Consider the following 249,568-nt stretch of genomic DNA (forward strand, 5'->3'; position numbering starts at 1 on the left):
ACTTAGCACTTTTTTGTTGATTCAAGAGGTCTAATCTCATTGGAACGAGCCATTGGATTTAGGCCACTGATTTAACCATAAGGAACATAGTGAGAAATGCCAAGAGAAACCTCTGGATACTATAGACTGCCTATAATCCACGAGGAATCAGGTTTTTATTAGGGTTGGCTGTGTGAAAGCCAATATGTATCATTTGATGCATGAAACATCTCAGTTGAGGTTTCCTAGAAAGACCAATTATGGTATGGGATTCAATGCTTTTCAAACTTTTCAAACCAATGCTTTAAATGTGATTTTCCTGCTTCTTGGCAGGGGGTTGGACTGGGTGACCCACAAAGTCTCTTCCAACTCTATGATTCTATGAAACCAGCATTTGTAGTTCAGAGGAGTTATCTCCAGCCACTGGCATTTCCATGTCCTGTTATCATTGCAAATGTTTCAGATTATGGAAAAATTCAAAGCTATTTTATTTTATTGATATGGATAAGATCCAGAGATCAATATTTTACCCAGCTTGTGTGTTTTAATATTGCTTTTATAACTATTTGTTTTAAACTATTTAAATAGCATTTTATTTAGATTGCATTACTTATTTATTACAGTACAAGGCATGGGGTGGGATATACATAAAGTTTTGTTGTTGTTGTTGTTAACCCCCCACCCCAAAAAAAATCTCCACAAAGAAAAGGAGGATACTGGAAATACTGGTCATATTAACTTAGAGATTTTAAGTTAACTTCTCCTAACTCAGCGTTAAAACGTGTAGATCTAGGTATGGTAGAAACTTAGAGATTCACTTACCAAAGAGGGAGACTGGGTGTGGAAGCAGCACTGTATTAGCCAACTGTATAAAGTATTGTCAAAGACTTTCATGGCTGGAATTGCCTACATGTTGTGTGTTTTCCAGGCTGTATGGCCATGTTCCAGAAGTATTATCTCCTGACATTTCACCTGCATCTATGGCAGGCATCCTCAGACCTCAAAATCTCTAAGGTGAAACATCAGGAGAAAATGCTTCTGGAACACAGCTGTACAGCCCAGAAAACACACAACAACCTAACTAACTAAACATGCAAATTAAATTAAATGACTGAACTTTAAAGCGTTTAAATACTTGACCACATCCTCCACTTCAGCTTTTCAAACATCATGCGTACAAAGGTTTGCTGCACAATATTAAGTAGTCAAGGATATGTCGTAAGAGTCAACAAGCTGGGAAAACTACCCAATTGAGGAAATAAATTAATAGTGGTTTGAGTGTTGGAGTAAGAGACCAAAATTTAAATAACCATTTAGCCATGAAAAACACTGAGTGACCTTGGGCAAGTCATACTCTCACAGCCTCAGAGGAAGGCAAAGATACCCTCCTCTGAACAAATCCTTTCAAGGAACCCATATGATAGGATCACTTTGTCTCCTCTTCACTTGGAAAATATGTGAAGACATATAACAGCAACAGGTGTGTTGGAACCAAATATCCCTCTAAATCTTATTATTATTATTTGATACGCAACAAGATTAGTACACGGTAAACAAGATCACTACACTGGCTTTTGTATTGATTCACACATCAGACACTTCCCAAATTTATTTATTTATTTATTTATTTATTTATTTAGTACACTTGTATACTGCTAATATCTCAGCCTAAAACGGCGACTCATTGCGGTTTACAACATTTAAAAACAACAATAATACAGATTAAAAATATAAAACACACATATATACAATACACAGTATTGGGCCACCAATACAGACCAATGCATCTCTTAGTTAAAATCATAATCCAATTTCGTTGTCTGTGATTGCCAGTCCTTGATCCAAAAACTTCATCGCATCGGATTAGCCGAATGCTTGCTCAAACATCCATGTTTTCAGTTTTTTCCGAAATGCCATCAGCGAGGTGGCTGATCTTATCTCTATAGGGATGTATAGGGATGTATGTGTGATGTATCGGCAAATAATGTGACTACATCCAAGTATGGTGGTCTTTTGCAACTGACAGATGGTAATTTTGTCAGTGCCAATTGTTTTTAAGTGCAGGCCAAAGTCTTTAGGCACACAGTGTGCCGATCACTACTGGGACCACCTTTACTGGCTTGTGCCAGAATCTTTGCAGTTCAATGTTTAAATCCTCATGTTGTTGTTGTTGTTGTTGTTGTTGTTGTTGTTGTTGTTATCTTTCATTCTGTCAGACTCTAGATTATATTATCTGACTGCTACATCTCTCCTTACTATTAATATCACCCAATTTCTTCTTAGATGTTAATCTCCTTTCATTTCATATTGTGTAAATAAATATCTCAAAGTCCCATTCCTTTAGCATGTTCAGCACCAGGACTGCAATATTTATATGTTCTATGTATTGTCGAAGGCTTTCATGGCTGGAATCACTAGGTTCTTGTGGGTTTTTTTCGGGCTATAGAGCCATGTTCTAGAGGCATTTCTCCTGACGTTTAGCCTGCATCTATGGCAAGCATCCTCAGAGGTAGTGAGGTTGCTTGCCATAGATGCACTACCTCTGAGGATGCTTGCCATAGATGCAGGCGAAACGTCAGGAGAAATGCCTCTAGAACATGGCTTTATATGTTCTGTTTTTTGTTTTCGTATGCCTAGCTTTTCCTGATTCATGCTTCTCACATTCTATGTTCCCATAATATTTGTCGTGCATCTTGGGACTTTCAACAGCTGGATTTCCTTTCAGCTTCAAAACAGCTGTGTCATTATGCAAAGCACTGCTCGTACTTTGTTCTACCCACATAGCTTGTTGAGTGCCATCAGCCTGGGCATCTAATCTTCTGGCACTATCATTGGTTTTGGATTGTGACATCATAGGATTTCCTTGGTAGAAGACCTTCAAAAGAGGTTCTGCTAACAAGGGTTAGCTATGGTGACACTACCACCACTACTAGCATCACCCCCTAATACTGCTTCTGCCCAATGGTTGTTTGGCACTTTTAATCTGGTTGATTAGCAAAACCACACCTAACATGAGAAACCCTACTGCCATTAGCATAGCCAGTGGTTCTCAACCTGTGGATCCCCAGATGTTTTGGCCTTCAACTCCCAGAAACCCTAACAGCTGGTAAACTGGCTGGGATTTCTGGGAGTTGTAGGCCAAAACACCTGGGGACCCACAGGTTGAGAACCACTGACATAGCCTTTTGCCTCACAAGAGCATGCAGTTCCACCATGGAAAGTTAGTGCATCAGTATCCTATAAATCTTACTCAGAGTAAATCCCATTAAGACTTACTACTTTGTATATGTTTTTGTTACTGGAATATAATTGTAACAGTTTGTACAAATCTGTCCCCAGAAATTAAAGTGTTATGCTCTCAGTCTCATTGTAGCAAATCAGATTTGGAATTCACAGGCATACGTGGGATCCTTCTGCATGTATATGTAAACAATGAAACAGATCTGGAAATTCTGGTTTGCAACGTAATAGCATTAAGACAGTAAGTTTCAGTCAACTCCTTGCTCAGCAAGGTACACCTATTTCTGGGAGGGGATCACCAGAAATGCCTTGCATTGAATGCCGACTTCACATGCTCCGGTCACAAATTCTCGCCCCCTCCCAATGTCTTTAATAATGAAACTGAATTGATACTACATTTTATATTGAGAGATCCAGCAATTCTTAACATAAGGATGAGAAACTTCATTTCTTAAAAAACCTGGGTGCCTAAACTCAGCATCTTATTCAAAATTCCTTCTTGCTTATTGCATATGATTTCAGCTCTGCTTGTAGAGCTAGGCATAATCTGGATCAATATGCAAGTTTCATTTTTTGACATTTCTGAAGCAGGAAACATGTATTCTTTAGGTTTCGATGTTTGATGTTTGAGAAATGTGTAGAAAGTTCATTTTACTATATATACTCAAGTATAAGCCTAGTTTTTCAGCCCTTTTATAGGCTGAAAATGTCCCCCTCGGCTTATACTCGAGTTAAGGTTATTTTTTTATTTTACTGAGTTATTATTAGTTTTTATTAGATTTATTATTTTACTCTATTATTATTATTACATTTATCATATTACTCTATTATTATTACATTATTTTGCATTATTACTCTTGTTATTACATTTATTATTTTACTTTATTATTATTATATTTATTATTTTACTCTATTATTACTATTATTACATTTCTATTATTTTACACTATTATTGTTGTTATTATTATTACATTTATTATTTTACTCTCTTTATTTTTATTTGAAGGATACACTGAAGAAGGGTAGAATAATACTTTAATCAGAGTTGGACAGCCTTATCTTAAATTACAGTTGTATGTAAATATTCAAAAACATTTAACCTACTGATACCTAAACTAATGTAATTGTATTTATATCTATTTTTATTTTGAAATGTACCAGTATCTGCTGCATTTCCCACCCTCAGCTTATACTTGAGTCATTCCATTTTCCCAGTTTTTTGTGGTAAATTTAGGTGCCTTGGCTTATATTCAGGCCGGCTTATACTTGAGTATATATGGGGAATGTGATTTCCCAAAGTGTTGTTTTAAAAAAATAAAATAAATTTGTCTATTTTTAAGTAACTGCCCCCATCCCACTCCTATTTAAAGATTATTGGCAAAGCAGAATATAAATCCATGGACTGGATGTCTAAATTATGGTTGCTACTAACCAGAACATCTTCAGAGAGCAAATTGTGGTAACAGAAACATCCCTACCTCACTAGTTTTTTCATTTGCATCAACGTCATGCCTGAAATAATTCCTAAATTATACACAGAGCCCAAGCCGCTGATTAACACAGCTCATGTTGACTATCCAGGGAGACAAAGAAAAACCAAGAGAAAACAAAATTCTCCACGCTAAAGGTGACCAGTCAACTGATAGTTTAACTGAAGATTTAGAAAGACAAAGAAAGAAAGCCCAAGCATAGGCTCCATGTGTTAGAGGAAGACTGATCAGTTGTAAATGGAGGGTGAAAGAGAGAAATGTGCCAAGAGAAAAGCGTGTCAAGCCAACCCCGACCTGGACCTCCTTCCACCTGGAAACCGATGCCATCACTGCAGGAGAACATGCAGGTCAAGAATAGGGCTCCACAGTCACCTATGGACCCACCACCAGGACACCACACTTGGAGGACAATCTTACTCGGATTTGAAATAGTCTCACATCTTCCTTAGTCAATCACACTCCACAGTTATAGTGCTATTGCTTCACTTTAACTACTATAGCTACATCCTATGGCATCTTGGGATATGCAGTTTAGGTAAAAAAGTCATGCATACTTTGATTTATCAAGGTAGAAATCTGAGCAGACAGACAACCCATTTAACACAAAAAGCAAGGAGTGAAAGTGGATAATAATCTTTTTGACAAGGCCAGCAACTGCCTTAGACAGCTTCAATAAATGGAGGGGCGCAGTGGTACAGTATTTATTTACTATACTTCTTGAGCAACTGTTGTATAGAGTTGTGTGTGTCCACAAAGTCTAGTTAAATTACCGACTGCTCTTAGTTGTGGTGGAGAATTGTACCAATATTAGTTTGAAATAAAAGTCAACTGAAAGAATTATCCATACAGCTCAAAATACTCAAAGCAACCCAACTGAAAGAATTGTCAGTATCCAGATATGCAATGGGAAAAGGGGAAGGGCCATCTTGTGTCAACCCTATTGTTTGCTTAAGTGTGGCACAAAACAGGAGATCATGCTTACCTGAAGCATCTCTTTCACTTTTGACATCGCTAGGCAAGCATTTGTGATTTTTAAAAACACACACAAGGTAAAATTCTGTAAAGACTTGTTGTCCAACCCCCTAATCAATGCAGACAGTCCGCCTAGAGCATCCCTTCGAGTCCCAGCCTTTTAAAAAAAGACACAAGAAGAAGAAAAAACTCATAACTTTCTAGGTAATTGGTTCAATCACTGAACCACTCTTACTATCAAAGAGGTATGTCAATGTCAAATGGCTAATTACTGCATTTTATCCAGAATGATGACTATACTGTTTTGACCCGCATGTGACTTATTAGACATTGTGTTCAAGTGACAATACATAATGGTATCAGAAGAAGAAAAGACACACCAGGTGAATGGAAAGAGAGGCATACTTTCACCATGACATATATAGAAGTAACTCAGAAAAGTACTGTTTGATCCAGATCAATGCATGATTCCATTTCATACTTGCCACAATCAGCCTTAGCTACCAGTTTCATATGAAAATTTTCATGAGTTTCCCAGCTGTGTCTGACAAGAAACCAGGATATTCAGCAAGCACACAGGAATCTTGGAGAACAGCTTATAATGCCAAACATTTGGTTGACAGACACAAGGTCAACTGATAAGCAGAGGACATGAAATGCTGCTTTGGAATTGGACTGGATCAATCGGTAGCCATCTGTAAAGGATGAGGAGCATTTGGATCTCTGGATGTTTGGACTTTAATTCCCAGAAGTCTGCAAATTAATAACAACAACAACAACAACAATATCCAAAACAGCCAATATGGGTGTGGGAGTTGTAGTCCAAAACCTCTGGATGACTCTGGATCAAAGTTTCTCCCGACGTGCAGACAGGTATATAGCCAAAGCTCTGTTTCCTCAGAGGAAAACTTCAGGAACAATTCTGTCTTTCAAAGTGTGCTTATTCCTGTCACCCTTAGGACCAGCAAACATATTCCTGATTTGCAAGGGGCAATCAGTCAGAAGAAACTGGTAGTATTTCATCTTCATGAGTGATGAAACTAGAAACACCTTTCTTGCACAAACATGTAGTGAAACGGTTTCTTCACCATCTTCTCTTAGGGCGGTTCATGAAACTTTTGGTGCAGTTCATGATAAAAAAAAACACAAAAATAACCAAATGTTAGTGTAACATATTAAAAGATCTGTTTTAGATTTCAGTTGGATTGGAGCTGAGGATACTTCTACCTTCCTTGCAAAAAACAACAACACATAATGCATCATTCAAATGCCTTCAGTCTCTCTGTCAATTATTTACTGTGGAAGGTGCTTAATTCATTTATGCAAAATCACGTTTGTAGAAATTGGTTGAGAAAACTTCAGTAACAAATAATAATGAATTAATAATCATTCCTCAACTCTTATCAATAATGGAGTAAACATACATTTTGGAAAACCACATCATTTCCAATTTCAGATATTCATAGTATCTTATTTTTGTATTACAATTCTCCTAATCTGTGAAAACTGGAAATAAGTGAAGTTCATTAATCTTTGAAAACAAATCTTCTTGGGTTTTGGAATTGCAAGTCCTTAAACCAGAGACTTTGCTCTCAGTAAGGTGGTAAACCTGTGTTTGGATCATACCACTTCAGATGGTAGGTAAGGGATTAACTAAATAAATATTTAACCACATTTTTTTAAAAAAATCCCTTCAAATAGAAAGCAACACTTTGGGGGAAAGCTTCTCACCAGTCTTTCTACCTACCATAACTAGCTTGGTGTAATAATTTCAGCATTTGGACTTTAACACTCCAACCTGCTGTCTCACTGAAACTGCATTTTTAAAGCAAAACAGAAACATTCCATAATTGGAATGACTTTTGCACTTTGTTGATGCACATTCTGTGATAAGGTTGCCATAAGTCTGAAACAAGGTATACAAGAACAATAATGGCTTAAGTATAGTTTTTTTTTTCTTTCATAAGATAATATGATGTATCCATGCAGTCATGCCGGACACATAAGAGCTGGACAATGCCAGCTCTTTGGCTTAGAAATGGAGATTTCACCCCCCAGAATTGGACATGACTGGACTTAATGTCAGGATAAAATCTTTACTTTTACCTTAAATATTCATTTAGAAATGACTCATAAGACAATTAGGACAATACTAAAGAATGAAAAGTCAGACAAAAAGTACAGTCGTTGCTACACATTGAAATCTCTAACAGAATTGAGCCAGCTTGCTTTCTCATAAAAGTGCATTATGCAATCAAGGCTCCTTGAAAGAAGGGCGGGCTATTGGTGCTTATCCAGGTGTTTCTGGACTGCAGTTTCCAGTACTCCTCACTATTGGCTACACTAAGACTGATGGGAACTACAAGAAATAACTTGATGACCACAAATTGAGTATTATAAGCAAATATCTCCCCTGTGTTGTTTAGTTTGCTGCCTGTGCCCCGGTTCATAAGATTTCACCTTGTTTTCTGTCCCTGTGATAGTTGGATTTTGAAAAAATTGCTTGTTGTGGAAACAAGGATTTGTAATAAAGCTTCAATTGAGACACCTTTTCCGCATGATAACTCTTATAAATGGATTATCATAATAGCCTTCTATTCATGTTAATTCTCTAAAAAAACATATAATTAAGTATAATTCTTTTTATGTGATATACAAACATAACATTGCATAGAAAAGTCAAAATAGGATTTATGTGAGCTAAGCATAATATATTATCTTTCTGATTACTTTATCATGAGTAGGACACATGGATCTAAACATGAATATATGCATGTGTTTTAATACTTTAGAGCAGTGGTTTTTCATCTGTGGGCCACGAACCACCACTGGGCCGCAAGTATGAAAATCTGATCCACAAGCCCCCTTCCTCTTTATTTATTTTATTTTATGTTATTTCTACTCCTTCCCTGTCACTGACCATGGCATATGTTCTGGATTAGAAACTAGTGGTGATGGGGTCTGTCCAATACAATTTTCTGAATCAGCACCCCAAACTGAATCTAAAGTTGACCAAAAATTGATTCATAAACCTTAGTACTAATGTTGGAGAGTTGTCCCTGGTCAAAGTAGTTCCTGGTCAGGTGGTCCCTGGTCAAGTTGTCCCTGGTCAAAAAATTAGAGAATGGAGCCTATTAAATGCCTTTTAACTGCTGCGTTGTCATTCTTTTTTCTTCTGCTAAGTCCGTCTGATGTAAAACAATTACTTATTGAGGGTTGCCAACATTTACAGTCTGTGGCTGTGGAATTCTTCCTTTTTCATGGCATAACACTCATAGGTGTAGCTATTTCCAAACAGTTTGGTCTCTTCATTTCCTTGTTTTGGCATATATAGCAGAATAAAAGGTTGATAGCAAAACAACCAGCCACCTACATTAAGCTTACATGCATAAACTAGAGAAGCCTCATGTCAAGGCGGATGACAGACTGACAAAACCAGAACTGCAAGACATAAAGTGTTGTACTTTTCTGATAACAGGAGCAAGTTCAGTGCTGGTATGCATTGTGGCATATGTGAAAATGTATGTATGAGCTCACCAACCATCATGTACAACAGCTGAAGATTTGGTGATTTTTAGTATAAAAAAGTAACCTTTCACCATTCTGTGGTGTGTTTTAATGAAGAGTTAAATAACTTAACAGTGGGATAGACCTGAAGGATAACACATGGGATTGCTATGTATAAATCCTAGGATTCTGTAATATGACTCCATGGAAGTTCAGGTGCTATCAGTGTTATAACTATGTTGTATACATCCATTCTCAGAACTAGCCTTACCAGGATAGTGAGGCAACCAGCTCAACAGGCAGATGGTAGGTGAGCACCATGGTTAAATCCTTGTGCCAGTAGGCCTGACAGGTTACAGGTTCAAATCCAGGGAGAGTGCAGATGAGCTCCCTCTGTCAGCTCCAGCTCCCCTTGTAGGGACAAGGATGATAAATCAACAAAACATCCGGGCATCCCCTGAGCAACGTCCTTGCATTCGGCCAATTCTCTCACACCAGAAGCAATTTACAGTTTCTCAAGTCACTCCTGACATTGAAAAAAACCCAGTTAAAGTTATCCAACTATTCTTGCTGTTGGATGACAAAGAGAGGTGTGCAGGCCTGTAGCCAGGATTTCGTTTGGGGGGGGGGGGCTAAAATATTTGGGGGGGGGCTGAGTTTCGGGGGGGGGGGCTGAGTCTGAGTGAAAGAGGGTCTAGCCTAGCAAACCTTTTGTATCATTACCCCAATACGGGATATATTGATTATGGTGATCAGATCATGATATGAATAAACATAACAGTTTAAATAATGCACCAGTAAGGCCTTTTCGTGAACCACCATGAGAATTGGGGGGGGGGGGGCTGAAGCCCCTCAAGCCCCCCCCCCCCCCCCCGGCTACATGCCTGAAGGTGTGTGAAATGTATGTTTCCCTGACTATATCAGCCTGCCATTTTTAAATACATGGTGTGGTAGAGGTTGTTGTCCCATAAACAGTGTTGAAAGCTCAATCAATCAGCTTCTGAATGCAGAATTGGTACTAAGGGGTTGGCAGCACTTCATACTTTGCTGTCATGGGTCACAGATGTGGGAGAGAAACATGGGGCAGAAATCAAAGTATTATAGTATGATTCCCGTATCTGTGGAGGATACGTTTGAGGCCTCCTGTGTTTACCTGAAACTTCATATAATAGTAAGCACTGTAGTTTGACTATACTTTGAATGGAAGCATACAATAGATTTCACTTGGAGGACCTAGAGAGGTTCATAAACACTTTTGGGGAGATATTTCTTGGCCATGGGCAAATGAAACTGGGTATTGCATTTACAGATAAGGGGGTCTTGCTGTACATAAATGTCAACACGGGCAGCAAATGTGTTGAAGTGACTCAGGGAAGGCTGCAAAACGATGGCTTGTGTAAGACTATCTAGGTTGTAGTTGATTATAGCATCAAGATAAATGCGTTTGGGCATAAGATGGCATATTTGCAACTTCATGAGAGCACACTCTCATGTTTAGCCCTTGAATCTTAGATACACCATTTAATAAAATAATCATACCCCTGATTAGGTGTATAAATGGGTAGCTGAGTGGACATTTTAAAGGAGTCAGCAACTGTGGTGTGGGTACAAGTGTCGTCATAATCTGCTGGCAAGCAAACAATTTTCTCCATTACTTAGCCAAGTTTTTTTAGCCTGACAGTGATCTAATGCTGACTTGCAGCTTAACCTTTGTTAACGTGTGATTAGATTTACCAGAAGGCGTGAGTATCCTTGTCATGCCAGCTTGTATCAGTACTTCATTCATTCACCTTCCAGTGAAGTGATGATCCGATTTTGTGAGGGAAATTCCACAATTTGTAATTCCAACTAGAATGGGTAGAACATAATCCTACATGGTGGGCACATAGGACTTTATTGCAAGAAACAAACAAATTGGGATTTGAAGCAGGGCCATTACCAAAGATGACGGTTCTTCTCACACAGTACCAGGCACATTGCCAGTCTGGCTCCACCCCTTGAGATATCCACCCCCTGCTACTGAAGGGAAAACTCATCAATAGCCACAGATCACACCATGTTCCCATGTTCCTAATCTGGTGCAATTAGGCCATTATGAGTCCCCTTCGGGGTGAGAAGGGCGGGATATAAATACAGTAAATGCATAAATAAAATAAATTCTATTTCAGTGAATGATTGCCGGCACTAAAGTGACATCCTGAAGTGGGATTTTCCTCCTCTCCCATTTCTCCCACAGGTAATGTAATGGGTTAAATCCTTGTGCCAGCAGGACTGAAGACCGACAGATCGTAGGTTCGAATCCGGGGAGAGTGAGGATGAGCTCCATCTGTCAGCTCCAGCTCCCCATGTGGGGACATGAGAGAAGCCTCCCACAAGGATGGTAAAACATCAACACATCAACACAATCACCATAAATAGCTTGCATTCTCTGATGAATCTCGTTTGGGGTTACACCTTTTGCTGTCAAGAATTCAATGACTGCACGTTGCTTAAGTTACATTGACTGACCGTCTGCGCAAGGTTCCATACTTCTCACTTTAACAACACAACCATTCAATGCTAAGGCTTCCCGCCAAAATTGAACTGTAGAGGAGAGTCTACTGAACAAGCCAGTACCTGCTGCATACCAGTAATGCCATCGCTTAAGGAGTTACAAAGGTGGAGGCATTACTTTTCATTCAACCCACATATGGCAGTTGCAGTGTCCCCTTACAGCACCCACCCAAGCTGTAGGAAATCCACACGCTCACAACCTTTTAGAAACAGCTGAAGAACAGGGATATTAAAGAAGTACATCTCTACATCCCTCTAGGCCAAGGCTTTAATTTTTCTTTCTTTCACAACACCTTTGAGTCCAGGAAATGTTTACGTGACTCCAGGTAAAGAGGTTTATAAGATAGACATAAAAATCAAACATTTATTGATAATAAATCAGCATTTGCAAGCCTCACTAAACAGGCCGATTTTCCTTTTCGTTGAGTACAGCCAAAGCATTTTGTGCAGACTCGACTATAAACACTGCATGTTGTTGCTAACAAATTTGTGTCAATGGGTGGCCTTCAGAAACCTTTTTACTGTGGTCAATTTTTTAACCCTAATATTAAGCTAAGGTGACCCTATTTAGAGTCAGGAACCACAGTTTAAGAAACACTGCTCTAGGCAGACAAGCAGCCTGAATTATGAAATGAATGTTAAACTCTTGTGCTGGCAGGACTGCTGACCAAAAGGTCAGCGGTTTGAATCCAGGGTGCAGGGTTTGCTCCCATTTGTCAGTTCCAGCTTCTCATGTGAAGACATGGGAGAAGCCTCCCACAGAATGGTAAAACATCTGGGTGTCCCCTGGGCAACGTCCTTGCAGACGGCCAATTCTCTCACACCAGAAGCAACTTGCAGTTTCTCAAGTTGCTCCTGACATAAAAAACAAACGAACAACAAATTGTGAATTATGAGCCAGGATAGTGTAGTAGTTTGTGTGTTGACTGTGGGAGATCAGGCTTCAAATCCCTGTTCTGTCATGGAAACTCAGCTGGGTCACTAACAAGCTAAAAGGATAGCAGTGACCTCTGAACAAATCTTGCCAGTAAAACCATAAGTCAGAACTGACTTCAATATGCATAATAACAACTATAATTACTTAGATGGCATCTCTTGTATGAAAAAAATCCACCTTTATAAGCTTCCTGAAAAATTAAATCTCACTGCTGTGTACAATCCCATGCCTGTATACTTCAAAATAAGCCTCACTGGTATCAGGGAGACTCACTCCAAAGAAACTGTGAACAGGACTCTAGCCATAAATCATCTGCTAGAACTCAAGCAAGGATTTACGTCTTTTGTTTGCCAGACAGTTTTCTGAAATGTTTCCTCCTGCTTGTGGTCTGAAATACCCGTAGATCCTGATTTTCAGCCTATAATATGTAAATGTATTTTTTTTCTTCCTTCTCTCTCTTATTATTGGTGAACTGTATCTGTAGAATTAATACAGTTTGACATCACTGTAACTACCACACTAAATGTTATGGACTCCTGGGATTTGTAGTTTGGTAAGGAACCAACACTATTTGCAGACCTTGTAAAACTACAGCTCCCATATTTCCATAGTACTGTGTTATGGCAGTTACACTGATATGAAATTGGGAACAGACTATCAAAGATTTCTCTGTTAATTTACAAATAGGTAAACACATTGATTCACTATCCTTGGGACTCAGATTTTGTCCTAGAAACTGCAAGGCTTGGGACAATCCTGAACCGGCAAACTTACTGGTCTCTCAAAATAGTGATGGGAAAGACAAAACTTACACCAAGCTTTCCGGTAAACTCTCCTTCAGATAATGTTTCTTTCCAATCAGACAATGTTTCCCAAATGAAGAAATAGCTTTCAATACAAAACAGCTTCTTGCTCAATAGAGGCAATTTCTCAAGTTACTTACCTTCAACATATTGGTTAAGTGTGGAGGAGATCCAGTAATTTCCCAGCCATTATATCATAATTCCCTCTAGACCTGGACACAGAATTAGTGTCAGGAAATAGAAAGATTAAGAACTAAGGCTTTTACTTCTATTTTCTTTCCTTCCCAACTTGTTCTTCCAGAGAAGAAGAGAATGAAATTATTATTAGATATTCAGTGAATTGATTCTATTGTCTAGCACAGGGAAATGGAGGAGAGTGGAAAAGCATATCTTTAAGATCAAAAAATCGGGCTGCAGCATTGCTGCCTAGAGACGCTGTGTGTATTTGAACTTGCTAGTGATCTAGCTTATTTTGGGACATGCTTCACTACGAAAGTCCCTTGGCTATTTTTGTGATTTCCATTTGCAAACTCTTTAGAAGGAGAATGGTTTCCAATAACTGAATAGTGGCGACACCAAAGGAGCTGAGCCAACATTGTAAAACCAATGCTTCACAATAGGTCTTCAGAATTGATCTGTGTTAACTATTAGGTACACTGTAGAGTATGAGCAGTGAACCGTTGAATCTGCTGACCTAAAGGTAGGCAGTTTGAAGCCGTGGGTCAGGGTGAGCTCCCACTATTAGTCCTAGCTCATGCCAACCTAGAAGTTGGAAAACATGCAAATGTGAGTAGATCAATAGGTATGGCTTCAGTGGGAAGGTAATAAAAGGTGCCCATGTAGTCATGCCAGCAACACAACCAGGAGGTGTTTACAGAGAACAGGCTCCTCGGCTTGGAAATGGAACAAGAGCACCTCCCCATGGCCAGAGTTGAGCACCGCCTCCTGAAAGCCGAAGATTAAAGGGGAAGCCTTTACCTTTGTTCTGTGTATTTGTATGTCATTGTTATTCCACTGTATTAAAGGCATTGAATGTTTGCCTATCGGTGTATGTTGTAATCTGCTTTGAGTCCCCTCAGAAAGACAGAGTGGAATATAAATAAAGTGTTGTTGTTGTTGTTATTTCACCATAGGTTGAAAGTACCTTCTGTTTTGCTGCCTGCCTTTTGCTTACCAAAACAGATGACAAAAATCTGGTACGCTATACATAGTACACAGTTATTTATAATTAATTTATTTCAAACATTTATAACCCGTCCTTCTCAACCCCCGGGTGAGGAACTCAGGGCGTCTTACAACCAGCAAGAATTAGATGACAACATATACAAACAAAAGCAATATAACACAAATTAAACATTAGTTAAAACATTATAGAATATCCATTTAAACATTATTAATAACAATATAGCCTGTGTAGGCTGTGTTTGGGTAGCTCTGGTTTCATACGCCTTTGACATTAAATGTTTATGATGCACTGTCTGAAGAGATCAAATTTGCATAAAATTGGATGCATGCACATTAAAAAAAAATCTTGTCACTGAAACAGAAATACAACACACCTTATTATAGTAAACAAGGTTGTGACTTTAAAAACACAGAACTATATAGAGGTAGATCAGGAACCTTGAAGTTGACCAACCCTTGTTGTCCATGTGACTGGACAACAAACATCACAGGCATATATGTCACTTGCTCACAGTTTTTCTCACATGGTTTGAGATTTGCTTCAATTCAGCTTTGTGTGTGAGAGAGTGAATATACCGTATGTGTGCGTGTACATATATATACTCCTTTCTTGATGTATAAATGGCCACCCTATCTATTGCTCAGATGGCAGTAGAAGGCATTAGATAAATGCAAACTTAGCCCTAAACTTCTTGAGGCTTTTGGATTTGACAGGCTTGGACTGGACAATATTAGGATAGAAGAATGCTGTCATATTTCCTACTTCCTCCATGAAGTAGGAAATATGACCACCTAGTGTCACTACATCAGAGAAAAGGGCAGCACAAAGTTTTGCTCAGACAAAAGTTCAGTACAAGAACATATCTCTGATCAGTACTATCCATGATAGGAATTGAAAAATATTTCAAAATATTCAAGGAAATGGCTGAAAACAGGGTTGGAAAATCCTGATGGGGAGAATCCTGAACTGATGATAATCTTTAAAAACCATTTAAAACCATTTAGGTATTTAAAACCAACCATGAGGGAAAAGCACACTATCACTCATTAAAAGACACTTCTGCAACAACCAGTTAATATCCAAAGGCCTACCTGAATAAAAAGAATGGGACCATCCTACCCCTATACTTTGCAAATGCTCACTTTTGAATATGCCGGTGGCGGTGATTTTATCAAAAGAATGTTTTCCTCTAAGGAACTTAAAACTCATCTAGGCTCAAATACAGAGATAAGAGTTGGAATCCTATTAAGATTATATACATAGGTTTACTTTATGTAGGTGCATGTCCCTTTGGGGATATTGTGGAGACTGATACTGCTTTTCTCCTTCCACAGCATCCAACTCCCTTCCAATGTCACTGAACAGCCTCGAATACCCCTAGCTGTTTGCTTTATGGGTTGCTGTGAGTTTTCTGGACTATATGGCCATATTCCAGAAGCATTCTCTCCTGACGTTTTGCCCACATCTATGGCAGGCATCCTCAGAGGTTGTGAAGTCTGTTGGAAACTAGGCAAGCGAGTTTTATATATCTGTGGAATGTCCAGAGTAGGAGAAAGAACTCTTGTCTTTTTGAGGCAAGTATGAATGTTGCAATTGGCCTCTTTGATTAGCATTTAATGCCCTTGCAGCTTCAAAGCTTGGTTGGTTGCTGCCTGGAGGGATACTTTGTTGGGAGGTGTTAACTGCCCTGATTGATTCTTGTCTGGAATTCCCCTGTTGTTTTTTTTAGTGTTGCTCTTTATTTACTGTCCTGTTTTAGAATTTTTTAATACTGGTAGCCAGATCTTGTTCATTTCCATGGTTTTCTCCTTTCTCTTGAAATTGTCCACGTGCAGCCTAGAAAACTCACAGCAACCCAGTGATTCTGGTCATGAAAGCCTTTGACAACACATAGTTTGCTTTGTGGTAAGCAGGCAGGATAGCAGAAGCATTTCTCTATAGCCAGATGCAATCTGATGACATCAAAGCTATGTTTTTCTGAAGGCAGTCATAATTCCAGTGGTTGTGCCAAAATAGTGTACCACCAAGCTCCTGACTATTCATAGAGTTTGATCGTCATCGTTATCATCACCATCATCATCATCAAGCTAACATGAAAGATAAACACAAAGAATTCTGCATAGCTGAGATTTCTGTATATTTACCAAAGTAAGAAAGGTTTTATGAGCTTTATAAAAGTGTGAAGTAAAACACACCACTGTGATTAAAGGTAATCATTGGTAACACTCACCATGACCTAAATCCTCCAACCCTGATGAAGTAACTCTCTGTTCCTCACTGAAGAAACACATAATGGAAACAATATTTAAGTGTGGTTTAAATACACTAGCTTATATATATATTACATCACTGAAAGTGAGATGCTGTGAAAATAGCAGCTTGGCAGTCAACTGTGTAGAAAAACACACATTTTGAGATAACAAGATTGAAAAAGTGTGTACAATTACGGAAGAGACGATGAGGATAAAAGGTTCAGCAGGCAGGTGGTGGTCAAAACCTATAATTTTCTTGCCCTTTGCTAGCTTACTCTGTGATTCTGTAACATTTTATTTGCGGTTCTCTTTGTTTCAAGTTATCTCATTTCTTCATCAATGTCAATGGAAGCTGAGCACTTTCCACTCAGAGGAAGGAAACTCTTTCGTAGTGGAATGGAATTATTTTTGAGATGTCTAAGCAGGATTTAGTACACAATTACAGGCAAATCGGTGTAAACATGTTTCTTATGCTAGGGTGGGCAGCTTTCAGATGTTTGGGGGCTGAATTGGCCCCCAGATGATTTTGGAAGGCCAACCTATCACCACCATCACCTACCCACCAAAATTGTAATTTTCCATAAATGGACCCTAAATGGTACAGGAAAATGTTGTCAATTTTTGTCCCCCATTTTAGGCCAAGGAGAGACTTAATTATTTGATGAAAAATAGTTTTGTATGGTCCTGAGGACTATGTAAACAGACCTGAAGGCTGCTTCTGTGGAGCACTTTCTCCACCTGATGTATGACTTTCTAGCTTTCTGTGTCCCTTGCAGAAAAAAATCATGGGGTTATCTATTTGATCCACAGAAGATAAGGGCAATGAAAACAGTAATCTAATATACATAGAAATGGAAAAAATATCAGCAGGATGAAAAGCTAAGATTTCTTACGCACCACACAGATCATTTTAATAAAAAGATGACACAAACTTAGCAAAAGACATTTCTTGCATGAGCTTTCATGGACTCTAGTTTACTTAGCTCACGGAATAAAGCCTCTGTGAACAACAGAAGTGACAACAGATACAAGGAGAGTGTAAATTGTCATAAATTTACAACAGTTCACAGATGGCCAAAAACATAAGACTGTGATCAAAATGAAAACCTTATTAATGAGAAAAATCAGACAAGCCTAGAGAGTCTGCAGCAGTTTGCTTTTGTCTGATCCCATTGGGAAAGACAAGATTCTGCCCCTTCTCTCTTCTACAATCATCTCTGAATGCCAAGTAATTTTTCACTTTGAACTCACTTGCAGCCATTGAAATCAGCTGGGGTCTGGGGACAAAGGGGTAAAGTGGGAGGAGAAGAGAGAATGTGTGACATTTTAAAAGTAGATGAAGAGCTGAGATGGAGAAAATTTATTGGGAGATTTGGAGGATATGCAAATTAAAAATGTGTAATGCATCCATATGTAAACTTGAGGTATCTGGTTCAAACTTGCAAAATAAGTTACATGCATACATTGGATAATATGGATCCACTTTGAACAAAATCCTGTATTGCCATGAAAGTCAATCAAATTCACCTTCCCATGGAGTCTGCCGTGTGTGTGTGTGCATGTGCATGCGTGCATGTGCGTGTATCCATGATTGCATCAGCCTTGTTCAGACTGATATTGCTTGCAGGGTGCATATCCATCATAAGGATCAGCATTATGCAGAAATCTTAAAAATAATTATTAGTTTGGCAGATATACACTATATGATCTCAGTGTCAGCAAAGGGCCATAGCTTGGGAATAAGAGACAAGATGCACATGCCAAAAAGACTGGTTTTGCTCCCCAGCATCTCCCAGTAGGACTAAGAAAGGTTCCTGCCTGAATCATGGAGCTGTCAGTCAGTGTTAATAATGCTGGTCTCAATGGATCAAAAATCTAATTCAGAGCAAGGTATCTTCCCATCTTGCTTTGATTAGCTTTATTATGTGGAAAAGTGGGGTCCTAGTGACATCCATGATGGCATGGATGTCACTAGGACCCTACTTTTCCATACAGTAATACAATAATACTTCAAAGTAAGTTACTACCTACCTTGTAGGATTATTATATGGAAAAGTGGAGAAACCATGCACATAGGAGGCACTTTATAGAGTACAAGAGGACTTAAGCACCTTCAAAGCTTTAGATTCAGGGTTGTAGACTTCACCATATTGCATTGCACCTCCTCATATCTTGTTTTCTTCATCCTGTACTTCCTGCAGGCACTACAACCTTTGATGTTCCATAACTTGCCATCCTTCAACATCAACATGAGATGATGAAAGCGCATACTAAAACTGTATGTGCCAATCTCAGCTTGCAACGTGTCATTTGACAGCCTGCTCACACTCCTGAACATTGCCAAAAACAACTAGATTTCTAATGAAGCACAAAAACTGTTTTTAGAAGAGCCAACCATGATCCAAAATGCCAGAGGCCTTTCTTTTATATAGAACACAGTCAACATCTTCTAGCAAGGCATTTGTGCAGTTCAGCGGTAGGTGGCAGTCGTCCCTCAGTTATGAGATCCAGCAATATATTCTCATTGCATGTATTCATCAGTTAATATGACCTAGATAGAAATCTTTCGACAGGAGACATGAAAAGAGGAGGTGATAGCTTGTTCATTGGCATACCAAAAATGCTGACAGAGCAACAGGATGAGAAATAAATGCATGGGCTATGTTTGATCTTGAAATAATTTCCAAGGTTCAACATCTTGGGCTGGTTCTTATGCGAGAAAGGGATTACAGAAAAGATGAGCAAGGAAATGCCAGAAATAATGTCTGGCAGGTCTCAGAGACTGGTAATTATCGAGGATCATTTCAATCACGAGAAAATTATAGAGCTTAACTGACAGCAGTGAAATACTACAGCTATATTCCAGTGAATTGTTCATTTTCAGCCCTAAATGTTTTGAATTATAAGGAGGTTCTTACTCTAGCATGAACCAGTTTGGTATAGTGGTTTGAGTGCTAACTCTGGAGGTCAGGGTTCAAATCCAGGTCAGCCATGAAACTCACTGGGTGACCTTAGGTAAGTCACACCCTCTCAGCCTCAGAAGAAAGCAATGAAAACCTCTTCTGAAGAAATCTTACCAAGAAGGCTAAAATAACATACAAAATGGCCCTTTTTCTGTTTAAAGCAACACAGTGGAGAACTGCATATTTGGAGTTGATTGGGGTAAACTGTAGAGGTGATGCAGATATTTGATCTGAATCTGGACCTTGTTAACAGCATGGTTATTTTAACTTTTGTTGAACTTTGAGTTGTATGCTGTATGTGTATGTGTAAATGTGTTTGTCAAAGGTTTTGATACAGTTGATGGGCTAATGTACTGATTGCCAAGAAAACCCAGTGATAGCCTTAGAGTTGCTATAGGTCAGAAACTACTCAATAGCACACAACAAATAGCAACAGCAACAACAATATGTTATAACAGTTAGCTCTTCCAAATCAGTCTTTTATACATCGTTGTACATACTTATTGAATATATACATATTGTTAATATAAATACTGTAATATTATTGAATATAAAAATATTAAACAATGGGCCCTTGGTATTCTCTAGGATTTGGTTCCAGAACCTCTTGTTGATATGAGCATCTGTGGATGCTCAAATCCCATTATATATAATGGCATTATAAAATAATGTTCCTTATATAAAATGGCAAAATCAAGGCTTGTTTTTTTTTTGGGGGGGGGGGGGGGGTTCCCAAATATTTTCAACTTGTGGGTGGTGGAATCTGTTGATGCAGAATCTGTGAATATGGAGGAGCAACATCATTTAATAATATAAATATTGTGCCCAACTTTTCATAAAGGCTTCGATGGGAAGACAGATATCCCCCGAAGAAAGTAAGGGCAAATATTCTCATTTATAACTCTCCCTTAATTGTGCCATAAGAATCTTGAAATCTTGTCATTTTGGTGGGATAGGAATGGATACACATCCTTAATAGAACATTACTTATATTATAGGAATATTCACCTTTTGAAATCCTGTTCAATGGTACTTCCACATCACCTTCCTTTATAGATTATTTATGTAGGTGATCCCAGAAAATTGGGCATCAAAGTTCATATCTGAGAGTTCAGAAATGTTTGGAAATCCAGCCCCACTCCCACAATCATTATAAAAGAGGCCCAATGCTTCTTTGAAATTAATTCATAGCACTCATCACCATAACTGTACCTTTCTTTCCCATCATCCAGACTTCTGTGTTAGTGGCTGCAACAGCACCCACAACAACATCAACAGCAGGGAAATCTTGCTTGCAGGGCTCCCATTCTATGCTTTCTGCTGATGCTGCAATGGCATCCCAGCCACAATAGTTCATGGAAGAGGTCATTCCACTGTATTCATTGTGAGTCACCCCCGGGCTGAGAACAGCGGTATATAAGCAAAGTAAATAAATAAATAAATAAATAAATATTCTGAGATACTCAAATAGTTAGCCTGGTGACAGGGACAGGCTCAGGGATATGTGTGAGTTGTAGTTCCCATTGATATTGACGTCCCTACTAGGACATTTCCTATGAACTTCATTTCCCATAAATCTTCAGGAACATATATAACATTTATAGCAGGTTACCCAAGAGTGATTTTTAGTCATACAATTTGCTGTGGTTGAGTTTCTTAATGTTATATGAATGTCACATGTACCATGTCCAGTTTGGAAGAGCTCTTTTAGGAAGAACTAGACCAACCTTATCACATTGAGAAATTTCCCAGTTATAGGACACTTCAGCCTCTTTTCAAGCATGGAGGGGCACTGAGCTCATCACATGAGTTAAACTACTTCTGGCCATCATGAAAAGAGGAAGAAGTGTCTTAAAAGGAAGGAACTCTGGCAATTGAGAGCACAATGCAGCTCTCAGGTCGCATATCAATATTGACAAGCTGGACTACGTCCAGAAGAGGGAATATAAAATAATCAAAACATTGGAGAAAAGGGAGCAAGCTTGTTTTCTGCTGCCCTGAAGACTAGTGACCTCATCACAAAGAGTTGATTTCAGCGGCATGTGCCAGCTCCACCCTACTTCATCCACAGAGCCCACTGTCTCTCACCAAACAACACCAGCAGGACTCTGTGGGTGAAGTAGGGCAGAGCCGATGCATGCCACCATAGCAACATAGGAGGCTTCCCGTGTTGCCATTAGACTCCATGTGGGCAAGCCATATGCTCCACACTTACTCCACACTTTCCCCCATGGGATCGCCCTCATCAGGAGCTGGGCAATGCAGGGTGTGTGCCACTGGGTTCCCCACACCCCACAATGAGGCGCAATGTTATTTCCAGCTGTGTGACAAGGTCTTAGGACTCGGCGCAATGGATTCAAATTACTGGAAAGGAAATTCTACCTGAACATTAGGAAGAACTTCCTGACTGTATGAGCTGTTCAAATGTGGAACTCTCTGCCTTGGTGTGTGGTGTAAACTCCTTCCTGCGAGGCTTTTAAACAGGCTGGATGGCCGTCTCTCAGGGGTGCTTTGACTGTACTTTTCCTGCATGACAGAGTTCATAACAGATAATCTGGGATCAATTTGGAATCCATCATGAGTCTACACTGCCATATAACCCAGTTCAAAGCAGATAATCTGGTTGTTACATAGCAGTGTAGATAGAGCCTTGGTGCTCCTCCTTAAATGGAAAATCCAAGATTATGTAGTGTGAAGAAGTCTCAGAATGGTGGGGATATATAAACCAAACCCTGAACACAGAAAAAGGGATAGTTTGCTTACCTTGAAGATTAGTTTAAAAAGAGAAATGATGTCTGAAGCAGTTCTCTGTTCTCCCAAAAGATGGCGCTAAAACTTAACAAATCAATATGGAAAGAAAGCGCATTTGGCTAAATGTTAGGGTCATAGTCTCAATGATAAAAGCTGTTTGATGGTAGGTAGAACAGATTGCCTTGAATAATGGTAGATTTTCCTTCATTGGAGGCATTTCAACCAAGGTTGGCCAGCCCTCAGCTAAAAGTCCTCCAAGCCATGTGTCACGATCACTACTTCAAGTGGCAGTTCGTTTAAATGACTTTATAGTGTTGTTTTTCCCCTGTGAAATGAATTGTGACAAGACCAGAGATGAACACTGTAATGAAGAAACCCCTTGTAAGCTTCAGTTCAAAGCATCTGTTCATTAATTTGTTTGTTCATGTGTTCATAAATGTGTATCATGCATCATTCCGTTTGTACGAGACAATCATGAAAAATATCAGCTAACTAGTAAAACACAGCAGTAGGGAGCAAAGATAAAATTGAGACATTTAAAAAAACTTCAAAACATCTGCAGCAGCCATAAATTTAAAATAGCAACTAGTTAAAGCATCAGAATGCTTGTCAGAACAAGCAAGCCCTATGCTGCTTTTTTTTTTTTTTTTTTTTTTTTTTTTGCTTGGAACCATACAGTTACACAAGTACACACATTGGCAGGGAACAGATTCAAAAGCCTTTGAACAATCACAGAAATGGCCCTACTTTCTGTTTATAAATGTCCCTGCTTCCCTAAGCCTCACTTCTTGGCATATTTAATGTCGTTATTAGTACAGCATATCGTTCAACAGTGCCAGTTTGGCAGGAATAGTGTTAATCAATTCTTTGCTGTCCCATCTTTCATCTCCTTTTAAAATGTTCCAGATTCTCTCTCCTCCTCTCAGTTTTCCCCTTTCTCCTTGCTTATTTTCACTGGTGCAAACTGACTTCAGCTGTGCAAAAGCTTTTGACAATACATTGTGCAAAAGTAGTTTACACTCATTTAACAGAAGGAGGGAGGGAAGAAGAAGGGATGAGTTTTGCCATCAACAGTAGATTCAAGCAAAAATAAATGGCTGCAGCCTTTCATAGCTTGTTTTGTTCTCCTTAATGTTTGCCATTTTAATAATATAATATAATATCTATATAAATAAAAATGTAATGTTCGTTTGTGGGATTAAGAGAACTCAAAAACCACTGGACAAATTAACACCAAATTTGGACACAATACATCTAACAACCCAATGTATGTTCTTCACTCAAAAATTGATTTTGTCATTTGGGAGTTATAGTTACTGGGATTTATAGTTAACCTACAATCAAAGAGCATTCTGAGCCCCATCAACGATGGAATTGAACCAAACGTGGCACACAGTTCTCCCATGACCAACAGAAAATACTGGAAGGGTTTAGTGGGCAGTGTCCTTTGATTTTGGAGTTGTAGTTCACCTACATCCAGAGATCACTGTGGACTCAAACAATGATGGATCTGGACCAAACTCTACACGAATACTCAATATGCCCAAATGTGAATACTGGTGGAGTTTGGGGGAAATAGAATCTTGGTATTTGGGAGTTGTAGTTGCTGGGATTTATAGTTCACCTACAATCAAAGAGCATTCTGAAACCCACGAATGATAGAATTGGGCCAAACCTCCCACATAGAACCCATGTGGGCCACAGCAACGTGTGGCAGGGGATGGCTAGTAATATAATATAATATAATATAATATAATATAATATAATATAATATAATATAGCTTGATCTCATGGGTCCTGGTTTTCATCTGTGAAAAGCTGGAAGGTATGGTACAAGGATGCAGCCATCAAGTCTGTTTCTACAGACTTTCCAGATTCCCATTTTTCTGGACAAAAAAAGGGGTAAAATTGACTTATCTGAAAGCTTGCAAGAATAGTAGTTTATCCTCAAGCATCTACTGAGAACTGATCCTGGGCTGGAGCAAGGTCAGGGCTCTTTGCCCGATATTTAGCACAGACATTATAGCCACTCTGTTGAGACATGAAAAGTTGTGTCATGTATTATCTGTTTGGGTTTTCCTTCCTATCCAGGCTCACAAGGTCAGGAGTTTTGTTCTGCCTTTGCCCCTTTTTGTCAGCCCAGTATAATCCTTTTAAGAGATTTATTAGTTAGTTAGTTAGTTAGTTATTCCCATTTATACAACATCTTTCTCCTAGAGTGGAACCCAAATTTAAAATAACATTTAAATATAAATAAAATCATCACATTGAAATTGCTTATCATTTAAAAGCATAAAAAATTACAATATTCTTGCAATGCTTAACCTTTTAAAAAAATCTAAACTTTATCTTTTTTGACACTTTTGCAGGTGCCAAGGGTAGAAAATTAGCACTTGAACCCAATACAGTTTTCCACAACTGTTTAGTAAATAAGGAAGTTCGTCCACATTCCCTAGTTTCTATTCAGAACATACATTGGCTAAACCTTACTATTTATATCTCGGGGAGCATAGTTCTTTCCATGGCCTCAATGTGGTTCTCTGACACCTTTTTCATGGCCCATGAAGCCCAATCACCACCAGATCACCAAAGCTTCCCAATGACCTAAAATTGTCTTTAAAAGTTTGGTGTAGTTCTGGGGCAGTTCCCCAGTGAAATCATGCAGAAAGCACTTAAAATTTGAAAACACACACAAAAGCCCCCACATACCTCCCACAAGTTCTCCAGAATTCTGTACTACCCTCACAGTTTTTCCTCACAGTTGCAAAATGGCAACAGAAAGTGATGAAACATCATTTTGAGAAGGACTAAACAAGCAAACAGGGGTTTGTGACCCACCGGGGTGGGGAACAAGACAGGAATTTGTCCCTGCCCCTACACAAGTCCCCACCCAGATTTAGATCAAATATTCTCAACCATTCTGCCTTCCAGATGTTTTAGACCTTAATTCCCATAATTCACGAACATTGGTCATGAGAAAGATGGCAGCAATGTTTGTTGGAAGAGACAGCTGTGTCTCACATGACACTCTCAGTTCCATGTATAATAGCGTTCTATTTTCAGGTGTGATGGATGCACTCTTCCACCATTACTGCAGAAAGGTGCAATCTGGCAGTTGTGCATGGAATGACAGGGAAAACACTTTCATTCTTTTCCTCATGCAAAAAATGTCTTGCAAAGTCTTGCCAATGGACTAACGATAGGGCTGCACAAAAGGCCATCCAAGCTAAGGTATCACCCCAGATATGTAACAATGGGTAGAACATAGGAGAAATGCGTCTGAAGGAAGATAATACAGTCTACTCATAGGTCTGTATTTAGTTTGTAAAATCAGCCCTCCATATCCTCTGCATCCAAAGGTTCAACCAACTATTTCTCATAGACCAAATTCTAGTGGGTGCCCACTGTATATTTATGTATTTAAACATTTATATACCTTCCTGAATTATGTAGTCTCAAAACAACACACAATTACATTAATGTAACATAATGAATTTAAAACGGATTATAAATTGAAGAGACAGAAAATAAACTGAGTAATTAAGACCATTTAAGATTATTTAAACCATCCGCATGATTGATTGAGATGAATTGATATGGATTTTTTTTTGTCGTGCCAGGAGCGACCTGAGAAACTGCAAGTCGCTTCTGGTGTGAGAGAATTGGCTGTCTGCAAGGACGTTGCCCAGGGGACGCCCGGATGATTTGATGTTTTTATCATCCTTGTGGAAGGCTTCTCTCATGTCCCTGCATGAGGAGCTGGAGCTGATAGAAGGAGCTCATCCGCCTCTCCCTGGATTCGAACCTTCGACCTGTTGGTCTTCAGTCCTGCCAGCACAGGAGTTTAACCCACTGTGCCACCAGGGCCTCCTATTGATATGGATGAAGTTAGTTGAATGCCAAAAACTTGAAAGGGGTTACCAGGGGTTCCCATTTCCTCTGGCAGCTCCCATATTTGGGTTCAGAGAGTCTTGCTCTGTATTAGGATGACATGGATCATCCCAAATTCCATGCTTGGAAGTAATGACTGGCCAATCCCCCACAGCATGCCTTCGTATGTATACAAAAATCAGGCATTCTATACCAAATGCCTGGGTGCATTTGGGATTTTGACTGACATTTACGATTCTTCCTGTTCTCTGGCTGGCTCAACTGATGCTAAGCAAACAAGTTAAGTATTCATCTCCTGATGATTGACCTGACATTTTGATATTTATGTACATTTGGGGGATATCTCACAAAACTGAAAAATTGTTGTGGGAGCCTTATTATGGTTGAGGTAGCGTTGCATTGGCTTGATTCAAGCATCCCATATTGATTTCTAGAAAATCCCACACCGATGAACCCAGTGTTGACATCAACTGGGGGTTCTAGCAGAAGAGTATTTACAACTAGGGTGCCACCACAGAGAAAGCCTTGAAAATGGCTGTGTCTCCACCAGGTGAAATAATCCACAGTAGTTTGCTCTGGAGCTGCCCTGGATGCATCATGGGAGGTCCACAGATACTGGCGAGGAAGCTCCTGAAGCTGTTCTGCAGTCCAGATGGCTGGCTAGGCAGATGGTACACTGGCTTTGGTGCCCTGTTCTCCTGGGGGGCACCACCATTGCTGTTTCACTGGCCAGAAATAGATTTCTGGCAAAATCTTGCTAGTGAGGTCACAACAGGACACCCAGTAATGTGATCACCAGAAGTGGCTGGTGAAGCAGCAGTGGATCTTGTTGATGTATGGATGCTAGATTGCCACAGGTCTAGCCCCATCCAGCTGTCCACACATCACAAACACTGGGGCTTATTCCAGAGTTTTCTGGACACTCTGAATTACAGGTGAATTAAAAACTGGAAGCGCATCTTCTGAGGAGCTGACCATACATTGCCTGGAGTATTTGCAGCAGGTTCAAGGTGAGAATGTTTTATTTGGCCTGTGTAGACAGAGAGAATGCTAATTCAATGACAGGTAGAGCAGATGCAAATAGTTTATGAAGGTTATCTTGCAGGGAAATTCATGAATGATGACAGCAAAGTAATCGATTGCCCTGTGGCTCTATATCAGTTTCTGCTGGGGAGGAGGGTGGTTTGAAGAAATTCGGGTTATTCAGGTCCACAGATGTTTGAGTCACCCAAGAAAAGAGGACCTGAAAACAAACCCATTACTGAAATTAATCAGAGCACGTTTACATAAATAAAGAGCAGAATGTCATAAGTGATAAAACTTATCAAGTAGGCAACTTTTATTTTTGTCAAAAGAAACAGTCCCTCTGTGGAAATTGATCAGTTTGCTGGTGATTTATTTATTTTGTTTTATATCCTGCCCTCTTTCCCTCACTGTGAGACTAACCATCTTGTTGTACCCCAATCAAAGCAGAACAAATCTTGGAGCACATCCAGACAGTAGCTTTATTGTGGTAACTCCTGCAATAAAGAAGGGGCTGTCCTGACAACATTCAGGACAGTTCCAAATTAATTTGATACAAATTAGGAAAACCCTGTTTTGTAGCGAATTAATTTGATAGTGGATTTATTCCGCACCTTCTTGGAAGGCGGGGAATATATCCACTATCCACTGTTTCCGGTTCTGGACCGCAGAATACTGCAAGTCCGGACAGTATTCCCACGGTTTACTATGCTAAATAAGCCCAATAAACTGTGGGAATACCCACCCCCAAGCCCCCAGACCCCTTAGAAAAGTAATGAAAACTTATTCGAACTCCATTACATGCTTTGCCCAGCTCTCCCGGCGCGTAAAAATGATGCACCATTGTGCATCATTTGCACAATGTGCATCATTTCTATGTGCCAGGAGAGCTGGGCGAAGCATGTAATGGAGTCCGAATAAGTTTTCATTACTTTTCTAAGGGGTCAGGGGGCTTGAGGGGAGGGGGTAGGGCCTCTAGACGTTCTCTCAGGCTAGGCCCGAGAAAACGTTTGGACACCCACCCCAGAAAGTACGCGCTTTCTGGGATTGGTGTGGACCGGCCCCCAAGATTTTCCTGGGATAAAGGCTTGTCTGGATCTGGCTTTGGACACTTGCTGAAGCTACTAGCTAATATAAGTTTGATGAGGCATTTGCAGTCATGGCAACAGTGAGCAAAATACAATTTTTTAGAAATGAAGAATGCCACTTATGAATGCCAACTGGTTGAAATCCATTTGTCTTTCCTCTCATTGGCTGTGGTTTGAGTCATAACCCTGTGCTCACTGTCCACTCTACCAGGAGCTAAGATCCAGCCTGCTAACACAAGCTATAGATTCACTGAAGAACCGCAGCGATTCTGATAAAGTGATTTTGCTTTTAAATTGCCAGGACTTCAGCTGCTGCCTTTCAGTGGCAAGATTCCTGAATGAAGTCTGCAAACTGAATGTGTAGCAAACGAGAAGCCCTTTTTTATTACGTGTACTATGTTTTATACTCTCTGCCATGTTATGCCAATAAAGGCTTATTGTATTGTATTGTTGTAACCCTGTGCTCAGTCACAGCTGGTTTGGGGAACTTGCTCTAGAGATAGAGTTGACAGCCTTTTTTGGCTGGATCTCTATTTTTGTTTTAGCCTAAAGTTCAGACTAAAATCCAAAGTAGCTGTACTACCCCACACTAACATAGAAGCCATCCGTAACCAATCCACTTCTTGTGCTCATTAAACGCACTGTACTGCTTTACATTGAAACAAATGGCATTTGAGGACATGTGAGCAATGTTGTGAATACAGCCTGGAAGATGATGCCCCAAATACATAATTCAATAATTTGGTATTTATGGCAGTATTCAGGTGGAGAAAAGCATGAGATAACATCAGAGAGCTTTCTGTTTTTGTTTTGGGGAAGGGGCAGGTTGGCAATGCAGTTATAAGATTGAATACACTTCTGTCTTGATACTGAACAAAGCAACAACAGATTGCTTCTGAACTATTGAGAGCCTGACAGTGTGAGATCAAGGCAGCATGGGGTGGGGTGTTGGCAGCGATACTCCAAGCAACGTTCCAGCGATGAAAGGCCTCTGCGCTTCTGTGCCTCCCTCCTCACAACCTTTCACCGCTGCTTCCAGGGATCTTCTCTCCTGCTTGGCATCTCTGTTTCAACATGTGTGATTTAAAAGCCGCCCATTTCCTTTAAAGAAGGGCACGGCCAAGTCCTCCTCTGTGCTCTTGCGGTGAAGTAGTTTTCTTTTTGATCCTGTGAGGCCCTACTCCTTCTATCAGAGAAAGGTCTGAACAAATACAAGGATGAGTCATGAGTCAATGAATTATGTGATTCACCTGGCTGAACCTCTTGGCCAAAAATAGCCCGATTCTATTGAAAGGAGTGCCTTTCTCTAGTGACACAGTGATTAAAGTTTGAAGTGCTAGAGCACATCATGACACTCTCTTCAGCCCTGTTCCCAAGAAGAATCCCAAAAGGCAGGCTGCTGTCCTCATCCATTTCAGTAAATCAGTTCTAGCAGTTTTCAACTCCATTATGAGCTGACCTTGTTCAAGCCTCCACCAAATACTATGCTTTGCAACCAGGACAACCTATAACAATCCATATATGCTGGAGAACCACTTGAGTGTTGGATAGGAAACTAGAAGACTAGGGTCAGTCATGGCAACCCATTTGTGATCTTGGGCAAGTCACACTCTCTCAGCTTCAGAGCCTTTTAAGTAAATCTTGCCCCCCCCCAAAAAAAAACCACTTGAACAAGCCCTAATGCCCTCTATAGACCACATCTCAATAAACATATTTAAGAGTGCATAATTCATTATTTAATATATTGATTTTTTTACTTTGTCTTACAACTGGTTTGCTTTTGCCCTTTTCAGAGCTTTAATGCATCATTGAAAGAGACTATGTTTGCTGTTTCTGTTCTGAACTAAGGTCCCTTCCACACAGCTGTATAAAATCCATATTGAACTGGATTATATGGCAGTCTGGACTCAGATAATCCACAATATCTGCTTTGAACTGGGTTATCTGCCTTGATATTCTAGGTTAGGGGTCCTCAAACTTTTAAAACAGAGGGCCAGGTCACAGTCCCTCAAAGTGTCGGAGGGCCGAATTATAATTTGAAAGAAAAAAAAACGTGAATGAATTCCTATGCACACTGCACATATCTTATTTGTAGTGCAAAAAACCATTTAAAAACAATTAAAATGAAGAACAATTTTAAGAAATATAAACTTATTAGCATTTCAGTGGGAAGTGTGGGCCTGCTTTTGGCTGATGAGATAGGATTGTTGTTGTTGTGTGCTTTCAAATAGTTTCAGACTTAGGTTGACCCTGAGCGAGAGTTGGGTAAATGACCTTGGAGGGCATATCTGGTCCCCGGGCCATAGTTTGAGGACCCTGTTCTAGGTTATAGGGCTGCACAGAAGGGCCCTAAGTTCCTCTGTATTCATTCAGAATAAACTAAATTGGACTATGTGCAGTTAAATCCAGTTTTATTCCTTGCCATTTGAGTTGCAGACTGTAGGTCACATAAAAACTACAATGTAGAAAAAATAAGTGACAAAGCTCATAAATTGATACAATGCTGCAGTGTCAAGACAACCAAATAAGCCATCACCCCTGGCAAATTCACAGTCAACAAAAGCAGCATGAGATTTAGATAATGCTAAAATATAAACTCCTTTCTGAAATAATATTTCTTTGTGACATTTGTGTGCAAGTTAGGAAAACAAAAGAAAAATCAATCTCTTGAAAATCTGATTGATTTTCCCTACACAGCAGCAGGGGAGGAGTGAGGAAATATGTTTCTGACAGCAACATGGCTGGAACATTAGCGGCGGGAAACACAATATATTTGTCTTCTAGTTTTTCCATTGTCAGAAGGAACCTATGATATGCTTACACACAAAGAACTAACACGTTTGTGTAGGCTTTGGATACGTGATGGCTGACAATCCTCCCTTTTGCAACATCCCTGATTATATAGAGCAGGGAGAGACCATAGACCTGCAATGGGTATCCACAGAAGCCCAGTTCAGTGTTCCCTCGCTACTTCATGGTTTGCTTTTCGCAGATTCACTGTTTCGTGGTTTTCTTTCCTTGCTTCTCACCGGGCCGAGTCCTGGTTCTGCCACTAGTACGCAGCCCAGTGAGTAGCGAGCGAGCAAGGGAGGGAGGGTGAGCAAGCAAGCGAGGGCCACAAAGGTAGAAGCAGTGGCAGAAGCAGGAGCCTGGCTGCCTCTTCCAGGCTCCTGCTTGCAGCCCTCCCTTGCTTGCTCACTCACCAGGCCAGGTCCCGGCGACAGAACCAGGACTTGGCCCAGTGAGTAGCAAGCGAGGGAGGTGGATGAGAAAGCGAGCGAGAAGGGTGGCAAAGGTGACAGCGGCTGCAGAAGCAGGAGCCTGGCTGCCTCTTCCAGGCTCCTGCTTCTGCCGCCGCTGCTGTCTTCCCTCGCTTGCTCACTCACCAGCAGAACCAAGACTCAGTGAGTGGGCAAGTGATGGAGGAAAGGGCAAGGGAGCAAGTGAAGGAGGGCAGAGAAGGTGCAAAGGCAGCGGCGGCAGATAATACAGAGTGTCGGAAAAGCGGATGTCAGATAACTAGGGCTCTACTGTATATAGCATCCCTACTTTGTGGATTTTCACTTTTTGTGGGTGGTCCTGGAAAGTAACACCTGCAATAAGTGAGGGAACACTGTAATCACAGCCAGTCCTGGAAATTGTGAAACATACACAAATACTTTGTTTCCCCAAGTCTTTCAGACACCATGACAATTAGCCAAGTTTTTTGGGATGGCACGAATAAATTGTTATCCAAAAAAGCTCTACTCAAGGGTAAGGATATTATCTACCCAAAGATGTGCCTATCTTTGGCTGTGATGGCCAATTGCTGTGACTAAGTCCAACCTCAGAATAGACACATTTCTTCATTTTCCACATTGTCTCCATAGGCCCTCAGTCCATTATTCATGTTATTTGGTTACAGGTCTAGGGTCTAATTATGGGAGGAAATGGGGCAAAATGAAACCATTGCCTAGAGAATAAGAATCCTTCCCTTTCAAGGGAAGTTTTTTCCAGTTTCCAAATTTATAGCATTGCAGTATGGCAAAATCTCATTTGAGCAGTTTAGGTATTCAAAGAAAGAGATTAAGTAGATACTAAAGGAAAGCAAACATAAGAGTTCTAGGTGTGACTGATTTTCAATTTTAAGAGAGTCAGTATTCTTATTTGAGGGGCAATGCCCTAATTTTGCTCCCAGCCCTGCAATGACATCCATCAGACAGATACAAGTACAGGTTTCCCCTTGAGATGAGTTATATGATCCCATGGCCCACTTGACAGGTTTGGCACCAATACTGGGCAGAGCATTAATATCTCTATAAATAAATATGAGAATTATAAGACATACAAGATTAATAAATACTGTTAGATAAATGGTTGCTCTCACCAAGGGAGAAAACGGATGTGACCATAAGACTCTCATCTATGCCAAGTACAACCCCTGTTTGGCCAAACACGAGTCGTTTATCTAAAGCAGTGTTTCTAAAACTCTGCTCCTCCAGGTGTTTCCCTCCCCCCCCCCCTCCCGGGCTCTTCTGACTCATCATTTCTACATGCCAGGAGAACCCACCAAGGCTTCTAATGGAGACTATGTAAGATTTTGTTAGTTTTCTAAGGGATCTAGGGGCTTGTGGGGAGAGGCTGGGTATTCCCACACTTTACCAGGCTTATTTAGCCTGGTAAACTTTGGGACTGATGTCTGGACTGTAGTCCAGACACCGGGAATAGTGCATTTATCCTGCCCTTTCCAAGAAATTAATTCGCAACAAACCAGGGTTTTCCTTGTTTGTAGCGAATTAATGCGGGACTGTCCCGTATGTTGATTGGACAGCCCCTCCTTTATTGTGGGAGTTTCCACAATAAAGGCCCTGTCTGGATGGACCCTATATCTTTAATTATTTTTTAGAAGAGGGAATTTCAGCACTGTTTCATAGAATCATAGAATCAAAGAGTTGGAAGAGACCTCATGGGCCATCCAGTCCAACCCCCTGCCAAGAAGCAGGAATATTGCATTCAAATCACCCCTGACAGATGGCCATCCAGCCTCTGTTTAAAAGCTTCCAAAGAAGGAGCCTCAACCACACTCCGGGGCAGAGAGTTCCACTGCTGAACGGCTCTCACAGTCAGGAAGTTCTTCCTCATGTTCAGATGGAATCTCCTCTCTTGTAGTTTGAAGCCATTGTTCAGCGTCCTAGTCTACAGGGAAGCAGAAAACAAGCTTGCTCCCTCCTCTCTGTGGCTTCCTCTCACATATTTATACATGGCTATCATATCCTCTCTCAGCCTTCTCTTCTTCAGGCTAAATATGCCCAGCTCCTTTAGCCGCTCCTCATAGGGCTTGTTCTCCAGACCTTTTATCATTTTAGTCGCTCTCCTCTGGACACATTCCAGCTTGTCAATATCTCTCTTGAATTGTGGTGCCCAGAATTGGACACAATATTCCAGGTGTGGTCTAACCAAAGCAGAATAGAGGGGTAGCATGACTTCCCTAGATCTAGACACTATGCTCCTATTGATGCAGGCCAAAATCCCATTGGCTTTTTTTGCCGCCACATCACATTGTTGGCTCATGTTTAACTTGTTGTGCACGAGGACTCCAAGATCTTTTTCACACGTACTGCTCTCGAGCCAGGCATCCCCCATTCTGTATCTTTGCATTTTGTTTTTCCTGCCAAAGTGGAGTATCTTGCATTTGTCACTGTTGAACTTCATTTTGTTAATTTTGGCCCATCTCTCTAATCTGTCAAGATCGTTTTGAATCCTGCTCCTGTCTTCTGGAGTATTGGCTCCCAATTTGGTGTCATCTGCAAACTTGATGATCCTGCCTTCTAACCCTTCATCTAAGTCATTAATAAGGATGTTGAACAGGACCGGGCCCAGGACGGAACCCTGCGGCACTCCGCTCGTCACTTCTTTCCAGCATGAAGAGGAAGCATTGGTGAGCACCCTCTGGGTTCGTCCATTTAACCAATTACAGATCCACCTCACCGTAGTTTTGCCTAGCCCACATTGGACTAGTTTCCTTGCCAGAAGGTCATGGGGGACCTTGTCGAAGGCCTTACTGAAATCCAGGTACGCTACACTTGTAGCAATGCTGAAATTCTACAAACATGGAACAAGCAATACCTGTTGAAATTTCCTCTTTAACACAGCCATTAAAGAACCGGAACCCACAATATTTTTTTTCATTTTGGCAACTTTACTGTATCAATAATGGCTTTTCTAAGCATAATTTCCATGCATGGTGAAATCAATTTTCACAGCTTGATCCCTAACTCCTCGCTGCATCTTTCACACAAACAGCTCTCTTGCTCCCTTTCTCTCTTAGACACATGCACAAATGTATACTACATGGCTGGAGGGAACACCTTCAGATGCCAATGGAGGGTGGCAATCCACAGGTTTAATTTTCAAAGGGGTTGATCTTCAAAGGGGCACAGCTGGGTAGCCAAGTAGTTGTGGAAATGGAAACCATACATTTCTATTGGTACCAATAAACTTTTTTCCCCCAAACCTTTATTACTAAATGACATTGGGTTATCATCCATGAAATGACAGTGCTGTGCTTTCCCCTTCTGTGATCTGTTTGGCTTTTGTGGCTTGGTCTGTGACAGATCTGCATCCTTTAGTTGCCTGGCAACTGCAAAACCATTTTGTTTTCTTTCCCTATTCCAAAGGCAGGCAAGTTGTATTTACAAGCAGCAGTAGGTACAGACAGGAGGCCTTATTTCATCTTTGCCTGCTATCAAAAAAGAAGGTGTTTCTCTGAGCGGAGGCACAATAGAAACAGTGCAGGGATACTAGGTCATAATTTTGCTACTTTGGGAAGAAAAAAGGGAGGACAGTGTGAAATCAAGATCTCTTAGGATGCAAGATACTGCACGAAAGGATGCTGCTATTTACCTGGATTAAAGCCTTTTAGACTCCCAAGGAAATGACTAAAACAGGCATCAAATATATGACAGGGTGCATCTACACTGTAAGATTAATGCAGTTTGATACCAGTTTAACCACCATGACTCAAGGCTATAGAACCAAAGTTTTGCAAAATCTTTAGCCTTCTCTGCCAAAGAGTGCTGGTGCCTCATAATAACAATTTCCAGGATTCCACGGAATTTGATCATGGCTGTTGAAGTAGTATGAAACTGCATTAATTCTGCAGTATAGGTGCATTCTTCAGAGTTCTAAATGCCTGCCTCTAAACTGCAAATCCCAGAATTCCATGGATTGTTGCCATGGCAATTATAGTAGAGAAAGATAGTGGTATTTATGTAGTGAGAAGGGACTCCAGGTGAGGTTATTGTTGTTACTGCTATTGTTAATAGTAGTAGTAATAGTCGCAGTCATAGTAGTATGCCTGTTCTAGCATCCCCTTTAGTGCTTCTAGAACAGGCATGGGCAAACTTTTTTTGCTTTGGAGCCACATTGCAGGCCAGGCCAGGAGAGAGGAGGGCCAGGCACACGCTGGATGGGGTGGGCCCGAGAGAGGGCAAGGCCAGGAGGGGGCAGAGCAGGGCTAGGTCATCCTCAGGTTGTCCTCCCAGCATCCTTATACTGGGAGAAAAGCAAGACATGCAGCAATTGCTCCAATCCTCCCTCCCAATCCTCCTCTCACTCTTCTGCCCCGACCCTCAGGTTGTCCTCTTGGCATTATGCAGAGAGGAGGGCAAGACAGATGGTGGCCGAAAGTCCTCCAGAAGGCTCTCAGTCACAGTGTACCTTCCTCGAGCCATCCTCCTGGCATAAGTATTGGGACGCTAACACCATTTTTATGCTAGGAGGAGACGTGTGGTGGCTGAGTGTGCTCCAGAGAGCTCTCAGTTGCTGCATGCCTCCCTCCCTCGTCTTTTTTGGCATAAGGATATGGTGGGCCACCGTGTCCTTATGCCAAGAGGACAAGGAAAATAAGGAGAGCTTGAGATAATTGCCCAGAGGGCCACATCCAGCCCCCAGGCCTTAGTTTGTCCATGCCTGTGCTAAAAATACCCCCCTCCCTCCCCGCTTTCAAGAAACAGCTGAAGACATACCTTTGCTCACTGGCTTACAAGGAATAGTATTTGGTAATACTACCTTTAAACCTCTGATTAATAGTTGTTATCCATATCCATGCCCTACTCATCCTACCAGCTCAATAGATAACCTGAGCAATAATTAATCAATTTGCCTCAAGTAAATGGGATATTATTGTTTCCGTCTGATGTTTGATGCTTTGTCTTATGTCTATTATAACAGGGTGTGTGTTTTATTATTATTATTTGTCAATGTGTGGCACTGATGTTTTTAATTTTGCTGTATATGCTAAAATGTTTGATTTTCTGCTGTAAGTTTTATCATAGTTGCATCTTCTCTTTTTCAGGCATTACTTCATTATATTTTTATTATGCCATTTGTTTCATTTTGTATTTTTAAGACTGTGCACTATTCAGAGAACTCTGGTTAGTGAGCTATTTGAAAATACAGGATAGGTAACAAACAAACATAGGCTCCTTCCACACAGCTTAATAAATGGCAGAGTGGGCTCAAATATATTCTGGGTTATATGGTTGTGTGGAAGGGCCCATATTCGCTGTGCTTCAGGTCCATTTTATCCCAGTTTATTTTTCTTCCTGGCTATTTTAGGAAACGTTTTCTCTCCTTCCTAATCATAAATGTCTTCTAGATAAGTTTATGTTGTATTGTAGTGAACAGAGATAAACAGAAAAAGAACGAAATCATGACAATACACATTATGTAAAGGGTTGCTAGTTCAGGATCATCCCAGGCCCTGAGCTTTTCAGACCAAAATCTGAAATCTAGGGACAGTCCCTGATTACATCATTAATTGTTATGCATTAAGTGCCAGCCACAATTACTCACATCTTATCATGCAAACACATTCATACACACCTAACCACCCACACCGTAGTTTCCTGTTTTGGAAATTAAGATAGAAACTTTAGCTAAAGGGGTTATTCCCAGATCAAGATAAAGTGAGCAATTGTTCCTCCTCACTTATTTATGGAGATGGGATAAGGAACATTTAATGTTGCTGTGATGCCACATGGTACATCTACACTTTAGAATTAATTCAGTTCAACATCACTTTAACTGCCATGACTCAATGCTATGGAATCATGGGAGTTGTAGCTTGTTGAGTCACCCACAACACCATTTCACAGAGAATGCTAAAGACCTTGTAAAACTGCAACTATCATGATCTTCATAGTTGGGGGCAGTGTGATGAATTAAAAGCTGAAATCCCCATATTTAGTGGGATAGGTGGGATTGCCCAAGTGTAAGCCCTACAGTTGTTGGGATAAGGGTTGGGGAAACTCCACATTTGGTGACCAGAGTAGTGGGATAAAGAAGGGTATAGTCCTCACATAAATGTGGAGGGCCATCAAAATAGCCACTGTTGAAGATGGATGGAGATCAGAGTAGGATGTGAACCTTGAGGCCACACCAGTTGGGAAGAAAGGAGGAAAGTTAGTCAAGTAAACACAGAGACCCCATGGGAAGCCTGTAAAACCTCATCTACATTGACATATAATGCATTTTAACTGCATTTAACTACATTATATTTCAGTGTAGACCCATATAATCCAATTCAATGCAGTTAAACTGCATTCAGAAACTGCATTATATGCCAGTGTGGATCCAGCCTAAGATACAGCAAGAATTTGTAGGGAGCTGCTATCCTGCTAGCTGAACTAGAATTTTTTACACATATATTTTCTCTAATCAGGACCTGAGCCCACTAGAACAAGAGAATTTGCATCCTTGTCCTTCATATAATCATAGAGCTGGAGGAGACCACAAAGACCATCCAGTCCAACCCCCTGCAAAGGATGAACACACAATCAAAACACTCTTAACAGATGGTCATCCAGCCTCTGCTTAAGACTTCACCATGTTCCAAGTCAAACAACTCTAACCATCAGGGCATTCTTCCTAATGTTTAGGTGGAATCTTTTTTCCTGCAGCTGGAATGATTGCTCAGTGTCCTAGTCTCCAGAGCAGCAGAAAGAAAGCTTGCTCCAATTTTCATGGAGATAACCCATGAAAATTGGATCCCCGGGGCAGCCCTGAAATTTGACAACCCTAATTATGAAACATGGAAGAGCTGAATAGTAGTAAATTTAAGGGATGTTGTAGGAATATTGTTTAAGAAGGAAACTTGACCAGGATTTGGAATAAAGATCTTCAAGAATGGGAACCTAGGAGAGATGAGAGAAGAAAAGAGAAGTGTTGGAAATGTAGGGTGTGACAAGCAAATGGAGAGATTGTGCTTGTAGAGTGATTCTCCTCTACAGTGCATTTGTGTGAGGTGTGGTGGTGGTTTGCTTGACCATACCATTTTCCCAATTGTTTTTTTTTTCTGTTATATTTCCACCAGAAGATGGAGCCATAAGCACTTGGGAAAAATGCACACAGGTTGAATTATATTACAGTGGAGCTGTTCTTGTTCCTGTCACTGTCCTTATGGTTGTCATTGTCATCCATAGGGATCACATTCCATGCTTAAGCTCACCTATGTGATTTGCACAAACCTTGGAAATAACTTGCGACAGCAACAATTAGTTTGTAACCAGTTCCTTTACCCAACAGTTAAGGCTTGAGTTACATTGTTGTTGTGGTGCAATGAGGGATTTCTAGTGGGAAGTCATATTAGTGGGAAATCAGCCAGGAGTATTTTCATGTTCTAGATGGTTGTCTTTACATTGAACATTATGCTTTTATTCCAGTCATCTAAGCAACACACTCCTTCTTCTGATTTGTTCAACCTCATTTCCCAGTATCATCTACTTTTTTTCTTCCATGACTCAATAAATCAGACTATTGAAAATGCTGTGATGCTCTTTGTCACTATGGGTTTTTTCCAGGTGCAAATTATTTTTTGCAAGGTGTGTGTATCTGAAGTTGTACATGTTGACATGACTGTGGGTGTCTCTTTACCAGCCTTATTTCCTCTTTTACACAATTATCATATTAGAATTCCACTTCTGCTGCCATAAGGACATCTTATGAAAACTTGGAATTTGTTATTTTGGCATGGGCATTTAAAAATCTCAGACAGTTACTTCTAGTGCCTTACCAAAATGCGTATCCCAGGATAATGAAAAAGGTAGTTTATGGTATTTGAAAACCCAGAGTTGACTGTGGACATCATTATCACACATGACTTGTAGCATGAGTTTGAGGTTCCCAAGCTATAAATGGAAGGGCTTACCACTGCACAATGTCATTGTGGAGTCACTCCAAACCACTCATATCAAGAGTACTTTCCAAAAAAAGAGGAAACTCCAATTTTTAGGCAGCTGAAATTGCTTGGAATTTGTGTTCAAACTATTTCCAGGTGGTTAAGTAATCCAAAAGCACTTCAGTGAGTTTGGGAACTGTGGCATGACATTGTGTGCATGTTGGGGGCATCACTTTGAACTGCTTACTCCCCCATAGATATCGTGTTAGTCATTTAGCTTCTAGTAAGCAGCCATAACCTTCCTCTTTCTCCCCATTCACTTCCTTTTAAAAAAAGTAATGGATGGAATTGCACAATTTCGCTGCTAATTCCAGGCACTTGTAGGGATTTTGCTTCTTGATTAAGCATTTCCATACTGTTTGCTAGTCTTCTTTCTTTTGCAAACATTCAAGCAGTTTGAAAGCTATCTGGTGAAAACTCCAGTTTGAGCTGGTTTTGTTGTCAAGCCAGAGTACACCCCCCCCCCCCCCCCAATTATTTATGGACATGAATAAGGCTTCAAGCAAAAGATATGATTTTTCCTTTATTTTTAAAAACATTTTCTGCTTTTTTGAAGTTTTGCAATCTTGAAGCTGCTGGAGGCTCCGGAAGGGACCCAGCAGCAACTGTACCCTAAACTATGTTAAACAAAAATCTTTTAGTGAATATATAGGATATTTCTGGTGTAACTTGTATTGACTGTTTACTGTACCAGTTCTTAAATGTATCAAATATATTATGAAGGCATCTATTTCCATTGGAAGCCAAGCCTTATGAAGAGCATCTTGTGGAGCAGGTTATATTTAGCTTGGAGTAAAGAAGTCTGAAAGGGGATATGATTTTTGTTGTTTATTCCTTCAGTTGCTTTGTGATCTCATTGACCAGCCCATGCCAGAGCTTCCTGTTGGTTGTGGCCATCTCCAACTCCTTCAAGGTCAGGCCAGTCACTTCAAGGATAACATCCTTCCAACTTGCCCTTGGTCTGTCCCTTTTCCTTTTTCCTTCCATTTTTCCCTTTCATCATTATCTTCTCCAAGCTTTCTTATCTTCTCATTATGTGGCCAAACTACTTCATCTTTGCCTCTAATATCCTTCCCTCCAGTGAGCAGTTGGGCTTTCTTTCCTGGAGGATGGACTGGTTGGATCTTCTCGCAGTCCAAGGCACTCTCAGAATTTTCCTCCAACACCACAGTTCAAAAGCATCTATCTTCTTTTGCTCAGCCTTCCTTATAGTTCGGCTCTCACATCCATAGGTTACTACAGAGAATACCATTGCTTTTACTATGCAGACCCTCGTTGCCTGTGTGATGTCTCTACTCTTCACTATTTTATCAAGATTGGTCATTGCTCTCCTCCCAAGAAGTAAACATCTTCTGATTTCCTGGCTGCAGTCTGCATCTGCAGTAATCTTCGTGCCTAAAAATACAAAGACTGTCACTACCTCCACGTTTTCTCCCTCTATTTGCTAGTTATCAATCAGTCAGGTTGCCATAATCTTGGCTTTTTGATGTTCAACTGCAACCCAGCTTTTGAACTTTCTTTTTTCACCTTGGTTAGAAGGCTTCTCAGCTCCTCCTTGCTTTCAGCCACCAAAGTGGTATCATCTGCATCTCTAAGGTTGTTTATGTTTCTTCCAGCAATTTAAACTCCAGCCTTGGATTCCTCAAGGCCTGCGCATCACATGATGTGTTCTGCATACAAGTTAAATAGCTCAGGTGAGAATATACAGCCCTGCCGTACTCCTTTCCTGATATTGAACCAGTCTGTTGTTCTGTTGTCTGTTCTTAATGTTGCTACTTGGTTGTTATACAAATTCCTCAGGAGACAGACAAGATGACTTGGCATCCCCATACCACCAAGAACTTGCCACATATTTAGATATTTGAAGGGATGTTACATTGAAGAAGGGGCATGCTTGTTTTCTGCTGCTCTGGGGAATAGGAAATGGAGCAGTGGATTCAAATTGCAGGAAACAAGATTCCACCTAAACATTAGGAAGAACTTCTTGACAGTAAGAGCTGTCTGCCAAGGGAACATGATGCCTTGAAGCATGGTAGAGTCTCCTTCTCTTGAGGTTTTTAAGCAGATGCTTGATGGCCATTTGTCAGGACTGCTTTGATTGGGCGTTTCTGCATGGCAGTTAGTGGGTCAGGATGACTTTTGTGATCTCTCCCAACTCTCTTATTCTATGATTCTAGATATGTTGGATACCATTCCCTTATCACTATTGAACCAGCATAAACTCATCTCTGTAGAAATTTTTCATATTTCCATCATTTTTTTTACATAAATTATTCTTTGCTGTTCACTATTTTGCATAATTTATTCTTTTACGTGTGATGAAGGACGAGGAACTATACAAGACACTAAAGGTTACCACTAATATTTGGACATCTTTACAGTATCTTAATCAGACTTACCCACAATAAGTCCCATAGATTTCTGACTAAGTATGTTTTGCTCATCACTACCTATGGGATTTTCCAGCAGCCATTGCCTACATGTTTTCAAGTCTATCTTTGCAGATAGTATCACAATTTCTATTTCCACAGAACTTGTGGTAAAGTCCCCAGCAATATCACTGGTTGCAATACTGGGAAACTTTGTAGTTCTTGGATGCATCATTCTACAATGAATGCAGCTTGACACAATTTTTACAGCCATGGCTCAATGCTATGGGTTCCTGGAAGTTGTAGTTTTATAAGCTATTTAGCATTCTTTGCCAAAAAGTGCTGGTGTCACACCAAACTACAAGCCTCAAGGTTCCATAAAGCATAGATCCATAGCAGATTAAAGTGGTGCCAAACTGCATTAATTTTACAATGTAGATGCAGCCTGTAAAGAAACTCCTTTGCATGGCAGGAAACCCCAATGGATATCTGGAAGAGCTTGTCATCACCATTACCAAAATCTGGGGCCAGCCATGATAATTGTGCCGATAATAGCAATGCCAGTAAGGATAATCTTAATTTTATTGCCAAGATCATTAATAAAACTAGAGGTTTCTCAAGTAGCTGTCTTTGCATGGGAAGATATTCTGCCCTCTCTATTTCCTCTTGGTGCTGTGTGGGTGTACAAATTGAACATGCTTCCTTGTGCAGAAAGTTTGCTCAAAGTAAGACTGAATTCACTTATGCATTTGGAAACACTTGAACTGTTGTTGATATTGATTTCCTACACAGAGAACAGTTTAATCTCGGGCAAATCTGACAAAATTTGAGAGAAAGTCTTCTCGATTTGAACCAGCAGCTCCTCAGTCTATTCTTTAACTGAATAGTCAAGAGAAAAATGGATACATCGGTATATCTGGTTCTCTCCATCTCTGGGAATATATTATTCTTGCTGCTGTAATCATGTATAATAGTAATCTTCCATGTTTCTTTTCTAATTGGTTATCTAACAACCCCAATAAATAGAGTTTAAGTTTCATTGTAATTTTAACCATTACAATATTTTCTAATATCATGCGTCTAATATTTCTGGGCCTTTTTACAAGACTACTACATATGGTAAAATGTTCCATCATTTGTTTCACATTTCCAACTGGATCTACTTTTATACATTTAGAAAGCTTCTCTGGTATCAGATACCACCTATACATCATCTTATAGAAATTCTTTCAAATCATTACATACAGTGAATTTCATATTATTTTTTCCAGACCTTCTCCTATTGGTTGTTTTTTTTCTGCCTATGTTTTGTGCCCATTTGACCATACAATCCTTCATCTGTTCTTCCATTTCATATTTTAACAACACCTTAAAGATTCTGACAAATGGTCATTCTCTGAATGTAGTAAATTTCCAAACTCTGATTTATTTGTTGCAAATCCAAATAAGTTTTATCCAACTTACATCATTCTGTAATCTGTCTATGAGAAAACCATTGCATACTAAAACTCTCCACCATTGACCCGTCTCTCGTCTTTATCTTGATCACTTTTTGTAATATTAATACGTCTCTATAGGTCAACTATTTCCCTTGAAAGGGGATTTCCCTTCTAAAGAGAGCCTTGTGTGAAAAGCACGATAAAGACATATTTGGATAAAATCTATTCTTATATTTATTCCACATTCGTAGTAGCAGTTTCCTTATGAAGTGGTTGTCAAAATTTGAATCTGCTTTTATTTTATCGTACCCAAAATAGCATGCACTCAAAATTTCAGACCCTCTTCTTCTAATTGTACTAATCTCTTATTTCTCAGTTATCCATTCCTTCAACCATATCAAACAACAAGTGTGGTAATATTTTCTAAAGTTTGAGAGACCAATTTCTCCTCTTTTCTTATTGTCTTGCAATACTGGCAGCCCCCAAGTTATGAACAAGATAGGTTCTGTAGGTTTGTTCTTAAGTTGAATTTGTATGTAAGTTGGAACAGGTATTTATTTATTATAGTGTAGTTCTATCCCTCTCTATGTATATATATGCTTTGCATAGCATAGGGAAGGGTTAACGTCCCTGTGGTGTTTGTTTTGCTGTTTGTGCCCCTGCTCAGAAGACTTCACCTCACTTTCTGTCCCTGTGGATAATTGGATTTTGAAAAATGTGACTTCTTGTGGAAACAAGGATTGGTGATAAAGATTCAGTGGAGACCCCTTTTCCCCACAACAACTGTTTCAGAAGTGAATTTCCTTTCCGAGGGGTAGATTTCTCTCACTTCCTGTTGTTCCATCTCCCTTCTTAACTATGAGTTGTTTGTAAGTCAGAAGTTTGTAACTCGGGAACTGCCTGTACTTTGAAAGTAAAAATGTATGGTTTTTAATAAAAAAAAAACTTGTGTTGTTATAACTATAGTAGAGTCTCGCTTATCCAACCTTCACTTATCCAACGTTCTGTATTATCCAACACAGTCCAAGGTGGGCGATAGAAAAAACCCTTGTCCGTTTTGGTGCTAAATTCATCAATACAGTAATTACTACATAACATTACCAGGTATTGAACTGCTTTTTTCTGTCAATTTGTTGTAAAACATGATGTTTTGGTGCTTAATTTGTAAAATCATAATGTAATAATAACATAACTGTCTTTTTTGTCTAAATGCACTTAATTGTTTTTGCTTTTGTATTGTATTGATGGCATCAAATTGTGCCGATATGTAGACCACCCTGAGTCGCCTGTGGGCTGATATGGGCGGGATATAAGTGATGTAAATAAATAAATAAATAAATAAATTGATGTTTAATAGGCTTTTCCTTAATCCCTCATTATTATCCAACATTTTCGATTATCCAACGTTCTGCCAGCCCTTTTGTGTTGGATAAGCATGACTCTACCGTACATTATTTTCTGAAAGCTCAGGTTACACATATTATACAAATATACCCATCTAATATACCTTCTAATGCACATGTGCTCTGGTCAGGATATGCTAATGGTTTCAATCACTCGGTTCCATCTGCATGCACTACAAGTATGTGCTGTTGTTTTAGGTTTTTAATTATTAGTGATTTTGATTTTGTTTCTGGCATTTTAACTCCAATATTGTACTGTAGTTTGGGACAGCTTAGAATTGGAGATGAGCACCAACTCCCAGAGTCGGACACGACTGGACTTAATGTCAGGGGAAAACCTTTACCTTTACCTTTATTAAATTAGTCTTCCCGCATAAAGCAGTACCTAAATTTCCTACTTATTTATTTTTATTTATTTATTTATTTATTTATTTACTGTCCTTGTATACCGCCGTTTCTCAGACCTAATTGGCGACTCAACGCGGTTTACAATAAAATATACAGTGCACAGTATACAATTAAAACCATAAAAAACATAATACACAATATTACACGAAATCACAATCCAATACATCTCATGACTAAAATCGTGGTCCAATTGCATCATCCATATTACCAATCCGTAATCAACACATTCATTGTACCGAATTAGCCAAATGCCTGCTTGAACATCCAAGTTTTTAGTCTTCTTCGGAATACCATCAGCGAGGAGACTGATCTTACCTCCATGGGAAGGGCGTTCCAGAGCCGAGGGGCCACCACAGAAAAGGCCCTGTCTCCCGTCCCCGCCAGCCGCACCTGTGAAGCAGGCGGGATAGAGAGCAAGGCCTCCCCAGAAGATCTTAGGGTCCTGGTGGGCTGATAGGCCGAGATACGTTCGGATAGGTAGGTTGGGCCAGAACCGTTTAGGGCTTTAAAGGCCAACGCCAGCACTTTGAATTGAGCCCGGTAGCAAATCGGCAGCCAGTGGAGCTGGTGCAGCAGAGGAGTTGTGTGCTCCCTGTGCTCCGCTCCTGTTAGTATCATGGCTGCCGACCGTTGGACTAATTGGAGCTTCCGAGCCGTCTTCAAAGGCAACCCCACGTAGAGAGCGTTGCAGTAGTCTAAACGGGATGTAACCAGAGCGTGGACTACCGTGGCCAAGTCAGACTTCCCAAGGTACAGGCGCAGTTGGCGCACGAGTTTTAACTGTGCGAATGCTCCCCTGGTCACCGCCGAAACCTGGGGTTCCAGGCTCAGCGATGAGTCCAGGATCACACCCAAACTGCGAACCTGCGTCTTCAGGGGGAGTGCGACCCCATCCAACACAGGCTGTAACCCTATACCCTGTTCGGCCTTGCGACTGACCAGGAGTACCTCTGTCTTGTCTGGATTCAATTTCAATTTGTTCGCCCCCATCCAGACCGTCACAGCGGCCAAGCACCGGTTCAGGACCTCGACAGCCTCCTTAGTGACAGGTGGAAAGGAGTGACAGAGTTGGACATCATCTGCGTACAAATGACATCGCACCCCGAAACTCCGGATGATCTCACCCAGCGGCTTCATGTAGATGTTGAACAACATGGGAGACAATATTGAACCCTGAGGAACCCCACAAGACAAAGGTTGTGGGGTTGAGCAGGAGTCCCCCAGTAACACCTTCTGAGACCGACCCTCGAGGAATGAGCGGAGCCACTGTAGAACAGTACCTCCAAGACCCATTCCCGCGAGGCGTCCCAGAAGGATACCGTGGTCGACGGTATCGAAGGCCGCTGAGAGGTCCAGCAGCACCAACAGGGACACACTCCCCCTGTCGAGCTCCCGGCGCAGATCATCGACTAAGGCGACCAAAGCTGTCTCGGTACCATGCCCCGGCCTGAAGCCAGACTGTGCCGGATCCAGATAATCCGTGTCTACCAAGAATGCCTGGAGTTGTGAGGCCACCACACGTTCCATTACTTTGCCCAAAAAGGGGAGATTGGAAACAGGCCGATAGTTGACGAATTGAGTGGGGTCCAGTGATGGTTTCTTCAACAGCGGTTTTATCACAGCTTGCTTTAAGCTGGCTGGAAATATGCCTTCCCGAAGGGAGGCATTAACCACCACCTTCACCCACTCGGCCAATCCCCCTCTGGCCTCCTTCAGAAGCCAGGATGGGCAGGGGTCTAGGATGCATGTGGTAGCTCTCATTCCTCCAAGCACCATGTCCACATCCTCGGACATACTTGACAGATGCAACTGTCTTTTGGGCTGCATAGGTCAACAGCAAGCTAGACTATTAATGGTAAGGAGTTCACTTTGACCCGGGCTGGATTTGAACTCATGACATTTGGTCAGTAGTGATTTAATGCAGCTGGCTATTAATTAGTTGCGCCACAGCCGGATCCCTGGAGGCTAGGACACGGAACAGTGGCTTCAAACTACAGGAAAAAGAAATTCCACCTGAACATTAGGAAGAACTTCCTAATTGTGAGAGCTGTTCAGCAGTGGAACACTCTGCCCTGGGGAGTAGTGAAGGCACCTTCTTTGGAGGCTTTTAAACAAAAGCTAGATGGGTTGTTGTAGGTTTTTTCAGGCTATATGGCCATGTTCTAGAGCAGTGTTTCTCAACCTTCCTAATGCTGCGACCCCTTAATATAGTTCTTCATGTTGTGGTGACCTCCAACCATAATTTTTTTTGTTGCTATGTCATAACTGTAATTTTGCTAGTTATGAATCATAATGTAAATATCTGATATGCAGGATGTATTTTCATTCACTGGACCTAATTTGGCACAAATATCAGATACGCCCACATTTGAATAATGATGGGGTTGGAAGGGCGCGGGGGTTGATTTTGTCATTTGGAAGTTGTAGATGCTGGGATTTATAGTTCACCTACAATCAAAGAGCATTCTGACCTCCACCAATGATGGAATTGAACCCAACTTGGCTCACAGAACTCCCATGACCAATAGAAAATACTGGAGGGGTTTGGTGGGCACTGACGTTGAGTTTTGGAGTTGTAGTTTACCTATATCCAGAGTGCACTGTGGACTCAAACAATGATGGGTCTGGACCAAATTTGGCACAATATGCCCAAATGTGAACACTGGTGGAGTTTGGGGGGAAAGACCTTGACATTTGGCGTGTTGTCATTGCTGGGATTTATAGTTCACGTACAATCAAAGAGCATTCTGAACTCCACCAATGATGGAATTGAACCCAACTTGGCACACAGAACTCCCATGACCAACAGAAAATACTGGAGGGGTTTGGTGGGCACTGACGTTGAGTTTTTGAGTTGTAGTTCATCTACATCCAGAGAGCACTGTGGACTCAAACAATGATAGATCAGGACCAAACTTGGCACGAATACTCATTATGCCCAAATGTGAACACTGGTGGAGTTTGGGGGGAAAGACCTTGACATTTGGTGTGTTGTCGTTGCTGGGATTTATAGTTCACGTACAATCAAAGAGCATTCTGAACCCCACTGACAATAGAATTGGGCCATACTTCCCACACAGAACCCTTGGCTCACAGAACTCCCATGACCAATAGAAAATACTGGAAGGGTTTGGTAGGCACTGACATTGAGTTTTGGAGTTGTAGTTTACCTATATCCAGAGTGCCCTGTGGACTTGGCACACAGAACTCCCATGATCAACAGAAAATACTGTGTTTCCTGATGGTCTTTGGCGACCCGCTTGACACGCCCTCGCGACCCCCCCAGGGGTCCCGACCCCCAGGTTGAGAAACACTGTTCTAGACGCATTCTCTCCTGACGTTTCACCTGCATCTACAGCAAGCATCCTTAGAGGTAGTGAGAAGCTAGATGGCCATCTGTCGGGGGTGCTTTGATTGTGCTTTTCCTTCATGGCAGAGTGTTGGACTTCATGGCAGAGTGTGGTCACTTCCAACTTTATTATTCTGTGTCATCATGGGAGTTGTAGCTTCACAAGCCTTCTCTGCCAAAGGGTGCTGGTGGTACCTCACCAAACTACAAATCCCAGTCCAAGTGGATCCAAAGCGAGAACGTAGAAAGCTCTTAGACTTAGATGAAGGGCAGACGACACCAAATTGGGACGGATAGCCAATAGTCCAGAGGACAGGAGCAGGATTCAAAACGATCTTGACAGATTAGAGAGATGGGCCAAAACTAACAAAATGAAGTTCAACAGTGACAAATGTAAGATACTCCACTTTGGCAGGAAAAACGAAATGCAAAGATACAGAATGGGGGACAATGCCTGGCTTGAGAGCAGTACATGTGAAAAAGATCTTGGAGTCCTCGTGGACAACAAGTTAAACATGAGCCAACAATGTGATGTGGCGGCAAAAATAGCCAATGGGATTTTGGCCTGCATCAATAGGAGCATAGTGTCTAGATCTAGGGAAGTAATGCTCCCCATGCTCTATTCTGCCTTGGTTAGACCACACCTGGAATATTGTGTCCAATTCTGGGCACCACAATTCAAGAGAGATATTGACAAGCTGGAATGTGTCCAGAGGAGGGTGACTAAAATGATCAAGGGTCTGGAGAACAAGCCCTATGAGGAGCGGCTTAAGGAGCTGGGCATGTTTAGCCTGAAGAAGAGAAGGCTGAGAGGAGACATGATAGCCATGTATAAATATGTGAGAGGAAGCCACAGGGAGGGAGCAAGCTTTTTTTCTGCTTCCTTGGAGACTAGGACGCGGAAGAATGGCTTCAAACTACAAGAGAGGAGATTCCATCTGAACACGAGTGTGAGAACCGTTCAGGAGTGGAACTCTCTGCCCTGGAGTGTGGTGGAGGCATCTTCTTTGGAAGCTTTTAAACAGTGGCTGGATGGCCATCTGTCAGGGGTGATTTGAATGCAATATTCCTGCTTCTTGGCAGAATGGGGTTGGACTGGATGGCCCATGAGGTCTCTTCCAACTCTTTGATTCTATGATTCTATGAGAGGAGATTCCATCTGAACACGAGTGTGAAAGCCGTTCAGGAGTGGAACTCTCTGCCCCGGAGTGTGGTGGAGGCTCCTTCTTTGGAAGCTTTTAAACAGAGGCTGGATGGCCATCTGTCAGGAGTGCTTTGAATGCAATATTCCTGCTTCTTGGCAGGGAGTTGGACTGGATGGCCCATGAGATCTCTTCCAACTCTTTGATTCTATAATTCTAAGGCCTGAATGAAGGAAGGCCTGAGGGAGGAGAGCAAGCACTTTTGAGGCCTTCTTTCTTTCTTTCTTTCTTTCTTTCCTTTCTGTCTTCCTTCCTTCCTTTTCTCAGCAACGTCAGTGGGAATTTCCAGCGAGGAAGTGAGAGGGCGTGGAGGGAGGAGGGGAGGCTGCGTGTTTCTTCCGCGGAGGGAGGAGGAGGAGGAGGCCGCGCTTGGCGGGAGTCGCCTGCCTGCCTCCTTCCTCTCCTCCTCTCTCCTTTCATTTCGCTTTCACACCAACGACCAAGCCCGAAGCAGCGGGGCCGGCCTGCTCCAATCTCTCCCTCACACACTCTCTCTCTCTCTCTCACTCCTCGAGGCGCCTCCTCCTCCTTCAGGCTCTTCTGGATTTGTTCTTTTTGAGCCCACCAGGACTTCTCTCCCTCTTTCCCTTCAAACCAGGACTATCCTGAGGTTCAAGAAGACCATTTCCAAGTCCTGAGGTGAGTGATGCCCAGGGAACACAACAGGCCACCTGACTGGATAGTGTTTGAATGTGATGACTTGGTGTTTCAGTATTATTTACATATTGTTATTATTATTTCCAAGTCCTGAGGTGAGTGAAGTGGAGGGAATACAACAGGCCACCTGACTGAGTTGTGTTTGAATATTATGATTTGGTGTGTCAATATTATATTGTTATTGTTATTTCCAAGTCCTGAGATTAGAGATTTTTAGCATTCTTATCTGGTGTTTTAATATTATTATTTTCTTCATCCTATTATTATTGTTGTTGTTGTTGTTGTTCCCAAGTCCTGAGATTAGTGATGTCCAGGGAATATAACAGGACACCTGACTGAGTTGTCCTTTAATATTATTTGGTGTTTTAGTATTCTTATATAGTGATTTAATTTTCATATTCTTCTTATTATTATTATTATTTCCAAGTCCTGGGGTGAGTGATGTGGAGGGAATATAACAGGACACCTGACTGAGTTGTCTTTTAATATTAGTTTTTGGTATAACAATATTATATTGTTATTGTTATTTCCAAGTCCTGAGATTAGTGATGATTTAGCATTCTTATCTGGGGTTTTAATATTATTTTCATATTATTATTATTATTATTATTATTATTATTATTACTATTGTTGCCAGGTCCTGAGATTAGTGATGATTTAGCATTCTTATCTGGTGTTTTAATATTATTTTCATATTATTATTATTATTATTATTATTATTATTATTACTATTGTTGCCAGGTCCTGAGATTAGTGATGTTTTAGCATTCTTATCTGGTGTTTTAATATTATTATTTTCTTCTTCTTATTATTATTATTACTATTGTTGCCAAGTCCTGAGATTAGTGATGTCCAGGGAATATAACAAGACACCTGATTGTGTTTTGATATTATTTGGTGTTTTAGTATTCTTTCCTGGTGTTTTAATAGTATTTTCATATTATTGTTATTATTATTGTTATTATTTCGAAGCCCTGTAGTGAGTGATGTCCAGGGAATATAACAGACCACCTGATTGTGTTTTGATATTACTTGGTGTTTTAATCATATTTTCATATTATTATTATTATTATTATTATTTCTTCCAAGTCCCGAGGTGAGTGATGCGGAGGGAATATAACAAGCCACCAGATTAAGTTGTGTTATATATTATGATTTGGTGTATTATTATTATTATTATTATTATTATTATTATTATTATTATTTCAAAGCCCCGTAGCAAGTGATGTCCAGGGAATATAGCAGGCCACCTGATTATGCTTAAATATTATTTGGTGTTTTAGTATTCTTAAATGGTGTTTTAATTTAATTTCATATTGTTATTGTTATTGCCAAGTCCTGTGGTGAGTGGTATCCAGGAAATACAACAAGCTACCTGACTGAAAAGTTTTTCAATATGATGATTTGGTGTTTCAGTATTATTTACATATTGTTATTATTATTTCCAAGTCCTGAGATCAGTGATGTCCAGGGAATATAACAGGCCACCCAATTGAGTTGTGTTTAAATATTATTTGGTGTTTTAGTATTCTTATCTGGTATTTTAATTGTATTTTCATATTATTATTATTATTATTATTATTATTATTATTATTATTTCCTAGTCCTGAGGTGGGAGGGAATATAACAAGCCACCAGATTAAGTTGTGTTTTAATATTATGATTTGGTGTATTGTTATTGGTGGCGCAGTGGGTTAAAGCACTGAGCTGCTGAGCTTGTTGATCGAAAGGTCACAGGTTCGATTCCAGGGAGCGGCGTGAGCTTCCGCTGTTAGCCCTAGCTTCTGCCAACCTAGCAGTTCGAAAACATGCAAATGTGAGTAGATCAATAGGTACCGCTCCGGCGGGAAGGTAACGGCGCTCCATGCAGTCATGCCGGCCACACGACCTTGGAGGTGTCTACGGACAACGCTGGCTCTTCGACTTAGAAATGGAGATGAGCACCACACCCCAGAGTCAGACATGACTGGACTTAATGTCAGGGGACTACCTCTACCTACCTATTATTATTATTATTATTATTATTATTATTGTTGTTGTTGTTTTGTTGTTGTTATTGTTATTATTATTATTTCCAAGTCCTGAGGTGAGTGATGTAGAGGGAATATAACAGGCCACCTGATTGAGTTGTCTTTTAATATGATTTGGTGTTTTAGTATTCTTATCTGATATTTTAATATTATTTTCGTATTGTTGTTGTTGTTGTTGTTGTTTCCAACTCCTGTAGTGAGTGATGTCCAGGGAATAGAACAGGCCACCTGATTTAGTTGTGTTTTAATATTGTGATTTGGTGTTTTAATATTATTTTCATATCATTATTATTATTTCCAAGTCCTGTGGTGAGAGATGTGGAGGGAATGTAACAGGCCACTTGATTGAGTCGTGTTTTAATATGATTTGGTGTTTTAATAGTCTTATCTGGTGCTTTAATATTATTTTCATGTTGTTGTTGTTGTTGTTGTTGCCACGACCTGTAGTGAGTGATATCCAGGGAATATAACAGGCCACCTGATTGAGTCGTGTTTTAATATGATTTGGTGTTTTAATAGTCTTATCTGGTGTATTATTATTATTATTATTATTATTATTATTATTATTTTCAAGTCCTGTGGTGAGTGATGTCCAGGGAATATAACAGGCCACCTGACTAATATAACTCATTTTATAGAGTGTGGTGTGTTGTTATGTACAAATAAATCTATAAAACACAGCACACTCTATAAAATCAGTTATATTGTTGTTGTTGTTGTTGTTGTTGTTAAAGATCCTATGCTTGGAAGGCCATCCTACTCGGACATGAGTGTTTGCTGATGATTATTTTTATTTAGTGTTTTAATAGTATGAATATTATTATTTGGTGTTTTAGTATTCTTATCTGGTGTTTCAGTATTATTTTCATTTTATTATATTAATAATATTAATATTTGGTGTTTTAATATTATTATGTTATTATGAGTATTTTTATTTAGTGTTATTGTATTGCATTGTCAAAGGTATTATTTGGTGTTTTAATATTATTGTTTTTGTTTTTTAATTATAATCTTTATATTTTATTGTATTATTAATACAGCTCTGTGAATAGGGCCAAATACTAGTTGGGACAGCCCAACGGATGCCATGGTAGCCATGAAGTCCTGAGCCGCTCCTTACAGGGTAGTCTCAGCATGGACATTGAAATTCCCCAGCACTATGAGTCGTTGAGACTTCAACGCCAGGTCCGAGATCAGCCCGGCTAGCTCAGTCAAGGAGACTGTAGTGCAGCAGGTTACACTAGCAGAATCCCTATTCTGCTCCGATCACCTCCTCTCACATGGACACATTCAAAGGTAGTTGACTGCAGAATTGGTACCTGGTCAGGGAGATAGAATCCTATAGACCACTGTGACCCCGCCTCCCTGCCCAGCTTACCTGTCCGAACAGATCTCCTCCTATGAACCATCTCAGAGATTAAGATAGTATTTATTTTAATAACTATTAATGATATTATTTGTTATTTTGATGTTATTGTTTTATTAATAATAATATTTGCTGTTATATTATTCTTATTACTATTATTAGTATTATTTGGTGTTTTAGTATTATTTGCATTTTCAGATAAGACCTTGGGTGCATCATCCACATTTAGAATTATAGTAGTTTAATACTGGTTTAACTGCTATAGAATCCTAGGATTGGCACCAGAACTTTGTAACAGAGAAGGGCAAATAGCTTGCCAAACTAGAAATCCCAGGGTGCATTTACATCATAGAATTAATGCCATTTGACACCACTTTAACAGCAATAGCTCAGTGCGATGGGAACCTAGGAGATCCATTTTTACATGCTCATTTGCTGGTGCCTCTCCAAATTACAAATCCCAGGATTCCATTGAGCCATGACAGTTAAAGTGTTGTTAATTAATGAAGTTTGATTCCACTTTAACAGCCTGGTTCAATGATATGGACTTATGGAGCTTGTAGTTTTACAAGGCTTCTTTTCCTAAGAGTGCTGGTGCCCCACCAAGCTACAACTCCCACAATTCCATAGCATTGAACTAAGGCAGTTAAAGTGGAGAGAAGGGTTAAAAAAGGAGGTGTTTCTTCTTTCATACAAGTTCCTTGGTTTGTTTTCTTCCGGCAAATTTACAGAAATGGCCCATTGCGCCCTTTCGAGACTTGCAGATTTATGGCGTGTCTTTGAATGACTAAAAGGAATGAGCTTCACAAAAAATTAGGGAAAGCCTCTGAAAATGTGGAGCTGTCCACACATGCTTTCTCCACCCTCCACAGACTCTTTCTCAAACCTTTTTTTTCCAATGTGGATTTGACACAATATTGCATTTAAGGAGTTTGTTATTATCTGCCTTCAAGTCATTTCCTAAAGCAAACCTATCATGGGTTTTTCTTGACAAGATTTGTTCAGAAGGGGTTTTTGTTTATCAGGCTGAGGGAGTGTGGCTTTCCCGAGGTCACCCAGTCAGTTTTCACAGCCCAGCAGGAATTTGAACCCAGATCTCTAGCATCCTAGAGTGCAAGGAATTAATCAGTTTGACACCATAGCTCAGTGCTATGAAAACATGGGAGTTACAGCTTTACAAGGTCTTCTCCGCCATCTTGGAGTCCTCATGGATCTTGGAGTCCTCGTAGACAAGTTAAGCATGAGCCAGCAATCTGATGTGGCGGCTTAACAAACTAATGACTGTGAGAGCTGTTCAGCAGTGGAACTCTCTGCCACAGAGTGTGATGGAGGCTCATTCTTTGGAGGTTTTTAAGCAGAGGCTGGATGACCATCTGTCAGGGGTGCTTTGAATGTGATTTTTCTGCTTCTTCGCAGGTGGTTGGACTTGATGGCCCACAAGGTCTCTTCTAACTCTATGATTCTGTGATTCTATGAAAGAGTGCCAGTGTCTCACCAACTACATCTTCTAGAATTCTATAGCATTAAGCTAGGACAATTAAAGTGGTGTCAAACATCTTTAATTGTGTGGTGTAGATGTACGCTAAATTCAGCATGCAAACCATTACACTACACTGGCTCTCATTTAAAGGGAGGGGGAGGAGTAAGTATATAAATCCCAGCACAGAAGTATCCAGAGTTGGAGGACATTGTCTTTTTATTTTATTTCAACTCAGCTGGACCTTTGCAAAGTTATATATGATAAGTTCTGCATTTTCTTTTTCTGTCTTCTCTTCGCATACTTTGGTGTTCAGCAGCCCTTTTGACTTCCTCATTCTTGTTCTGTCTAACAAGACGCAACTTCTTGTGTGTGAATTGAGAAAGTGGTGCTAAGAGTTGAGGAGAGGCACGCACCTGAAAAGACCTTTTGGCAATAGTGCAACCATGGAATACTGCTGGCCCTTTTGATGCTGGCAAGGCGCCTCAGTTTTTTCTATACCTATATCAAAAGGCTGATGTTCAACTGGTGAGACCTCTCCCCCACCACTTCCTCTCTGTTCCAGGAAAAGCCTCACCCATTAGAAGATGGCTTGTCAACATTGGCATGGGAACTCTGCCAGGTAGGAAATTGGCAGTATCCCCTACTCACACACACTTTACACTTGCTTTGGAAACAAAAGCAAGCCCCCATTTTTAGAATGAAAAGGGAAATAAAAGACAGTTTCTAACTTTACAGTGAAAAAAGAATTGTTCTGTCTGTTGTTATGGACAGTTGTAAAATAGCCCGGAAAAACCTACAACAACCCAGTTGTAAAATATATATAGTGCCATGAAGACATGTAACATTTTAACATGTTCTTTTCCTGTTAAAGTTGATGTTGTCTCTGTACAGAAATCCTTGAATGAACTGGATCTAAAGACATTGGATCTAAAAGTCCCTTCCCCTCCTCCCTTTATCTGGCATAAATTTTAATCTTAGTTGCATGGCATCTCTTAGTTAGATGTAAAGTTTGTTAATATGCATGAGACGTTTTCCAAGTGTGAGGCCTGGGATAGTGGTATCGTTCATTCCTCTGTACCTGCACTCAAACAGATCTGAATCTCTGGAGCGTACCTCCCTCTCTCCTCTTCCCCAACTCTTCGAAGTAGCCACTGGTTAGAGATTTGGTAGCATTGCAGACCAGATCTAGATCTCGTTTAGCACCCAAGTTCAGATCTGTAATATATTTATTAAGCAAAGGGTTTTAGGGGCCTGTACAGAGGATGCCTTGTTATTCAGGATGAAGAAAAATGAATTTAACTCAATTGACTTCTGGTTGGACTTGGATTCCAGTAACATTTTAAGAATTACTCCCTCTGAAGTGGGATGCTTGCGGTATCTGCAACTGTAAGACCAATGACTGGTCAAGCACTACAAACTTGTTTTATTTGGGTTGTTGTAGGTTTTTTCGGGCTATATGGCCATGTTTTAGAGGCATTCTCTCCTGATGTTTTACCTGCATCTATGACAAGCATCCTCAGAGATAGATGCAGGCAAAATGTCAGGAGAGAATGCCTCTAGAACACGGCCATATAGCCCAAAAAAACCTACAACAACCCAGTGATTGCGGCCATGAAAGCCTTTGACAATACTTGTTTTATTTATTTCAAAAACATATTATTAGAAAACAAATTGTAATAATATTTTTAGGAGTCAGAGTTAACACAACATACATCAAGTTTTCTCAGGCTGTTAAGTACATCTCTTGACCTCTTGATTGTGATATTGTTTCAAGCTGTGCTGATCTGACAGTTTAGTTTCCAAATTGTACCATCCATCCGTATGTTGTATAATCTGAGAAAAAAATTGTGAAGTGAAAACCAAGATAGAATAGATATAGACACACAAGTCCTGAAATGTTGGCTATTATAACTGTTAAATTTCCAAGAGTTTTTGGGAATTTGTTACTGGAATGTAGGAGTGTTGTAGATTTGTCCCTTTGGAGACACAGAAGTTATACTTGTCCTGTAAATACCATAAAAGTGTATTGAAATAGGTTGATAAAAATAGCACCATGCTCATTTGTATGTTCTCTTAAAAACGTGGCATGTGCATATTTTGATGGTGGAATGAAATAATTAATATGGGGTTACAAATGATTACTGAGTTATATTGCTATTTTATTCGATTGTATCCTGAATTGTCAATGTAGTTTATCACTTTTGTTTCTCCATGACTGCTGTGTGCTGCATTGCAAGATTAGTATGTGATTATTTCTTTAGTTCCTTTTAATAAAATAAGAGTACTATTGATATTCACTAGAGTGTTTTTAAAAAAAAATATGACAGATGTTGTCAGTTAACATACATCCCGTAAGATTATGCAATTTTAGAATTTCCCAGTTTTCAGTGTTGTACAGTATCAAATTTGTTATGAAGAGCCATTCTGGTAAATAAACAGTTAAATGGATCTGTCAAGACTTAGCATAAGATTTCAGCCTCTCCCTCGGTAATAAGCTACATTTGTTTTTAGTGTGATAAAAGAATAATTCAACTTAACGTGAACACAATAGTATATTTCTTTACAAACATCTTTATTATCTTCCTTAAAAGAACTCCACACTCTGCAGAGAAAACTATTGTTTCAGAAATAGTTTTTTTAAAAGAGCAAAACACTCAATTGATGCTAGTGCTACAAGTTAATGTTTGGAAAATCAGGGCAAAGCGAAGATGGATTCTTGATTTTTTTTTTCATTTTTATCAGACTAGTTTGGTTTACAAGACTAATTTTCCAAACCATTTAGAAGAATCTAAATGAACAGCCTGCTCAACTCTCTACAGTTTTTCACTCAGCCAGTTGTGCAGAGCAGTCGGGGGTATGTGTTATCACAATGAAATGCACCACAAAAAATCTCATCATCATCTGGAGGTTTCTGCCTTGTGTAGTAGTTACGTATGCACAGTGAAAAAACAAGGGCATCTATGTTTATATTGTCAGTATGAACTCATAAGGACAGTATTTACAGAAAAAGGCCAGAGCCCAACAAAACTTTCTTTTAATAGTATCTGTCAAATGCCTTTGAGTTCTCAAGAGCAGGTTATGAAAATTTGGCCTTCTTTTGAGATGGTTAGACTTCTACAGATGCTTTTTAAATATGTTCTGTTACTTATGGCTTGTGGCCATAAACTTGCCTGGCTGCTATCAGTCTGTCTAGTATTTTTTTTCAATGTATAAATATATCATGACTCTATGTAGTAGATGCTTAGAGATGACACTGGAAAAAAATATGCTTTTATGTCATGTTGCAAGCTTTTTGGAGGCGAATGTTGGCACTGCTAGAACTACTTCTTGATGTAGGCAATTTGTCATAATTGAATTAGTCTTGGATGCTTGCGAACACTGAGGTTTTTGAGTCATCATATGCAGATCCAATTCTTTGGCCAATATATCCTTTTCCGTCTCTATTCTTTACTTACCAATCTGTCTGGCCATCATTGAATTCCCCTGCATTTTGGTATGTATATTGGTTTCTTGTTTAATACGGAAGTAGCTGATCAAGTCCCCATGGCTGATAATGGCACTGAAGCTCGTCAACCAGAGGAAGGTGGAAGCATCAATCTTTGGTGCACCATGCACCACTGCCACAAACCCCTTGGTTGGTGTAGCTCTCCAGCTTTTAATGTAGTTTGGGGTTATCATGTCAACAATAATAGCTATGCCATTATTGGTAACTCTCCCATGCATGATCTCAGCCAGTGTCTTTAATACAAAATTTTCAAATGTAATGAGATGTCCTTTTTAGCAATGATCAGAAAGCATTTGTGAATGTTCTTTATATACCTGTGTTCTTTGCCACTTTGAGACCCTTAGTTCTAGATCAATGGTTCTCAACCTGTGGGTTCCCAAGTGTCCAAAATACACTTTTCCCCTGTTTTCATCATTCTGGTTTTTTCTCTCTTTCTATGTAACATTATGTATATTTTACCTGAAAATCAAGAAGCTTCTTAAATATTAGTACCAGTTAATCTTCTTTGGGTTTTCAGATACTCTAAATTCACTGATTTTAGAGAAGCTAACAAATATGATAAATCAAATATCTTCAGACTTAATATTCTATGTGAAATCATAATTATCTGAAAGTATAATAATGTCCCTGAGATATAGCTCCCTGTGGTATAGCTCAAATTTATGCAAACATGTTTATTTTGCCTGTTTGTAAGCAATTCTGATTACGCACTCCCTACCCTTTTTTTGCAACAAGTGCAGCAACAGTTAAGCAAGCTGATTATCACATGACATGTATTGCATGTAACTGAAGAATCATTCTTTTTCTAGCTCAGCGATATACAATGATGTAAGATCAAAAACTACTTAATTAAGCAGTCTCTGTTGATTTAGGGCCCCTTCCAATTCCATCTTGAACTTCTGACTTCAGTGCCAATGTATATATTCAGAAACCCTATCCAAAAATACTTTGTTCTGGCTCATTTTTGTTAGTGAAATACGGTATAAAACATTCCTATACAATGTTTTCCCTAAATAATAAAGTGACTGACTGTATTCCATGATGATGTCATTGTAACATGAACCATTTAATTTGTTACTGGGTGAAAACATTAGCATCTTGGTAATGCATATTTCCCATTTAGGCACATAACATTTAAAATTTCAAAGATAATGTGAGCAATGAACAATTTCTTGAATGACCTCTAAGATCGATGGTGTATGAATAAGACGATACATTTCCATTCATATGATATCTGTGGAATAGGGATTTAGTGCCCTGTGTTAACTCTTTGTTTTGTCCAATGAATGATACAAAAGAAATGATGTGAATAAATACATATATCTGGGTTGTTGTAAGTTTTTCAGGCTGTATGGCGAGGTTCCAGAAGCATTATCTCCTGACATTTCACCTGAGTGTATGGCAGGCATCCTCAGAGGTTGTGAGGTCAGTTGGAAACTAGGAAAATGGGGTTTATATGTTTGTGGAATGTGCAGGGTAGGAGAAAGAACTCTTGTCTGTTGGAGTTAGGTGTGAATGTTATTTGCCACCTTGATTAGCATTTAATGTTCTAGCAGTTTTTCAAGGTGTGACTTCTTACTGCCTGGGGGAATCCTTTGTTGAGAGGTGATTAGCTGTTCCTGATTGGGTTTTTTTTTTGGTCTGGAGTTCCCCTGTTTTTGAATGTTGCTCTTTATTTACTGTAATAATTTTAGAGTGTTTTATTACTAGTAGCCAGATTTTGTTCATTTTCATGGTTTCTCCCTTTCTGTTGAAATTGTCCACATGCTTGTGGATTTCAATAGCTACTCTGTGTAGTCCGACATGGTAGTTGTTAGAGTGGTCCAGCATTTCTGTGTTCTCAAATAATATGCTGTGTCCCTGGATAATGTCATAAACTATATAAACATCCTTTTTCTATGACCTCTTCCTCCCCGCCCACTTGCTATCAGTATAATAGCAGATTTGATCTCAAGAAAAGACCAGAGACCATATGAACAGGGACCACTCTCCAACATTAGTACCAAAAGGGTTACGAATCAGTTTTTGGTCAACTTTAGATTTGGTTTGGTTATTTGGGGTACTGATTCAGAAAATTGCATTGGATAGACCACATCGGCTTCTGATACAGTTTCTGATACAGAACATATGCCATCCAGTATTTGCCATCTGCTTGCCCATAGAAAACCATAATTAATAATCTGGTGTTGATGTGGTAGTAGTAATTCTTTGTGGGCAGCCCCTCCCCTCCCCCCCCCCCCGACATGCCCGTTGCCTCGGCATTGTAAAAGGGTTTCATGAGACCTGTCACCCTTGTTGCTGCGTGGTTTCGATGCAACGATGTAGTAATGGTGAGGCCACAGACCATATTTTTGTTATTGTGGACCACTAGTGGTCCACGGACCACAGGTTGGGAACCACTGTACTAAAGGATAGGCTGATAGTAGGGAACCGTTTAGAATTTTTCAGTTTAGTGATTATGTTTTGAGATAACCATGTATTAAGGAAAACAAAAACAAAATAAAGTATTCACTAATCTTCCACACAAAATACAAATTCAGGCTCCATGCAGAGGGAATAATTATTATTGGCATTACTATTATGTCAACAATGTGTATATGGCATTTCACAGAATAAGACACTTAAACACAGACATTTATATCAAAAGTATGCAATCTAAATGAAAATAAAAGAAATATAGGAAAGAAGGTAAATATAGATAAGGTCACACATAACTCTTTTTGGTAGCTAAGATGAGAGTTTATTTCTCATTTTATCTTCTTTTGCATTTTCATAATTCAACTTTCATCTGGAAGCCTAGAAGAATTCTTCATATAAAACTGACAAGATGTGTTAATTTGCATTTTGAAATATTCCTATTTAACATTTAGGATGTTTGTCATTAGCTGGCCTGAATTATCACTAAATGAAGAAGCAGTGTGGACACATGCATATTCCCCTCTCTCTTTTTTAGTTTGGGCAGTTCTGTAGGTGACTTTAATGCAGTTAAAATCTTGTGCGTGCCTTGAGATGTATTCCACAAGAAGTATCCAACTACCATTCACCTTCAGCTTTAACCAATTCTGAAACTATAGTATAACTTGTCCTATAGCTTTAAAAGCATTTTATACGAAGGGTTGAGGAGTGTGCATGCATGTGCATTAATTAAATCCTTATTGACACTTAAATACCTAACTTTATCCTATATACAGCAATTGGGTAGGCCTTCAACAGAATTTAGTTGTCTCAGGTGCTTCCAGGCACGGCTTTTATCCTTCAATCGCCCAAGGTAAAACATGTACTTTTACAGGGAGTAAAGCTAATGACTACTATTTGTTATCCCCTGTTCTGCTGGCTCAGCGTTTGCTGTTTTTGCCAAGAAAATCTGTTATGGCGTATAAGTCAGAATCAATATACAAATCATATACCCTCCAACATTTCACAGATGAAAATCAGGGCACATGTGGCCAAACTAGGTCTGAGTTGTAATGGTAGCAAAGGTTATTGATGAGGAAGAACACACAAGTTAGGAGAAGTAGTTTGCTTTAACTTGAGCCTCCTGGAAAGGGAAAGATGCCATTCCCTCCACTATTCTTTCTCTACTGTGTTAATTGAGTCCAAACAAAGATGAAATGAGAAGAAGAGAAAGAAATGGACCGCATTGTTGAAGGCTTTCATGGGCGGAATCACTGGGTTGTTGTAGGTTTTTCAGGCTGTATGGCCGTGTTCTAGAAGCATTCTCTCCTGGCGTTTCACCTGCATCTATGACAGGCATCCTCAGAGGTTGTTAGGTCTCACAACCTCTGAGCATGCCTGCCATAGATGCGAGTGAAATGTCAGGAGAGAATGCTTCTAGAACATATAGCCACACAGCCTGAAAAACCTACAACAACCTAAGAAATGGACCTCTTATAAAGCATCTGGCAAAGTGGTACAGCACCAAAAGAGGACAGTTGGAAGGTCTGCGTTTTCACTGGAAGCATCCATAATCAAATTGAAGGGGAGATGAATAAAGAGGTCTCTTTGCTGGTCTAGTATTAAGACTCGGGAATATCAGTATGCAAGGGGATCTTGTATCACATTAGAGACTGTCATAGAGAATGAAGTTGGTAATCATAAGCTTTCATAGACCAAATCAACCTCTTCAGCTGTATGAAGTGCCTGTGTAGCATCTTTGGTGCCTGTTGCTCCGAGGGTACTATTGTGTACATGTGGTGCTTTTTGTCATGTCCTTGGGCCCGTACAATAAACTATTTTGCTTGCTTGACTGATTGAAGTGCCTGTGAATAAACTTTATTGGCACACTGTGTGTGAATAGCTATATAAAGGCAAAACTTCCGTGAGTATATAACTACACTATGTCTGAAAGCAACATAGGATGAAATAATAGGCATAAGGGGTAAGTGAAATTGGTCACATTTTTCTCTGGATAATGGCCTTGGAATTTTTGAATCAGATGAGCAAGAAAACAAGCAGTCATGTTTTGATTGGTATTGTAAGATTTAATCTGTGTAATTAGCTTTAGTTGACTGATGGATTGAAGAAAGTAAGAATCTTGTGAGACAGAAAGTTTAAGGGCATGTTTGTTGATTTTTAATCCTTATACGTAATATACATAACTATGAAATTCCTGCAGAATTTTGGAGTTTGTAGTTTAGGGAGGGGCCTTTAAACTGCCTTACCAGAAAAGCCCTGGGCCTCCCTAAACGACAAACTACAGAAATCTGCAGGAGGAAGTCACAGCATTTATAATGGATTAAAGTGGGTAAATGCTCAAGTGTGATGAGACCCTTAAAGTGTGTAATTCAACTCTGGTCTTCCAGAACCCTAGTCCAACACCAAAACTGTTATACCATGTCCCATTTAAATTCAAATATGGGTATTGTCATTTCTTCTGAATATAAACTAGCTAACTGTGCTATGAAGTCCGTAACAACAGTTTCTCCAGAAAATATTTCATCAATATCTGTTGCACAGAAGCAGAGAACCTGGCTTAACAGGTTTATCTGGAAAATTGGCAGTTAACTGTGAAAAGAGGGAAATCTTCCAAAACAGAGGTTTTCAGCAAGAGTACATTCAAATCACTTAGAAAATTGCCTTGTGGATTTCTTTAGAAAATATACTTTTGAAAAGGGGAAGAATGCAATTAAGTAAAGGTTTTTGCAAGAAATGTGAGGAATCTCCCCCCTACCCCTACCCCCGAACTTCTAAGTGGTGAAAAATCTGCAGTACTGGAATAAAACTTGGTGGTTGGGCAAGATCATACAAATGGCAGATGTTTGCTTATTTTGTTTCACATTCTATTAATAATCTAATGCAAATATTTTTATGCTAACGGTTTACCTGCTTTTAATCTAGTATTTAGGTTAGGTTTTGTTTTGATAATTTGTTTATTAAGCAGTCTTACACGATACACATGTTAACTTGTTGGGAGGCAGTGTCTAGTCTTGCAGATTAATTTTCATTATGCTTTTGGGCACAGCACAACATGTTGATAACAAACTAAATCTTGCACTTGACTGTCTGCTACTACATGTAACATAATCAGAAGCTGTTCCAGTAATAACACATTATAGTTTAATCCTGAAAGACTGTGTTTTAATGTTCAGAAAAGATATGAACTTCAAGTCACTGAATCCCAAAGCTGCCAGGGTCACTCACTAGGGGTTCTGGGAGCTGTTGTCTAAAAAGTAAGTTTTCCAAGTTCTGTTTCATATGCACTAACATATAATCTACACTAAAACATCGTAGTAGTTCATATCCACTTTAACTGTACTGTTTCTGCCCTGCAAAATGTAGTCTGGCAATGAAGTGCTCCAGAACTATATAATTCAGAACCATGGGACTATAATTTCCATGGTTCCATGTGACAGAACAATAACATTTAAATAGGTATCAAGTTCTGCAACTTTGTATTGTATAAACTGTACAGTCCAAAACTATTTACTACAGGCAATCCCTAATTTTTTTTTTTTGTCTTTGAGGGATATGATTTTTAAAGATTTTTATCAGTAAAATTTCATATATAACAAAACAATATGCGTAAAGAAAAGAGAAGATTACAAGAGAAATTGGGTGCAAGAGAAATTAACACAGAGAAAAGAAATATAGTAAAGAATAATGAAAAAGTAATAAAAATTCAATTTGACTTTCAGCTTTTCTAAGATAGTTATACAAAACTGAGTAATATAGCTTCTTCAAATATAATTATCAATTATACACTTCTATTTCTTAAACCAGTCTACTGATTATCAGTAAAAGTCAACATGTTATTCTCATAACTTTGCAAATAACAGTTAAAATTTCCCAATCTTTAAAAATATCACTAGTGATTTTTCTCCAATCAAAATTGTTAATTTATCCTATAGTTTCAACAACAACCATTCTTTGCTTGTTTGAATAGTTGTGTTCTGTGCATATTGTAATCTTACTGCTGTGGCCATGCAATATGCCCTTGAGAGCCATGTTGGAGGTTTCTTTTTTAAAATGTAATGTCTGAATAGAGCAGCCCTTCATAACATGCAGCCCTCCAGGTGTTTGGACTTTAGCTCTCAAAATTCCTGACTATTGGAGTTGGGGGCCCAAACATCTGGAAGCCTGGAGTTGTGCAGGTCTGGAACAGAGCATGGATGACTTGAATTCCTCCAGAGAAATACAAATACTGAAATGCCCTTATTTTGACATGTGAGTAGGCATATGGCATGATATTTGTATATAGCAGCTCCTGAACAAATTCTGTAGTGTTTTATCCCACCCACCCCCCTTCTTTCTTTCTATCTCTACCTATCTATCTATATATGAAAATTTGATCTTTCAGATGTCCTGGACATTAGCTCCAATGCCCCAACCATCATGGTGAGTGATCAAAGATTCTGGTAGTGAAAGTCAAAACCATTTGGAGTGCCAAAGGTTTCTCCACCTTTGACAAAGATCATGCTTCAGATCTTAATAGTGTCTTTAAATAATTCTAAATTCCTTTAGGGACTTCTAGAAGATAGATATGTTTGTGGGTGTTTAGGAATATAATTAACCATTTACCAAGGATGAATAGTAGTTGCTCTTGGGGGTTCACAGTGTGACTCATTCCTCTTTGTTTTGTAGCAATTATTATTTGTCCTCATAAAGTGTGTTCTACTTATTTTTCTTGCTGATCCCCAGACTAGGTCAAGGACTGTTTAACTAGTACATTATCTTCTCTGCATCCATGTTCCAGGGCACCCTGTAAATACCTGAAATCATGAGTAATACCGAACACTTTATTTTGGCTTCACTTGGTCTAATAAAGTCATACTGGAAAACCTAGATAGGTCTACAGATGCTTTTGAGGGGTATTGGAATATGGGTACCAGTAAGTTAAGCTGTGGATATCAAATTTGTGGATAAGGGAGTTGTCTGCGATCACCAATATGACGTTACATTCTGATGTCAAGCCCAGGTAAGGCCAGGTGTAAGGTGTCAACAGGTATGCATGGACAAAAATAAAATATAATGGCACTATCCTGCTGCCACATCTGATTTTACCAAGGAGCTGGCAAAATTGATGCTTTCTAAGTGAAGATTCATAGCAGAAAAAAGGGCAGACAAAAGTGATGGGGAAACAAAGGAGAGTTACAAATAGAAAGCATCATTGCCTGAATCACACCATAAAATTCCTTGAATGAGAAATGGTGTTTTCTCAATAAAAGTCTTGCCTGAAATCATCCACATTTCCTGCTGCTGTCAACATTGTGTTATAATGACTGTGAATATGAGTAGGTGAGCAATGGAGGTGGGTGGATGAAAGGGTGAAGTAAAGATGCCGGGGATGGAAATAAATGATACAATTCAAGAAGTGTCTATAGCTGAATCTGTTCACTGTTCAAGTTTTCATTTTTAATAATGAGGCAACATGGTCTTGTATACTCCTGATAGCCATGAACAGATAGTCAAATAGTTCCAGTTTGGTAGCCCCTATAATTAGTAGCCTTCTTATTTTTACTGTTGTTAATTTTTGTAGCACCATCAATGTATCTGGCCTCAAATCATCTTGAATCAATCGCTGAATGATAAAATACCAGATATGTGAGGTTATCTAAGTGAAATTATTGATCCAAATGTGACTTCTGTATATGAAATGAGGATTTTAATAAAGCTTGGTAGGTTTAGTAACACAAATACAAAATGCATGTGGAACCTGCAATTGGAGCATACAAAGGAAGGTAGTTAAGCTTATGGAAGTACACCTCAGCTAATGAAAGATTACATTTTTAACAGAAACTTTGATACATTGAAAGAGTTGAGATAGTTTCCTGCACCACTAAAAAAAAGAGCAGCTCAACATGTTTCAGCACTTTTAAAATCCAAAACTAATATATGTGAAACAACCAGGTAAGGTAAACCTTGCATAAGTAGACTAAACATTTTGAATCTTCTAAAGGTCATATGAAAATACATCCAGGCATGATTTTCTTTTCTTTCACCAACCAGCCTCCACTCTCCTTAGACCCGTCGCAAACTAGGCTCCTGCGGGAGCAAACCTTGCCAGCATGTCCCTGACATCATGAGACTCCGCCTCTCACCCCGCCCCTTTCTCAGCCTCTTTCTCCGTGCCAGAGTGGTTTTTCCTTTGCTAGGGCAGCATTGCCAGCGTATTCTCTCAGTTGAATTCTGCCAACTGAGAGAGTATGCTGGCAATGCTGCCCTAGCAAAGGAAAAACCACTCTGGCACGGAGAAAGAGGCTGAGAAAGGGGTGGGGCGAGAGGCGCAGCCTCATGACGTCAGGGATGTGCTGGCAAGGTTTGCTCCCGCAGGAGCCTAGTTTGCTGCGGCTCTTATGGTTTGCATTTTGGTCTCCAAAAAGTCTCCAAACATCATAGTTGTTGAGGCAGGCTTTTCTATTTTCCCCCTTTCCCTTTGTTTTACTGGAGGTAAAGCTAGAACAGAATACCATTCGTTTCCAGCTCAAGATTCTGTTTTTTTATTTACTGTGGACACACTGTTGCAACTTGACACTTACAACCTATTTTTCACTAATCCCCCTGCATTATACTGATGCTAAAATAGTAGTTACAGTGGAGAGAGAACAAAGAGAAATCTGGGAACTCAGGCTTCATCAGATTTTAGAACTCTTTATCTATAACAGGCATTTCCAACCTTATTTGGCCTACCATCCCCTAGGAGGAGCTGGGGGTAGCAATGGCCAATGGAGAGCTCTGGTGTGGGCTGGTCCATGAGGTCACGAAGAGTCGGAAATGACTGAACGAATAAACAACAACAACCCCTTTTCAGGAAAAAAATTACTCAGCTTCTCCCTGGAAATCTATGTTCGTTAAGTAAACAAATAAAAAGATGCAGTGACAAATTTGAATTCTTTTATGTATACGTATATATTTCTGCTTACATTCTATAGCATGGTAAAGAAAGATGTTGCTGTAAATAAGACACATTGAGGCATGAAATTATAGAATTCTTTATTAACAGTTGTAGTAACATTCACATTACACACAAAAATTACTACTACCGCTCACCTGGATCAGGGAGCAATATTGCATACTTTGGGAAGCCCTGATATATCATTTGGATGGCCTCTATTTTGGAGTGAGGTTTTTCCCGTTCTGTCAATACAGGCAACATTTTGCATTCATCTATTGCTCACACTTGAATCATCCAAAATTACATCTGATTCATCCAGTTATATCAGTGAGTTACAGATTTTGGATACAAGTCATGAAGATATACTCCTATGCAAATTCTATGATTGAAATGTTAGTTGTGGCATGTTAGCTCTGCTAGGAACACCTGGAAGTTGTGCAAGAGCATTGCAGTCAGTTTTCCATATCCATGGATTCAACATGGCTTGGAAATATTCTCCCCGCTAGAAAAAAAACATTCCAAAAGACAATCCTTGATTTTTCCATTTCACATAAAGGACACAGTTTAACTATGCCGTAAAGGGACTTGAGCATCCATAGATTTTGGTATCCATCAGGGGCCAATGGAACCAAACTCCAGTGGCTATTAAGGGTCCACTGTACTGTGCTGTTGGGTGCTCCCTATCCCTTATGCAAAAAATCTTTCCTTGGGGATAATGCTTTGGTTTGTTAGAATCAGTTATTGCAAAGTTTCCAGTGAAAGAAAATGTATCTTTGAACTGTTTCTTTATCAGTATGGTTTTTCTTTTTCGTTGGGGGGGGGGGGGGTTGCATCCGTAATTAGATCACAAGCAAGGGTACAGTGCCTTCTTCTGAAAGTGGTATTTCATTTCGACTATGCTGTAGCTCTGATCCTATCTGAATGGCAAATCCCAGAATGTGTAGTGTGGGGTCCCATCATTAACCCTTGATTAGCCTATAGTATTCCTTGCAATTGTATCTTTAATCCTTTTTAAAGCAGTTGGTCTTCTAATTTCATAGATTTCACACTTGTGTTTTTGAGTATTTATGGGTTTGAAGTGCCACTGCCTCCTGAAGTTCGGACTGCCATGTGAATATTGACATGGCAGTTCTATCCTTAGGGGGCAAGGAAGGGGTTCTGTGACAGACATGCATGCTGCAAGACTCTTCCACCAGTATCTCCCTTCCTTGACCAGGCAAAACAGATCCTTGCAGCTGGCAGGAAGAGGAGGAGCCAGCCCCACTAACCACATCACTTACCCCAGGGATCCTGCTCCTCTTCCTGTGTTTTGCAAATTCTCTGTTCACCAAGGCAAGTGATGTGCTAAAGGAAACAGGAACATGTGGCACACAGGAAGAGAAGAGTGAACCAGTTTCACTAGGTTAATGACTCTGGTCCGGACAGAGTTAGTTCCTCCTCTTTACTCTGTTTGCTGTTCGTCTCTGTTCTGCCTAGCATTTCCCTTTCTTTCCCAGGTACAACAGAGACTCATAGCACACAAGTAAGAGGAGAAGCCAGTACTGTGCCCCCTTTTTCATTTTCTTGTGTTCTGTAAATCTCTCTTCCACCAGGACAAAGAAGGAGAAGTGCTGGGGGAATAGGAACACACAGCACACAGGTAGAGGAGGAAAAACGGATCTCTTAGGGCCAGTTCCTCCTCCTTTTCTGGTTTGCTGAGTATTTCTGGTCTCCTCAGTATCTTCCTCAAGCCATACAGGAAAATGAAAAGGAGCTGTGATCAGCATGATATTTATTTATCGTGTCAGAAGTGAGTTGAGGGTACAGTTAACATGCATTTAAATACACAAACAAAGTTTAAAAACTTGGCATTATTCTAAATGTCCTTTGACTGGAAGCTGCCCACTTGGAGTGCCTCTAGTGTCTCTGCGAGAAGGTCCTCCATTGTGCATGTGGCATTGTAGTAGGTGGTCTGTGGTTTCCTCTTCTCCACATTCGCATGTTGTGGACTCCACTTTGTATCTCCATTTCTTAAAGTTAGCTCTGTATCATGTGGTGCCAAAGTCCAGTCTATTCAGTGCCTTCCAGGTCACTCAATCTTCTGTGAGCCCCGGAGGGAGTTTCTCATCCGGTCTCAAGGTAAATTAAGTGGTACACAGGGCTGGCTTCTCTTTCCTGTTGTGGACCACAGCACTGGCACCTTGTTCCCAGTCCCCATCAGAAATACTCACCTTTTCCCACTTTTGTGGCATATCTGCAGTCCTAACCCTCATGAAAGTGGAGAAATAATTATTTTTTCATAACTTCAGACAGTGAGACAGTTTTATCAGCTTGAATTTGGTAGTGTGGCTGATCATAGTTTCTTCTTGGTTAATGAAATGAGCTGCAATCTTTGGGGGGGGGGGTTAAAAACAAAAAACATTTAAATGAAAAAAAATGTTGTTGGTGCCTTTGTTCCAAAATAATGTTTTTATGTCAATGGAACACAAAATCAAAAAAATCCATAATGTATAATATGTCTGGTCCCAAACATTTTGGATACAATAGCTTCAATCTAGAGATGCTGTCCCAATTTGTTTCTTTTTCTTGCTTTCTCTTTTTTACTTTACTAGTATTGCAGTTAGAAACATTTAAGAAAATTGTTTGTCAAATATAGTAGTATTATTCACCCCAGATATTGTTATCTCCCCCTCCCCAATTTTATTGATGCAGTCACTTTATTATTTTGCTTTGATTTACAGTATCTGGTTAACTGTTTCAGATCTCAGGATGGCAGATGAAAGTGCTTATCTCTTGGGATTAGGAGATCAAGTGAGTATCTGTCCCATATGAGAGCAATGTTTTAACAAAATATATAAATGTCATGTACTGTTTGTTATTGGCTACTTATGAAACTAAGACTGTTTGAACATTATAGGAATTTTCATAGGCAGCTTGTAGTGCAGGTTTGAAGCCCGCAGCTACAACCTGAATCACTTAGCACTGCACAATGTTGTTGTGAAGTCATTTCAAACTAAATCAATTCATATCAAAGGGATACTTTAAAAAATGGCAGTTAAAAGCAATTTGAGTAGGTTTTCACAGTGTTTCAACTGGTGTGGTAATCCAAAAACACTTCTGCAGTGAGATTGGGGATTGTGACAAGCCATTGTGACTACTTAGTTATTAACATCCCACAAGCAGACTGACAGGATCTCTGGCTGTAAAAATATATAATTTTCCACTTCCCATTAGCTTTTTTTAAAAAAAATGCACAGAAGTGCATAGTTTTGCAGCTAATTTCAGGCACTGATAGAGATTAATTAAGCATTTCCATAAAGTTTGTTAGCCTCCTTTGTTCCTTTACAAACATTTCAGCAGTTTGTAAGCTAGCTTGTCAAACTTTTTTTCATCCTTACAAGTTTGTAGATCTCCCCTTTGCAGAATACACAAAACAGGGAAAGGTTTGTAATTGCAAAATGCATATTTACTTTTGTATTGACAATTGAACTAAATTAAGGCACAGTGCCTATGAACTTGGAGAAGTAATTAATTACAAAGCAATTAATTACAAAGGAGTCTATTCAAATTTTGGGCTCATGGAGTTACATGATTTTGGGGTGGCGGGGGGAGGGGGGATGAACAAAGAGGGCAGTGCATAGACTTCTTGAGGAAGGGATTGGTGCAGTCAAAAGAGTGGCTATCTTTGAATGCTCCAGCACAAAGCAAGACATGATGAGCCAAAACTAACAAAATGAAGTTCAGCAGGGACAAATCCAAGATCCAAGATACTCCACTCAGGCAGAAAAAAATGAAATGTAAAGATACAGAATGGGGGACACCTGGTTCGATAACAGTACGTGTGAAAAAGATCTTTGACTCCTTGTGGACAACAAGTTAAACATAGCCAACATTGTCATGTGGCAGCTAAAAAGGCCAATGGGATTTTGACCTGCGTAAATAGGAGTATAGTGTCTAGATCCAGGGAAGTCATTCTACCCCTTTTTTCTTCCTTGGTCAGACCACACCTGGAATCACACTGTATTTGATTCTGAGCAATTCAATTGAAGAGAGATGTTGACAAGCTGAAATGTGCCTAGAGGAGAGTGACTCAAATGATCAAGGGTCTGGAGAACAAGCCCTATGAGGAGTGGCTTGAAGAGCTGGGCATGATTAGCCTGCAGAAGAGAAGGCTGAGAGGAGACATGATGAGGGCCATGTATAAGTATGTGAGGGGAAGTCATAGGGAGGAGGGAGCAAACTTGTTTTCTTCTGCCCTGGAAACTAGGGTGCTGAACAATTGTTTCAAACTACAGGAAAGGATATTCCACCTGAACATAAGGAAGAACTTCTTAACAGTGAAAGCTGTTTAGCAGTGAAACTCTCTGCCATGTGGTGGAGGCTCCTTCTTTGGGGGCTTTTAAACAGAGGCTGGATGGCCATCTGTCAGTGGTGCTATGCATGTGATTTTCCTGCTTCTTGGCAGGGGATTGGACTGGATGGCCAACAAGGTCTCTTCCAACATTAAGGTTCTCTGATTCTATTCTATGTTGTTGTTCTTCAGTTCCCAGCTTTCCTTATGATTGTCTATTCTGGTTCAGGTTGCTAGGAGTTTCAATCCATCATTTACAAGCCATCATGCATCCTACTCCTTAGTTGCTCTATAACAATTAGCACTTATTTAAAGTCAGAACAAATCTTGTGTTGTTTTGAAGTGTTGCTCTATTTATAAGCCACTCTTTAAAAGCTTCTGTATTTAAAATTCTTATAGACAAACTCATTTAATTATTTTGTATACTTCTTTCAAGAAAGAATATTTCAGTAGAATAGTGATTGCAACTCTTCCTGAGAAACTTAAAGAAACATATTCAAATTTTGTCCACTAAGCTAATAACATATTTCTATTCATATGTCCTTAAAATGCAAAGTAAGCTTTTTGAAATAATTTATAAATATGTTTACTTAGTACTACATACATTTTTAGGTTAATGCATCCTGTATGAGTCATAAGGTTTAGATACTGTTTCACTTGTTCATTAATGAGTGGGAGTTTCAACTTTTTGGGTACTCTCTGAGCTCCTTATATTACACTGTGGTCAAATTAGTGAAAGCCAATTTTTCCAAATGCGTAGCATCTGCCCACGGTAAACTGTGAAGCATAACCAACATTTTGACAATTCTTTTCTTGTTCTTTTCTCATATCCTAGTCAGACTAGAAGGTATTTTTCAGTATCGGATTGCACAGCTGTGTGTGATGAGAAGACTTGTTCTCAGCCTTGTACTTTGTAGACGTTTCGAACTTCATCTTTCATGATCCCTTACCATTGATCATATTAGCTAGGACTTAAGTCAGTTATAGTCCAAAATCTGAAGAGCAACAGTTAGGAGAAGCTGGTATCCTCCAATATGGAACAATGTAATTCAAGAGCATGGGATTGTGAGAGATCTGCACATTTTACAGTTGTTTGTAGCCTTCACTATTGAAATGTGAGATTCTTTATGTACATAACAACATTCAGGCCTTCAGTTGCTGAAGGTAATCGTGTGCTGTGGTCCCCATGGTTGCCATATGGAAGGGGTAAAGTGTGAGCTGTGGGCTATATGTCCCATCTCTATTTCTGGAAAATCTTGTTGCTGATTATGCATTCCCTTGTAGGGTTACAGCTGTTGAATGTAATAAGGAAGTGCTAGGCACACATTTACAGGTAGTTTATAAAAATAATATATTAATCACCTTGATCATTCAGTTTGTGTGCTATGAATCATTTGAATGATGATGAAAATCCTAGAAGGTGAACTGGTATAGGGATTTTGCTATACAGGACAGGTTTTGGCTGACAGACACCTCCTTCAAAATTTGCCCATCGCATCCTACATTATAAAAGTGCTTACATTCTTCTTCTATCCTCCCTCTGTATAACTCTAAAATTTGTTCCCTCTGTCTCAGAATTCGGCAAGCATGACAGTGCACAGAGGTCTGAAAGTTGGGATTCCAGGTGTTCTATCCTGATTCCAGTGACGACATTATTTATGTCCTGAAAATAATATCAATAGATTCTGGCCATTGTTTTTTTTTTTAATCATTGTCAGCAGTCCTAAATCTTGTTAGTGCCTAAACACACTAGCTTTATTTAAAAGTGTAAATATTTTCAATGCAGGTATTTCCAATGGACCACTACTCCATGGGGATGAATCCACTGTTCAATAATTCAAGCATGATTACATCTGATATATCACTTCGCACGGGTAAGACCTATTACTGCTTGACTGAGATTGAGAGGAAAACACAAAGAAAGATATCTTTGTTTAAAATTATTCATAATTACTATTATAAATGTTAAGGTAAAGGCACCACCAATTCTGGGGGGTGGTGCTCAACTCCATTTCTAATCTGAAGAGCCGGCATTGTCCGTAGATGCCTACAAGGTCATGTAGCCAGCATGACTGCATGGAGCAGTGTTATCTTCCTGCCAGAGCGGTAACTATTAATCTATTCACATTTGCAGAAGCTGGAGCTAACAGCGGGAGCTCACCCTGCTCCCCGGATTTGAACCGCCGACCTTTTGGTCAGCAGGTTCAGCAGCTCAGTGGTTTATCCCACTGCGGCACCATGGGCTCCATTTATTATAAATGTTAATATTGCATAAAAAGAGAGAATCTGTCATAGTCTTACATTACAGTTTTCTTTCACTTCAAATTTTGCATGATAAAATTCTGAATTTTAAATATTTGTTCTTTAGACTATTCGCAGAATATTGATTGTTCTGAAAATAATTATAAATGTAAGAAAACGTACCTGAGTTTGCGTTTCCACTAGTTCTTTTTGCATGCTATTCCCTTCCTGTATGGCTGCAGGCAAGGATTCTCTTGTTTTCTTTTACTGTTTGTTTTCATACTATTGATCTTATCTATATTATTCTACCTCTATTCTATTGTAAGATACCTGAGTATGACTATGACAAAATGCTTAAGATTGATAAATCAATAAAGTTGTTTGGGGAAGTGGTCTAATGTAGACATGTATAGTTAAATAAATGTACAGTTAAATAAATACCACTTAATGGTGTTTGATTTGATTTCTTCCTTATTTCTAAAAGTTCTTTCAGTTTAGGATTGCAAGAGCAGATACTATTCTGCAGTTGTATTCTTAAAAAAGAGTATTGTGTTCCACATTTTACACTAGGGAACAATCCACATAAAGCACAATTTGTATTTCATTTTGAAATTCTCTGCTTTGACAGTGCTTTCAACGTGTTTTGTCCATTTCCTATTCATTTTACTCTCTATTTTTTTAAGGGATGGTCTCTGTCCTTTACTCCAGAGTGGACTGTGATGCTTCTCTTATTACATATTGACTGGCAAAGTTGAGAGATATTCCTTGCCATGATTAGATATCATTGGATCTTAAGACTTTGTTTTCACTGTGTTCACTTGACATGAGCCAATATGCATTATATGGTACATCAAAATCATGTCCAAAGTGGCAGAAAAATGGTACTTGGGAGGTTCTTACTCCTATGAAATTTGCTAATGTAGGAAAAGTTATTTTTGTTTATCACTTCAATCTTTTTTTCCATGCAGCTAAGTGTTGTATTTCCTGTTCGCGTGTGGAATCATGAAAACTCCTACCAGTTTCATTTAGTATCTTCTTAAATAGCGGAAATGAAAGTTTTTTTATTCTGGATCTATATATATCAGGATAAAATGCACATTAAATTTAATATGTCACACACACCTATGCAGTGTTTTTTTATACTCTGGGAGCATACTGTATAGTGTAACCTGCAAGTTGGGAAGGATACCATTTTTCTCTGCTACATGTGAAATTGGCATGTGCCATATTTGGCACTTTGCACATTATGTATTGCTCTTTACTTTTTGCAATGTGTGAAGCCACTCTGATACTTAAAACCATTATTGGATACATATTTTTTGAATTGCTCTCTTGGTATATTTATTACCTCCAGTACATTTTAAATCCCTGACTAACATTTCCTTGCACAATACACACAGAACACAATATAAACAAAGTGTAGACATTTTCATTTGTACAATTGTAAGCAATGGCTCAGATCTTTTTGGTAGTTCCAACTACAGTAGATTCACTGAATCAGTGATATTTATGGAAGTGTTGACCCACACCTTAGCTGTTGGTTCAATGAGTCTACTTTAATTGGAACTACTTATGGAATAAGAATTTTCACAGATTGGAGACTTATTCATTTTGAAAAATTCATGTACTTTTTTAGCACAGTAGATTACATTTTCTGAACAGAAAACACTTTGAAGTGGTTTCCCACAGAGAGGAAAAAGATATTTCTGTGCTGTCACCTGAATAAAATACCCTATGCATTTTGTTTTGTTTTGCAGTGAATACGTTCTGATTTATGAGTAATGGGATAGTGCAGTATATGGAATATTTGTTGCAGCAAGAGGGAAAGTAGTCAAATTATTCATTCTTGCTTGTAAGAGTGAAATTTACAAAGATTTATGTCCCTGCTTGCTCCCCCTGTCCTGTCAACTGTTTGAAATGGAACTTATGCAGACTTATCTTTGCAATTTTAATACGTTAAAACATAACTTGGTTGTACACTTGTTTGTACATGTGCTGCATGGGATAAAAAATATTTGAAAACTGACATAATGCAGATTTTTTTTAAAAGTTTGTATGCATAAGAACTCATCTTAAAGGAAACATTGGAAAAGCAGATTTGGGTTTTTTTTTAAAGCTATGAATAATTAACAAAATATTGGAAATATTACAACTGATCAGTATCAAACAGTATTAATATATTTTTCATCAGCACCTGAACAAAACTGATTATTTGGTAGGAACCTTAGGGGCTGTAGAATGTCCTCCCTAGAGAAGCCTGTCTGTTGCCTTTTTCAATGTCTTTTTGAATGCCTAGCCTTTTAAAGCCTTTTAGAAATGTTGCATTTAACTTACTGAAATGAAAAGGCAGGACTTCTCAATGCCTATTTTGCTTCAGGTTTTTTTTTTTTTACCTACAAAAGAAGTATGTGCTTCCATGCACCAGCAGAGACCTTGGCAAATAATCCAGGTTACAAATAAAATAGGATAAAGAGCTAGTCAGGAATCACCAAGTTAACTTTAATAAACTCAGATCTAAAAGGTGAAATGAACTGCATCCCAGACCTTTGAAGGAACTCACTGACATACTTGCAGAACAACTTGCGATAATTTTTGAGAAAACCTGAGTGAGGTGATCGGAACCAAGCAAACAATGTCCCTCTGTCCTAAAAAGAAGGTTTAGGAAACTCCAGGACATTTAACTTGACCTTCTGTATAACCCTTAAACAAATCCTGCCAAACTACCCTCATTTTGTGTGAATTTTCCAGGCTGTATGGCATGTTCCAGAAGCATTATCTCCTGACGTTTCACCTGCATCTATGGCAGTAAGATGCCAGACCTTGAAACTGCTAGGTCATTAAATGCTAATCAAGATGGCCAATTGAAACATTCACACCTATCTCAAACAGCCAAGAGTTATTTCTCCCATCCTGGACATTCCACAGATATATAAACCCCATTTCCCTAGTTTCCAACTGACCTCACAACCTTTGAGGATGCCTGCCATAGATGTGGCCAAAACTGCAGGAGAGAATGCTTCTGGAACATGGCCATACAGCCCAGAAAACCCACACAAAATGAGGGTAGGTTGTTGTAGGTTTTTTCAGGCTGTATGGCCATGGTCTAGAGGCATTTCTGTCGCTTGCCTCTAGACCATGGCCATACAGCCCGAAAAAATCTACAACAACCCAGTGATTCCGGCCATGAAAGCCTTCGACAATAAAATGAGGGTTTTTTGGCAGGATTTGTTTTATTTGTTGAGCAGAACCAAAATCATGTTGATATATGGGTCTTGTATCTGACTGTGCTTTCTTTAGGCATCATATTTACCATTTTAGCTGTCTGAACATTCTTAGAAATTGTAACTCCTATTTTCTTCCTTATCTTTTCCCTAGCTGATGGGCCATACCTTCAAATTGTTGAGCAGCCTAAGCAGGTAAGAGAAGACCCTTGCACTTTTAAAATACATACTTTGAAGTGTCTCAATTGTTGAAGTACAAAATATAGTGTTGAATAACAAATTGCCATCTAATTTTATACAAAGTCTATCTACCTCCTTACAGGTAATTTGATTTAATATTTCTTTTTTTTTTTTTTGTAAGTTTCCTGGCATAAGTCTAAATATATTTGTAAATGTTCTCAATATTTAAAAATTGGATATATATGTATGTGTGTGTGTGTGTGTGTGTGTGTGTGTATATATATATATATATATATATATTGATAACACAGCAGTATTTTGGCAAAGCATAGGTAAGGAACTGAGGACACACTTGTTTGGTATAGTTTGTTATTGTTTCTACCCAATGAGCATATATTTTCCCAAAGATGAAATAGCAATGGTATATGAGGAGAATACTATTTTTGCTTACTGTTGCAGCATCCATTCAAAATCAGTTGCTAAAAATGCCATTTTTTAGAGATGATGAAATAATGATTCTCCTATTAGGTCAAGCCATAAACAAACAGATCAGAGCCTCTCTGTTACCACTTTGTTCCGTAAGTTATTTCAGGCAGAAATTGTAGTCCTAACATGAATCAGTGGCATGGATAAAGGAGGAGGAAATGTACAAGCCCAGGGTTCCTGACTACTATTTTACAGATTATGCCAGAACACAATCACTTTAGGGAGAAATGCATTATATCATATTTATCCCAACTAACCTTAGAATGATAGTGGCTCCCTAGAATCCAAGGCAGAAGTTTTCATCATTTGTTGGTAACCCGTCTTAATTGGAGATGTATGAAATTCATTCTACAAATTTCTACATGCAAAGATACACTCTGCCACTAACCTAGGCACCAATTAATGATATCTCAGTCATGTGATAAGAAGTGGTTGGATATGGAGTAGAATTTTGATCCAAGGGTAAACAAATTCAAAATTCTTCCATTCATTGTCAAGTAAGGCAGGGATAATTGAACATATCTAGCAGTTAAGGGAAGCAAAAATTAGAACATATTAAGTTATCTCTACAGTAGGTTTGCAGTGTATACTCAATATGAAATTGGATTTCAGATACTGTCCAGTGGTTTCCAACCTGTGGTGTGTGGACCACCAGTGAAGAACTAAAATATGGTCCACGGCCTCACCGTTACTACAGCATTGCAACGAGAACAACCGGTCTCATAAAACCCTCTTATAGTGCTGAGGCTTATTAAATATGATTTTCTGTGAGCGAGCAGATGGCATCTATTGAATGGCACATGTTCTGTATCAGAAACTAGAGCTGATGTGGTCTATCCAATGCAATTTTCTGAATCAGCATTCCAAAAACCAAACTGTATCAATAGTAGACCAAAAACTGATTCGTAACCTTTTTGGTACTAATGTTAGATAGTGGTCGCTGGTCAAGTGGTCCCGGATCAAAAAAAAAAAAAAAAGGTTGGGAACCACTGCTCTAGTCTTTCAACTTGTCCTTATAATATGATATATCGCTTTCATTCCTTAGAATGCTGTAAAATTTGCCCCCTATTTCAGTTGAATGTAATATTTCCGATGTAAAGCAGGGGGTGAAAACCATAATTGGACAAAAGTATTGGTGCCTGAGATTTGAATTGGATTGCTAATTGTGAAAGCTGCTGCATGAGTAGGATGGCTAGCAATGAGTTGTAAATAATATGAACTGTGAGAACTCATATGGTGAAAGCTTGTAGTTGCATCATGTATTGTTTCGATACCTTTTCTTTATTCTGTCAAGAAGTTAGAGTGTATTACAATGTACTTATATCATTGCCACAATTTAAAAGGTATATCAAGGCTTAGAGAATGTAATTTATCCAAGTTTGTGTAGAACATGAGCTTGTTCACGTGCTGCAGAAAGGATCGTAAACACCAAAAAGGTTGCGCTGATGTGATCTTTCAAGAATTAAAGAGTCCTTCAAATACATATCTTATTTTTGATAGTGTATATACATACAGAAGTCATGGCAGTCCTGACAGAAAATGAAGGAGCTTTCTGGGATGCTAAAACCTAACCTCTAAAAAGGTTCGGTACCTAGTTCATTTAAAGTTTGGACTAAACTCCAGAGAAGTTTCACCACCCTTCCTTTTTTTGGAAGGCATCAGCCAATACTGCTTCTTATAAAACAATTATACATAACCATAATTACCATGCATTTTGTACTTTTTCTTTCCTTTCTCCCTCCCCACTCCCGGGAAAAAAAAGGATTACATTGTCAACAGGGAAGAGGGAGGGGTGGGGAGTAATGTTTATAATGTTGATTCTATATGTGGTGTCTAATTAGAACAGAAAAGAGACAACAGAAGAAGAAAGATGATATCATTAATTTCTTCTTACACGTCCAAAAATAAACTAGGGTATTATTAACTATTTTAAAATTACTCATCTTAGAGGGGGTTTCGCTTCCGCTACGTTTGTGAAGGACCATCGCATGGTGGACTTCCTGGAGCTTCTAGTGAAAAGAATAAGAAATCATATCCACAGGTTAAAGTAAGTCAATGATTTATTTACTGTTTTGTTTCCCGTGATTATAATTTATTACATTGATCATTTTATGGGACTTTAGAGAATGAGAGAGGATGTTTACTTTCCAGAAAGTTAACATGTCTATAGTGATTCCACTACATTATATTCAGTTTATTAAATATTTCAGTGTAAGCTTCTGTGCAGAAAAAAAGGGATCTGCTAAGCCCAGATTTTTAAAACACATGTGCAGACAATGCCACTGTGTATAGTTTGCCAGTCACAGCGTACTTCAGTTAGTAAACAAGCATAGCTAAGAAAAGAATAAATATTTTTACATAAGTCTTATCTCTTTGGTTTCCTTATGTCTTAAAGGTGGCATTTAGGGCCAAACTAGATGTGACAGAGACAACTATGTTTGCTCACTTGTCTGCCCTATTCAAACATAAAGCAAAGAGTGGGAAGAAAGGTCTGTTTTTTACCAAAGAAGGTAAGTGCAGGTGATAGGAGTTGAGGCTTCACCTTCCTCCTGTCTTATCTCATTGCACTCTGTTTCTACAAACGCTTTTCCTCCCAGCTCTGGCTTCAGTATCAGAAGTGAGCCAGGCTACCCAGAAAAGTGCCTCACGTTATGTATGGAGAGGTAAGGATCCTCTCAATCTATCACTTTGTCTTCTCCCGCAAAAAGTATCCCTCACATATATGAACAGAATAGATTTGCGAATACACAAACGTGGCTACCTCAGTCAGATTGAGCTTGACCTTTAAAGTACAGGTATGACAGAGAAGCTCCTTTTTGCAAAGCCTTTTCATGCTCTCCAGACCATGTTTCCTTCATCATAATCTGTCTGGCTGCAAGATTTTTTAGCAGCATCAGTCTTGGGAAGATGATGAAGAAGAATTGGACACAGTGGGCCTATCTATAGTAAACAATCTCATAAAGCTTGAGCTGGGAAAGAATGGACTTGTACTGCAACTAATCATACTGTAGTTTTTGTGCCTTACTACAACAAATAAATAGTGAGCAGGATCTTCCATCTTTAGTGAACATACATGAAAACAAATACAGAGAGAAAAAGGGAAAGCGGGTAAACAACTCAGCAGTTACCTCCAACATATGTAAAGAAATCACTGATTTGTAAGTTTGACCAGCAAAACGGAAATAATAATAAAATGTTTAGTGGTGAAAGAAAAATTATATCTGGATACATTTTGGATGATGGTTCAGAATGATCTGTTTAGTTATGCAAGGTTTTACCTATGCATATGTTTTAGTTTTGATTGGACAGTTTGTTGCAACATGTCGAACTTCTCCACTTTTTTAGGTAATATGGGAATCTATTTCTGTATTTTCTATATAATTTCTATCACTGGTATCATTTTTTCTGTTAAACAAGTAAATCCAGGAATACATCTGCTTCATTGACTTACAGTAGCTCATTGATGAATACATTTTACATATTTGAATAGTTTACGTTTAGAGTCTTTGGAATATGTATAAATCTTTCCATGGCAACACCTGTTGGAAGAGGTTGGCAGGAATATGTGGGGAAGTTCCTCAAGGCTACTTTACTGACTTGTTGGTGCCTGTCTTTGATTTCAAGTTTAGCCAGTAGCAAAGAAAAATATTTTATATACCATTTCCCTACCATCTGCTTTCCTCCTGCCCCTGAAGCTGCTTCTTTTTCATGAATGAGAGTACCTCTCATAGGCTTAAGGCAGTGCTTCAATGATAGTCGGTCAACATAACCTTTGTGGTAAAGTGTATTATACATGCAGGTAGCTGGAAAAGCTACGCTGTGGAGCAGAATTGGTTGTTATTATTATTACCCAAAGGCATTTGAATTTTGGTTGTATGCTGAGAGCAATCACGAGGCATTCAGAAGAAAAGTCACATTCTATGGCTATAATTCCAAATTGTTTTCTTAAATGGAATTCTGCCATTAGTTTCAATTGACATTTGTTAAGTCTAGATTTGCTTCTGTGCATTTTGGTAAACAGCTTTTACATTCTATGATAATGCATTCCAACTTGAATATTTGCCCCTAGTGCTTTATCAAAGCCTCTGGCATGGATTGGCTGAACTAATAAAAGGCTTGGCATATTTAGTAGTGCAAGAAACAAAGCTGTGTTCTATCCATCTTCTCAGAATCAAGGAAAACTTGGCTGAGATTAACATCTTTCAAATGAAAATGGTGAAGACTGCTCAGAGGCCCAAACTATAAGGAAGCTTAAAGGACGGGAAGCCCAAAGACAGCAAGAGACTTTAGACAGGGTGAAAAGCAATCCATACAACTAAAAAGAAAATGGTGAAGAAAAGATAGAATCATAGAATAATAGAGTTGGAAGAGACCATATGGTCCAACCTTTGCATTTAGGGGGAAAATAAACTAGTTCAAAACTATCAACAGTATCCAAAATTAGAAAGAGCTCTTCTGCATTGGCTAGATATTCTGAAGGAAGTGGATATGCAAGGAATATAATGAATATAGTGTAAGATTGTTAGGTCAAAACCATGACAGAAGGATTTTCTTACTTTAAAGCTGACACAAAAAGTAGGGTTAGGAACCTGTGGCCCTAACGGCTTTCTGTCATGAATACTGTAGTCCCATCTTGCATTACAGATCCTGCATCAGTGAGTTACTCTGCTGATTCCATTTTTAGTAAAAATTATTTTGCATAAGGAAATAAAGAAGATTCACAAATGTTGTTGAACTTTGACATCAGTCAGTCTCAAGAGGGTTGAGAGAATCTAGAAGTACAGTGGTCCTTCAGTAGCTGATAGGGTTTAGTTCCAAACCGCCCCCATCATGGATATTAAAAACAATGGATGCCCAAATCCCGTTATGGCATAGATATTATATCACTTATGAAATGGGTAAATCAAGGATTGTCTTTTGGAATTTTTTTACTGATGGGAATATTTTCAAGCGGTGGATGATTGAACCTGTGGATATGGAAAACCAACTGTAATACAATGCAAAATGGTCCTCCTTATATAAAATGGCGAACAAACAAAATGAGTGCTGTAGAGAGCCTGATGATCTGTTAAATAGCAAGATATTTCTACACATCAGCAAAGTGCTCAGTGTGCAGCTGAATCAGTGGTTTATCAACATCTGAACATTTATAGTTTCATGCTCCTTCATTAGAATAGGGAAAGTATCTTATATATTTATTATTATTATTATTATTATTATTATTATTATTTCCCACATGTGTACCCCGCCCTTCTCACCCCTTAGAGGACTCAGGGCAGCCTTACAACAGGGAACGATTTGATGCCAACACATATCATACTCATGTATAAGTATAGAAATTTTAGTCAAGCCGTCAGCCTCCAAGACTTGGGTCAGCTTATTCATGAGTCAGTGTGACTAAGTTTATACAAGAAAAGAATTAGTAAAGAGAGGTTTAGAGGGTGAAGCATATGATATTAGCTTTCTTTGTGACTAGATCTTTGTGACTATCTTCCTCCTTCTTTCCCTCCCCCCTTTTGTTTCTTTTTCTTTCTTTTTTCCCTTTTTTGTTTAAAGAGAAATAAGTATAAAAAGAGAGGGCACAGATAAAAGCAAAGTTACATGGAAATTAAGTGTGTATAAATATGAACACCAATGGAAACTAAGTGTAAGCAAGATATTGTAACGTTGAAACAATAAAAACAATAAAAATATTGTTAAAAATATTTTCTGCTTATTATTTTTTTAAATACATTTATTTATTTATTTATTTATTTATTTATTTATAAATAACACTTATATTCCCTGCAGAGGACTCAGGGCGGAGCACAACATATATACGGCAAACATTCAATGCTGGGACATAAAACCATAAATATATACAAACATTAAAATCACTTATATCCAGTTTAAAATCAGTTGCTTAAAAACTATCTTAGGACACTATTCTATTATTGCCTCATTGCACTGCCCCAAAGGCTTGGTCCCACAGCCAGGTCTTCACCATCCTTCCGAAGTACAGGAGGGAGGGGGCTGGTCTAATATTGCCAGGAAGGGAGTTCCATAACCAGGAGGCAATCACTGAGAAGGCCCTGTCTCTCGTCCCAGCCAAACACACCTGTGCTGGTGACGGGACTGAGAGCAGGGCCTCCCCAGAAGATCTTCGTTTTCACAGTGGTTCGTAAAGGGAGATGCATTCGGACAGGTAAACTGGACTGGGGCCATTTAGGGCTTTATAGGCTAAAGGCAGCACCTTTATTTCAATTATTTTACATTATTTTCAATTTTAAGATATAATGCCACCAACGGTTATATTTTTCTGTGATGTTTGAAATGTGGATAAATATTGCACATTATAAAGCCCTTTTTGGGAGCCAGCATTGCCGAGTGGTCCCAGCATTGGATTATGACTCTGGAGACCAAGATCTGAATCCCCATCCCATCATGGCTACCTTAAGCATATCATTCTCTTTCAACCTCACAGGAAGGCAAAGGCAATCCTCCTGGACAAATCTAGCCAAGAAATCACAACTTGAAGGCACCCAACAACACGCCTTTGTACCTCAGCTAATTCTTAACTGCACCAATATAGAATGTGCTGCAAATATCAATGCAGACTCACAAATGAAAAATCAATCCATACTAAGAGTATTTGTTCTGCTTCCTACAGATCTGCAATTACACTGGGCCGGCAAAAGTAATTGTGCAGTTAGTCACAAATGGGAAACACGTCCACCTTCATGCTCACAGCTTGGTGGGGAAACACTGTGAACAAGGCGTATGCACTGTAAATGCAGGACCAAAAGACATGGTTGTGGGGTAAGTGCATTCATATATATGCAAAATATTTGTTCTTTGTGCTCTTGTGAATTACACAAATGGGTCTCACCTCTGCAAGTCCTCTTGGGGAACATTTTAGATCTATTCTGCTTTTTTTAAAGTATGAATCCCGTTCCTTCAATGAATGTGCCTCACCTATTTCTCCCCAGTTATTCCCCATCCGTTGCGTGAGCAGCATTGACTAGAACACTCGCTTCCCTCAAATTTCACATCCTCCTTTCCTTACATCTTCTGATTTTTCTTCTCATTTCCAGTTTAGATGGACACCACCCTATTATTATTTCACACAGCAGGGATATAATAATTGAGAGCAAAAATTAGACTGCCAGGAGAATAGGAAGTATTCAAGTACATAATGCCCAAAGCATGTTTTTTGTCAAGTTTGAACAGAGCCATCAGGTATTAGAAGTGTAAATAGAAAGACCAGACTGCTTCTCAGATGTGCTCTGCATGGACCAAATGGAAGCAACCCGCTAAATGCACAATAGTATCTAAAGAAGCTGGCATTTCACAGTAGAATCCATTGTTTCTTTGATGTATCAAAGGAGTCTTTTGTGGTTTTTGTTTTTTGCTTGCATACCCAATTGGAGTTGGCAATTTTATCATGGCAGAGAAACAAAACATTTAGCTGCGTGCATCTGAAGCAAATGTTTGACATGGTATTAAAGATCTCAATAGAAATTTCCATAGTCTTACATGTATCCCAAGAAGAGTAGAGTTAAATGGGGAAATCTGTGTACCATTTTGCTGAAATTGTAGTAAATGTAAACAATACCTTTAATTAAATGTGTTTTGTTTGCTTTTTGACGAAAGCATGGTTTTTATTTATAGTTCTAATTCTTCTGTGAAAGTCATCTGTATTTTATTGTATTTCAGATAGAAATTTCAGGCTGAGAGTTATCCAAATGCCCAAGGCTATTCAGTCAATAATAGCATGATGCACACCTGGGAGTTAATAGTTCTTGTGTGGATGCCAAAGTATTTTGATTACACATGGGTTTTCTGATTCCTACTTCATTTCTTCTCATTTATTGGAAGCTGTTCTCAGCAGCTTTCAGGACAAACTGAAAATGTTTACTTGTGGCTTTTTGGATCCTCTTGTTCCTCCACCCTTCCTACTATTTTCCCATTTCCAAAATTTAAACTGATAGTGTGACCAGGTGCATAAAGAAGGCAGACTCTTGCACCTTCTAATATTTGAATAAGAAGCAGGAATGTCATGGAAGTTACACCTAGGGAAATTCCATTTTGTATACACCTATATAAAAAGTCCTAACCTGTTTTGCATCTGCCCCTACAGTATGATGGCCTCCAGATATTTGGGCTACAGTTCCCCATTAGGCCCAGCTTGCATGGTCAGAGATTAGGAAATTATAGGAGTTGTAGTCCAAAAAATGTGGAAGGCATTGTTTTCCCTATGTTGGAGCTAATGTGTCTGCTGAATTAGTCTTCTCAATCCTGGATCAAGTTAACTGGCAGTGCTTGCTCTAGCAATGTTCACAACAGTATGAAGTTGACATAAAGATTAGGAATACTGGGCTAATTAAAGTCTATGTCCCAACTGTAAAGCAACAGAGACAATACTAAATCTTAGTTAAGCTACTTCCCTTTTGAAATATATTGTTCAAATAACATGCACATGGCACTGATTCCAGGACTGGGTCAGGTTTCAATTAAGCACCAGTTTGATGTCTTTTGCTCCAATTTTTGGAGCATATATGTCAGTCTTGAAAAGAATGGTGAGACAGAAGCTGCTTTTAAGATGTGAAAGGCTCTTGCTTTTGATGTTAAGACCCAACTTGCCAGGAGCTTGAGTGCTAATTTCAGATTTCTTCTGTGAAGATTTGGCTTCTAATCTTGAAAGATTTGTCATATTTCCTGCTATGTATCTGCGTGTTACCACCACTCAAAGATTCTGAAATAATAGATTTGTCCTATAGGAGCCAATAATGGTTTTGTACTCTTTCTTATTTTCATTGGTAATGAAGGGTTTGAAACAAAATAGATATTCTTTGCCATTTATTTATTCACATTTATAAGGCCATTATTCCTGTAGAGAAGTGTATACATGCTTCCCTCCCACATTTTATTATCTTATCATAACAGTCATGTGAAGTATATTGGCTGGAAGATAGTGGCTAGGCCCAAGATCGGCCAGTAGTCTTTACCACTAAAATGGACATTTGAATCTAGATCTTTTGGGTTTTTTGGAAGGTTGAATCTCTACAGAACTCGAGACAGCTAAAGTGCAGCCAGCAGATCAGGCTGCCATTTCTCTGCAGCGGAATTAAATGGCCAACTGGGCTTTCTGTTGTTCCAAAAAGGGGGCTCCTTGGCTTTGGAGGGCATTCATGCCATCCGTCCAGTTCAGGAGCATGGCCCGTGTCTGTGTTCATGTCTGACCACTACAGAACTCTGATGTATGACAGTAATCTCAAGACTGAATGTATCCTGGCAGTTGCATTTTAACAATCCCATTGCCCTTGTAATTTGAGGCTAGGAGATCAGTTGTTCTCAACCTGTTGGTCCCTGGGTGTTTTGGCCTAAACCAGCTGTTAGGATTTCTGGGAGTTGAAGGCCAAAACATCTGAGGACCCACAAGTTGAGAACCACTGCTCTAGAACATGAAACATAGAATAGAACCTCTAAAAATAATTAACCTATGCTTTTGTGTAGGTTTCCAAATCTTGGAATACTACATGTTACAAAGAAGAGAGTCTTAGATACGCTGGAAACACGCATGATAGATGCCTGTAAAAGGGGATATAATCCAGGACTTCTAGTACACCCTGATCTAAACTATATACAAGCAGAAAGCGGAGGGGAGAGACAGCTAACAGGTGAGTAAAGGTGTTCACATATATATAAAATAGCTTTATAAACTAAAAATCTTCTTGTTTCTATCACCTCTGTTTTCTGTGCTATGTAAGATGTCCCCTCTCCACTTTATATATTTACTCCTGTTCATAGTATTTCTTGAACAAGACATTTTATTTTCTTGAAGGAGAGGAAGTTTCTGAAGCAGTTGCTAACATAAAGTAGAGTAAAACAGAAAATAAAGCTTATTTCTATGTTAGAGCTGCAGACATTATTGTCCAGTTTACAAATGTCTCACAGTCTTGATCACCAGGTATATATTTATTAATTTGTTCAACCTGCTTTTTATTTATTTGTTTGGTTGGTTTAGGGAAGTTGGGGAGGAATGCTTATTTGTTTTGCCAAAGGCTCTTTTTAGCAAGTAAAATCATTTCAAATTGAGTGGAACATCCATAGATGTCCCTGTATTTCTTGGAGAGAAAACAGCTAATGTTTGTGATTTTGAGCACAGAAATGGGTTGCCAGGTAAATGCAGCTCCTTTACCTAGTGAAAGAAAATGGTATGAGGAAGTTCACAGTCATTTCATGTAACATGTACTTTACAAAAAGCTTTTCATTTGTCCGCTGAAATGGCTGGAACCCATCTTAATTCAACTTCTTTCTCTACCTCTGTCAGACACATGTGTTACTACTACCTTATGCCTCCATTACAGACACGCAGCCATAATCATTCAACTTCCTTTTTCATTGGTTACAGACCGAGAACGGGAAATCATTCATCAGGCAGCACTTCATCAGACAAAAGAAATGGACCTTAGTGTTGTGCGGCTCATGTTCACAGCATTCCTTCCTGACAGCACTGGCAGTTTTACAAGAAGACTTCAACCTGTCTTATCTGATCCTATATATGATAGCAGTGAGTGTTATCGCCTCTTCATTCTGTGGCTAAATCCCAGTTCACTTGTCGTTTTGTTTTGTGTTTCATCGTTAAAGTTGGATATAAAGGCAGATCTTCTTGTAACTTTTTTTAAGTAGAGTATCATTTAATGTCAAATGAACATAATGCAGAGCACATGAGTACACTTTGCAGTGAGCAGATGAGAGCTTAGTGCCGCACTATGTGATTTACTTTCTTTACTCTCCCTACGACTGTAAGCATACAGAACCCACTTGTAATTAGAGTCACTGTACACGAGTATTTCTTCGGCATTCCTACCTTAAAGGATTTACAAAAGCAAACAAACTCCAGGACTACCAATGGAGATATTTTTGGTACTTATCAAAAAGGAGGAGTAAAGGTTTCCCTGACATTAAGTCTAGTCATGTCCAACTCTGGAGGATGGTACTCATCTCCGTTTCTAAGCCGAAGAGCTAGCGTTGCCTGTAGACACCTCCAAGGTCATGTGGCTGGTATGACTGCATGGAGCGCTGTTACCTTCCCACAGAATTGGTACCTATTGATCTACTCACATTTGCATGTTTCCGAACTGCTAGGTTGGCAGAAGCTGGGCCTAACAGCGGGAGCTCACCCCGAATTCGAATGCTGACCTTTCAGTCAAAAAGTTCAGCAGCTCAGCGCTTTAACCTGCTGCGCTACCAGGAGGATTAGGAAGGTGATCTCCAGAAAGGGAGAGATTTTAAGCTTCTTCTATCAGTGCACAGTGATTCAGGGGCATATATTGTTACAGTGAAGAAGAAATGCAACTCTGCTCTAGACTGTGTATTTAACATAGCATGTAACTTTGGCTTTGGTGGGCTTTAAAAAAGGAGAAACTACAGAGTATAACATTACACATCCGTATGATGAATTGCTTTACAAGTGAAGTCATAATTCACTTGTAATTCCACAATCAGTAATCTGCAAGCTGCCTTACTTCCTCAGAATCCTTAGCTATTTATGTACATGTAAATTGTGCTAAATGTACAGAGTGACTTTTTTTAGACTATGAGGAGCAGATGTATATGCACCTCATGGTGGGGAGAGCAGATTTCTGCCTCCAGACCCATTTTAGACGTGAAGTAGTGTGTCAATGCAGAGAAGTATTATGTATTGTAGACTATATATTATGCAAACAAGGAAAAACTGTGCATATTGAGCACTTCACATATATTGCATTGCCATGGCTTCAGTATCTATCGGTGTAGTGTAACGACCCTAGTGGATATTTGCACTATGCTGATATCATGTAATAATCTTTGTATTATGGCTCTCACTTTGGCTGTAAAAATAATATGGAAAAGATGAGGCAGATCTCTCAGCATTTGTTGTCTGTTTATAACCATTATGTGTATTTTGATATTGAGTTTTTGTTAACTTTAAAAAACAACATTGCCAAAGGGGGAGAGGAAAAAAACTCCACTTACTAGAATAGGAATGATTTTTCCTGTTTGTTTATATCCATTAGAAGCCCCTAATGCATCCAACTTAAAAATTGTCCGGATGGATCGCACAGCAGGCTGTGTGACAGGCGGAGAAGAGATTTACCTTCTTTGTGACAAAGTTCAGAAAGGTGAGACCTTGGGAGGCTACACTTCTCATGTTTGAGCATGATTGTATAATCACTGGGTGTAAGTGTGACCTTGTGATAAGAATGTCAGATTAAGTCTGTGAAGGCTATTAAACCTAGAAACAATTAGCTAATTAATCTTGTCAAGTTATTAACCTGTTAACCTTTTCTACAGATGTGGCTTAACTCCCTGTAAATCCCATGCTGTAATTAGTTGATTTTGGAGGTAACTGCATTTTCCTGGTCACCCTTACATTCAAGATTTTAGTAAAATTATGGTAATAAAAATATGTAAAAATTATTAGGTATCAGTGTTTTTCAGCACATTCCTATTATTAATTTGAGACATTGTTCAATACCCGATATGTGTTGGTAGGTGTAATTGAAACAAAATGTCACCAATTTTGTTGTGTTTTTATTTGATATTCTAGTAAATTAGGAGTATTGTGAAACAGTGTGTTTAATCTTTGCGTCAGTTGTTTGTGACAGTATTATGTTCAGTTTTTTCTTCAGTTTTTGGAATGAATACAGTATATATCCTGGTGTTTTGCTTTGTTAGTATTGCAGTGTTAAATTAGACTGTGTGTGTGTATGTGTAGGTAGGTAAAGGTTTCCCCCTGACATTGAATTAAGCTTGGGGCAAAGATGCAAGCGGGGGGGGGGGGGGGGGGGGGAAACGGACATTTTACAAGCTACTGAAAAAGATGGATGGCAAAGCATCGTTTTGGGCAAGGGTGTGTCCTTGCCCAAATGGGACAGTTAGGTATGTTGTTCATGTACTATTGGGTCTGATTCTGGAGGGTGGTGCTCATCTCCATTTCTAAGTCAAAGAGCTGGCATTGTCTGTAGACCCCTCCAAGGTCATGTGACCAGCATGACTGCATGAAGCGCTGTTACCTTCCTGCCGAAGCAGAACCTATTGATCTGCTTACATTTGCTTGTTTTCAAACTGCTAGGTTATCAGAAGCTGAGGCTAACAGCAGGTGCTCAACCCGTTCCCCGGATTCAAACCGCCGACCTTTTGATCAGCAAGTTTAGTAGCTCAGCGGTTTAACCTGCTGTTCCATCAGTGGCTCCATACACACACACACATACACATATGCATATGCACTAATGATGTTTCCTCACATGTGGCGAAAAAGCAGCCTGCGCATGCTGCAAAAAATAATAATAATCAAAGCTTATTTTCTATTATTGGACTAAAGTTGATAAAAGAGAGACAGGTTTTGTTTTGACATTTTGTGATCAACTTTCTTGAAGTCTGAAAATGTCATTCCTGATCCAGGAAAGGGAAGTGAAAATTATGTATTAATTGCTTGAAAAAAACATCAGAGTACACGGAAACCCCAAAGTAGGGGTTTCCCTTAGCTTAAGTATGGTTTCCCCTTATGATCTCATTTATTAAAATTTCTCAGTCACTGATCATTTAAATATATCTTGAAACACTTAGAAACCTTTTTGGTAAAGACTTCCCAGTTAAAGGATGGGAGATGGACCATCCATCTGTTATTATTTTACAATAACATATTTTCCTTAGATTTATCTTTGTCATGATATTGTTCAGAATTTTTTCCTTATTGTACAAATGACTGTGCTGCTTGTTCAAACTAAGCACCAGTTTTCATTTTTATGGTTATTGATTTTTCTAAACCATCTTGCATCAATGTTTCCCACCGTTGCTCTGCTCTGTTAAAATTGTGGAGTAAGTGGAGGCCAACCCATTTATGTGTATATCACATGTCTTACATGTACACTAAATAGAGAAGCAATGTTATTCTAAAAAAGATAGCATTTCACTGGGAAGCTGATAAGGCATAGAATTAACTAATAATCCATTATCCCCAAAGCGCTTTATAACAGCAAAGCCTTTGCCCACATAAACGCAGGAGTAAAGTGAGTCTGTATGAGAAAAGAAACCACAATTTAATTACAATTAAATATAACGTAACAGTTGGTTGAGTGAGTACAGAAAAGCAGATCAAGTCATCAAGATCTGACGTGAATGGACAAACCTGTTTCTACCATAGAATGTGGACATAAATGTGTCTTGGCACCAGATCTTTAGGACTCTCAATATGGATCAGAATACAAAATCATTTTTTCTAGCTAATTTTAAGGTAAAAGTCCAAGGAAGCATAATTGAAACCTCCAGAGAATAAAATCATACAGTTAGAAGAGACCACAAGGGCCATCAGTTCAATCCAGAAGTAGAAAAAATGATATACAATGGCAGTTGAGTGAGACACACATTTAACTTTTCAATCGAGACTGGAAATGCCTATCTGACACAGTCATGCAAAGGATTAACTTAAATCATAACTGGTTGTAAACTTGTATTATCAATACAGATGATATTCAGATCCGCTTTTATGAAGAAGATGAAAACGGTGGTGTCTGGGAAGGGTTTGGAGACTTTTCACCTACTGATGTACATAGACAGGTAGGCTCAGTTTTCAAGCTGTATTAATAATGCCGCGTGCAAATAATATCAACTTTGGTTATTGTGTAACCATGTTTGTAATCTGAGAGTAGAGTCTCACTTATCCAACAAAAATGGGCCAGCAGAATGTTGGATAAGCAAAAATGTTGGATAATATGGAGGGATTAAGGAAAAGCCTATTAAACATCAAATTACAATATAATTTTACATATTAAGCACCAAAACATCATATTTTACAATAAATCGACAGAAAAAGCAGTTCAATACATGGTAATGTTATGTAGTAATTACTGTATTTATGAATTTAGCACCAAAACTTTGCAATGTATTGAAACAGCTGTGGATCCGGGTGGGAGCCAAACTGCGTTGGATAATACAAAATGTTGGATGAGCTAAGGTTGGATAAGCAAGACTCTATTGTAATGTATTTTTCCACTGTGTTGCCTTCAGTTTGTCTTGGGGAGATGGTTGTCTTTAGGAAAAAGGGGACAAGTGGTTTTTTTTCTTCTTTTCTGAAACAAGACTCCTTATCTTCATGTTGTGAACAGTTCTCAGGCTTTCAATGCTTGATGAGGACTATTGCAACATAAGCAATAAGTAGGAAGTTACCCTAAATGCTCAGCAAATATAATAGGCGGTGTATATTCAAAGGTACTGTTGTACTACCTTTGGGCGATGTGTTGAAGAAAAAATGTGACAAATATATAAACAAATGTCTGTTGTTATGTCTGATTGTCTGTTTCATGTTAACCTACAGTTTGCCATTGTATTCAAAACACCAAAATACAGAGATGTCAATATTACAAAACCAGCATCTGTTTTTGTCCAGTTACGGCGCAAATCGGATCTGGAGACAAGCGAACCAAAGCCTTTCCTATACTACCCTGAAATCAAAGGTAATGTATTAGCATTATTTGGTTTGTCCATGAAAAAAAATAGTTTTTTAGAATGCCACCAATATGGTGGCATTCCAAAATGTTCATGTAGTATATAATGTTCAAGTAGTATATAAGTTATACTTTACAATTTTACCCAGAAATAATAAATAGTATTCACTCTGTTCCCCCAACCAAATTGATTTATTTATAAACATCGAGTCAAGGGAGGCCTGAAATCAGCATTTTGTATGCATATAACATGTGTATATTTGTATGTAGCACTGTTCTTCATAACATGTGACCATAACTATGAAGCTTTTTCTGCTCCAGTGATGACAAATGTATTATGGAGCCATATACTTGTGCAAGAAAATTAAATCAGAATATCTTCTGCACAAAAATAAACCTCCATCATTCTTCCTGAGCCTGATGCCACCCAGATAATCATCATCATCATCTTTATTTGTATCCTACCTCCATCTCCCGAAGAGGGACTCAGGGCAGCTAACAAGGCACTGCAAGTGCAGTATAAACATCAACAGTACATGAGTGTAAAATAATATCACATAAAAGTTATAAACAACCAGTATCAACACATAAAATAAAATACACAATTTAAAAACACTTTGCATCAATGGTTTAAACTAGCTGTCATCAATACACAACTAAAGTGCCAATGTGTCAACCTAATATAGGGCCATTTCATCCTACTCGAGTCCAAAAGTTGGCTTAAAAATCCATGTTTTTAGGCTAGAATGGAAGGATTCAAGGATAGGGGCTAGTCTAATCTCTTTTGGGCGGGTATTCCAGAGCCAGGGAGCCACTACAGAGAAGGCCCTCCCTCTCATTCCCACCAACCACACTTGAGATGTGGTGGGACTGACAGAAGGGCCTCGCCTGCCAATCTCAAAGCCCGCACCGGTTCATAGAAAGAGATGCGGTCTCAAAAAAAGCTTTGTATGTAATAACTTGCACCTTGAATAGAGCCCGTAAAATTGTTGGAAGCTTTAATGGGTGCTGATCATGGTGGTGAGTATGAAGGGATTTGCAGTCCAACCAAACAAAGAGGGAAGCAACAATATGTAATGTAAAATGGTATTTGTTGATCAAAAAAGAATATTGTGATTTCTGAAAGTATAAGGAGACACCTTTGCCACTGCTTTTGTCTTTAGAAGAAAATAGAAACTGTACAGACCTGTTGTTCGATCATTTCTTCCTGATGAGAGTGGGAATACTTGGCATCGTAATGGATCTTTATTTTGCCACTTGTGAAGGAGTGTTTTATTCTTTATCTGTCAGCCATTCATGAAGACAATGTGTGTTGGAGCATGTTTCCCTTGTATAAAGCACCTATAAAACGTTCATGCCAAGCTGCTTTCAATTATGACATGGTTGTCTATCTCCTCTGTTAGTACTGGCTTTCACAAAGTGGTGTGAAGCAATCCTTCTCAAGCTGTTTGATTTGGCGGCAAGGCCTGGTATCATATTTCTGTCATATTAATATTGTATTAGAATAGTTTTTGAAAATGTGCCATGGATTTTCACTGGTTCATGAACCATCACTTTGCATAGCATTGAAACACAGGTGCTAATTGGCCTACTCCAGTCGATAGAAATTAATGTTAGGACTTGTGTTGATTTATGTACAGCTATTTTTGGTGATAAACAAGTATTATAGTCTAATATGTACCAAAGCTTTCCTGACTGCTTTGTTTTGTTGGTAGTTGACAGTGTGGTGTAGTGCTTTGAGTGTTGGACTATGACTTTGGAGACCAGTGTTTGAATCCTCACTCAGTTATGGAAACCAGCTGGCTAACCTTGGACAAGTCAAACCTTTTAGCCCCAGATGAACAAATCTTGCCAAGAAAACTGGGTGATAGATTCACCTTATGGGTGTCATAACTAAGAAAGAACTTGAAGGCATATAACAAGTTGTAAACCATTACATCTTAAGGGTATCAGCTTAGGGAATGCTAATTCAGTAGACAATAGACCACAAATGATTTTTTTCTGGAGAGTTTGAAAACTTTATCTGGTTCAGTAGGGTGCACTTAGATTGCTGATCAGATCTAGTTTTAGAGAGCAACTATCTCCTATTTCCTGGCTACCAGTCTGTTTCTGGTTGCACATCATAATGCTCGTTATGACCAAAAGAACCCCAGATGGCTTAGAATACATGAAGGATCACTTCCTCCTGTATGAAATGTCCAAATATTGAGATCTGTTGTAGAGTCGCTTATGGTTCAACATGAAATGGTGGAAAGGGACGTTTGAAACATGTATTTCCATCACTGATGATCACCAAAACAGTCTTGTAAAGTTTGCACATTCATTCTTCTCATATAGTTTGAACTATCCATGATAGACTTTTTTTAAAATGCACATGTTGCTTTTTATTAGCTTCTTGTGTGATCTATGATAAATGATGGCGGTTATGCCAATGTAATCAGCTTTAAGTACTATGGTAGAAAAGTGCAGTGATTACAATAAATAGTAATGTTTAATTAGTCAGTTTAATGTATTCCCAAGACATAGGATTGTTTCTATTAAACTGCATAGGAGTATTCCTGCATGCTGTTTGGAAATGTGCTAGACAGAAGTGCCCTTAGATTGGCAGTAGCCTGGCATTTCAGCCTATGTGACATCCATTAGCAACATCACTACCAATCTTGAGACATGTATGTTTGAAATGCATCTAACCTGCTGTAAACATTTTACAAGATTGCAAGTTTTGGCATCGGACAAGCACTAGCACGCAGATTAGACAGACAAATAAGGGAACAATCAAGTTCAGTGTTAGATAACTTATCTTAATTGACAGGAAGTGATGTGTTACTAGGGAATTTCCAGATTTAGCATGAAATTGATGAACTCTGCACAGTTCTTCTCTTAGGACTCAGAAAACTTGGTGGTGTATGTTTGAACTTTATAGAAACTTTCAAAAACTCCCTTGACACCTCCAGATTTATCCTGGTGCTGGCTGTGCGTATTATCAGGGGAAATGCCCAGATGATAGAAAATGCTCTAGCTTTTATTTGTTTGCTATAAATATACATGAAGTATTCTGTGAAATTTTAAAATAGTTTTTAATAATTGGGTATTGTCTAAGACTGGAGACATATTTCTTCTTAATATGTGGGCATATTTGGAATACACCCAAATATAGATATACGTTTGTAAATTCAGTAGTTGTGAATTGAATGTGCGTGCAGTTTATCTAGCATGGAGAAATTTTAAGAAAACAGACTGCGGTCTAGTCTTAAAATACTTTCCACATTTTGCATCTAGCTATTGAACAGTTAAGACTGTTATGACAGATCAGTTTGCTCTGACTGGCACTGGTCTCAGGCAGAGGTCAATCACATCTGCTGCAAAGGTGACCCTGTAGACCAGGGTCCTCAAACTAAGGCCCGGGGGCCGGATACGGCACACCAATGTCATTTACCCGGCCCTTGCTCAGGGTCAACCTAAGTCGGAAATGACTTGAAAGCACACAACAATCCTATCTCATCAGCCAAAAGCAGGTCCACACTTCCCATTGAAATAGTAATAAGTTTATATTTGGTAAAATTGTTCTTCATTTTAATTATTGTATTGTTTTTAAGTGTTTTTTGCACTACAAATAAGATATATGCAGTGTGCATAGGAATTCATTCATGTTTTTTTTTTCAAATTATAATCCGGCCTCCAACAGTTTGAGGGACTGTGACCTGGCCCTCTGTTTAAAGTGTGAGGACCCCTGCTGTAGACAGACAGCAGGACTAGATACTGCAAGGCACAGATCATGAATAAGTTTATAGATTATCTGAATTTATTTTTAAAAGCCCAGCATGTCTTGCCCTATACATAAACTGACTGGTCTTCTTTAGGGACATTAATTAGATCAAGACATTTTTGGAATTACAGATTTTTCTGTCTTTAATAGGTGAACTAATTCACAGTAAATGTAATTCAGGCTTTTTAAGAATAAATTCAGACCATCAACAAATGCACCTCCTTTTTCGCTAACTCCCACCAAACCCAGGCCACATGGCCAATTGTGAGGGATGATAGGAAGGTCTCTAGTTGACTGTACTAGAGGTCCAAAGCGAAGCATCTGATGACTTCTTCATTCAAAATACATGCTGTACCACTCAGCTACATGGTTTTTCTTTCAAATTACATTCTGTCAACAATATGATAGTAATAACATTGTAGCCCCCCTCCCTCCCTCAATGGCGCAGCAGTTTAAACCACTGTGCTACTGAACTTGCTGGTCGAAGGGTTGGCAATTCGAATCTGGGGAGCGGGGTGAGCTCTCGCTGTTAAGCCCAGTGTCTGTCAACCTAGCAGTTCGAAAACATGCAAATGTGAGTAGATGAATAGGTACTGCCTTTTTGGGAAGGTAACGCTGCTCCATGCAGTCATGCTAGCCACATAACCTTGGAGGTGTCTATGGGCAACGCCGACTATTTGGCTTAGAAATAGAGATGAGCATCACCCCCCGACAAACACAACTAGACTTAATGTCAGGAGAAACCTTTACTTTTTTAATAACATTGTAAGATGCATAGGAAGGTTAGTACATGTCATACCATCACATCAGTTTCAGCCTTTTTGCACCCTTGTAGTTCAAAGTCATGCCTGTCTCTTTGTCTGTTGCTGCTTCCTGTTTTTCTCACCTTTTCAGAACTGATTCCTCTAGGCTCTTTTTCCCCCCTTAGGTTCCCTAGACCTATGCCCTTGCCAGTCCTTTTCCAAACTTTGTTTATGGCTAGGCTACTGCTTTCTTGTCCTCTGTCTTCTTATTTTGCAGCCTGCCTGGCTTGTTAGCTTCTCAGGCCCAACAATATTATTTACTTTTAGGAAGATGTAAGGTGTCTTGAAAGGGCAGCAAATCTGATTTGTTAGTTCTTTGGTTTATTTGTTTACAGAGAGAAATTGGGAGATGTTTTTCTGAGACCTTTTAGCTCATATGCTGACATTGGCTGCCTTTAGGTACTGAATTGGAATGAAAGAGGTCATTTGCTGCTCTGCCTCATCGAAGAAAATACATTAAGCTGGTCTTGCAGGCTTCTGTTGTACAATCAAAGCAAAAATCCCTCAGTTTAAAGTCTCCATCCACCGTTATGACATTAGCACAGAACAACTTCGCCAATCCTCTTGTCTTGCAATTTAGATTGAAATAGACTTTAGACATATTAAAAAGAAGCAAGTATGTATGAAGCCCACCTTAAGTCACGAAGTCTGCCTCATCTTCCATTCACCTTAGTTACCTGGGCTTAGAAAGATGAGAATAGGAAAATCAGGCATCAGCTGTGCACATAACAGATAGAGGCAACATTTGATATGTAACTTGAGACCAATGTACTGCCCTGAAAACCAAATACGTAGGGGTCACTCTGTTATAAGCATGGCTGGCGCTCGTTATTCTCATCCACACTGGAACAAAAAATAGGACATTTGGGGCATCCTTTATTGTCCCTATGTGCAAGAGGATTTTCAGTGCCCAGATATAAGATGCTTTATCCGAAACAGGACAGCTAAGAACACAAGTCATATTTCATCTTCTTTTCTGAATATTTTAAACACCTTGTATATTTTATAACTTGTAAAGGAGCAGTGTGAACTGAGAAGTGCTCCCCCCCCCCCCCAAATCAGCCTGTTTTATTTTGTGGATGCATTAACTTTTGAATTTGGTTGTTGTTGTTATGTGCATTTATACCCTACTTTAAGAGTCCCTGGTGGCGCAGTGGGTTAAACTGCTGAGCTGCTAAACTTGTTGACCAAAAGGTCGCAGGTTTGAATCTGGGGAGCAGCGTGAGCTCCCGTTGTCAGCCCCAGCTTCTGCCAACCACTTCTGCCAGTTCGAAAACATGCAAATGTGAGTAGATAGATAGGTATCACTCAGGCAGGAAGGTAACACCGCTCGATGCAGTCATGCTGGCCACATGACCTTGGAGATGTCTACGGACAATGTTGGCTCTTCAGCTTAGAATTGGAGATGAGCACCAACCCCCAGAGTCAGACACGTCTGGACTTAATGTCAGGGGAAAACCTTTACCTTTACTATACCCTACTTTCTCTCTCTACAAGGGAGACTACCAGTGTATAAGATACTGCCAAATATACCTTGTGAATTCCTCATATCTTAGAGTAATTCCAAGTAAGTTACGGTTCTTGTTTGTCTGTTACTAATTGGAAACTCCCAAGTAAGTGAAAGGGAGTGGCGAGGGCGTGTACCGGGGGCTTCAATAAATAGCACTGTGTTCAGCCCAATCATTCCTCCTATGTTCCTGTGCAGCCTTAATATCTTGTTTGATTTTTGAATAACCTTTTATGTAATGGTTATAAATGGTCTGGACAAGGGCTAGTAAGTTGAAGGTAAATACAGACAAAGCAGACGTACTCATGGTCAGTTGGAAGGCAGATCAGGGTGTGAGATTACAGCCTGGGGTGCTTCTGGAGTCATCACCGACCGTGGAACACCAGGTGTCAGCCAAGGCCAGGAGAGCTTTAGCACAACTAAATCTTGTGCGCCAGCTACGCCCATACCTTGAGATGCCAAGTAACGCCTTGGTTACTTCCCGTCTGGACTACTGCAATGCTCTCTACATGAGGTTGTCTCTGAAGGTAGTTCGAAAGCTGCTATTAGTTCAGAGATTGGCAGCCAGGTTACTAACTGGACGACGGTACAGGGAGAGATCCACTACAATTTTATGGCAGCTCCACTGGCTACCAGTCCGCTTCCAGGCTAAATACAAAGTGCTGGTTATTACCTATAAAGCTCTAAACGGTTTGGGCCCAAACTATTTGAAAAACTGCATCTTTGCTTACAAACCAGTATGAGCACTGCAGTCAGTGGAGCAGGCCTTGTTCTTGGGTCCACCCCCATCTCAAGCGAGAGAGAGGATCTTCTCCGTGGCCACTCCCTGCCTTTGGAACTCCCTCCCTAAAGAATTAAAAATGCCCCCCTTCTCTCCTTTAAAAGCTTTTAAAGATCTACCTGTGCAGTCTATCTTATGGAGAGAAGGAGGTTTACACACATCCTCGCCTAGACATCAGATACTTACCTCAGTCCACTATTGTGATATATTTTATTAGGCTTTCAATGTATTAATGGCTTGTGTTTTAACGTGTTTGAACCTTGGTGTTATATTATGTGTATTTAGTTTATCCTTGGTTAGGTTCTGTTGTTTATAAGTTATATTTAGTTTATTTTATTTCATGTTTCGTCTTGATTGTTGTTTATTTGTTCCTAGCATTGAATGCTTGCCATTTTCCTTATACTTTGGAAACTGCCCTGAGTCCCTCCGGGGAGAGTGGGTGGGGTATAAATAAAGTATTATTATTAAAGAAGCTATTTTTTTAAAAAAAAATTATAAGGTGTGCAATATTTATTTTGTCTTTCTTTGGCCCTGATCTTATCCATGTTTTATTGGAGACTTTTTTAAAAAAGGCACGTTGGACAACAAGACAGGAAATCTCCAGTTGTACAAGAAACAAGTTAATCTCAATGTGTTTTGAGAGAGCTGGCATGGTATAGTTTTTGAGTTTTGGACTCAGTAGACCAGGGTTTGAATCCCCTGGTGTTTGGGACTCCAACTCCCAGAAGCCCCAGGCATCTTGTCCATTGGTCAGAAATGCTGTGACCTGCTGTCAAAAACACCTGGAGGGTCACAGGTTGTGTATCACTGCACTAGGTAATCCTGGCAAGTCACAACCTCATAGGAAGGCAAATACAAGCCCCTCTGAACAAATCTTGTGTGAAAACCCCGTCAAGGGTTCACCTTAGGGTCACCATAGGTCAGAAACTACTTGAAGGCACACAACTACAGCAAATGTGTTTTGAACTATACCTTTTCTTACAGCCATTTTTACATGACCAACCTGGCATTTAATCACCATTTTTGCAGTTAAACAAGACTTGGTTTCAGCTTTCTTTGAATTGTCCCTGCACAGTTTGCAAGATACTGCAAGAGGGTTTATTTTTGGAAAATGTGAATTCCAAAGTTCCTCCTTGTGGTGTGAAATATTTTCCTATTGGTAAATGTAAGGAACCACGGATGTCTTCATTCACTTCAGCTAAGGATGTCTTACTGTAACAAAATCTGAGAACCTAACTTTGCAGGACATGTGATTTTCAACAACAGTTTTTGGTTCCCCATTTACCTTGAGAAAATAATGGAAACACCTTTGTTAGTTCACTTCATCCTTCTCATACTTCTCTTTGGCTCAAACATGCAGATAAAGAAGAAGTGCAAAGAAAACGACAGAAACTCATGCCTAACTTCTCTGATAGTTATGGTGGAAGTGGGGCTGGAGCTGGAGGAGGCGGAATGTATGGAGGAGGAGGAGGTGGAGGAGGAGTTGGAGGAGGTGCTGGATCAGGTAAATTGTTATAGGTCAATGAAGTAATATACTTTAGATTTGGGAAATGCTCATTATTAGGTGGAATTTGTGTAGCAGGAACCCTTATACTTAGTCAGCATGATGTGGAGGCTTCAATGTTGGATGAGGATATTGGAGCTTGAGGGTTCCACTTTGTCAATTCACATACCTTACTCAGGGAAAGCAATGGCAAACCCCTCTAAATAAATCTTGTCAAGAAAACCCAGTGATGGGTTTGCTGCATGATTGCTGTAAGTCAGAAATACATTGAAGACAAACAACAGCAGGTCCTATATTATGATCACAGAACCTGTGGCCCACCAGATTTAGTACTGTGCTTCCAGACATCCCCATCTAGTTTATATCATGGTGAGAAGTGATCTGAATAGCCAGGATCTTTTACATAAATAATCAAATATACATTATTCAACTGGAGTTAAAATAGCTGGAAGAAACATTAAAAACCTTAGATATGCAGATGATACCACTTGGATGGCTGAAAGCGAGGAGGAGCTGAGAAGCCTTCTAACCAAGGTGAAAGAAGAAAGTGCAAAAGCTGGGTTGCAGTTAACCATAAAAAAGCCAAGATTATGGCAACCAGACTGATTGATAACTGGCAAATAGAGGGAGAAAACGTGGAGGCAATGATACACTTTGTATTTCTAGGCATGAAGATTACTGCAGACGCAGACTGCAGCCAGGAAATCAGAAGAGGTTTCCTTCTTGAGAGGAGAGCAATGACCAATCTCGATAAAATAGTGAAGAGTAGAGACATCACACTGGCAATGAAGATCCACATAGTTAAAGCAATGGTATTTCCCGTAGTAACCTATGGATGCAAGAACTGGACCATAAGGATGGCTGAGTGAAGGAAGATAGATGCTTTTGAATTGTGGTGTTGGAGGAAAATTCTGAGAGTGCCTTGGATTGCAAGAAGATCAAACCAGTCCATACTCCAGGAAAGAATGCCTGACTGCTCACTGGAGGGAAGGATATTACAGGCAAAGATGAAGTACTTTGGCCACATAATGAGAAGACAGGAAAGCTTGGAGAAGATACTGGGGAAAATGGACGGAAAAAGGAAGCGGGGTCGACTAAGGGCAAGATGGATGGATGTTATCCTTGAAGTAATTGGCTTGACCTGAACAAGCTGAGGGTGGCGACAGCCAACATGAAGCTCTGGCATTGGCTGGTCCACAAGGTCACGAAGCGTTGGAAATGACTGAATGAATCAACAACATTATTAAAATAATCAGCTATCTGGGGTCAGACTATTGTGTCATGTGCAATGCAAAGACCTCCTGGCATTACCAAGTAGTTTTGAAGAGATAAATACATTGCATTCTACCCTTTATGTAATCCTTGACATTGAGGGCTAGATCACCCAATATTAAGATCCGAGGAAAGTCACTGCCTTCATCAGAAGATTAATCGAGTGTAGTCAGTGTTTGTTCTGTCTGAGGAGGGAGAAGACAAGGATGCACCACAGGTTTAGCAGCTGCAGATATATGTTTAACTTGGATCAGCTGCAGGAGAAATTGTGATAAAATCAGGAATGGATTTGCTCTCCCCATTGCAGTGGCTAAATCCGATACCACTGATATTCCCATGTGTCATGAAATATAATAATGTAGCCAAGTCACTGCCCTTAAGACTATATCAAAGTCTGCCAATTAATCTTGAACTTTTAATTGAATACTTTATTTTTCATCTAAGGAGATATGATTGATAACCCACCAACTGTTTTTTTTTTGTTTGTTTTTTAAGGATACGGGTACTCACCATATGGCTTTTCTGGCTATGGAGCAATGCACTTTCATTCCAGCACAAACAAGACTGGCGCAGGGATGAAGCATGGTACAGTATTATTTATTTTTATCCCCCACCAATCCTAATCAACTGCTGCATTTGTTGTATTTACTTTTCAAAACCGAAACATCTTCATAACAAGTGTATGACTTCATTGTCTGAGCAATTACTTACTTAATTAACTACTTATTACAGCTCTTTGCAAGGAAAAGAAGCGACAGGCTTCTACTGCAATGGTCCACAGTCTTAAAAATAGATGCAAGGGAAAGAACAGGAAAGGGATAGTAAATAGAAAGATGTGTAAAGGTATTTGGATAGGACTACAGTTGCAGTTGAGCAGAACCATCACTTTTCCTCTCTGTTACCCTCCTTCCCAGTGAACTTCCCCTTTTATGACTCAGTGAGGCTAAGAAACTGAATAATACACATTGAAGTGTACATTGAGGAAAAGGGTGAGTGACATCACACAGTGAAAGAAGGATTAATCCTTTGCTTCCCTGCTGCCATCCAACCCATTCCCAAGGGTTGCCACTGAGAACATTTTTCTTAAGCCTAACTCTTGGGAAGTAGATGCCAGATCCAGAAGCATAGTGATCCGTGGGCCAGGTGCGTGAAAGGGTTCTAGGACAGGGAGGGGCATTGTCTGTTGCGTGAATTTCCAAGGTGTGAGAAGCTTTGCTCACTCCTTTCTGCAACTATTTCAATTCTTCCGCAATGGAGTGTAGGTTGGAGCTTTTGCAAAGATATATACTATAATGTTATAATGCTGGGATTATATCATCAATTCAGTGCGTCAACTACATTGGTAAATTTATAACAGCTCTATTCTAGTCAGGACTAACAATCGAATTCTGGCTTATTGAGAATCATAGAATCATTGAGTTGGAAGAGACCTCATAGGCCATCCAGTCCAATCCCCTGCCAAGAAGCAGGAAAATTGCACTCAAAGCACCCCCAGCAGATGACAGATTTATTTACAGTTAGCCCTCCATATTCACTGGCATTAATAGTAAACTTAATAATAAACTTTATTTATACCCCGCCACCATCTCCCCAATGGGGACTTGGGGCAGCTAACATGAGGCCAAGCCCTTTAAAATACAATACAACACAATAAAATACAGAATACAAGAAACAAAATGCACCAGAAGATAAAAGGCACAACAGAAAAGCCAGGTTTTCAGGTTTTTCTTGAAGTCTGCTAAGGAGGGGGCTTGCCTTATTTCACCAGGTAGTGAGTTCCAAAGATGAGGAGCCACAGTGGAGAAGGCTTTCTCTCTCGTTCCCACAAGTCTGGCCTGTGATAAAGGAAGAGGCGAGAGGAGAGCACAGCACCCCAGTGAAAGTGAAAACCCGCAAATAAAAAATTAGCAATTTCTTTACCTGATAGAACACCACTCTAGGAATCTCTAGGTCTTCCGGCACAACTCTATGGTCAGCCTTAGCTGGAAATTGATCATAGAATTACACTGGAGGAACTAGACATTCATCAAGAGAACTTTTTGATCAAAGCTGTGAATAATCAAATCTGCAAAAGTCAAAACTGCAAATGTAGAGGGATAATCATAGTAGTAAAACTTGAGCAGTATGGAAAAAAAAGTTAATGCTACTTATTTATGTCTTGTTAAGGTTTCTCAAATGATATGCCTAAAAAAGATGCTGGAGGTTGCTGCAACAGAAAACATAGTGTAAAATTCAAAGAGAAAGCTGAAGTTGAAGAGGAGAGCAAACCTAATGTTGGCACAGTTCCTGACACAGAGGGAACCACTTCAACATGTGCTGCTACAGCAGACACTTATCTTCAAGGTAATTGGTGGAGTCCTTCTTATCCCTAGGAAGAACAAACTTGAATTAGGAGGGTTGGGCAGTGCATGCAGCATTCCGTTTCAGATCTGATTAGTCTTGGACATGCATGAAATTCAGGCACCTTCTAATGCATTATTTATAGACTGTAGAGCCATCTATGCCACATACTGTGTTTTTGTAATATTACTTTTGAAGGTTTTATACATAAAATCAAGAATAAGTAGAGAATCAAGAATCTTCTGTAGAAATGCCACTACCTATTTGAAATGAGAATTAACAGCCCTTGTATTCTTTGGCTTATATTAAAATATGAGGTCTTTACACAGCCCAGTTGAGAACTAAGGGTTCTCAGCAGCTGCAAAATTAACAGCCAGCATTGACTGTTGCACGAAGGCAAAGAAACTGCTCCAAAGAGGCAGCCCTATTTCTGCAAAGTCTTCCATCAGATTGCAGCCTCCAGTCCCAGCTGCTCAGGAAGATTTCGGTCTTAATGTATAGTATATCTTAATGTAGAGTAGTCGCAATGACTATCTCACAGCCTGATTGCATCTGCTTATCTGTACATTGTTCATGAGGTGGCCATCCTTTCTTCCCGCAGATGCTTTGTTTTTGGAGAAGGCCATGGAGCTTGCTAAGCACCATGCCAATGCCCTTTTTGATTACGCCATCACAGGGGATGTGAAGAGGCTCCTGGCTGTGCAGCGCCACCTGACTACTGCCCAGGATGAAAATGGTGACAAGTAAGTCTGCAATGTCTGAAACCTGGGATCTCGTGGTTGTTGTTGTTCTTGTGCATCTTCAAGTCATTTTTCACTTCTGGCAAACCCTGGCTTTCTTTGGCAACATTTCTTCAGAAGGATTTTTCTATTGAGAGAACGTAACTTGTCCAAGGTTGTCCAGTGGGGCAAGCAGGGGCCTCCAGAGTCCAGCAGTTGAAGCACAGCACCATGTTAACTTAATGGAAGTATTTCTGTATTCATTTATTCAAAATAATTTATATCCTGCTCTTTTCCTGCCATGGGTACCAAGGCGGCTTACAAAATATATTAAAACACAGTAGATCTAAAACACAGTAGATCACACCAGTGGACCCCTTGGTGGCATAGCAGGTTTAACCACTGAGCTGCTGAATTTGCTGACTGAAAGGTTGGCGTTTTGAATCCGGGGATCGGGATGAGCTCCCACTCTTAGGCTCAGCTTCTGTCTATCTAGCAGTTTGAAAATATGCAAATGTGAGTAGATCAGTCGGTACCGCTTCTGTGGGAAGGTAATGGCGCTCCATGCAGTCATGCCAGCCACATGACCTTGGTAGTGTCTATGGACAACGCCGGCTCTACAGCTTAGAAATGGAAATGAGCACCACCCCCAGAGTCAAACACAACTAGATTTAATGTCAAAGGGAAACTTTTACCTTTTTAACCTATAACTATAAATTAAAATCATTTAAACCATTAAACATAAGACATAAACAACATTTAAGCATTAAGACAAAGTATTAAAAACATCCTGGTACAAGTATTAAAATCATATGATCCAAAAATCCTTAGTGCTTCAGTCTTTTTCCAGATTTCAACAGTGTTCTTGAAGCTATTATATATCAAAGAAGACAAATGCCTTTTAATATAAAAAAAATAAAGAGGGGCCAGCTGAGCCAGGGCTTGTGGATCAAACTAGTCTTCTTTGTAAAAATGTCCAAGATCCTACATCAAGGAAAAATAGCCTAACTTTACACTTACGTAGGTGCACAGACCCCTGCATTCATGAGTTGTGACACTGGCAACCGCATCTACATGTGTGACTGCATCTGTAGTGCACATCTATGCTCAGTTATACATACTGAATGACTGTACATAATGTGGAATTTATCTCACACACAAGTCCAATTCTGCAGACCTGAACTGAATCCATCCATTCTGCATTGGATAGAAATATCCAATTGCTTTTATAGGGAGAACGTAGACATGGAGGAGACACCAACAAATTTTTGGTAAATATCTTTCTTTTTTAGATATCATTCATAAATTCTTAATTCAATGCAATTTCCTTCTAAATCAACTTGCTTAGTATTGACATGTTGTTCTTGTTAACTATTTCCCCATAATAGAATAGGTCATATTCTATTCCTGAAATGATGCGAGAAGTGAAAATAACAGTTCCAAAAAAAGATGACACCCCAGTGATTCATTATAGGTGCCTCTCATTTGGAAAGAGAAAGGGGCAAAATGATTTGAGTCATCTTTGTATGTAATGGTTCAAAAAATGAAAAAAGAAAAAAAAACAAGAACAATATTCTTTTGTACCCTTTGGGATTTCTAAATTAGATCAAATTAATCCTAGACCAGCCACCCCTCCTTCATAATGACTCCTCCAGCATGCCTGAGGATTGGCCATGCTGGCTGGGGCTTCACGAGGTTTAAAGCCCCAAGTTGGTGACAACTGTCCAAATTATGTTGAAGGAAACTTTGAAACTCCTCTCCTTTGTGGTTCAAACCCTTACAATTGGTCTCAACCAGCTACTCTTTCAGATGAAACTCACTTTAACTGGAGAAGTCCCATGTTGGGAAAGGGAAGCGAACCTAAGAAAATAGTTAAAATGGTCCATATAGGTGCTGATTATGAGCTGGCACAAGCCTGAGATTTGGACTATCCTCCTCCTCAGAAGTTGAGGAAAAATCAGTCTTCAAGAAGCCTGCTAGATGTTCTGTCCAAAGACCTCCAGCTTCCTAGGTTACTCATTTACAGAAGGAAACTGATGTAGCAAAAGATTTGTTGTTTGGACCTCTCATTTGTTCCTTGCCTTGTAAGTGTCTGACACAGTGAGACTGACCACTGCTCTCTAGTGGACATAGTGAGCAATATCCCTTCCTATCACCTTGGCTTTATCCTTCCAGTCACCATTTTCTCCTTCCGTGCAGACTTGGGAAAAGGATAGGAAAGAATGTCTCCTGAAGGCACACACCTTTTCCCACTTTAGAGCGTAGCAATGGGAATTGGAGCTCTTTGGGTGATGATGCCAAGAACCATTGCATTGGTTGAAGCCCACAAGGTATTATCTTGTTTAATGCAGCAGAGAGTGGCAGGTTATGCATCATGGGCCAGAGCATGTATGATTCTTACCTTTGCAGAATCTTTTGGAAAGGTGTGACTTTTTAGAGATCATAACCTTTTGGAAAACCAGAATCCTTTGGAGAAAAATGGCATTCACAACCATTTGAAAATCATGACCTTTTGTAAAAGTATGATCTTCCAGAGAACACCAAAAACACATTCAAGTAAAATCTTCTCTACATTGGTATATAACCACATGTACTTATGCCAGGCAATTTGGTTTCCAGTTGTTAGACTGATAACTTAGTTGTCTCTGTTCTGTTAGGAACAGATATTATGCCAGTGCACAAAAACAGCAGTTTCAGAAGAGTTCTTTTTCGGTGTCTAAAATTGTATATACTCTTCTATAAAACAACTAGTTTTAAATCATGCACCCAAGAGACAAAAATGAAATAGACTTCATTAAAAAATAACATATTTGGTTTACTCGCATCCTTCATGTATTCAGCATATAGGTGCATAACTTGTCAATCCAGTTACAGATAGATTTGAAGTAGTTTGTGCAGATCACACAAGCCATCTTTCTTACAATCAACATGAGTTTGCTTTTAACAGTCTATAGTCTTATAGCGTCTCTGTCTCCTAAAATGGAGTCTGAGCTCAGACCAATCCCAGATCTAATCATGTGGTCTGTAGCCCCTCCCACAATCTCAAGAAACATAGAGTAAAGATAATGTTGCATACCAAAATATACATATACAATATAGTCAGCAAACAGAATCATATATAAAACAAATTACTAGTCGAGGCTTGAGGTTGCTATTTCCAACAGAATCTTAGCTGTGCATGTTGTGGGCACTTGTCTCATTCGCATCAGCAATGGAGAGAATCCAGCAAGCAGAACACATATTTTGGCTTGGCTAGCAAAGTCCAGCCAGGAATTGTAGATTTCCACACACTGATGGGGGAAAAAACCTAACATTTTGTGTGATTCAGACCAAAGGGAACAAAGCATTCATCTAGCCGTAAGGCATCATAATGTCTTGCAGTGTTTTACAAGTCTTCTGTTTGGGGAGAACTTTCATGTGGTTTGACCTGCTGAGGGGCCCCTATATGTAGCAGAAGGTGTGTAAGTGATCTTGGATGCACACTTGTACATGTGAGTTGTTGGGAGGTCTGTTGAGCCTCTCTGTGTTAATCCATGAGGATTCTGGGTGTGCAGACGTAGAAGACATCCACCAGTCTTCTATGGCACAACATTGCAGTAGAAAATTGACAGTGGCAAGCAGGCTGCTTTCCATGGAAATGTGTCTGCTGGTACCATGTTCATATTGAAGAACGTGATAAACTTTCAAGGGTTGGTGGAAATGAAAGTAAAGAAACATTCTGACCTGTTGGATTGAATGAAGAGGCCATGCCTGAACTTCTGACTTACGAGTTAGGTCCTATTGTCCATGAACTGCAGTTTTACTCATTCTTCGATTACAAGTATTAGGGTTAGTGAAGCTTATTTGGCTTCTACTTATCAAAGCTATCTATGCTCTCATTCCCTTGGACCCTCCACTTCTTGGCGATCTGCCCTCTTATAATTCTGCTAAAGTTGTATCCTGCTGGGCTGTCATAACCTATTTTAGGTAATCATTGAATTGAGCTTCTGTAAATTGATTTCTTACTTGTAGCTACTTGTAGCTGTCCTTGTTTGAGGAGCATCAGTTGGTACGGGGTGGCATGTTCCCTTTTTGGAAAATACACTCTGTTGGGAAATTCCCAACATGGAGATAAAACTATTAATCAACACATTATGCCTGGAGGCATGTGCTGCAGCTCCACTATGGATCTTTTTAGCAAGGTGAGCTTTAACAGAGGCCCAGGCTCCCATGTGATGTTGGCTGCATAGTTTGCCCTTCATACCAAGATTTGTTTTTCACAGAAAGCCAGAATACAACCTTTGATCCAGATTCAGTGGTGGACTTCAGGTCTCTGTTTCCCTGCATACTCAATGAATTGTCTCAGTATTAGGCAGGGAGATCTTGGATTTTGTAATCTCTTTCAGTTTACATGTCAAGCATATGTGTTTTTCCTTTTCTCATGACTCATTCTCGCTCCCTCTCAGAATCCCATGATCTTTAGTCACAGTCTGTATTCACATGAAAGAAACTGATGGTCATTCCCAGAGAAAAGAGTATTTCTTTGGACTGTTTTTAGCCAAGGTTTTGGATTTATGAAACTTGTGGGTCATATCAAGAAACAAAAGTGCATTGGAGCACCATGAGGACTGACCAATAATGATGTAAAGTTACCTAGATTACATGGAAGGCATGCAGCTGATGAAGTGGGCTTAAATCCATTGAAACCTTACACCTCAATCAATGTGTTTTTTTCTCTCCTAACATTGCTAGCTCTATAGAAATTGAGAGTCATCTTTAAAAACCACCACTCCTCTTAACATTTCCCCAACAGCAAGAGTACCCCTTTGGGCAGCTAAACTAGGAAATCCCAGTTGGATGGCTCCCCATGAGGGTCTGCCTCCAGGGGCAAGCCAAGAATGGGCAACTTGGAAGTCCCTGAACAGGCTCAGAAGTAGAGTGGGCAGATCAAAAGACAACCTGGCAAAATAGCACTACCTAGAAGAATCTTCCACCTTGTACGATTGTGGAGTAGATCAAACAACTCCGCATCTGTATGCTTGTCCACAATATCCTGCCTCATGCACAGAGGAAGAATTGTTTAAAGCTACAGACAATGTGGCCTCTGTTGCCCGTTTTTGGTCAAAAAATATTTAGCCGCTTGTGCTCCTTCTATTTTTAACAGTTTTATACTTATTTATTCAGTGCTTTTGATGCGAAATAAATAAACCATTGTGTCTTGAGCTATCTGCTGTCAGGAGCTCATTTTTTTCCTAAATGTGCCAAGGACTAGTAGGTTGGGGGTTTTTTTTACTCATTGGCTATAGTTGTTTTTTGTTTCCCTGGAAATTTGCAAGGCATAAGCAGCTAGTTGCTTGGAGGGTGACATCAGTTCACAGTCCACCCCTTTTGAGCAGTACAGTTTTAGATGACCCAGAAAGGGGAATTCTTTGGTGCATGCATATTGATATATGTTTTTTCCACAATTTTGATATAATCTGTTCAGCAGATGCTAACTATATTTCCAGTGAAACCTATTTGAAATATATTCTGAATAACTCTTGCTGTATCTGTTTATTTTAGACAACATTAAATGTATTTTTTCTTGTCTCCCCACTCTCTTTTGATTAATGACAGTGTCCTTCACCTAGCAATTATTCATCTTCAAGCAGAACTGATGAAGAATCTCCTAGAAGTAATAGCAGATCTGAATTCTGCTGATGTTCTCGATGTGAGAAATGACCTTTATCAGGTATGCAAGCCATAAGGAGAGGGTGGTGGCACCTTTGTGAGGAGAACTCCAATGACCGTGGGAAGGGGTGGTGGGTCTGTGAAATTTTGGAGAAATTCCCTTCCAATTTTGGAGGATTTTCCCATCATCCCAGTCCAGTTTGTTCAGCAACATCTCACAACTCCCTGCAAGGTTTGAGAGAAAGTATAAAATGATCTTGTGAATGTAAAGTAGATTATAAACGGTGGCATTGGGCTTACTGCACAGTGGACAATATATTGTAGTTCATTGGCTGCTTTGTCGACTGCCATTTACAGTGAGTCAAAAACTGCTCCAAGCCCTGATGGTTTGGGTAAAGAGATGTTCCAATTTGTTAGCCATAACCGACATCCATATTAATGATTTTAGTGACTCTAGAGCTGTGTTTTTCAACCTGGGAAGAGTCGCGCGGGGCTGTCAGAGGGGTCGCCAAAGACCATCAGAAAATACAGTATTTTCTGTTGGTCATGGGGTTTCTGTGTGGGAAGTTTGGCCCAATTCTATCATTGGTGAGGTTCAGAATGCTCTTTGATTGTAGGTGAACTATAAATCCCAGAAACTGCAACTTCCAAATGTAAAAGTCTATTTTCCCCAAACTCCACCAGTGTTCACATTTGGGTATATTGAGTATTTGTGCCAAGTTTGGTCCAGATCCAAACATTGTTTGGTTCCACAGTGCTCTCTGGATGTAGGTGAACTACAACTCAAAAACTCAAGGTCAATGCCCACCAAATCCTTCCATGGTTTTCTGTTTGTCATGGGAGTTCTGTGTGCCAAGTTTGGTTCAATTCCATCGCTGGTGGAGTTCAGAATCCTTTTTGATTGTAGGTTAAATATAAAACCCAGCAACTAAAACTCGCAAATGACAAAATGAATCTCTCCCCCCCCCCCCCCCAACCCCACTTGTATTCAAATTTGGGCGTGTAGGGTATTTATGCCAAATTTGGTCCAGTGAATGAAAATACATCCTGCATATCAGATATTTTACATTACGATTCATAACAGTAGCAAAATCACAGTTATGAAGTAGCAATGAAAATAATGTTATGGTTGGGGGTCACCACAACAGGAGGAGCTGTATTAAGGGGTTGCGGCATTAGGAAGGTTGAGAAGCACTGCTCTAGAAGCTAATGACACCTCAGGAGATATTTCTGAGATGGGAGGAGCCCAAGAATAGTGGGCTTGGTCAGGAAATGCATGGGGCAAATCTAGATAAGCAGCAAGTCCTACACTTCTGTTGCTTTCAGGTGCAATAAAGAATCCTGTGCTGGTGGCAGCATTGGGAGTTCAACTGCCAATGAATTTGGCTTCTGAACATAGACTTAATTGGGCGGCATCAGTCATTCTGTACTTTACTTCAGGCAAAAAAATATCTTGGACTCTTCTTAACAGAGAGGCCCAATTAGAAAACTGAAAGAGGCTTCAAAGTCTCCATTTTTCTGAAGCTGATACTCACAGTGATCTTCACAATATTGCTCTGTACTTATTTCAAGATTTGGGTGCCTCTTTAGCATCAGTTGAAAACTATTTTGCCCAATTAGTATCTTATTAGTACATCGCTTAGTAGAATATATTTTAAACAAAAGGTTTTGTGTGAATTGTGTTTCTGGCTATCGCTGCCTTTTTGGTCATGTCCCCTTTTCTTTTCCACAGACCCCTTTACACTTGGCTGTGATCACAAAGCAGGCCGGAGTGGTGAGAGACCTGCTGGGCACCGGGGCGGATGTGAGCCTCTTGGATCGCCATGGCAACTCTGTCTTGCACCTGGCTGTCAATCAAGGGGATGAGAAGGTGCTAAACATCCTGCTGAGCCACAAAGAGGCCTCTCAGATGAAAGACCTTCCCAATGGGGAAGGTAAGCAAACAGGCCTTTCAGAATACCTCTCAAATTATTTATTATCCAGAAAAAAGGCAGTGTTCAGTATTTTGAAATAGCAGTATTTCAAAATAGTATTTTGCCAAAGCTATTTCGAATTTCTTTAATATATATATTCCTGAGTAAGACCCATTACTGTTAATTAGAGATATTTACACCACAGATATTTTAGACATAAAGGTAAAGGTAACGGTTTTCCCCTGACCTTAAGTCCAGTCATGTCCAACTCTGGGGATGATGCTCATCTCCATTTCTAAGCCAAAAAGCTTAGACACCTCCAAGGTCATGTGTCTGGCATGACTGCATGGAGCACTGTTACCTTCCAGCCGGAGTGGTAACTATTGATTTACTCACACTTGCATGTTTTTGAACTGCTAGGTTAGCAGAAGCTGGGACTGACAGTGGGAGCTAACACCACTCCCCGGATTTGAACCCGCAACCTTTCAGTTAGCAAGTTCAACATCTCAGCAGTTTAACTCACTACACCACCGAGGGCTCCTATTTAGATATACTTTATACATATTTTGGAGGAGGCAAAACATGGTGGCTACTAGAGCCCTGTTTATTGGAGCATATATTTGAGAGAGGAGTTGAATTCTAAAATGGTTGCCACCATAATTGTGTTTTAAAACCCTATACAGGCAGTCCCCAAATTATAAACAAGATAGGTTCTGTAGGTTTAGTCTTAAGTTGAATTTGTTTGTAAGTTGAAATAGGTACATTTTTAAATATAACTGCAACTGTGGTGTGTGTGTGTGTGTGTGTGTAAAAGCTTTGGCTAGCATAGGGAAGGGTTAACACCCTTGTGGTGTTTGCTTTGTTGGCTGTGCCCTGCACTTTCTGTTCCTGTGATAATTCAATTTTGAAATATTTGGCTTGTTGTGCAAACAAGGATTGGTGAAAAGGCTTCAGTGGAGACACTTTTTCTCATTGTATCTCATCTAGAAGTGAATTTCCCTTCCTAGGGGTAAATTCCTTTCACTTCCTGATGTCTCACACCCCCTGGTGGCGCAAGGGGTTAAACCCTTGTGCCAGCAAGACTGCTGACCAAAAGGTTGGCGGTTCAAATCCGGGGTATGGGGTGAGCTCCCATCTGTCAGCTCCAGTTTCTCATGTTTGGGACATGAGAGAAGCCTCCCATAGGATGGTAAAACATCCAGGCGTCCTCTGGGCAATGTCCTTGCAGATTGCCAACTCTCTCATACCAAAAGCGACTTGCAGTTATTCAAGTTGCTCCTGACACAAAAAAAGACCCCATTCTTAACTATGTCTCATTTGTAAGTCAGATGTTTGTAACTCGGAGACTGCCTGTACTTTTACCTTCTTCTTTCCAAGATATATGTGTGTGTGTGTGTGTGTGTGTGTGTGTTTTTATAATGCTGTTGTGCTTCTTGTACTGCAGGCCTGGCAGCCATCCACTTAGCTGTGATGGCAAACAGTGTGTCTTGCCTTAGACGACTCTTTGCCGCCAGCGTGGATGTCAATGCCCAGGAACAGAAGTCTGGGAAAACTGCCTTGCATCTGGCTGTCGAGCAAGGAAGCATCTCTTTAGCAGGTTGCCTTCTGCTTGAGGTGAGCTCCATCTTTTCTCTTTATGTTTGTTTTCTCCATGACAGATAGAAATCTTCACTTGGTTCTTATTATTTTGTAACAGATGACAAGTTTTTCATTGACTAGTTTTCTCAGGGTGTCAAGCCACCCTTTGGAGACACGGACAGGGAAATGTGGAAGTATTCATTACCTTCCCTACTCTTTTCATTGCCATCCTCCCACTTAGGTCAAGGTTGAAGGCTCCTTCTTCACACCCTGCAATAATGTCCCTGTTGCTTTTCTTGTGATCCTGCCACTTTTGAGTAATGCGGGAACAAATTACATCTGCCTCTTTTTGCAAGAGGTTGAGACAGTGTCTATGTAATGTATTATTATGTAACTTTCTTTAGACATTTTTTACATTCTTTAAACATAGGTTTGGCAAACTGTCAGCGGCAGATAGAATAAGTTCAAGACAGGCAATTAAAATTGCAATGTTGCATAGAAGAAATTCGGAGTTCAGTTGTTTTTAGAGAGGACTCTATAGAGGTCTGATTTAAATGGAATTTTCTATACCTATTTTTTTTTGTTTTTTTAAAAATAAATAAATAGGGGGAGGCATTTGTTGACAGCACGACATACGATGGGACCACTCCGCTCCACATAGCAGCTGGAAGGGGGTCTACAAAATTAACAGCTCTTCTCAAAGCAGCAGGTAAGGAATGACTGAATTAATTGTTTATTGTACCCGCCATAGTCCATGACATCACATAATATACAACCTTTAAAATTACAAAACAATAAGTACAGTAAGCACTTTCCAATATAAATATGAATAACTTATTCCATATACTGGCTCTTGAAAATTATAGCAGTGACATGATAACAATAACAAATGTCTGATCCCAAACTATCTCAATTTCCATTTTTAGCCTCCGCTGTGGACTAGAGTAATTTAGCTCGGATTTTTTGGGCTGCAGCTGGAAATGTGGCAACCTTTAATGTTATATTTTTGGAATGATCTGCTAACAGGTCACAGATAACTCCTCAGACCCACAAATACAAAGTCGTTGGGCATGATGGATCCCTCTATATCTTTCTTCTAGCCAGCCTGATGGCATTGTTTGAAAGCTCAGGGCTGTAAATGCTTTTCTAAGGGCTGCAGACGTTAAGTCTTGAATATATTGTTGACAATATTGGTCATTCTTAAATAGAGGATACCAAGTGGTGAATTGTATCCATCTCAAATATTTGTCTCTTATCGCCTTCTTGTTCAACTGTATTAAGGTTGTTGTTGACCCATCAAAATACTGGTGGAGGATGTGTGGTTGCCACAGAGTGTCACTGTGGCTCAATGTTGTTTTTTAAAAAATGCAATTCTATTTGTATCTATTTCTGAGTTTTAAAAGAGTTCTTTCTTAACAAAAAAAAGTTCTTTACAACGTAGCAGGTTCTGTATGTGATTATTGAGAAGCAGTCACTGGTCTTTATTCTGGCAGATCACTGGGCCTGTGGCACATGAATTATCATGGTTGCTGCTCTGGAGAATCCTTTTACCTTCTGCAGTGTAAGGAGCCGCATTGGTGCAATAGGTTAAATCCTTGTGCTGGCTGAACTGCTGACCTGAAGGTTGATGGCTCAAATCCATCAGACAGAAGCTGGACTGGGAAGCTGGACTGACAGCTCCAGTCTGTCAGTCCAGCTTCCCATGCGGGGGACATGAAAGAAGCCTCCCACAGGATGGTAACAAATCTGGGCATCCCTGGACAGTGTTTCTACAGACAGCCAATTCTCTCACACCAGAAGTGGCTTGCAGTTTCTCAAGTCGCTTCTGACACGATAAAAAAGAAATCTGCAATGTATCTTAAAATAGGTTCTTGTGGGTTTTTCGGGCTATAGAGCCATGTTCTAGAGGCATTTCTCCTGACGTTTAGCCTGCATCTATGGCAAGCATCCTCAGAGGTGTGAGGTCCTCACACCTCTGAGGATGCTTGCCATAGATGCAGGCGAAACGTCAGGAGAAATGCCTCTAGAACATGGCTCTATAGCCCGAAAAACCCACAAGAACCTAGTGATTCCAGCCATGAAAGCCTTCGACAATATATCTTAAAATAGGATAGTGTCCTATAATTTAAGATTACTATTACCATGTATGAATTTTAACCTACATTTTATTGATGTGGTCTTATTGATGTGGTGTTATATGTATTTTAATAAGTTTGTATTTTATTGTTCTGTTGTACCCTGCTTCGAAGTGCAGGGAGGTGCAGGGAATAAATTATTATTATTATTGTTGTTGTTGTTGTTGTTGTTATTATTATTATTATTATTATTATTATTATTATTATTATTATATCTTAAAGACTGGACTTTTTATAAAGATACAAGCTGTTCTTCCCCAAATGTAAAATAGCAAAAGCACTTGTGAAATCCATTAGGAAATATGCAGTTTTCTAGAAAGTGTTGTCCAATATATTTTTGTGTGTCAGAAGTGACTTGAGAAACTGCAAGTTTCTTCTCACGTGAGAGATTTGGTCGTCTGCAAGAACATTGCTTCTCTCATGTCCCCACATGCAAATCTGGAACTGACAGATGGAAGCTCATCCTGTCTCGCAGATTCAGCTGACTTTCAGCCAGCACAAGGATTTAACCCAGTGGTTCCCAATCTGGGGACTACCAGTGATCTGCAAGAACTAAAATATGGTCTGCGGCCTCACTGTTGCTACATTTCAACAAGAGTGACTGGTCTCATGAAACCTTCTTATGGTGCTGAGGCTTATTAAATATGGTTTTCTGTGGACAAGCAGATGGCAACTACTGGATGACATATGTTCTGTATCAGAAACTAGAGCTGATGTGGTCTATCCAATGCACTTTTCTGAATCAGCACCCCAAATAACCAAACCAAATTGAAAGTTGACCACAACTGATTTGTAACCCTTTTGGTACTAATGTTGTAGAGTGGTCCCTGGTCAAAGTGGTCCCTGGTCAAAAAAAGGTTGGGAACCACTAGTTTAACCCATTGCACCACCACAGCTCCTTGTTGCCCAATGAGAGAGAGTGAGGTTTTTTTTTAATGGTAAGAGATCAAACTAAACCTAAGCCTAACTAGTGGAATCTTGCTTTGAGGCTTCCACTGGAACTGTCCCTGTGTTAAGATTAGAAGAGTGAACTTGTAGAATCAATATGTGATCTTTCTTTTTCAATATCTTTTGTATATTTTTGTAAAGGCGCAGATCCCCACATTGAGAACTTTGAACCACTGTTTGAACAAGATGATGTGAAAGACAACGAAAGGGAAGATGAAGGGATTGTACCTGGAACAACACCTTTGGACATGGCAACTAGCTGGGAGGCAAGTGATGGTTGCTGATATTGCATTCAAAAGTAATAAACATATCATTTTAGGACTGATTTGAGCATAGTAGTAGTGTTGAACAATGGCTTAGACTTACAACAAAATCAGGCAGTTAAGCTATTTAAATAGTAGAACTGAATTTGAATCCATGAAGAATTGGATAAAGTTGACTATTCTGATTTGTTGTTAGTTAATGTTTCTCCTTCCCAACAGGTATATGACATCTTAAATGGCAAAACTTCTAAGACAAAGGTGGCTTCTGATGACCTATTGACAGGTAGGAGAACATTTTTAAGAGGCAAATTATTTCCCTTGGTTCCTTATACAGCAACTAGTTGGTTTGTTGTTACTTTGCATTTAGTGGGTTGCTGTGAGTTTTGCAGGCTGTATGGCCGTGTTCCTGAAGCATTCTCTCCTGACGTTTCACCCACTTCTATGGCAGGCATTCTCAGTGGTTGTGACGTCTGTTGGAAACTAGGCAAGTGAGGTTTATATATCTATGGAATGTCCAGGGTGGGAGAATCATCCAGGCTTTGAAGCTGCAAGGCCATTAAATGCTAACCTTGGTGGCCTTTGGAACATTCACACTTGCCTCAAGCAGACAAGAGTTCTTTCTCCCACCCTGGACATTCCACAGATACATAAACTCTACTTACCTAGTTTCCAACAGACTTCACAACCTCTGGGAATGCCTACCATATATGTGGGTGAAACTTCAGGAGAGAATGCTTCTGGAACAAGGCCATATAGCCCAGAAAACTCACAGCAACCCAGTGATTCTGGCCATGAAAGCCTTCAACAATAAATTGAACATTTTTACACTTTCTTTTACTGTAAAAGGGCTTTGGGATGACTGATATACAGACTTTGATCGAATCTATATAGGAGTAATAAGAATGCTGTGCTCTTCTACTTAAATAAGTGTATTCCTCCATTTGGAGTGAAAGGGGGGGAAAGGTGAAATAATTTATAGGAGAAATGCCAAGTGTATAACTATGAATATAAGTATCAAATAAAAAATAGCAGTGGCAACCAAGGAGTTTTATTTTTCTTCCCTTTTTTTCTCCCACAGGAAACATGAAAGAGCTGAGTGATGATGTTAAATCGCAGCTTTACAACTTACTTGAAGTACCTGATCTGAACAAGAATTGGTCCATGTTAGCACAAAAGCTGGGCCTAGGGATACTGAACAATGCCTTCCGGCTGAGTCCTTCTCCTTCAAAAACTCTCCTGGATAATTATGAGGTAATACATCTTGACCAGGTGAAGTCTTACTATTTTATTGTATTGCTTTTATCTTGTGAGTTGAACCTTGAGATGGATACAAAATAAACTATTGAAACAGTTTAAACCAGGCATGGCCAAACTTTGCCCCTACAGGTGTTTTGGACTTCAACTCCCACAATTCCTAACAGCTACCACCTTGGAGGGCCAAAGTTTGCTCATGGTTTAAATAAACGTGTGTGGTTTAAATAAATGTGTGTGTGTGGGGGGGGGGGGGGTTGCTGTAATTTGCTAAGTATTGCCAGACGTCTCTCCTATGACCAGTTAAAGATGTAGTACTTTCCACTCAGCCTCAGTGTGGCTGTCTCTTTCCTTTCATATAGATGCATATTTATAAGAATAAATGTGGGTGAATCAGTCGCATTTTTGGGTATATATATATATATATATATATATATATATATTACTTATGCAGTTTTTATATAGCAGTTCCCAGGTTACAAACACAATATGGTAGATTCTGAGTGTTTCTTCTTAAGTTGCATGTGTATATAAATCAGAATAGGTGCATTTTTCAATGTTAATTCCAGGCTATCTATCTATCTATTCTAAGTTCTGAAGGTTTGTTCTTAAGTTGAATTTGTATGTAAGTCAGAATAGGTACATTTTTCAGTGTAACTTCTCTGTATGTATGTATGTATGTATGTTTTGGATAACAGAAGAGTCCACCTCACTTTGTCTCTGTAACAATTAGATGGCCAAAATTTGGCTTATCATGGAAACAAAAAATGGTGTCAAGGCTTCAGTGGAGACACCTTTTCCCCATGATAACTCTCACATAATTTAATTTCCCTTCCTCTCACTTCCTGTTGTCTTGCCTCAATTTATAACTAGGAGTCATATGTGAATTGGATGTTTATAACTCAGGGACTGCCTATATGCAAACTTACATATATACCACATATACTCGAGTATAAGCTGGGTTTTTCAGGCATTTTTAAGGCCGAAAAAGCCCCCCTCGGCTTATAATTGAGTTAATGCTATTTATTATTTTATTCTGTTGTTGTTGTTTTTTTTCTATTTTATTATTATTATTATTACTTTTACTTTATTCTACTTTATTATTTTATTACATTTATTATTTGACTCTATTATTACATGTATTATTTTACTCTATTATTATTACATGTATTATTTTACTCTATTTATTGTTATTATTACACTTATTATTTTATTCCATTATTCCTGTTATTATTACATTTTCATTATTTTACTGTATTATTATTTTTATTACATTTATTACTTTACTCTCTATTATTATTGGAAGGATATGTAAGCACATTTTCATTGAAGGTTAGAATAATGGTTTAATCAGAGTTGGACAGTATTATCTTAAATTACAGTGTTATGTAAATATTCAAAAACATTTGATGTACTGATGCCTCAATTAATCTAATTTTATTTGTATCTGTTTTAATTTTCAAATGTACCAGTAGCTTGCTGCATTTCCCACCCTCAGCTTATACTCAAGTCAATATGATTTCCCAGTTTGTTTGTTTGTTTGTTTTGGGGGGGGGGGGGATTAGATGCCTTGGCTTATATTCAGGTCGGCTTATACTCGAGTATATATAGTATATACACACATACACACTTGCTGATAGTTAAGAGGTGTTTATTTGCTACTCTTTGGTATGACAATTACAAAGAAATGTGCTGTTTTCTGTCACCACATGTGCTAAGGAATGGTCAACCTCTATAAAAATAGATGCTCCCCTTTATTATGAAGACTGCTTCAAGGGCCTTACCTTCATCTCTACTTCTCCGTGTAGGTTTCTGGTGGAACAGTAAAAGAGCTTGTTGATGCTTTGAGAGAAATGGATTATCCAGAGGCCATTGAAGTAATTCAGAAATCCTTGCCTGTTTCATTGAGCCATTCCAACCAAGAGGATGCAAAAGATGCCAGACCTTCCCTGAGTGAATCACCTTCCTCTCCCTTGACATCTCAATCAGGTTGTTTCCTTTTGGCAGAATGATAAGGGGGTTTAGGGTGTTTGATGTAGATGTGAAAGACCCAGATGCAAATCCCTTGCTTTGCAGCAGATCCCACTGGGAACACCTGGCTTACCCTAACATACTGTTCTGAACTTCTTGAGGAAAGGGCAGGATTAAAGTATCCATAAAATTATGATACTAGAAAAATACCTAAATTGGGACATTCTGTTCTCTCAGCCCTTACGATTACAAAGTATATTATTCCTCAGTACTTAAAAGATATTAAAAGTATGAAAGAAGCTGATACCTGCAATGTTATTGTGGGGCAAGTTGGAAGAAGCATTTATGACAGGACCCAAGGGGTCTCTCCTGCCAGCTGTTCTTGACCCAATTCACATCGTTTCCCAGTGCCCCCATCTGCAGTACCTTGAAAATCTTTCAAATGGGGCAGTGAGAGACTAAAAAGTTGGAGGGGGGCGGGTGATGGTGTCTCCAAATTTAACAAAAATGTAGTTATGTCTGATAATGTAGGATCTTGGCCAACTTTTTTTTATTTGTAGTTAAACTGTATTTCTAAGAGCACTAATTAGGATGTAAATTTTATTGGAACACAGTGAGATTCGCTTCTGAACAAAGATGCTAAGGATTTATGTTACTATACAGGATGGAGCATAAAAATTTCCCACATTTTGAAGAAAGATAAATAATGAATGAAGCTATCTAGAAATTTTGTATATATATTTCTGAAAAGTACCTAACAGTTTTGTTTTAATGGGGTTTTAAAATCATATCAGACAAAATCATTTTGTAAGGATGCAGTATTAAATCAGCATGCAGAATCATCCTCAACTCTGACTGGAATTCTTATGAGCCTTATGAGCCTTGGCTGTTGCTGAATGGATGCTCTTATGCTTCCACATTTTCTGGAGTTCTAGGTTCTAGGTCTGCCAGAGAATTTCTTTTCATTGTGGATCCAGTTGCCCAAAGAGTAGAAATTCATAAAAAATAATTTCCCGATCGGGTACCGATATATTTTGACCAAGTGTAAAGTGTGTACCAAACACTCTTCGTGTCATTATCACAGAACAGTTGTTCTCATAATATGCTTAAACAACAAAGCTCCGATGTTCCAACTCATTATGGGTACCGAACATGGCAAAGCTTAAGCTACCTAACATGGCCCACACAGTGCTCTCTATTACTATTATTATTATTATTATTATTATTTTCTTATATCCTGCCTCCATCTCCCCAAAGGGACTCGAGATGGCTTCCATGGGGACCAAGCCCCATATAAACCAAGGTTGCAGAGTAATTAAAAGCAAATAGCAATAAAATGTATTAATTAAACAATAAAACCAATAAAATGTAAGACATCATAAAACACGAACCAAACATCTAAACAACCAGTAGCTGAGAGAAGTGGGCATGTGCAGATTTGAGACTAATTAGGGCACAGCAAGGGCTTGTGCAACCCGAACTGTAAAGCCAGGGCTGAGAATAAAGTGCTGGAGATCCAACCAGAAAATTAGGGCTAGGCAGACGTAATCAGTTATTCAAAGGTGCATTGCAGCATCAAAGTCTTCAAGTCTTTTTTGGAAGGTGGTCAGAGTGGGGGCTAATCTTAATCTCCCTGGGGAGAGATTGCCAGAGCTGAGGGGCCACAACCGAGAAGCCCCCCTCTCTCATCCCCCTATATTATTATGATTTACTGCATTTCTATGCCACCTTTTTTAGCCCAAAGGCAACCTTAGAGCCCATGCCAGTTCACAGAGGGAGATATGGCCACGAAGATAAGCAGGACCCTAGAAATATGGGAGATCTTTATGCCCCACCCTATAACACATAACCTAAGTCCACCCTCCCCATAACCTAAGTCCATAGTCTCAGGAACCAAGGAGAATTCTTGAGATTATATGGATATGACTTGTATTCCCCATGAGGCCACCCTGAGTCCCTTCAGGGAGAAAAGGTGGGTTATAAATGAAGCATTATTATCATATTTCCTAAATTTCCACTGTTCTCAGGCAGAGGTATATCGTCTGTGGTCAAGAGTTTGTGAAGTTTACTTAAAGAGCAGGATGCTTTTTTTTTTTACAAATATTGAAATAATGTCTAATTCCTCCCCATCCTCCCAGGTGACCTCTCTCATCTCAGGCTTCAGGACACAGAAAGCATCTGTGACAGTGGTGTAGAGATCTCCCTCCGCAAACTGAGCTTTACATGTTCGGATTCTTTCACCAGCAAGTCACCAGTAACACTTAAGAAACTGGCCACAGGATATGGACCGGATAATGTGCTGCAAAGCAAAATTGAAGCCACCTAAGACTATGACAAGTTCTTGGTAAAGAACAGGAGTTAATGATCCAAACAAAGTGTGCACTAGAAGAAAGAGCTCTTTGAAGAGCACATCCACAGGACCATTATTCAGTCATCATGAGTTGGATCCCAATAAAGAGGGAAGATTCAAGAATGGATCAAATGAACTTTGCCCTTAAGATAAAGATCTTGCGAAAAAGCAATCAACTACTTTCATGATATTCAGTGAGAGTTTAGAAGGGACACTGACTGTGGGGCAAAGCTGTGAAGCATCATAACCAAATCAACAACAGTGATCAGGAAAAATACTTCAGCCAAAAATAATAATAATGTATATTTCAGTAACTGTATTTAAAACCGGTGTCTGTAAAGTAATTCAGGCTTCAGAGTGTGTCCTCATACAGTTTCACCACATTTGCACTGTAAATATTTCAGTTTTGATATATTGCTCTGGAGGAAAAAAAAGTGCCTTTTCAATGCTTGCTTTTTTATTTTACTTTTATAATAAAATACAAAATGGAGATGATTTCCAGTGTTTCTTTTTTCTTTTCTGAAACATACATGACATCAAAACTTTCCAATAATTGCTCCCATTAAAATGTAACAAATACCGTTCTAAAGACAAAAGTAAACCAACGACACTATGAGGTATTTCCCCTTTGCCAGGACACCTGAGAAAAACAAAAGGACAAGCTACATTCTTGCATAATTTTTTTCAGATCACAACCAAAAATGATAGATGTTAGTTGCAGTATTGCTTTTCTAAAAGGATATTATTTGAAATAATGAGAAACAAACCTATTTCTATTTGTGAGTCAGTGTCCAACTAGGCTAAGCATTTAGCACATTTTGGCTGAGGTGCTCCAAATAGTGGAAGACACCTGTTTGTCACAACACATGATTATCCTCATCAAGAGGCCCTCCATTTAGCATGCATGTTGTGTTTGGTCATTTAATAGACATTCATCATTGGCTGGCATCCTGTTCATTAACAGCAATGTTGTATGCCTGACATATTACATTTTTACTAATTCACTTTTAGAGTTGTTGCGCCATCCCAAAAATAAAGTGTCCCCCAAAACCTGCCTTTTCAGCCATGCAGCCCTGCCCCTCCCCAAAAAAGAAAATTTTAAGGTGCTAGAGAGCAGAGTGCTGATGGATTACGTAATCATTGGAGGATGTAGCTACTGAAACATGGCTACATCATCATAGCTCTGTCTCCTGATGCAAGGTCTCAGATACAGGGCTTACATTCGCAAGTGTTGCAGCTATGGCAGATGTCTTGGGGGGGGGGGGAACATTTTAGAAAAAAGGAAAGGGGTTAATCTTTCTAAGGATACAGATTCCATTGGACAGCTACCTTGGCCTTCAGCTAGGCACAGTTTTAAATTGGCAAAGAAACCACAGGCAGGATTGTACACATTTTTGGGACCTTAAGGCATTGTTTATAAGGGGAAAGAGATGGAAGTGGGCCAGTAAGAGGAGATACTCCCAATGTCATATTTCCCTCTCTTTCCCCAGTCTTTCAACATCTATCTTCTAAACCAATTGTTCCCAACCTGTGGTCCATGGACCACAAGAGGTCCACAAGAACTAAAATATGGTCCCGGGCCTCACCGTTAATACACTGTTGCAACAAGAGCGATTGGTCTCGTGAGACCCTCTTATGGTGCCGAGGCAATGGAGATGCTTACAGGCGAGAGGGTGACTACCCACGAAAGGCACAACAACAAGCCTCCTGACTCCTGTTTCTCCTCCTCCTCCATCCCCCTGAGCGGAGCCGTTCCATGTGGTGCCTAGAAGCGGAAGCACCTTGGTGTTACTGTTTTTAGGCCTGTTCCTGGGGTTATTTGGGGTGCTGATTCAGAAAATTGCATTGGATAGACCACATCAGCTCTAGATTATTAAATATGGTTTTCTGTGGCCAAGCAGGTGGCAACTACTGAATGGCACATGTTATTTATCAACAACTACAGCTGATGTGGTCTATCCAATGCAATTTTCTGAATCAGTACCCCAAATAAACAAATCGAATCAAAAGTTGACCAAAAACTAATTCATAATCCTTTTGGTACTAATGTTGGAGAGTGCTCCCTGGTCAAAGTGGCCCCTGGTCAAAAAAATGTTGGGAACCACTGTTCTAAACAATGTTTTAAGGTGCCAGATGTAGAAGCTAACTTGACTCTGATTTGAAAGCTTTTCTTTTAATAGTTTTATTGACTTATTTAAAAGCAACACACTCTTTTTTATAACTATCACCACTTGAATGCTGAGCACTTTCTTGTCCTCTTTTGATACATAGACACCAGGCTCAATCTATAAAGTATTACTTGTACCTGGAGTTCTGTAACCCTTATAGAACTTTTCTGTATTACAAATTTCACTACTCCACACAGGCAGAAGGGGCGGTGTTCCAAATATAAGGCAGGTCTCTTAATTAAATCTACATCCACGGTTGAAATTCCCAGATGCAGCCAAACTGTGCCTCCCTCTATGGACTTTTGAAAATGCAGTAAGGTTGGGGAGCTCAAAAAGTAAGCGGGGAGAGCTGCTCCCCTTTTGCTGCCCTGTAATTTGGACACTGCCTGTGTGTGCATTAATTCAAACTCCTGGTTTGTTTCAGCAGCAGTATAGCCATCAAAAATATGCATTTGGTTCTGGCGTGTTGAAAAATGGAAACAATAGATCCCCAAAGCACACAATATGCTTCATTTCACTGTTCTCATAAAGCTCTCTTAGCATACGTGTTCATCTGATGCGAAAACAGACTCACTTTAAAGATGTATAGATCTATTCCTGGCTTCGGCTCACTGAAGAGAGGGATCCCACGTGGGCAAGGTGCTGTCTTAAGAACAATGTTTAATGGTCCTGTTTCATGCATCTATTGATGCTGAATTAGATTCCTGCAAAAGCTTCCTGTTTCTAATGGTCTTCCTTTCTGCTGCTGCAAAGGTTCCTCAGGAAATCTCTGTCAGTGATGTTAAGCTGAGTGACTTTTCCAGCTCCTTGGCACTAATGGTCTCCCAGGGATAAAACAATATGACTTTTTGCTTCTCTGTGAGAAGGAAACCGTTGTCGCTGAATCGCCCTCGGATGTTCCCGGCATCCAACCAAACAAAGGGAGCAATAGCTGTTGCCTCGAGGAGAAGATGGAAGTGATCGCCTTCTTGGGAAATGGAAACCTGAAAGGGGACAAAATCGTCATTGAATGTATTGCCATTTCTGCTACTTATGCATAATTGTTATGGAATTTATTATGTATAATATGTATTTTATTATGTATTCATTCTTATAAAAGGGATCGATCAGTATACTACAGTCATTAGTATCTGCTAGGGCAAGAATGGGCAAAGTTCAACCCTCTAGGTGTTTTGGACTCCAACTCCCACAATTCCTAACAGCCTCAGGCCCTTTCCTTAATTAAAATTAATACATATTAAAATGTAAAAATTACATTCAATATTAAAATCACACCACCTAAAAATCATAGTCTGAGGCCATTCCATAGTCATTGCACATATTCCAATTATAATATATTGTTGAACTGCTTCTCCGATGGCCTGGTTCCAGAGGCAGATTTTTACTCTATAGCAGTGGTTCTTAACCTGTGGGTCCCCAGGTGTTTTGGCCTTCAACTCCCAGAAATCCTAACAGTTGGTAAACTAGCTGGGATTTCTGGGAGCTGTAGGCCAAAACACTGGGGACCCACAGGTTGAGAACCACTGTTCTAAAGGCTAGGAGGGAGGGGGCTGATCTAATGTCCAAGAAAACTTCAGGTCTCTTGTAAAATGGGCCTCTGTTCCAACTTCTGCACCAGTTACGCCTGTACCTTGGGAAGTCAGACTAGGCTACAGTGGTCCACACTCTCATTACATCCCATATAGATTACTGCAACATGCTCTACATGGGGTTGCCTTTGAAGACTGTTTGCAAGCTCCAATTGGTCCAGTGGGCGGCAGGCAGATTGCTCACTGGAGCAGTGTACAGGGAGCATACAACCCCCCTGTTATGTCAGCTCCACTGGCTGCCACTTTGCTACCGAGAAAAATTCAAAGTGCTGGCTTTAGCCTACAAAGTCCTAAACAATCTGGCCCAGTTTACCTGTTCAAGCATATTTCCCCCTATGAACCACCTCCAAAATTAAGATCTTCTGGGGAGACTATGCTCTCGGTCCCACCTTGTTCGCAAGTGCGACTGGTGGGGACAAGAAACAGGGCCTTCTCAATGGTGGCCCCACAGCTGCGTAACTCCCTGCCTAGTGACTTTAGATCAGCCCACTCCCTCCTAGCCTTTAAAAGGAGAGTAAAAACCTGCCTCTGGGAACAGGCCTTCAGAGAAGCATTGCAACAATATGTTATAATTGGAATATGTGAGACAACTTTTCAAATAATATACAATGTATACAATTACTTCTACTAATAAGGACAAGAGGCAAGAACCTTTAGCTAGAGAGCTGACAAAAGGGAATTTCCCTAAGGAACAAAAAAAATGGATTTACAAAGGAAAAGCAAAATCACAGCTAATTTTTATGACCAGTACCAATCCTGAGTATTTCACACTAATTAGAGAAGAAGAAAAACACACTGCTGCTTACATGAAGCTGTGGACTCTTTAATCCCACTGCATCCTTCGGGGAGGACAAAAAGTAGTGATTTCTTGGACTGCAGAGCTGGTCTCGGCCCTCAAGGGAAAAGGTGACAACGCAGCTTTTCCTGGTACAATTTCCACATCTTTTCAGAAGCTCATTGACTGGCTCTTTATAGATGGGCCCAGCACTCCTGGCCTTAACAACCACGCCTTCTTTAGCCAAGGTACATATGGGCTCCATCCCACTCCAATCATACAAAATGACCTGTTGGGCACATTAAGGGATCAAGGCAGCAAAACAGATTATGAACGCCTGCTTTCTAGTAATGAAACTCATACACTCAACGATATTAACACATGTTTACTTTTTTTCCTATTAAAATCAGTGGCTTTTCAAACACACTAAACCTCAGCAGGATCACGGCCACTGTTCTTAAAATTCACCAGACGCATTATAAAACCTCCCATATGAGACTATAGGTATCTAAGACAAGGGGGACCATTTGTTTAATATTACTGTTGGCTTAGGATGAATGGTGGAGGAAAGATCTCAGCCAAGATTCTGCTGCAAAAAATGGAAGCTGGCTTCTGATCTCTTTTGTTCCTGGATTTTGATTTTCAATCAAACATTTTTTGGTCTTCTTTCACTTTTTCAACGAGGGAGGCTTTAGTGGTATTAGCTTGGTAGTGGCAAGAAAGATTGGGCCACTGCCATTCTTCCTTGCCAGGGAAGAAAGGGAGGAAAATGGCAGCCAGGGATTCTGTTGCCATGATACAAGTTTTTCAAAGGATTAAAAAAAAAAAGCAGCAGGGATGACTGTACAGGAGGCAAGAAGCTTCCATACACTCACCTCCCAGCTAAATCAATAGTGGCCGGTAGCCATGTGTGCAGTATTTGTTTCTTGTTTCATTTGTTGTTACGTTCCTTTTGTTTCATTCATTTTGTACAAAATGGTAACATCCCCTACTGTATGGAAATAGGCCCGAAACCTTACAGTCTATTCGGCCTTATTTTTTTTTCTCTTCTGCAGATTGAGAAGAAAACATCTCAGAATCAGTGGTATCTCAAGTCCTGCCTTTAACCTCAGTCAGATCTCTTCTACAGATCGAGAAGAAAACGTCTCAGAATCAGTGGTGTCTCAAGCCCTGCCTTTAGCCCAAGGGCTCCTCTTTGGATCGAGAGAAAAGAAAAGAGGGAATGTTTTAAAGATTTTATTTATAGGAAGTAAATAAAACCCTAAAAATTGGGGAATAGCCTAAATGTTATAAAACCCAATGGGTTAAGGGTCGCCTGAGGGCTGAGAAAAGCGGTATATAAATAAAGTAAGTAAATAAATAAACGTGCCCCCCATGTGATGTGATTTTCACCCCTCTAGTCCTAAAATTGAGAGGAAGGGGAGCCTGGGAAGGCCACCCATGTTGGCCAATGGTCCAAACATTTTTGTTCTTTTGGACCCTAATGAAAAAGCTCATTCAGAAAGGCTCTGGTTTTCAGGAGAGGCGCTTGAAAACGAAAACAAGGCCTTACGAACAAAACAAACCAAAACGGATAGCGATTCCCAGGACTAGTGGCCAGTGGATGAAGGAATGGAATTCCAAAAAAATAGGTGAAGAGCCATATCCTCTCAGTTCATTCCACAAGTCAGCCCAACTGGACAACTAACTTACTTTGCTGCCCTTTCCAAATTCATTCCAACCACGAGGCACTTACTCTGAGGGTCATCTTGTGATCCGAGTGAAGATCCGAGACACCATATATGTAGAGGACTTCTTCATCTTCCTGTGCCACAGGCAATAAAGGGGCGAAGAAATGCTGGGCAAAATAATGGAGCATTTTCCACTTGCCGCCATATTCTGAGGTTTACAAAAGGGAAAAATGTTAACCTAGCTTGCCTTATTTCTTTTCCAGAGTCAAAGGAATATCAAGACATGATTTAACACAGACATGAGAAAATTTCGGCCCTCCAGGTGTTTTGGACTCTAACTCCCACAATTCCTTAAAGTTTAAACAAGGCAACATTTGTACCAGTGTGTTTTTTCTATTACCACTGACATTCCATGCCAATATTACGAATTCTTTCCCCAGAACTCCAGATGGGGAAAAGGAACATCAGAAGCAAGTTCAGAAAGAAAATTCAGCCTGGAGGGCTGAATTTTGCCCATGCCTGCTTTAACATTATTGTAGCAAAAAGAGCCGATTGCAGGAATTGGTCCCAATCCGGACTTCTCAACCTTTCCAAACAGCCATACCAGTTCTGTACAGCACTCTTGTTAGGTGGTGTCCTAGTTTTTGTACACCCCCCCTCCCCTCACACTTTCCCCTAAGAAATGACTCTCCTAAGGCTTTGTTACTACTGGGAGTAAGAACTTTAACCTTGAATACGCTAGAGGTTTTGTTCCCCAGCATTTTCCTTCACTCCTGCTCATCATTTAAAAACACTCCACAGAAACGTCTTTTAAATCGTATTTGGCTCTTGGGATAAAAGAGAGGTCACACTTTTGCCTTATCGAGGTGGTATCACATACTCTCTATATATAAGGTGTTGTAGGTGTATGTTAAGAGGTCTCGCAATGGATAGGATGAAATGAACTACACGGAAACATCTGTATATACAGTAGAGTCTCACTTATCCAGCCTTCACTTATCCAACGTTCTGTATTATCCAACGCAGTCTGCCTCCTGCCTGGGTCCACAGCTGTTTCAATACATTGTGATGTTTTGGTGCTAAATTTGTAAATATAGTAATTACTTCATAACATTACCGTATATAGAACTGCTTTTTCTGTCGATTTGTTGTAAAACATGATGTTTCAGTGCTTAATTTGTAAAATAATAATGTAATTTGATGTTTAATAGGCTTTTCTTTAATCCCTCCTTATTATCCAATATTTTCGCTTATCCAACGTTCTGCTGGCCCGTTTATGTTGGATATACACGACTCTACTGTACACTCAACTGATGTTATAATTTCTCTCGAAGGCAGATGGCAGGATTGCTGAAACTGAAGCTGTGAAAGTACTATAATTCAAGCCATGGTGTTTCAGAAGAAGAGATAGTGCATTGGAACAGCGATAAAGAAATCAGGTTCCTGGTTTTTAAGAAAACCATGAAGCTCTTCTCACTAAAGAACAGCGTTACAGCATCCATCTTACTCCACTGTGGGACCAGCATTAAATTATTCCAACCACACATGAAGGCATTACTTCCTTCTGTCCATAACATAATCATCTGCCCAAGAGTAATTATTATCTCTAATAGCTGCTGGTTTCAGTTCAGTAAATGATGTGAGAGATAGGTGTGATGTGAGCAAAAGAATAATCTCTTACAGTATAATGAGCAATCTAAATAAGTTATAAGGAGCCCCCAGTGGCGCAGTGGGTTAAACTGCTGAGCTGCTGACCGAAAGATTGGTGGTTTGAATTCCGGGGAGCAGGATGAGCTCCTGCTGTTAGGCCTAGCTTCTGCCAACCTAGCAGTTCAAAAACACGCAAATGTGAGTAGATCAATAGATACCGCTACAGCGGGAAGATAACGGCACTGCATGGAGTCATGCTGGCCACATGACCTCGGAGGTGTCTACTGACAATGCGACTCTTTGACTTAGAAATCAAGATGAGCATCAATCCCGAATCAGACACAACTAGACTTAATGTCTGGGGAAAATCTTTACTTTTACTAAATCAGTTATTATGTGACATTATGTGTAGAGGGGGCGGTTTTTATAAAAACCTGACTGCCATGTGCAGTTCTTCCCTCAAAATAAATGATGAACAGTGACTACAAGTCACTGATTCAAAAGCTGCTGCCTAAAACATCAGTGTGAATTAGAAAGCAAACAGTGAGAGGGAACAGGCAGCAAGTCCACCAGATTAGATAAAACTCCCAGCCATTTGGCTTCTTTCCCCCTAAATCTGTTCTCTGTGCTAGCAATCCTGTTGGGCCATAATGCATCTTGCAACAACTGGTGCCTGCATTTGCTTATTTTACAGTTTCCTTGTTCTTCTCCCTTCCTTTTTACTTTTTATATTATTTTTCTGTTAGATTCAAAACCAAAACTGTGACCGTGGAAGCAAGACTTGAGTATGTTGGCACAAAGGGGGCACATGTGAGGCAGCGCCTCTTTATCAAGCAGGGAATACCAAGCCATGAAGCCAGGTTGGCCTCTTCTGTGTTATTCCCTTCCTGGCAGAGGAAGACATTTTGGTGGATTTTTGTTGTGAAGATAAAATAACAGAAGGTTACATTAAGATAGTTGAAAGGAAGACAGGATACGCATAAAATAAAAATAAATGCACATGCACAGACATTGAGAAAGCATGTGTTTCAAGGAAGACCAATTACTGATGATGTATTTACATGAGATGACATACCCAGAGAAGACCAGGAAGGGCCTTGCCAGATATCATTGAGTTGCCAATACAGCGCACCCATGGTCCGTCCCTCACCATTGACAATTTCACTTTGACTACGACGATAGAACTCTGTTTGGGATTTTATGCACTGTGCCTGCATAATCTTAATTCCAAAACCAACCAATTGTTGTGGGCAGGAGAAAAGAGAGAAAGAGAAATTCATTAGTATAGATTTACTTCCAGAATTGTAAAAATCATGAAGAATAAGTATCCAACCGCTCTGTATGAACAACCGATCTCATAACAAAACTCTTTTTGAAGTGTACCACTTCAGTTTTGTAAACAAAAAGTTGTCTTATTTGAAAGCTTCCCAGAATAGTATGACAGGAAAGAAGATAATTTACCGTATATACTCGAGTATAAGACAAGTTTTTCAGACCTTTTTTTAGGCTGAAAAAGCTCCCTTTGGTTTATACTCGAGTCAAGGTTATTTATTATTTTACTCTGTTACTATTATTATTTTTATTATGTTTATTATTTTACTCTAATTATTATTATTATTATTATTATTATTATTATTATTATATTTGCATTATTTTACTGTTATTACTTTATTACATTATTATTTTACTCTATTATTATTATATTTACATTATTTTACTCTATTATTACATTTATTATTTTGCCGTATTTATTATGACATTATTTTACTCTATTTATTGCTATTATTACATTTACATTATTTTACTCTATTATTATTTATTACATTTATTTTTTTACTCTATTTATTATTACTACATTGATTATTTTATTCTATTATTGTTGTTATTACATTTACATTATTTTACTGTATTATTCTTTTACTCTGTTATTACTGTTATTATTACATTTACATTAATTTCCTTATTATTTTTATTACATTTATTATTTTACTCTATTATTATTGGAAGGATACATAAGCACATTTGCATTGAAGAAGGTTGGAAAATTGGTTTAATTAGAGTTGGACAGTCTTATCCTAAATTACAGTTTTATGTAAATATTCAAAAACATTTAACCTACAGATGCCTCAATTAATGTAATGTTATTGCTATCTATTTTTATTTTGAAATTTACCAGTGGCTGCTGCATTTCCCACCATCGGCCTATACTCAAGTCAATACGTTTTCCCAGTTTTTGTGGTAAAATTAGATGCCTCAGCTTAAATTCAGATCAGTTTATACTCGAGTATACATGGTACTTGCTTTTTCTCACTAATCTTACACCATGAGAATTCAAGATAAAAAACCCAAACTATCCTAAAAACCCATAGTACCAGCAAGCCAAAGATTAGTATAAAAACAGAGTACAACCAATCATAATATGTACAACAAGAGCAATTGGTAAAGCCTTGAGGAAAAGAGATGTAATCTCACTTGGTCTCTAAGAGATAGAAGCCTGCCTTCCAAGTGAGTATTTCTAGGGAAAGCATTTTATAATCCAACTGCCACCCGAGGGAAGGCTGCTTCAAACTCAGGCTAGAAACTTCCTTGCAAACCTCAAGTCTGCTATGCTCTGATGGATTGATTTGCTTCCAGTTTATAAATGTATACATGGCTACAAGACATGATTTCATCTAAAACATCTTAGCGTATTTATAGCAAATGGAAATGGTTATAGTTATCAACACTACATCTCTGAATCTCTTTTTCCCTCTCACAGACACATACATGAGAGAGCCTTGCAGTGTGAATTGGGACAATGCCATTCAATGCTACTCAAGGTGGTCAATTGCAACGTTCACACTTGCCTCAAGCAGACAAGAGTTCTTTCTCCCACCCTGGACATTCCACACATATATATACAGTATGTGTGTGTGTGTGTGTACACACACACAGAGAGTATATAGTATATAGTGTGTATGTGTGTGTGTGTGTGTGTGTGTGTATATATATATATATATATATATATATATATATATATATATACATACACACACATACATACATGCATGCATACATACACACACACATTTGTACTCCGCCCTGCTCAACCACTGGGGGGTGAGGGGCTCAGGGCAACTTACATCCGGCACAATTCAACGCCATTACATATAAATAATACATACAGTAATACATATAAAACACAGTAAATTGATTACAAAATTAGTTTAAATAAAATGTACAATGATAAGCAATACAATAATACTGGCTATCTAGCCTTGTCTAAAAATGGGTCCAGTGAACGCAACACAATCGGAAACCTATCCATAGTCCATTTTCCATTACATTATTGTCATTGTCAGTTATCAGCAATCTACCCGAAGGACTGGTCCCATAACCACATTTTTAATTTTCTGCTGAAGGCGAGGAAAGATGTCGCTGCCCTGATTTCACTGAGGAGGGAGTTCCACAAGCGGGGGGCCACCATGGAGAAGGCCCTGCCCCTTGTCCCTGCCAAGTGTATTTGCGCCAAAGGCGGGGCTGAGAGCAGGGCCTCCACAGAAGATCTTAAATTTTGAGGTGGAACGTCGAAACAGGTAAGCTGGGCCGGAGCCGTATAAATCTCACTTGCCTAGTTTCCAACTGACCTCACCACCTCTGAGGATGCCTGCCATAGATGTGGGTGAAATATAAAGAGAGAATGCTTCTGGAACATGGCTATACTGCCCAGAAAACTCACAGCAGCCCAGTGATTCCGGCCATGAAACCCTTCAACAACACAATGAAATAACAGTTTATGCCTGCATTTTGGAAACTACACTCTGTAGCAGACTGAGGAACTTCCCACCCTCCTTCAGGCCCCAATCTAGTCCTCTGGGCTTCTCCAGGCACCTACCTTATGATGCTGTGAAAGTGGAGAATGTTTTTCCACTTCTTTTTCCCTTTTCTAGTCTAGAAGGTTAAAATACCTCTCTAAAGACTTCGTGATTGGTTGTTATAGCTTCAAGTTAAAATATACTGGGATTTTTGGCCTGATCCACCACTGGACTGCAGCTCCACAAGAATTTCTTTGCAATTTTATTTGACCCTCAAGCTTAAGGAGATTCCCTGCATTTGCACTACAGCAGCTTCCCTTATATTAGAATACAATGTCCCACTGTTCATCTTGTTGGTTGGAGATGATGAGGGCTCTAGGTCTAATGTATCTGTCTATAGAATGTCCAGAGACCCATTTGAGATGGATTTTGTAACAGGCTCTCTGCAACATACAAGGACAAATCCATATTCTTCTCTTTTTTGTCTGAAGGTGACCTCTAAAATCTTTCCAAATGCTCACCTGAGTGAGGTAAATTGTATGTTTGAAGTTCTTGATGGGGTCTGTTTCCTGAGGAAGCTTAAAATGAAGGCCCGCTTGCAGAAGCATTTGCTCATTGCCCTCTCCATGATGCTGTCGATGCTGAGAGAAATTGCTCTCATAGGACCAGTCCTCCTCCAACGATACCTATTGTTCAAGCACAACCAAATGCACCAATGCAAAAATGTCAGATTTGATGGAAGCAGCACAGCAAATAATAGAGTTTACAGTAATAAATGTTTGCATCAAACCTGTACTTGGTGCACCGATTTCCAGTGCTATTCCTTCTATGCTGCAATTACTTTTCTTCCGTTGTTTATTGTTTAACTCTGCCTGGAGTACAATCTATAGGACATTATGAAGGTGAGAGGAAGACTTGAGCAGACTTGAAGGGTTTACACATGATGGAACTTTCTCTGTGATGGCTCCCTCCACCACAAATTAGTTCCAAGCCCCAGAGAACGGTAGAGTCTCCTTCTCTGGGGGCTTTTAAACAGAGGCTGGATGGCTATCTGTCAGGAATGCTTTGATTCTGTGTTCCTGGATGGCAGGCAGTTAGATTGGAGTTTCTTCCCACTCTGAATCTATGATTCTATGAACAACAGCAATGTAGGAAAACAGGGTGATGCACTGGGTGAAGCTACCAAGCAGACTGGCAAATTGAACAAGAAAAACTGTAATATACAAGTAGGTGGAACCAAGGGAAATTTCCCACCAGACCCACCCCAACACCCTGGCTGCCGTCTCACACTTTTCACAAGCTTATGAATACCATACAGGATTTTGGGAAGGAGAAGAAATTTGTGTCTCACCCAGCTACCATGATGTCCTTGGTGAAAAGTTGAGGAAATTCCTTTCAGCCTCATACTATTAAACAAAGCTCCAAACAGACTATATAGCAGACTTCTCTAACTTGGTGACCTCTGGATTTGTTAGAATACTTTTATCACCTCAAGTTAAGTAAAGATAAATGTTTCCCCTTGACATTAAGTCTAACCATGTCCGACTCTGGGGGGTGGTGCTCACCTCCATTTCTAACCCGAAGAGCCGGCATTGTCCGTAGACACCTCCAAGGTCATGTGGCTGGCATGACTGCATGGAGTGCCATTACCTTCCTGCAGAAGCGGTACCTATTGATCTACTCACATTTGCATGCTTTCGAATTAACAGGTTGGCAGAAGCTAGGGCTAACAATGGGAGCTCACCCTGCTCCCTGGAATTGAACTGCCAACCTTTTGGTCAGCAAGTTTTGCAGCTTAGCAGTTTAACCCGCTATGCCTCCACGGCACTCTCAAGATAACCCAGACATAAATCTAGCTTGAAGATACTAAGTCAGGGAAGTTTGCTCTTAGCTTCTTGAGAAGAAGAAGAAAAATTCAAGGTGGTGTCCTAGTTAGTTGTCAGAAGAAGAATAAGGTTCAAATGAACTGTCAGCCAAAACAAGGCACTTTTCCAAGTTTAGAGGATAAGGCATACATGTGGCCTTGACATACCTGTGTCAAGGTGCTGAAGGAGGGCCAAGACTGGAAACCATACTCGGAGGCAAACCGTGCCCTGGGGAATGTGGTCCAATTCCAGCAGTCACTCTGGTAGTTGTAGTAATGAACATCTCCATAATGGGTGTCATAAGGATTATGGGCCAGCCAGCCTTCCTTAACTGACTCTACGCCATTAGTAGGACTTGAGGGAAGAAAAGGGCGACTCTTATCCTCCTGGGTTTCACAGAACACAAGACAAGACAATGCGTGGGGCTCAGAGATAATAGAAGGTTTCTGCAAAAACCAGCTGAACAAGCTATAATTTGGAAAGTAAACGCAAATGCTTAAAGACTGAACAGATGAGTCACTGCCTCTTTCTCTCCCCATGTTAGATCCTTTCTGCTTAGCTAACTCACAAATAAATATTTGTTTCCTGGAATCGGCAGCATGAAACATGCTATTCACCCCAGCACTGAAAGGAAAGCAATTTCTTCAGGGGGGGGGGGGGGGGGAAATCCACCTCCAGATTATGAAGCTCTTAAAAGAAACATTTGGAACAACTCATTTGTTTTCCTATAAGGGAAATCCAGAATAGCCTTGCTTGGTATCACAGTAAGCAAAACTGACTATAGGAAAACTATCAATATCTTTCCGGAGAATGAATACACAGTGCTTTTCTTCTGTTCAGTAAACTGCCTGACTTAGTTGCCTGCCTGGGATTATAAAAAAGAGAAGGACAGAGAATGGGCAAGCCAGAGGAAGATGGGGCAAATGGACTGCGTTCTTCTTTCTTGGTCATCTTTTACAGACGTGATTTTGGAATGAAAATAGCCGATGTACTGTATAATTTATGTTTTGTCATAAACAGAACAGTTGCAGTCCCTGTAAGTATTGTGACAAGGTTATCAGGCAGGTATGTTCTCTCCAATTAGCATCTTATTTATGTTTATTTGACAGACAAGTGTGGATTCAAAAGAGTGCATTGCTTGGAAGACTAAACTAAGCCAGGTAAAAATAAGGCCATTACCAGCGCATCACATTTTCCAAGATAGATTGTGAATTAATTCTACAGTGAATGCCTTCATCTCCCACATGTCTAACTGATGTGTTGCAAAGGCTTTCATGGCTGGAATCACTGGATTGCTGTGATTCTGGCCTGTATGGCCATGTTCCAGAAGCATTCTCTCCTGACATTTCACCCACATCTATGACAGGCATCCTCTGAGGTTGAGGGGTCTGTTGGAAACTAGGCAAGTGAAGTTTAAATATCTGTGGAATGTCTAGGGTAGAAGAAAGAACTCTTGTCTGCTTGAAGCAAGTGTTAATGTTGCAATTGGCCGCCTTGATTAGCATTGAATGGACTTGCAGCTTCAAAGCTTGGCTGATTGCTGCCTGGGGGAATTCTTTGTTGGGAGGTGTTAGTTGGCCCTGACTGATTCTTTTCTTGAATTCTTCTCAACCTCTGAAGACGCCTGCCATAGATGTGGGTGAAATGTCAGGAGAGAATGCTTCTGGAACATGGCCATACAGCCTGGAAAACTCACAGCAACCCACTGTATAATTGATCATCTCAAATAATTATTAGTAATTGTTGGCAGTAGTTATATTTCAAGCTGATGTTCTTCATGAACAGAAGACTCTCTATCCCTGCTGCCCTTCAAATGCACTAATAATACTACCTTGCGTGGCTGTTGGTCAGCCTAGTTAGGGCTTTTGGGGACTGAAATTCAAATAATCTGGACGGTGCCAGGTTGAGGAAGATTGTAGGGAAGTGAGAAAAAGAGATATCCAAAAGAGTCACAGTGGATTGAAATCAAATAGGTAGAGATTTATTCGGAACTTGGACATCTTACTTCAGTAGATTACAACTCTCCGAATTCTGCATCAACATGTTCTTAATGCTGGACGGGAGACTTTGGGAATGTAAAAAGATTACATTTTGTTGGGGAATTTGAGCTAACCCTCAGTTGGGGTGATTCCATCATAAATATAGCAGAGTACCAGAAGCAAACTTCATAACCAGCTGAAACGTACATGTGATGAGTTGGGCTAAGCTTCTATTTCTTAGGATGGCACAAGACTGCAGAGTCAGATCTTTAGGTTCAAAAATATTTATTGAAGTAAAAGAAATATATTCTAGATAGAAAAGGTTTTGGAATTAACTAGCTTACTAAATCTCATCTTCTAAGAAGTAAAAGGTAAAAAGTCAAAAAAATCCATGCAGCTACATTTTGCCTAGAGAGAGAGGCAAAATGTGTATCCTCACAGGGAGGAAGGAAAAGCAGAAGAGACAATAGTGGTGAATGGCTACATGGCCAGCCCAGGACAATAGAAATACCTTTGAAAAGGAAGTTCCCTCACAGAGATTCCACCACTACATCTTCAAAGAGGGGAGGAGACAGTGGTAAGGAGGAGGAGGAAAGACAAAGCCCTTTTGGTAAACATGCATAGGAATGTGAGGGAGGAATCCCTCAGCCTAATCTTATCTCTAGTCTAGCTAATAATTGAGGTCTGGAAACTTGATGACACAAGAGACTTATGCAGTCCAGGGATGAAACCCAACACATTTCCAAGCACCTGGTCAAGCATGAGAGTTCTTGCAACATTTTTGTCGTCCTTCTTAAATGCTTGGAAAAGTAAGCCATTCACATAGTACAACCAGGCAATTAATTTATCAGCCTCCCTTTCCCCAAGGAAGACCTTCTTATTTTAATGTAAAAGGTAATCAAAAAAGGGAAAACATTTGAATAGACATACAACAGAGACTCGCTTATCCAAACTTCGCTCATCCAATGTTCTATATTATCCAACACAATCTGTCTGCCTCCCACCCGGATCCACAGCTCTTTCAATACATTGCAATGTGTTGGTGCTAAATTTGTAAATACAGTAATTGCTACATAACGTTATTGTAAATTGAACCATTTTTTCTGTCAATTTGTTTTAAAGCATGATGTGTTGGTGCTTAATTTGTAAAATCATAACATAATTTGATGTTTAATAGGATTTTCCTTAATCCCTCCTTATTATCCAACATTTTCTCTCATCCAACGTTTTGCCGGCCCATTTATGTTGGATAAACGAGACTCTTCTGTACTACAAAGGAATCACAGATGTAAAGGGAAAGTGGAAGATTTAATTATAGCCTGGGCTGATTTGAGCCCATCAGTGAAGGCTCCAAGAGAGCAGATGTTTCCAGATTTTTACATAGTGCATTTGTAATGTTCAAGCTCTGCCAGCACCATATGCAAACTATCTACCCTCTTCCAAACACAAATGGGAAATCAGCAATTCAGCAAAACTTAAAGCCCTCTAACAAGCCCACACTTTTCCTCATTTTGAGGAAATCAGTACTTACGGCGAGAACAATTTCTCGGATATTCTTCACATAAAGTGTGACATAATCCTTCACATAAATGCTCATTTTTGCACGTGGAATGGAGAACCAGTTGGCTGCAATAGCCGCTTCGTTTTCATTGTTCCCGCTCCACACAATAATAGATGGGTGAGATTTTAGCCGCTTCATCTGAAGAAGAAATGTGTTTCACTTCAAAGAAAAGTTATATGCATGTAAAAAGAAAAAAAATATGAGCAGTCAGAAATCTCTAAAGGATAACCTTTCTGCTTACTCTTTGCTATCCTACTGTCTGGAAACAGGCACCTTTAATTCCAACATGTTTTTGTGAGCTTTCGGGAGAGCAGCTTCTTATAAAGTGCTATGCTGCTTTCTAACTGTTTTTTCTCCCTTTTTTATTTTTCTTTAATGTACATTTGAAGTTGTTTTAATGTTACAGCTTGTGTAATTCTACCACACTCACTAACCTTTTAAGGCTTTTATCTATAATGTATTTGTTTTAATGTTGTCATGCATTTTGAGCTCTGATTCTGAAGAAAAAAGTAGTCTTCTAGCCCCCATGTTTTTTTAATTTCTACATGAAACTGCTGGAAAAGGTCATCCAGAGTTTTGGAGTTGGGTGCCATCTCTACGCAGGTTACGCACAACTCTACTAATTCCTAATTCCAAGGATGTCCCCCGGATCCTGGACCAGTGCCTGGCTGCTGCGATGGACTGGATGAGGGTTAACAAGCTGAAGTTTAATCCAGACAAGACAGAGGTCCTCCTGGTCAATCATGAGGCTTCAATCATCAAGCACAGGGTGGCTACCTGTGCTTGATGGGGTTACACTCTCCCTGAGGACACAGCTCCGCAGTCTGGGGGTTCTCCTGGATTCCGCGCTGATGCTTGAAGCTCATGTGTTGGCAGTAGCCAGGAGAGCCTTCACACAATTAAAGCTTGTGCACCAGCTGAAACCATACCTCAAAAAGTCAGACCTGGCTACAATGGTCCATGCCTTATTTACATCAAGACTGAATTACTGTAATGCACTCTACGTGAGGCTGCCTTTGAAGACAGTTTGGAAACTGCAATTGGTGCAAAGATTGGCAGAAGACTAAGAACTGGAGCTGGCTACAGGGAGCACACAATGCCTCTATTAAAGTAGCTCCATTGGCTGCCAATAAGTTTCCAGTCTCAATTCAAAGTGTAAGTCATCACCTATAAAACCCTGAATGTTTTGGACCCTGCCTATCTTCGTGATCGCATCCCCACCCTCATGAACTTACTTGAGCATTAAGATCTGCCAAAGAGGCCCTCCTCTTGGTCCCACTACTGTCACAACCGCCGTTGGTAAGGATGAGACAGACGGCCTTCTTGGTGGCTCCCCCGCCCCCCGCCTTTGGAGCACCCTCCGGAGGGACAGGCCTCCACACTTCCATTGGGATCTGAAGACTTGGATGTTTAAACAAGCCTTTGAGAACGTCTAGCCCCAATGGCCCGCAATCAATGACACAGCACTGCACTTTCATCCCATGCCGTGTTCCTTAGCTACAATTTGCACTATCCTATTCTCTTGTCTTGTTTGCAGTTTTACCATGTCTTACGGTATTTGTCACCATAGGTCATTGGATGTTGTTCTGAGTTTTAAATTGCTGTTTTTATATGCTATAGTTCTTACTTTGTATTGTACTGTGTGTTTGTGTTATGCTTTGTCTCGGCACTTTGTGCCGTATGTAAGCTGCCCCAAGTCCCTTCACGGAGATGGAAAAGACGTACAGAAATAAAGTGAATATTACTATCATTATTATAACAATAATAAAGTGTATTGCTATCCTAATTGGTATCATGAGACTTTTTAAAGTGTTATTTTACCAATTATTATGTAAGCATTACACTTTTTAGGTTTCTGATGTAAATGTCAAACGTTCCCACCTAAAGTCACAAAGTGACCTTAGGACTGGAAATAACTGGAAAGACTGGCATTTTCCAGATCTGTACTTGGAAGAGGAAATAGAAAAAGGAGTTCTCCCTGCACCCACTGATAAAAAAGCCCTGCTGACTCAAGACAAGAGAGGCAAAGGCAAGGGGCAAAGGCTTCAAACTTGCTTCTGATAAGGATAACTTCAAAGTTCTTAAAAATTTTCAAGTTAGGCTTATCAGTCATAAGAATAAGCTCCCTCCTCTCCTGCCTGAGCCATGCTAACTTGTTCTGATGGAATAACTTCAAAACTCAAACCTCAAGCATGAGCTCGTATTACGGCCTGACTCTATGAGGTGCCACACGGAAGGAGAAAGCTAACAGGATCAGTCAAGAAAAACAAGGCTGCAACTGGCAGTGATGAGGGAACTCTCTTCCACACCAACCCCTGCAGATTTATTCCTTTCTGGAGAAATGTGTCAGCAGTAAAGTAAATTTGGATCACACAATGTCTCACTCAGTCTTTCTCACCTCTTGTACTCCTCTTTCTCCTTCTCTATCCCAACTCCTTATCTCTTTCCTTTTCTCTTCTTGCCCCAATGGAATGTCAGAAATATTAAATATTAACTAGGCATTTTAATTACAAAAATATGAGTCAAGCACTAAAAGGGTTAAGTGGATTCAATGACTCAGCAAAAGCTGCAGTTCAATATAAGCAGATGTGCCTGTAGATTAGTAGCTTCAGTCTGTGAGAGGTTTCTGCAGAAGAGTCTCAGTGTGTTAGTAGGCCTCAGTATAAGAAGACCTCAGTGTTAGTTCACCTCAGTGTATGAGAGGCATCAGTCTGAGAGAGCCCTGAGTGTTTGAGAAGACCTCAGTGGGAGAAAGTCCTCAGTGTAAGGTAGGCCTTGGTGTGAGTAGGCCTGGTGTGAGAAGCTTGTCTGAGAGGAAGTTCCAGTGTGAAGGCTGCTGTGTGTAAAAAGCTACTATGTGAAGCTCCTGTGTAACTTCGGTGTGAGAGGAGGCTCTGTGAGAGCGAAGCTGGTGATCAGCATGAGAAAGAAGCCCAGGGTCTTCTTTGTTCGTGTTATGGAATCCTTGTTTTTGTAACCATATTATTTTGCTATAAAGAAAAGCCTCCTATGGAAGAGATAACATTGGTCTGTGTGTTTTTGTTCTTTTTATCACTTTTGGCTACTCATGCTGGGTCACTCTGCTGTACATTATGAGAAAGGTCTTTTGCTATGAAAACTACTCGCTCAACATGGACTCCCTTCTTTGGTCCTCCCTCCACCAAGTAGACTCTCATTGTACATCACTGGAAACCTTTAAAAAAACTTCTTCAGAGTTACAACATAAAGGGAAAGCTTAAGAGCTTCCCCTCCCCAATTTCAGCAGACAAATTAGGCTTTTTTCACATACACCAATAGAAAGCATTTTTGAAAGTCATCATTTTTGGGGTAGGGTGAGGGTTGAGGAGGGGGCTCTACATGTTGGCTAATGGTATTCTACATGAAATACACTCTGGGAAGGCTTTTTTGGTACAAATAGGGCAGTGGTTCTCAACCTGTAAATCCTCAGATGTTTTGGTCTTCAACTTCCAGAAAGCCTAACAAGCTAGTAAACTGGCTGGAATTTCTGGAATTGTAGGCCAAACACCTGGGGGCCCACAGGTTGAGAACCACTGTAATAGAGCTATCTGGTTCAATATTAATAATTCTTCTCAGCCCAACCCTCTTATGACTTACTCTGACTTGAAGAGTTTACTTAACACCATGTTTTGAGCAAGAACATGGACCGCAATATGATCAATGGGGCAGAGAGAATAATCATGTAAAAGCAGCTTATCTCAGAGAATAAAATGAATGTGAAGATTGACTATAAATTGCTAACATGAGCATCATTCAACTTATTTTTCTTATTTGGTTAAGGCTGCTTAGCAAACATGCCACTACTTGTGCAGTTTGGGCTCATGGGAAGAGAAAGATGGGAAGCACTGTGTAACTGTAGTCAATAATAGTCTCTGTGTACATTTAGGACTGTGATTCTAAAGAACTGAATATACCATACCTGGTGAGTAATTTCAGATCTTACTGAGTCTAAATAACTCTGGTCAGTTGGGTAAAGGGCACAAGCAAACATGAAGTCCTGCCAAATCTAGGGAATGAAGACAAAATGAAAAAAAAGTCTTTAGCCACTTCCTCTGTGTAAACAGTCTGCACATTCTTCAGGTTCTATCACTCAAGACTCCCGTCCCCAGCCCGACATCCCCCAGACATGTTCTACCAGAACTCACATCACCCCAACCATTGCAGACAACAGTCATGCAGTTTACAGATAATGGCACTTGGGGGGGTGGGGAGCCTTGCCCCAGTTGTTTTAAAGACCCTGACTGTTTCAAAAATGAAAGAAAAGGTGACTAGGTATGATGAATCATAGATTTCAGGAGCTCGAATGCTGCCTAGTCCAACCCCCTGCCATGAAACAACATCCAACAAAAGCACTCCTGAAATATGCACTTCCAACTTCTGTTTAAAGGCATCTAGCATTTGAAAGTCCACCATTCTCTTATGCAATTTCTTTCATTATAACACAACTTTAGGTTGAGAGCCAGTATGGTGTAGTGGTTTGAGCACAGAAAAAGGACTGGAGACCAGAGTTCACTTACCCCTTTTGGTCATAGAAACTCACTGGTTGATCTTGAGTGAGTCACACTCTCAGCCCCAGAAAACCCCATTATAGTGTCACCTTGGCACAAGCCCCGTAGCCAGGATTTTGATTTGGGGAGGGTGGGAGAGGGGGGGGGACTGAGTTTGATTTGAGGCACTCAAAATGGCCAGCTCCTCGTCAAAGGAAATTTAGTATAATGCCAAGATTTTAACTTTGTGGTTTTTCTATACATTGTAACTGTATTCTCAATTTGCTTCTGACACGATAAATAAATTCCTTCAGATATTTAAAATGGTTACTAAGCCACCGTTTAGGCTTCTCTGGTCCAATGGTTGAGCCAAAATGACACATGGAACTTAACTCACTCACCCAAGTCAAGATACACAATATCCAAAACTAACCAAGTTATTTTAGTACATACTTCAAACAGTTGTACAAGCACTTCATCCCATCCATAGCATTAATGACACCATAATAAGAAAGGAACAACCAGCTATTTGCTCACCCTTTCATGGCACTTAAATTAGCTGTCTGAATTAGTTGTCTCCTCGGTAGGGCTGGCCTTGATAATTTCCACTCAGACTACAGAGATAATAGACGGGGGAGGAAAGAACATTATTGTGACCTTCATAGCAATCATTTTAGAAGGCTATGGGAGATGGTGTTGAGGGTCTGATTAAAATGGCGGGGGAGTTATGGGCTTACTTAAGAGTCTTTTGTCTTTCTTCCCAAAATGTTTGCACTGAAATACACTAGGAACAAAAATAAGGTTCCTGAAAAGTGGGAGTTCCATAGGATTGGGGCAGTTTTTAAAATACTGAAAAACATACTGAAAGGGTACAAACTGCATAGGCATCCTAAGTGATCTGGGTGAGGGAAATGGCTTTCCATCTTGAAACATCAAAGAGGTTCCCAAAGCCCACTACACAGTGTGGCACAGACAAACGCTCAATTTTATTAGGATTAGTAGCTTAGTGATTTTCTTCTCAGGGGCAGATGATGGTTTCCTTGTGTAAGAGGCTGGAAATCTGTTTAGTCTGAACCTTTCCCCAAAATAAGTGCCATCCTCTGGACAGCGTCATTGCAGTTCAGTACAAAAGCTACACAGATTCACAGTCACATTGACAACGTACCGATAGTCTTTTTCACACTGAGTCACTGCACACCTGCGTCAGTGAAAAGTATGGTAAATGGCAAACAGAAATTCAGCCTGTGTGGCCCTTTCTCAACACAGATGCTGTAGGAAAAAAGCCTCAGCTGCTGAATTTCCACTGGTCTTGCAATAGCTAAAGGAGTCTCTCCTTCTCTTTAGTGATATATCCACTTGTGTCCTGTTTCCATGGCATGGTGGAAATGGGGGTGGAACACAGAAGTGTTGCATTTGGGTGCGGTCCAAAAAGGGGGGGGGGGCTACGCTTTGCCTGGTGACATGTTTGATCAGAACTCTGGAATGTGTGCTTAATACAAGATAACTTCTAAGTTATGTAGGCATTATTTTTAAACAGTTCAAAGAAGGCATTGCCCTTCCAGCCATACTTATGCATGTCTGTAACTTTCTTGAAAACATTCCTCTGTGCCTGGCCTGAAGCTTTCTGTTCTTGGTCTCAAGCCAAAGCCATGTCATTTCTAAATGTATATCTACCTTCCAAACCAGAACATCTTAAAACGATTTGTTGTTTCTGTGTGCCTTCAAACCATTCCTGACTTATGATGACCCTAAGGCAGCGTTTCTCAATCTGGGGGTTGGGACCCCTGAGGGGTCCATGAGGGGAGTATCGCGAGGGGTTGCCAAAGACCATCGGAAAGCACAGTCTTTTCTGTTGGTCATGGGGATTCGGTGTGGGAAGTTTAGCCCAATTCTATTGTTGGTGGGGTTCAGAATGCTCTTTGATTGTAGGTAAACTACAAATCCAAGCAACTACAACTCCCAAATGTCAAGGACTATTTTCCCCAAACTCCGCCGGTGTTCACATTTGGGCATACTGAGTATCCGCGCAAGGTTTAGTCCAGATCCATCATTGTTTGAGTCCACAGTGCTCTCTGGATGTAGGTGAACCACAACTCCAAAACTCAAAGTCAATGCCCACCTAACCATTCCAGTATTTTCTGTTGGTCATTGGAGTCCTGTGTGCCAAGTTTGGTTCAATTCCATCCTTGGTGGAGTTCAAAATGCTATTTGATTGTAAGGAAACTATACATCCCAGCAACTACCAAATGACAAAATCAATCACCGCACCCCACCAGTATTCAAATTTGGGTGTATCGGGTAATTGTGCCAAATTTGGTCCAGTAAATGAAAATACATCCTGCATATCGGATACTTACATTACGATTCATACCAGTAGAAAAATTACAGTTATGAAGTAGCAGCAAAAATATTGTTATGGTTGGGGGTCACCACAACATGAGGCACTGTTTTAACAGGGTCGTGGCATTAGGAAGGTTGGGAACCACTGCCCTAAGGCAAACATATCACAAGGTTTTCTTAGCCAGATTTCTTCAGAGGGGTTTTTACTTGGAATCTTCTGAGGCTAAAAGAGTGGGGCTTCCCCAAGGTTAATAGCCCAAAGGGGATTCGAACCCTGCTTTCCCAAGTCCTAGTGCAACCAGTACATCATAGTGGCTCTCAATAAAACAATTAAAACAAGAGAAGAGCATAATTTCCTGAAACCGGAACAGCTAAAGGCCACCTTTTTGAAGGACAGTAAGAAACAGCAATGGATAATTTTCCTCTTATCTCCATAATTACAGCAATTCTAATAAGATATCATAAAATTATTTGACATAAATTAAATGGGAAGTATATGCTGCACGTGTCTATTTCCTCTGCTTTATCTTACAGAAGATTGTTTTTTTTGCATTTGTCAGAGAGAAGAGATAAACATAAATCTGTGTGCGAGGGGTGTGCACAGTCCTTGCCTCATGATTGTACTTCAGTAAAGCCAACAAAAAACAAGCACCAGCACTTCTTGTTTTCTTGGCATCTGGAACTGCTCTGGGTTACCAAGGTGAACCAAGGTCTCGCTGGATGTGCGTGGGAGAAAATGTCATGTCGAGGTTTACTTAGAGGAAGAAACTGAGTTTTGCAATAATTTCTAATTGTAACCTACAAACCCCTAAATCTCAGCTGATTGCTCTGTCATGCTACTGACAACAGCACTGCTAGCATGGCTCATCCCTTGTACTATCTGAATTAAGCACTCTGGCAAATCTTTAATTTTTTTGCAAATGGGCAATGCAGAAATATGAAGAAATCTTAACTAAGAGAGAATGGTTCTTTACAGTCATGTCCATCAAAAGGGAGCAAAAAGCAGAGCAAGACTAGAAAGGCAGACAGAATTGCAGGCCCGATTCTGTCCTAACAAGTCCCACAAACTATCTACAGACCCACTAAGAAAATCCAACAAATGCCACGTTTAGCAAAAGACAAGAGGGATCCTCTCACCTCTGCAGGAGTCTACTGTATACCATGCAACTGTGGACAAAACTACATAGGGACCACCAAACACATCATCGTTCAAACACGAATCAAGGCACATGAAAGGCACTGCAAACTAATTCAACCAAAGAAGTCAGCCATAGCAGAGCACTTGATGAACCAATCTGAACACAGCATATTATTTGAGAACACAGAAATGCTGGACCATTCTAACAACCATATCAGACTACACAGAGAAGTCATGGAAATCCATTTTTAAAATTACTTTTAAAAATACCATTACAACATTTAAAACATTATTTATGGTTTTGTTTTTAAAAATCTACTGTGGGTTTGTTTACCATAATTCCCAGTTCATCGCAGATATCATAGAACTCATCTTGCTCATATATACCTCCTCCCCAAACACGAAGCATATTCATGTTGGCATCAGTTGTAGACTGCAAGAGGAGCCTTAACCTGTAAAAATGCAAATGGAATTCAGTTTTGAATGAAATGGCATTACTTGTTAAAAACCTACAATGACTTCACATGAAAGCAATCTATTAAGTTCAGTGCATAAAGGAAGGTTAGGCAGTGCATGCCTAGCCTTTTTCCATTTCAGCTGGACTTGCATGGGATAACAATGTGAATCCTGGTGAACGTAAGAAGATTTTTTTTGAAGTGGACATCTTCAAATAATGATTGCTTTTTTCCCCATCCATATCTAAGGCAGAATCAGTGCCAACTTCAGACAGAAAGGAACTAGCCTTTTTATCTTGCCCTGTTCCTTCAAGGGATTTTCTGTATAATCATTGGACTCATGATCTTATTTAGACAATGCAAGCAAGTCTTTCTCGACCTTTTTATCTTGGAAGGACCCTTAATCTAATTTTCAGATCTCAGGAAATCCTTGTATCAAAAATATAAAAAATATTGCATCTACAGCTCATTTTTTCAATTCTTTTGCAACCTTTTTTATTTTTTAGTGTACTGAAAAATATTTCTACTGCATTCTTTTTTAGTCATAATCTCTCATGGAGGATTTCCAGGAACCCTGTTCAAGTACTCTGCTGTAAGGTATACTACTGTTTCCAGCAAAATATTATCTGGTATCTTAAAAACTAATGAATGGCTGTGTGGACTGCAGCACAGCGCTTAACTTTAGATTTTGTGTTGTATTGTATTTATTGAAACATATCCTGTCCTGTATCCAAAAACCTCAGATTGATGTGCAATAAAATCAATTTAAAGCAATACATAGCATAGTAAAAGTAAAGGTTTTCTCGACATTAAGTCCAGTTGTATCCGACTCTGGGGGTTGGTGCTCATCTCCATTTCTAAGCCAAAGTGCCGGCGTTGTCTGTAGACACCTCCAAGGTCATGTGGCCAGCATGACTGCATGGAGCGCCAATACCTTTCCGCTGGTGTGGTACCTATTGATATACTCACTTTTGCATGTTTTCAAACTGCTAAATTGGCAGAAACTGGGCCTAACAGCAAGAGCTCACCCTGCTTCCCGGATTCGAATTGCCAACCTTTCGGTCAGCAAGTTTAGCAGCTCAGCAGTTTAACCCTCTGCGCCACTGGGAGTTCCTATCATTGTGCTATCCTTATACATAGCATAATAATTTTAAAAGACTAAAATATATATTGGAATCAGAATATTTAAACCCAGTTGAACAATATTAAATAACAATTATCACAGAAGATGTGCAAGGAAGATATCAACTAGGCCTCAAATAACAACAGCAATAATAATAATCATCATCATCATCATCATCATCATCATCATCATTATTTATAGACTGCCCTATCTCCCCGAAGCGAATCAGAGCGGTTTCCAACAAATATGACATTCAATGCTAAAAGAAAAACAATACAAACGGTTTACATCAGGACAAGACACATTAGACAATATATAACAACATAACTATATCTTAGTAATCAAAATAGTGAAAAATAAACTAAAAACATAAACTAAAAACATAAAATACAAAAAACCCTGATAAAACACACTAAAAATACAATATAAAACCAAGTACATTGGAGCTCCATCAGGCGAAGTTCAACAATAGCAATGGCAAAGGCTTTAATAAAAAGCTAAGTTTTGACTTGATACCAGAATGACACCAGCATTGGCACCAGTCAGATCTCTGTGGAGAGGGTGTTCCATAACTGGATTATGAGAGGAGAGTAATCCATGACTTGATATGGTAACATGTTAAGGGGCTGAGACTTGAAAACACTAAAACAAATCCAAAAGGCATATTTTTATTTTACTATAAGGAACAGCATTTTACTATGCAATTGTAATAACAGGACTTGAGCATTTGTAGATTTTGGTATCCATAGGGACCCTGGAACTGTATTTAATTTCCATCTACAACAGGAATGGGAACCATACAGCCCCCTAGATTTTGTTTACAAGTTTCAGCATTCCTTATCTCAGACTATGTAGACTTTAAATCCTGGGAGTTGTAAGCTAGCTGGATCTGGAAGGCCCACAGATTCCCACTTCTACTGTTTAACAGTTTTGTTTTGTTTTGTTTTTTCATGTCAGGAGTGACTTGAGAAACTGCAAGTTGCTTCTGGTGTGAGAGAATTGGCTATCTGCAAAGACGCTGTCCAAGGGACACCCGGATATGTTACCATCCTGTGAGGGGCTTCTCTCATGTCCCTGCATGAGAAGCTGGAGCTGACAGATGGGAGCTCACCCTGCTCCCCAGATTCAACTGCTGACCTTTCAGTCAGCAGTCCTGCCAGCACAAGGGTTTAACTTATTGCGCCACCAGGGATTCCTGTTTTCAAGCTGTGAATTGTTTCATCTGAGGGCGCAGAACCAGGAGGGCTGACTGCATCAGCAGGTATTGTAATGTGCACAAATTATTACAATGTCTGAACATTTTGTTTCATAGAATGGTTCCAGTCAGACTGTTTGATTTGGTGGGATATATGGCATGACTGACTGAAAACTTATACGGCATGTTTACAGATCTCTCATTGGCCTCTTTCAGAAACCACACTGGGTAGGAAGGAAAAATCACTCTTTTGTAAGTATGCTTATGTCAAAACCCTATCTAAAGAAAGCTGAAATGTGAGGCAGATGTTACGAATCCTTCCTGTCATGCTACCCTTTCGTGTGCAAGGAGTATTTTGACATACAGGCCTTTTCAGAGAGAAGCACTCTTCACATAAACTTTCAAGCAGTTCAATCCTAGAAAACAACTGTGCTCAGGTAAATGAAACCAAATATGGTAATTCCTACTCATCTATAGCCAAAGGCAAAATCTTTGCATTCACTTGATATATTTAAAGCTTTTCAAAGCAAACTTACATGCCAGGTGTCACTCTGTCTTGAAAGGAATCTGCTGGAATCCAGTTGGATCCCTTCACAAAAACTGGAAGTCCATTGATTCTGAAATAAAAACTCAAACCTGGCGACCCAGGAATGGACTCCTCTATCAGTTCTACTGTTCGAAAATAAACCTGGAGATAATTAAACATATATACAGGTTTACAGAAGTTGAAAATGGCAAAAGAAATCAGACTTCCACTTCAGGAACAACCAGTAGAACCAAAATCTCATTCATGGTTCCTTCTTTTCATCCCCCACTATGTGCAGAATAACAAATAATGGGATCTTATTGCGAGGTTTGTTGAAGTGACTCTTGAATTGCGATTCAATTAATATAATTTGGAAATTGCTGGGAGATTCTAGTGCCCTTATGTATACATCTCCAGCAGACAACATGTACAAGTGCTATAGAACACCCACACAGCCCGACTGAGGTGACTGAAAGAGAAATATGATGAAACTACTGGACAGAATGTTGACTGTAATTAAACTACATTTACAGAGACTGACAGCAATTTGAGACCAGATTTTAAAAAGTATGTCAGTCTTTTTTTTTTTTTTTTTTTTTTTACAGATGGCCCCCTTTATCAGAATTAGACTAAAGGACAGAAAAACAGGTGTGAGACTCTGCTATAAAAACAAGCTGGCAAGAAAGAGCATGAATCACTTTCTTTGGAAATTCTAAAAAGGGGAAGCAGAAGCAGCAGGAAATGTTCTCCTCCAAGTGTGGGGACCTTCCACAGCCTAGCACTTCCTAGATGTATTGCACTACAGTCCCAACATCAACAATCAGCACAATCACTGGACATGCCAAATAGAGTGATAGAAGGTGTAGTCCCACCCATACTGGAAAATCTTATTGGAGAACGAGGCTGCATTCTCTGCAAGGTTTAACATTTCAAGTATAAAAAGCCAAAGGAATTTTGCAATAACAATTTTGCAATTGTTAAACTAAAATTGTAAAATTAAAGCACTCCGTAATGAGCAGGTTCTATCAACCATCCCAAAGCAAGCAAGTTATTCCAGTTTTTCCTAGAGAAAGAGTGTGTAATGTGTGGCCCTCCAGGTTTGGTGAACTACTATTTCCATCCGCATAATTAACTATCAAATTTTGGTAATATTTATTATTTTATTTATAGCATTTATATTCCACCCTTCTCACCCCGAAGGCAAACATTCAATACTGTTAGGCAGGCAGGACAGACAACAGATAGAGGTGTATGACAGCATTTTCCCAACTTCGGCATCTTGGAGGGTGCTGTCACTCCATCCCCTATGATGAAGAGCCCTTGATCATAGACTTCCTCCTTCCTTTGATCGCAGGCATTTTCTGGTATTTCCTCTTTGTGGTGCCGTAAAATACCTCCCCATTTAAGCGTTGCCTAATTTCTCTACTCACACCTCACAGCTGTTTTCAAACTGCTTAGGTGGAGAGTGAGCTAGGCTGAAGGCAGTGTGATAACCCCGACCCAGGCTTTGAACTGCTAACCTTTTGATTGGTGTGATCTATTGTTGCTGGTAATTAACCAGCTGTGGGGATAAACTGGGATCTGGTAAAGAAGTATTGGAATCTCACCATGTTTTAACCCCACATAATAAATGTAACCTGCTGTTTTAGAAGCATTCGTTCCAATTCCCCAGTTTCACAGTATAGTAAAAAAAAATCAGATTGTTGACTATGCTGATGGTCTAGTAACTAGAGATTAACGAGGCAATAATAAAACTTCCCAGATGCCCCAATTTCCTGCCCAAAGGAAACAATGAAAATATTAGCATTATCCCCTACCTGAGATGAACTATGTCCATGGGTTATGATCCACATGCTGACTCACACCACCCTCAAGTGTCAAATGTATTCATACATTGTGCCAAGCTACTAACAAGGAAGTTTTAAGTGTTTTACTTTTTTTAAAATGCTAAAGTTGATGTCTCACATTCTCACACTATTGCAAATATACACGGCATTTCTTATCCAAATGTTAAAGAAAAATTCCAGCACATAATTTTCATCTCTGTATTGTGATACTTTCATTTGCACATCCATGATACAGTTAACAAGAGTTTCTCAAGCTCAGAAATGGCGTGAGCTTGAGAGTCTGGAAAATAGAGCTGTAAACCTTTTAATGAAACACCTCTCCCTTTTTTGAATTTCAAAATAGCTGTAATTTCTCTGTGTCTGCCTGGTGCTTGGGAGAGGTGAAAGCTGGCTGCCAGTCATCTTCTAATTTTGAGAGCCAACAGAAACATTGTACAGTTTAAGAGGAAGTTGAAAACCATTTCCATGTGGTGGCTGCTCCACATGTTTATCACTTGAACTGACCTGATCATCTGGAGCATTTTCACCACAGTGACTGCTAGGAATGTGTACTGGTAGCCACAAATTAGTCTCTTTGGGGGAATCATGAATGTGAAACTAAGAGAATAGGTCACATCATAGCTGTTCAAAGAGAAGACAAGGTCCCAGTTCTTTCCTACTTTCTTCCAAGGATGCAACAACACATGCATTCATCAACCCTTCCAAATGATGGATGCAGGATGTTAATGCAGCAGCTGTAGGCTCTGGCTGCCATCCCATCTCTCCGTCGGATAGAAGCAACCTGAGCACAGAGCTGCAGATCCTGGGTGGGAAATCCCTGACTCATGAGCCTTATATGGCCTACTTAAGATTCACTGGTTGTCTGCTGGGAGGAGACAGAGCAAGAGGAAGGTGAAGTGAGGACAGAGGGAACCCCAAAGACAGAAGTCAACTTGATTCCCTCCTTGCCTTCCTCACATGGGGGAACAAAATGTAATAAACCTAGATTTATGCCCCACTTGCCTCCCTCCCATGAAAGCTCCAGCAGGTGTTTTGGACAGGCAACTAAGGACAGTACAATGGGTCCTTGGTATTTTATGGGATTTAGTTCCAGGGCCACTGAGGATATCAAAATACACAGATACCCAGAACCCATGATATACAATGGAGTAGTAAAATGGTGTCAAGACGTGCTTTTTGGATTTTTTTTTAATCCCAAGATGTGGATGGTAGAATCCATACATACAGAACCTGTGGATATGAGGAGCCAACCATACTGTGATATCAAAATCAGGGATGTAGCAACACTTCCAACAGCAGGCATCTGGCAGCAACTTCTAACATCATGTGATAGGATGGATTATGACTCCTGGTTTACTGATTCATCCCGCTTTCCAGGAAGCATCAAACACAGAAACATAAATTACAGACAGCATAAGAGTTGGCATACCTTTGAAAACTTCTTAATCTCATAATCACCCTCCATGTTAAACACTGCTGTCATGTTGTATCCCGTCTGGTTTCCATGTCCTCTGGGCCACCAAGTTTCCACAGTCACATTCTTTTCTCCACCAAGGAAAGAAATATGATATAAAGACAAAAGTCAAGCTAAAACTATATTGTTTTAATTGTTCCCTCAAAACAGAATAATGACCTAATTTGGGACTGCAGCAACATGCCTGCTTAAGTAAAATAGATGTTGACGTTTAATTTTATCTATTACTGGCCATTATTAAAAGTCATAAGTCTGTACAAATATCCCAAACAGACAGATCTATGTTGAGTATTGAGTGCTTTAATATTTCACAGACAGCAAGTGTGGAGGAAACCAGTTAAGAATATGTAATGCTAGTTACCAAAGGCATGATTACAAAGCTCAATCATTAGTGTTTCCTCTTTCATTACTTGGAATTACATTGAACAGTCAATATACAAATAGTCACGAATTCTGAACACACAAGAGAATGAAGCATTTTTAATATGTACCTTCTACTGTGCTAAGTAAAACAGAGAATTGCTTTTGAAGCAAAGGCACTGCTGGAGCATATTGATTGGCTGTTAGTGATGTCATATCCCAGCTCAACCATTTGCTATTTCTTAGCTGGAAAACACTAAATGCACTCAATTTTGGCAGCGGGGGGGATGGGGATTACACGTTTTAGAGAGCTCCAGTCAGTTCAAGCAGTTTCAGCTTTGGAACGCTGCCCAGGGATTAGTTCTGCTGCTTCAAATAATACATTTCCTTATAGTTTAATACACAAAACATGACCTATCAACATAAATTATAGATGCAGATGGTCTTTGATGTATAAAAGTGCACCCCTGAGTCCTTTGTCATACAAATATGGCATCAGGAGGCATGAAAGCTGGAAATGACAAAAGGTGAGCATTCAGCCCATCTGGTTATACTGATGAAGAGTTCTGGGTTTGTTTTCTTGATGGGAGAAGGGCATTCCAGCTCTAGGGATTACCAAATTAACTGATCTGCTCTCCCGCCTATGTATTTCCATCTCAAAATTGATATTTAGTAAATGACATTAAAACTAACATTGCTGTTGCTTCCCACCTCCCCCCGCCTGTCCCCCCTCACACACCACAGTGTGAAATTCCCCACTGTCCATTTGCAAAATGACCGCAGCAAACAAGAAATACGGTGCCTATTTTGCTCTAATATTTATGATAACTCTTTATCAACCAAGCCACCTATTATTTCTGGATCCAAATCTTTCCATTACAGATCACATATTGCCATTCTGAAGATAATCCTCCTATTGGAGCGTGTAGATTTTTTAAAACATAATTCCCAGAATCCCCCAGATAATGTAGCCAATAGTCATGGTGGGGAATTCTGGCAGTGAAATATTTTCCAGTTTGTTCACCCAAAGTATACTAAGGGAATCCAAAGAGGAAATGTTTAGTATCATTAGTGTCAAAATGATTAAGGAACTTCTTTTTACCAGGAACAGATCATTTATTAAAATCTGTTTTATTGTATCAGTTCCCAAGGATGTTTTCATTATTTTTCCAAATGGTTCTCACTAATGCAGATGTTTTCACACCTGTGAATATTGTTGTCAAGGGAAAAGATAGTGGAACTTATTTTTATTCAGTCCCAGTTCCATAGATTAAGCCTTTAAGAGTGACCTGAAATACATAACTCATGGCCTAATTTATTTATGTTAGTTATGTGACAGTTTCTTTGGGGACTTCACACCACTCCACCATGGCCTCATTTCTATTTTCCTGTAAGTAACTCAACATTAAGAACAGTGTGGTATAGTGATTTGAGAATTGCCATGACGGCATCCAAATACAGCCTTGGAGACCACATGTAGTACTAAAGCTCTATGGCTTACTGTACTTGTGATACTCTTTCTTAGGTTGAGCTGCATCACAAGACTGATGCAAATGTAAAATGACTGGGGAAGAAGGCAAGAACACATAGCACTTTGAAGTCCTAAAGAGAAGAATAGAATTTATGCACTACCATATTTCCCCAAAAATAAGACCTTGCCTTATATTTATTTTTCCTCAAGAAGACACACTATGGCTTATTTTCAGGGGGTGTCTTCTTCTTATTAAGTATGGTACAACAAATCTGTGTTTATTCAAATATAGTGATAAGTAAAATGGCAGCCACAGCTTTACTTCTTTCCCCTGAGGACACACAATACCTAAAGCAGAGCGTCCTGCTCCTCACTTCACTGAGGAGACTTCCTGGGATACAGGATGAAGGGAAGCAGCGCCGCCAACCACAGCCCCGTTGGAGCCAGTGACTCACTCCCTCTCTCACTCACTCAGGGAGGAAGCCTAGCCTATTCTGAAGGGAAGAAAGTAAAGAAGGAGGAGGAAAAAGAGGAGGAAAAAGGGGAGGAGGAGGCAGGAAGTGAGAGGGAGAGAGGCCCGGACTTGCCTCCACTGCCGCTATGGAAAATTCTTGCATTTCACTTTCTAGGTCTCTCTCTTGATGCCCCAACTTGTATCACTATGTCTTATTTTCTGGGTATGGCTTATATTGCACAAGTGCTTAGAAATCCTGCTATGCCTTATTTTATGGGTACGTCTTATTTTCGGAGAAACACAGTATTTATTTATTTATGTCATAGGGCAGTCAAACCAGGGTAAGCAAACATAAGCTTCAGGTTTGTGACACCATCAAGGAAGTCATGTAGAATTGAAGATAAGGTTATTGCTTCCCTCGCCAAAATATTCTTAAGAAGATATGGCAATTACCAGGCACAGAGAAATACATATTAAAATCAGTGCAAGCGAAAAACATTAAAAGATTAATAATATGCTGAATCTAACTTGGTCATCTATTGTTTGCCAAAGGAAACAAATGAGAAGAAACTCTGAATTTTTTTCTTCCTTGTGCCACCACCTTTCAAGCCGAGCTGGCTGAATATGGCACTCTTAATCTGAAGGATCATGGATTCAAACCTCACACGGGGCACACTTGTTTGTAACACTATACTACACTGAACATAAGCAATCTTGTCTAATTTCAGAAGTTAAGCAGCTCTGACTTGGTTATACCTTGAATGGAAGATCATTCTACTAGTAGAAGCTTGGTAACTAAGTATCTCCAAGTAATACAGCGTTAGTCAAAATGCATAGGCCAATAAGCCATTCAATTGAATGGCTTATTGGCCTATGCATTTTGACTAACCCTGTACTATGGAAGAATCCAGTCTGGCCATAGAGAACCAACTGACAGTACTGGGCTAGAATCTAATGTTCTGACTTCATACACAACAGTCCCCTGTGTTCCCAAGTTCAAATCACTGAGATTTATTTTATTTATTTTATAAATAAAAGTCATTGAGGCACCATCAATAAATGAAAGAGAGTATAATCAAGCTCAAACCAGGTATCCTAATGAAAGGAACAGAAATATAAATGTAATTCTTACACACACACACACACACACACACACACACACACACACATATATATATATATATATATATATATATATATATATATCAGTGCAAGTGAAAAACATTAAAAGATTAATAATATGCTGAATCTAACTTGGTCATCTATTGTTTGCCAAAGGAAACAAATGAGAAGAAACTCTGAATTTTTTTCTTCCTTGTGCCACCACCTTTCAAGCCGAGCTGGCTGAATATGGCACTCTTAATCTGAAGGATCATGGATTCAAACCTCACACGGGACACACTTGTTTGTAACACTATACTACACTGAACATAAGCAATCTTGTCTAATTTCAGAAGTTAAGCAGCTCTGGCTTGGTTATACCTTGAATGGAAGATCATTCTACTAGTAGAAGTCATATATATATATGGCTTGATCCTTCTTAGATTGTGCCTACAGTGCCTTTGGTTATGCTGGTTGGGTAATTCTGGAACTTGAAGCCAAACCTTTAGTAAATCAAACTGTGGCTTAACAGCCTTAGTGGTTTTTTAAACATGGATAGATACTTTGCACTGACTCTCAGGCAAAAGGAAAAAGTGCTACATTCAGCAGGACTAAGCCTCACCTTACTTATGTTTACAGGCAGCACAATGTGGCCTTCCCCAGGACGAAGCTCCACGGTGAATGTTTGCTGTGTCTGCAGCTCAGGAATACTCACTGTCACGAGACCAGAAACAGGCTTTGAGCTGACGACATCAAAATCTGACTCTATTTCAAGACTCCACTGCTGAGTATTTTGCTCTGGACAAAAACACAAACAAGAAAAGCTTGCTGAAACTGGTGGGGCACAGCTTATTTTCCATATGTACTTTTATTGACCTGCAAACTAGAATGGAAAATATGACCATGCTACAGAATGGCAAGGCCCTGAGTTTGAAAGTCCTGAGTTATTATAAGTTGTAGCCAACTTGGTGGTATATTACAACTTGAAAAGCTAGAAAGATCCCATGGAACAATCTGAGCATCAACCTCTGATTGGATCCAATGTCGATGGGCTCACTACAGGGAAGCAGCTGTTTCTTGAAGGTTAATTGTTTTTCCCTGCTTGACATGCTTTGTGAAAAAACTTAATTTATTTTTTGTTATTTTTATAATAGATGATTTATGATCCTTCACCTCTTCTTTGAAAGAAGGGTGAGATGTATATGGAGTAAATACATTTTAAAGCTACTACTATGGTTGCACGTCATTTTCTATATCATCACTGCAGTCTCTAGAGATCTTGCTGCTGTATCTGCAACAAATTTCCTATGCCAGCCATAGTTTGATGGCTGTTCCAAACTGCTGAAATTGTGTGTTTATGGACATAGTTGGCCCTCTGTATCCATGAATGCAGCATCCACAAATTCAACAATCTGTAGCTTGAAAAAAAGTAATTTTAATCCAAAGAGCACACCTTGATTTTGCCATTTTATATAAGGAATATCTATTTACTACCCCATTGTATATAATGTAAGTGCCCCCTGTTGGCGCAGTGGGTTAAACCACTGAGCTGCTGAATTTGCTGACCAAAAGGTTGGTGGTTCAAATCCGGGGAGTGGGGTGAGCTCCTGCTGTTAGGTCCAGCTTCTGGCAGCCTAGCAGTTCAAAAACATGCAAATGTGAGGTCAATAGGTACCGCTTCTGCAGGAAGATAATGGAACTCCGTGCAGTCATGCTGGCCACATGACCTTGGAGGTGTCTATGAACAACACCAGCTCTTTGGCTTAGAAATGGAGATGAGCACCAGTCCCCAGAGTTGGACACGACCAAATTTAATGTCAGGGGAAACCTTTACCTTTACATTTACCTGTATATAATGTAACTTAAATATCCACAAGTTTTGGTATCCACGTGGGGACCTGGAACCAAACCCCTGCTGATACAGTGGGTGCACTGAATGCACATATAGAAGAAATGTGTCATTTTGACTTTTGTTTTCAAGGTTTGAAATTTTTTACCAGTGAGAACAAGGACTCTTTTACTATAATAACCAAGCAGCCAGTCTTCTGTCAATGAAGAGTGACTTGTAATGCTTTCTTTCCCTCTCTCTCTCTTTCAATATTCAATGTTTCATGTAAGAGGAACAGCTGGGTGTGGAAACTTAAGATAGGCCTCTTAAGGAGGCCGATTTCAGTTTTATGAAAACTGTGGAGTACAGCAGCTGCTGAGCAGAACCATCCAGTGTTTCTATCAAACCAAGGAAAAATACATATTCCAAGATATTCAAATAAGATGATTTAGTATATGCATTACAGATAAAAAATGTTGGCTAATGTTTCATATTTGGGGTCAGGGCTCTGGGGCAAAACTAGCCCTGCTAAGACAGAGTTTGGATAGCCATTTTCTCACTATACATATTACAGAAAATAATTTAGGACAGTAGCGCTTCAGAAAAACTAGAGAGGTGGAATTATTTTTTAAAGAATTTTCCCCAGCTGTTACATTTACTTTTATTCAATCCCTTAGAACCACAGCTGGTTTTGGGGAAAGTGGAGGAGAAAGCTCATGATTGCTGGTCTGCACAGCCAGTTCTGCATATTGAACAATGCTGCATTCAAGAAAATGCGTGAAATTCTTATCCACTGTAGGCCTATGAAGTGAGTGGAATTAGACGAAGGAATGAATTGAACCCATTGTGTCTGGATTTGGTGAGGCCTAAGACTGTTTCTCTTTGGGCACTCGAGTGTGCTGGACTCATCAGCATGCTAATAACTGGCAAGGGAAGTCCCGTGTGATATCGCATACAATTCTCCAGCTCAGAAAATGACTCATTCCCAGAAAAGTGTTAGTTCAGCCTTCCTGCTATGCCTGAATAAACTACATATCTCTTGCCAAAACTTCATTAATCATCTCTGCAACAAACAATAGGGAAATCCTATGCATCAGTATATGCAGGGAGCTATACTACCTTTTTCCTCGCCAAATGGAAGAGTGCTGTTTTAAGACAGTGGACAGATGTTTGTGCACTTCTGTTTGTTCTACTCCCCCAGAGTAAATGTAACAGAGTAATAAAACCACCAACAATATGTTTTGCTACACTTTGGCTTTGCCTTAAGTGGTAAACGCACAAATTACACATTGTTGTTTGGTACAGTATCTCCAAGTCATTTCTGATTTATAGTGACCCTAAGGCAACCCTACCAAGAATTGTTCAACAGTGGTTTGCCATTCCCTTCCTTTGAGGCTGGGAGAGTGTGATTTTCAGAATATTTTTGAAATCCAAAATACTCTAAAACCACTTCATATTGGAGGCTGAGAAACTTCACATTTTGCTTTCTGGTGGTTCTACTTACTTACACAAATTGTTCAAAAAGTTATTTAAAAATGTATAAAATTACCTTCAGGCTATATTAAACACTTAAAAAATCAGCATTCTTGGGTCCCTTCTCTAAAATATTTCATTAGATATGCATCTGCAAATGCAGTTATTCTATAATCTACAAACATCCAAGGAATTTCTTGTCCCAAACATTTTAGGTAAGAGACAATTCTGATCTAGGTATCAATTCAAATAGTAAATGAGCTGCCCAAGATATTACATCGATATTTTTTTTTGTTCTTTAAACAGGTTTGTTAAAATTGAGGTCACAATCTCGACTCAATGTCCCACTGACATGTAAGCATTCTTATCCCCAAGCCTGGATTCTGGTACCATCTCACTTTAGAAGGCTGTCTCTTAAAAAGTGAAATCATTATTTCACTTATCTCAGCAGTATCTACACTAAAAGAGCAGACAATTTCCAAACAGCTGCATTAAGCCTTTTCCCAACCCTGTCCACTATCCTGTCAGGGTTCTCATTACTTCCGTCAGGTTTCCTGTAGCTGCTACAATAGTCACAGAAATTCAAGAGCATCTGCCGCCTTTCTATGTGACACAAGAGGGTGCTAGGACGCCCTCTTGCATCACTGAGGTCCACAGACTTAGAGTGACTGGAAGAAAAATTTCTTTGAGGCACTACAGTGTTCCCTCACTTATTGTGGGTGTTATGTTCCAGGACCATGCGCGATAAATGAAAATTCGCGAAGTAGGGATGCTATATACAGTACAGCTGCTTCCGCCTTTGCGGCCCTCCCTACCTCACTCACTTACCCACCCATCCTCCTTGCCTTGCTGCTCCCCGGGCCGAATCCTGGTTCTGCCACCAGGACCCGGCCTGGTGAGAAGTGAGGGAGGAAGGAAGGGTAGGTGAGCGAGCGAGGGAGGGAGGGCCACAAAGGTGGAAGCGGAAGCAGGAGCCTGGAAGAGGTGGCCATGCTGCATTTGCTGAAATACATTTAATCTATGAGAGCAACACAGCCAACTTCCTCTCAGTCTCAAAGTTGCTACAGGATCCCTTTGCATAAGGCAGTGGTTCTCAACCTGGGATCCCCAGATGTTTTTGGCCTTCAACTCCCAGAAATCCTAACAGCTGGTAAACTGGCTGGGATTTCTGGGAGTTGTAGGCCAAAAACATCTGGGGACCCTAGGTTGAGAACCACTGGCATAAGGGATCACAAATACGTAATCTCTGCTTTAGAATTTATAAGTCATTCTCTTCACAAAAAGGAGCCAGCAGACAGCTGAAAGGAGAATTTTGCACTCCTAGCAGGCAGAGTGAACAATATATTTTGCATGGGTTTCTGCCTCGCTGCAGTGAAAAGATAATGTTCTTCTGACATTTGCTTTGGGGAAAATACTGCAGCTTTCCCCATGATACTCCCGGCAAAATGCCAAAGGAGATTGTGAAACATGTAATCCTAATAAATCTCAAGAGTGTCAGAAGGCTAATATATAGTTGTGCCATTGCTTTTTAAAAAAGCACTAGTTTTTTTCCACATAACCATTTTTTTTAGATATACTCTAGATGAATTTACTTACCATAGTGAGGAATCACAGAAAAATAGGTCAGATGGCAAAGATTATATGCTTCAATTCTAACATCTTTCCAAATTCCCTGAGTGGGGAAAGAAGGACCCCAGTCCCAGCTAAAAGAACACTGCTCCTGCAATTAATCAGAAACACACATAAGAAGTTTAAGTCACTTTGGTAATGGGTTAACTTGTTCTGGAAGTGTAGATCAAGAGTGTTTTAGCATGCAAATTAATAGGATTTATCTAGACATCTATCCCACCACATCTCCAAAAATTAGCACAATAATAATAATAAAAAGTCTTAGATCTATAACAGAAAGAAATGTGTATGCCAACCTACAAAACCTGTAACACTCCCACACATGAGTTTTTATACTCAGGAAACCTACTCAATATTAACTTGTCATCTGCTGAGGAAAAGCACACCATCTGGTATGGAAACCCTGTGAGCTAAAAGGAGATTCTCAGACCTAAATCCACTTGCTACTCCTAATTTTTACTCAAAAAATAAACTGTTGAATACCAACTCAACATTTATGCAAAGCCATCCAATTCAATGGGACTGCTCTAACGTAGGATCAGTAACTGTACTGCAGTCTGCCCAAACAAAACATTGAGTGGTGTTGTAGCAATATGATAAATGAATAAATGGGCCACTAGCTAAGACTACGGGGCCCCAATATTATTTATAATACAGAATAACAACAACAGAAAGACATATCAAGCTATTATTTTCCCCTTTGGAATGATTTGCAGACATTTCAGTTTACATGCAGATGTTATTGTTCCCCCTGACCCAATGAAAAATATCCTACAGGGTGAATTATACACACTGTTTGCAAACTGTCTCTTTGCACAAATGTTACCAAACTGCAGAAATGTAGGGAATTCCCTTCACCAAGACATGCTACAGTTCTTTCTCCTGTTGGAATCTGATAGCAGATGCAAATAGTCTACTTTTGGCCCTTTTTAAAGAAAAAAAAGATTTTCTGCTTGAAATACAAGCATAACTTGTTTTAAATGGGGATTACATTTCCTTGTGTCTTGCAAGTACATTACTTCCCTAGACGACAAGTTTAACATGTCGCTTTAAAACATTTTCACTATCAAATTTCAGCTTTGTAGACCTCATTTGGTCTACATTGACCTACATGCTCCTTAAGAGACACATGTTTTTTACGCTGTACTTCCTATATAAAGTGTACTCAAGAGTAGGTTATTGATATTAGACTAAATTCTACCACAACTGGACCAGCACACCCGCAAAGCATATCATAAGTATGTGACATCAGAAATGCAGTCATAGCTTTCCAAATGTAGCATCTACATCAATCAAATGGATTTCAGATCTCTCTCTGACCAAGAGTTCTCATTTCAGATTTGGTCTTATTCATACATTAACATTTCTATTGAACTAAACACACTTACAGCTATGAAATGCCACATAGCCAAGGTATACTGCACGTGGTAATATAGTCCAATGAGTTTCATATACAGATGGTTGCATGATTATCAAACATAAAGATTTACATACAATATTGACACCACTCGCTACACAGGAAGGATGTGAAATGTTCATCAGAATCAGAGACCATCATCCTAAAAATCTGTAGTGATTCTGCATACCATCATGTAACATGCTTTTTTGTGGCTTCGTCCCATATTACTACAGTAACAACTGGAGATTAAAAGCACATCATACATCAAATAATATGAAGTAATGACCCATTCAGAAGAATAAAAAAATATTCTCATTAACTTTTATATATTCTTATATCCGTTTTCTTTCTGTATTTCATTTGTAGTCATTTCAAGAGATCTTCTTATAGCAGAATAAAGACTTGAAAACATTTTATTAAAAGATATTCAGCAATCATGTTAATGAATATTATCTTCTGAAACAGCTGTACTAAAAACATTTATTTCTGTTTTATTGACTATTCTAAAGCCTTTGACTGTGTGGATCATAATAAATTGTGGTAAGTTCTTGGTGGTATGGGGATACCAAGTCACCTTGTCTGTCTCCTGAGGAAACTGTATAATGACCAAGTAGCAACAGTAAGAACAAGGAGCTCCCGGTGGCACAGTGGGTTAAACCCCTGTGCCGGCAGGGCTGAAGACCGACAGGTCACAGGTTCAAATCCGGGGAGAGGTGGATGAGCTCCCTATATCACTCCAGCTCCTCATGAGAGAGAAGCCTCCCACAAGGATGATAAAAACATCCTTGCAGACGGCCAATTCTCTCACACCAGAAGCGACTTGCAGTTTCTCAAGTCACTCCTGACACAACAAAAAAAAAAGGAAGAAAAGACTATTTATTTTATTTATTTATTTCGGGTACTTTTACCCTGCCCTTCTCAACCCCCGAGGGGGGACTCAGGGCGGCTTACAAAAAGGCACAATTCAATGCCTACATAGAATACATATACATATAAAAACCGCAATCAAACAATTATCACAATTAAAACAGTCATTATATAACACAATCAATAAACTACTGAATAACAGACTGGTTCAAGATTGGGAAAGGAGTACGGCAGGGCTGTGTCATCTCACCTGAGCTATTCAACTTGTATGCAGAACACATCATGCAACATGCAGGGCTTAACAAATCCAAAGCTGGAGTTAAGAGTTGCTGGAAGAAACATTAACAACCTTAGATATGTAGATGATACCACTTTGGCTGAAAGCAAGGAGGAGCTGAGGGACCTTCTAACCAAGGTCAAAGAAGAAAGTGCAAAAGCTGGGTTGCAGTTAAACATTAAAAAAAACAAGATTATGGTAATCAGACTGATTGATAACTGGCAAATAGAGGGAGAAAACGTGGAGGCAGTGACAGACTTTGTATTTCTAGCTGCAAAGATTACTGCAGACGCAGAGTGCAGACAGGAAATCAGAAGACTGTTTGCTTCTTGGGAGGAAAACAATGACCAATCTCAATAAAATAGTGAAGGGTAGAGACATCACACAGGCAACGAAGGTCCGCATAATTAAAGCAATGGTATTCCCCGTAGTAACCTATGGATGTAAGAGCTGGACCAAAAGGAAGGCTGAGCGAAGGAAGATAGATGTTTTTGAACTGCGGTGTTGGAGGAAAATTCTGAGAGTGCCTTGGACCGCAAGAAGATCAAACCAGTCCATCCTCCAAGAAATAATACCCGACTGCTCACTGGAGAGAAGGATATTAGAGGCAAATATGAAGTACTTTGGCCACATAATGAGGAGATAGGAAAGCTTGGAGAAGATAATGATGCTGGGTGAAGTGGAAGGAAAAAGGAAGAGGGGCCGACCAAGGGCAAGATGGGTGGATGGTAACCTTGAAGTGACAGGCTTGACCTTGAAGGAGCTGGGGGTGGTGACGGCCGTCAGGTAGCTCTGGCATGGGCTGGTCCATGAGGTCAAGAAGAATTGGAAGCAACTGAACAAATAAACAACAAAAAAACTAAAACAATGTCTTCCACTAAAAGGTGTGTTCTGAGAAGCACAAAGTACATTTCATGTCCTCATGTGTTTTAATAGATCCTATACTTCTTGCAGCTGTATTTGATTCTATATTAATAATTAGAACATGGCTTTTTTAAACTCCAGCTCCTAGTATCTCATGGCCTTAAGTGGATCATATGAGATCCCTATGAAATTCATGGGATCGCAGTGAGGTAAACAGGTGATTTGAAGGCACATTCACAGACATGGGGAACTAATCGGATATTGCAAACAGGTGTTCTTAACGTCTCAGTGCCCATTGTGAAATAGCTTGTGTAGCTATGGGATCCAAGTGCCCATTATGAAATAGCTTGTGCAGCTATGGGATCCAAGGTAGCTACGCTAGCATAAATTTACAGTATGCTAAAAATGTATAGGATATTGGCCAATACATTTAACTGCCGTAGCAGTAGCTTGACTTTCACTGACCTTATGGAAATGATACGCAAACTATGTGAACAGCACATGACCAAACAATGTAAGTTAGCTTCAGTTCATACTAAGTTTTCCAGGAAAAAAACCAAGTTGTTGACCACTGCCTGGAAACATGTCTTGATTTGACCTCAGGACTCCACAGCCTGGAGCACGCATACAATAGAACTTGCTAAAGTTTTGCATAGTGACCTACCCGTCTAAATTTATAATCCTAATAAACGGCAGCTGAGCCAAACTAATTTCGGCAACACATGCTGCATTTGCCTAGCTTGTCCCCTGTAACCCAGAGAATCAGCTTGCTTGACAGTGTATCATGTTCAAGGAGGTTATAAAGCAGGCCATGTGCTTATTTCAAGTGTGTTAACAGTAGAGGCAACCGTTTCTTAGAAAACAGCCTACAAAAACAAAAAGATCTTTTTACATTACTGATTCTGGCAACGAGACTGCCAAGTTTCAAATCTGTACAGGTAATTGTTAAGACCACACAAGAGTAATTATCTCAGACTTGATTCAGATTTCAAGGCATTAAAACAGAACAGCAATGCTGGTACGTTCACCATGAGAAAATTAGGGATTAGAAGACACTAACTGCAGATTTTACAGTTTCAAAGCTAAAAATGTAGATTGGGTTTCCAAGTTTATAGAGGAAAATATTTCTATCACAAAAGTCTAGAAATTTGATTCTGAAATTCATGTGAAAAGGCAAGTGAATTCATTTCATTTTTCGTACTTGCAATCCTAGAAGTAGCCCTCATTGCCTTTTATATATACTCCCTACAAACCTAGGATTCTGATTTGTTTTTTCTTAGTAAATGATTTGTACACTTTCATGTGTGCACACACACAAATGGTGGATGCAAAGAGGAGAGTAGTGACAGAATAGGCACATTTCTGAAATTGCTATTGTGCAGATTAGTGGTTCCCAACCTTTTTTTGACCAGGGACCACTTGACCAGGGATCACTTTGGGCTAGGTTATCTGAGTCCACACGGCCATATATTCCAGTTCAAAGCAGAAAGTGTGGGATTTTATTCCGCTGTGTGGAAGGGGGCTAAGTTCTTAAGAAAGAGATCTTTCCAATCATCATCTACCTGATCATTTTGACTAGAAACTATACTTGGAACTCGCTACACACTAAACATATGCTCTGCAGTTTTCTTCCATGTGTATTGACCATAACTCCCTGAAAAAAGGCAGTGACAGACACAAGATAAGAGGGGAGTAAATTGAGAAAACTGCCACTTTAGGAAACATCCAAGTCAGTTTTCAAGCATGACCACACAATTCCTTTGAGGCTCAGAATTTCTTTTTGAAATCTATTTTCTGTGTGGAAAAAACTTTAAGACTCAAAGACTCTCTTCAAAATGATATTTCCAAAAACATGTAAAAATCATTCTCCTGGCATCTTCTGCTCTAAAAATAGTACTACAGCTGTTCAAGTTTTTTTTTTACCCCTGCACTGTTTCTGATCAACAGAAGAGAATAACATACGAATTCAAGAGCCAAAGGATGACCTTACCATATTTTAATTAATTGGTGTAACAAATATAGCTCCTTTTTTCACAACTTATTTAAGTTTGTATCTAATTCAGTGGCACTAGTTACATTGTAAAGGAAGATTAACATAACAAAAGGTATTGTCTATTATATTTAAATTATTTTTTTATTTATTTCCTGCATTTGTAACCCACCCTTCTCACCCCCGAGGGGAGGACTCAGGACATCCTCACAGCAAGCACCATCCGGTGCTGTTACAATTATAAACATTCAACAATACAATTAAAAGCATTAAACAGTTAATTAAAACAGTTAATTAATTAACAATAAATTAAAAACAGTCAATTAAACAATCAATTAAAACATGCCAATTAAATACCATTTTCTTTTCTACTGTCCTATAGTGGTCATTATAGACAAGAGTTATGGGATCATTAAGAGAAAATATACTGAGCCAATGAGAACATTTCAGTGTTAACAGTTTAAACAACATAACATTTACAAAAGCATTCATGCCTTCTTATTATGAGCATTAAATCCTGAAAGGATTTTTTAGGGAGTGAGTACCATTTAACAACATGGATTTACATGCAGGTAAGCAGAGATCCAGAACACTGTATGAGTTAAATGTTAGATTGAGAATTCAGAGGTACCATGTCTTTGGTCAGCCATTAAACCCACTGAGCCCATCACTCACTCCATCACAACATTGTTAAGAAGGTGGTATGAGGGCCAAGCAAGGTGTGTATGCTTCCTTGAGATAATTGAGATGTGATATATATATATATATATATATATATATATATATATATATATATATCACATCTCTGTGTTTTGATTTTGTTGTTGTATGCAAATAAAGGCTATGACCTGTATTGCATTGTAACATCTAATTCAGCAATTAGAATCTGGACCCAATTTAGTTCAAACACAATTACATTCTTATCCAGTCCTGAAAACAAATCCAAATTTGGAAACCTGGATCAGCAGTCTTCCTTCACTTAATTGCTTTGGGAGACAAAACATTGGCTATAACTTTAGTTTTAAAGATTACACAAGTGTGCATGTGCCTTTGTGTCACAAACTAATACCAGGTGTTGAGACAATCTTTCACAAGACAAACCACCATGCCTAAGAAAATCCTATGAAATTCATGGAATCACCAATGCAACAAAGAAACAGGAATGCTCTGTTTCTCATGTTCTTAGAAATGAAATACTAGTGCAATTTCCACCGCCAAGACACTATATTTGGAAGGCCATCATACTCGGACAATGAGGGATCGCCTAAGTAAGTAAGTAAGTAAGTAAGTAAGCAATTTCTATCACGTTCCCAGCCATAATGGCTGTAGTGAGTGAATGCTTTGAATTATCTTGTTTCCCCCAGTGGTGCAAATATATTCACCTGCTGAGCTATACAGCAGAAAAGTGAGACATAACTTTTGATTAACTAATGCTTCCCAGAAACAGTCAGAGCTGCATAGATCAGCACAGAAGAAACAGCAAACACAGACAAAGCAGCTTGGCCAGGATGCTTACAACTCTGCCAACATATCCTGGCACTTCTGAAAGCTAATTCTCATCTCTCTTCTTTATTAAACATCCAAGATGGATAATGCACAATCTACTTCTCCTGTGAAACCAGCATGAGCTGCCCATAATTCTTGCTATGTGGTTCTATTCATTTCTATGGGGTTTGCTGGGACAGTATTTCAGTGGGTTGTACTCACTGCTTATAGCAACTTTCTTGTTCTCCTGCTGTCAGTCTCGTCAAGTACCAGTTCTGCTTGAACAATTTCCTTTCTCACATTGCTAATGCTGAGTTTTTCAATATTTCTCAATACAGTGCAACCTTATATTTGTGGGGATAAATTCCTGAATGGAAACAGGAAGCTATGGATAATCGCAAACCCTATTGAAATAAACAAGATTCACCAGAATTTATCATATAGTTACCCTGGAAGACCAAGAAAATTCCTAAAAAGATACATCACCTATAGAATTCTCTATGTCCTCACAGGTGAGCCTATTTATTTATTTATTTATTTATTTATTTATTTAGAGCTTTTATAACCAGGTCTTCTTGACCTCCGAAGAGGGACTCAGGCCGGCTAACAGCAGGAAATTCATACACAAGTAGGATAAACATAATAGCATCATTAATACATAAAATACATTAAAATACAGATCATACAGTTACATAAAGCCAGTGACCTATGGTAATTTCCAGTGAAAGAATGCCATAGAATTGCCTGAAAGGCCAAGAAAATCCCAAGAGAAGACATATTTTGTCAAATTTAGGTAAGTTAAACCATGGGTATTGATCCTGCATGTACAGACATCATACTGTAAAGTCTATCATATATTGTAATAACCCTGAGTAGAGAACAAGCATTGTTGCTGTTGTTGTCTCATCTATTCCCCAATTCAGGACTAAAGGCAGGCTACAATAATTAAAACAAGTGTTTGAAATGTATATAATTCAAAAAATAAGTAATTGCTGGTAAATTATCATAACAAATGAAAATCAGATAAAATGAAAAGCATTAAAAACAACAAATAAAAATCTATCTCATTTTACATTTCCTATTAAAATATTTTAATCTATTTTAGATACAGTCATTTATATATAAAAGCTCATAACACACACACATACAAACACATATACTTTTCAAAAAAGAAATATAATCCAAAGGGCAAATGCTAAGAATTGAAGGATTAATTTGATTTAATCAGAACTGTTTTTCAATTTAAGAGATTTTCTGCACACACGCACAATGCTATTACCTTTCTGATGAAATTAACGTGACACTGCCCTTTCTGTACAGGTGGAGGGCATTCAGGAGGTACCTGGTATGCTTTGTGAGTTTTACTCTGCTGTGCAGCATACCAAACAGCGGACAAAAACTGAACTTGAACTGCATTAATCTCCTTGATGACATCAGTAATATCAAACCTCTGTTAGAGATAAAGAAAAATGCATTACAGATATATTAACCACTTCCACGCAGCATGCATTGATTCAGTTGTCTATGTTCAATTATTACTTTATTCACTTATAGAAATAGCTCGCTTGTATGAATGATGTTAAAAATATATTAACTGATATGTGCTCCTATGGTTATAGCTTCAACTCTCTGAACATCCTAAATCAGGGGAATCAAACTTCCAAGCACCCAATCTAATCCACTCTGCTCTGGATCTCCATCTGGACACTGGAAAGTGTAAGGAAGCCCTTTAATCCTTCCTTCTGCTCTTTCATCCCTTATGAGCCATGTGAGGAGATTCTCCTTATGCCACCTGCTTTTCCAATTAGGAGGGTGAGTAATATGTTGGGAAATCTCATTGTTTTCTTTTACCATTGATATTAAAACAAACCCAAGTCATCAGGCCTGGAAAGAGCTCAGAATCCCCTCCTCTTACCCTTGTGAGATTGCCCACTGTCATAGATGTTACTTCAGAGATTAAGTATGCTAAACTTGCAGCATAAACTATAGATTTTAATATGTATTGGTGTTATATGCTATTTTAACTGATGTTCTGTGTTGTGTTATTTGTTTTTGTTTTTTGCCTCAATCCAGAGGAAAAGGCATGTTAGCAAAAATGATAGTTATGACACTTGTATCACAGATATTAACTTTATTCAGTTGCAGAAGTCTCTCGGAAAAGGATACTTTCCCTTTGTGAGCAAGCATTGTTGATTCTCGATCAACTATTCAATATACACACCAAACAGGCTACTGCCTTCTTAACTCATTTCTACACTAATAATTAAACTTTCATCCATAGGGGAGATATTCTGGATCCTGGACCCATACTTGACCCACATGAAGTCCTAATATAGTCCTCCTGTAGTTCCCTACATGGACATGCCCATCCAAAAAGAAATCCAAACCTAGAGTTGAAAAAAACTCTGTGTTAAAACCACACTAAGACACAGAAACTTCTTTAATTAGAAAACTCACATATTGGTTGAACATGTTGTCCGTCTTCCCAACAGTGACATTATTGACCAAAACCTCTGCTATGGTATCCAGTCCCTCAAAGACCAAACTCACTTTTTGCCACATGCTACAGAAAAAGAACAGAAGGGGGTATTATCATGAGTTTCATAATGCATCAATATCCTAGTGCAGATGGAAAGCTGCTAAAACAAAATGCCAGCACTAGGAACATCAATTTCATTTTCTGGCATGTACCCCTCTGATATGGATTTCCTTTTCCTTTCCTGGCCTGCTTTAATCCTGTTTTAGTATTCCTTCTACACACTGACACAACTGCGGTTAAGATAATAAAGATCTAAAATGGGTTTTCAAATTCTGGTTAGGATTTGAGTTCTGCTTACATCAAGCATTGTAAACTTGCAGAATAAATGCTAATATCACAGTAAATTCAAGAGATGAGGAAATTGATATCAATTTTATTTCTTACCTCTCTTTTTCCATGAATCAAAGAAAAAGAGAACGGAGCTTTTATATTGAAAATCATAGACCCAACTACTCATGAATCATTAATCCATATCCAAAATAATCTGAAAATGAACCATTTATAGTCTTCTCCAAAAGTACGGAACTAGGCTAAGGGCAGGGGGTTTATCTGCTTTTCAGAAAAGGGCAGCCAAATGGTTTAGAGACTAAAGCATTCCCCTCTGGAAATGGGGATGCTTAGCCCTGAAAAGAACTCATGTTCATTCATTGAAGCTAATGTTAACAGATCTGGGACAGATAAAAGTAGTTTCACACAGAGCACTGTTAATACTGTGGAATCCATTGCCATAAAATACAGTGATGGCATCCAAGTTGGACAAAGTTAAAGGAAATTGGACGAATTCACACAGACACCAATGACTGCCAATTAAGACCACTCTATGCTATCTTCGGTATCAGTGATATCACATCTCTATTATCAGTTTCTTGAATATGAGACACAGAAGAGTCCCTAATAATGATCTTTCCATAGTCATCTGAATAAGATGTGTCTTTACTCTCATATAGAATGGCCTTTCTTAGATTCTTACAACCCATGCAATTCACCAGTCAGCATGGTCTTCTAGGGGACATACTACCTAGGGTGTTTTGGGATGATTTTTCAAATCCCAATACATCATATAACACAAAGTAATGACTCATCCAGAAGAATAAAAAAAAACTGACTAGCTTTTCAGATAGGTTTTATATATTCTTATATGTTTTATTTATGTATTTCATTTATGATTACTTCAAGAGAGCTTTTTATAACAGAATCAAGGCTTGAAAACATTTTATTAAAAGCTATTCAGCAATCATAAGTTACTGAATATTTATTTTCTTAAACAGCCGTACTAGAAGAATGACTTCCACAAAATGTTGTGTTCTGAGAACCACAAGGTACATTTCATTTACTTGTGTGTTTCCATGTATCCAACATTTCTTGCAGCTGGATTTGATACTATATTAACAATCAGAGCATGGGTTTTTTTTAACTCCAGTTCCTAGTATCCCACAATAAAAGTTCCAGTCACAACAGAAATTCATGATACATACTACACCTACATATTTTGTTAGGGATCCATTCCAGGAACCTTTGTGTAATATGATATACATGTGATAATCAGGAACTTTATTTTTCATCCCAAAAATGACTGATGTCTTGGGCTTCCAAATAATTGAACAGAAGTACTCAGTGATGCCTACAGAAGTGTTTGCTTTAGGACTCGTACGGTCAATTTCCAGAGGAACAACTAGCAGATGATGACCACAGAATCATCCTGGAAGCTTACAGAGAACTATTTTAGGAGCTCTATCCTTTCCAAAAATTGATTCTGCACTTTGGACAGCCCTTTGGATTAAAACCCAAAGTGGATTTACTGCCCCACTGGCAAAAGAACAACTGTCTACCATTGTCAGAAAAAAAATTACTGGAAGAGAAATGGAGCATGTTCACCTGAAAGGTGCTCCTGATAGCTACTGTTCCAACAGACATCAACTCCAAGGTGAGCCTTATTCAGCCCAGTAGTATTTATTTCTATAAGTACCTCTGGGATTTCAGCCTAAATCTTAGTATGCATATGTTAAGCTCATACCTGATGTCAAAAGGACTTTTGAATGTTATGCTGTATGTCCAGTTATCCAGAGCAATCCATGCGTAGGTCAAGTCATTAAATCTGTAATAAGGATCCTATTAATTAACAACAGAAAATATAAAAAACACTGCTTATTAAAAAGCAACAATGCAAATTAACTACAAATACTGATATATGAATTCAGAAAACTGAAATAATAACCCAGAGGTGAATACAGGATGGAGCAAATCCTGCAACCTGTAAGAAGGATGACTGCATTAACTTTCTACTGATACTTCAATTAGTAAATGGAAGAAAGGCCTTTACAGCTAATAAAGCCTTCATTAAATGGCAATCGTGTTGTTGTTGGCATTCATGTTTATCCTATGTTTCATTCCATGTTTATCCTATGTTTCAAGTCTTCAATCCCATAGCAGTCCTATTCTCAATGGAAAAGGGGTAAATGCATCAGAAATTGATCAAAATGCTTAGGGTGAACTCTGTAGAAACTACTAGAGGGAAACCAAGCCTAATGGGGTAAAGGAAAATGTGGGCAACTTTCCATTTTGTGGCCTACTCTAAGCTTAAATTACCTTATGTCAGATAAAATTATCTCATACCAACATACTCCCACATGGTATCTTCCAGTTCTAACGGACTAAAATCCCCCCTGATCATTCTCAGTCTCCATGAGGAAAGGCCAGTATACCATGAGGTAACCTGGCTTTAAAGAGTCAAGAACTCAATAGGCCATGTTTTAATTGTATTTTAATCTTTACATTTGATGACACAAAGATTTAATTGTTTTTAATTATATTAATATTTAGATATTTTGTTTTTAATTTGGATTGTATTGTGTCATGTTTCTCAACTGTTTTGAGTCTCTATGTTTGGAGAAAGGTGGTGATGCCGGAAATTTGCAGTTTTTCTAAGTCCCATGGATTCCAAGGGATGCCTGGCAAGCTTCGCTAACCACTGATGTCACGAATCAGGAATCAGGAACCAGGAGTCACACCAGGTTGAAAGCAAACAACAGAGACCTTTATTAAATTTGTGCAAAAAGGACACTCCTACAGCATGGATGCTCAAAGGATACAAGTGTAAAAGCATAATCATAAGCAGACATTTTTACACACAAGAATTCTTATGCTTTAACATTCCTACATTTTGAAACTCTCTCCTTTTCCCTTGATTGGCCAGTGCTGAGAGGCCGGCCAACGTCCCCCAGGCTTCTGATTGGGCAGGAGGTGGGTCTTAGTTGGTGCGCGCCATGATTGGAGGAGACAGCAATGACGTAGCCAGGGATCTCCTCCGAGCTAGACAGGGAGGCCTCAGGGCTTCCAATGGGCTGGCAGAGGTAGTGTTGGGGGCAGTGAGATCCCTAGGGGTCAAGCCAACCCCTAGGTGTGTAGCAATAGAATGCTGGAGACAAAGAAAAGTCCAAAAGATGATTTGACTGGATTATGCAGATACCGGGTCCTGCTGGAGAAGACAATAGGGGTTGCTGTCCCATGCTGGGAAGACAAAGAAAGAGTCCCAAAGATGTATATCGTGATGGGATTGTAATCAAAGTTTCATCCTGGACTCTTGTTCTGCGGATAGCTGAGATGCCCGAAGAGGAACTGCTGGGCAGTGGGTAGATGGGCTCCCGCTGAGATCCACGAAGGTCCTGGTCCCTTAGATTATGTCCCATCTTTGGTTCTCACACAGGGCATGGAATAGGTATCTGGAATTGCTCAAGAGAGGTTACTGGAGTTCATAGGTTCATGTACATTTACCTTCATTTCATAGAGTTAAATCATAATAAAAACAATATTAAAATTATAAAAGACGGTTCATGTGATGTTTGGTATAGGCTTACAGAGAGAGAAGATGGGATGAAGTGAGAGTGAGTTTCCCCACTGCTGAACACAAGATGGAAAAGGTCATTTGTCTTATTTGTTTATATTTTATTCCCTCCACTCATGAGCACATCTGCATGTCCACATAAGAAAAAAGAGAAAAAAAGAATAAATGAAAGAGATATATATATAGTAGCAAGGATTTGGAAATGAAAGTGCTTTGGATACATTTAGTCATTTGGCTTGCATCTTGGCTGTGGAAAAGGGAGAGGGTAAGTAAGATGGGCAATTTCCATTGAAGCCTTGGAGATTCGCTGATGCAGACTGACTCAAGCTGAACAGCTGAGCCAGGGGTGTGTGTCTATGTGTGGGCGCTTGGGGACTATAGAGTGTGGGCAGCCATTTCCAGTTCATCTGGCCTTCTGTCCTTGACAAACACCAATTCCCATGAAGGTCAAACTATGTCTTCTTTCTATTAGAGGTGGGGTTGGGGGTCCTCGATAACAGCAGGATAAAAATAAATAAATAAAGCCCCTCAGTCTCCAAAGCCTCACACTTGAGTGTTATTAACTTCAACATGAGTGTGCCTAGAAGGTGGATGTATTCTTTCCTTACATCTATGCAAGGGCCCCAACTCTTTCATGACATGCCTGAACATGTTGCTCTTCTTCCCCTTCTTATGACACATTTACCTTCTTTCAAGTGGCCTGAGAAAGGCAAAGTCCAAAACTGAGAAATGTTTTTGGTTCCACAATATCAGCCACCATGTAGGCTGGCCGATTCTGAGATCTGTTCTCTTTTGTTTTCCAAGCTGTAATCTATCATCGTGATGCCTCTGTCCAATATGAACAGCTACAGAAGGTTTGGCAGAGTGTTCCCATTATGCATTTCTGCTGCCAGCTCCTTTGACATAAAAGAAAATGGAAGCCAGCACAACAGCTCAGGCCCAAAGGCTCACACTGGGACAAAAAGGAATTTGCAGATCCCTCTTCTTGTGCTTCAGGTTGGCTGCCAATTCTACAGATAGCATCCTTCCAGATATGGGTTATTTCTTCACATTAGAAACATGGCCCCAAAGCAGCTGCTCTATTTTTAGAAATGGGCTTTATCAGGCTTGTCAAGTCATGCCTGTGAAGTGGTAAAGCATGTTTGTGGAATGCCTGCTATAGTTATGTCTCTCCTCCCGCCCTCAACACTATCAACACTATTCTCTGAGATGCTCCTTAAAGAGGATTCAAGAAAGGAAGTATATTAAATAAGACTTAATTCTCTTATCAACGCTTAAAACACAAGACTGTAATAAGGCAATCCCTGGGGAACCCACACTTGGTTGACCCCGCATTTTTATCCTCATTAAATCAGCACTTGCAATAGGGGAGGCCTTTTCTATGGCAAGCCTGGTACAATATTTCCATGAGAGATTTTTGTGAAGATAACCAACCACTCATTTGAATGAGTTGGTTAAGGGCAGGAGAGAGAAAGGAAAAAGCACTAGTCAACCTATATCTTTGTGAGAGTGTGCTGTATATTTTAGTGAGCCAGTGCTAAATATAAACTCTGACAGGAATATTTAGCACTACTGTAGGAAATAAGGATACATGGACTATTCTCTGCAGCCAAGATATTTTCAGAACTGAAGTGCAGGTCGCACAGCAGGTTAATATTTAATTGTATTTTAGAGTCATTTCATTCCACCCTCTTTGTCTAGACTGTAAATGTAAAGATTTGTGCATATCAGTCTTGATTCCTGAAGGTTAAAGACATAAAGCTTTTAGACTGTTAATTCCCTAACCATCAGAGACTCACTAGCATGCCATGAGAAATGCATTCATTCAATATCTACTTTTAGAAAAATTGTTGTACTGCAGGCTATAATACTGCTGAAGGGGAAGACAGCTATGAGGACTCCAGGGATTTTCTGGTTATGCCTCACTTGAAACAGCTTCCATAAAAGCATAAAAATTCCCATTTCCTTTCTGCCACCAGATTCCTCCATCTAATCCCTAGCATATATCTGATAAAATTCTGCTTTGGGAGAGGAACAGGTTAATTTCAATACGCATTCCTCTTAACACCTCTTTTGACCCTGAATCGAGCTGATAAAAAATGAATGGCTATTACCCATGAATGCTGTAGAATATTTTTGCCTTGCGGCCGCATTGTAAACCCAACCAAGAGGGCTGGGCCAGGAGGGAGAGAGCCTGTGAGAGGGTGGGGCCAGGAGGGTGTAGGGCAAGACCTGGATAATCCTCAGGTTGTCCTCCTGGCCTAAGGATGGGGCTGCTCGCTTCATCCTTATGCTGGGAGGTAAATGAGACATGCAACTGCCCCAATCCTCCTCCCCCGATCTTTGGACTGTCCTCTCAACATTATGTTGGGAGGAGGGCAAGACAGAAGATAGCTGAGAGTGCTTCCTCGGGCTGTCCTCTCAGTATAAGAAAGGGGCCACTCGCACAGTCCTTTTGCCGGGAGAAGGGCGAGACACGCTGTGGCTGAGAGTGCTCCAGAGTGCCTTCCTCTCCTGTCCTTTCTGCATAACAATGTGGCAGGCCACAATGTCCTTATGCTGAGAGGACAGGGAAAATGAGGAGGGCCTGAGGTAAGCGCCCGGGCACAGCATCCGGGCCCCAGGCTTTAGTTTGCCCACGCCTGCTCTAGCACCTGAGACAACACTTCCCTGAAAGCAAACTACTGGACAAAATAGCAAGAAAGAATTATACCTCTACTCACGCATCCTTTTGTGACCTTTCCTTTGACATCTAGTTACCAGTTAACATAATGGACCCAGGGCTCATGGAATAAAATATCAGGAAATTCTTATTATAAAGGACAATGCCATCACTTGCCTCTGCGCCTAACATCCCTGTTTCTAATGAACTAGGCTGAAATTCCCACTGAGGTTTAAGTGTGGGAATTGTCCCAGTAACAATCTCCTGCTGCATGCTATTATTGCGGTACAGTAACAATCTGGAAATGGTTTGGTTTGAAATGAACAATTAAGATCCTTTAGCTTTTCCAAAAACCTACTGTTAATCCTGCTGAAAGCAGCTAGAATTAAAAACTCGATTTAGTGATAGGTTGCTATTTTTGGGAGATGGGATACTGATCTAGACATGGTCTGATCCAGAATGACTCGTTTTACATTCTTTCTGTGAGATGATACCTGTAGACCAGCTCACACCAGAGTCAATTTGTTCATTTGTATGGGTATAACCTTTATTCCAGACTAAAAGCCAAGACATAAAGATACATTATTTTTCTGATTAGCAAGGGCATCGATCAAAAAATACATTTTGTGCATTCTATCACCCTATGTGTTTAATTTATACAAAAAACATGTCAACTCAAAAATAGGAAAGGATTGGAAGAAATATCAATAAGATATGCAAATTACACCATACTACTAGCAAAAAACAGTAGATTTGGAACAATTATTAAGAAAAAATAAGGAAGAACATGTAAAAATATGCAAATAATGACCACAGAAGATTTGTAAGATTTTAAAGTAGATGAAGAAAACATCAAAAATATTTTTAAATGTTCTAGAATGCTTCTAGAACATGGCCATACAACCCGAAAAACCTACAACAACCCAGTGATTCTGGCCATGAAAGCCTTCAACAATATTTTTAAATGTCTATACCTCATTAATAAACAGGGAAACTGTAATCAAGAAATCAAAAGATGACTTAAGACTTGGAAGGACAGCTGTAAATGAACTAGATTTAAAAAGTTAGGAATATCTACACTGCTGCAACTCAAAGTGATGGTTCATGAACTGCTGCCAATCTATAAGTCATCCGCTCTTGGTCCTTGAAGTCTTTCCAGAAAAGAAAGAAATTATTTTAGCCAATGCCCACAAATATTATACCAGTCCCTGGCACAGTGAAGGGGAGTGGTATTCCTTGTTCCACATATAATTTAAGTAGAATTTATCTATTCCACAATATATTTTTATTTCTCGCTTCATCCTTACGTATGGATATGAAAACTGGACAGTAAAGAAACTGATGGAAGAAAATTCTTGTCTTCTGAAACATTGTGCTTTAGGAGAGTTTCATAGATCCCACTGATTGCCAAAAAAAAAAAAAAAAAAAAGACAAATAAATGGCCTAAGAGCAAAACTTTGAATTTCAAAATCCTTGAAATTCAAATGGTCACCATAAGTAAACAGGTGACCTGAAGGCACATACACACAAACACACACATCAGACTTTAGATGTATCACAAGACAATACAACCTACAGCAAAAGATGATATTACTCAGTAATGTGGAAGAATGGTTGCATTACTGGTAGATTGACTCAATCAAGAAAGTCAAAGTCTTGAGCTTGCAAGACCTGAGCAGAGATGAGTAGTTTATTGGTGGCTACTGGGACATTTCTGGAAGACTGCTCATTCATAGGGCTATTATATGTTGGAGCTGATTTAATGGTACACAGCTGTCTATGTGCTTTAAAGTTGCCTGTTCACATATGGCAACCCCATGAATTTTTAATAGTAATTTCTTAAGCAAGAAAAACAGGCAGTCCCCAAGTTAGGTTTTTTCATAAGCTGAATTTGTTTGTAAATTGAAACAAGTACATTTATTAAAGTGTAACCCCAGCCAAACACACACACACACACTTTGGATCCCATAGGGAAGAGTTAACACCCCTGTGGTGTTTGTTTAGCTGTCAGTGCCCATGTTCAGAAGATTACACCTCACGCTCTGTCCCTGTGATCACTCCATTTTGAAAAATTTGGCTTGTTATTGAAATAAGGATTGCTCAGAAAGCTTCAGTTGAGACACATTTTCGCCATAATATTAACTCTTTCAGGAGTGTATTTCTCTTCCAAGCAGTGGATTTCTCTCACTTACTGTTGTCTCACCCTGTTCTTAACTGTGAGTCATTTGTAAATCAGATGTTTGTAACTCAGGGACTGTCTGTACACAGAGGTTGTTTGATCAGTTTCTTCTTCTGAAAAACTGCCTACAGCTCCTGGTTTAGTTGGTGACCTACATCCAAGTACTAACCAGGACCAACTGGGCTTAGTCTCCAAGATCAGATATGATTTGGTGGCTTTAGGGTATTTAGGTTCCCATAATGGTACAAACAAGTAATAAATGAGTTCATAATTGCACTGACATGCCATTTTAAATGTGCAAGAGTATAACAGGAAAGACTGCTAATTAAAATGGGAAAGCAGAAGACAAATTATTTTATTACATACATAATGGTGCAAATGTTTGCTTCTAAGAGCCTCTAGGGCAATATTAAATATCAGCCATTCAAAACATACAAATCAAAACTAGTATTAATTGTGGCCCAATTAAAGAAAATGTTAGGCAATTGATTGAAAGAACTATGCAAACAAGTAAAAATAGTTCTGAAGAGAAAAGTATAGGTGCTTGCATGTTGCACACATTTTTGTTGAAGGAAACATTTAAGAAAAGGTACAAAGAGGTGTTCTCTTCTGAAATGACCACAATCCCGTTATTCTAAGAATCTGCTACCATATATATATATACACACACACATACACACACACACACACATACATACACATATATAATCTAAAAATGCTGATTAATCAAAACTGTTCTTTAGCCATCTTTTTCTTGATATTAATTATTAATTCAATTATATTGTGCTAAGGAGCCAAGGCTTGCAAGATCAAAGGGTAGGTGCTTTACTAGGGGGGAGCTGGTCATTTTATCAACCACTCCTTTGGGTTTCTCTGTTCTTGCTAAAATTGGCTACAACCAATATTCAGTTTGGGAATAAGGGAACTGATTTCCCGACCAACAATACAGAATTGTGAGGTATCCATCATATGTGGTGTTGATGGGGGCAATCAAGATCTATTTAATTGTTGAAAGGAGTTGAAAACAGGCAGAACTGATCTAAGATTAATGAATACAGCTGTTGGCAATTTGAGATGCTCCTCAAAGGTATGGTTATAGAAAGATGCAATTAACTAAATTCTGCTCAAAAGCCCATTATCCACTGGGTGAGTTCCTGTTAGAATTGTTACTTTCACTTCATAGTCTTAAAGAAATTGGGACAGTATGTATTTTCCTTTTCCTGCTGTCACTTCTATAACTCTCAGCCAGTTTGTTTTCCTTTTATTCTGGCAGAGCAAGTGACATCTGAGATGCGAATCCCTGTAGCCTAGAAGTAACAGAACATGGGATATTGACTGCTGCCAACTATCTGTTTCTCGGGATGCTGTACCCTGAGTATGAAACCTGCATAAATTATGTAAACCGAGCACACTTGCATGAGTTCCTGTACATAATTTATTCTGCAATTTGTTGTGCATAATTTATTCTTTCTCTGCTAGATGTAGGGAATGTTAAGGAGCTATACAAGAGCAAGAAATCCCACCTCCCTAAGCTGCAGACATTTATTTCACGATTTCTTTGAATCGTGAAAGTTCAACTGTGTCTTTAGAAATACAGACATACCTCAATTAACATAACCTCAGAGAACGAAGCTTCTTTTTACAAAGTCTTTTTATATGCTTACAGTTCCACTTTCCCCCTTGTTCTATCTCTCCAGCTAAATTTTTTTTAAAAGGTAACATAATCTGGCTTTTTTTTTTTTTTTTTTGAGCTCACAACCTTGATGTGTTTACCAGCTATTTTACTCTATGGCTGTGCCTCAGGAATTTACAAACGCAGCATAAGATTTCCAGCACTGATCAGAACAATAGTGTTCCTTAGAGATTTACATACGATACACCAGCAGTTCACTGTGCATTCTCATAGGACCAGATGTCATCCCGCCCCCCGCCCCCCTCTTTTTATCCACACTTACAATAGGATATCACTCACACCTGGGAATTAATTTTCAGCAAACAAAACAGAAACATACTGGGACATTTTTATATAAACAACTATATCATGATGCCCCAATAAAATCAGCCAGCCACCACCTCCGCAAAAACAGCCTTGAAATCTTCAATTACAAAGTAACCACTGAATTCTGAGAATTTCTTCCATTGTTTTGAATAACTTAATTTAATATTAGTGATCATACAGTTCTTTTGGCACAACAGCTCTGCTGGCTATCAGTGTTTCCAGACACAATTAAAAGTGCTGGTTAGAATCAATAAAATCATATATGGATTAAGCTCAGGCAATCTGACAATGTGTATTTCCATACATAGCCCTGTGCAGGTCCAGAGATCCACTAGAGAAGCCCTTCTCTGCTGCAGTGCAGCTTCTAGCCTTTTTGAATGCCTGAATAGGAATATGCCAGTGGTGGTCAAGGGTATCTGACCCTCTCAGGTAGTATTGGGCTTTCCCTTCTCTGCAGGATGGCTTTCCACATCATATCATTTATCAAAATTCATACTTTTGGCCTCAAAACCTGTTCTCAAACTATACATGAGGTTGCCTTATATATGAGTACTAGCTGTCCCCTACCACAAGTTGCTGTGGGCCTCATGGGGGTTCTGTGTGGGAGGGTTGGCCCATTTCTATCATTGGTGGGGTTCACAATGCTCTGTGATTGTAGGTGAACTATAAATCCCAGAAACTACAACTCCCAAATGTCAAGGTTCTGTTTTCCCCAAGGTCCACCAGTGTTCACATTTGAGCATATTGAGTATTCGTGTTTGGTCCAGATCCATCATTATTTGAGTCCACAGTGATCTCTGGATGTAGGTGAACTACAACTCCAAAACCAAAGGACACTGCCCACCAAACCCAGTATTTTCTGTTGGTCATGGGAGTTCTGTGTGCCAAGTTTGGTTCAATTCCATCGTTGGTGGGGTTCAGAATGCTCTTTGATTGTAGGTGAACTATAAATCCCAGCAACTACAGCTCCCAAATGACAAAATCAATTTTTTTTAGTGAAGGACATACATTGGGTTGTTAGGTGTGTTGTGTCCCAATTTGGTGTCAATTCATCCAGTGGTTTTGAGTTCTGTTAATCCCACAAACAAACATTACATTTTTATTTATCTAGATTTACAGTAAGTCTATAGGTTAAACGATAATGAATATAATCAATGGAAAGAACTATATAATAATCATATGCCCTATCAACTTGAATAGGCTAGATCTCAAACAACTTGCCTTTTTCTTCAAGCCAGGAGCCCCGGTGGTGCAATGGGTTAAACCCTTTGCAATGGGTTAAACCCAGATCTGAAGACAGGTCAGAGGTTCGAATCCGGGTAGAGTGCAGATGAGCTCCCTATCAGCTCCAGCTCCTGCTCCCCATGCAAGGACATGTGAGAAGCCTCTCACAAAGACAGTAAAACATAAAAAAAATCCGGGTGTCCCCTGGGTAACATCCTTGCAGGCGGCCAATTCTCTCACACCAGAAGCAACTTGCAGTTTCTCAAGTCGCTCCTTGCACACACACACACAAATCAAGCCATACATTGGCTTCCATTCAAAAGTAGTTATTTATTTACTTGTTTAATTTATAGCCCATAAGTCCTCTAAGAATAAAACAAAACAACAAAGTAATATATTGTATGAGTGTCAAAAATAATCATATTAAAAGACTTAAAACACATTAAAAATATAAAGCATAGGATCAAGGTACAGGACTCCCATTAAAATACCTTTCTAACACACCCAGTTTAAATGGAAAAAGTCTTTGCTGGCAAAAATCAATCTGAGAAGGAGTCAAAGTATTCTCCCATTGGAAAGAGTTCTACAGTTTGGCAACAGCCACTGAAAAGGTTCTCTACCATATCCTCACCAAATGTATCTGTGAGGATGACTGAATGTTGGGGTCTATCTTATTTTGAGCAGCACACACACACAAAGTTCTAAGAGGAGTAAATATTCTAAACATATCAGATTCTGCCTAATTTTGGAAGTTGATTTGTACTTGAATGAGAAACCACAAAGGAATACTAGTGCCGCAACCTATGGTAGATTTCAGAGAAAAGAACTGTCCAAACCACCGCTAAGTGTTCCTTGTCTAAGAAAAACCTTTTGAGAAATCCATGGGGTCACATAAGTCCACAAGCGACTTGAAGGCAAATTCTGTTATACATAGAGACAATGTATCACATGGCTCCATCTGTAGTATTAGTCATATGTACTAGCATCATCTTGTGGACTTCCCTCTCTTTGGACCTCTTTTAAACACCAAATGAACACCTTGCTCTTCATAGAAGTTTTCAGCACTAAGAATAATGGTGTAGCTTAGTGTATACCATTGTAAATTATGCAGTAATTACGCAACATCACTTGGGAGCCCCTTAATGTATACAATATAATAATTATATAAAAATACTACAACTTTAGATTCAGTATGGTTATTTGGAGTGCTGATTCAGAAAACTGCATTGGATAGACCACATCAGTTCTAGTTTCTATCCAGTAGTCACCATCTGGTCGCCCACAGAAAACCATATTTAATAAGCCTCGGCACTATAAGAGGGCTTCGTGAGACCAGTCACTCTTATCGTAATGGTGTAGTAACAGTGAGGCCCTGGACCATATTTTAGTTCTTACGGACCACTGGTGGTCCATGGACCATAGGTTGGGAACCACTGCTATATGCACTGTTTAGTGTGGTATTAGGTTGTATTGTTTATTATGATTTTTATTATAGAATGTGGTTGGGTTTAAAATACTATTTATTAAGTTGTGTCTGTATGTATGTACTTGTTTGCATTGAGTATTCGCCTTTTATGTTGTCAGTCACTTCAAATCCCATACTGGAAAATGGGGCAGGATATAAAGATTTTTTATTATTTTTATTATTTTAAATGCTTATTTATGTTTTATTTTATAGCTGGTTTTATTTGTCATATATACTGTTTGATGTGTACAGTTTTAATATGTTGTGAGCCGCTTTGGGTCCCGTTTAGGGAGAAAAGAGGGATATAAATAAAGATTTATTATTTTTGTTGTTATCATTATTCATATTATATGTATATATAATATATTCTTAGCACATCACAATAATAATAATATAATGTAATATAATACAATAATAATAATAATAATACAACATAATTACGGTATATATAATATAGTATTGTCATATAATAATACTAACATATTAAATATAAGTGTGATTGATTTAGTTCTACCATGACTATTTAATTACTTGCCTTTTTGGCTAGTTACTATACGTTTGTATTGATGTGTTTGTTTACTGCCAGATACTTCTTGTTCACATTCCCAAATCATGTGCATAAACTGCCTTTTCTGTTGACATCCATGCCAGAACTGACTACTCCCCTTTTTATAATAGACTTCTGGCAGAACATACAAAATGTGTCAACCCAAATATTAGGAATTGATTTGGCTATAATAAAAGAAATGGTAGTCTTATAAAAAGAGAGGGAATGGGAAACTGAAGGGAAATAAAAGAAGAAATAATTCAGTGCACACAAGCGCTGATTGTTTTGGATGGAAAGACAAATCAAGGTACATTGTTTCAGTATATGGTGGACCAAATGGAATTCGAGAGTATGAATGTAAAATTAAATGATTCAAAACGTAATGAAATTGAAGAAAGGTGGAATCCGAGTCAAGAATCTTATTTTGAAAAATTCTAGAGATCAGGCCATAAAAATAAGATACAAATGTAATATAATATGTAAATATATAAAGATCATCTCAAAAAGGATTAATATGTAAAAGAGAACAATCCTCGTGGTGTTGGTGAGAATTGTAAATTGTGTATGAGTCTTAAAATTGAATAATAATTTTAAAAAGATGTTTGTTTACTGTTATTTCATTTTTATTTCATTTAATCTTTTGTGTCGCCCCCCCCCCCAGGAGGAGATAGGGTGGATTATAAATAAGTTTTGTTATATTATTATTATTACTATTATTATTCTGATAATATATCAGAAATTGTGGGAGTTAAAGTCCAAAATACCTGGAATGCCCAAGTTGCCCCATGCCTGCTGTATATGCTATATATTTCATCACCATTGGCTATCTGAAGTTGTAATGTTTTAAATAATAATGGTTTGCTGTGAGTTTTCTGGGCTGTGTGGCCATGTTTCAGAGGCAGTCTTTCACCCACATATATGGCAGGCATCCTCAGAGGTTGTGAGGACTGCTGAAAACTAGGCAAGTGGGGTTTATACATCTGTGGAATGTCCAGTGTGGGAGAAAGAACTCTTGTCTGTTTGAGGCAGGAGTGAATGTTGTAATTAGCCACCTAGATTAACATTGAATAGCCTTGTAGCTTCAAAGCCTGCCTGCTTCCTGCCTGGGGGAATCCTTTGTTGGGATGTGTTAGCTGGCCCTGATAGTTTCATGTCTGGAATTCTCCTGTTTTCAGACTGTTATTTATTTTCTGTCCTGATTTTAAAGTTTTAAAATACTGGTAGCCAGATTTTGTTCATTTTAATAGTTCCCTCCTTTCTGTTGAAATTGTCCCCATGCTGGTGGATTTCAATGGCTTCTCTGTGTAGTTTGACATGGTGTCTGTTAGAATGGTCCAGCATTTCTGTATTCTCAAATGATATCCTGTGTCTGGAGAGAAATGCCAGGAGAGATTGCTTCTGGAACATGGCCGTACAGCCCAGAAAACTCAGAGCATCCCAGTGATTCCGGCCATGAAAGACTTCAACAGCACAATAATAACAATAAACTTTATTTGTATTTCGCCACATCTCAGGTTTTTGGATTGTGAGCCTATTTGAGTCAGAGATATAGTGGGATGTAAATAAAATACATAAAAGCTGGCACACTTTCTGATATATACAACACATAGAGAATAATTCATAAATATTTCATAATGAAATATTTCCCCTGACATCAAGTCCAGTCGTGTCCAACTCTGGGGGTGGGTACTCATCTACATTTCTTTGGAGAATAGCCATATTATCATACACAGTCGCTCCCCCTCAACGGTTTTTGTCCCCAGAGTATATTCCCCACCTGTATGAAGGTCTATATTTATGACCCCATTCCTTTAAGAGTTTCTCCCCCAAAATAATCTGCTCCATCCTTATCTCATCCTGATTTTAGTATTTTTAGTATCTTAGTTTTTATCTTGCACATGCGGCCCACTCATTGTTATGTTATTTTATTTTACTGTGTATGATTTTGCTTTATCATCTTTGTACTCATATGTTGCATGTATTTTACTGTGTTGTTATTGGTTTTGGTTTTACTTTATTGTAATATGCTGTTGGGCTTGGCTTCATGTAAGCCGCCCCGAGTCCCAATTGGGGAGATGGTGGTGGGGTATTAAATAAAGTTGTTTATTATTATTATTATTATTATTATTATCCATAGATACCTCCAATATCACGAGGCCAGCATGACTGTTACCTTCCTGCCAGAGCGGTACCTATTGATCTACTCACATTTGCATGTTTTTTAATGTTAGCAGAAGCTGGGGCTAACAGCGGGAGCTCACACTGCTCCCTGGATTTGAACCTGCGACCTTTCGGTCAGCAATTTTGTAAATAAAGGGACATTTAGGAACAATTTTCCACTTTGACTATGTATGGAGACTTTAGGGGCATTCTGTATATCAGGCATGGGCCAACTTGGGCCCTCCAGGTGTTTTGTAGTCCAACTCCCACAATTCCTAACAGCCGAAACACCTGGAGGGCCCAAGTTGGCCCATGCCTGCTGTATATGCTACTAGCGTTCCCCTGCCACGCATTGCTGTGGGCTAGTCTGGTGATCTGGAAAATACAGTAATGAGAAAATGTTGGTTTCTAATATATGTAATGTCTTTATGCTTGTGGGTTAAAAGTATTTCTTGTTTCTTTGTCAGTGTTGATGTGGAGATTGTCTGGTTTGCCTACTCTGGAACATGCAACATATAATTGTCCTTCTTTAGGGGTCCCTTTCAAATATTTGATACTGCATCTGTCATATACATATATGTGTTGTATGTGAATGGCTGGATGGCCCTTTGTCAGGAGGGCTTTGATTATGTTTTCTTGCCCTGGTGAAGGGAGTTGGACTGGATGGCTTTAAGGCAGCATTTCTCAACCTGGGAAGTCAAGACCCTGGGGGGGGGGGGGGGGGTCACCAGGGTGGTGTCAGAAGGATCACCAAAGACCACCAGTAAACATAGTATTTTCTATACTGTAATATACTGTAAATATACTGTAATCCGCTTCGAGGCCCCTTGGGAAGATAGAGCGAAATATCTGGGAAGTTTGCCCCAATTCTGTCATTGGAGGGGTTCAGAATGCTCTTTGATTGTATGTGAACTATAAATCCCAGTAACTACAACTCCCAAATGTCAAGGTCTATTTCCCCCAAACTCCATCTGTGTTCATATTTGGGCATATGGAATATTTGTGCCAACTTTGGTCCAGATCCCTCATTGTTTGAGTTCACAATGCTCCCTGGATGGAGGCGAACTACAACTCCCAAACTCAAAGTCAGTGCCCACCAAACCCTTCCAGTGTTTTCTGTCTTAGGAGTCTTGTGTTCCAGGTTTGGTTCAATTCCATCGTTGGTGGAGTTCGGAATGCTGTTTGATTTTAAGTAAACTGTAAATCCCAGCAACTACAACTCCCAAATGACAAAATCATAAGGTTTTGAGTGATGGTCACTCCTTGTGTTGTGAGACGTTTTGTTGCCAAATTTGGTGTGATTTCGTTCATGGGTTTATTTTGTTTTTCAGGTACTCATTACACACAGAGCATTTTATATAGATACATACATGTCATCACCATAGGCTACCACACAGCTATAGCCACAGAGAAGCCCTCTTCTCTACCTGGATGAGCCCCTGCTGGAGCAGAGCCGTGTGGACGCAACCAGGGACGTCCCCTCTCAGCACCAGCGAGCCATTCGCATTGCTCAGTCGCCAAGTTCCCCTCAGGCTGGTCGCCCAAAGCGGGCTCCTGGAGGCCTTGCCATCCCTCCTCCACAGCAAGGCCAGGTAGAGGAGCAGCAGCCAAAGCCGCCTCTCAGCGGGGAGAACCCTTCCCAGCATCCCGGCCCTCGAGGAGGTGAGATCAAAGTCCCATTCGAAGCGTGAGGAGATGGAGAAACTCCCACAGAACTGCTTCCTGGTTTTCCCTGTCAGGCAGCCAGCTGAGCCTTCATTGGATAGATCCACGCATGCGTACAGGACGGCTGCCTTCTTTTCGCTCCGGGCTCCCTCCATCACACTCAATTGTTTACGCCGCCATTTTGCCACCGCTCACTGCCAAGGGTCACGTGACTCCCAGGTGCTGAGGTTTGCAGTTTAGGGCGGGGCATTTAGAATCCCAGAATTCCACAGAATGCTGCCCTGACTTATATCATAGAATCATAGAATCAAAGAGTTGGAAGAGACCTCATGGGCCATCCAGTCCACCCACCTGCCAAGAAGCAGGAATATTGCATTCAAATCACCCCTGACAGATGGCCATCCAGCCTCTGTTTAAAATAGAATGTTATAGAATTCCAATATGCTGATGATAACGTAGTTTATGCGCATTCAGAAGAAGACCTACAAGCCACTTTAAACACCTTTGCAGAAGCATACAAGAAGTTCGGACTGTCATTGAACATAGATAAAACCAAAGTGCTCTTCCTGCAGTCACCAGCCAATCCCTCTGCAATGCCAGAAATAAAGCTTAATGGTGTAACATTAGAAAATGTTACCATTTTTGCTACCTTGGCAGCCACCTCTCCACAAAAGTCAACATTGATACAGAAATACAGCACCACCTGAGCTCTGCGAGTGCAGCATTTCCCCGAATTAAGCAGAGAGTGTTTGAGGATTGGGGCATCTGTAGGAAGACCAAGTTGCTGGTTTACAAAACTATTTTCCTCTCAACCCTGCTACACACCTGCGAAATGTGGACTGTGTACAGATGTCACACTCAACTCCTAGAATTATTCCATCAGCATTACCTCTGAAAAATCTTGCAAATCTCTTGGGAAGACAGGCGGGCAAATATCAGCATGCTGGAAGAAGCAAAGACCACCAGCATCGAAGCGATGCTCGTATGGCATCAATTCCACTGGACTGGTGACGTTATCCAAATGCCCAATCATTGTCTCCCAAAGCAGTTACTATACTCCAAATTCATGAATGGAAAACGGAAAACGGACAGGAAAAGAGATTTAAAGATGGGCTTAAAGCAAACCTTAAAAACTCTGGCAAACTCTTCCAAAGAAGGAGTGTCCACCACACTCCGGGACAGAGAGTTCCACTGCTGAACGGCTCTCACAGTCAGGAAGTTCTTCCTAATGTTCAGATGGAATCTCCTCTCTTGTAGTTTGAAGCCAATTGTTCCGCGTCCTAGTCTCCAAGGAAGCAGAAAACAAGCTTGCTCCCTCCTCCCTGTGGCTTCCTCTCAAATATTTATACATGGCTATCATATCTCCTCTCAGCCTTCTCTTCTTCAGGCTAAACATGCCCAGCTCCTTAAGCCGCTCCTCATAGGGCTTGTTCTCCAGACCCTTGATCATTTTAGTCGCCCTCCTCTGGACACATTCCAGCTTGTCAATATCTCTCTTGAATTGTGGTGCCCAGAATTGGACACAATATTCCAGGTGTGGTCTAACCAAAGCAGAATAGAGGGGTAGCATTACTTCCCTAGATCCAGACACTATGCTCCTATTGATGCAGGCCAAAATCCCATTGGCTTTTTTTGCCGCCACATCACATTGTTGGCTCATGTTTAACTTGTTGTCCACGAGGACTCCAAGATCTTTTTCACACGTACTGCTCTGGAGCCAGGCGTCCCCCATTCTGTATCTTTGCATTTCGTTTTTCCTGCCAAAGTGGAGTATCTTGCATTTGTCACTGTTGAACTTCATTTTGTTAGTTTTGGTCCATCTCTCTAATCTGTCAAGATCATTTTGAATCCTGCTCCTGTCCTCTGGAGTATTGGCTATCCCTCCCAATTTGGTGTCATCTGCAAACTTGATGATCATGCCTTCTAGCCCTTCATCTAAGTCATTAATAAAGATGTTGAACAGGACCGGGCTCAGGACGGAACCCTGCGGCACTCCACTTGTCACTTCTTTCCAAGATGAAGAGGAAGCATTAGTGAGCACCCTCTGGGTTCGTCCATTTAACCAATTACAGATCCACCTCACCGTAGTTTTGCCTAGCCCACATTGGACTAGTTTCCTTGCCAGAAGGTCATGGGGGACCTTGTCGAAGGCCTTACTGAAATCCACACACACACTCCTAAAGTGACCCATTTAAGGTGGAATCAGGTGTCAAACAGGGATGTGTTATTGCCCCAACTTTATTCTCCATCTTCATCGCTATAATACTTCACCTTGTTGACGGGAAGCTTCCCACCGGAGTGGAAATCATCTATCGGACAGATGGCAGCCTGTTTAACCTCAGCAGAATGAAAGCCAAAACCATAGTTACAACAACATCTGTTATAGAACTCCTGTATGCTGATGACAACGTCATCTGTGCGCATTCAGAAGAAGATCTACAAGCCACTCTAAACATCTTTGCAGAAGCACACGAGAAGCTCGGCCTGTCATTGAACATTGAAAAAACCAAGGTGCTGTTCCAGCAGACACCAGCCAACCCCTCTCCAATGCCAGAGATACAGCTTAATGGTGTAACATTAGAAAATGTTGATCATTTACACTACCTTGGCAGCCACCTCTCTACAAAAGTCAACATCGACACCAAGATACAACAGCGCCTGAGCTCTGCAAGTGCAGCATTTTTCCAAATGAAGCAGAGAGTGTTTGAGGACTGGGACACCAAGGTGCTTGTTTATAGAGCTATTGTCCTCCCAACCATGCTCTATGCCTGCGAGACGTGGACTGTCTACAGACGTCACATGCAACTCCTGGAACGATTCCATCAGCGCTGCCTCCGGAAAATCCTGCAAATCTTTTGGGAAGACAAGCGGACAAATGTCAGCATGCTGGAAGAAGCAAAGACCACCAGCATTGAAGCGATGGTCCTCTGCCATCAATTCCGCTGGGCCAGCCACGTTGTCTGGATGCCCGACCACCATCTCCCAAAGCAGTTGCTCTACTCCGAACTTAAGAATGGAAAATGGAATGTTGGTGGACAGGAAAAGAGATTTAAAGATGGGCTCAAAGCCAACATTAAAAACTCTGGCATAGACACTGAGAACTGGGAAGCCCTGGCCCTTGAGCGCTCCAGCTGGAGGTCAGCTGTGACCAGCAGTGCTGCAGAATTTGAAGAGGCACAAATGGAGGGCAAAAGGGAGAAACAAGGGACCACCTTCCATCTGGAAATCGATGTCCTCACTGCGGAAGAACATGCAGGCCAAGAATAGGGCTCCACAGTCACCTACGGACCCACCACCAAGAAACTACACTTGGAGGACCATCGTGCTCATGCTACGAGGGATTGCCTAACAACAACAATTTGTACTTTTATAGGTCCATCCACAAAAATTGCAGCCATTTAGGGGAAACTACAGTACTGTTGAGAAAGTACATTGCTTTTGTAAGTGATCAGAAGTTAATTATTTTATTTTATAGGAAGCTTGTGCTGCTGAAGGGGCTAAAGGAGCAGACACAGTACTCAGGCAAAGGTATAAAAGCCCATTATAGAAATGTCGGTAACGCACTCTTGCATATAATTTCGCTTCTCTCCGACAGGAATAGGGTCACCTCCACATTTGAATATCTTTTATCACACTTCCTCTTCTATTACAGGAACTGAAAAAAAACACAAGAGTTCCTGATCTTTCACATTTAGTGTGCTGTAAAGAGGAAAGGACATGTCCTCATATTAAAAGACGTGCTACCTTATCAGGATTTTTTCCCCCTTCGGTGAATTCCAGCAGATTATACCAAGTACAATCTTAGACATGATAAGAAATATTAAAATGAACCCAACCCCTTCTCAAGGTGAACCAGTGAAATAAAAGAGATTCAAAGCAGAGATCTGCCATTTCTAGCTCTGCCATTCCACCTTTGTCCTGGTCTACACAGCTTCTCTAGACTAAAAGGAAGAGTTATTTCAAAATAAGGGACCACTTAGAGATTCAAGCACATTAAAATCTTCCTTAACTGGAAGATGCCTTTTTACATCATGTGTCAGAATGAAACAAAGATCATTCACCAGTTTAGTCCTGGTGTAAAATATATGCCCATCAAATCACTGTTTTGTCTTGCAGGACATTTTGTCCTGCAAATAGTGATAAATGAAACACGTTAATAACTGCACATACAAACATGTGTTTTCCTCCAGACAACATGCACATACTTTTAAGGGGCGATGTTTGAAAATGCTGAGTTACCACTGCTGCCCTACTAGCATGTCCATGACACTGCACAATTTGCAGCTGACCTGCAGCACTTTCCTTCCAAATTACCTATCTATTGATCGATTGATCGATCAATATAAATAGAGCAGCACTCTGCTGCTGTTTCCTCTAAGAAGTTTGAAAGAAATTGACAGCAACTACTGTAATTCTGGAAGAAGCAAATAGGTATCATCCTCGCCTCCTCCTTTATAACTTTGTGGAGACAAGCATTTTTTTCCCCTTGGCATCCAAGCAAGACAGAGAAGAATGGTGTAATTTAATGCCCAGCAACATACATCTGTGAACAGATGGGATTAGCCAAGAAGATTAACAGTTTACACATGTTGGGAGAAATGTAATGGTTAATGTAACACTATACCATGGCAGAATACACCAATTCTATTAATCCTCCACTGTACTGGATTTAGGGTGTGGAGTTCAGGTCCCTGAAAACTTTGGTTTGAACAAAAGAAAGTAAAGCTAAATATAATATCTAGTGTACCTTGGCATGGATACATGAATTAACTAGTTTTAAAGTGGACTACTGAATTACCCACATATACTCATGTATAAGCTGAGTTTTTCAGCTCTTTTTAAAGGCTGAAAAAGCCCCCCTTGGATTATACTCAGGTGAGGGTTCTGGCAGGAAGGTGTGGGGCTGAAGCCCTTCTTTCAGTCCCATGCCTTCTCAGCAGGACCCTCACCTCTCTACATAGCAACCCAGCTCTCTCCTCTCTCACATGCCTTTTTTCCTCTTCACCCCTCTCATGCACTTGCCTTTCTCTTCCCCTCTCTCTCGCGCTCGTTCTTTCCTCTTCACCCCAGTCTTCCCTACTTTCCCAGCCCCCTTTTCCACCTCAATCTTTCGCACTTCTGCAGTTGCCCCTTTCCCACTCCAATTTTCCACCTTTCCAGGCCCACTTTTGCACCCCAGCCCTGCTCATTTTGCAATCTTCCTTTCCCCATCCCAATCTTTTCTGGCTGCCCCTCTTTCCCACCCCAATTTCCCCAGCTTTTCCCAATCCCCCCTCACACTCTAGACTGGGGTATAAACCATATCCTTAGTGGGGATGTTTATACAAAGCAACTAATGCAGAAGGTACTTCCAGACAGACCGATGTTGTAGAGCACACATGTCAAGTTCAAGGCCCTCCAGGTGCTGGGCCTCCACTCATTTTCCTCATCATTAGACATCATGACTAGAGTTAATGCACAGGCTCTCTATCCATGGATTTAACAGACCTTTGAAGGCAACCATAAGGCTGATGTGGCCCTCAATGAAAATGAGCTGTAAAGAATGAAAAGGTCGAGATGTATAACACTGATTTCACAATGGAGGTCTGTACATCCACATGCCCAACTTAAAAATTGTGACGTTCAAAACTGCCAGTGATTTTAACAGTTTCAGATCAGGTTATGCCTTAATTCAAATGACTATAACCATTGAATGAGATCAAGTTTAAGGAAGTGGCTTCTATGCTGCTTTGTGAAGGCAATCAAGCCATATAATATTTAATTGGGTGTTATGCATGTCCCCTAAACATTTTGATTTCTGGGACAGGATATACATTTATTAATATAAATGAGTAAATAAGAGTGTCAAAAAAAGCTTGCATCTTGGTATAGCTTGAAAGGGATTATGATGAGCAGCCACTGAAATCATGGAGGGTAAGGCTTGTTTCCATTTTTAAGTCATTTAATTTTGATGGATATTACTAACTGCCAGGGGCTTCTTCAACTTGAGCTTTTGCCAGTTAGAAAAATACTTTGAATGCACTATTCCAATTTGCAATGAGGGGTAACTGGTGCCAATGTAGGTTGAATTCAAGGCATTATACTAAAACCTATTCTTTGTTGTAGTTAATAAAATGTAAGTATGTCATTTTGCACTGGATCTGCTCCTTGTTTGTTTATTGTATTTTTAATCTAGATGTATCATATATATATATATATATATATATATATATATATATATATATAATATGGAAGCTGTGTTGCAATGGATCTTTCTAAGCAGAGTGAGTGTGAGAGTTGTAAAATAATGTTTAATTGTTTTGCAATAAAGAGGTAAAGTAAAATGCCTACACAAAATAAAAATATATTATAGCCCACATGAGTAACACACTAGGCTTATGCCCCAGATCTATCATCAAATTCTCAACAGTCCTTGGTTTAAACATTTTCTTTCAAAGATGGAGAAGTATGGGAGTGACAAGAAATAAGATAATAAAGATTGATTGGAACTATCATTCTGCATGAGGCAGAAGAGGAAATGCTCTTCTCCATCCAATTCATAGTATCTACAGCCAACTGTTTTTTAGGTGCATCAAGCAGAAAATCCCACAAGCACCCTCGTCCAAACAATAAAACACTACTAACAACTTAAATAATAAGAGCTCAGCTTTCCATGGGTGATGGCTTGTTCTGCTGAAGGGCCCTAGACATAACCCTATGCATGCTACTCTGAGCTCCTTGAAGAATTGTGCAGAGTTTCTTGCCGTTTACATTTTTGAAGATCATGCGCTTTAAAAATTCTAACATCACTGTCCTCCCATAATGTCTGGACACTAGGCTTCTCTGTTATCTTCTTATGAATATTTAGCCTCGGGCAATTTGCTTAGAAGAGGAAAAACTCAGTTATCACCTGTTCACAGCTTGTGCTGTAGGCAGCAGCGACAATCGAATATCCTTACATACTTGCTGTTATTTACTGAATAGATAAGATTCAATAACTAATTACATTCACTGATTAAATGTTATAGGTATGCACACATAAGTTGACACAAGCTCTGTTGCGATTATAAACTTCATTATAGGCCAACCTCCATTAACAGCACCTTTGAGAATGAAGCTCCATTTTCCAAAAGCTTTTTGAATGCTTGCCCAGCCCCCCTTTTCCCTTTTAGCATCAATTATTGGTAGGAGGATGAAGCAAGCCTGGGAAAATACAGATCACCCACATTGCAGCAGCACATCTGCAGTGAATGATGAGAGCATGAATTGCAAAGGACTGGCATTATACTTAGGACAATACTATTATAGTCAAATATAGGCCAAGTAAAGAAACAGCAGGTGCCTCTAGAACCTTATTCAATATGAGTGAATGATAAAACAGACAAAAATAAGCCTGTTAAACCAGCTATCCCTGCATGTTAAAATGCATAAATCTCCAGTTCACTAAAATATTTTGGAAGAAGCCATCAAGGTTAAAATGTTTACTTATGCAAGGCTTTCCTGACTTGGTTGTTTCATTGCACAAGTAGATACTGTGCAACAATATTCATTGGGTGTATGACACATTTATTCCAAGTTGGAAAATTGTGTTTCTGAATGTATGTGTGTACATCTACACATGGGTGTGGCAGGGAAAATGTGCACAATGAGATTAAAGAGAATAAAATACAGCTCATGTTCTACAAACAATACTTGCCAGCCATCCAATAGCTCCGGAGTGGCATCCCCAGAATCATCCCCAGGGCGCTTAAACAGAATGAAATTATTTGTTTCTAAGTTGTCACAAAAGAAGGAAATAGTTATTTACTTTGTTATTGTATTTGAATAGGCAGGAAGGGGTAGAGGTGCTCCTGGGATGTTGTACTCAATGTGACAAAATAATTACTTTCCTGGATTTAGAAACTATGCACCTTAATTTTGGTAAGCTCTCAAATTAAGGTGCATAGTTCCTAAATCCAGGAACTTCAAAATAACCATCTTCCAGTGGAGGAAATGAGTAACCAACATCACTGGAAATCCAGCCTAGAAAACTTCCTATTCCTGAATTGAATACTGCCTTGGACATGGATAAGAAACAACTGAGACTGGTGATTTTGGATTGATTCAAGGAGGATTCTTCAATCAACCAGGAACTCATTTTTTCCCTTGGTTCGCCTTTTTGAAAACTTAACATTTCAGAGCCAAATATCTGAGTAAGCTTAAGCCACCTTCCTGAATAATTGCCTTCACTGAGCTGCAATTCCAACTAATACCCACTGCAGTGTTAGATGGTCACTACCATAATATGCCATGGGAAAACAGACTATGTATTTGTAGTCAATGTCAGGTAGAATACATTGTGCATTATTTGTTAGTCTGCCCATTGTATAGTGACCCAAAAGAAAGACATCTGAAATCCTTGCTGACACAAGGTAAAGGGAACTCTATTGCAGAAACATTGCAGTTTCTGCTGAGTGATACAAATGACTATGTAACTTACAAATTAGCCCTTTTTGCTCTATTTGCAAAAGAAAAAAATCAGAGTTAGATAAAATTTCCATCAACTGCTGAGGAGTCTGTAAGGGTTAACGGGACCCTCTCCCAAAATGTATTTTAATTATTGTTAACTTGCATTGTTTTTGCTCTTTGTGAGAGCGTGATTATGGTTTCTGTGTAGCATCTTTGGTGCCTGTTGCTTCAAGGGTACATGTGGTGCTTTTTGTCATGGCCTTGGGCCCATACAATAAACTATTTTGATTGAATTTGGGAAAGCATATTGGTGGGGAGGGGGTGCTGTTTGCCTCAGGCAGCATAACTTCTTGAACAACTACCCTATTTCTTACCACTGTTATATTCCCGCCTGTTAAAGACATTGTCTGGTCCAAGATCTATTGCAGTTTTCAAGAGTCATCTGAGGTTTCAGCTCAGTCACACTATACGCTATACCACATCTTCATTCAAATATTCATCTTGTCTATTGTCAAAGCAGTGTTGATAGGTACAAACTTTCTAACATTTATAACTGAATTGCAATCGGTAATATGATGCTGTTTTCTTGATTCAGGTCACAGTTGATTTGAGTTTCTTGTTAAGTTGTAATTCAGTCCAGAGGCCAGGGTTTCCCTTTGCAGTTCCTCCTTGTTCAAGATAGGTCACAGTGTGTCTCGGGAGAAAGAAAAGAAAACATTTTCCCAGTAGTTTCTGACTCACATCCTCAGTGATATCTAATTTGTGTCCATTCAGTATCTTGCATGGAGATTATCTTGCTATGTTTGGAATGCAAAAGGACATAGCTGGTAGATGACACCATATAGCACATCAGAAAGTAGAAGGCAACTGGACCCTTGCTGTCGTGACTGGCGTAAGAACCTGTAAGAGTAATTGAGGATTTGAAAAGGGAACAGATTTGGCATTTTGGTGTGTTGAGATGTGTGGTCACTGTTTGTGACAGTACTTTGGAACAGTATTGACAGAACTCTAGGATTTACATCTGATTTTTTACCCTGATGATAAAGAAAAGAGGGAAAGCAAATTAACAAGGTCAGCTAAATAATGCCACTATTTATCAAGATGCAAGTCTTTACTCCCTTCCTTCTTGTGTACAGAGCAAGTTTTCTCTCTATTGGGTAAGAGTTTTTGCATGTTTTTTGATTATTTTGTGCATTTCAGAACTTTTGAGGATTATAAAGTTCAAAACCTAGAATTTTATTATTTTTGCAAAAATTGTGCTAGTTCAAGTAATTGGTGTGTGTGTGTGATATATACACACACCCCACATTTTCCCCAAAGACTCCTTTGTGATTTTTTCACAAAAGGGTCCTGTGCTGGAAGAAAAATCTTGCAGTCATTTCCTTTTTTTTTCTATCAAGGATATGAATTCCGAGAATATTCTTTACAACTATGTCCACAGCTTCCTTCTGAAGCTACTCCACATGTCATCAGCAAACTATACTCAAGCCTAGGCACTGATCCTTTCCCATCGGAGGAAAAAGATCAATGCCTAGGCTATTTCTATTTGATCCCACTGCTTGTATTTCTTTTTTAATCTTTACATTCATGCATACATGTATACTAACCTAAAATAGCAGTGCTCCTGTTCCACACAATCTTGTGAGAAATAAATTGGTTAGCCTTCAAATGTCAGCCAAATATATTTGCAGTTCTGTAATATTTATAATTTTAATGCACAGAATGCTTGGATTTTGTTGCTGTTGCTATCCTGCTTCTTTGTAAAGGCATAAGGTAAGTAGATTAATATCAGCATCCAGCATTCTGATGAAACAACCAGTATTTTGTAGAGTTATTTCTATAGTTTTATTAGGTTGCCTGTTTATGTAATATTTTCTTTATGTGTTGTTTTATTCTATAAAATTTCCATAAATAAATACTTACAAAGCCATTATAAAAAAAACCCCTAAATCACAGCATCTTGGGATTTATATTGTAAAATTAGTGGATAAATCTGGGGGAAAATGAAACAGCAAGAAAGCTATGTACAACTAATAAAATTGATTTTCTATAAGGTGTGATGTTTGCTAGCCTGGAATGCTTGTTCTCAAACTGTGCTCAGGGGAGCCCTTGGGGCTCCGTGGGTGATAGTGAGGGGCTCCGCATCACCATGCTGCTTCCCACCTGCTCCTCTTTCCTCTTCCTGAGAAATGCAAGGAAATTAAAGTTTTGAACTGCCAGAAACAACAGAAGCAGTAGTGTCCTCCTGGGGCACGGACCCTTCTCCCCCCCCCCCCACCTCCCTCACTGCCCAGATTTTTTTCTTGCTGTAATGACCCCCCCCCCCTTAGCTTCCAAAACCCTATTTCCCTCCCATCACTCAGCAGGTGCTTTGGTGGTGTTTTCCCTGCATGAAAGAAGGGGGTTGGATTGGATGGCCTCTGGTATTCCCGCTACTAATACTATTACTATAACAAAGGCTGGGTAGCCATCTGTTGGGGATATTTTGATTGTGCTTTTCCTGCATGGCAGAAGGGGGTTGGACTGGATGGCCCCGGGGATCTTTCACTGAAATACTGTTAAGTTTACATTGGTTAAAATTGTTCTTAATTTTAAATACTATATTATTCTCATATATTATAATATAAAATTATGAACATTTGGGGGGGGCTCCATGAGAAAGTTTTCCTTCAAAAAGGGCTCAGCGGTTGACAATGTTTGAGAACCCTTGCTTTAGAATATTCCTTTTGCTTATAGACAGTGTTGTTTGCCCGCCCACTCACTCCTTTTGTTTTGCATCGAAGCCATGGAAGCGGAACATGGAAACAAGCTGCTTCAATTTGCTGAGAGATTACCTGTTTCGCGTTGGCTGAAGGCAGACATTCCTTTGAGAGATGTTGGAGAGGCACCACAGGTCAGGTCAGAAGCACATGCTTTGAGCAGAGAAGGACCTAAGCTAAATCTGACATCTCAATTTTTTAAAAAAGTCAATAGGGGACAGGAAAGACTTCTTAAGAGACGGTAGTGAGCCATTACCAGTCAGCACAGACAAAGCTGGACTAAATGGTGGCACCTCACCTTTTTTATCAAAATGTAAAAAAAGAACACGCCACCTGCCGCAGCTCACTGGATTGCTTACTGGGAAGAACTTAAAACACTCAAATTATGTATCTATCTGAAATGATTATTTCCGTAACATAACTATGAATACTAATGGTTCCTGAGACCAATGGTTCCTGAGACCATTCCATAAGTAAATAACCATTATTTAAGCTCAGCAGGTATCTCCATAGCTAGAAGCCCCCGGTGGTGCAATGGGTTAAACCTTTGTGCCGGCAGGACTCAAGACCAACAGGTTGGAGGTTCGAATCTAGGGAGAGCATGGATGAGCTCCCTCTGTCACCTCCAGCTCCCCATGCGGGGACATGAGAGAAGCCTCCCACAAGGATGGTAAAACATCAAAACAACAGGGCATCCCCTGTGCAATGTCCTTGCAGATGGGCAAAACCTTCACACCAGAAGCGACTTGCAGCTTCTCAAGTTGCTCCTAAAACAAACAAACAAAAAAATCTCCATAGCTAGCTATTGCTGCAAGATGCAATCTTTTGCAAAATAAAAGCAGAAAAGGTCTCATCACATACTTGCACATTGTTATCTAGAATCCTCTTCAAGGCCATAGCAATTTCAGCACTTAACACGCAGGGCTACAATGCTGTTTTTCCTTAGTGAAGGAACTGGGTAATAAGGGATCAAGCCTTGTTTCTTTCCCAGTTTGTTCTAAGTGTAATAACCTGAAGGCAGGAGAATTAAAGAAGTGCGGTATCACATTTGTAGTTCCTCTGTGTGCTTTTAAATGCAAGAATCTACATAAATAATGTGAATTAGGTAACAAATACAGATTGCTTTACTTGATTTTGAAACAGAAGAATCTCACAACGGAAGTGGTTTCTGCTGTTTCCTAATAGACACTGCATGAGAACAACTGAGATAAACATTAAGAAATTAAAGCTGTAAAACTGAGAAGTAAAAATCACTTAAATGAGAACCTTTTTCTGTAGGACTATCCATTTTAAAGGTTATTTATGGGTTACACAACAACAAACATTCCCCACTATACATGCACTCAGCAGTGAGTATCTAATCCCAATTGCCTAACAAGACAAAGTCTAATTACCACTATTATTTTGCCCACAAACGGTGACAAGAATAAACTCACTATACTGTACATTCATACGCACATTCATTTTCATATTCTCAAACGCATACTGTCACTTTCAAATAGTGCCTTCACTTTAAATAAGGATCATGGGTTCACTAGGCCGTGAAACATACTGGATGACATTGGGCAATTGACTCAGCTTGAGCTATTTTACAGGAACAGTCCTGTGAGAATACAGGACAGATGCCATAAAATGGGGTATAAATATAGCAAATATTACAATAAACCAGGGCTGGACAATTTGCGATGATCCAGATGAAAGGGGATTTCAATTATCATCAGCCTTAACATCCAGAATAAACCACAAGTAGTGACAGATTCAAAAGCCAGGCAGTCACAACTTGCTCCTTCCTGTTCTTTAGAACTCACATTAGGCATAAACCAAAAATCTTACAGAATGAAGTCTCCTTGAGACACATCTATAGTTAGGATTGCAGAGCATACTGGTTCTGTGAAAGATTCAGCAAATGAAGCTATCCGTATAATTATTTTTTCTATGTAAAAAAACCCTACAAAACCCACCCCACAACCCCTTCTCTGGCTTCTAGGATAGCCCAAAATTCTGTGAACATAAGGATGTCATCTGGATCAAATCAAAGCATTCTGCAGCTGGCCAAAATAGTGTGGCCAATATGCGAAAATGTTACTGTTCAAACTACATATATAGTTGAATATATGGTCCTCTCCTCCCTACCAGTTATTAATGGCTTTTTCTGGCAGGAATTTGTCTAATCCCTCTTTAAAGCCATCCAAGTTGAACATCATTATGTCTTATACTTCTGAATTCCATGCGTGCTGTGAAGTATGTAGCATATCCTTTTCAACTATCCTGAAGTTTCATTGCTGATTCTTTTCCCTTTGATTACAATCCCAAATCTACCTTTTTTATTTTTGCACAAGATTGCTTCCAAAACCCACAAAGGACCACAGTTACTGGTTAAGAACCTGCCCTTCCTGGTCAATCATAAACTAATGTGGAATTTTAATTTATTTTGGGTTTTTGTATGTTTTTTCGGGCTATATGGCCATGTTCTAGAGCAATGGTTCTCAACCTGTGGGTCCCCAGATGTTTTGGCCTTCAACTCCCAGAAATCCTAACAGCTGGTAAACTGGCTGGGATTTCTGGGAGTTGTAGGCTAAAACACCTGGGGACCCACAGGTTGAGAACCACTGTTCTAGAAGCATTCTCTCCTGATGTTTCGCCTGCATCTATGGCAAGCTTCCTCAGAGGAACATGGCCATATAGCCCGAAAAAAACCTACCACCCAGTGATTCTGGCCGTGAAAGCCTTTGACAATACATTATTTTGTCCCAGAGCAAATCACTTTACTTACCCACATAGAAAATTGAATTCTTTGCTTTGCAGCTTAATTTTACCAGTAATAATTAGGTGTCATCAGGAATCTGGTCATCAATTCTTGTTTCTCTACAAGCAAGATTAAAAGCACAGATCCTTGCGGAACCCAGTTTATAACCCTCTACTATGAGCTATCCTTCTGTTTCTCTTCTCAATTACCTGTTCCTAGATCAGTTTGATATCCAAAAGATATTTGTTTCTACCCCGTGACTGCTAGATCTGCACAGAAGCCTTTGATTGACATGATTAAAGGCCTTTTGAAAGTCCAACTAGCCACCACCTGGATCACCTTAATTCACATTCTCACTTCCCTAGAAAACCTACTTCACCTCTAAAGAAGCTATGGTTCTTCTTCATGGAGATCTGCCCTTCAGTGTTTGACCATTCTGCCTTTAATAATGCTTTCCTCCAGAACAGACTTCAAGCTAACTGGCCTATTATTTCCTTGAAAACTTTATATAATTTGGCTTTGCAGGGATCACTTCTCATCTCTGAGTCTAGTGTGAAAGAGAAGTTATACAGGAAGTTGCCTTGTATTGAGTCAGTTCATGGGCCCACCTTGCCCAATACTGTCAAGTTAGATTAGCAGCAGCTTTCCAAAGTTTCAAAGTGGTTCTTCCATCACCTTACATGTAGGTCTCTAGTACTGCCTCATGGCCCCCCAAATCCAAGTATTGACGCTAGCCCTAACCCTGCTTGACAGTCAACATGTTCAGAGTGGTGCAGTAGTATCTGAAGTTTAATTAGATCACTAATTCCAAATTTGAAGTGAAGTACCCCAACATGAATACCATCTAGGTACCGTGAATTATTTTCAGTTTGTCAATAAGGTCTGAAATCTCACCTCAGAACTATTTACTTCAGTTCCTCAAACCTACATCATGATAACTGTTTAAATGGGTGCATCATCTGCAGGGGAAAATGTAATGCATTTGCCTCCTGTGCAATCACATTGTCTTCCAATAGTGTGAAGTCACACTTTACACCAGTATTTTGTCATGTAAGAAGAAAAAACTCCTTCAGATCAGTTTGATACCTAGCACCTGACCCACAAGTGCTCATGCACCCTCTTTGTATACTTTGAATGCATCTTTTAGAACAGGTATGTATACAACACAGGCAACTGTACAAGGTGCAATTTTAATTCACTAATGTCACCCGCCTGTGCAAAAAGTACGACAGAAGAATCTTCATAACAATAGCTGATTTAAAAACCCAACTATTCTGAAATATGTACCTATTTCTTACACAGGAATTACATTTAGACATTGTATTTTTCCCCTAGGGGCATAAAAAAATGCAAGACTATAATAAACCGAATTGCTTTGTCTTTTGAAGTACCAAGAGATTTTTTAAAATCAGCTGTTACAGGCTTAATGGATGGCATCATAAGGTAATTTAGCATAAATACTTCTTAAAAGAAAAGGGCTTACTTAGTAAGCTATTACTTTAAAAATTCCTTTTACTCACAGAACATAATCAAGTTTTAAAAACTGCTATCGGTTCAATTCAAACATGACAGTTTGGCAAGTTCATATCCAGAAACACTCAAATATTCCCATCTCCTTATTTGCAATCCATCACTCTTTGACACGCAATACAACTTTTCAGTACTATAAACTCTTTAAGATGAAGAAAATGAAGTTGGGAGTGGGGAATAAAGGCTTCTTTTATTCTTAATTCATGCATTTGTAGATTTTTAATTTGGGTAGGAAGTTAAGAATGGCACAGCAATCCACAGGAATACATTCTCCCCCAATTTCAGTGTTACAACCAGTGACCAGCTATATGAGCCATATCACTTCTTTGTATTGACAGATTACCATATTTACTAGAAATAATTCCTGATTAGAAGAGTGCAATAATGTAACATACTACTGTATTTTTAAAAATTATACACCTCACAATACTTTAGAGTTGAGTAACTCTAAGGCTAACCAACAAGATAAATGAAATTCTTATCAAGATGTCTTTGCTGTAATCAGGGAGGATAACCACTCATGTGGGTAACATGTTACTGAAGATAATTTAGTAATTTCTACACAAAGGTTGAGGCTAAGCACTCTCTAAATGCAATGGATTGCACATGATCTGGAAAGCTAAGCAGAGTCAGACCTGGTTAGCACTTGGATGGAGGAGTGCCAATGAATATATGGCCTTAAGGCTGTATTTCAGAGGAAGGCAATGACAATCTACTTTTGAGTATTCCTCACCTAAGGGAATCCTATGACAATCATGGGGTTACCACAATGAGTAGGCAGCTTGGAGTGATACACCCACATATAACCAAGTTCTTTCTATAAAGAAAAGATGTGATGTACAAGTAGATTGAAGACTTACAGGAGTGAATGCTTCACAAAATAATTGTCAATTTTTGAAATGCAGGGTAGTCTCCAAATATAAATTATTGCAGTAAACTCTAATTGAGATGAAGATCTGCTAATTATCCATTTTTAACATAACATTCCTCTTTACTACTGAGAGCAAAACTAAAAGGCCATAAGGAAGACTGTTGTCACCAGATGTATTACAGTGGCTGTGAGTAAAGTTCTATTATGTTGCTGTAGATCCATGGAGAATCAGATTTCTACTAGATATCAGAGATTCTTTCAAAATTTGGTCTGCAGGTTCTATTCTTATGATATGAAAATGTGCAACACTCAATCCTACATTTGATTTCTCTCCTGCCAATGGAGATTGAAACCATTTTGAGACCATTATCAATTAAACTATCAAGGCCCTAGTATTGCATATTCATAACAGACTGCTAGTGATGATAAAGAGATCACTAAAGTTATCAAAAGGAGCGTTAATGAAATTGGTCAAATAAAGCTTTACCAACAGCGCTTACAGATATTTTACTACTTTTCTGAACCTGAAAACTGGCCTCCACATAGGATAGAAATTAGGATTAAATATGGACCATTTTCTGTTAATTACAGATATTAGAACCATTGCAGCACAGCCACTGAAAGAGGAGAAATTGTCTTGAGGTTGCTACTTTGTTCTGTCATAATTTTAGAAAGTATGAAATATCACAAATCATATTAAACAATGAAGTTGTTACATCACAAGTTCGGGTATCAAATGAACCCTTGCTATTCCTGTTCTCTTAAGGTCAACTAAGGTAATGAAACTATTCCAAACTGAACACTGCTTTCAAACAGCAAAATGGTCAGAATATACCAATAGGTTAAGAACATAAATTTTATTTCTGAACATATTTGACTGATTGAAAGGCATGGGACAGAAAGTATACCTTAGGTATAGTAACAGTTAATGCCTCTTCCTAGTTGTACAGTATTAAAGCCAGCAGCAGTGGATGAATAACCTAGTAAACGTGCTGCAGTTAAGTCAGGGAACACTTGAAACCATTTCTTAATGAGTTTAAACCTAATTTACTTAGTTTACTAAAGGCATAACAGTGTAAGCCAACATTGTTTTGGAGGCTGGCATTTGCGTATAACATAACCAACACTGCTATATTTTCCATCTTGCTCTCATCATGGGAATCAACTGCCACAGGAAATGGCACATTATGAATAGATATTAGGGTTGGCTACTCTGCTATGTTGCCTATATCCACCCTATTTATTCAAAATCTTAAGCTTCATTTACCTTATTTTCAAGGTCTGGGAGCCAATGCAAACCGGTTATGCCACATTAATGAAAGCTAGAAAACAGAGTTTAAAGGGTTCTACTCAGTTAGGATAATGGCTGCAGTTCATCTTTAATGTTTCTAGAAATCTTAAAATCTGTAGTCATGCAATTTAGCTACACCTTAGGTTTATGCAGGTTTACTCAGTGTGGCAAACAATGCCACATGGTGAAAGCAGAATGAAACATCTTAGTCAAATAATAACTACAGTATGTATTAACAAGCTTTACCAAATTGAATAGTGGTAAAGCTTCACACCAAATTTGTACATGGATTATACAGCTGATCAGCAAATTAAATGCAAGCTTAAAGGAGAGTGTCTTGTATAATATAATCCAAATGTATCACATCACCATGGAAAATGCCTGTTAAGTAAGAATATTTACATTTGTAAAACAATTTGTTCTCAATCTTACATTCCAGTTTCAAATACCTAGGTTTATAAACCTGAATCAGTAGTTGTTCTTTTTTCTCTCATCTATAAACAAATAAGGGAGGGTTTTCCCCCAATGCTATGCTTAGAACTACAACCACACATAAGCCAGATAAAGTTTAAATCCACATTCTTCAGCAGAAGAATCAAGCACATGATTAAACTCCCCATTCAATTAGGATCACAATGTTAAGTGTGAGCTGAATAATTCCAATTTGTTATTACTCAGCATACTTCAGGATCTCAGCGCCATGCTTGTTTATCTGTGTTAGGCAGCTGGCTGACTGCAGAGACAGAGAAGCTACACCCAAATAATCAGCCTGTTTCCCTCTAAGGATGCTTTTATTGCCAGCAAAACCAAAAAGTCTCAAAATACTTGGGTTCCCAAGGCAAAACAAGCCCAACAGCGAGGAACATTTCTTGAATAGGCAACTGAATGCTCCCAGAAGGTAGGTATTTACGGTGTCTTAAAGTTGAAACAAACCATGGTCAAACTACATGTTCCACTTTTATAAAAGTTACAGTTGAACATTTATTTTACATCTAGGGTTCCACAGTTATGTGGAGACAAAGAATTAGGATGCACAAAACTATAAGCAGTGCCAAAAGTGGAGCTAGAAGTCACAGAAACACAAACTTATAGTACAGGACTAGAAAGTGCTGAACTATGGTAGACAACAAGGATGGAGACAAACCATGAGTGTTAGGAAGACGAGAAAGATAAGGATACTGTATTATCAACACGATCAAGAGAAAAAAAGAGTGGCACGAACAGTGCTTCTCAAAACAAAACAAAAAAACCCAGTAGCAATGACTTTATTCATTCATTTTAGCCACCAAAATGAGTGACCACTGCAAACATTGATGTTCAGTAATGTAAGTGGCAGCATGGTAGTCCTTTGATGGATAGTGAATATCTCACATAGAAAAGTCACTTCAACACAACCTCATGACAATTCCCACATCAAAACAGTACTTTATTTTTCAGTTTTTGCCTCATTACTCCCACATAAAGATCTTTCAGCTGTTAAGTGTACAAGGTGAAGAAAAGCTTCTCAGTCAACAAGCTAGGTGCATCTGGAAAGGTCTCCACAACACACCAGTACATATATCACCTGGGTCCCAAGTTCATATTTGAACTCTTGGCTCCCAGTACCTTTAGTGTAGCACACTAAAGTCTACACTACTAGATTAGCTTATTAGTTCTGCATACTCCAGGGCTGATCAATGTGTCAACCTGAACACAGACCAAGTTTGATAACTGAACATGGCAAAAAGTTCACTCTACTAACTTCACATCATTATTTGATGCCAAACAATGAGGCAAATCCCAACAAGTATATACAAAACCACCTTTGTTTTTACAAAAGATTTTGTTTCCCATGTTGATTAATCCAGGCAGCTAACTCATTGGTTTATGTAACTTTATTGAAGAAAATAAAATCAATTACTAGAAGAGCTATTAGTTGATCACTCATCCATTGACAACTTGCATCATTTATTCAGTGCTATATTTATCGGTTGTGGAAGATAGATTAACTAATAGCTCCAGGCATCCTAACAAAATTTAAATGAGTTACAAAAATGTTCTGAGACCCTATTCTGGAATACAAGGGATGTTGGACTTCCAATTTCCATTCTCTGTAGAACAAGAACTGGTCATTCCTTTATTGACATGCATAAGATACATCACGTGTTCTGTTCTGCTGATGCTACAAGTTCTGTACCAATTCTCCAGCCATACCAGTTATGAGCACAAGTATGTCATGAAACCTCAGTCTCTAACACTGGAAGGTTTTAAAACAAGATGGATGATGCTACAGCAATGTTATTCCCTGTGATGTGAGCAAACTGAACATCCATCTCCCCTCCCTTTGGATGATATCTTCAGTAGAACGGTTAGAGCAGTGAGGAATGATTTCAATCTCATAACCAAGTTAGAGTGAAGACATTGGCCACAACACACATGCTCCATTTAAAGAATTCTGAATCTTGGGCAACTGTTCTTGTATAACTACTTTACAGATTCTAAAAAGCAGTTATTGTCCAAAGCTGGAAGAGCTAAAGTCTTCTCAGATGAGCATGTGCATGAATGGATAGAGGTAAATAAAAAAAAAGATGAGGTCTGATAGGGGAGCAGCCGGATAAGAAAATCAAAAAGGAACAGTAATTTAAAGTTTATTCCAGCTATAATGCAGGTTATTCTGACTTAAGGTAGCATCACATGGCATACTTCTGAGTCCATTCCCGGGATATTCTGTTGTACCTGAAAAAGGAAAACATGTTAAGCAAAATCAGCAAATCCACAAAATCAGCAATAAAAATGATCAAGGAACTCCCACACGTTTAAAGTCACTTTAAGCTTTCCAGGAACATGCTCATTTACTGCAGTGTTAGCATATTCGTTGAAATCTAGAAAATTAAGCCTCTGAATCACATTCAGATTCAATTGGGAGAAAATTCACATGCGTAGTACAAAGAAGCTGTGGCAATAAGGAGAACTGAGTTTACTTGATGTATGGTATCAGGTTAGGAATTGTGTGGCCCTGTAATAAAATGCCCATAAGATATACCCAATTTAGCCAATGGTGAGGGATGTTTGGGAAAGGCTGCTTAACAACATCTAGAGGACAGTATACTTGCCACCCCACCTTACCTAGAATAGTTTATTGTTTTCATTTACACAAATTATTATAGTGTCCATCTCCAAACAAACAAACCAGTTTATTCAGAAAGGTGATGTCATTTAAGAGTTTCCTGTTAGACTTCCTGGCCCAAAATACCCTTACACTTTAGTTTTACTTATCAGAGCCAAAGCAACCTAAATGGTACAAACAGGAAACTAAGTGACATCAACACTATTCTATAAACCTCGCCCATGAACAACAATAGCAGTTGTGGGGAGGTATAGACATGCCAACTATGTTGAATATCCCTACCCCAACATATTATTACTGTTCACCAAATTCTTAAGCACTGACCTACATATGGAGAAGACTATGGAAAAACCACATAATTGATAACTTAAGGAGCAGTGCCCCAGGGACTAGTACCAGCTATGTACTGATTGGCTGCAACTACTTTTTCACAGAAGCTTATAGCTCAGGAACAAACACCAAAATCACCACTACCATGTGAAACCACTAAACAGCATGACATACCTGAAAGCACCTTTTAATGTGCAAGGGCAGATAAATAATCAGTTACAATATTATGGCAGTTAATGCAAAACTCCAAATGTCTATAAACAGCACAAAAAAGCCCTTTAAAACTTAAGATTCTGTCTCTGTCCCCTCCCCCCCTTCAAAAAATACAGAGCTAGAGAGAATGGCATAGAACTCTCCTGAATTAAAATCAGTGCTATATTTACATGCTCCGTTATGTTAGTGTCTATCCATACATGCCTACTAGGTTTCTGTAGTTCATGAACCCTGATTTTCACCTGCTCAGCAATCTGCACTGGATTTATTACTAAGCCATCTTCTTTGAGGTCTTGCTAATACTTACCAGATGGACACATCCAGAACCAAGAAATATTGAGAAAAACCTTCTTATATTTGGCTACACTTGTTTTGCCATGCAAAAAAATTGGATTTCTCACACTAGATACAGATCAAGCAGTTAAAACTTCTTATTTCCATAACTGGTACATTCTTTTGTTAGTGAATACAGTGCCTTAAAAGCATGCTGCACTCAAGTGCTGAAGTCTCAAAATCATTAATGCACCATGAAGTGCAGACAGTCTTACCCTACAGCATAGCGTATTTCTCTGTCCACTCTCTTGCTAACCTATTGTACCTAATTGGATAAGTATATTTAGTAACAAAGACAAGCCAACAGATCTTGTAAGACTACATAGGCAAGATTTAATTGCAAACTTGAAGCAGAAAGCAGTTCCAGTGGGTGGTTTTTGAGACAAATACATCTAAACCGAAGGCACCAATTGAGTCAAGAGAATAATCAATAGCTTGAACATTCCCACCCCACTCTAAAATTCACATTTAATGTACCACAATTGTTTTAAAACTGTTTCATAATAATGTAAAAAGAAGAATTTAACATACTTGTGTTAAATTCTAGTTTGTATTTTATATTCCTCCTGAATCCTCTAGATATAAAAACAGAATATTTTATTCAAATCAGTCTCCAATTTAAGGAAGAGCAAAAGTGAGTCAACTGTTCTCTAGCCAATATTTCCACTAAGTCCATCTTTCCAAGGGAACTACTGTACTTACTTGTCTCTGTCTGTTTTATAGATACGTGCAATCTCTGGCACTAGGGGATCATCTGGGTTTGGGTCACATAGCAGTGAACAAATGGATAAGAGAACTGCAACAAGACAACATTTACAGTAACATCTTAGAAAGAATTGTAAACAGTTCATCAGAAGACACATTCATTATTCATCCCTATGCATGAATGCAGATCAGGTCCAAAGGTTTTCTTGCAAAAAGGTTTGCTATATGTTGGATAAACAGCTTAAGTCAACTCAAATTAAAGCCACTGAAGTTACTTTCTTATACAAATTGACCTTTCCTTTGGTGATGATTAATAAATATAAATGACACCCTACATTTTCAATTCCTCTGAAAACATATCTAAGGGTTTCAGTGTTAATAGCCAGACTGTTTTCAATCCTCTCATACTTATTAAATACATGTACATGAGATCAATTAAAAGCGAGATAGAAAGCTTGCTACACTTTCCCATGTTGTAATTTTCTGTGGAGGTGTTACTTAACTAAAAGAGTGTTTATGGCTAAATGAGAAGCCTCATTAGTTGGTTTCACAAGAATCCATCAATGAAATATAAAAACATATGAAAAGCTTTCCCATTGTGTAGTTTTGAGATTCACATCCAAGTGCCCCTCAACTCCAGCATTACTAAATTGAAATTATAACAGTTTAATACACTGAGGAAAATATGCATGGTTAAGCACTTTTAACCAAATCTACTAGCCGGTCTGAGTCCCTCTACGGAGGTAGAGAAGATCGGGATACAAAAGTTTTAAATAAAATAAATAAATAAATACTACTAACCTTTAGAAATAGTTAAAGCAGGAGACCACTGTGACCTTAGAATGTCGAGACAAATGCTGCCATTACTGTTAATATTTGGATGATAAATTCTTGTTGTAAATGCAACCTAAAAGAGATACATGAGTTTTCAGTTAACACACAGGCACTTCTGATCTGATTAAAAGTACCTGTCAAAGTGCTGAGAGTCCAAACAAGCTACTGACAGTGCTGCAAACTGTATTGTACTTCACTGTTTCTAGGATTATGGTTTATGTTCCTTCAGTTGTGTGAAGCAGAAGTATATGTTAAGCTTACATCACAAATTTAATATATATCTGAAATAAATTAAGGTATTTAATGTATATGAAAATGTGAGGGGCATATTTATGGTAATTATAATTTCCTATGTTTAAGTCTCTTATGTACTATTCCTTCTCAATCATACTTGCCTTGGGTGGTTTGAAAGGGTAGTCTGTAGGAAAATGAATTGTCAGGAAGAAAACACCACCTTGATAAGGACTGTCATTCTGTCAGAGAAGGGAAGTTTAGAGTAAAATAAATCAGAGGTCTTAGCAGTAACTATGGATCTCAGAATAAAAACAGAAAGACTACATTCTTCATGAAAGCTAAATATAAGGACAGGAAACTGCAACAAGATGTTTAAGTTACAATGCTTCATTTTACAAGGTTAGCGGGAATTACAGATGAAAAAAATAAAAACCCTGCCCCCTGGAAAATTCTTAGTTATTTAATAATTGACATGTAACTAAAGTAGAGTTCAGCTCTGTTTATGGAACATTTTCCCTAGAAAGATTTGCTTGGCATCAACACTGCTTTATTTCAGATGCCAGATGAAAGCCTTATATTCTCACAGGCATTTTAGAAACAACAATGGGGTGTATCCACTGAAATGAACTTTACTATGTAACTAGAGGTTTTTTAACTGGTTGTTCAGGGGTTTTGGACTTCAACTCCTAGAACACTGAACACTAGCTAAACTGCTGAGGTTTTGAAAAATGGGAGTCTAAAACACCTCAAGTCCTACATTTGAGGATCACTAGTACAATCCACGCAGGAATCTTGGTCAAAAGCTGTACATAAATATTTCAAATGAATTAAATCAAACAGCTATGAATGCAAGCTTGTTATTTCAGAATTTTGAGAGAATGAAGTGATCTTATAGAGTAATTCCTAATGTTTCAGTAAAAAAAAAGTTTGCCATACTTACAGGACCCATAATTGTAGCTTGCCAATGAAACACTAGTGGGAGAGAAGAAAAAATAAGATTTAGTATTTACATAGCTTTCTCATCACCAATGCTTGAATAGGTCACATTAGTTTAGTTAGTCTCTAAAGCTCCTTGTTCATTACTTACTGTCATCTCCAACTGGGCCTGCGGAACACTGGGCTGGTGGATCACGGGCCAAGTCACTAAGTTCCTAAACAAAGAAACAAACACTACTTTTAGATCATGCCATATTTTTGTCCCTTGACCATGAAAGTGTGAACTCAAAAAGATGTTACGTAGAAAAAAATACCAAAACTGCTCCAAATGGATTTCTATACCAAAAGGGTAATTACAGGTACACGCTGAACACATACTACAATGCTCCCTTCTGATTTATTGGGGGCAGGATTGAAACGTTTTAAGCACTTGTATTTGTGCTAGATATACAATGTGAAATGCAAAGTTGTAGGTAACTCCTTATTTTGATCTCAGCTGAACATGTCACTGGCAAGCTTTAGGGATCACAGCTAATGATTGTTCCCCACTTTAAATACAAAGGTATTCATCACACTTACAATGAAGTTCAAGGAAAACTGAGCATTAATCTGGAAATCTTCCAAGCAATCTTAATACACAGCTATACATAATGGTTTACAAAGTACAAGAAACCCATAGTCTTGAACAGATTCTCGGATGTTACTAGCATTAGCTACTTCATATCAGTAAAAGAAATAGCAGTTCCTAATAGTTTCACTGTTTTGTGTGTGGCTACAACTCTCAAGTGCTGATTTTATACATTAGTGCTACATCTATAGAACGCTAATGTAATCAATACAGCAAACACTAACACCAAATAGAAAGTAAGTTCATAGTTTCGATAGAAAGCACAATTCTGTCTCTTTTGTAAAGGTGCTGGCCACCTTGACATCTTGCATTTTCCTATGCAATACTTCTTCACCTTGTACAGTAAAATCCCTTTGTAGAAATATCCCATGAAGCTTAGAAAAAATTAAATACCTTCTCAGTACTACTGTGCAACTCAAAGAAATGGCATATAACAGAAACCAAGTCTTAGGTACAGATAAAACTTTCACTGTGAACTATATGGGGAAAACAGCCCTAGACACTGAGCCACACAGCACTTTTAGAAAGGTTACCACTGCAATTGACATGACACATTCCCCTGAACCTGTCCAACTTTTTCCAGCAGCTGATCATCAAAGCACCATAAGCCTCCAACTGTCTTTGGAGATTACCTGAGCAATGATGACCAACACCAGGCCTCCTGTCTCAAAAGAAACCACAGCCGGTTCAAAGCTACAAAGTCACTGAGGCACCCACTGTCAAGACTCAATTAGCACCCAAAATCATGAACATAATTCTCTCAAATGTGCAGCCATGTCCAAAGATGTCACTGCCACCAGCTTGAGTTAAAAATTGATGAGTCCTATTATCTTCTCACATTCCATTTCCCATTTCCTGATTCAGCTCATCACTGATACAAGGCACCATATTTATCATGTACACTCCTTCATATAAAATGTGTCAGGATACTGACTCAAGGAAACTCCACGCAGCTCTTTAGCAGATGGGTTTAAAGCAAGATGGAATCCGTAGAACAGCACTAGCAGCTGTTCTTTACCACCATGTTCTGCACTCACTCCCCAGACTGCAGCAGAATCTCCATACCATAAAATAGTAATAATAATGAATTTATTATCCGACTCTCCCTGCAGCTCAAGGTGGGATACGACGTAATTAAAATGAGATAAAACAGTATTAAAAGACATACATGACACAAAGAGTTAAAATACTAGCTATAATCCACTGATGAAATGCAGATAAAATTCACAACTTAAAATTTATTGGGTTGGTCTGCTGGAAGAGATCTATTCTGGTAGCTATTATGATAAAGGGCGTCAAAATCACCAACAGCTGCAAGAGAATAATCAAAATTGCATTTCCTGCTCCCCTTCTCCAGACACATGCTAACCAGCAAATAGATGGATAACCCTTCCACTGCCATCCCAGCAATAAAAGGTTGAGGGCAAAACCAGACTGAAAAAGGAGCAAAGGAATGAATTTTATCGAGAAGAATCTCCACGCACTTGACTATTTTCTCCATGAAAAAGACATTTGTCAGAGCAAATGTCACACTTTTAAGTGGCATAGACTGTGTTTCTTTCCCACTACCATCCTAGCAATGAAAAGTTGAGAACAAAACCAGACTGAAAATGGAGCAGAGGAATGAACTTTATTGAGGAGAATGTCGACACACTTGATTCTTTTCTCCAAGAAAAAGATATTTGCCAGAGCAAAAGTCACACTTTTAAGTGGCATCGACTGTGTTTCTTTCCAATCAACTACTGTATCTAGTGAGGTTTGGTTTCAGGACCCGCCATAGATATCGATATCCATGGATGGACAAGTCCCATAATATACAATGATATAATAAAATCAGCTTGCTTTTTTGATTTTTTGGGTATACTCACAAGCCATGAATGGTTCCCCAGTGCCCCATACTTTATCCCTAGTACCCAATACCAACACAAAAATGATATTCCTCCCTGCCTACCAACAAGTTTTTGGAAGTTTTGTGGTGATAGATGCAATTATTATGATTTTTATGTTTTCAAAATTAAAAGAATAAACCATCCATTATTTGTCCCAACAGTTCTAGATATAACTTAAATGTTTATGATGCCTGACAGAGCAGAAGTCAAAATAATCAGGCTTTCCAGATGCTACTGAACTGTCACTCCCAGCTGCTAGAGGCAGCTCAGACAATATTGAGTTCAGCAATTTCCAGAAGACTGTGGTTCCCACCTGTGCACTAAGCTTAAACTCGCTGAAGTCTGTGGGATTCTCATTCCATTCTATTTTTTAAATCCTGTAATCATACATTCAATATCATGTCAGTCTTCGTTTGCCATCTCTTCTCCCTAGTCTCAACCTGATGAAGTGAACTGAAGATCTTGAAAGCTTCTTCACAATTTTGTGCATATATGCTTGATTCTCAGGTATTACCTGAAAACAGATTATGGAATTTATATTAGTCTCTTACATTTGGGATAAAAGGACAGCTTTATAAAATTATTGGAAGGGGGTAGTTATTCTCTAAAGCAGCTTTTCTTATGGACGATGCAGAACTAGATGTATACCCTTTAAGAGCAAACTAGGTTTGATGTCTCAATTAGCACTATTTTAAAAACAATTCCAGCACATGCGGTTGTTGAAAGTTGTGAAATTAGGAATTTGCTAAAACAGATGCACAAACTCCTCCCACAGCTAGGAAAGCAACAGCAGACAACCGGCGAAACTTATTCCATAGTATGATTTATACCAGTGGTTCTCAACCTGTGGGTCCCCAGAAATCCCAGCCAGTTTATCAGCTGTTAGGATTTCTGGGAGTTGAAGGCCAAAACACCTGGGGACCCACAGGTTGAGAACCACTGATTTATACGAGTATTCCACAATATGAGCACACAAAGTTCAAAGAGGCTGGTGGGGGAATTGGTTTTTGAGTGAAAGCCATTTCTAGGACTTCAGGTGGGCCAAGTACTGAAATCACTTTTCCAGGTGTCTATCCTGCTCCACTGATCATACCTAGTAACTTGGGAATGGCAAAATCTGGACCTAAGATACTGCTAAACCACAACTCTCATCAGCCCTTTGTCCATCCTATATTATTATGGAAGATGATTTTTTTAAAGTATTCACAAGCTGTTTGTCATAAACTCAGGCAGTTCATTAGTCAAATCCAACTGTGACCATGCAGAACCGATGATATTTGAATTCCAGTCATGGTATTTGGTTCTTTTATATTTCGATTTACTCAGCACTTAACCTCTACCAATTAAAACTGAAATGAGTTTGACCATTTTTAGTCTTTTGTTGAAAAAATGCTGGAAATTAATATTTATCAGCATATAACTTTGTATAAATAAGCATTGAGGAATGTTGAATATTTTAGTCTGTATATATAGTACTTATTGCAGGAGATACAGATCTTTATAGAAAGGTTCCAATTCAATATCTGGGAGTAAGAGATTTCATGGCTTTCAATCGGAACTGGTTAACCTATTTCAAGATATCATTTTATCACCAATAAAAGCACTGATTATTCAGTGATCAATACTTAAAAGCAGAGATGAAGCTTAACAAAATGTTAATACAGTATTATGTCTATCAAGGAATATCTGTTTCAAATGTACTTTTTTATCAAGTTTACGTAAACCAGTTGAGTTCCAGGACTGGGGAGAAACGAAGGGCAAAAAGCACCATCAATTTAGTCTGTTGTTGAGTACCTGCCTATTTATTGGGGAAAGGCAAGCAGCTATTATCTAGCAAGCAAACAAGCATACTATTTCTTCAGAATAGAGGTTCTCAACTTTTGGTATGTTACGTGATCCATTAATCACTCTGCAAAAGAGTGAAAATTCCACTAGGATTAGCAATCATGTAAGGTAAATTTTAAGGCAGTATTGCTAGAACTATACACTGATGTCACACACAATAAGTCTCTTAGTACAGTAATTGTAAATTGCTGTAACACCTTGCATCTCAGCTAGACTATCGGACAGATGGCAAGCTATTCAACCTCAGCAGACTGAAAGCCAAAACCAAGGTTACAACAACATCTGTTATAGAACTCCAGTATGCTGATGACAACGTCGTCTGTGCGCATTCAGAAGAAGATCTACAAGCCACTCTAAACACCTTTGCAGAAGCATACAAGAAGCTCAGCCTGTCACTGAACACTGAAAAAACCAAGGTGCTGTTCCAGCAAACACCAGCCAACCCCTTTCCAATGCCAGTGATACAGCTTAATGATGTAACATTAAAAAATTAGATCATTTCCGCTACCTTGGCAGCCACCTCTCCACCAAAGCCAACATCGACACCGAAATACAACACCGCCTGAGCTCTGCGAGCACAGCACTTTTCTGAATGAAGCAGAGAGTGTTTGAGGACAGAGATATCCGTAGGGATACCAAGGTGCTTGTTTATAGAGCTATTGTCCTCCCAACCCTGCTATATGCCTGTGAGACATGGACTGTCTACAGACGCCACATGCAACTCCTGGAACGATTCCATCAGCGCTGCCTCCGGAAAATCCTGCAAATCTTTTGGGAAGACAGGCGGACAAATGTCAGCATGCTGGAAGAAGCAAAGACCACCAGCATTGAAGCGATGGTCCTCTGCCATCAACTCCGCTGGACCGGCCACGTTGTCCGGATGCCCGACCACCGTCTCCCAAAGCAGTTGCTCTACTCCAAACTTAAGAACGGAAAACGGAATGTTGGTGGACAGGAAAAGAGATTTAAAGATGGGCTCAAAGCCAACCTTAAAAACTGGCATAGACACTGAGAACTGGGAAGTCCTGGCCCTTGACCGCTCCAGCTGGAGGTCAGCTGTGACCAGCAGTGCTGCAGAATTTGAAGAGGCACGAATGGAGGGCGAAAAGGAGAAGCGTGCCAAGAGGAAGGCGCGTCAAGCCAACCCCGACCGAGACCGCCTTCCACCTGGAAACCAATGCCCTCACTGCGGAAGAAGATGTAGAGAAAGAATAGGGCTCCACACCCACATACGGACCCACAGGAACACTGGAAGACAATCATCCTCGGAAAACAAGGGATCGCCTAAGTAAGTAAGTAACTATCCGGTTGAGGACAACTAACTGTTCCATACACTACTTTAAGCCCATGACTGCCTCCAGAGAAGAATCTGTGAGTTTCAAAATCTCATAATGATAAAGATATACACGGCAGTGCAGCTATATTAATGGCATGTATTTTGAGCTCATGAATAAAAATCTAGCCTCAGACAAAAATCTAGACAAACAAAAGGTGCATCTTATCTGGCAGACGTGTTTCTGCATTGTTTCCCCTACTGTTTGTGAATAACTGGCTCTATTCTGCCTCAGAATTGTACTTGCTACTATATCAGTCCTGTACACTGGGAATCAACTTGACACAGACTTCTCCATGGGAATCAAGCTAACAGTAACACAGTATTGAAATGACAATCAATACTTAAACCAGCATATGAGTAAAATGTGGCCTGTAGATGATGCATTAAAATCTACACTTTTAAAAATATGCATACACCTCTAAAAGCTTATAATTCCAGAAAACAATTTTGCAATTCCTCACCTGCAAAAACCCTTTACTTTTAACAGAATTAAGGAATGCATTAATTAAAATTATACAGGAAACCTTAAGTGAGATGTTTGTAACTCTGAAAGGGAGTAATGCATTGCTGTGCATATGACAACTTAAATTTCTGACAGAACTGTACTGCAAGGTGGAATTTGTAACTCTTAATATAGTTCTTATTATACATTTATTTTCCAATATAAATGTATATACTTAGCCTTCAAATAATCACAATCACTACTATTAGTGATTAATCAACTCCTGTCTGGATGTTCTGACTAGCTTCCTGCCAACCAATGTTCATACCAAAAAATATTAACTTTAATTGGGGAATAGTACCTTCAAAGTCAAAGAGATCTGAGAGCAACATAATTATATTTTGTTGAAAATGTATTTCTCTCAATTTCTTCAAGAGTTACTATTCTGTAATAGGTTAACAAGTCCTTTACTTTGGATGCCCTTCTATATATTTTTGTCTTCTACACTGCTTCAACAGATCCAAGAACACAGATCATCATAGAAAAATCTTCACATAAATACAGTGTTTATTTAAACTACTGCTGCACACAAGTGGAGACTGGAACACTAATCCTAATATCAACATTAGAAGAGGAGTAGATGAACTGTGATATTATCTGAAAGCCATATAGTCCTCCACATTTGCAGGTTTAGCTTGTTTCAGATTTGATTAATATGACCTCTCTGGGAATTACTAGGTCCTCTAGGGCAACTCTGTGGTAAGTGTCCTACAGAGATGTTCTCTCAGATTTAAATAAAAATGGTTTTCTAACTTTTGAAGGAGTCCTACACCCTCTAACCCCTACAAAAGTGGAGGACAGACTGTTTAAGGGAACTACAACTAAGTAATGGCTTTCTAAAAGGCCGAGGTGCTGAGAGTCTATCCACCCCACACAAACCAACAAAGACCCAAAAGCATTATGCCATTAAGTGTTCAATGCATATACTAAACCATTCATCACATACTGGACAGCTTAGAAATAGTTATATTGTGTTAGATTTTATCTCTGGATATATGCAACCTCATAGCCCAGGAGGATTTCAATTTGAGAATTAGTCTTGTAAGCAATTTTGCCCTTCTAATTTTTAAGAATGCAAATGGCATAGAAATAATGTCTTTATCTTTCACATCTGGCAGCTTCGCCAGCACGCCAACGACTTAAATCTAGACATAGTTTTCTAAGATCTACAGAGACACTCGCTGGAACACCTCAGCAAGCGAGAGTCCAAAAGTGGCAGGCTCAAACCCAGCACCTCAACCAATGGCTGATACCAAATGAGAGACTCCCTCCTGGGCACACAGAAGACTGGGCGACTTGGAAGGCATTGAACAGACTTGCGCTCTGGCACCACGAGATGCAGAGCCAACCTTCAGAAATGGGGCTACAAAGTAGAATCCTCAACATGCGAGTGTGGAGAAGAACAAACCACTGACCACCTGCTGCAATGCAACCTGAGCCCTGCCACATGCACAATGGAGGACCTTCTTGCAGCAACACCGGAAGCACTCCAAGTGGCCAGATACTGGTCAAAGGACATTTAACCAGCTACCAAACTCACAAGTTGTGTATTTTTCTGTTTGTTTGCTTTGTTCTGTTAGACTGGTTGTTCTGACACGACAAATAAGCTTCAATAACCACCTTTTCCCATCTGTATATCAACAGTGACAGAATCCTGGGTGTATCAGTAGTTCTCTTCTCCAATAGCAATTCAAATCAGAAGCTGTTATCAATAATATATTACATTACATTGAGCTATAAACAAAATTCACAGCTTTGGTATTCCAGGGTTTCTGGATTCATGCTTAGTTCCACGCAGAGATCACTTAAAAAATAAAAGATGGGAGTACACCACTTACAACTAGATAGAAAGAAGAAATAAACCAATTACTACTTTCTGAATGTAAGGCAAGTTAGAAGCAGGAATAACTGGACTTAGATGAGTCTGTATGAACTACATTTCCAAGTAGCAATTAACAACAAGGAAATGCTGAAGACTATATGAGTATTAGGCAAAGAAAAATTATCAAGCCATCAACAATGGACAGTCTTGAAGTATATTCTGATGACGGAATTTGCAATTCTGCTACCAGATGTCATTTTAAATAAAATGTGGGTGAATTGGACCTGGGGCAGAATATATATAAATAGCAAGCCTTACATTTCACCCACAACGCCATCACATAACATCACAAGCTACTTTTTAGGCACGTAAAAGACTTTTTGTGAAGAGCTAATAGTAAATAACTATACAAATAATGACCCAAGTTTCAAAGTTTGTTTTTTATGGTAATACCACAAGACAGTTCAGCAGAGAGGTCTTTTGCTTTTGTATGTTATGATGACTGGTCAAGATAAATGTTGTATTAGGAAGTTACACACACTGCTCTTTATTCAAGCAATTCACGCTGCTATTTTAGATTCTGCTTGGAAGTTCAAAAGGCTTAGTAAACATGAACTCTAAAGATCGATACCAGTGTTGTAGCTTTATTCCAAAATAAAGGTAATGTGTTCTTTAAGGCACATTAATAATAAGTGTAAATGTACTTCCTTCAAAATAAACAATGTCGATCATGTGAATGATGAACACCATTAAAACTAGTTCTACTAGACAGTGTTTCACTGTTTTATCAAAATATTTATCCATTTGATTATCCTACAGAGCTGCAATAATGGTTGCTTTAAGCCAATTCCAGCTTGTACTCTTATCATTTAGCCCAATGCTTCTCAAGCTCTAGAACCAATCTCCTCTGGAGTGGTGTGGGCAAAATACAGAATAAAGAAGCCACAAGTGAAGAATTTTTTACAGAAACTAAAAACAGAGTTCTACCACTTTCCAGTGCCACTACTGAAACTGGTATTTAAATCTATATGTTCTCTCACAGAGCAGATGAATGAATGTATATGATTGTGCAAGATATTTGTATCCCCCATTACCTTCTGCAGTACAGAGAATAATGCTACAATGGTAGTGGAGCATAAACAGATTTTTTAAAAACATACACTCTGACTAACCTGGCCTCAACCCAAGAAGCAGAATTAGATACATTTGAAGAGACTTTTATACCCTTGAAGGGCAGGGGGAGAGAAATTAGGTGTACTTTTCACAATGCTACTTGAAGAAGTTGGAAGAACTATGTTTTACAATTAATATATTTTTTACATTGTCACTTTAAAATAAATATTTCAAGAGTTCACTTTATATAGGTGAATTTGGAACAATCATTCCAACTAGCATCAGATAATTTTTTTGAGAAGTTAGCTATGTCAACACAATTCAGGAATTTCCAAGTATTCAATTTTTCCCCTAGGAAAATTCTATAATAAATCACTTTATTCACACAAACTCATCAATTACCATTTCAACTTCTCGGTCCTCAGTCTAATCCATCAGAGATTTCAATTATGAGAAATGTAGATTTATTCCATATCCTGTGATGGGTACACAAATTTACTTTGCAATACAGACTACAAGTTTCTGCCCTTCTCCCAAGCAAAAATACTATAAGCGTATTTGTGGCATGCTGGCTCTGGCAGAAGTGCACCTCAACCACTTCAAATGTACATAATATAGTATGCTTCTGATGAACCCCAGCTCTTCTTCCTGTAACAACTTGGTAACTGATAAAAATTCATGACTGCAAGGCAAGACAAAATATGGAGACCATTTCCTCCACAGTACAACATCTTATACGTCAGTGATAAGACATTTATGGCAAGAGTATACAAGCTGTTGATCTCCATGGATGTGGTAGCCCCCCAACTCTGGAACTCTCTCCCCAAGGACATTAGACAAGTCCCAATGTTGGCAGTCTTTAGGAAGAGCTTGAAGACCTGCCTGTTCCAGTGTGCCTTTCCAGAATAGGAAACTCCCAGCATCATGTCCCAAACGCACTTTACCAGAGATTTAAGATTGACTACATCGCACCTAACCTAAAATCCTTACATTTCACCTGTCATGTCCAGCACTTTTAATTTATTCATTACATTTGGCCCGGCCCTAGTTTTAATTGTGTCATGATGTGTTGTTTGATGTTTTACTGTTATTGCTTTAATGTTTATTGGTTTGCTTTATGAGTTTTATTGTTGTATTTGTTATGCTGTTGTTTTATTGAGGGCCTTGGCCTTTGTAAGCCGCACCGAGTCCTTCGGGAGATGTTAGCGGGGTACAAATAAAGTTAATAATAATAATAATGGGACTACACCTGAATTTAAAGTGAGAAGGATGAAGTCACTGCCAGAGTGCCATCTAGAAAACTTAGAAGACTCAAATGTTATGAGTAATAAACTAAATGAAATTTTATAAATAAAGCTGTAACCTTTGTGTATACAATTTTCTTGGTCAAAACCATCCACACTCTGTATTTCAAATGCATATGCATGCACTAGATTTGTAAATAATCATTTATTTGTCTGTTTAGCCAAATGGCATTGCATTCAGACAATCAGGGAGAAAAAAAATGTCTCTTGGTACTGTTCTATTACCGGGCAGAGGCCACTAGGGGTGCTAGAGGGAGAGAGAAGGATAGTCCATTTTATGGGGGAGTTGAAGGAGTAAAAACAATTTCCCCCTTTTCTCTGGTTATTCCTCCTCCCCTTTCCCATATCATAAACTATGGTTTTTTCCATGATGGGGACAAGGTTAGGAATAACAGGAAAACAGGGGGAATGGTTTTCCTACCTGTCTCTCCTATTAGAGAAAAGGGCTATAAGATTAAAATTTCATACATATAATTGTGTGTAAGTCAATTTCATGTTTAAGTGTAGAGTAAATTCTGAGGTCAAAATTATGGATTTTGCTATGACTTAAGACATATATAACAATGCACTGAGAGAACATACTCAGGTAAAGCTAAAGAGATTGAGAAGATCTCAAAATTCGAGGGGTTACAACTGGATGTAAAGTGCACTGCTGATCTTAAAGGGTCTACATCTCTGCAAATACAGTTAGGGAAAAGAATATAAATGGGAATGACAATGAACCCCCCACACTCCCTATCAAATGAGGGAATGTGTGATAAAGAGCAAGGGAAGGTATCTGCCTCTATTAGAGGGGGTTAGTGAGGAAGGGCTGCTTTTTTTTCCTCCAGGCTGGGCACGTGATATGTAATAGAGTGGGAATGCTACTTTCATTCTCCACCCTGCTAAGAGGTGCTTCTTGCCTCTGTTCTTGTCACTGCTCTCACACTGAATTCCAGCATTGATCTATATATAAATCAACCCAGTTTTTTAGTTGACGTTTTGTCGAATAAGTATATATGATAGATTACAACTCAAAACACACGCATTTACAGCTAATTGTTGCTATTACAGATCTTCAAGATGCTTTCCATCCCTACAATTTTTTTATTTCCAGACTTATGCAGTCTCTAGTATTAATTTAAATAAACTAATACAAACCTGTAAACAAACATAATTCACCGAGTAGATGCTTTATACCAGAGGTTCTCAACCTGTGGGTCCACAGGTGTTTTGGCCTACAACTCCCAGAAATCCTAGCCAGTCTACCAGCTGTTAGGATTTCTGGGAGATGAAGGCCAAAACATCTGGGAACTCACAGGTTGAGAACCAATGCTTTATAAGCAAGTCATTGTAGGTTCAAACCTAAGTTACCTTCATAGAAGTTGGGGAAAGATCCCTGCCTAAAACTCCATAGTAGCTGCCATTCAGTCAGACAAAATGAAGCTAAATGGATAGAAGGATTAGATGGATTCAGTTCAATGCAGCTTGTTTTACTTACACATCTAATTCTTAGTATTTTTATGCCCAAGTTTTCAAGGTTTGTCAAATCTTTAAAGAATTCTTAAGATTTATATTTGACCATATTAAGCTGTGAAAAGAAAGCAAACTGTTATGTACAACTTCACATGCCCATCAAGGATTTGTTATATAAGCATGAAAGCACTTCAAAACTTTTGGTCCTAATTTTTCCATGAGGCAGGCAATTGGCAAGTATCCAACCAGACATGAACCTAAAACAAAAATGAATCCTGTAAAATATTGTTTTCACTGAAATCTCTGAAATAGGAGTAATGGGGGAAAGGTAAGATATAACATTTTCCATGATGTGCTATCTTTACATTAGAGATTATGATACGGGGAAGAATAAAATAAAAACTGTTTCGATTCACTGTCAGATATTCTGCATTGTGTGCACAGATGAACCCTGAGATTAAAATCAATACAGAACAATATAGTGTGGCTGACAAGAGGGGGGAAATATCAATTTAGAAAATGAAGCCAAGGTATTTTTGGATAGACGCATCTCAAAACAAGAATAGAACTATTTTTCTTAATTATTTCTCTTGACAATGGAGTAAGCAGAGCAGCAACATTCAGAAAGCAGAGATAACAAACAATTTTGATAACTGAATGCAAGGTTAATGATGTCATGGTAGTTATATTTCAGAAAAATACCAAGCCCAAACACAATTTAGTTGATGAATGAATTCCAATGCCCTCAAAAAGAAAAAAGAACCACTAATTATGGTACCTTTGAAGAAAATATATTCACCCAGATAACTGCAACTTGCTCACCTTCAAACCCACTGAGGAAAAAAAACACGAGGACACACTTTTCTGTATGCCACTAACCACGTCCCCGTCCCCCCCCCCCCCATGATTTAACCAAGAAACTGGAAGAATAGATAACATGGTATTTAGAATGGATTAAGTTTAAACCTGCGTTCTCACCTTTTCCACATGGATAAACAGAAGAAACAGCCAATGAAGACACTAGTACTGTAATCATGTGGTCTTCAAGAAATGGATGTATCATTGCCTATTAAATCATGAGATTTAGGTCAAATAATGTGAACCTGAGTCTCAGGTGACTATTAGATATAAGACCAAACTACTTGGGAAAAGAATGGGAAAGTGGCTGGGGTACATTCCAAGAATTGTATGCAGACTAAATTGTATCTGTAGTTTTAAAAAAACTGTTAGCATGCATTTTGTGTATGAACTCAGGAATGACAAACATGGCTGTGTATCTTGTTTGTTTGATGTTTAACTTTGTTTATATTTGATACTGTTATATGCCATTATGTTGCTACAATCACGCAATATACATATAAACAGAGGGGAAGGAAGGAAAGCAGTGAAGACCAGAATGGAAAGTGGGTGCTCATATTTAAAATAAGATATTTCAGCATGTTTGTGACATCAAGATGTTAACTCTAATGTTCATTTGCACACACAGTTCAGGAAGATTAGCAGTGAATCAACATCCAAATAAAAGGATGTTCATGTGTTGTTCTTTCAAATATTCAACTACAGTAAGATCAAAGCTGATGCTGCTGAACTCAGAGGTATTTTCTATTTTTAAAAAAAGTTAACAAAGTTCCTCTGAGATTTCAATTGACAGACATGGTCTTGGTACAAAAATATTTGAATAATACTTAGTAAGCTTAATTCTAAAGGGATCACTCATAGACTAATGTATATCTGAAGAAATACAATGGAAATAAATAAAGCACTTGAAGACACAACAGAAAAAAGGGAGAGATACAAACTGAATTAAGTTTAAATTAGAGATAATCAAACATAAACACACCTTGCTAAGCATCAAGTAACACAGCAAGAACAAGCAACTTAGAGAAGGGCTAAGGAGACTAGGGTTCAAAATGATCATTCTTCCAATAAAATGTCTTCATGCTTTCAGATTCTGCCATCCACTGCCTAAAAACACTCAAATCCTATGTTTCTCAAACTCTGCTCCTCCTGGAGTTTTGGACTTCAGCTCCCACAATTCCTAATAGCTGGTAAGCTGGCTAAGATTTCTGGGAGCTGAAGTCCAAAACACCTCGAGGAGCAGTTTGAAAAACACTGCTCTAATATATCTAAGAGACACAATTTTTGCCCCAATGTATGTAATGGGACTAGAGCATACACCATTTTGGTATTAACCTGTGATGCTGAAACGAAATCCCTGAGAATATCATGGTCGTACTGTAATTATCGACCTTGGACTAGTCACTCCCTTTTTGCTCAATCTACTTAAAGTGGACTGAGAGACTCAAACACTACGTCTGAGGTCTTTGAAAAGGCAGCAATATAAATATGATATCACTGTCAAATGAGTTTTGGTGATGCAAAGCATAAATGTGCTAGGACTGACAAAGTCTTAATGAGACCAGATTTTATTCAAATTTTATGAACAGATTTCTGAACAGCTTCATTTTTTTTGTTTTACAGCTGATACATCTGAAACGCTGTTTTCCCATACAACACCAAGTCTTAAGATGAAATGAGGTCAAGTCATACAATGTAAAATTCTAGTATTTGAGAAGCCCCCAGTGAATGTAAACGTAAATCAACTCACTTCAGCCCAGGAGATAAGTATGCCACCTTATAATTAATGCTGGAAAAATTCCATATGTTTCCACACTGAAGATCTGTAGGTATGAGGAAAACAGGTCCCTGACATGTAATTCCATTAACTCAGCTACACTAATACAGGAACTACAATGAGTCATCTATAGCAGTGGTTCCCAACCTTTGGTCCTCAACGTGTTTGGGACTTCAACTCCCAATCAGCTTGAACAACTGTCAGGAATTGAGAGAGCTGAAGTCCAAAACACCTAGAGAGCCATGGCTGGAACACTGATCTATAGGATTCTCTTTTAGGATTGTCTTTACATGAGCACTCATTACACACTTGAACATCTTCATATAATCTTTCAACCTATTCATTTGTAGTTTTTCCTCTCTGATTTAATTAAGATAGATAAGTGTTACATCAACAATCCAAAGCTACTGCTTCTCTTCTCAAATGTAACTTGGTATTTAGTCAAATGTAGAGCAATGGTTTGAACACTGGGAACCGATTGAGATCAAATGTTCAAATTCCTGTTTGACCATGGAAGCCCACTGGTGACCTTGAGCAAACTGCACTTGAGAAATATGCAAGGACAAACCCCTTGAACAAATTCTGCCCCAAAAATGCTATGATAAATTTCACTTTAGGATGACCATTAAACCAAGGCAAATAAACACAGCAACAAATCCAGACTCAAGTGTATACAATGCAGATGTGCCAAATAAAAGTCAACACTAAATGAAAGTTTCAGAATTTTTGGCCTTGTACAGAAATTTACACCCCAAGCTATCAACTTAATATTGTATTTTATGTACCTTGAAGGGAATAACTTAAGAAAAGGCATATTTAAACATTTAAAGACAAAGCATTGTAAGATGCTTGATGAGGAATTAGTGCAACATAGTAATGTAAATTTTAGTACTTGAAGATAGATGAGATTCATTATTTCAAAACTGTCTTACATAATGAAGAGATCTTTTAACCTAATTCACATTTCTGGGGCAGGGGGGGTTGGCCCACAAGAACTACTGAAAACCTTCACATAACATTTTCCCAGCAATTCTTACTTGAAAAGGTATGCCAGAAGTCGAAATGTCTAGTATGAATTGTAGAACAGTGCAGAGGCCAAGACTGAGGGGATAAAAACTGGACATAATTATATCAAAATGTTGAGTGTCCAAACTTCAGGCTATAACAGACTTTGGCACGAGAGGATATTTTTATCTGGAGAATCCAAAGAGGCTACAGCTAGAACTAGACTATCATACTTTGTAGAACAGAGGCAAGAATCACCTGACCCTAAACTGCAAATTCCAGCAATCTTAGTCTGCATTGCCAATTTGCATGGAATGCTGGGGCATCCAGTCCAACACCATCTGAAAGGACACATGATTCCTACCCCAGAGTAGGCCCTATGAAATCAGTATGTTCAAATTACTTATGGCTTAAGTTGTTATTTCCATATGCTTACTCAAAGTATGAATACAGGAACTCTCTGCCTGAGTGTGGTAGAGGCTCCTTCTTTGGAGGCTTTTAAAAAGAGGCTGGATGGCCATCTGTCAGGCATGCTTTGAATGTGATTTTCCTGCTTCTTGGCAGGGGGTTGGACTAGATGGCCCACAAGGTCTCTTCCAGCTCTATGGTTCTTAACAACCACTCTGTGAGAGGAGACAAATCTAGTACTCTGTTGCTTTGGGTTCAACATCCTAAAACCATAGCCACTGAGCATACTGACTGGTACTTCTAGGAGCTGTAAGGAATCTGATTGCAAATTAAAATGGGGCAAATACAAGCAGAATCACATATTTTTTTATCTTCCCCACTTGGCTTTCTCTTCCAATTCTTCAACATGTACTCACACAATGCTAATAATCAAAACACTTCAGAGTCAGCGTGTTAAACATCGTGCCTCCATGTTGCTGACAGAACTAATTAGAGCCAGGCAACTCCCTTAATAGTTATGCTCTCTACCTTGAGGAAAACAAGTTTGAAAGCAAGCTCAGAAGAAGAAAATCCTATCAAGATGTAATACTAATTCTGCCTACGTAGAGCTGTAGTAAGGGCTGTGTTTGACGCTGACACTGCAAGTTCAGCAAACCTCTGGCAAGCAAAGGTGGCCACGTCAAAGAAGCACTTTGCCTAGAAAAGACATGATGTTTTTAGTTGGCGAGCAATAGTCCCAAACCGCTTGTAGCAGCTAAAATTCTGTCACCTTCCTCAGATCCCAGCAGGGCAGACTTCCTTCAAGGCTGACCCCCGCTTCAGTTTACAGAGGACGTCACCAGCGAAACTGGGAGGGCGAAGGAGAAGGCATTACCTAAGCCGCACCCTCCGCTACTATGAGCCAGGCTTGCACTCGGAATAAGCGCTGACTTCCTCCTCTTCCGCCACCACGACACTAGCTTCAAATTAGCTCTGTTACTCCACCCTCCTTCTAGATTGTGCAAGAACGAAATTCTCCATGCATCACACACAGCCGCCACAGACTTCCGCTCCTTGTCAAGAGCAGAGGCAGGGGGGGAAAAAAGGCATCCATTCTGGGTCTATAACAAAAGAAGATCGGGGGAGACCGGGAGCTGCGTAGGGAGATCTCTGCGTGTCAGTGCTGTACACACTGAAACCTAGAGAGGAGAGAGAGGGGAAGCAGCTGAACTAGCTAGGCAAACCCGCCGCCATCTTGCAATGCGGGAAAGAAGTTCACAGAAAGCAGTGAAGGGGAAAGGCGGATTCAACACGTAAACAGGCACATACACACACACAAACATAGAGGACCCTTCCACACTGCCATGTAATCCAGAATATCAAGGCAGAATAACCCATAATATCTGCTTTGACTTGGGTTATCTGAGGGCCCTTCCACACAGACCTATATCCCAGGATATCAAGGCCGAAAATCCCACATTATCTGAGTTTGGACTCAGATAACCCAGTGCAAAGCAGATATTGTGGGATTTCCTGCCTTGATATTCTGGGATATAGGGCTGTGTGGAAGAGCTCTGAGGCCCCTTCCACACAGCTGAATAAAATCCCACATTATCTGTTTTGAACTGGATTATATGGCAGTGTGGAAAGGCCCCGAGTCCACACTGCCATATATCCCAGTTCAAAGAAGATATTGTGGGATTTTTTGCCTTGATTTTCTGGGATATAGGGCTGCGTGGAAGGGCCCTGTGATCACAGTGTCATATATCTCAGGGCCCTTCCATACAGCCCTATAACCCAGAATATCAAGGCAGAAAATCCCACAATATTGGCATTGAACTGGGTTATCTGAGTCCACACTGCCATATATTCCAGTTCAAAGAAGAAAATATGGGATTTTAATTCAGCCGTGTGGAAGGTACCCAAGTTCAAAGCAGTTAATGTGGGATTTTCTGTTCTGATAATTTTAGGATATAGGGCTGTGTGAAAGAGCCAGAGCTACATGAGTCCACACTGCCATATATCCCAGTTCAAAGCAGATAATGTGAGATTATATTCAGCTGTGTGGCAGGGACCAGAGCAACACAGGGGTTCCTTTTCCTATTCCAAATTATCAGGCGACTTTTGCCATATATAACAGGCATGGGAAAACTTGGTCCATCCAGGTGTTTTGGACTTCAACTCTCACCATTCCTAACAGCCTCTGCTTAAGCGGGAAAGGAGGGGGCCTGAGGCTCTTAGGAATGGTGGGAATTGAAGTCCAAAACACGTGGAAGGACCAAGTTTTCCCATGCCTGTTATAGATGGCAAAAGCTGCCTGATAATTTTACAATTTTTAGCAATCTCCTTTGGAATAGGAAAAGGAATCCCTGTGTCTCTCTGGTCCCTGCCACACAGCTGAATATAATCCCACATTATCTGCTTTGAACTGGGATACATTGTGAGATTTTCTGCCTTGCTATTCTGGGTTATGTATGGAAGGGCCCTGAAAATATTCCTGCTTCTTGGCAGGGGGTTGGACTGGATGGCCCTATATCCCAGATTCTCCTGTAAAATTAATCCCAGAGACTATGGAGGTGGATCCCATTTAGGGCCCTTCCACACAGTCCTATATCCCAGATTCTCCTGTAAAATTAATCCCAGAGACTGTGGAGGTGGATCTCACTTAGGTCCCTTCCACACAGCCCTATATCCCAGATTCTCCTGTAAAAATTAATCCCAGAGACTATGGAGGTGGATCCCACTTAGGGCCCTTCCACACAGCCCTATATCCCAGATTCTCCTGTAAAAATTAATCCCAGAGACTGTGGAGGTGGATCCTACTTAGGTCCCTTCCACACAGCCCTATATCCCAGATTCTCCTGTAAAAATTAATCCCAGAGACTGTTGAGGTGGATCCCACTTAGGTCCCTTCCACACAGCCCTATATCCTAGAATATCAAGGCAGAAAATCCCAGTTGTGGACTCAGACAACCCAGTTCAAAGCAGATATTGTGGGTTATTCTGTCTTGATATTCTGGAACATAGGGCTGTGTGGAAGGGCCTAGCTGAAAATTTGGGGAAACGTCGCCATCACAAGGCCCGATCCAAGGGAGGCTTGGGAATCCAGACAAAAACATTGTGGGTTTGGTTTAAACCTCTATCCCCCACACACACTCTAACACAATTCCACAGATTGACCCAAATCTTGCTGCCATAACAAGGCCCAGTCCAGTGAAGCTTCGTCGTCGAGATAATCCACGCAGTAACGTCGTCCAAGCAAGGGCCAAGGCGGCGAAAGAGTAGTATCTCTTGCCTTTATGTCAACACCTAATCCAACCTCCCCCCCCCCCCTTATATATATATATAACCCGGCGAAGGCGGAAGTGCCGAAAGAGCGAGGCCTACTTCCTCACCTTGTTGATGCGCTTGAGGGCCATGGTTGGTGGGCGAGGGGCGGGAGGCGCTGCTCCGTCGGTGTCGCTGCTGCTGCTCCTCCTCCGCCTTCTTCTCCGCCGCCTTCTCCGCCGGGCCTTGCCGCCGCCGCACTCCCTCCCTGCGGAGGATGGAGCCTGCCTGCCTCTCTCGCTCTCTTCTCGCGCTCCTTCCTCCGGAAACCAGCCGCGCCGACGTCACCGCCTCCGCCTCTGGCTCGTCCCACCTCTGAGAAAGCCTTCCCCGCGGCCTAGTTCGGTCCCGAGCCCTTGAGGCCTAAACGCCCGCCGGAGTTTGCGAGGAAAGGAAGACTGGGTGAAAGCTTAAGGCGCCGCCGCCACCGCCGCCGCCACTGATGGCGAGGCCGAAGAAAGGGGCGGGGCTAAATAAAGGCCCCGCCTCCTCCGCCGCTGCCCTCCCTCCCTCTTTGGCGTGGTTTCCGATTGGAGGAGGCCTGCAAACGCTTAACCGCCACCGTAGCCTGGATGACTTGACTGACTGACTGGCCGCGCGCTTGCTCTGGCTCGAGACACAGAGAGGAAAAGCTTGTGTTGTTACACCCGCGCATGCGCACTTCGTGCTGTTTGTTTCTATTCTGCCCTTACAAGATATATTAAAGTGGAGGAGGAAGGGGGAGGGGGAAGGGAAAGGAGGCAAAAGAACCTCTCGCGAGAAGAGTGTGCGACCGCTCGCCGCTGAATAAGCCCGTTCTTGTCCTCCGTGCGCATGCGTAGAGAAAATTAGATGTCTTCCCCAAAAGAAGCTCTCGCGATAAGAAGAAGAAGGGGAAGGGGGGAGAAATGTGTTGTGAGCGCGCGCCGCTGAATAAGCCCGTTCTTGTCCCTCGTAGCGCATGCGTAGAGAAAAATTACATGTCTTCCCCAAAAGAAGCTCTCGCGATAAGAAGAAGAAAAAAAGGGGGGGGGGGAGAAATGTGTTGTGAGCGCGCGCCGCTGAATAAGCGCGCTCTCGTCCTCTTTTTGCGCATGCGTCGAAAGACATTTCTCGGTCTCGCGCATTCAGCAAATGGCCGCTGAGGAGAAGGGACGATTTTGTCATGAGAGGAGAAGAAAAAGAAGAAGAAGGAAGAGGCTCTTGAATCCCTCCCCGCTTTTTAAAGGAATCATAGAATCCTAGAGTTGGAAGAGACCTCATGGGCCATCCAGTCCAACCCCCTGCCAAGAAGCAGGAATATTGCATTCAAAGCACCCCTGACAGATGGCCATCCAGCCTCTGCTTAAAATCTTCCAAAGAAGGAGCCTCCACCACACTCCGGGGCAGACAATCATAGAATCAAAGAGTTGGAAGAGACCCCATGGGCTATCCAGTCCAACTCCCAGCCAAGAAGCAGGAATATTGCATTCAAATCACCCCTGACAGATGGCCATCCAGCCTCTGCTTAAAAGCTTCCAAAGAAGGAGCCTCCACCACACTCCAGGGCAGACAATCATAGAATCAAAGAGTTGGAAGAGACCCCATGGGCTATCCAGTCCAACTCCCAGCCAAGAAGCAGGAATATTGCATTCAAAGCACCCCTGACAGATGGCCATCCAGCCTCTGCTTAAAATCTTCCAAAGAAGGAGCCTCCACCACACTCCAGGGCAGACAATCATAGAATCAAAGAGTTGGAAGAGACCCCATGGGCTATCCAGTCCAACTCCCAGCCAAGAAGCAGGAATATTGCATTCAAATCACCCCTGACAGATGGCCATCCAGCCTCTGCTTAAAAGCTTCCAAAGAAGGAGCCTCCACCACACTCCGGGGCAGACAATCATAGAATCAAAGAGTTGGAAGAGACCTTATGGGCCATCCAGTCCAACCCCCTGCCAAGAAGCAGGAATATTGCATTCAAAGCACCCCCCACAGATGGCCATCCAGCCTCTGCTTAAAAGAGCCTCCACCACACTCCGCGGCAGAGAGTTCCACTGCTGAACGGCTCTCACAGTCAGGAAGCCTAAAACGGTTTGATTGCGTTGAAAGATATATATTCCAAGAGTCAGTATACATGGGCTTGTAATGTAGTTGTGCTTGGACATTAACAACAACTTGGAAGAGACCTCATGGGCCATCCAGTCCAACCCCCTGCCAAGAAGCAGGAATATTGCATTCAAAGCACCCCTGACAGATGGCCATCCAGCCTCAATTTAAAAGCTTCCAAAGAAGGAGACCCCACCACACTCCGCGGCAGAGAGTTCCACTGCTGAACGGCTCTCACAGTCAGGAAGCCTAAAACGGTTTGATTGCATTGAATGAGATATATTCCAAGAGTCAGTATACATGGCCTTGTAATGTAGTTGTGCTTTGGACATTAACAACTTGGAAGGCCCTTACGCAACACAGCAAGCTCTTTCCAAAGATGGAACTTCATTGGAGTGATGTTATAGGCCTATTTCTATCTTTCTTCTATCTATCTATACATCTATCTATGTCAGGGGTTCCACAAACTTTTTAAACAGAGGGCCAGGTCACAGTCCCTCAAACTGTTGGCAGGCCAGATTATAATTCGAAAAAAATACGAATGAATTCCTATGCACACTGCACATATCTTATTTATAGTGCAAAAACATTTTAAAAACAATACAATAATTAAAATTAAGAATAATTTTAACAAATATAAACTTATTAGTATTTCAATAGAAAGTCTGGGCCTGCTTTTGGCTGATGAGATAGGATTGTTGTTATTGTGTGCTTTCAAGTAGTTTCATACTTAGATTGACCCTGAGCGAGGGCCGGGTAAATGACCTTGGAGGGCCGCATCCGGCCCCTGGGCCTTAGTTTGAGGACCCCTGATCTATATATACATACCATACATATACACATTACACATACACATTACATATAATAAAAGTATAATGTATATATGTGTAAAAGTGAAAATTTGTATGTGGCTGGAGTGTTCACTTCCACAGACAGGCGCCCACTTCCACAAATAGCTTTAACCCACAGTCCTGAGGGGCCACCTAAAGCCCCCCCCCCCCCTCCAATGACATTTCAGGTTATAATAATAATAATAATAATATAAATAATAAACCTTTATTTGTACCCCGCTACCATCTCCCGAAGGACTCGGTGCGGCTTACAAGAGGCTGAGCCGAAATACATCAGTAAAAACAACAATAATACAACAATAAATAAACTCATAAACAAGGCAATAACATTAACAACACGCAATGACGCAATTAAAAACAATGTCAGGGCCAAATGTAATAATTAAATTTAAAAAGTGCTGGGCATGACCAGGTGAGGTGTTTGGAGGGGGATGGGCATGCAGATATCCTGGATCTCTGATAAAGTGCGTTGGGACATAATGCTAGGAGTTTCCTTATTCTGGGAAGGCACACTGGAACAACCACATTTTCAAGCTCCTCCTAAAAATTGCTAGCGACGGGGCCTGCCTGATGTCCTTAGGGAGAGAGTTCGAGAGTCGAGGGGCCAGAGCCATGAACATGTCTCCCATACCCTGCCCATGTCCCCAATCCCGCCACCCAAGGAAACTTGCACTTCAGGACAGGAATAGCCCTCTTATTTTAAACACCACACATTGAGTAGGGAAAAAAACAATCATTTTATTGAAGATAAGTAAAAGCAGCAAAGTAAAGGAAAAAAACACTTTAAAGGAATAGGTAAATCCAATTAGGAAAGAAGATAAGCAGGAACAAATTAGTCCAAGGTAAAGTTCAGCAAAGTCCAAAAACAAAGCCCACTCTTCTCTAACAAAATCCAGAGAACTAGGAAACGTTGATCCAAGGCATCAGTATACAACCACCAGAACCAAGAGTCAAACCGTTGAACAAGAAATCCTTAAACATAAATCTTCCAGAAAAAACTTCCATGAGGCAAGAACCAGAACTTAGCAGGATTCTAAAACGATGCTTCATCTGACTGTATTTCCCACGCTTGGAACTTTATGTCCCCTCGTTAAGCCATTCCAAGCACTCAGAAATTGGTTTTGTTTTCCCTGAATGCCTCTCATCCTTATCTGTCAAAGCCTGGCAGAATGCCGAAGGCTTTGGCCGAGCTGTCTTGTTTTGGCTAATTTCCACCCGCCTGTCTATATGCTCATTAGTTTCTGCAGGTGCCAAGTTGTTTTCAGATCCTAAGAACTTTCTGGGAGCAATTCAGGGAGTAAAGCATCATCCCTATACCCTGTAGGAACATTCTCATGGGAAACTACACTTTGAACCGGTGTGACTATGTCATCCTCTGCATCAATACCATTGACCAAACCATTTCCATCTTGAATCTCATTGACATCATTCCCCGCATCCAAAGCACCATGATTTTGAAACACAATCACAGGCTGAACTCGAACAGAATCCTTTCATTCAGGGACAATTTCATCCTAGATTTTATGTGTTTTCTCCATCACAGACATCCCAGTGTTTCTTACTCTTTCCATTGGTGTGGAATTTGCATGATCCCACTCACTGCATCTCCCTTAACCCTTTCCTACACTTCAACGGAGCCCTGAGTGGCGTAATGGGTTAAACAGTTGAGCTGCTGATACTGCTGATTGAACATTATAGTAACATTATAAATCAGGGCTGGGCAATCCAGGTGTTTTGGATTTAAACTGTGGGAGTTGAAGTCCAAAACACCTGGATTGCCCAGGTTGGCCCAGGCCTGTTAGGCTACTATCTGGTTGGAGTATTGTCAAACTGCATTCGTTCTACAATGTGGATTCAGCCTGCGAAGGTCTGTTCCCAGTGGTAGCAAAGTAGCATAGTACAGATTCATATAGGAAGATACTATCCTTTTGCTAGCCTGGATGCAAATCATACAGGGCTTTATAGGTCAAAACCAGCAATTAAAATGGTGTCCTGAAATCAATTGGTAGTTAAGCTGTTGCAACCAGGGAGTTTATGCTCTCTAACCTGTCCTCATTTTCTGGGTTCAGGTCTTTGAACTAACACCCTTTCTACACTGCCATATAATCCAGATTATGAGAGTTGATAATCCACATCTGCTTTGAACTGGATCACATGAGATTCAGGCCCCCTGGTGGCACAATGGGTTAAACTGCTGAGCTGCTGAACTTGCTGACCGTAAGGTCATAGGTTCGAATCTGGGGAGTGGGATGAGCTCTTGCTTTTAGCTCCAGCTTCGGCCAACCTAGCAGTTCAAAAACATGCAAATGTGAGTAGATTAATAGGCACAGTTTCTGCAGGAAGGTAACGGCGCTCCATGTAGTCATGTTGGCCACATGACCTAGGAGGTGCCTACAGACTATGCCAGCTCTTTCACTTAGCACCACCCCTCAGAGTCAGACATGACTAGATTTAATGTCAGGGGAAACATTACCTTCATATGGGGGCCCTTCCACACAGGCCTATATCTCAGAATATCAAGGCAGAAAATCCCACAATATCTGCTTTGAACTGGGTTATCTGAGTCCACACTCAGATAATATGGGATTTTCTGCCTTGATGTTCTAGGATATAGGGCTGTGTGAAAGGGCCCAAAGTTTACACTAGCATATAACCTAGTTCAAAGCAGATATTCTGGATTTTATATGGCAGTGTGGAAGCGGCCTAAGTGAAACCTCTGTGTGCTTTCAGCTCCAATAACAATATGATCCTTGGTGCATACTACTTCTTTTTTATATTAACTGGTGTCCCAAAATTTTATGGGTTTTTTTTTACACTTCAAACACTTTCAATGGGACAAGCTCAAATCTATATACATAATAAAAGTGAAAATGTGTTTGTGTGTATGTGGAAGAGTTGGGGGGGGGGGGGAAATGACCCACCTACATAGGAGTTGTAGTTCACCCCGCATCCAGAAATATTACTAAACTTCCCAAGACAAACAAGATATGCCTTTCTCAAGTAACCCAGGCATCACCGGGTCCCCAACCTAGTACACCAAACAAGACTTTTAAGCACACTTCTTTGAGCTGGAATCAGTGGAACTTAACAGAGTCCAGTGAGTATAATCAGGCTTACAGTTTTGTAGCAAATGTGTCATCTAAAGAGAATTACCATGAGACAAGACGAGCACTTCTGGTTCACTTTTTGGATGCATGTATAGACATCGTTGTTAATGATAGGTTGCATTTAACTGTATGGCTTACTCACTGTAAATGCCTTCTTTTAAATGGGTCATTTTGTGAAAATTATATATGACATCAGCCAGGAGTGCTCATTTTGGGCACCTGATACATATATGCAGAATCCTTTTGTCAGAGGTGAGAGAGTTTTTATGTGTTAGTTACATCTATATCCTGCCTTTTCCTCCTCATTCTATTCTCAGAACAATCCTAGAGAGTAACTAGTGGCCCAAGGTGACCTTGTGAGTTTCATGACTCGGTGGGAATAAATCTGGATCTCTTAAACCATTATGTCACGTTGATTGAACTAAAGGAAGTCAGCGTGCTTTCAGGGCAGTTGCACTATTCCACTATCTGGGATAAACTGTGCAACTCTAGATTTTCATTCATGTGTTCTACCCGGCTTACAACCCCATGCTAGAAGAAATGGGCATGAATACATCACACTAGTGAGGGAGGTATTCAGAGATGCAGGATCCTGTCTGAATCAAATAAATATCCTCAGGGATGAACAGCAAGAAATATCCTCGTCACTACAAAAATGACATCTCTCCATTATGATGTGCATGAAATGAGCTGTAATTCTGTCCTTGTTGAAAAGCAGCTGGTTGGGGCGGGGATATAATATATACTCAGCAGATAGAAATATAGGTGTTGTGTTAATGCATGAGAGAGAAAGAGAGAGAGAGAGAGAGAGGAGGAGGAGGAGGAGGAGAAATGCCAATTCAATATTCACACTCCAGGGTCTCGTCATACTCCCTCTTTAGCCCTTGGCATGCAAAAGTGTTTGGTTTCTTGCTGACTGAAAGATTGGCGGTTCAAATCCAGGGAGTGGGGTGAGCTCCCACTGTTAGGACTAGCTTCTTCCAACCTAGCAGTTCGAAAACATGTAAGTGTGAGTAGATCAATAGGCTTCTGCAGGAAGGTAATGGCGCTCCGTGCAGTCATGCAGGGCACATGACCTTGGAGGTGTCTACGGACAAAACTGACTTTTCGGCTTAGAAATGGAGATGAGCACCACCCGCTAGAGTCCGACACAACTAAACTTAATGTCAGGCAAAACCTTTACCCTTTTACCCTTTAAACACTGAAGTGAGTTTGCATAGGGAAAATGTGTGACTAATAACGAAGATCTCACTTTGATTTTGTAAGGATATTTGTTGTGTTAATGCAGACCAGGAAAAATGAAGTTTAAGCAGAATTTTCTCGCTTATGTATACAATACCACGGAGATGGCTTCATTGTATCCTAGCTTCTTCATCAGTGTGACTCTTGTAGCTGTCTCTATCTGGCATTCTGTTTATTGGGTAAGACGTTATTGCATCAGGTTGCATATCTTGGGTATTTGCTCAGTGAATAGGTAATATAGCCATAAAACTATGTCTGCTACCAATAGGCAAAAACAATAAGGCAGAAAAGGGGTGCCCCCCAGTAGCAGCCTAATTTACACGAGTTGGGAAGAATTAGTATTTGCATGCTGTTTGACAAGATGAAATAACATGAAATTAAATTAAATAGCTAAATGATCTGAAAAGCCATCAAAAACTTCCTTTCAGAAATCATTCGGTCATAGTAATTATGGAATTTTATAAGACAAGATGAAAATAGATTGATGCAAGCATTATGCTGACTGTAAAGATGCCACTTGAAATAGCTATCCCACACCAAGTAATTCCTAGATAGTTATAACGGCTGGAAATGCATACCACATACTTTACCAACCACACATCAACCATTTTTCTTCTAGTAGCCACCAGTAACATCCAGTGGAGGTGTGACACAGTAGCTATATATGTGAGAAAAAAAAATCTAAATAATGTTGTACTGCTTAGCTAACTAATTATACTGTGTTTTATAAAAGAGGAGGCTTGAGGAGATAGGATTAACTCAAAGAAACATCCCCATCTTTCAGCAGCATGGTAGGTCAATTGTGACAGTTATGCGGGCAGTCTATGAATTCTTCTTTTGTGGCGTCTGATTAATGGACACCAGCTTCCATATGGTCATAAGGGGTGTGAAGTAGCTAGCAAGTAATGTACCAGACCTTGCATTTTCACTGAATGAATCATTTGCATTAATGACAGAGCAGAGGCCATTGGTTTCTTATGACCTGGGAAGTCATCTTGCAGGAATGTGATCCCATGTCTTTACTGCTTGGCTGTTACAAAACATAGGATTATGTATCATTACTTAACAAGCCTAAATACCTTGGAGGCACCATATCCCAACTTATTTTGGAAGCTAACATGATTATACTTAATTTGTATTTGGATGTAAGGCCACCAAAGAATTTCAAATACTACGAGATATAATGGGAGTCGAAAGCAAGTGGAGTATTCCTTGCTGAAGAAAATCCTATGAAATTCATGTAGCTGCCATGTGTTGACAGCTGACTTGAAACACATACACATACAGAAATCCCATTTCTGATGACGATGTAACCATTACACCTTGTGATGTTAACTCATCAAGGGATACCCTGAGGTTTGATTAATTATAGTTAACTTATGATAGATATGATAAGGACTGAAACCAAGCCTTCTTGTTCATGTGTTCCTGATTCCTACCTTACATTTTATATGCTAGACTTGGAATAGTATTTGCATTAATCCAAAAATTGTTGACAACATTAACTTCTTAGGACCTTTGAAAGAGGAGCACAGAGGGCAACATCTCACATCAACATTGCCATTGTTGCATTGTTACCTACTCATTTTTTTCTGCTATCACTAATTGAAGTGCGACAAACCTATTGGGGAAGGAAAAATAACAAACTCTACTGCTGATACTGTCCTTCTGTCTTGAGCCATGGCTCAAGAGCAAGACTCTTGTGCCATGACTCAAGCTGCCAGCAGTTTGCATGGCAGCAATCCAGCCAAACAATACTCAGCCACAGCCACTTTTAATTATTATGTTTATTTCCTTCACGGATTCCAAGGAGAATTATACAATCCTCCTACTCCTTGTATTAACCTTGTGAGGAAGTTTGGATTGAAAGTCAACGGTTATACCAAAATCACAGAAGTCCTCCAGAAGTCTTTCACTTCAATAGGGTTCACTGTTATCTTCGGTTTAACATGTGAAATCTGGAAACATACTCCCACGCAGGCCTGTAGCGAGGGGGTGGTTTTAGGGGTTCAAACCCTCCCCGAAATGTTTCAGATTTTTTTTTAAAAAAAACCTGGTTTACTCATGAATTTTAACTGGTTAACCAAATTCCCATGCTAAGTCTATGAGATGCAAAAAAATCCCTCCAGAACTGTAAGCACTATCTCAAGCAAATATTGACAATTTATTCACACTGTCATTACTTGCAGCAATAGCCATGTAGTGAAGCAACCAAGTTTGGTGTGTGTGTGTTGAATGCTCTCATTAAGGAGGCCAGACTTGGTGGAAGTGGTTGACAGGGGTGGAGCTGCAGGCTATGGAAGGTTGCTCTGCCCCCTTCTGTGCTCTTTGCTTCAGCGTGAGCTAGGAGGCAGGTTTCAAGCCCCCCCCCCTGAAATTTTCAACCCTCCCCGAAATTTTCAACCCCCCCCAAACTGTCAAACCCCCCCCCCCCGAAATTGTCAACCCTCCCCGAAATGTTTTTCTGGCTACGGCCCTGCTCCCACGGGTATAGGATTTGTACTGTAAAGGTGGTCTTCTTTCATCTGGAGATGATATGGGAAAGTGCCTTCCCTTCTACATAAGATGACCAGGTTTTTTGAAAATCAAACAAAATGCATAAGGCTGCTGGAAACCTTGTAAAGAAGGGCCTCTTGTGAGAACCTGGGGTTACTGTGAGATTTGAAATTTAACAGGAACCAAAAACCCATGCAAATCTTGTGATGGCAGTTTAACCGTTAGATAATAAAAATGTTACTCTGCCACTTAGTGCCAGATGGAAAGGAGTGTTGCCTTGACAGCTGTTATCCCAGGAAACGAAACCTGGCATTTCTTATGTAAGGCCTCCTTGTTGGCTACATATTAAATGCCTGGGTATCTATCATTCATAAATATGGCAACTATGGGATTCCATATCAACTTGATATGGTGTCAGACTTTAGGATGTCCTGTACAAAGTGAGACATCTAGGAACTCTACTTGTACTAAATGGATATTCTTGTGAAGAACAGTCCTGTGAGTTTAAAAAGTAGGTGTGTGTTCTGGTCCCCATATATCCCCACCTCTGCTTTTTGAATTTTCTGACTGAGAAAAACATACCAATATAACCGAATATATTCTGAATGATTGGAACTCTGGACTATGATTTAGATTTGTGGACTCAGACTTGGTTGGGTTAATATTTTAAAGGGCAATATTATAATGTATTTTTATTGCCTTTTTAATGTATTTTATAGCCGTTGATTTGTTCATGTTAATTGTTGTGTTCTGTTTCTTTGTTGGCAACTAATGACTGCCAATTGTAACCCGTCCTGAGTCCCCCTTTGGGGGTTGAAAAACATGGGATACAAATTCTCTAAATGAATGAATAAATAAAATTTTAATTATGCGTAAATATTGTAACTTTAGTCTTGAAACCATGACATTTTGATGTCAAATATAGCTATTTTTTTTAAAAAAAGAAATATGTATAGTTATTATTTTTCCAGCTGGGGAGAAAGAAATGGCTCAGACAATGGATGTTGTGAGAAGGAGGCAGATACAGTAGAGTCTCACTTATCCAACATAACCAGGCTGGCAGAACGTTGGATAAGTGAAAATGTTGGATAACAAGGAGGGATTAAGGAAAATCCTATTAAACGTCACATTACGTTATAGTTTTACAAATTAGGCATCAAAATATCATGTTTTACAACAAATCAACAGAAAAAGCACTTAAACACACATTAACGTTATGTAGTAATTACTGTATTTATGAATTTAGCACCCAAACATTGCAATATATTGAAACAGGTGTAGATCGGGGCAGGAGGAAGACTGCGTTGGATAATACTGTTACGGTAAGTCCTTGCAGGACACAAGTATTTGTGTGAAAAAAACCTTATTGCTTGTAATTATCTTGTTCAGCTGACTAAGTAGGTCAAGCAGCAATCTTGTGCCACGCCCAAGGGGCTATAACTGTTTGAGTTTTTTGAATAGTCTGGTGGGTGCTGGATTTCTGGTGGGCTGCTGCTGGAGTTCTGTTTCACCAGTGTGGAGTTACAGCAGGAGATGCTGATGGTGAAATGGCTATTTACTTCAGGTTGTTTTGATTTTCCATTTGCTGCTTAGAAGATGCTTTATTTTATGCATATTTGCGTCTGGGTTTTGGGTGTTAGGTCGCTGAAATAAAACATTCGCTGCGTAACAAATACAGCACGTTGGATGAGCAAAGGTTGGATAAGCGAGACACTACTGTAGATCATTTGCTCTGGGGCTTCTCAGTATCTTGATTACCCCCCCCCCCCCCCAACATTTTACAGATGACAACCAGGACACATGTGATAGAACAACATCAGACTGTGGTCAAGATGACAGATATTATTAGAGTAAGCTAGGAGAGGTTCCAACACTTTGCTTTTACCTGAACCTACCGGGAAAAGAAAAATTCAGTTTCTTCCTCTCCTCTCCATCCCCATTGAGGGTCCATCTATACCAGTGGTTCTCAACCTGTGGGTCCCCAGGTGTTTTTGGCTACAACTCCCAGAAATCCTAATCAGCTTACTAGCTGTTAGGATTTCTGGGAGTTGAAGGCCAAAATATCTGGGGACCCATAGATTGAGAATCACTGATCTACACTTTGACATCACTTTAACTGCCATGGCCCAATGCTATGGGATCATAGGAGTTGCAGTTTTACAACTTCTTCTCTGCCAAAGAGTAATGATAACTCGCAAAACTACAACTTCTATAATTCCATAACATTGAGTCACAGCAATTAATGTGGTATCAAGCTGCATTAATTCTATAGTTTAGATGTACCCTAAGTTACCTGAATGTAAAGTACTTTTGCACTTTCGACTCAAGTTTGCAACACTTGAAATAAGTAGAGGACAAAGGAGAAAAGTGAAAGCAGAGAGAAACTGGGACATTCAAAGTAGCTGTAAAGCGAGCTGGCAAATGATAAATTGGGACTGTCCTTGCCAAATGAGGATAACTGAAGGGAATGTGTCTTTAAAAGAACTTGTAGCTTATATCTTCTTAATTTTTGTTGATGGATTTTAATAAGCTCTCTTTCTAAATTTAGTTTCTAATATTTTCTTGCATTTTCCCACAAACTTTCTAAAGTAGTTTAACCTTTAAACGCTGAAACTAGTTCATTCAGCATTTTTCTGGCATGACACTTGCTGTTCATTTCTTTTCAGTAGCAAATCTCTGCGAATCTGCTTGAACAAATACCATTCTTTAGCACTGTTGTCTTTTTTATCCATTCTTCCTGTTCTATTTCTGTGCACACCTACGGCAACAAAGAGGGAGAGCACACCTGCTATTTGAGAAGAATGGGAGGGTCAAAGGACATGAAAATGACAATGTTAAAAGATCAGCAACAGTTTAAAACTGAAGAATGAAACATAGCTTTCCAAATTAGAATGTACCTCACTTTTACCTGTGGTGTCAGGCGTTTTACTTAATAAATGGCTCAATCTATTAATACTTTCAGATCTAATCTCTGCCTCTTTACAATTTGTTTCCTTTTTTTCTCCTTTACTGAGACAATTAGAGTAAAACAAAAGATGACATTCATACTTCTGGGTTGCTGTGGGTTTTCTGAGCTGTATGGCCATGTTCCAGAAGCATTCTCTCCTGACTTTTCACCCACACCTATGGCAGGCATCCTCAAAGGTTGCGAGGTCTGTTGGAAACAAGGCAAGTGGGGTTTATATATATCCCTGTGGAATGATGTTCATGGTGGGAGAAAGAACTCTTATCTTGAGAAACTTGCAGTTTCTCAAGTTGCTCCTGACACACACAAAAATAAATGATTTCAGATATCCTTGGGACGAAGTTCCTCTTGGAATTTATTCTGTAGACCCAGAGGCCTGATCCTGTATATCTCTTTTTAAATTTTTAGCTCACATTCACTAAAAGAGCCTGTGCTCATTTAACTATTGTCCCTTCTGGTGTACAATAGAGGAAGTGTCCTCCGACATGCCCTGTCTCACCTGTGATGTTTCTATGATGGGACATGCAATGGAGCCATGTGGGTTCTTTGTCCTTCAACACAATGCCCCCAAAGCTCTGACAGTCTGAGGCACAGCAAGAGCCTCGTTCATGGGAAGCCAGAAAAAATGATGACCCCGGGAGCATGATGAGCTACCTCCACTTTTACTACAATTCATTGGAGCATGCAAATTTTTGCTGTTGCTCTTCCCAATGCAGATTACATTGGAGTAAACAATCACGCATGGGGTGCGTCCCGATTTGTCATGTTATTTGGCCGTGAGCATAATCCTATGAAAATCATGGGGCCATGGCAAGTTCATAGGTGAATTGAAGGTACAATCACATATGCACATGATCATATAACAGAATGAAAGGTAAACACCAAACAATACAAGCAGAGATTATTACCTTACTTAACAAGCAGAGATTATTACCTTACTTAACAGTGGCATACTGCTTGGCCTGCAGATTCACACTCTGTACTGAGCAAATGGTCTGAGAGACTTGGAGAAGCTGTAGTGCCAAGCAGATCCTTTGGCTCGCAGCCTAGGGCAGTGCCTCTCCCAATCCAATCTTA

General features: G+C 39.6%; 3 protein-coding genes across 7 annotated transcripts; 1 reads left to right on the forward strand and 2 right to left on the reverse strand.

Moving 5' to 3' along the window:
- The first annotated feature begins 50,326 nt into the window (after nucleotides 1–50,326).
- NFKB1 (nuclear factor kappa B subunit 1) lies at nucleotides 50,327–125,565 on the forward strand. 2 transcript variants are annotated; one of them, XM_060779159.2, is made up of 24 exons: nucleotides 50,327–50,662; nucleotides 71,133–71,182; nucleotides 74,509–74,596; nucleotides 78,339–78,379; nucleotides 80,799–80,897; nucleotides 85,500–85,648; nucleotides 88,346–88,509; nucleotides 89,244–89,402; nucleotides 90,892–90,996; nucleotides 93,342–93,433; nucleotides 94,191–94,329; nucleotides 102,538–102,681; nucleotides 104,449–104,538; nucleotides 106,120–106,296; nucleotides 106,895–107,036; nucleotides 112,608–112,722; nucleotides 114,394–114,595; nucleotides 116,019–116,188; nucleotides 116,759–116,861; nucleotides 119,377–119,501; nucleotides 119,718–119,781; nucleotides 120,577–120,749; nucleotides 122,558–122,738; nucleotides 124,859–125,565. In XM_060779159.2, the coding sequence occupies exons 2-24, from the start codon at nucleotides 71,141–71,143 to the stop codon at nucleotides 125,044–125,046; spliced, it is 2,952 nt and encodes a 983-aa protein (XP_060635142.2). In that variant the 5' UTR covers nucleotides 50,327–50,662; nucleotides 71,133–71,140; the 3' UTR covers nucleotides 125,047–125,565. The 2 variants fall into 2 exon arrangements, with proteins under 2 accessions (XP_060635142.2, XP_060635143.2); XM_060779160.2 differs by lacking the exon at nucleotides 50,327–50,662 and adding an exon at nucleotides 52,751–52,766.
- MANBA (mannosidase beta) lies at nucleotides 125,506–192,452 on the reverse strand. 2 transcript variants are annotated; one of them, XM_060779161.2, is made up of 17 exons: nucleotides 191,966–192,452; nucleotides 176,476–176,570; nucleotides 174,380–174,485; nucleotides 173,202–173,372; nucleotides 165,008–165,131; nucleotides 160,733–160,908; nucleotides 156,680–156,790; nucleotides 153,414–153,565; nucleotides 150,439–150,556; nucleotides 146,059–146,145; nucleotides 142,092–142,259; nucleotides 138,749–138,967; nucleotides 137,238–137,402; nucleotides 133,998–134,142; nucleotides 131,338–131,480; nucleotides 129,634–129,891; nucleotides 125,506–128,221 (listed from the first exon to the last, which is right to left on the reverse strand). In XM_060779161.2, the coding sequence occupies exons 1-17, from the start codon at nucleotides 192,356–192,358 to the stop codon at nucleotides 127,997–127,999; spliced, it is 2,856 nt and encodes a 951-aa protein (XP_060635144.2). In that variant the 5' UTR covers nucleotides 192,359–192,452; the 3' UTR covers nucleotides 125,506–127,996. The 2 variants fall into 2 exon arrangements, with proteins under 2 accessions (XP_060635144.2, XP_067324718.1); XM_067468617.1 differs by having other exon boundaries at nucleotides 176,476–176,556; nucleotides 191,966–192,042.
- Nucleotides 192,453–211,232: 18,780 nt separating this feature from the next.
- Nucleotides 211,233–236,458, reverse strand: UBE2D3 (ubiquitin conjugating enzyme E2 D3). 3 transcript variants are annotated; one of them, XM_067468618.1, is made up of 8 exons: nucleotides 235,835–236,458; nucleotides 216,670–216,733; nucleotides 216,523–216,554; nucleotides 215,744–215,821; nucleotides 215,316–215,421; nucleotides 214,512–214,605; nucleotides 214,003–214,074; nucleotides 211,233–212,542 (listed from the first exon to the last, which is right to left on the reverse strand). In XM_067468618.1, the coding sequence occupies exons 1-7, from the start codon at nucleotides 235,856–235,858 to the stop codon at nucleotides 214,026–214,028; spliced, it is 447 nt and encodes a 148-aa protein (XP_067324719.1). In that variant the 5' UTR covers nucleotides 235,859–236,458; the 3' UTR covers nucleotides 211,233–212,542; nucleotides 214,003–214,025. The 3 variants fall into 3 exon arrangements, with proteins under 3 accessions (XP_067324719.1, XP_060635140.1, XP_060635141.1); XM_060779157.2 differs by having other exon boundaries at nucleotides 214,025–214,074; nucleotides 235,835–236,457; XM_060779158.2 differs by lacking the exon at nucleotides 214,003–214,074 and having other exon boundaries at nucleotides 235,835–236,450.
- Nucleotides 236,459–249,568: the final 13,110 nt, after the last annotated feature.

This window comes from Anolis sagrei, chromosome 5 (genome assembly GCF_037176765.1).
Source record: "Anolis sagrei isolate rAnoSag1 chromosome 5, rAnoSag1.mat, whole genome shotgun sequence".
In the NCBI taxonomy this organism is placed as follows: Eukaryota; Metazoa; Chordata; class Lepidosauria; order Squamata; family Dactyloidae; genus Anolis; species Anolis sagrei.

Coding starts and splice junctions, on each gene's coding strand:
- NFKB1 (XM_060779159.2), top strand. CDS start 71,141: ATGGCAGATGAAAGTGCTTATCTCTTGGGATTAGGAGATCAA. Junction 116,189..116,758: donor CAGGTTGCCTTCTGCTTGAG/GTGAGCTCCATC, acceptor ATAAATAAATAG/GGGGAGGCATTTGTTGACAG. Junction 122,739..124,858: donor TCCCTTGACATCTCAATCAG/GTTGTTTCCTTT, acceptor CCATCCTCCCAG/GTGACCTCTCTCATCTCAGG.
- MANBA (XM_060779161.2), bottom strand. CDS start 192,358: ATGGAGGGAGCCCGGAGCGAAAAGAAGGCAGCCGTCCTGTACGCATGC. Junction 160,909..165,007: donor TTCTGTGATTCCTCACTATG/GTAAGTAAATTC, acceptor GTTTTTGTCCAG/AGCAAAATACTCAGCAGTGG. Junction 156,791..160,732: donor TGCCTGTAAACATAAGTAAG/GTGAGGCTTAGT, acceptor GGTGGAGAAAAG/AATGTGACTGTGGAAACTTG.
- UBE2D3 (XM_067468618.1), bottom strand. CDS start 235,858: ATGGCCCTCAAGCGCATCAACAAG. Junction 215,822..216,522: donor AAGCTACAATTATGGGTCCT/GTAAGTATGGCA, acceptor CTTCTCTGACAG/AATGACAGTCCTTATCAAGG. Junction 214,606..215,315: donor TGCTTTAACTATTTCTAAAG/GTTAGTAGTATT, acceptor GTCTTGTTGCAG/TTCTCTTATCCATTTGTTCA.